The following is a 271,403-nucleotide window of genomic DNA, read 5'->3' as shown; positions in this document are numbered from 1 at the left end:
AAATGGTGACGAGAAAGTTTTTACATACACAATAAATGCAAAATGTTAACCAGTAATCGAAAAAGTGTAATATAACTACACAGTATCACAGAATGTTGTTTTAAACTAGCATGTAAGTTTACAACTGTTTTCTTCACAAAGACGATACAATGTAAATACAGGTTATAAGTCGCCAACAACTGAAGGTAGGTGTCCGTACAAGCAGGGAGACTATAGAGAATATCCCTGGTACAAGGGACCATACTTGCCTTTGCTATCTGCATGGGCCCGAGTTAGATTTACATCATCCCTTCAGCCGCTGGTGATTGTGGGATAATATAACCAGAATTTAAAATAGCAAAATTACCTCCTCCTGCCTATAAGCATATATATCCCATTGGAAGAGTTGGACATCTGGTAATTATTGTGGAGGAAATAAGACATAAAGGACATAAAACATGATTCAAAGACATCAAATAAGAACAATTTTAAGTATTAATAAAACCATTTTCATATGCAGAAGACATGTACGTTTAATCCAGAGTTGATGACTCGATGCTGGCTGCTTCACGAGGACGTGTTTATAAATCACTCTCAGATCGAGATGATTCCAGGTGTTCGCGTATCCTGCGAAGGCACCCCTTAGAAACACAGCCACGCACACGTCAGATCATCTCTTGTAAACAACACCAGAACCTGCGGTTCTTGCCAAACTGAGGAATTTTATCCAATGTCAGTTTTGTCACTATGGCGTCAACCCGTGAAGGTCCCGGGGTAGAATAGGCCTTCAGCAACTCATGCTTGCCACAAAAGGCGACTATGATTGTCGTAAGAGGCGACTAACGGGATCGAGTGGTCAGGCTCGCAGACTTGGTTGACACATGTCATCGGTTCCCAATTGCGCAGATCGATTCTCATATTGTTGATCACTGGATTGTCTGATCCAGACTCGATTATTTACAGACCGCCGCCATATAGCTGGAATATTGCTGAGTGCGGCGTAAAACAAACTCACTCACTCACTCACTATTGCGTCACATTTCGAAACACCCATAAAAGGCTTTGGAAGACTCGGGGCATCGAATTGGGTAACCATGGTCTAGCATTTGTTGAGCAAGAGTCTTTTGACGCTCTTTGGAAGATTGGTAGAAAGGCTTAATTGAAAGCTCTTTGTTCGTGAACAATGGAAGTGCCCACGATCTTGGCAAACTCCGTTACCAAAATGCACAAGTCAGAGATACCAAAGTAAAACATCGTGAAAGGAACCGCTACACTTCAATCGACGACTGACTTCACATATAACGTATTAACCGCATTTTGGCACAGTCGCATTTCCATCTCGTCAACATCTGAAGAAAGAACAGCCTGATAAGCATAAGATTTGTGACGACGACCTCAGATGTAGAGGACAGTTTACACCGACTGGACCATCTAGATCCAGTCACAGCAGCGTCCTAGCAAAGGGGGAGGGGGTATATAAGCAGGGGATGTTTACTTTACAGGTGCCGTACAACAGATTTATACGCAAGGAAAGAACGGGATGCTGAGACAAGGTATTCCATCTCTTGTGCCCCTGTTACTCAATGTTTTAGACATCTGATCGGTTGATTTATAAGGGTGAAGCGTACCATATATTGCACACGAACATTTTATTCTATCAATTCCCCACGTGGGTACAATTTGTGTAACTTTTCTTGTGTCACCCTCCATTGGCGTTGCTGGAATGTTGCTGAAAGCGGCGTAAAACTAAACCCACTCACTCACTACTGTAACTCAATTGTTGTATGCAGCATCCTCCTTACAATACAATGCACAGCATCTCCATCGTTGTATAAGGATACAGCAGCATCCTTACAATACAATGCACAGCATCTCCATCGTACAAAGATGCAGCATCCGCCTTACAATACAATTCACAGCATCTCTCTTGTTGTATAAAGATGCAGCATCCGTCTTACAATACAAAGCACAGCATCTCCATCATTGTATAGGGATGCAGCATCCGCCTTACAATACACTGCACATCATCTCTGTTGTTGTATAAAGATGCAGCATCCTCCTTACAATACAATGCACAGCATCTCCATCGTTGTATAAGGATGCAGCATCCTCCTTACAATACAATGCACAGCACCTCTGTTGTTGTATAAAGATGCAGCATCCTCCTTACAATACAATGCACAGCATCTCCATCGTTGTATAAAGATGCAGCATCCGCCTTACAATACAATGCACAGCATCTCCATCGTTGTATAAAGATGCAGCATCCGCCTTATAGTACAATGCACAGCATCTCTGTTGTAAAAAGATGCAGCATAGTCCTTAAAATACAATGCACAGCATCTCCATCGTTGTATAAGGATGCAGCCTCCGCCTTACAATACAATGCACAGCATCTCCATCGTTGTATAAGGATGCAGCATCCTCCTTACAATACAATGCACAGCATCTCCATCGTTGTATAAGGATACAGCAGCATCCTTACAATACAATGCACAGCATCTCCATCGTATAAAGATGCAGCATCCGCCTTACAATACAATTCACAGCATCTCTCTTGTTGTATAAAGATGCAGCATCCGTCTTACAATACAAAGCACAGCATCTCCATCGTTGTATAAGGATGCAGCATCCGCCTTACAATACACTGCACATCATCTCTGTTGTTGTATAAAGATGCAGCATCCTCCTTACAATACAATGCACAGCATCTCCATCGTTGTATAAGGATGCAGCATTCTCCTTACAATACAATGCACAGCACCTCTGTTGTATAAAGATGCAGCATCCTCCTTACAATACAATGCACAGCATCTCCATCGTTGTATAAGGATGCAGCATCCGCCTTACAATACAATGCACAGCATCTCCATCGTTGTATAAGGATGCAGCATCCGCCTTATAGTACAATGCACAGCATCTCTGTTGTTGTATAAAGATGCAGCAGCATCCTTACAATACAATGCACAACATCTCCATCGTTGTATAGGGATGCAGCATCCGCCTTATAATACAATGCACAGCATCTCTGTTGTTGTATAAAGATGCAGCATCCTCCTTACAATACAATGCACAGCATCTCCATCCTTGTATAAGGATGCAGCATCCTCCTTACAATACAATGCACAGCATCTCCATCGTTGTATAAAGATGCAGCATCCGCCTTATAGTACAATGCACAGCATCTCTGTTGTAAAAAGATGCAGCATAGTCCTTAAAATACAATGCACAGCATCTCCATCGTTGTATAAGGATGCAGCATTCTCCTTACAATACAATGCACAGCACCTCTGTTGTATAAAGATGCAGCATCCTCCTTACAATACAATGCACAGCATCTCCATCGTTGTATAAGGATGCAGCATCCGCCTTACAATACAATGCACAGCATCTCCATCGTTGTATAAGGATGCAGCATCCGCCTTATAGTACAATGCACAGCATCTCTGTTGTTGTATAAAGATGCAGCAGCATCCTTACAATACAATGCACAACATCTCCATCGTTGTATAGGGATGCAGCATCCGCCTTATAATACAATGCACAGCATCTCTGTTGTTGTATAAAGATGCAGCATCCTCCTTACAATACAATGCACAGCATCTCCATCCTTGTATAAGGATGCAGCATCCTCCTTACAATACAATGCACAGCATCTCCATCGTTGTATAAAGATGCAGCATCCGCCTTATAGTACAATGCACAGCATCTCTGTTGTAAAAAGATGCAGCATAGTCCTTAAAATACAATGCACAGCATCTCCATCGTTGTATAAGGATGCAGCATCCGCCTTACAATACAATGCACATCATCTCTGTTGTTGTATAAAGATGCAGCATCCTCCTTACAATACAATGCACAACATCTCCATCGTTGTATAAGGATGCAGCATCCGCCTTATAATACAATGCACAGCATCTCTGTTGTTGTATAAAGATACAGCATCCTCCTTACAATACAATGCACAGCATCTCCATCCTTGTATAAGGATGCAGCATCCGTCTTACAATACAATGCACAGCATCTCCATCGTTGTATAAGGATACAACATCCTCCTTACAATACAATGCACGGTTTCTCTGTTGTATAAGGATACAGCATCCTCCTCCTTACAATACAATGCACAGCATATCTGTTGTATAAGGATACAGCATCCTCCTTACAATACAATGCACTGTATCTCTGTTGTATAAGGATACAGCATCTTCCTTACAATACGATGCACAGCATCCCCATCGTTGTATAAGGATACAGCATCCGTCTTACAATACAATGCACAGCATCTCTGTTGTATAAGGATGCAGCATCCGCCTTGCAATACAATGCACAGCATCTCTGTTGTATAAGGATACAGCATCTTCCTTACCATGCAATGCACAGCATCTCTGTTGTTGTATAAAGATGCAGCATACGCCTTACAATACAATGCACAGCATATCTGTTGTATAAGGATACAGCATCCTCCTTACAATACAATGCACAGCATCTCTGTTGTATAAGGATACAGCATCTTCCTTACAATGCAATGCACAGCATCTCTGTTGTTGTATAAAGATGCAGCATACGCCTTACAATACAATGCACAGCATCTCTGTTGTATAAGGATACAGCATCCTCCTTACAATACAATGCACAGCATCTCTGTTGTTGTATAAAGATGCAGCATCCGCCTTACAATACAATGCACAGCATCTCTGTTGTATAAGGATACAGCATCCTCCTTACAATGCAATGCACAGCATCTCTGTTGTTGTATAAAGATGCAGCATACGCCTTACAATACAATGCACAGCATATCTGTTGTATAAGGATACAGCATCCTCCTTACAATACAATGCACAGCATCTCTGTTGTATAAGGATACAGCATCTTCCTTACAATGCAATGCACAGCATCTCTGTTGTTGTATAAAGATGCAGCATACGCCTTACAATGCAATGCACAACATCTCTGTTGTATAATGATACAGCAGCATCCTTACAATACAATGCACAGCATCTCTGTTGTATAAGGATACAGCTTCCTCCTTACAATACAATGCACAGCATCTCTGTTGTATAAGGATACAGCATCTTCCTTACAATGCAATGCACAGCATCTCTGTTGTTGTATAAAGATGCAGCATACGCCTTACAATACAATGCACAGCATCTCTGTTGTATAAGGATACAGCATCCTCCTTACAATACAATGCACAGCATCTCTGTTGTTGTATAAAGATGCAGCATACGCCTTACAATACAATGCACAGCATCTCTGTTGTATAAGGATACAGCATCCTCCTTACAATGCAATGCACAGCATCTCTGTTGTTGTATAAAGATGCAGCATACGCCTTACAATACAATGCACAGCATATCTGTTGTATAAGGATACAGCATCCTCCTTACAATACAATGCACAGCATCTCTGTTGTATAAGGATACAGCATCTTCCTTACAATGCAATGCACAGCATCTCTGTTGTTGTATAAAGATGCAGCATACGCCTTACAATGCAATGCACAACATCTCTGTTGTATAATGATACAGCAGCATCCTTACAATACAATGCACAGCATCTCTGTTGTATAAGGATACAGCTTCCTCCTTACAATACAATGCACAGCATCTCTGTTGTATAAGGATACAGCATCTTCCTTACAATGCAATGCACAGCATCTCTGTTGTTGTATAATGATACAGCAGCATCCTTACAATACAATGCACAGCATCTCTGTTGTATAAGGATACAGCATCCTCCTTACAATACAATGCACAGCATCTCTGTTGTATAAGGATACAGCATCTTCCTTACAATGCAATGCACAGCATCTCTGTTGTTGTATAAAGATGCAGCATCCGCCTTACAATACAATGCACAGCATCTCTGTTGTATAAGGATACAGCAGCATCCTTACAGTACAATGCACAGTATCTCTGTTGTATAAGGATACAGCATCCTCCTTACTATACGATCCACAGCATCCCCATCGTTATATAAGGATGCAGCATCCGCTTTGCAATACAATGCACAGCATCTCTGTTCTTGTATAAAGATGCATCATCCGCCTTACAATACAATGCACAGCATCTCTGTTCTTGTATAAGGATGTAGCATCCGCCTTACAATACAATGCACAGCATCTCTGTGTTAGCTAAGTTCTATACCACCATTCCCTACCAAGTCCTCCCTTTTTCGATGAGGGTCCTTGCACCCCTACTTAACTTCGCATAAAACACCTAAAAGGTTGAAATCCTGTAAAGCCATCATTTATGCACTCAGCTTTTATGGCTTCGGTAGCCCCGCGTCTTCAAATTTAACATAATTCATTATATCATCGTCGCAGTGTATGCGTGAGTAGCTGGTGTGTGTGGTTGTCGTTGGGGCACGCGAGGAAGCAACATGGCGCGTTGGATTGTTCAGTGTGTGATGGTGCTGGCGGGGTGTTTGATGTTCATTTCAACAGGTATGTGTGCACGCATTCGTTTATACAGTTCAGTTTGCTTGGAATTCGTTAAAGTAGCCGTCATATCCCGACTAAATGCGGCGTGAGATGTTTTGGTAGACTTCCATACACTCGATGCCATGCAACAGTCCTTGCCTGTGGCCCCAGGAGTATTTGTGTCGGGCGTGCTCTGACTTGGCAACTGAACTGCACGTGCAGCAGGAGGATCGGATACCGGTTCATATCGGTGGGCTGCGATGACATCGTCTATATGAAGTACGCCTTGTTTAAAGAGTTCTGGTTAAAAACTGATTCCATTTGTTGCGCGGTCTTTCTGGTTTTGTCGTATACATATTGATCTATATTTTAGGATAAATAATATTTATTGCCGAGCGGAGTAATTGCATTGCAGCGAGTTGTAACGGCAGATGAGACTAGATCTGTGGACAGGTTTCTGTGTCCATATGCCGAATAGACCTGTGTCCACACGCCGAGTTGATCAGTGTCCAAATCCCGAGTAGTTCTGTGTCCATATCCCGAGTAATTCTAGACACGAACACCGAGACACGCACCTCCGTGTCATTATGTATCTGCCACAACTCTTTATGTCATGATGAACATCCAACTCGGGAAGAGTGCACACATAATCGCAACCTGCTTTCAATGAGAAAGGGGGGATGTCCATAAGTATGTTTTGTTATCGTTGAGCTTACTGTCAGAGAAAAAAGATCAATATGCGTATCAAAAGATAACTTTTTTAAATTATGCGCATTTATTATTGATTAGGTTTGCTTTGAATTCCCGGAGGATGAATGTGGAAGTACGTATTACACAACATTTAGCAGTCAACATGCGACATCTGCAGCGTCCCCGTCATGTACTTGTAGTACGGCGTCAGCCTGTCTGTCTGAGAAACAGCCATCAGGCAATGTTACCCTTCTCTTTACACAAGCCGCGGACCATGAACTATGGCGTGTAGAAGACCAAGGACGATGATCCCAGACAAACATCTAAGGAAAGGAAGTTTATGTCTGCAAAACCAAAGCACATCCGACAGTATGCATGCGGCGCACGCAGTAGAAGCCGCACACGCGTTAAGTGTCGTGAGACTCCTGAATCTTCAGTTCTCACTTCCAAGAGAACAGCATCCTTATTATGTCGACCCCCAGCAACAGACACAAACCTCACGCTAGCTGAAACTGCCTGAGGCACAACATGTTGTATACACAGTGAAGTGTAACCATAACCAACTTGTATACATGGTCAAGCGATTAAACGTCAGCGTGAAGCTTAACCAACATGTTGTATACATGGTGAAGTGATTGCACGTCAGTGTGGCTACAACCAACACGTATACACAGTGAAGTGATTGCACGTCAGTATGGCAACACAAATAACATATTGTAAACACGATGAGGTGATTGCACGTCGGTGTTCCTTTACAACCAACATGTTGAATACAAGGTGAAGTGATTGCACGTCAGTGGTCCCCTACAACCAACATATTGTATACACGGTGAAGTGATTGCCCGTCAGTGGTCCCCTACAACCATCATATTGTATACACGGTGAAGTGACTGCACGTCAGTGGTCCCCTGCAACCAACATATTGTATACACGGTAAAGTGATTGCACGTCAGTGTTCCCCTGCAACCAACATATTGTATTCCACTGCTGCTTCACCAGGAACTGCACTGCCATACGTCATGTGATATTCATCACGGCGTCTGTTTGGAGGAGGTTAACGATCTGAATCCAGTGTATGTAGACATATAGGCACAGTCATAAACCGTGACGTCTAGACCCAAGTGGTTCCACAAACAAACTTCAGGCCGATCGATATACTGAATGAATCACCGGGCATGATTCAACCGTTCGCCACTGCCGCTTCCTCCATAACTTACTCATCAACAAACACGTGGAACATTCCATCAGTTATACAGTTAATAGTTTAAACACCCATATTATTGATCTTGACTTCAGAAGTGATGCACCTCGCTAAGAAGAGATAGGTTCCTTTCTGGAGAGTAACAGAAAACTGATGTCCTCGAATCCAACTTCGCGTTGTTATTCAGAACCATGCCCTAGTTCGTGAGTCTCACCATGCCCATGTTCATAGGATCTCACCATGCCCATGCCCATGGGTCTCACCATGCCCTTGCCCCTGGGTCTCACCATGCCCATATGTTCATGGGATCTCACCATGCAAATGTCCATGGGTCTCACCATGCCTTCTTCTTCAGTCTCACCATGCCCATGTTCTTCAGTCTCATCATGCCCATATTCATGAGTCTCACCATGCCCATGGGTCTCACCATGCCCATATGTTCATGGGATCTCACCATGCAAATGTCCATGGATCTCCCCATTCCCATCTTCTTCAGTCTCACCATGCCCATGTTCTTCAGTCTCATCATGCCCATATTCATGAGTCTCACCATGCCCATGTTCATGGATCTCACCATGCCCATGCCCATATTCATGAGTCTCACCATGCCCATATTCATGGATCTCACCATGCCCATGCCCATATTCATGAGTCTCACCATGCCCATATTCATGGGTCTGACCACGCCCACGTTCTTCAGTCTCACCATGCCCATGTTCATGTGTCTCACCATGCCCATGTTCATGGATCTCACCATGCCCATATTCATGAGTCTCACCATGCCCATGTTCATGGATCTCACCATGCCCATGCCCATATTCATGAGTCTCACCATGCCCATATTCATGGGTCTGACCATACCCATGTTCATGGGTCTCACCATGCCCATATTCATGGGTCTCACCATGCCCATGTTCATGGGTCTCACCATGCCCATGTTCATGGATCTCACCATGCCCATGCCCATATTCATGAGTCTCACCATGCCCATATTCATGGGTCTCACCATGCCCATGTCCATGGGTCTCACCATGCCCACATTCATGAGTCTCACCATGCCCATGTTCATGGATCTCACCATGCCCATGTTCATGGGTCTCACCATGCCCATGTTCATGAGTCTCACCATGCCCATATTCATGGGTCTCACCATGCCCATATTCATGGGTCTCACCATGCCCATATTCATGAGTCTCACCATGCCCATATTCATGGGTCTCACCATGCCCATCTTCATGAGTCTCACCATGCCCATGTTCATGGGTCTGACCATACCCATGTTCATGGGTCTCACCATGCCCATATTCATGGGTCTCACCATGCCCATGTTCATGGGTCTCACCATGCCCATGCCCATATTCATGAGTCTCACCATGCCCATATTCATGGGTCTCACCATGCCCATGTCCATGGGTCTCACCATGCCCATATTCATGAGTCTCACCATGCCCATGTTCATGGATCTCACCATGCCCATGTCCATGGGTCTCACCATGCCCATGTTCATGAGTCTCACCATGCCCATATTCATGGGTCTCACCATGCCCATATTCATGGGTCTCACCATGCCCATATTCATGGGTCTCACCATGCCCATCTTCATGAGTCTCACCATGCCCATATTCATGGGTCTCACCATGCCCATATTCATGGGTCTCACCATGCCCATCTTCATGAGTCTCACCATGCCCATATTCATGGGTCTCACCATGCCCATCTTCATGAGTCTCACCATGCCCATGTTCATGGGTCTCACCATGCCCATGTTCATGGGTCTCACCATGCCCATGTCATTGGGTCTCACCATACCCATGTCATTGGGTCTCAACATTGCGGACTATGAGTTGACCGCTGTTGGTGATGCTTACTCTGCTCTCGCTCCTGATCCTGTCACAGTTCCTGTCGCATTTCTTTCTGTCGTGGCTTTACTGATCTCTGTCCACAACACAGGTGCTGTATCACTCAATCAGGGATATGTCTATGCAACAGTCAACACACTGGAACGTCTTCAAGGGCGCTAGTTTTCATGCTCTGGTACGTGTTAATGTAGTTCACGACTGCAGCAGGAAATACAGACAAATAAGGCGTCCAGTTATTCATAGTAACTCCGAAGATGAACTGATATGAATTATTTAACTATTTTAAATTCATTAAACGGAATATTTGTCTTTGTTGTTTGCATTCATTATTTTTAATAAACAACGTGTATTTGGAGTAAAAGATAAAAATAAATGTAGCTGAAAAACCTCCTAATTTAGACAAATATTAATTGATAAAAATATTACACTTCATTTTTCATATCTTGACCTGTATCATCCCTCAACCCAGATCTGACCTCGGCCTCACAGTCATGCCTTATGACCTCATGGCACCATGCTGTCCTTTGGAAGTGAATCACCTACCTCTCATTTTACCTCAAGGCTTCGGTCAGATATGGTTGTCTCGGGATGATATGGAGCAAGGTATGAAACATGAAGTGTAACAATCTCTGCTTCCACCGCAGCCGCCCAAATATTGAAATTTTCCGAGTGAGAGCGAGAGATATTCTGATGACTAATGCGGTAAACATATAGTATTCCCAGAAATTATTGAGAATCATGTTGCGTCATGTAACTCATTACGTTTAATAACTTCTGGCGTTTTACTTACATAAACATGTTAAAACATCATCCTTTTACAGTCTCAGTCTTGTTTTAGTACTTTGTTAGACCTCCTCGCTCAGCAATGCATGCCTGAATACGCCTAGGCACACTACCCATCAAAGTTTGTAGGTAATCGTGTGACAGGGTATCCCAATATTGGACCACCTCGGCCTTCATATCTTCAATATTTCTCAGTCCCTTTTGGTTTATTCTGTCCTTCATGACTCCCCACACATTCTCAATTGGGTTTAGGTCTGGGCTGTAACTGGGCCAGTCTAAAACTTGAACATTTTCGCCCGACAACCACTGTTTTGTGTAGCGCGCAGTGTGTTTTGGGTCATTATCATGCTGGAAAATCCAATCATCTTCATACAATGTTTGTGCTGTCGGAAGAAGGTGACCATTTAGAATGTCAACGTATCTTTCTTTTGTCAAGTTTCCCGTGAAAACACACAATGGTGTCACTCCGCGAGCCGATATGCCACCCCACATGTGAAAGTTCGGGCTATGTTTTGGTCGCTGGTAGATAGGTTTGACAGTATCTTTGGTCCAAATTTTCGCACAATTAGGGAAAAGCCAAACAGAACTTTCATCCGAAAAGAAAACATTATCCCAATCTTGATTTTCATGAGCCCGACACCAGTTTAAACGTTTTTCCTTTTGTGCATCTTTCATCAACGGCGAGGGAATTCCACGTTTTTTCACCCAATTAAGTCTCTGTAATTCCTGCCTAACTGTTTCATTGCATACCTGAGGACTTCCTCTGCTAATCATTTCATTTCTGATGTTCTCAACACTTTTCAATTTGCCCCTACTCACAATCTGCCCAAGTCTTCGGCGATCCACAACACTGAATTTCCTAGGCCGACCTGCCCCTGCTTTGTGCTCTATCCCGGATCCTGTTTGAATATTCTTCAAAGTTCTGTATACTGTAGACAGAGGAATACCATGTCTACAAGCTAACACTTTAGCATCAGCCTCACCCCTTTCAAAATCATCTAGAATGAGCTTTCTTTTCTCTCTTGCTATAAATTCTGCCATGTCAACACAGGAAGCCGTCTGCTCAGACAAGGGAGATAACTCTTGACGTAATGAGCTGCCTTCTAAGCCTTCAAGACTTGTCTCCCTTATTTAGTATGCTTAGTGCATAGTGAAAGCCCTTTTTCCAATCTTAGCATCATTAGAAAAAAAACAAAGATTTTCTCAATAATTTCTGGGAACACTGTATATAATGTTATGGGCACGTATTATCGAAGTCGTCAAATTGAGAAAAATATACCCAAATCTACTTTCAAACATAGGCTGCAACATATGTCATATTAGGGATTTCACTTTCTTGGTAAAGTTCAAATTTTAGTACTTTTTTGTCTGAGTCCCATCCGGGATTTGAAAATAGGCTGACAACACGCCCTCGCTGCGTGTAGTGCACGACGTCACAAAAGAAACGTGACGTCATAGTATTGTTCATGGCGTCACGTCACATGTCAAAGTTATATTTAGCCCTAGGGCATCGTTGAAAAATATGAACCCCAATACTTTCGCCATCGTAGGTAATGAACACTAGTTATGACTGCAGGTGTTCCCGGTACCTGTCGGAGGTTGTGTGGGTAAGTCATGCGCTTCAACATACACTCTGTGGTACTTTTAGCTTATCATTACGAGGCTTCTTTGCTTCTTATTAGAGTGAAACGTTTTTAACGACGGTAGATAGTTAAAGAATAAGAAAGATCTCTGTTGGTGCAGGTGAAGCCGCTAGGGATAACGTTGGAGTAGCCTTGACCGCCAAGTCCAGTGACAGCCGGCCCAGCAATACGCGGTCCAACAACATGCGGTCCACCACGAAGCGGAAGCGGAAGAGGGTGAAGGGGAAAATCAAGTATCGGGAAAGTATGTCCTATCTGTTACGCCAGTAAAGTAACATGTCTGCAACAGGCATATTTTAAGCAGCATTATAGGGGTTTCTTCAGTTCACCATGACGTACGGGTTTCACCAGTCCTCATTCCTGATGTACTTTCTCACCTTGAAACGCATTCACCAATAATCGTCCTTACATTGTTTATGATTGTGGTCTGTAAAAAGAAAAAATCAACATGTCAGATATCGTGCGCATCCATCAACGCCCCGGTATACGATGACATGAGACAACCAAGTCAGCGAGCCTGTCCACCCGATCCCGTTAGTCGCCTGTTACGACAAGCATGGGTCACTGAAGACCAGTTCTCATGTGGATGTTCATGGATCTTAACGCGTTTCATCAACCCGGCCCTTCACCAGAATAGGTAATCCTTACTGGCCAGGACACTCTTAGTGTCAACATAGTCCTTTCTGGCCAGCACGCTCTTCATGTTAACGTAGTCCTTACTGGCCACTACACTCTTAGTCTTAACATAGTCCTTACTGGCAAGCACGCTCTTAGTGTTAACGTATTCCTTACTGGCCAGCACACTCTCAGTGTTAACGTAGTCCTTACTGGCCAGTACACTCGTAGTGTTAACGTAGTCCTTACTGGCCAGCACGCTCTTCATGTTAACGTAGTCCTTACTGGCCAGGACACTCTTAGTGTTAACATAGTCCTTACTGGCCACTACACTCTTAGTGTTAACATAGTCCTTACTGGCAAGCACGCTCTTAGTGTTAACGTAGTCCTTACTGGCCAGCACGCTCTTCATGTTAACGTAGTCCTTACTGGCCACTACACTCTTAGTGTTAACATAGTCCTTACTGGCAAGCACGCTCTTAGTGTTAACATAGTCCTTACTGGCCAGCACGCTCTTAGTGTTAACATAGTCCTTACTGGCAAGCACGCTCTTAGTGTTAACGTATTCCTTACTGGCCAGCACACTCTCAGTGTTAACGTAGTCCTTACTGGCCCGTACACTCGTAGTGTTAACGTAGTCCTTACTGGCAAGCACGCTCTTAGTGTTAACGTAGTCCTTACTGGCCAGCACGCTCTTCATGTTAACGTAGTCCTTACTGGCCACTACACTCTTAGTCTTAACATAGTCCTTACTGGCAAGCACGCTCTTAGTGTTAACGTAGTCCTTACTGGCAAGCACGCTCTTAGTGTTAACACAGTCCTTACTGGCAAGCACGCTCTTAGTGTTAACGTAGTCCTTACTGGCCAGGACACTCTTAGTGTTAACGTAGTCCTTACTGGCCAGTACACTCTTAGTGTTAACATAGTCCTTACTGGCAAGCACGCTCTTAGTGTTAACGTAGTCCTTACTGGCCAGCACGCTCTTCATGTTAACGTAGTCCTTACTGGCCACTACACTCTTAGTGTTAACATAGTCCTTACTGGCCAGTACACTCTTAGTGTTAACTTAGTCCTTACTGGCCAGGACACTCTTAGTGTTAACGTAGTCCTTACTGGCCAGCACGCTCTTCATGTTAACGTAGTCCTTACTGGCCACTACACTCTTAGTCTTAACATAGTCCTTACTGGCAAGCACGCTCTTAGTGTTAACGTAGTCCTTACTGGCCAGCACTCTCTTCATGTTAACGTAGTCCTTACTGGCCACTACACTCTTAGTCTTAACATAGTCCTTACTGGCAAGCACGCTCTTAGTGTTAACGTAGTCCTTACTGGCCAGCACACTCTTAGTGTTAACGTAGTCCTTACTGGCCAGGACACTCTTAGTGTTAACGTAGTCCTTACTGGCCACTACACTCTTAGTGTTAACAAAGTCCTTACTGGCCAGCACGCTCTTAGTGTTAACGTAGTCCTTACTGGCCAGGACATTCTTAGTGTTAACATAGTCCTTACTGGCCAGGACACTCTTAGTGTTAACGTAGTCCTTACTGGCCACTACACTCTTAGTGTTAACATAGTCCTTACTGGCAAGCACGCTCTTAGTGTTAACTTAGTCCTTACTGGCCAGGACACTCTTCATGTTAACGTAGTCCTTACTGGCCACTACACTTTTAGTCTGAACATAGTCCTTACTGGCAAGCACGCTCTTAGTGTTAACGTATTCCTTACTGGCCAGCACACTCTCAGTGTTAACGTAGTCCTTACTGGCCAGTACACTCGTAGTGTTAACGTAGTCCTTACTGGCCAGCATGCTCTTAGTGTTAACGTAGTCCTTACTGGCCAGCACGCTCTTCATGTTAACGTAGTCCTTACTGGCCACTACACTCTTAGTGTTAACATAGTCCTTACTGGCAAGCCCGCTCTTAGTGTTAACGTAGTCCTTACTGGCCAGCATGCTCTTAGTGTTAACGTAGTCCTTACTGGCCAGCACGCTCTTCATGTTAACGTAGTCCTTACTGGCCACTACACTCTTAGTGTTAACATAGTCCTTACTGGCAAGCCCGCTCTTAGTGTTAACGTAGTCCTTACTGGCCAGCACGCTCTTCATGTTAACGTAGTCCTTACTGGCCACTACACTCTTAGTGTTAACATAGTCCTTACTGGCCAGTACACTCTTAGTGTTAACGTAGTCCTTACTGGCCAGGACACTCTTAGTGTTAACGTAGTCCTTACTGGCCAGCACGCTCTTCATGTTAACGTAGTCCTTACTGGCCACTACACTCTTAGTCTTAACATAGTCCTTACTGGCAAGCACGCTCTTAGTTTTAACAAAGGCCTTTGACCGAATATGGCAATCAGGTCTCTTTGTTAAACTCTATCACCTAGGTATAAGAGGTAAAATGTGGTCTCTGTTACGTCACTGCTATACTTCCATGTATGCGTGCGTTCAGTATAAGGGTGAACAGTCAAACACTTTTGCTGTTAGACAAGGCATCGGTCAGGGTAGAGTCATTTCAGCTTGGTTATTTCTTGTGTATATAAATGACCTCATAACTGAACTCCGGCAGCTAGACGCTGGAATATGCTTATATAATATCAGGTTGCCATGTGTATTACTTGCTGATGATACTACACTTATTAGTTACAGTCCTAAAAGTCTACAATTAGCTCTAAACACAGTTGCTAATTATGCATCCAAATGGCGACTAACCTATAATGCATCAAAAAGTAACATTGTGGTGTTTCATAAAAAGAAGCAACTAATCCGTACGCATGCTTATCACCTTGGAGATCATGACATACCTATGTCTGATCGTGTAAAATACGCGGGTGTCCTTCTCCAAAGTAATCTTTCTTTTAAGCTTTATATTGAGGACAGCTGTACTAAAGCAAGGCGCACTGTTAGTTCCCTCATCTCTGTTGGTCTAAACAGCAGGGATCTACATCAGTATGCAAGTGTTAAGATATGGAAAAGAATGATATTAACAACGAGTTTCTATGGCTGTGAATTATTACCCACTCTTTATGGTAAAGATCTTGAACTAACTGAAAGTATACAGCGCTACTTTGCCAGAATTGTACAAGGTTTTGATAAACGCTCTCCCACTGATGCCACTATTGCTGATCTAGGACTCTGGACAATGGTTGGCTACATCGATAAATGCAGACTACAGCTGCTTGGGCGTCTTTGTAATATATCATGTGTCCCAATCTGTAAAACAATATTTTGTGCATCTACCTCACTCTATTACTCTCATTCTAAGAACTTAGACAGTTTATGTGGCGTGTTGCTATCAACAGCTAAGAAATATAACCTAATGCACCATGTATTTCACTATATCTGCACCGGACAATTCCCGACGAAAAATAACTGGAAAAAGATTGTAGTAAATGAAATAAGTATCCACGAGGAAAAAGCATGGAAATACAAACTATCATGCAGAGCTGACCTGTCTCGATATTTTAAAATACACACAGCACTTTCACCTCATATGTTATACAGCATGACATTGTTATATCCAGAACTGAGAGAAGAACTGCAGTATGTAATAAGAATTGGATCCGGAACCAAAATATCAAAAGAATGTAAAAACTGTAACACTTTTGCTAATGATTACTATCTCCATGTTATCCTACACTGTGGATGCTTGCTTTCAGAGAGGGATGTATTCTTCTCAACTCTAATAGATAATCTTGATGTTGAAATGTATGTCAAAATAGAGATGATGGAAGAGAATGACATGCTAGCATTCTTTCTAGGGGCCAATAACAGTGATATTGATGAAACAACACGGCATTTTACTATTATAGAGTTCTCAAAATATTTGTATAAACTAAAAGATATCCTCAATCACTTGTGGTAATAATCTAGCCAAGACCTGACGGTTGGTGACCTGTATATATTTGGAGAAATATTCCCATATCCTATGCTTGTACATATATGTATATATATATATGCGTGTGTGTGTGTATGTACGCTTGTTGAATACTCTGTTACCTAGTTATATAATTGCATGACCATGTTTTCTGGATCTTCGGACCTATCTGGAGGAAATAAAGACATTCATTCATTCATTCATTCATTCATTCATTCATTCATTCTCTTAGTGTTAACGTAGTCCTTATTGGCCAACACACTCTTAGTGTTAACGTAGTCCTTATTGGCCAGCACACTCTTAGTGTTAACGTAGTCCTTACTGGCAAGCACGCTCTTAGTGTTAACGTAGTCATTACTGGCCAGCACACTCTTAGTGTTAACTTAGTCCTTACTGGCCAGTACACTCTTAGTGTTAACGTAGTCCTTACTGGCCAGCACACTCTTAGTGTTAACGTAGTCCTTACTTGCCAGCACACTCTTAGTGTTAACGTAGTCCTTACTGGTCAGCACGCTCTTAGTGTTAACGTAGTCCTTACTGGCCAGCACACTCTTCGTGTTAACTTAGTCCTTACTGGCCAGTACACTCTTAGTGTTAACGTAGTCCTTACTGGCCAGCACACTCTTAGTGTTAACGTAGTCCTTACTTGCCAGCACACTCTTAGTGTTAACGTAGTCCTTACTGGTCAGCACGCTCTTAGTGTTAACGTAGTCCTTACTGGCCAGTACACTCTTAGTGTTAACGTAGTCCTTACTGGCCAGCACACTCTTAGTGTTAACGTAGTCCTTACTGGTCAGTACACTCTTAGTGTTAACGTAGTCCTTACTGGCCAGCACACTCTTAGTGTTAACGTGTTCCTTATTGGCCAGTACGCTCTTAGTGTTAACGCAGTCCTTACTGGCCAGTACATTCTTAGTGTTAACGTAGTCCTTACTGGTCAGTACACTCTTAGTGTTAACGTAGTCCTTACTGGCCAGAACGCTCTTGGTGTTAACGTATTCCTTATTGGCCAGTACACTCTTAGTGTTAACGTATTGCTCTGTATTGGTCGTATATTTCCAGAGTTTCCAGAAGAACGCGACAGCGACGACACCGACGACGAGCTTCGGCGCCACAAGGTAACATTATCTTCTCAAGACTCACTACTGTCTTGTCCCTTCACTTGAAATTTATTGTTTACTCCATACAAAAGTTCGTATAGTTATTCTTCCTGAACAGTCACCGTACCACGTCTCGTCCTACGGGTGTGTCAGGATAGGCTACGTTTGAATCATGGGTTCTGCTCCTTGTCTGTCAGCTTTATACCTGGATTCCCTGGTGTCATCTATTACACATGCTCGAACCGCACCACTATGCAGTTTACAACCATATTTAACTGACAGAGTCTTGCTACCATACAGAGTTAACTCAAGACAATAACTCCCTTCCCCACAGGGCACCTACGGCTTGACCGCGGCTACCTGGGAGGCAGCCTTCATGCGTGGCGATGTGTACAATGGGGTGGCCTACTTCGACACCGTGCGCTACAACAACACCCCAGACACAAGTAGGTTAATGAACCTGTCCGAGCAACTGATGTCATAAAATAGTCCGTGTGCTATAAGGGTTTTCTTAAATATCAAGCAGTTGTATATGCATGTGTTGGAAAATTGGGAGCTATAAGACATTCAATATACACCAGTTGTTATGTCAACCTCAGCTATACTACAAATACAATATCCGTCGGGACACAACATTCTCACTATCTTAAAACCAGACACGAAACATTTTTCATAAACATGTTTATAATGAGGAGGTTTCATGGAAATGACTTAGTTACAACTCAGATTGTATGTCACACTTTCACATTCAACACCATGACATTTAGCGCCCTGACAAAGAACACCCAGACATTCAAAGCCCTCACCCTCAACACCTTCACTTTCAGCAACCTGACAAACAACAATCACACATTCAATACACAGAGATTCAATACCTAGACATTCAACACCTCAAATTCAACGTTCTGACAAATATCCTCACATTCAACACCTTGACAGTCAACACACAGATGTTCAACACCCTCACATTCAACACCCAGTCAACACCCAGACATGCAACACCCTGACATTTTACACCTTGATATTCATTCACCTTGACGTGCAGCACCAAGACATTCAACACCCCGAATATCCTCACCCAGACATTCAACACCCACACAGTCAGCACCTTGACATTCAACACCCAGACATTCAACTTCTAGAGAGTCAACTGTCAGATATTCAACACCCTCACATTCAACAACCACACATTTGACACTTACACATTCCACACCTTGACATTCAACACCCAGATAGTCAACACCCCGATCGACATTCAACAGCCAGACAGACAATCAACACCTTGACATTCAACATCCAGACATTCAATACCCAGACATTCAACACACAGACATTCAATGCCCATATATTCAACACTCAGACGTTCAAGACCCTCAAATTCAGCACCAAGGTTGTCAATACCCTCACATTTAACAGTGACAGCCAACAACCAGGCAGTCAACTTCCCGACATTTAACACCCAGATATTCAACATCCAGACATTCGACACCCAGACATCCAACACCCAGACATTCGACACTCAGACATCCAACACCCAGTCAGCTGACACCCAAGACATCCAACACCCAGTCAGCTGACACCCAGACATCCAACACCCAGTCAGCTGACACCCAGACATCCAACACCCAGTCAGCTGACATCCAGACATCCAACACCGTCAGCTGACACGTACGACGTGGCGCCTAGCACGACTAATAAGATTCACTAATGAATCGTGAATTCATAACCGCCAGGTGAGATACCAAACTATTACAACACTCAATGTCCCACTATTCACAGTGCCCACTATCTGTCAGAACGTCGATGTCTATGACAACACCAACGCCAACGTCAGCACGGAGGTGTCTGATAACATGACACAGTCGCTAGTACCAGGCTTGTTCTACTGTCCTGGGGACGACGACAATGATGACAAAAACTTCTGCTGTGGCGGCGAGGAAACTGAGTACTGTTGTGCCGGACCAGTGAATAGGTAAGACAGAAGCTTCAAAGATTCATGGTCAAGGTTAAAGCAGTCAGAGATAGACATTGTAAATGGTCTAAGTAGTTTAAAGACAGACATTATAAGTACTTTGAAAAGGAACATTGCAAATGACCAAAGTACTGTAGAAAGTGACACTGAAAGATGTCTGACTTCTGTAGAGAAAGGCATTTTAAGGGGTCTCAGTACTTTAGAGAAAGACACTGAAGGGGTCCTGGTACTTGAGAGAAAGACCGTATGAGGGACCCAACTACTCTAGAGATGAACAAGGGGCCCAAGCGCTGTGGTGATGAACATTGTAATAGATACTGTAGAAACAGGCATTGTATCATATAGCAGGTAACTACTGGAGACATTGTGAGGGGTCTAAGCAGTTTAGACATTTGTAGTAGAAGTCTCAATGTTCCAGAGACAGACACTGAAAGGGTTTGAAGTAAATCAGAGATGTTGGTAAGATAAGGGCCATGCCAAGAGCCTACATTCTGTATGTGAACGTTAAACTAATTCTTGGCAAAATATAACAAGGTTCCGGCGATGGACATCATGTACTTTATCGCTTCTGGGAACTGGTTTTGTCAGGGTTGGAGTTAGTGATGCTTTCACGGCACATTCTGCGTCACAGTATGTCGACATTCTTGCCGCTGAACACATCAACTGGTCACCTTTGTCAGACTTGTCTGCATGTCGTCTGAACGTTTGCCATCGAGTTTAAATAATTCAACATTTAACTGACTTGTTCATATCCAAATTCCGCGTCAGAGAATAAATTGTTTCGATGACATGGCAATTCCAAAAGGCGATTACTACTTTGTCGAAGTTCAGAGAGTGATAAGCTGCACAATTCAACAGCAGGAAAATTGGAATCGAACCTAGGACTAATGGAAACTGACTTACATTCACCTCATCTAGATGCGGAAGGCGCACATCTCCAGCGTGGCTGCTAGGGGATAATGAGGAATCAGCAGAGCGTGATCACGTCTTGGCAACTTTTCAATGCCTGCATCACTCACCTCCTGAATAATGCATGGTCTGTTTGTAATGCGCATGAGCTGATCGGGTCCAGTTGCACTGCAGAGAAAGCTGAAAGACAATTGTCACAGTGTAGGAGTATTGATTCAAGTGCCAGTCGGACTGTAGTCTTGCTTCATATTTGTAGATTCACTGAGACAAATGAAGAAGACAAGCTCCAGGGGTTCATTAAAGAGTCCTTAGACTGAAAATTACTTATCAGTTTTTATGTGTTTAGGGTGTTTTGGGTTTGTGGGTTCATTTTTTATGTTGTTTCGTATTGTTTTCTTTTTGCTTTTTGGGTCTTGATATTTGGCTTTTTTTATTGTTTGGGGTTTTTTTTATTTTTTAGGGGTGGGGGTCTGGGTGTTCTGAATTATGAAATGGTCTTAAGAAAGCAAACTGTTAAGTGAGACTTAATTTATGTCCTTCGCCATAGCTCCTCCGTCAAACTAGAAACGTGTGATTGTTTGTTTGAATCTATTTTCGGTGTCTATCAGCACCGTATCGTGTTTGTTGATTGCCCACATGGTCAAAGTCTGAGACCAAAATCACTTCAGGCAATCCACCCTATCATGACTGCAGTCGCTATCCCTGTGTCCACAAGCCACATCCCTTGATATTACTGCAGTTGCTATCCCATGGTCCACCCGTACATAATAGCTATGCCTTGATGTTACTGCAGTTGCTATCCCATGGTCCACCCGTACATAATAGCTATGCCTTGATATTACTGCAGTTGCTATCCCATGGTCCACCCGTACATAATAGCTATGCCTTGATATTACTGCAGTTGCTATCCCATGGTCCACCCGTACATAATAGCTATGCCTTGATATTACTGCAGTTGCTATCCCATGGTCCACCCGTACATAATAGCTATGCCTTGATATTACTGCAGTTGCTATCCCATGGTCCACCCGTACATAATAGCTATGCCTTGATATTACTGCAGTTGCTATCCCACGGTCCACCCATACATAATAGCTATGCCTTGATATTACTGCAGTTGCTATCCCATGGTCCACCCGTACACAATAGCTATGCCTTGATATTACTGCAGTTGCTATCACATGGTCCACCCGTACATAATAGCTATGCCTTGATATTACTGCAGTTGCTATCCCATGGTCCACCCGTACACAATAGCTATGCTTTGATATTACTGCAGTTGCTATCACATGGTCCACCCGTACATAATAGCTATGCCTTGATATTACTGCAGTTGCTATCCCATGGTCCACCCGTACACAATAGCTATGCCTTGATATTACTGGGATGGTTATCGTTGTGCATCTTCCTAGACAATATACATCCTCATGGACACCCCGTCTTCGACACAGCACATCTTCAGTTACATCCTACATACTTTCTTGACACAATTCATACAATAGACTGATGAAAACCAATGACTCTCTGGATGATGTTGTTGATATTGTATATTTCATACGGAATACACATGATATCATGTGTGAACAATACCAGTTACAACTATGAATAATCTATATTTACAATAGTTTAGGCAACAGACTAGAAGGTATTGAAAGTATTATAAGAGTTGAAGGTGAACTTGCTTTTTATTCATCCAGAGACATCTGTCCTAATTCCTGTTCCAGTGAGGTCACCCCTGTCCTGATTGGCGCGTTGATTGGGGCGATCTTCCTCATCATGGGGATTGCTTTATTCTTCCTGTGGAGGAAGAAACGACAAGATCAGCTAAAGCTGGAGGAGAAAGGTACGTGTGTCGTTATGCACTCACTGGGTTCAGCTCAGAACCACACCTCTGCGAGCAGCCGTAGTAACGTGAACACATTACACTATAACACCACCATCTATGGTTGTGGTTGATACGACATTGCCCCACCACGATGTAGTTCCATTAAGTATTAATTTATTCTTCCAATTCTTTTTTCTATCTGTCATAGTAATGCACTGTCGCCAACTGTAATTATGGCACATAATCTTAACGCACAGTTACCACGCAGAGGCTTCACCTACAGCCAACTCGCAGAATCAGGACGTACAAATTTCGTAATGCCTGTTTGTGTTCCAGTTCCGCCGCAGGAGAAAGCAGCAGAACCCATGCTTGCACCCAACACAGCCGCTTATCAACAACCCGGCACCGGAGCGCCAGGTAAAGGGAAAAAACTCCTTCCAAGCAAAACCAGAATCAACCCTCCATAGGTGACACATCCTGTATCACAAACCAGCCATCACTACATACTCCACTCTCCAATCCAGAACACCTTGCACCCAATACCATCACTTTTTACTACGCTCTCCAGGCTAGAACACTCTGCACTCATAACCATCACTTCATACTCCGCTCTCCAATCTTGACCCTCGGCACCCTGAACCATCACTACACACACCCCTTTTCACTCCTGACCCTCTCCACCCAGAACCACCACTTCTTACTCTCCCTCCAATTCAGTCTCTACCCGGAACCATCACCTCTTCCTCCGCTTTTCATTCCTGACCATCTGCACCCTTAACCACCACTACATACTTTCCTTTTCAGTCCTGACCCCCTCTCCACCCGGAACCATCACTTCTTACACCACTCTCCATTCCTGACCCTCTGCACCCTGAACCATCACTTCTTACTCGACTCTCCAATCCTCACCCTCTGCACCCAGAACCACTACTTCTTACTCCTCTCTCCAGACGTTCGGCACCCTGAACCACCACTACATACTCCCATTTGCAATCATAACCCTCTGCACCCTGAACCATCACTTTTTACTCCACTCTCCTCTCCACAGGCTCGGAACCCTCAACCATCACTTCTTACTCCACTCTCCAATCCTGACCATCTGCACCCTAAACCATCACTTCTTACTCCACTCTCCACTCCTGACCCTCTGCATCCAGAACCATCACTTCTTATTCCACTCTCCCATTCTGACCCTCTGCACCTTACCTCACTTCTAACTAAACTCTCTGCTTCAGACGCTCAGCACCCAGAACCATCACTTCTTACTCTATTCTCCAATCCTGACCCTTCAAACCCTGAACCATCACTCCTTACTCCGCTCTCCACTTCAGACGCTCGGCACCCACAAACATCCCTTCTTACTCCACTCTCCATTCCTCACCCTCTGCACCCTGAACCATCACCTCTTACTCCTCTCTCCACTCTTGACCCTCGGCACTCTGAACCATCACTTCTTGCTCCTCTTTCCACTCCAAACGCTCGGTACCCTGAACCATCATGTCTTTATCCACTGTCCAATTCTGACCCTCTGCACCCAGAACCATCACTTCTTACTCCGCTCTCCAATCCAGAGCACTCTGCACCCAACACCATCACTTCTTACTCCTCTCTCCCCTCCTGACCCTCTGCACCCAACACCATCACTTCTTACACCGCTACTTCGCTCTCTAATCATGACCCTGTGCACCCTGAACCATCCCTTCTTAATCCACGCTCCAATCCTGACCATCTGCACCCTGAACCATCACTTCTTACTCCGGTCTCCGCTCCAGACGCTCACCACCCTGAACCATCACTTCTTACTCCACTCTCCAATCCTGACCCTCTGCACCCAGAACCATCACTTCTTACTCTTCTCTCCACTCCAGAACAATGCTCTGCACCCTGAACCGTCACTTCTTTCTCCGCTGTCCACTCCAGATGCTCTTCACCCTGAATCATCATGTCTTTCCCCCCTCTCCGATCATGACCCTCTGCATCCAATACCATCACTTCTATTTCCACTCTCCAATTCTGATCCTCTGCACCCAGAACCATCACTTCTTACTCCACTGTCCAATCCAGAGCACTCTGCACCCTGAACCATCACGTCTTACTCCTCTCTCTTCTCCTGACCCTCTGCACCCTGAACCACCACTACACACTCCCCCTTTCAATCCTGACCCTCTGCACCCAGAACCACCACTTCTTACTTCTTTCTCCTCTCCAGACGATCGACAACCTGAACCATCACTTCTTACTCCGCTCTCCAATCCTGACCCTCTGCATCCAGAACCATCACTTCCTACTCCACTCTCCACTTCAGAGCACTCTCCACCCAACACCATCACTCCGTACTCCTCTCTCCGCTCTTGACCCTCTGCACCTTGAACCATTACTTCTTACTCCACTCTCTGCTCCAGACGCTCGGTACTCTGAACCATCACTTCTTACTCCACTCTCCAATCCTGACCCTCTGCACCCTGAACCATCACTTCTTAGTCTGCTGTCACCTCCAGACCATCGGAACCCTGAACCATCACTTCTTACTCCACTCTCCAATCCTGGCCCTCGGCACTCTGAACCATCATGTCTTTCCCCACTCTCTCATTCTGACCCTCTGCACCCAGAACCATCACTTCTTATTCCTCTCTCCGCTCCTGGCCCTCTGCACCCTGAACCATCACTTCTTACTCCACTCTCCACGCCAGACCCTCGGAACCCTGAATTATCACTTCTTACTCCTCTCTCCACTCCAGACCCTCTGAACCCTGAACCATCACTTCTTACTCCCCTCTCCAATCCTGGCCCTCGACGCTCTGAACCATCACTTCTTACTCCGCTCTCCACTCCAGACGCTCGATACCCTGAACCATCACTTCTTACTCCGCTCTCCAATTCTGACCATCTGCACCCTGAAACATCACTTCTTACTCCTCTCTCCACTCCAGAACTCTCTGCACCCAGAACCATCACTTCTTACTCCTCTCTCCATTCCTGACCCTCAGCACCCTGAACCACCACTGCATACTCCCCTTTTCAATCCTGACCCTCTACACCCTGAACCATCACTTCTTACATCATTCTCCAATCATGACCCTGTGCACCCTGAATCACCCCTTCTTAATCCACTCTCCAAGTGTGACCCTGTGCACCCTGAACCATCACTTCTTCCTCCACACACTCCTCCAGACCCTCAACACCCAGAACCATCACTTCTTACTCCTCTCTCCGCTCCAGACGCTCGGCACCTGAACCATCACTTCTTACTCCGCTCTCCAATACAGATCACTCTGCACCCTCAACCATCACTTCTTATTCCTCTCTCCATTACTGACCATCTGCACCCTGAACCGCCACTACATACTCCCCCCTTCAATCCTCACCCTCTACACCATGAACCATCACTTCTTACACAACTCTCCACTCCATACCCTCGAAACCCTGAACCATCACTTCTTACTCCGCTCTCCAGTCATGACCCTGTGCACCATGAATCATCCCTTCTTACTCCACTCTCCAAGCCTGACCCTGTGCACCCAGAACCATCACTTCTTCCTCCACACACTCCTCCAGACCCTCAACACTCAGAACCATCACTTCTTAATTCTCTCTCTAATACAGATCACTCTGCACCCTGAACCATCACTTCTTATTCCTCTCTCCAGTCCTGAACATCTGCACCCAGAACCATCACTTCTTACTCCGCTCTCCATTACTGACCGTCTGCACCCTGAACCATCACTTCTTATTCCTCTCTCAAATCCTGACCATCTGCACCCAGAACCATCCCTTCTTACTCCGCTCTCCAATTCTGACCATCTGCACCCTGAACCATCACTTCTTACTCCGCTCTCCATTCCTGACACTCTGCACCCTGAACCACCACTACATACTCCCCTTTTCAATCCTGACCCTCTACACCCTGAACCATCACTTCTTACACCATTCTCCAATCACGACCCTGTGCACCCTGAATCATCCCTTCTTACTCCACTTTCCAAGCCTGACCCAGTGCACCCTGAACCATCTCTTCTTACTCCTCTCTCCACTCCAGAACTCTCTGCACCCTGAACCATCACTTCTTACTCCGCTCTCCAGTCATGACCCTGTCCACCCTGAACCATCTCTTCTTACTCCCCTCTCCACTCCAGAACTCTCTGCACCCAGAACCATCACTTCTTACTCCGCTCTCCATTCCTGACCCTCTGCGCCCTGAACCACCACTACATACTCCCCTTTTCAATCCTGACCCTGTGCACGCTGAACCATCACTTCTTCCTCCACACACTGCTCCAGACCCTCAGCACCCAGAACCATCACTTCTTACTCTACACTCCAATCCTGACCCTGTGCACCCAGAACCATCACTTCTTACTCTACACTCCAATCCTGACCCTCTGCACCCAGAACCATCACTCCACTCTACCATCCTGCCCCTCAGCACTCTGAACCATCACTTCTTACTCCACTCTCCACTCCAGACGCTCGGCACCCTGAACCATCATGTCTTTCCTCATTCTCCGATCCTGACCCTCTGCATCTAGAACCATCACTTCTTATTCCACTCTCCCATTCTGACCCTCTGCACCCAGAATCATCACTTCTTAGTCCTCTCTCCGCTCCTGGCCCTCTGCACCCTGAACCATCACTCCTTACTCCACTCTCCTCTCCAGACGCTCTGCACCCTGAACCATCACTTCTTACTCCTTTCTCCACTCCAGACGCTCTGCACCCTGAACCATCACTTCTTCCTCCACACACTGCTCCAGACCCTCAGCACCCAGAACCATCACTTCTTATTCCTCTCTCCAATCCTGAACATCTGCACCCAGAACCATCACTTCTTACTCCGCTCTCCATTACTGACCATCTACACCCTGAACCACCACTACATACTCCCCCTTTCAATCCTGACCCTCTACACCCTGAACCATCACTTCTTACGCCAGTCTCTACTCCATACCCTTGAAACCCTGAACCATCACTTCCTACTCCACTCTACCATCCTGCCACTCAGCACTCTGAACCATCACTTCTTACTCCACTCTCCACTCCAGACGCTCGGCACCCTGAACCATCATGTCTTTCCTCACTCTCCGATCCTAACCCTCTGCATCTAGAACCATCACTTCTTATTCCACTCTCCCATTCTGACCCTCTGCACCCAGAATCATCACTTCTTAGTCCTCTCTCCGCTCCTGGCCCTCTGCACCCTGAACCATCACTCCTTACTCCACTCTCCTCTCCAGACGCTCTGCACCCTGAACCATCACTTCTTACTCCTTTCTCCACTCCAGACGCTCTGCACCCTGAACCATCACTTCTTCCTCCACACACTGCTCCAGACCCTCAGCACCCAGAACCATCACTTCTTACTCTACACTCCAATCCTGACCCTCTGCACCCAGAACCATCACTTCTTACTCTACACTCCAATCCTGACCCTCTGCACCCAGAACCATCACTTCTTACTCCTCTCTCCGCTCCAGACGCTCGGCACCTGAACCATCACTTCTTACTCCGCTCTCCAATACAGATCACTCTGCACCCTCAACCATCACTTCTTATTCCTCTCTCCAATCCTGAACATCTGCACCCAGAACCATCACTTCTTACTCCGCTCTCCATTACTGACCATCTACACCCTGAACCACCACTACATACTCCCCCTTTCAATCCTGACCCTCTACACCCTGAACCATCACTTCTTACGCCAGTCTCTACTCCATACCCTTGAAACCCTGAACCATCACTTCCTACTCCACTCTACCATCCTGCCCCTCAGCACTCTGAACCATCACTTCTTACGCCAGTCTCCACTCCAGACGCTCGGCACCCTGAACCATCATGTCTTTCCTCACTCTCCGATCCTGACCCTCTGCATCCAGAACCATCACTTCTTATTCCACTCTCCCATTCTGACCCTCTGCACCCAGAATCATCACTTCTTAGTCCTCTCTCCGCTCCTGGCCCTCTGCACCCTGAACCATCACTCCTTACTCCACTCTCCTCTCCAGACGCTCTGCACCCTGAACCATCACTTCTTACTCCTTTCTCCACTCCAGACGCTCTGCACCCTGAACCATCACTTCTTATTCCTCTCTCCAATCCTGAACATCTGCACCCAGAACCATCACTTCTTACTCCGCTCTCCATTACTGACCATCTGCACCCTGAACCACCACTACATACTCCCGCTTTCAATCCTGACCCTCTACTCCCTGAACCATCACTTCTTACGCCACTCTCCACTCCATACCCTTGAAACCCTGAACCATCACTTCTTACTCCACTCAACCATCCTGGCCCTCAGCACTCTGAACCATCACTTCTTACTCCACTCTCCACTCCAGACGCTCTGCACCCTGAACCATCACTTCTTACTCCTTTCTCCACTCGAGACGCTCTGCACCCTGAACTATCACTTCTTACTCCTCTCTCCAATCCTGACCATCTGCACCCTGAACCATCACTTCTTACTCCGCTCTCCAATCCTGACCATCTGCATCCTGAACCATCACTTCTTACTCCTCTCTCCACTCCAGAACTCTCTGCACCCAGAACCATCACTTCTTCCTCCGCTCTCCATTCCTGACCCTCTGCACCCAGAACCATCACTTCTTACTCCGCTCTCCAATTCTGACCATCTGCACCCTGAACCATCACTTCTTACTCCGCTCTCCATTCCTGACCCTCTGCACCCTGAACCACCACTACATACTCCCCTTTTCAATCCTGACCCTCTACACCCTGAACCATCACTTCTTACACCACTCTCCAATCATGAACCTTTGCACCCTGAATCATCACTTCTTACTCCACTCTCCAAGCCTGACCCTGTGCACGCTGAACCATCACTTCTTATTCCTCTCTCCGCTCCTGGCCCTCTGCACCCTGACCCATCACTCCGTACTCCTCTCTCCACCCAGACGCTCGGCACCCTGAACCATCACTTCTTACTCCTTTCTCCAATCCTGACCCTCTGCACCCTGAACCATCACTCTTTTCTCCTCTCTCAAATCCTGACCATCTGCACCCAGAACCATCACTTCTTATTCCTCTCTCCAATTCTGACCCTCTGCACCCTGAACCATCACTTCTTACTCCTCTCTCCACTCCAGAACTCTCTGCACCCAGAACCATCACTTCTTACTCCGCTCTCCATTCCTGACCCTCTGCACCCTGAACCACCACTACATACTCCCCTTTTCAATCCTGACCCTCTACACCCTGAACCATCACTTCTTACACCACTCTCCAATCATGGCCCTGTGCACCCTGAATCATCGCTTCTTACTCCACTCTCCAAGCCTGACCCTGTGCACCCTGAACCATCACTTCTTCCTCCACACACTGCTCCAGACCCTCAACACCCAGAACCATCACTTCTTACTCTATCCTCCAATCCTGACCCTCTGCACCCTGAACCATCACTTCTTACTCCTCTCTCCGCTCCAGACGCTCGGCACCCTGAACCATCACTTCTTACTCCGCTCTCCAATACAGATCACTCTGCACCTTGAACCATCACTTCTTATTCCTCGCTCCAATCCTGAACACCTGCACCCAGAACCATCACTTCTTACTCCCCCTTTCAATCCTGACCCTCTACACCCTGAACCATCACTTCTTACGCCACTCTCTACTCCATACCCTCGGAACCCTGAACCATCACTTCTTACTCCACTCTACCATCCTGGCCCTCAGCACTCTGAACCATCACTTCTTACTCCGCTCTCTGCTCCAGACGCTCGGCACCCTGAACCATCATGTCTTTCCCCACTCTCCGATCCTGACCCTCTGCACCCAGAACCATCACTTCTTACTCCTTTCTCCACTCCAGACTTACTCCTTTCTTTCCAATCCAAGCACTCTGCACCCAGAATCATCACTTCATACTCCACACACTACACCACACGATCTGTACCCAAAACCAACACAACGCAACAAGACGCATCATAACCCCACGCCACGACACGAGACGACACGCCACGACACGACACGATCCATCACTTCCACTCCACGCTCTACACCAGACACTTTATCCCCAGAACTGCACCACCCACCAAGAACAGATAACTCTGCAAGTATATATACCATCTGGATCAGATCCACAGTGTACCTATCTCTAGCCTGAGGGAAGAATCATGATTATGTATGAACCACTCCCTACAAGACGTCACAAATACTGAATACAAGTTTCTGTATCAAGTATTTACGTGTCTCGTGACTATACAATCTTTACATACGCACGTAAAGCACATGTATGTATATGGTTGTTTTAGTTCCGTGTGCGGCTGCTCCGACGCTCCCTTCCCAGGATGCAACCGGTCAACCACCAGGGTACGGAACCCGAAGTAGGGACCACCTTTATCCCAAACCGTCTTAATTTTCTCGGGGTCGTCATCATTCAGTAAACCCATTCATATTAATGCACGGCTTTAACAAACGGATTATATCTCAATTCGGTAACCCCCAGCGTGGTAACACTCAATACCGTAATAATACAGATTCTTGTATCGTTGTCAAACTGGGATACAAGAATCTGTATCGAAACGCCGCATCATCTGAGTTGTTAATCCACAAAGCTTGTCCTTATATTACTCCCTAACTTCTCAATAATGCCACTCAAAGACGTCACTCAATGTTTTACCCTTCAGCTTGGTATTCCTCAAATGTAACATATGCCATATTCAGGATTACACTTTCTTAGTAAAGAACAATTTCTAGTACTGAGTGCTGAGCGGGTTAGACGGTTAACTTTAAGTGCTGGCGATAAGGTGTCTGACTCTGAGGGCGCGCGTTCGAATCTCAGATCTGGCTTAACCAAAAAAGTACCAGAATGCGTACTTTTCTAAGAAAGCGTAATCCCAAATATGACATGTGTTGCACAATTTCCTGTTTGTCTGTCCTGGTTCCGCTCAAGGTTCAGTGCTGACACTGAGAGACTTGGAATCTTACATTCTGTGAGTAACAAACCAGTCAGTCAGCATCACGTATACGATGTAGCTACAACTACCCTCACCCTGTTGCAGGTGCTGCGTACCCCCCTCCGGACCAGCAAACGGTCATCCCTCAGCCTGTGTGTGACTTTACATGACCAATATATATCTAAACAGATGTGTTAAAATTTCAACAACATGCTATACTCGCTATCTCATGCTGTGATCAGTTCACTTATGGCCGAGCGCTGTGCGGGATTATTTCTGATGTTACTGTTCCATGAATATGAATGACGAGCAACATTGACATTTATGTCCTTAAAAGCAATCATGTTACTTTGTGTCATTTAGCTGATGCTTACCTCCCTCAACTACCCCCGGGTCAGCAGGATTACCCACCTCAGCCACCCCCGGACCAGCAAGGCTACCCACCTCAGCCACCCCTTGACCAGGCAGCCTCATCAGGTCAGGCAAACTTCTACTGTTTGCACGTGCATAATCAGTTAATGTTCCCAAAAGCACGAGCACCGGTCTCCTTCCGGTGGAAGCAAATTCCTGATAGTAATATCTAAGAAACTTGGGATGGTATGTAAATATCACACATACAATATGTGATCAACATAATGTATGTGCAACTTCTTCAAGTGGAATTTTAGAAGTTGGTATGATGAGGATGATGACTTTTATGGATAGACAACTTCTTTCTTGCAGTGGATGCGACGTCTCGGTGTAGATTCTAACACCGTTGTCAAGCAAAAGATACAAAACATATGCACAAAGAGAAATATATACATGGCGGGGATGTGGGTTTATACAAGAGAGGAAGTTCTAGTTTCACAAATGTATTAAGAGACGAAGCCCTAACCATCATTAGAAGAAAAGTAGAAGACATCCACCCTGACCTAGACACTCATCTCACACTGGAAAGCATCATGTGTTTCATCCATTCCTGTATAAGCTCATCATACTTCACCTGGTCGGATAAAATCTACCAACAAACCCATGGTCAACCCATGGGCTCACCTCTGTCACCCATCATCACCGAGATCTACATCACAGAACTCGAAGAAATGGCCCTCCTCACCTCACCCATCACGCCAACATACCGGTTCCGGAAAGTTAAAATCAGCCCCACTGATGATCCTAGCTGCCTTCTCAATCACACCAATACCCAACATCAACGCATGAAATCCACAATGGAACAAGAAGTAGAGAAGAAGCTACCATTCCTTGACGTCCAAGTAGAAAAGACAACAAACACCACACACATGTCTATAGAAAACCCACAAGGATCAATATCTATACTTCTTATCTAATCATCCACTACAAGTGAAGATTGCCACCCAGAAGAGCAAAGAACATCAGCTCCACAACTAAAACCCCTGAAGTCGAGTTAGAAGACGTTCATCAAGTCTTCATAGATCTTAATCTCTACACAGCTAGCCTTGTCAACAAAACCATCAAGAGCACCCTGAACCCAAAGGAAAACCTACAACGTGAACAATCAGCCCCCTTTGTCAGCAGTATACCATATGTCAGTACTATCAGCCGCCATATCCGCAGACTACTTAAGAAGGAAGCCACCATAGATGCTGTGTTCCAGAGACTCACATCAGTTCAACATATCCTACAAGCCAACGGTAAACCAGCCACAAGTAACAAAGAAGCGTTGTCAGGCGTTGTCTACCACATTCGATGCGAATGTGGTGACTCGTACATAAGAGAGACGAGAGAAATTCGTACATAAGAGAACACTCCAAATCATCCGTTTCCGACCATATCCAAGCCCATCCAAACCATGCCTTACTTTGGAACAACATCAGCATCCTAGAAACCAACCGGTCAGACTACAAGACAAGGAAACTCTTAGAGGCAATCAACATCACAGCCCGACAATCAACATCACAGCCCGACAATCAACATCACAGCCCGACAATCAACATCACAGTCCGACAATCAACATCACAGCCCGACAATCAACAGATATCAAGGTTAATACACACCTACGGCTTACGATCATCTAATCAAACCTAATCAAGAATAACCCACCCTTGTCCACTGGCTTCGTCGTCTCTTATGAAAACAAGTCTCAATATGAATGATCTCACGCCTTTGTGGAAATAACTGTTCTTTTTGCTTTTTTTCTGAAACAATTCATTTCCTCTGAACTGTATAAATTTTTGATTGTATGATATTAGAGTTAATGGAGAGAAACTTACAGAAGCCTTTGGCTTGTTGTGCCAATCCATATTCATGTTATTTATATTTTTCATGAATAAAAATATGTTTTTAAACAAGCCTCTTGTCAACACACTATATATCAACATCCTCTATTGTGTAAACTCACATCCCTGCCATGTATATATTTGTAGTTTCTACTTGATAGCGGTGTTAGAATCTTCGCCGAAACGGCGCATCCACTGCAAGAAAGAAGTTGCCTATTCATAAAAGTCTTCATCCCTATAATGTATGTGTGTGAGTGCGTGTGTACGTGCGTGCGTGACTCCAGGGCATACAGTTATCGCTCACCACAAAGTGTAGTAGTTGGCATACATGGGTACAATCAATTCGACGTTACTGGTGCCCCCAGCTTGTTTGCTTCCGTCATGGAGCTGGATGGGGGTAACAGTGTTATTGTTTACACTGATTCCAGAGCCCTGCCCACCGTCAGCTGAAGGGACCCCTTCGGGAAACCCATCCCCTCCACAGCAGCCGCCCAACGTTAACGTTGCCTACCCACAAGCCCCTCAAGGAGTCCAGACAATCGCCAGTAAGTTGTACAGTTAAATACAGGCTTTAGACTGAAATTACAGAGGGAAGCAGGATGTCATGTACAGTGGTGTACATGACTAATAGTGTATTTAGAGGCAAAGCCCAGAATTTTCTACCTAACGTATAGATGGGGATCCGTGAAGGTCTGGGATAGAATAGGCAACTCCAGCTTGCCGTAAAAGGCGACTAACAGGATCGGGTGGTCAGACTCGCTGACTTGGTTGACAAATGTCATCGGTTCCCCATTGCGCAGATGCCTGTGCTGTTGTTCACTGGATTATCTGGTCTAGACTCCATTATTTACAGGCCGCCGCCATATAGCCGGAATATTGCTGGGTGCGGCAGAAAACCCACTCACTCACTCACTCACTCACTCACTTACTCACTCTAGATGGGAACTCTGATTAACAAATTGTTACCGCTACAGTCTTGAAGGCTTTCTTGAAGCTTTCTAGCAAATTTATCAGGTGTGCTAACAAAGGGCATGACACTACCTTTTGTTGAGTTTGATAGGGAGAAGAAAGTTTTGATTGATTGAATGAGTGTGTGTGTGTGTGTGTGCGTGCGTGCGCGCGCGCGCGCTAAAGAGAGGTTACTGGTCATTTTGATAGTTTGTGGCAACTGGGTGTACCTGAAGATCTTAACAGTGTCTTAGGCAGTCAGATATCTCAAGCATGAGTTCACAGGGTTATAAACCCGGAAAGGCTCAAACTATCTTAGTTCTCATTCAAACAGTTTAAAGCCTCATTTGAGGTTTGGTGACAAAAGCTCACGTTCTACCCTAGTTTCACTCAGTTCTGCTCAAATGATGATTCTAGATTTTCACCAGCTCCTGCTTGTAGGTATAGATAGCATGAAGCTGGGTGCAAAGAGCTCGCTGAGAAAACCAACCATTCTTCACGCAATGTCACGCCGAATTAATGTTGTGGTTCGGCTGAGGAGAACATAGCTTTTGTAGAGCAGCCGTCAAAGTCTATGGATATGTGAGCTTGGGTTACTACTTTCATTTCTATTGTTGAGCCTCTGACTGGACTACTGGCCTTCTTCAAACGCTGATTCTGGACAATATTCTCCCATTTTCAACAAGTTCTGGGCGCAGAGAAGTGCGGTAAATTTCAGGGAGAAGTCCCAGGACTCAAAGGCTTTGTTTAGAATCTGACGTGGTTCCAGTATCCGTCAAGGAATGCATGTTGACAAGACAATTAAAGCCCACAGTAGCTTTTGGGGGTTCTTTCACTAAATTTGTTCGTCATTTAACATAGGTCAGGCGATCATTACTAACTATTAGGTTGGCTCGGACACAATTTCGAGAGGCTATTCTAATAAGGAAACTTGCAGTGCAGGTCAAGGCTTTAGTTGTTCACTGTATTTGTTTTGTCTTGTTCATTCAAATCCAAGGTTCATGTCCAGCAGGATGTTTGTCAATCAGGCAACACGTTAAGACTTTTGTATATTGTCTGGAATCTCAGGAGGCGCTAGAGATACCATCAGTCTCTTAAGAATATGTGACACGGTCTGGGATAAAGGTAGTCATTTCTTACGGTTTGTTGTGATGGAGTCAATTCAGGAATTAAGTTTCAGCCCTTTTGACCATATCTTTGGCCTCTAAACCACTTGAAAGAGCAAGTGATACGTCATGAAATTATGGCATTTATCAATTATATACCTCCCTGTTTCAGGTGTGCCACCGGAGTCGTCAGACCCACCACCTAAGGCGGTGTAAAACGCCATCAGCAGTCTTGAGGACATCACTCTTTATGATGGGACACAACACCAGTACGCCGGAATCAACCGAAGATAGGACTTCCCGTCTACTCATTTATCAAAGGTGTTAGTGTTTGCGATTTAAATGTTCTAGCGGATTTCATCCTCTTTGCTTTCATAGATGGTGATGATGATGATGTGTTCAGGATATCACGTGCTTCATTGTATACCTGTGATACTAGATGTTTTTACACATATGTGGCCATGGGCCTTTAAGGGACCTACGTTGGACAAACGTGGGCCCCAAGGGATGTCTCTGGTACGCAGCTAAGAATCTGTGAGTTCTTGGTCATCTATCTACCGGTGACTGCCTCGCAGTGCTCCACATCAGGTGTCATGTAGGCGTGTTTCACGTGCCAGTATATAAATACATTGACATTCAACATTGTAGGTAGCATACATCCCGTTTCTTTATTATGTTTCATTACAGGTTGCATTTCTTGCTGTTACACGCCAATATCATTTTCATGTTCAACTTCTTGAATATTCTAAATATTTGATAACGCTTAATGTTTCCACCATGACTGTGACTAATAGGTCTTGAATACCGAACTAAAGGTAACATAACTGGCAATATTTGTCCGGTCGTATTTTGATTCATATATTTATTCCTGCTATTTCACAGCATTACGAAAGATCGCCCCTGTGTTTGTGATCTGTTCTTCACGTTTAACGTGACCTCTCCACCTCAGGTCGATATTCAGAAGGTTTACTCTGTTGTGTTTGATCGTTATAGAACGTTTTCTGGCAATGACTTATGTCTTTCATGATATTGGTGGTATTTTTCTATTGCATTTCTCATTATCACGTGTCTTTTTTTATATGAGGTGTTTGTATTTGTTCATGGTTAGACTGTTACTTGTTGCTGGGTCATCACAACAAGAAGTGCCTTTAGTTGTTTTTTTACCACTGACAAACTCAGACGCCGTTCGTTATCCAGTATATTTCGTTATTGTTCTGTGAATACCCCGATCACGACAGAAGCAGATAAACAGGGACACTGCGCAGACCGGATGCCACTTAGGATATGTGTCTAGTGTTTACATCCTCGTCTTGGCAACAACGCAACTGTTGAGCGTCATCTATTTCCCTGACATAGTCATGTGAAACTGTCCTGTCTCTACTTACAATTTGTCTACTGCCCCCTGTACCTCATGCATTAAACTCGTTACTTCTCTATCCTGGTTCCTGATTCATTCCACGTGTTATAGCAGATCACTTGCTGTAGCATCTTAACCCCGAACGACCGATATAATAAACACACACTGACACCTGACAGTAGTAATTACCTGTCACACACCTGATATACAGTATGACTTGACACATACTAACACCTGATACGCGTTGTCACCTGACCAACACTGACACCTGATAATAGTCGTCACCTGACACACACTGACACCTGGAATGAATGCTACCTGTCACAGACTGACACCTGCTGTACAGTGTGACCTGACACTGACACCTGATATGTGTTTTCACCTGACACACACACCTGATAAACACTTTGACCTAACAAACACTGACACCTGATATATAGTGTGACCTGACACACACTGACACCTGGAATGAATGTCACCTGATATACATTGTGACTTGACACTCACTGACACTTGATATACTGTATGACTGACACAAACTGACACCTGATATATATTGTGACCTGACTCACACATACATATGGGGTGTGAGTATAGTTTTACACGACACTCAGCAATATTCCAGCCGGCGGTGATTTGTAAATAATTGAGTCTGGACCAGACAATCCAGTGACCAACAACATGAGCATCGATCTGCGCAATGGGGAATCGATGACATGTGTCAACCAAGTCAGCTAGTCTGGCCACCAGATCACGTTAGTTGCCTTTTACGACAATCATAGTCACCTTTCATGGCAAGCATGGGTTGCTGAAGGCCTATTTACCCCGGGACCTTCACGGATCCACACATCTGGAATGAATATCACCTTATATACACTGACATGATTCACTCTGACACCTGATATACAGTGTGACCCGATACACTTCGACACATGATATACAGTGTGACCTGACACGCACCGACACCTGATATACTAGTCTTACATGTACTGACACCTGCAATGAATGTTAACTGACTAACAGTGGCACCCCTATGAAGTGTCACTTGACATACACACATATACACACTTATCTGACACACACTGACACGTGACACACGCAATCATCTGACACACACTGACACGTGCAGTCACCTGATATGCAATGCCACCTCATATATATGTTGTCATCTAGCATACACGGACACCTCCTGTACATTGGCTCCTGATCCACTAACATCTCACACAAACTGACACACTCAATCACCTCACACACTCGGACACCCACACATGTTCCCGTGTCTTGCTGTCAGGTTGTGTTACCGCATTCTGTATCGTTGGCTTTGATTTAAGGATATGTTGAAAGTCAGACCAGTCAGTATCACCATTCATTGTTGATGCATACACTTGACCATCGTTCAGCACCATTGGTGTAAAATGTATTTGGAAATAATATTTCTTTCTGTGACATGTTTCACTCTGGTGAAAACAAGAATGTAATTGAAAACTGGTAACAATAAACTATATGAATATACTATATGAATAAAAAGTAGTTTTAAATAGAAACAATAAAATGTCACGGAATTGTCCTAAAACAAACTCCTCGGTTGGCAATGATATATGGGTACCACCGATAGATGATAAATTATCAAACAGCTTGCTGGTGGTTTGTTTATGTGGTTTGTTGTATAGTGTGATTGCCAGCATTGATCAATATATTGCCTTGTATACAATCAGGATGACGAATACTGGCGTGCACGGCTCGTTCAAGAACCGCTGCCGCTGCTACGTAAGCTTCGTCATGGTTAAGCTTCTATGGCATGGAAGCGAACAGATGATCCTGTTATTGTCAGCTACAGGTAATTTCAGGCGCAGACTTAAAATCTGAGCTAGGAAAGGATAGTGACATTCCCTACCATTTATTCCATACGGTTTCCATTTGGTGTCCGTTCAAATCATTCCGTTGGGGTGATAAAACTTGTGTGGGTGTGTTACATATCCCTATGTTTTGTTACGTATACTAAGTCGTACTAATAACGAGGTAGATGCTTTCACAACGGTTAATGTATCTCATCAAGTACAGTTGCAGTGTAGCTGGATGTGTCAAGTGCTGCAGGGAGTTCATCAAGAGAAAGGGGTCAATTTTAAGCCTGTGAAACACGGGAAGAAACACTCACGTGCATCTCCTGCTTGGTTTCATACTGTTGAAGTTAGGAGTGTAAATAAAGCTAGAAGAACATTTTGAGAATCCTTGGAGCTTGATCACTCTAACAAATATCATCACGTCCATTAAAAATCATTCACTGATGAAGGATCTACAATTGGAAGATCAAGAGCTGTAAACGTTTCTGTAGCTGGATGTAGGTATTATCGAAATCATCGCCAACATATGCAGATAGTTGTGGATATCGATACGCGTAGATCCCAAGGTTGAAACTTAACATTTGACCTGGACTCAGTCATTAACAGAGCTATATGAGAAATCAACAAACACCAAACCTATTTGATGTGTATAATAATCGTATTCAAAAATAAACTAAATTCACAGATCAATACAAATCACAATAAATGTATCACTATTGCAGTGCGAAATAGAGTAGCAGTTGGGTACTAAACTACAACACAAATCCATGTGTAATATATACTAGCCACATAACGAAACTGTGCATTGTCAAAATATTATCCCAGTTGATAAGTACGGTAACAATGTCACAGGTGCATATACACTTTAACGGATCGATCATGAGACCATAACTAACACGTCGGGAGAATTTCAACTGAAAAGTCAATCACAATGACGTCACGAGTCCACAAGCGGGACGGGGGTCAAACGACCATGTCACATTCTCAATGACGGGTATATCCACCATTGGCTTTCAGAACAGCAGTTCATCAACGACGCACAGAGCCTATCAAACGTGCAAAGACGGCTTGTGGGATGTCACACCACATTCCCTCTGAATAAATTGCACGAAGGCCGGTAGTATCTCCAAGACTGGTTATTCTTGAAGACGCTCACACGTTGAGCGCTGCTGACAAACAGGTAGCATGCAAAAAAAGGAATCGTATAAAACACAACTTTCCCCTAATGCGGAACACGGCAAGATACTGTTACATCCCCCCTTTCACAAAACAGAACGCTGATACATTATTAATTGCTTGCACAATGAACTCAAAATGAAATAGTTTAAGAACGTTTGTTGAATGGGTTATGAAACCTAACAAACCTAACAACTGTGATAAGCAATGATGCCTTAGAAGCAGTTCTGTGCTTCTACACTGAATGAAGCAGTCAACAACATAAGCGTTGCCAACTGTTGAAACTTGTGCAAAACACTTAAATGTCATTCATGACCAAAACAAATAGGTGGTCTGATTGAGCGCCCTGATCAGGAGGTATAGAAACCACTGGATACGAATGGTTTGCCTACTGATACAGTTTCATGAGACATCTTAGCAATAAGCTCGCTTCTGACACACACAGTTGTGTTTCTGGTACAGTCATTTACACTGGGCTCAAATGCAACGGACTTCTCCCGAAATTGGTGACGATTGCGTCTAACAATACCTCCATCTTCTTGCTTCAGCATATAAGATCTTGGTTCAGGACATTTGGATTGTACATGTACTGGTTTCCATTTGCCACTATTGTGATCAGAACCAGAACAGGTTGTCCATCATAAAGTGGAGGTAGATCTCTGGCGGATCTGTTATGGTAGTCTTTATGGGAAGGCTGCTTCTCTCGGAAACGGCTGACAATATCATCTCGATATTGATTCCTGTTCTGGATGTGTACAGGTAATGTATCCCTTACTCTTCTGTTGAATAGGAGTTCAGCAGGACTTGGTAACTTGTGATCAATTGGTGTTGATCTCAGTGTTAAGAGCGAACATCTTCCTTGGCTTTTCTTGCTTTCGTGATAGTGTTTTTGATTGTTTGGATTTGGCGTTCTACAAATCCATTTGATCGTGGATACTGTGGTGATGAGGTTCTGTCACAAAAACCCCAAGTGTCCGCAAACCTCTGGTACTCAGCACTTCTATAGTGAGGACCATTGTCAGACATCACAATAGTTGGGATTCCATGTTCTACAAACACTTGTTTGGTGACTGCCACAACCACTGAGCTTAGACATGGACTGGTCACTTTTCTCACAATCACATATTTGCTGTAGTAGTCAGCAATAACCAAATAGTGGTCCCCATCAAACAAGAATAGATCAGTCCCAACATAATCCCAAGGTTTGGTTGGAATCTCATGTTGAGTCAGGCTTTCATACTGCTGGTTCCCTTGAAATTCTTGACAAACACTACACTGTTTGCACATATTGTCAATGTCATTGTTGATTCCATGCCAATACACAGACCATCTAGTTCGCAGAAGAGTTTTGTCTCGTCCCAGATGACCCGTGTTTAGCTGATTCCTTTCTGCAGAGGACTTCCGATTCACCTTTGAGCAAAACACCATTTTCAACAGAAAGTTCATCACGGAAGCTCCAATATTCGCGTAGATCTGTTGGTACTTCCTTGAGAGCGTCAGGCCAATCCTGAATGATCAGCTCTGTTAGTTGATTCAATACTGGACCTGCCCTGGTTGTACATCTGAAAGCGTTTGTGTTGAGAATAGTACATGGTCAATTCTCAGGTCAAGTTCAATTCCTTACTTGTTGCCAGGATTTGGGAGACGGCTCAGAGAATCAGGTAAGGTAAGTTGCTTTCCAGATCTGTACTCGATGGTGTAGCAATATCCTTGGAGTTTGAGCATCATTCTTTGGAGCCTTGGTGGAGCTGAGGTGATGTTCTTGCTGAGACTCTGATCAATGGCTTGTGATCCGTGATAATGTGGAACTCCATACCATAGACGTATGTCTGAAATCTCTCCACACCGAAGCACATTGCCAAGAGTTCACGTTCGATATTCGCATATCTGGTTTCAGTGTCAGTCAAAGACTTCGATGCGTATGCAATTGGTCCCTCTTTCAGCTGACTGATTCAGTTGTAGGAGTGCTGCTCCTAAACCCTTCTGGCTAGCGTCAACCTGCAGGATGACCAGTGTGGCTGCATCATAGTACTGCAGTGTTGCATCAGCACTGAGGAGTGATTTCAAAATGTCAAAGCTGTTTTAATATGATTCTTCCCCCAAAAATGGCACATCTCTCTTTATGCCTTTTCTGACAAGTTGGGAATGAAAGGTGATAAGTATTGGATCAGTCCTAAATATTCCTGTAGTTCCTTCCTGTTAGAAGTTGCTGGCATTGCTTGAACGTCATTGACCTTCTTGGGGTCCGGATGTATTCCCTCTGCATCAAACACCTTTCCAAAGAATGACATCTGGTTCTTCTTGATGAAACACGTCTTGGAGTTGAACATGAGACCATCCTTTTCAGCCAAGCGCATCAGTTGCAAGAGGTTCTGATCATGCTCCTGTTCTGTTCGCCCATGCACCACTACATCACCAGTGATACCATCAGTACCATCGCACTGTGTACTACAAGACCAACATGTAGTCTTTGGAAACAATAGCGCCAAAATGGCGTTATGAATGTTGTCAGGAGTTCGCTTTCTGGATCCAGTTTGAGACTCCAGTATCCAGCTTTAGCATCTAGTTTTGAAAAAAGACTTGGCACCACTGAACTTGTGTGTCAACTCTTCAATCCCGCTTTTCTGGAAACATCTGACAGAAGGTTCTAACAGGCAAGGTGTTGCCTTGAGCACCTGTGTCCACTTTCAGTTTGATGTTGCATCTGGCTTTCCTGTTGATATCTACCTCAACGAGGGCGAAAGCTTCATCTCGGTAGCGTCCCTCTTCCTTCCGACACAAAGAAGATACTTGAACATTAATGGTTTCGAATGATAGAGAATCAAATTCGTTTATGTCATTTTGTCGTTGATCCTGGTTTCTTGTTCCTTTGCCACGTCGTTCTCTGCTGTGTGATCTGCCTCTGCGTGATTAACCTCTCTGCTTTGAAGTTGATCTTGATCGGCCTGTTTTTATAACCCGTTGATGGTTTCCTTGAATATTTGGATATGATAGACATGTTCTGCCGGTGTCCCTGTTTACCACATGCATGACGTCTAGCAGTGCTAGGTTTACATGGACGATCACCACCACAGTTCAGGCAGGATTTCCTGATAGCATCAGTGTTCAAAGTTTCTGAAGTACCTGAGTTCACAACCTCCTTAATTTATGTTATGCCTCGCTCAGTCGCCTCATGAGCTCTATGCAGGCTTTAGGGCTTCACCCACAGTGTAACCCTTCGCCTTGTTTAACAATTCCTTCAGGAAAACTTGAATTAGAGTTGAAGCAATGATTTGTTCCAGGATTTTCTGATTCAGATCATCAGGAGCGAAGTCACATTTTAAGCTTGTTCCCTGCACTTAGTCACAAATTCTTAAAGAGTTTCACCTTGCGCTTTTTGATAGAAGTGCATTCTCAGCCTTGCACTCGGAAGTTTTGACTAGGACGGAGGTGTTCCTCAAACACTTTCCATATGTGGAAAGGATTTTTTTCCTAATCTGTTAAGTCCCAAGAATTATATCTACGTAGTCCTTCATCATCAACACCACTGAGGATATAAGCCACTTTCCCCTCCTCTTTCACTCGTTTGATAACAAAGTAAAGTTCCATTTTCTGTTTGAAAGGGTTGAAAGATACATAAATGGGATCATGTGATGGACTTGGGACATAGTTGCAAGGTTGTAGACGTGACAATATGCAGGAAACTTTATGCTTAAACTGTACACGTTAGCTACATTTGTTACATCACCTACACTGGTAGGTATGTGTGTATGCTATTCGTCAGTTAAAGTGTTGAGTGTTCATGGAAGCTATGCAATAACTCATAATTCCTGAAAATGTCTACTTCCGATAACGCTCCGGTAAAAAACGTTTTGATCAAGAATTCGGAAAACCGCTACTCTATGGTTTAAAAGTAGCACCATATGCCTGTCATGACCCGAAGAGATCTCCACAGATTCTCAAATTCGCAGCGTTCAGTTATATTGATTAGCTTGAAAAAACGTCGACTTTTCCCTCAAAAATAAGGACATATGTTTCAAAACGTGGAACGTATTGTTGGTGTGTCGATAATTCTCTTTACCGTAGCCGTAGACACAGTAAATATGTGAGAAGTTCCAGAATATGGCGTTGAGTAGTCGCGCAGTCTAAGTAAACATATCCTCAGTACCTTTCGTTACACTCCACCACTGAGTCTAACAAAACCTTTGTGGGAGGTCCCGTCAGGTAGCCTTTGAGATTGACCAGTCAGAACACAGCTTACCAAATCACTAAAGTGCACATTCGCATATAACTTTTCAACTTCTTATCTCGAAAAGATTCGTACCCGAACGATTCCGAATGCTATTTAGCGTACGCTCGCTTCCGGATGATGCACACGGCGTACGTACAACCATGACAACGGTGAGTAATCTGTCGCTGAAAATAGTGTTTTGGCAATATTCAAGGATATTATCTTGTGGAAATATTAGCTAATGGTAACCATGTCAACTGAAATCCCAACGCGTATTACTGCAGGTCAAATAACTGTGTTATATGCGGATTTTGGTTTGTGGAAAGATTTGTGTCAGTGACCTGAATATTTTGAAGGTCCCTTCGATCCCTAAATAGTTGTCAGTCGCGTAGACGCGTTCACGCGTTTGATGGTTTTGAGCTTGATTTTGTACTGAAAAAACTCACTGGTAGAAATACTGGTTTGACTGGTTCCTGGAGGTGTTGTTCCTCATTTTTCACCTTTGCCACCATGAATATGTTGCTCGAAGTCCGTTAGTATCTCCAAGACTGGTTATTCTTGAGGACGCCCGCACATTGAACGCTGCTGACAAACAGGTAGAGCGGTGTCGGGTATTAAAAAAACGGAACCGTATGAAACACAACTTTCACGGCAAGACACTGTTACACTCTCAGCGACTGTTGCAAGGTCAAGGGCGTCATCTGGAGGATGAGGAAGACGGCATAGCAAGAAATCCATAGCAACCCTGCCAAATGAGGGCGGGTATTTTCCAGTTGGAATGTTAACCCAGGGCCATGACGTTGCAGAAAAGAAATTGCCACAGGTCGAAGAATCTGATCGCTGTAGCCCACACCAGTTAAGTTGCCCTGGACAATCACCAAAGGAGTTCTTTGGGGTACTGTATTTACACCCCAAATCATCACGCAACCACTACCAGAGTGATCCCTCTCCAAGACACAGGCCTATAGCCACGTTGACGTCCATCGCTATGGAAATGTTAAAGCTGGACTCATCTATGAAAACAGCATTTCTCCGCCAAAACAAGTGTCTGCGGACATGATTTCGGCACCACAGTCGGCGAGTTTGTCGATGACGTTGTGTCAGCATATGTCGTATGGCGGAACGTCGTGATCTGATCCCGTTATGACATAAACGTTGTCGAACTGTATTGGGGTGAATACGGTGAAGTTCTGGGATGGTCCCGGCAGTCATCACTGCAGTCTGAAACCTGTGGCGAAGATGGGTCACCCTTATCCATCTGTCCTGCCTTGGCGTTGTTACACCTGAACATCCAGAACGTGGCCGATCGATGACGGCCGACACAGTACCGACACACGTGTACATAAATGTGCTCTGATATTTCGCATTGGGAATGTAACTGAAGCAAAAAATTAACACAGGCACACAGGTAGATGTTTAAGATGTTTAATCCTTTAAGAACTGTTTCATGTTTTATGCCTGTTTCGAAGATGCATATTAGTATGTATATGAGCCTGTGGCCTTCATACGTAATAAATGCTCTGCATTTCAAAAGCCATGATTTGGGGGGTTTTTTTGAAAGATCGCAAGGGCAGGGGTTGAACAGTATTGTGTGACTCTGTTTCTCTTTCCCGGAATGCAACAACGTATTGCACGTCTCAAGGACGAAACCACTCACATCATGGAACGTGGCAAGTGCATGCATGTTGGATACATGTCACTAATTTCTCAGTTTACGTCCTTATATGTCTACACAGGTTTGATAAATTTACTTTCTATATTTTTGTATACACAGTTTCTTTATGTGCCTGGTATAATATAAGAGTGGTAAAGACAATCGTGGTGATATTCCCCATTCAGCAACAGTGCGAGTAATCCAGCCTGGAGGAAAGGACAGGGTCGAGAGTGTCAGGGTGTAGAGTCATTACACATGCTGATCTTCTAGTGGCTTCTGGAACTCTTACTAGATACCTTGCAAGTCTAAACAATAGCACACGACAGCTACACGTGAGATATCTAACACTTGTATTGTACAACCTACTCATAACAATAAACGTCTCTGTTATCATACTTTTGTTGATCACAAGAGGTGGTGTCCGTTCAAATCGCTTATAAACAGTCTTGGTAGCTGATCAGTGAAACTCTGAGACATGATCTTCTACCAGAAAGCGTCTTGGAAGATACGGAATCCTGCTACTGACATTAATGGAATCCTGGTACTGACATTAATTGAATACTGGTACTGACATTAACGGAATCCCAATACTGACATTAACGGAATCCCTGTACTGACATTAATGGAATCCTGGTACTGACGTTAACGGAATCCCTGTACTGACATTAATGGAATCCTGGTACTGACATTAACGGAATCCCTGTACTGACATTAATGGAATCCTGGTACTGACATTAACGGAATCCCAGTACTGACATTAACGGAATCCCTGTACTGACATTAATGGAATCCTGGGACTGACAATTTACGGAATCCCTGTACTGACATTAATGGAATCCTGGTACTGACATTAACGGAATCCTGGTACTGACATTAACGGAATCCTGGTACTGACATTAAAGGACATGGAATCCCTTAATTCAGAGAAAGACCTGTGAAGATGGTCTTTTGGTTCCAGTATAGGACTCATTTGCATCACATTGTGGTGTACGTTTTTCAGCATCAGTGTTCTTTCGTAATTAATCAAATGTTAGTATTTTTTCAATACTGACATGTAGACTGCTGTACCGACAGATAACAGTAACAATCTGTATCCTTCAGTATAACCTTTCATTCGAGTTGTGTAATAACTGCCCAACAATGATGTTCATTAGTGACAAGTCGTCCAGCATGATATGTTTATGAGAGTTGTAAGCACTTGGTTGGTTGATCATTCCAGGAAGCCGGTGTCTTACCAGCATTAAACCTCCTAGGGAACGTTGTGTCCACTGTTCCTGGAAGTAACCTATGAACTGACCTTGGGCAATTATTTCATGTAAAAACAACAAATATGTACTTATTTTGATAATCTTCGTCATGCCTAACATATTACACATGTATTAAATAAATATGCAGCAGTGGTGTAAGCCGTTCAATCACCCTCACTACCTTAGTTATTTAAATAACCACCCTGTAAGGTTGGTTAAACTATACGGGTCACTGCGACCTTTAATTACTCCGACCAGACAAACCAATGAGTGATATTATAAGAGCCACCTGATCCACGACCCCCATCCAGAACAGCCGTTGTGGGTTTGATAAAGCCATCAGTCAGTATTTATACACGACAGGATGACTGACAAACTGGATTCATACATATATCGATTCAGGAGTTACATGTTGAAGCCATCTTAGTATGTGTCCGAGTGTACCTCGATATATGCCAGTATACACCGATATGTCTCGAAATACCAAGGTACGTCCTGATATATTCCGATAGTGGAATAACTATCTGCCATGATGCAAGCATGTACTCCCAAGCGAGTCCAGGATCGCTTCAACGGTCAGGTCAACCTTATTGGATTGAAGGCAGTCTATATGGTTATCGTTCAATAAGCGCCCATATGTTGTGTACATCTGACTTGCCGTATAAGAACTGTAATGGTTGAACACAGAATGCTGTCTGTTTGACAAGTTTGTGGCAATGTGTAGACCTAGTCCAAAGCTGGGTCCCGGCTGATAGTGTACTGACCGTCCACATAATGTTCCCGGCACAAACAGCAGCCTTGACGAAATATCAAGAGACAAATTCCGTTTCTGGGTGATAACAACGCATTAGCATAGCTCGTGTATGAGCGGACATATATTGACGTGCAGCATGACTGAGAGGCGCTCCGTGCACAATACTTGCACCATGCATACCTCGGGATCAAGTCAGGCGTCCTCACGGATGTTGCCAATGGCGACCCGTGCCATCACTCCATACTGTTACAAAATGGCAGAACTAATTTGGGATGAATACCAACGGATCACTTTCTAAGTAACGTATGAACATCCCAGAACGTTGTTGAGAGGACGTCTGTAACATATGTAATATAGCAAACTATGCATATACCTATAGTTTTTCTCCTTTTCGAAGTTCATTAATTATACCCACGCTTTTGTCTGTTGATGTTTAGGTGCAGGTGCAATACATGAACTTCAGACGCTGTCTGCATGTAACCATGGTAATCATCACCAGTAAGATAGATATACACCGTGACGCCAGTCTCGGGATTTGCCTTTAGCAACCCGTGCCTGTCGTGGGAGCACATTGTCTGGCTTGACGCTTGGTCAGTGCCTGTCGTGGGAGAACATTGTCTGGCTTGACGCTTGGTCAGTGCCTGTCGTCGTATCCACTGCTTAAACGTATGCATAGTATCAATCACTGGGCTGTCGGTCAGTTCCACACCGCCGTCATGGGTATTGAATTTTGTTAAGTGCGGCGCTAAACAGACAAACACGGCAATTAATGGTGTTTACAAGCAAATCAGTGTTTATGATTGATGTCTGCCGAGGCTTGTCTCCAGGTTCGACAACAAGAAATGGAAATGAAGTGCTTGTCGTTCACTACCAATACACCCGTGAAGATTCGGGTTAAAAAAGGTTTTCAGCAACCAACTTTGCCACAAAAGGTGACTACGCTTGTCGTAAGAGGCGTCTAGGGATCGTGTGGTCAGGCTCTCTGATTTGGTTGACACATGTCATCGGTTCCCAGTAGCACAAAACGATGCTCATGCCGTTGATAACTGGATTGTCTGGTCCAGACTCGATTATTTACAGACCACAGCCATATAGCTGACATATTGCTGAGTGCAGCATAAAAGCTAAATTCACTCACTCACTCACTACCAACATCACTGCATAAGTACATGAAGATACGGATGGTCACACACTGGCACCCTACACCTAGGGTTGACACAGAAACTGGTTGTGCGGTCGAAACAGCATCCTGGATATCTCCAGGGCATACTATCTCTGCGACTCAAACACGACCTAATATTATTGTGACAGAGGTACAAGTATTGTGATGTCATAACTGTAGATCACTCTGTAATAACATTGTAAATTTATTTAACAGTGATATCGTCAAAGGGTGAGTAATAAATATCATATGTGCACATATCATTTTGCCTATCAACCATTGTTTCTATATTTTGTCGTCTGTGACGTCATTTTAACAGTTGAACAGCTAGTTCAGTGGCACGTTGTTTGGTATCAAAGACTTTACATGTAGTCGGGGCCTCCGTGGTACGGTTTACGAGGAAGTTCATTGTACACCATCCAGCAATCCTTTTCTGAAACCAGAGACCATATAATATTATATGGTCTCTGCTGAAACTAATAGCACAACATAAAATGTTAAGATAGTTTATATTTATTTCATTGCATAGGGAACTTAATCAATTAAACATTTTTTGTTTGAAGTACGTACATGCGTCCCTTTTCCTTGTTACTGACTAACGTCCTTGGATGACAGTCATTATGAACGAATTGTGTAAGAGACCGAATTGCGACATAGAGAATCACAGCATTATCATCCGGTGGTGGTAAGATGTAATCATTCAGAGTTACTTCCCCTTACCTTCTATTGATTGTTTAGCATAACATTTCGTCCATCGCCTACCACGGCAGAAACACAGTCATGGCGAAGTGGATAACGTTGTGCTTTCTCGTTATCTGCGTGGCAGTTATCTTCTTAACCCTTGGTAAGATACAATATAGTTCCTCCTATCACTAGTGTCAGTCTTTGTTACAAAAAATCCCAACGTGAAGTTACAAGAAATGTGTTTTGGGTGTGTTTACCAACTCTCGCAGTCTACGCCGACAGTTGTTTCTGATGTTCGGCTGGTTTTATAGGTCGTTTGTTTATGTTGACATCAGCATCCCTGTGAATAATGGGGCTACCCGGAGTTCATGTTACCAGGAACCCAAACCGGTGCCAAACATTGCCGGGCACCTGTACCTGGCATTGGCCGAAATCTTTTGACTCGACAAGATCAACATGTTCTTGTATCCAAGCTAGTATCAACAGCACATAGGCGGAGCCAGAGAGGGGTTGCAGAGGTGCGTACTACAACAACACCCAACGACCTTCCCCGGGGTAAAAATTCGAGTGAAACACTTGGGTGAAAATGAAGTGGGTGTAGGTGGAGACAGACTCACAGTTGATTCAGATCACTGTGAACAGTACATACAGGAGAGAGGAGCGTTCCTATGACACAGGACATGCTTGAGTGGGTCTGTTGACTAACCTCAGTTATTGATGGCATCCGCAGTTCCCTTTCACTGAGAAAGGATAGTTGAATAATAGCTGAGGATAGTTGAATAATAGCTGCATTTCGCCATGTTAAGTTTACATGATGTCATAAGTGCACCAGACTGAGGATCTGGTGACATATGCATATTCAACATTTATTCCATGTGTCAGGTCACTTTGCAGTATTAAACAAACTTATTTACTTATCACACAGCTGTACTGAGTCAATAAAGACCCCAGGAAGATCTATTCTTCATATCGACCACACATTCGTTGGTATCACATTAATTTCAGACTCACTGTGCGCATGCCTAGAGCGTGTAAAAATATCTACTGGCGGTCATACGTTTACCGATAGTGTAAATACACTCAAAACAAAGCAATTAAATAATAATTATTTACACGTGACAACTGTCCATATCTCACTAAATATGTATTATTTGCATATGCTTTTCAGTTATTGATGTCCTATTTTGGTTGTTAGCTGCATCAGAAATGTGTTGGTTGTTAATTGTGAGAAGGGGATGTGCGGGAAGAATGGTGGTGGTGAGATGTGTTTATACAAGAACTTATTGACATAAATTAAGCTATTTATTTCATTACTCACGGTCTTTGGTGCATACAAGTATAAAATAAGTTATAATCGATATAAAACTGTGTGTTTGTTTTGACTTTTCGTTTTCGTTAGAGTGTGTTTTACAGTTTACACTATCTGTAAATGTACGACCAAAGCGGAAATTAGCCAGTAGATATTTTGCGCACAGTGAGTCTGAACTTAATGTGAAACCAACGGATGCTTACAACTACAGTGGTAGTTTTGTCAGATTCTGGATCATGTGTATCCACTCAAATAGTGCCCCAAGTGTATGTGCCCTATGTGTATCATGCCCCAAGTGTATGTGCCCTATGTGTATAATGCCCCTAGTGTACGTGCCCCATGTGTATCATGCTCAATGTGTATTGTGCCCCAAATGTATGTGCTTCATGTGTATCTTGCCCCAAGTGTATCATGCCCCAAGCCTTAAGTGTATTGTACCCTAAGTGTACTGTGCCTTAAGTGTATCATACCCTAAGTGTACTGTGCCTTAAGTGTATTGTACCCTAAGTGTATTGTACCCTAAGTGTATTGTACCCTAAGTGTACTGTGCCTTAAGTGTATCATGCCCCATGGCTAGATTTTGAAGCAGATTTCAAAAGATGTGAAATGCTAGTGGCTAGAAATGTTGTTTTTGAAAGTTGGAAGTGTCTTTGTTCTGGTTGATAATTGTTAGTCTGATTTTTGTGTCAGACAAGTAGGCTACCAAGCTAGAGTATATTCATCCCCTGAGACATTTTGCTCTTGTAATGTAAATACCATCAAGTGTGTCAACAGGATGTTGTATATGGTCAAGAGATCATTGTTGTGTAGTTCATGCATGAAATCTGACAGATATAGGTTATCATGAGAGTTTGTTTTGGGATGGGTAATCCTGCATTAGGAATAATCATTGTATTGTGCAAGCCTTACATTTGAAAAATGATAATGATTGCATGACATTGTGCAGCTGGATTCAAATCTCTCGCTAGCACTGACAGTCGGTCTGGGAACTGATGTTGGTATCTTTGTAAGCCTATGACTTTATGTCTTCACTTTGTGTTCTACTACATCTATCCAGCTGATGTATCATAACCAGGCATGAATTTTCTTAGATTAAGTCTCTGAAAGTACAGTAGCCATGGCCATCAATCCAGACACTACCGATGAACCTTGACACCATGTTTGTTTGCGTGAAAGTAATCTCTTAAATTGCATATGACCTTACTAATTTGCATCAATATCTGTATATGACCCAAACAGATACCCAAAATATCAATTGCCTCTATCCTGCCGAGAATTTTATACATGGTATGATAAATGGACTTTATCCTTCAGTAACTTGGTGTTCATTTTGGGTTATAGTACTTCCACAGGCGCCCACTGCAGGTCTGAAAAATCGATAAACTAAGTCTTGGTTTACTATCCAACCCCCTTACTATATAACCTATAAAGGTGCATCACCAAATCACGGCGACGTGATCGAAAACAGGACAATTTCGCACTTGTCATTGAATATATCGTATTTTAGAAGTCTCACGAGTATCAGAAGCTTCTGTCCACATTTCCGATGTGTGTGGGAGGCATGTACACAGGCCTTTCAAGGGGATGCACTTGTTTTTTATTATATCGCCAAAGACCGAGTTGCTGTGTCGGAAGTATACAAAACTAGATCGTCAATGACCTCGGGGAATCTGACTGGTTAATAATGGAAACTACAACATCACGTGGGTGAAAAAATTGGATTGTGTTTTGTACACAATAGTGTTAGCCAATCAGATTCCTGGACCATGTTTTGATGACCTACAAAAACTGTACTGGAACTACTGCAGATTTACCTGGAATGTGTTCATTAATATTTGGTCTCACAAGCTTGGTGATTGGTAGGGAACAGTTTGATAGACAACTTCTTTATTTCAACAGATGCAAAGTTTCTATATAGATGCAAACACTATTATCAAGCACGTTATCATATCAATTATCACAGCAATTAGTGTCATGGATGTCAAAACTGTATATATAGTTTGTAAGGCCCATGGTCAAGGCAGGGAATTAGGTCAACTTGACCATCCTTGGCCATATCTATAATCACCAGCACACAAATCCAGGATAATCGCCCTGCTCTTTGTGGACACATTCCATGACAAGGTCTGCTAATTTATCAACTGCTCGTGTAACATAGTGCATACTTCCAGATCCTTATCGTCTTGGCCTGTTCTACATTTGTCAAATGTTGAAACATAGTGACATGATTATGGTAATGGTGAAATACTGTCACACAATAATAATAATTGTGAAACATGGTGTCTGAATGAAATCATTGCTGTTCTATATAACTCTGATACACTCCTCTGGAAATGACACCCAACAGCACATGACAAACCATGACGCCAGGCTACACACATGACAAAACATGACACCAGATTACACATGAGACACCAGACTACACACATTGCACCAGTCATGACACCAGGCTACACCCATGACATCAGACTACACACATTACACCAGTCATGACACCAGACTAGACCCATGACACCAGACTAGACCCATGACACCAGACTACACACATTACACCAGTCATGACACCAGGCTACACCCATGACATCAGACTACACACATTACACCAGTCATGACACCAGACTAGACCCATGACACCAGACTAGACCCATGACACCAGACTACACACATTACACCAGTCATGACACCAGACTAGACCCATGACACCTGACTACACCCATGACACCAGGCTACACCCATGACACCTGACTACACCCATGACACCAGACTACTCACATCACACCAGTCATGACACCAGACTACACACATGACACCAGATTACACAGACAGCACCACACTAAACTCACACCACCACACTACACACAACACCACACTACTCACATAATACCACACTACACACATGACACTACACTACAAACATGACTCGAGGCATTACATACAACACCACACTACATTCACAACACCAGACTAAACATATGACACCACAGACTGCACATGACACCTCACTACACACCACCACACTCCACACATGACATCAGGCAAACCACCAGCACCACAGGCATGAGAAAAACAGCCACACAGTCTTCACAACCAACATGACACACATGGCACTCATGGAACATCCTCTTATAACCTCACACCAAGGAGTCTGAAAAACTGTTTTGTGTTTCATTCATGGTTTAGTTTGGATTTCAAGCGTCATTTGTTTAACATGATGCCACACATGACACATGACATCTCACACACACCAGACTATACACTTGACACCAGACAACACACATGACAAAACATGACACCACACTACACACATGACACCACACTACACACATGATGGTAAACTTCAGACTGCTTTACAGAGTTCCTTTTCAGTAGTAGACCCACCATTGCTTATGTTCGATGCAATATGTCCCCACTGGTGCCACATGATAAACAAATGATGTCAACAGACCACGTTAGTCCCATGTCGTATGGCATAGGTCACAGTGTGGTTGTGGTGTCAGTGTCCTGCTAGCCCAGCCATCAGTGTAAGTGTCAGTCATCTAAGCACTGGCTACCGTTCTATACAAATCAGAAAATATATCTCCTCTTCAACCTTCACTTTGATGTTTAAAAATATCCTAACACATCTCAAACATATAATTACCACTCAGTTTCGAATTCTGCTTAAAATTCCCTCCTATGGGGTATCATCCTCTCCTTGTATGCTGGAACACTGCTGAAAACTACATGCGTTGTTTATCTTTTACTTTGGGACTATGGTACCAATCTAAATTAACTGACATGGAGTTTACATTTAAAACTAATGAAGTGACTCTGTCCTATTTAGTTCAGGAAAACAAATGCCTTATAAAAATATAGTATTTCAGCATACATATCAAGCATTCTTCTTTACGTGTGAGAAAAGTGAGTGTATATTATCCAACACTGATATTAAGTGTTTCACAGAGTCTTTGTTGAAAAGTCCCCTTTCAAGCCCTCCATGTTTGTGAGGAATTAACCTCATCAGTCTTAATCAATCAGTCTCGGTTGTAGTGTTTTGCAATTTGTCATGTTCATGAAGGGAATGTTTTATGGATAATATTAGACAGTTTATCACCAAGTCTATATAGGAGGATATAGTTTCCTATATTGCATACATTAGGTCCCATACTGATAGTATGAGGAAGGATGTGTGTTGTGTTTAGCAAATGCAGACAGTTTCCTACTTGTATCAAACTATCCAACAATGGAATCACCAATCACCTGTATCCCTTGTGTGAACATCCCAACCAGCTTGCAATATTAGTAGCCATGGTAACCTCAATTGTCCAGGATTGTTCCCTTCATCTGTCAAGGTCATACAAGTATCAAGCATTAATTCCATCTCTTGAATTTTTTAGCAGAAAACAATTTATTTTTATTTCATGGTAATCCATTTGTAGTGATGTCTGGAAGAGTAGGTACAGTGACATGATGTACATTGCAGTGAGTGAACTAGACAGATCCAACATTTGAGGGGGTGGGAGTGTGTAGCAGTAGAAGCTGGACCAACACATCATGGCCACTACAGTCAGTAGTTACATGTCACAACGATACACTGGCTGGATAGGTTCTATGGGGAATTCTGTAATTTCTTTAAAAGGGATTTCACTTATGTCATCAAACATTTTACTAAGGTTTACTTGTAACTATCGTTGTGTGTTTTCAAATGTTCACTTGATGTTGATATTGAAGAAGTATGATTGATCTGTGTGTACTTGGTGCGTGCAGGTGCATTCCGCTGGTTGTTTGAAGCTGCATCTAGTTCCAGTGTTACGTGTCATATAATAGTGTGTCTTTGTGATATAGTTCCAGTGTAATGTGTCATATAATAGTGTGTCTTTGTGATATAGTTCCAGTGTTATGTGTCATATAATAATGTGTCTTTGTGATATAGTTCCAGTGTAATGTGTCATATAATAGTGTGTCTTTGTGATATAGTTCCAGTGTTATGTGTCATATAATAGTGTGTCTTTGTGATATAGTTCCAGTGTAATGTGTCATATAATAGTGTGTCTTTGTGATATAGTTCCAGTGTTATGTGTCATATAATAGTGTGTCTTTGTGATATAGTTCCAGTGTTATGTGTCATATAATAGTGTGTCTTTGTGATATAGTTCCAGTGTTATGTGTCATATAATAGTGTGTCTTTGTGATATAGTTCCAGTGTTATGTGTCATATAATAGTGTGTCTTTGTGATATAGTTCCAGTGTTATGTGTCATATAATAGTGTGTCTTTGTGATATAGTTCCAGTGTTATGTGTCATATAATAGTGTGTCTTTGTGATATAGTTCCAGTGTTACGTGTCATATAATAGTGTGTCTTTGTGATATGTTCCCGTGTTACGTGTCATATAATAGTATGTCTTTGTGATATAGTTCCAGTGTTACATCATATAATAGTGTGTCTTTATTTAGAAAACTGCAACAAATGATTACACCCAAAATGAATAGTCTGTTGAAATGATAGAATGTTGAAAGTTGCATAAGATATACTGGGACTTGGAACTGCATATTTTATTTATAAATTTGATAATGATATTGTTATATATATATACTGAATATGTGTGCAAGGAATTTCAGAGGAAAGTTTAATGATATGCAGTGTGTTTTCTGAATGTGCTAAATGTTCAGTTATGGAAACTTGAATAAAATAGCAGCTGTTGACAAACAGCAGAAATAATTCAATTATTTGAATATATATATTTATTTCTAAAAACAATACATCCTTGAAAACCAGATAACAGAAAGATGTATGCTGGCCTATTGTAAGTACGGCTCTATGTATATGTAATTTAAGGGGCACTGATGCGGAGCGAATAATGCTTCTCGCCAACAGTCTAACTACGAAAGCAGACCGCAAATTGGTCAGCGCCCACTCCTTCGACCGTGACGGACAAAGGAACTGGGCTCCTGTCCATATTAGCAAAATTTCTTCACTTAAACAGTCAGGAGGCCGGATGCCCATCACATGCCATTTGTTTAAAAATATCCATGGTATTCCTTGTCTGATCGTAACCATATATCCCAGCAGTGTAGTTCTTTTCAGATGCTTGGATGGTATACTTACTGATCCAATTTGATCCTATTTCTGTGTTTTTAACCTCGATATTTAATCATGTTACATGAAAATATGATGTCTACAGGCACGTAGCAAGCCATTTGTTTCAGTACGGAAGATTGCAAAGCTGTATAGGTAGTTTTGAGTGTTGGTTGAGCTGTGATAGCATATAGCATAGGTAAATTTTGGTAGCTATGGTAGCTACAATGGTTTATTATTTATGATAATAAAACACACAGTTGATTTATTTGAATTCGTAAACAAAAAAACAATGACCTTGGCTTTGGTAGAGAAATCTGAAAATTGTCTTACGTACAAAAAAACTTATTTCACTTATTTACCCAAGTACACAGCAAATGCCTGTGTGTATTCCTTATGTAACGAAATTCCGTTGGTATCCTCAAAACAGTTTCGGCCTATAAGTGTTTTCAGGCTGCATGCGACACAGAGATTACATCTTCCTTGCTGTAACTCGCGTTTGATGGTGTAAACTTACATGTGTTATTTGTCATCATTCTCTTGATGGTCAATTCATGAATTTATAACAGGTATAATTAGTAGCAACACCACTTCGGTTACTCAACAAAGGTTCCCATTTGGCATTTCTCCTGTCTGGAGTAAATACTCAACATTATAAATTAAGGTCTGTAATGGCAAATGTATTGTATGTTATGTAATATGTGCATGTAAGTGATGCAAGAGGGTTTATCAGCTGAGTTACAAAAACAAACATCGATCAAAGGATTAACCGATAACACACTGATTGATTAATTACTTTTGTTCTTCTAGCGGATTTGTCAAAAGGCAGTGTGTGTAGATGACTACACCCTGTCGTAAAGTGTGAGTGCAAAAACAACATCCTCCCTTCAAAGAATTAACCACCCTTGCGTTGATTGATTGATTGCTCAATATTGGTCAACTAAATTACTTAGAATAGTGGACATCATACAATTAGTTGCCAGGTGTGCTATCTTGGGAGACCAATGAGAGGTTTATCTAGTTTTCACCAACGAAAGACGTGAAACGATGTGTTACTTTTTCGCAAATGAGACAGTTGTAAGACACGCGACACAGAGCAGGATTATTTACCAGCTGCAGATGAATGGAATACGATTTCTTTTACGTGGATATTGATGGATACATTCCTGAACAAGGTAGTAGCCTGACACTGTTGCTATAAAATTAGTCTGTTTTACGTTCATTATTTGCATTTTGTTTTAATTTATTTGTTGTAGCATTCAGCAGAATCTGTATGACAGAAAACACACACTAGATCGCGTATGTGTGTGAAATAGGATCCACATTGGCAATCTATACAATGTATAAATGTTGCTGTTATGTTAGAAATTTACTGTGAGTATAAGCAAATCGTGTGTTCTTTTATTAATTTTCAGAATCATACAAATATGACAATAAACTAATTAGGGTTATGAGACAAAATATAGAGACGTACATTGGCTTCGTTATTTTTCCGTCCTAATAGTTTTTTACCATTTCTACCACTGGCAGATGATTAACCTTCAAAGTGTTTCATTTGTTTTCATAATACATTTGTAATGAAGTACAATTGACTTCACCTCAGTTGATCTGTCTATAATTAAACTATCAATTGCGCTTACGGACTGCGCAGCAGAGGTCACGAACCAGTCACGAATTCTGGGATATCATCCGGGTACTCACGGGAGAAAAACAATAACAAAAGTTTACACCAGTCCACGGAAAATGCTCCGCATCAGTGCCCCTCTAACACTGATATTTCACAGCCAGCATCATTATGTTGAAATGTTACACATAAGGTATTGGGTCAGCACTCAGTGTGTACATGCCGGGTTGTGCAATATAGTTTTGCTGTACATTAGTTCAGTTAACATCATCAGTGGTCCTGGAGATACGGGTTAAGGTGCAGTATGTCGCCTACTCCCAATACCAGGCAGACTGAAAACTTATCCACTGAGTTTAAATTACAGTAGAATACTTTTATAACGAACACGGATATCACGAACTGACGGCTATAGCGAACTGTTTTAAAAGTCCCGAATAAACCACGATATGTTACCATATAAAAAAGTCGTGAATAACGAATTCTCTATAACAAACTTACTGGCTATAGCGAACTGATTTGCAATCCCTGCACGTCCCAGGTAACACTAATTAACAGTGTGAATAACAAACTGAGTGAACTCAATCAGTGTCACTGCCAGTTAGCGATGCTCACTTTGAAATCCTCGACAGTTCCAGTTAACACTAATTAATGGTGTGAATAGTCAATTGAGCAAATTCAATCAGTGTCAATTAGCGGTGCTCACTTTGAAATCTGACCAATAAGTTAGACGTCAAAACACACTCCTGTTTTTACACCCATGTGAAGTTGTAGTTTGCATTATTAACCAATCAGATTTCCGGAGGCCGTAAAGACCGTCGCTGACGACCTAGTTTTGTATACTTCCGGCACAGTAACGCGGTCTTTGGCGATTTAATAGAAAATGACAAGTGCATCCCCTCAGAAGGCCTGTGTATATGCCTCCCACACACATCCACAATGTGGACAGAAGCTTTTGATACTCATGAGACTTTTGAAATAAGATATATTCAGTGACGAGTGCGTAGTGACGAGTGACCTGTGTAAGATTGCTGACTTTGTACTGAAAAGGACGTAATATGAATGTACGAATAAACTGAGTAGGTATGTGTTGTACTGTATAGTGTGTTTTACTGTTCTTTCAATGGATTTTCGCAAATAGTGAACTACGGATATAACGAACTAATTTCAGTGGTCCCTTGTAGTTCGTTATAAAAGTATTTTACTGTATTCATATATGTCAATATTTGACAGCTGAAGAAATATACAAATATATTTCAAGCAGGTTGATAGTATGACATGGTTAGAACACATAGTAATGTTACAACCTACACTTGGAGGATACCAACAGTTTACAGGTCTTAAGTAGTAATAGGCAACAGATTCAGAATTTGAGAGGTAAAACTCTCTCAAATAAACTCAACATTATTTCACCTTCACATTCCTATGATTGCCCAGCATTGAGAGGTTGATCACAGTCTGCCCCCAGTTCTCCACAAGGGTCACAGTGTGTCTGTGTACACAGTGTTAATGGCTGTTTTCTGGATTATGGGCGGGTCAGCATCAGTTGGTTTGTCGGTGACAAGCTCAGCTCAAGGTTCACTGCTAATGTTTTAAAAGGTTCGAGTTTATACAATGTGTGAATTGTTTACTGACAGTTAATTGGTCTCCTCAACAGACTTTAAGTGAGATTGTCTGATCAGAAGCAGAATAACTTGTGTCTGCAATTTTTGACTTGTGTGTCTGTGATAACAATGATAACAACCGGAAGTTATCTATACTGCCTTAGGCCCCAAACACAGTATCCACAAGGTGACACGTACACACACACAGTGACATATATAAATACACTGACATATATAGACACATTGTATGCTTAAGATGACACATATAGACACATTGTGACACAGACACAATGACACATACAGACACAGTGAAAACGTAGACACATAGTGAAACATACATACCCACAGTGACACATACAGGCACACTGTGACACATAGATACACAATGACACATGTAGACACACAGTGACACATGCCGACACAGTGACACATCCAAGCTTCTTGATTCTACTCAGTGGTAATTTCATGACAGGTAGTGGTGGATTTTATGTTGGATGAATGTCTGGTCTAGGGTCATATTGGTGCTTGCTAAATTCTCCATTATCCCCCTCTGTCTCTGACACACTCATAGACTGGTTGTTTCATCATAAACCAACATTCACTCAATCATGTATGCCTGTTTTGTCCTGTATGATGGTCTGCCTAACATAGTCTGGTTGATAGATGATACTTGTTGTTGCCTTGCCTCCTGCTCAGCCTTGAAGGACAGACAGTACAACAAGTGGTTGCCCAACAGTGCCTAACCACTGATGGCCAATTAACAGACAGTGCTGTTGTTTGGAATGTCTGTAATTATCAAAACACTCTGGTTCTTTGCTCAGTATAGTGCATACATGAGTGCTGGAGTTATTACTAAACAAATCATTATACAGTGTAGACATATCTTTTGTCTTACTGAAACTAGGCGTGTCTGAAAGATGGGTCTTTGTTACCTTAGACTAGGATTTATTTAGTATCATCTTTTGTCTTACTGACACTAGGCGTGTCTGAAAGATGGGTCTTTGTTACCTTAGACTAGGATTTATTTAGTATCATCTTTTGTCTTACTGACACTAGGCGTGTCTGAAAGATGGGTCTTTGTTACCTTAGACTAGGATTGATCTAGTATCATCTTTTGTCTTACTGACACTAGGCGTGTCTGAAAGATGGGTCTTTGTTACCTTAGACTAGGATTGATATAGTATCATCTTTTGTCTTACTGACACTAGGCGTGTCTGAAAGATGGGTCTTTGTTACCTTAGACTAGGATTGATCTAGTATCATCTTTTGTCTTACTGACACTAGGCGTGTCTGAAAGATGGGTCTTTGTTACCTTAGACTAGGATTGATCTAGTATCATCTTTTGTACAATGTAGTCATAACTTACCGGTAAGCCTTTTTGAACAGTAAGTCTGTGAGATGAGTTTTTATTACTTTTATATCATTTTCCTTTGTTTGACAATTCTAGCAAGTACAGTTTTTCCCTCCTAATGTCTTTTGCCTGATTTCTTTGAAACAGTTTGTATATGTGACATAGGACATTTGTCATTTGACTTGAAAGGCATGAGGTGTATTGGGATGGTCAGAAACATCTGTGTGTGAAATATATGTGATGTTTCTTAAAAGCCAGGAACGACCCAGGTGTTTGTAGACACAAGTCACTGTGACAGAAAGCTCTCTTTGTGTTTGCAAATGTTCTAAACTTTATAAACATTCATGGTTTTAGTGATACATATAAACATCATTACTAATATGCTCCTTTAGGACTTGAGTGTCTGATCTTCAGTTTTCAAAACAACTACTTTTCATTCATCACTTACAGCAAGTTTGCTTTGCCTAGAATAAAGCCAGATGATACCACAGAACAGATAATTTACCACAGATTTATCAGCTGTAAAGTTTATTTCTGTACATGATGTAATTCTATTTTCATTTAATTTGACTGTGGAAGAGGAAGGTTCCATGAGTTTCTGTGACATCAAGGATTTTAATCCATTTGTTCTTCCCCATAACTGATTTCAAGGACACATTGTCCCCATCTTCAGTTAATGATGGTGATGTCGTTTCATAGATTTATTCGTCCCATGATGGTTTAGATGAGAACAGGCCTTCAGCAACCTTTGCTTGCCATGAGTGGCTACTCTGCTCATAGAAAGAGGCGACTAACGGGATCAGATTCGCAGACTTGGTTGACACCTGTCATCGGTTCCCAATTGCGCAGTTCGATGCTCATGTTGTTGATCACTGGATTGTCTGGTCCAGACTTGATTACTCACAGACCACCATCATATAGCTGGGATATTGCTTTGTGTGGTGTAAAACTAAACTCACTCACTCACTCACTCACTCACTCACTCACTCACTCACTCACTCACTCACAGATTCATTATCTCACCTCCACTGATGTTTCCATCATACAGTGTTTTCATACATGTTGTTCTCTTCTTCAGTTGATGATGCAGATGCAGGCAGGGGACGGTTTAGTTCCCGAACCCGTTACGGAACAAGAGTGAGAGTGAGAGTGAGGAACAAGAGGTATAGTCGAGTTGGGTACGGTACTAGGTACAGTGGCACCAGGTACGGTGGTGTCAGGATCCGTCAGCGCATCCGCTACCAAGGGAGTTCCAGGATGTACAAAGGCTCGTATGGACTGACTAGATCCACGTGGAAGAATGCCTTCCTGCTGGGGACCATCTATCATGGTCCATGGTACCTCCGCTCACGGCGTTATCACTCTCACCCTAACAGGAGTATGTATACTTTTGTTATCTCAGTGAATGAACCTTTCAAAATGTCTGACAAATGCAAAACATAATGGATAAGTTTAGTTCTCTCAACCACAGTCATATTTCAAAGGTTGTTCCACTTTCCATGACTGTTGACCTGTGAAGATCTGGGGTTGAATAGGTCTTCAGCATCCAATGCTTGCCACAAGAGGCGACCAGCAGGATCAGATGGTTAGGCTCGCAGGCTTGGTTGACACGTCATCGGTTCCTATTTGTGCAGTTTGATGTTCATACTACTTGATTATTATGCCTCAATTACTCTGCTCCTGTCATATATAGCTGGGGGTATATAGGGTTACCCACCATGTCTGTCCATACAAATCGGGGAATGTAGTCTATCCACTTCTTCGCAAAAAAACGCTCTGTGGAATTCGATGAAGTTGGGTTTTCTTGCAACTTTAATTGTGTGCATCTCATAGTTTGTATTTGTATTTCATTGGTCCTTTTTTTTGTAAGTTTAGAGACATTTGAACATCGGTACATTTTTCTGAATTTCTCTGATGATAGTGTAATAGGGGTCAAAGTGGGCTGTACGTTAAACATCAAACGGATGGGATGTATTTTATCCACCTTATAGAAGCCATTTAGATTACACATGCGCTCTATAGAACTCTAAAGGCATGCATCTCATATTTGGATTTTGTATTTGATTTATTTTTCTACTGTCAGTGCTGTTTGAACTTTGTTTTGTTGAATTTCTCTCAGAATATAGTGTTTTACGGGATGAAGTCTATCCACTTCTCCACAAAAGCTGCTCTTCAGAATTGATTGAGCTTCTATGTGTGTTTCATTGGAAATATGTTCATCCAATTATTTGTCTCTGTCACCTCTACCAACTTGGTTGAATTTTGTTCTATTCATCCTGTTCGTCCCATACAACAGGGGTGTACTTTATCCACTTCTCCTAAAAAAAAAAACCAACTGCACAAAATTCAGTTAGCTTACATATGTCTTTTATAGAGACTCTAAAAGTGTGCATCTCATATTTTGTGTTTGTATTTCATGGGGTTTTTTTTGTATGTTTAGAGACATTTGAACTTGAATAAATTTTGTGGAATTTCTCTCTGATGATAGTGAAATAGGGGATTAAGTTTATCCACTTCTCATAAAAAAAATACTCAACAGAATTGAGCCATTTATCCATGTGTTTGATTGTGACTCAAAAGGTGTTCATCTCATAGCTGCATAGACGTTTATTGAACTTGTTTAGTAGAAATTAGTCACCAGAGCCCACTCAGTGTAGGGAACTCTTCCTGCAGTGGCGGCAGCAGCAGCAGCAGCTGCAGCTGCAGCAGGGACATCTGCATCACTGCACACAATTTTGGCTTGTTTACAGACTGCCTCCATATAGCTGGAATATTGTTGAGTGCAGTGTAAAACTAAACTCACTCCCTCTTGTTGGGCCCCTGCTCAGAAGATGGCGTCCTCTGCTAATTGGGGTGCATGTTACAAGGTAGTGGATGACAGGGTATTTAGTTTCTGTCTTGTCTTCCAGTGCCGACTATATGTCGCAACAACTATGAGACCGATGACAACAACACAGTGTACAACCTCTTTTACTGTCCACGCTTCTTCGAACCTGATGACTTTGATTATTGCTGTGGCCCGGAACTCCGGGAATACTGCTGCAAGTATTTTGACAGGTGACTAGAAACAACTCAAGTCATGATGAGGACACTGTTAAAATTGATAAAAGAATAGTTTCATGAGTCATTTCACTTTGATCAGCTGACAAAACAATTGTCCTGTACTTGCAATTTTCATCCCTGTTACAGAGATAATATAGCGAAGTGATACCTAAAGATTACTGATTGGCCCCTTTTGTTGGATTAATGAATTACATGCATATCTTTCATTGTTACTTACCCACAGTGAAGATGGTATGTCTTTCATATCCTTTCACATCAGTGTGAAATCACTGACTGAAATGTTTTATGAAAAGTGGTTGTCATCAACCAACGACAACAGTACATATGAGACATGTATTGAGAACATGCAAGAAACATTCATCAGAAAATGTGTGAATAATCCTCTGTGAAATCGTAGAGGCTGTTGTCCTGATTGATGAGGCTGTTGTCCACACATGTGAGGCTGTTGTCCACATTGGTGAGGCTGTTGTCCACATAGGTGAGGCTGTTGTCCACATAGGTGAGGCTGTTGTCCACATAGGTGAGGCTGTTGTCCACATAGGTGAGGCTGTTGTCCACATAGGTGAGGCTGTTGTTCAGGTGGTAGAGGTTGCTGTCCACATAGGTGAGGCTGTTGTCCACATAAGTGGGGCTGTTGTCCAGAGGGTAGAGGTTGCTGTCCACATAGGTGAGGCTGTTGTCCACATAAGTGGGGCTGTTGTCCAGATGGTAGAGGTTACTGTCCACATAGGTGAGGCTGTTGTCCACATGATTGAGGCTGTTGTTCAGGTGGTAGAGGTTGCTGTCCACATAGGTTAGGCTGTTGTCCACATAGGTGAGACTTGTACACATGGGTTGGCTATTATCCACATGTTTGGCTGATGTATAATATAATTGTAGGATATAAATATATGATTGCCTACTATGTTTGTCAGCCCCGGACGGACGGCAGGTATTGTGATCGGCGTGCTTTTGCTGGTGATCATCGTTGCTATCATTGTCTATTGTGTCTGCAAAAAGAGATCGAGTGATGGAGGCAAAGTATTAAATCCTTTCTCAAAGCAACAACCAGGTGAGTACATTGTCTGCCAAGCCACCATACCAGCACTTACCACAACCATTGTAGGCACTTCCTGGCTGTGTCACTTGTGTGTCTGTGATTTGTCACACTCTAGTATTTTCACATTCATCACCATTTTCTTGCTGCATCAGCCCCCACTGCCGGTTCCTGTGTGGGTTTTAAGTCATCCCCTGTGTGCAGATTTCCCAGCAAAGTGGGGTAGACTGTGTCTGTAAGATGACTGAAATTCTAATGCATCACATCATTGTTGCTCTTACTATTAACCACTGATTTGCACAAGTGAGAGTTGCAGTGTTGTTGACTGTGGCCATTGACATTACAAACCCACTTGGTCTCAAAGCTGGAAGAAATCATAGCAGTGTTGTCTGGGAATGTCACACCTTGATGTGGCCATTGACATTAAGAATTCACTTGGTCTAAGAGTTGGAGGAGATCTTAGCAAAGTTGTCTGGGAATGTTGACACCTTGATGTAACAATTGTTGCTACTAAGTATGTGAGTGTTGGACAGTCTGCATATTCACTCTGTGTGCGTGCATGCATGCTGAGTTAGTGCACGGTAGTGGATGTGAATACTGAGTGTATACATGTGTATGTCAGCAAAGATGTGTGTGTGTCTATGAGTTGGGAGGGGTATGTGTGTGCATGTGTGTGTATCAGTAAGGAGTGTGTATGAGTGAGGAGGGGTATGTGTGTGTGCATGTGTGTGTATCAGTAAGGAGCGTGTGTGAGTGGGGAAGAGTGTTTGTGTGCATGTGTGTGTATCAGTGAAGAGTGTGTGTATGAGTGGGGAGGGGTGTGTGTGTGCATGTGTGTGTATCAGTAACTATTGTGTGTGTCTAAGTGGGGACGGGTATGTGTGTGTATCAGTAAGAAGAGAGTGTTTATGAGTGGATAGGGGCATGTGTGTGTATCAGTAAGGAATGTGTGTGTGTGTATGAGTTCGGAGGGGTGTGTGTGTGCATGCATTTGTATCAGTAAGGCGTGAGTGTGTGTATGAGTGGCGAGGGGTAGGTATGTGCATGAGTGTGTATCAGTGACTGTTGTGTGTGTATAAGTGAGGAGGGGTGTGTGTGTGCATGTGTGTGTATAAGTAAGGAGTGTCTGTGTGTATGTGAGTGGGGAGGGGTGTGTGTGCATGTGTGTGTATGAGTAAGGAGTGTCTGTGTGTATGAGTGGGGAGGGGTATGTGTGTGTCTGAGTAAGGAGTGTCTGTGTGTGTGTGTAAGCAGGGAGGGATATGTGTGTGCATGTGTGTATATCAGTAAGAAGAGAGTGTGCTTATGAGTGGGGAGAGGTGTGTGTGTGCATGTGTGTGTATCAGTAAGGAGTGTGTGTGTGTGTGTATGAGTGGGGAGGGGTGTGTGTGTGCATGTGTGTGTATCAGTAAGGCGTGAGTGTGTGTGTATGAGTGGGGAGGGGTGTGTGTGTGCATGTGTGTGTATCAGTAAGGCGTGAGTGTGTGTGTATGAGTGGGGAGGGGTGTGTGTGTGCATGTGTGTGTATCAGTAAGGAGTGAGTGTGTGTGTATGAGTGGGGAGGGGTGTGTGTGTGCATGTGTGTGTATCAGTAAGAAGTGTGTGTGTGTATGAGTGGGGACGGGTGTGTGTGCATGTGTGTGTATCAGTAAGGAGTGTTTGTGTGTATGAGTGGGGAGGGGCGTGTGTGTGCATGTATATGTATGTATCAGTAACGACGTGGTGTGTATGTGTCAGCATGGCTGTGTATGTGTGTATGTGTCAGCAGGGCTGTGTATGTGCATGTGTGTATGTGTCAGCAGGGCTGTGTGTGTGCATGTGTGTATGTGTCAGCAGGGCTGTGTGTGTGCATGTGTGTATGTGTCAGCAGGGCTGTGTATGTGTGTATGTGTCAGCAGGGCTGTGTAATTGTGTATGTGTCAGCAGGGCTGTGTGTGTGTGTGTGTATGTGTGTCAGTAGGAGTATGTTTGTTAACGTGTGTGTGTGCATGTGTGCTTGCACCTGCATGTGTCAATAATGCAACGCTGTCTGCATGAACTGAAGGTCACAAACATATGCATGATCTAACAGTGGTGCGACTAACAACCATATGTGCCCATGTAGCCAGTGCTCGTAGTTGTGTGTACCATTATCATAGTTTGTCCTAGTAACTCAGTCACAGGGCCTCAGTCATGGTGTCCTTTATCTGGTAGTCATGACAAATTTTGATGTAGTTGCACTGAATCCCACCCAGTTTTGCTATGATTTTGGTGGACGGTTGCTAGGAAGAATGAGGTATATATGGTGACCAGAGCATGCTCTTGAGATCGTTGTCTGTTTTCCAACAGATGTTGGGGTAAAGGGGTGATTGGGTTTGGAGAGTAGTAGAATATTGAACATTTTTACAGTTGATCAGACGTCAAATATCTTTTGAATAACCTTCAAATGAAAATCATGACGAATATATCTGCAGTAATATGCAAATGTGTGGCCTGTCCAGGCAAACTATTTCTTGTGCATTTTGGTAGACACAAAATGATACAATGATGTGTTGGGGTGAGTGGTAGATACAGAACAACACAATGATGTGTTAGGGTGAGTGGTAGATACAGAACAATACTATGATGTGTTAAGGTGAGTAGTAGATAAAGAACAACACAATGATGTGTTAGGGTGAGTGGTAGATACAGAACAATACAATGATGTGTGAGGGTGAGTGATAGATACAGAACAATACAATGATGTGTTAGGGTGAGTGGTAGATACATAACAATACAATGATGTGTTAAGGTGAGTTGTAGATACAGAACAATACAATCATAAGTGAGGGTGAGTCGTAGATACAGAATAATACGATCATGTGTTAGGGTGAGCGGTAGATACAGAACAATACAATGATGTGTTATGGTGAATGGTAGATACAGAACAATGCAATGATGGGTGAGTGGTAGATAGAGGACAATACAATGAGTGGTAGTAGATACAGAACTGTAAAATGGTGAGTTTGGGAGGAGTGTAGGTAGAGAACAATACAGTGAAGTAGAGTGGGTGGTAGATACAGAGCAATACAGTGATGAGTTTGGGTGGGCTGTAGATACAGAACAATACCATGATGAGTTATGGTGGGTGGTAGATACAGAACAATACAATAATGAGTTAGGATGGGTGGATGAGTTAAATGAACGCTGCCTAGAGTTGATGGCAGGTTAAGAATGGAGTATGGTTTTGTTAGAGGCTTGTACCGCACTATGGTGGAAAGTTCAAACTGCAGAATGCCTGCCTGTTTCTGCATGTGCAGATTATTGCCTTGTTTTATCATTTGAATTCTTGTTTCTGTTTTTCAACTATAGCATATGGTAAGTTATTTTCACACTGTAATGCTCCACAACTTAACATGTGTGATGTCTCATAAGTCTGCATTAACAATATAGCCTGCAAGTATAACCCTTATTACAGATAAAACTTTAATCATCTTGGTCATCAGTTTTTTATTTTGGAATAATCTATATTTTATGGAATAATCTATAGTCCTCAAGCTAATATCTATGACTGAATGCCACTCCAGTTATCTCTAGCTACCTACTTAATGATATACTCATCCTATTAAGTTGACTATCAAGTGTGTTTGCTGCTATGAAACCTGATGGAGCTTTACCATTCCTCCGTGCCAGCTCCTTGCTGTCTTATCCTGTATCATGTATCCCTGCATACTTAATGTCAACCCCACAAAACACTTATATACCATTTAACATTTGTATACTTCATCTCAACTCCAGCAAACACAGCATACCGTATCCCACCCCATTTAGCACCTGTATAGTTCATCAGTTATACTGTGTCCCACCCCCATCTAACACCTTTATACCTTATCCCACCCCCAGTATACACCTATTCTCCTTATCCCATCTAACACCTGTATACCTTATCTCACCCCCATCAAACACCTATATACCTTATCTCACCCCCATCTAACCCCTGTATACCTTATCTCAACCCCATCTAACATCTGTATACCTTATCCCATCCCCATCTAACACCTTTATACCTCACCCCACCCTAATGTAACACCTATATACCTTATCCCACCCCATCTAACACCTGTATACCTTATCCCACCCCATCTAACACCTTTATACCTCACCCCACCCTAATGTAACACCTATATACCTTATCAGGTGAGCATGTGCCTAATTGTCCATTGTCTTTTGTTCATTGTAAGCATTTCCTCCCAAGGAAGCACTGGACAAATGAAACTAAAACTGTACACCTTAGTCAGTTGATTGTCAGTAGCCATGACAAGGTCACCTACATGTCAAGAAATCATCTGGAATGTCCTAACTGTCTTTAAAAATGAAGCTAATGTTTTTAATGCTTTAACTGGAGACAGCTAGCTGCTTTGTTTTAGTATTCAATATTGCAGTATTTTTTTATGTAATTGTATTTATTATACAAAAATATTTGTATAACGCTGATATCCAGTTAGCCAGTTCAACTGCTAAAGGGCTAAAGGGTTTTTCCCCCGATCATTGGATGTCCATCACAACGGCACATCATGTTTTCAATCTTAACCCCCTGAAGATCATACAAATCTTGCAGCCAACTAGGCACACCGAGTTAATGTGGCTTTCCCATGGTTTTTTAGTACGGACATATTTTTGACACTGTCTCGGCTGCCTGGGTTCTTCCTGAATTTGTGCCATTTCTAAAAGCATGTTAAAGATATTTATAAACTCTGCTGTAATTATGTGACTTCTAAGTGTACGTAAAAGTGTAAACAAAGATAAAAAATGGTAAATCAGACTGTGAATTAAGGCCAATATGTTTTCAACCATTATACAGTCGTGCTATGTTCAGGTTGTTTTAGCTGTGTGACTACCAGCAGTCATTAGACTTATATGTCGTGCTAGTTGTTGTGACAATCCTGCTGTAGCTGCTGCTGCTGCTGCAGATCCTCACCTTTCCTTATGTAGCATGCAGCATGCATTGTTATACCAAATGTGTGGCTTGTTTGTCAGTTCAGTGTGTGTTTATTGTGTTGTAGCCATCAAGAATGAGTACTGTGAGTACACTAGATATGTGTGGGTATGTCTACATAGGCTGCATGTTTCTGCTTGTAGTGGTTGAATATCCAGGACACAGCTGGTGGAACACTTAATCCATGTCTGGACTGAGGACAGTCCTGAGCCATGACATTATGTTCTAGTTGCCGCCTGGCCTACTGACCCATGCAGTGTTGTTCTATGCCAGTAGATACAGATACAATGTATTTCAATACACTGTTCTGTGCCAGTAGATTCAGATACAATGTATTTCAATGTAGCACCTTCCTCAGTATGAGAGTTTGAGCTGGACTGAAGTACAGCATGTACACAAGCCGCTGTGTCACAAGTACATACCTTGACTTAACCCTAACCCTTAATAATTAGTTATAGTTGAACACTCAACATGCTTCCAAAGTTCTCTGCTTCTGATCAGAACTGCTACTTGGTATGCCATTGTGGATTGTTTCAAGACAAAAAGATGGACAGTTTGTTTCCATTTGTTTAGGAATATGACATATTTAATGTTATATATGACATATGTCAGATATGTAGAAGGTAATGTTTGTGTAGACTGTCAATAGTTTCATACGTGGTCTTGGTAATAATACATGGCAGAGATGACCAACCATTGGTTATCCTTAATGTGCTTAAATTCATAAGTTGTTTAGATTTTCATGTTTCTTTCTAACCCATCTGTTAATCTACCCTATTGTCATCAGGCTGACTCACTAATCCAGGAACAGATCTTTCAGAGTTTTCGTCCTCTGCTTCTTGTAGTGACCATACAAACACCACAGTGGATAAATTCACTTTCAATCTCAAAACCTTGTTTGTCTACAGGATAGATGATCACACATATTTATTGGTGGGGTGTGTTAAAGACCATTGTATGCAGTGTGTAGGAACACATGTTATTGGGTGGGTCTGTTAAGGATTATTCTATACAGGGTGTAGGAACACACGTTATTGGGTGGGTCTGTTAAGGACCATTGCATACAGGGTGTAGGAACACACGATATTCGTGGGGTCTGTTAGGGACCATTGTGTACAGGGTGTAGGAACACTTGTTATTGGTGGGGTCTGTTAGGGACCATTGTATACAGGGTGTAGGAACACTTGTTATTGGTGTGGTCAGTTAGGGACCATTGTATACAGGATGTAGGAACACACGATATTCGTGGGGTCAGTTAGGGACCATTGTATACAGGGTGTAGGAACACACGATATTCGTGGGGTCAGTTAGGGACCATCCTATACAGGGTGTAGGAACACACGATATTCGTGGGGTCTGTTAGGGACCATTCTATATAGCTTGTAGGAACACACTCTGGTGGGATTTGAAAAGGACTCATAAGCAGTAATACATGTTTTATGCAACATATGTCATATTTGGGATTTCACTTTCTCAGTAATTCAGGGTTAGCCTCCTAGCCCGCATGTGGAAGTCGTGGTGGTTGAGCGGGCTAGGCGGCTGACTTTGTCTGCTGGAGATTAGGTGCCTGACTCTGAGGGTGCGGGCTCAAATCCCAGATGGGACTCAACCAAAAAAGTACTAGAATTTGTACTTTACTGAGAAAGTGAAATCCCAAATATGACATATGTTGCATTTGACCACTTTCTAAAACTGGCATCGTGTAATCATACATGTTTTATGCTAATGAACTGTCAGTTCATAACACATAAAATCGTTTAACACTAATGTGATACTTACAGTAATATGGCAACACTGTAAAACAGCATATACAATATTATGCAATGTTTGCATCAATATAGTAACATTAAGTAACATTCACAACAATGTAGCAAGAATGTGTAATACTCACAACAATTTGTAACACTCACAATAACACAACAACGCCTACAAGGATAGCAACTGTGTTTGTGTTTCAGCCCCTGCCCCCACCATGACCTATGCAGCACCAGTGCAGCCTCCAGCCTCAGCAGCGGGCCCACCACCGGGTTACCCTGATGCAGGTTCGTACATCACTTGATCCTTTGTTTGTTTGTTGTTTAACATCACACTAAGCAATGTTCCAGACAATCCAGTGATCAATGGCATGAGCATTGATCTACACACTTGGATATGATGACATGTATCAACCAGTCGTTGCCTCTTACAACTCTTACACTACTGATTAAAGATTACATTTAACAGGATCTTTGCAGGTTTACTCAGGGCTCACTGAATGGGATGCAGCTATTGTTTTCTATATGTTTTGTTTCCTTTTCTGTCTGTTTCATGATAAGTTGTGCACAGTTCATAGATAGATTGTGATGTCAGAGGTTCAATGTAGACTGTCAAGTTGATAGGGACATCTGAAAATATTGCTGTGGTATTTTGTAACCATAGACCTCTGTTGCTGGATATTTAACTGTGTGAATTATACTATGCTGTTTAGATTATGTATGTTATTATGATACATTTGGTGTGCAATCATGTAAAGCAATTTGCTGTACAGAGTTACCTCCCTTGGATAGATCCAGCAATACTGGCTTTGAATCCAAGACTGACTAGAACTATCTAACTGTAATCACCATAGCACTACTCATAGGTTTCACTAAAGACTCGGACATTTCCCTTCCACATGAAGCTAACCTGCCATGATATAAATGAAATCTTCACAAAGCATTGAACCAAGCTGGCTGGCATTGAACCAAGGTGGCATTGAACCCAGCTGATACCCACTTAGAACTTCTAGCTGTGTGGTTGATAACTAAGGAATGTCATTCACCCACTTCAACTTGGGACTTAGGAATAGGATGTGATTATGCGGTTCATGACATCGCAGGTCAAGCTGCACCCCCACCCGGATACCCCCCTGTACCAGGCTACATCCCCCCGCCAGGGCAGCCATGTCCTCCAAACCAGCCACAATCGGGGTACTACCCCCCACCTCAAGGTAGTACCTGTGTCTCTCAGCTGTTGGTCCCTCCCCCAGGTGTGCATCATCACGTCACCGTAACAACATGCTCATTACTGTGGAAGATGATGGATCAGAAAGTTCCATAATGTAATTCTTAGAAAACGTAAAATTATAGTTTCAGCTTTTTAGCATCCAATATATGTATTTAGATGGTTGAATACGTGAAGATTTATCAAACTTGATATTTTCGAACTCAAACTTTTTGTGTTTATTTGGTAGTATATCTCTGCTGCCAGTATTAGTTAAAGCTCTCCAGTTTTCAGAAAGGCATCAAAAGATTATGTCTTTCTTAAGTCTGAAGTGATAATATGGCTACCACCAATATTTTGTGCTAGACTGATCAGTTTATATCTATCAGTTTGCGAAATGCAGGGTGCTGAGGTGATGATGAACAAAACTGGAAGTAGTTGTTAGTCTTCAGGTCCCAGAGTAGCTGGTGTCCAAGTTGGTGTTGGTATTGATGTTGTCCAAGCATGCTCAAGTCGGTGTTGGTGTTGATGTTGCCAAAGCATGCTCAAGTCAATGTTGGTAGTGATGTTGCCAAAGCATGCTCAAATCGGTGTTGGTAGTGATGTTGCCAAAGCATGCTCAAGTCGGTGTTGATGTTGCCAAAGCATGTCCAAGTTGGTGTTGGTATTGATGTTGCCAAAGCATGCTCAAGTCGATGTTGGTAGTGATGTTGCCAAAGCATGCTCAATTCGGTGTTGGTGTTGATGTTGCCAAAGCATGCTCAAGCTGGTGGTGTTGTTGATGTTGCTAATGCTTGCCCAAGTCAATGTTGGTAATGATGTTGCCAAAACATGCCCAAGTTGGTGTTGGTGTTGGTGTTGTCAACAACATGACAGTTTCACCCGTCAGCTGTCTCATGACATAACCATGGTTACCTGTCAGAATGCAAAGTCTTTGTTTAGTTGATCACAGTTGTGCTGCTTTCACTGCCTGATGCTACTTTAGCATAAGAAATATGAAACAGCATTAACATCATGACAGCTGTGGTAGTCTGTTTGGAGCATGGGTTATGTTGTGCTCAGGGACTAATCAGGTGTGAAGTGGGAATCTGATTCTGGGACTATTCAAGGGTGCAATTTGAATCTGATTCTGGGACAACTCAAGGGTGAAGTGGAAATCTTATTCAGGGACTACTCCAGTGTAAAGTGAGAATCTTATTCTGGGATTATTCAAGGTGAAGTGGGAATCTTATTCTGGGACTACTCAAGTGTGAAGTGGGAATGTGATTCTGGGACTACTCCAGTGTAAAGTGAGAATCTTATTCTGGGATAACTCAAGTGTAAAGTGGGAATCTTATTCTGGGGCTACTCAAGTGTAAAGTGGGAATCTTATTCTGGGACTATTTAAGTGTGAAGTAGGAATCTTATTCTGGGGCTACTCAAGTGTGAAGTGAGAATCTTATTCTGGGACAACTCAAGTGTGAAGTGGGAATCTTATTCTGGGGCTACTCAAGTGTAAAGTGGGGAATCTTATTCTGGGACTACTCAAGTGTAAAGTGAGAATCTTATTCTGGGACTACTCAAGTGTAAAGTGGGAATCTGATTCTGGGGCTACTCAAGTGTGAAATGGGAATCTTATTCTGGGACTTCTCCAGTGTAAAGTGGGCCATGTTATCACCGCAGTTCAGTTGTGGGAAACAAGCATGACTGACAAATATATGTAGACTTTCAGTTATCCTGGTGAGTATATTACTCAGTCTGAGGTATGTAGGTCAAGACAATGTCCTCCCCTCCAACTAAATGGCCTCAGCAACCAGGCTGTCAAATGCAGTTTAATCATTGTACCTGCCTTGCTTCATCCTCCAGTGGAGGACTCAGCCGCTGGGAAGTGGGAGGAATAGAGTTGTGCTCCTCGTGAGGAACTACTAGTGCTTTAGAAACTGAAGGTGGTAGTGTTACCCAACATAAGATTGTGGACCCTGCTTCATGGTTTACAGCAAGTCTTCCCATGAACTTTTGTAGTTACAAGAATGCCATTTAATATACTTAATGTAACAGAACATTGAAAGATCACTGTTTTCTTGTTAAGTTGTGTTAGTTATTAAAACATGTAATGAAGATTGTAAATACATTTTTTTTAACTGTCATTTTTTGTTTTGTTTTTGTTTTTCTGCCTCATTATAGCTTGTACAAAGAATACTTTGAATCACATAAAATAAGGGAGGTAACAGGTAACAATGTCACCTGCCCTGTGGTAGGGTGTGTATCAGGCTGCAGTAACAATGTCACCTGCCTTGTGGTAGGATGGGTGTCAAGATGCAGTTTGTGTTTTATTCAATTTTCAAGCTCACTCTTTGCTGAAGTACACTTCTGTTTCTTTTTTTATTTGATAATGATTTAAATCTTTGTCGGTAGACGTACTGGCATACTTTGTATTTCCCTTTTTGATGTTCACACAGACTGCAACTCACCAACATGTCGACATCTGTGTCAACTCCTTGTAGATTAGATTCATCGTTACAGAAAACAATATTTTAAATGCCCTTGTCAGCATAATCTTTATATAATGATTTTTAGAAGACTAGTTGTTGTGGTATCTCTTTAGTAATCTCTGGTGGTGAATATATATTTACAGAAGGCAAACCTGGCCTGCCCCCTGGTGAAGTGAATCAGGGAGGTATGCCCTACCCGCCTCAACCAGCTGGCATGTACCCACCCCCAGGAGGATATGGCACAGGTCCACCAGGATATGAAGGTATGTTAGACAGGTACCCAGAGATGACATCCAAAGGTTTGGGAACTAACATAGGGGAGGTCTACCAGGCTGTGAATGTATGTTAGACAGGTACCCAGAGATTACATCCAAAGGTTTAGGAACTAACATAGGGGAGGTCTACCAGGCTATGAATGTATGTTAGACAGGTACCCAGAGATGGCATCCAAAGGTTTAGGAACTAACATAGGGGAGGTCTACCAGGCTATGAATGTATGTTAGACAGGTACCCAGAGACGACATCCAAAGGTTTGGGAACTAACATAGGGGAGGTCTACCAGGCTATGAATGTATGTTAGACAGGTACCCAGAGACGACATCCAAAGGTTTGGGAACTAACATAGGGGAGGTCTACCAGGCTATGAATGTATGTTAGACAGGTACCCAGAGACGACATCCAAAGGTTTGGGAACTAACACAGGGGAGGTCTACATGTCTATGAATGTATGTCAGACGGGTACCCAGAGATGACATCCAAAGGTTTGGGAACTAACACAGGGGAGGTCTACATGTCTATGAATGTATGTCAGACGGGTACCCAGAGATGACATCCAAAGGTTTGGGAACTAACATAGGGGAGGTCTACCAGGCTGTGAATGTATGTTAGACAGGTACCCAGAGATGACATCCAAAGGTTTAGGAACTAACATAGGGGAGGTCTACCAGGCTATGAATGTATGTTAGACAGGTACCCAGAGATGACATCCAAAGGTTTGGGAACTAACATAGGGGAGGTCTACCAGGCTGTGAATGTATGTTAGACAGGTACCCAGAGATGACATCCAAAGGTTTAGGAACTAACATAGGGGAGGTCTACCAGGCTATGAATGTATGTTAGACAGGTACCCAGAGATGACATCCAAAGGTTTAGGAACTAACATAGGGGAGGTCTACCAGGCTATGAAGGTATGTTAGACAGGTACCCAGAGATGACATCCAAAGGTTTGGGAACTAACATAGGGGAGGTCTACCAGGCTATGAAGGTATGTTAGACAGGTACCCAGAGATGGCATCCAAAGGTTTAGGAACTAACATAGGGGAGGTCTACCAGGCTATGAATGTATGTTAGACAGGTACCCAGAGATGGCATCCAAAGGTTTAGGAACTAACATAGGGGAGGTCTACCAGGCTATGAATGTATGTTAGACAGGTACCCAGAGATGACATCCAAAGGTTTGGGAACTAACATAGGGGAGGTCTACCAGGATATGAAGGTATGTTAGACAGGTACCCAGAGATGACATCCAAACGTTTGGGAACTAATATAGGGGAGGTCTACCTGGCTATGAATGTATATTAGACAGGTACCCAGAGATGACATCCAAAGGTTTGGGAACTAACATGGTGGGTCATGTCATATGCTGCAATGAGTGGTCCTTGTTCATGCCAACATCGTTTTGGGTTCAAAGCTGTTGTTTCATGCAACAATGCTTCTTTGACTTTGTCCTTTATGGAATGCCATTCTACTGATCACCTGATCAATGTAGGATAATGCAACCAGTAAATGTGCATTGTGTAGGCAGTGAAGACTTGTGTCATCTTTTATCAGCTTCCACCAAATTCTGAGATGAAATTTTCAAATTTCAGCTGGTAAAATTACATGCCCCACATTAGTGCTAACTCAGTTTTCATGAAACAAATCTTCATTCGAACCATATGGTTCCACAAAGTGTCCACATGAACAGGTGTCTCTGGCTGAGATGTTAATGTATGCAAATAGATAGTTTCACAGGTATATATGGCTAGACATAGTTTATGCCATAATAATACCAAAATAAACATGTGCAAATGAGAAATATTCATTTCAAAGCTCTTTTCTTGTAGGATTCATATTTTGTATGATTGAATCACATGCTAACTATCCGAGCATCATTCAAGTTTGAAAATTTATGTAAAAGCTAAAATATAAGAAATTAGTGTTTTGTTTGACTGGATTGTTTGCATAACAACATAATTGTTTTTCAGTTCTGAAGTAAGTTAATGAAAGTCTTTGAGTAACTGTGAATCTCAGAATTTCCTTGGGACTGCTTTATGCTTAGATATGATTGACCTGTGGAGGATATCTGCTGTGTCTGAATGGACTTCCATCTTACAGCTTTCCTCATTCACCCACAGGATTAGTCTAACAGAAGAGTCAGAAACATCAAACCAATTACATCCATATTTGTCATTTATTTCTGTTGCGGTTGCTGTTTCAGCTGTGCCTACAGAATACCCACCACAGCCTCCACAGCCAGGGGCCTACCCCCAACCCACAGGCCCAGGAGGGTACCCACCACCCACCGGCCCAGGAGGGTATCCACCACCCACCGGCCCAGGGAGCTACCCACCACCCCAACCTTCAGGCTACTGAGGGGACACACCCACACAAATACAGATCTTGAGAGCTGGCCTTTTGTGTATATTTTGAAGGTATATGAACAACAGACCTGAGATTGACTAACTTTATACTTACTTTCATGTGTTCCTCTCTGCCAGGTAAATCGGGTTTCACAGATGGTTGTCCTCGAGATGGGGCAGGCTCTTAGTCAAGAGAGGTTGGGGGTCTGAGCCTTGAACACAGTGCAAGGATCAGGAACCAAAGTATATTCTGCTAAATGGTGTTTATTTATAGAACTTCTTTTGGACGAGTTATTATTGGAACATGGAAATTTGTGAAATTTAGAAGCATTTAGGGCATTTAGGGAGGCTGCTAATATGTAAGAAACTGACAGCTGTGTGGTCTGCCCATCATGAACTACTGAACGTATACCAAGTTTATAAGACAATCACTTGTGGCAGATAGTCCCACAATTCTTTCTGGGATGTTATTTAATGAAGGACTGTCATTAGCGTCCTCAACCTCCATAGTACACTTTTTGATGATTTTTTTCTAACTTGAATCAATGTCTGTGGGAAAATATTTGTTAATCCAAAATAAGAAATAGAACTTTCTCCCATCAGATCTGTTGAGGACAGCGAGCATGTCTGGAAAGTCTGGCTCCTCTTCGTGTGATGACGCACCTGTACCAGAATTAACTGATTTGCTTTTGATCAGATTGTTTAGTAACATTATTTTTGACAGACCTTTTGAAGAGTTTACAATCAGAAATGTTATTGCTCAACAGAAAAACAGTTTTGTAAGCATCATTATAAGAAATATTCAGTTTTCAGCATATATTTTGTGAAAAACAAAATTTTGTATTTTAACTTTTGTACCCATGTGTTATCATGAAGTTGAATGCATTGTCAAATTGAACACATCAACACTTGCTTCTGATGTATTGGCACAGGCACTTGACTAAGTACATCTGGTTACCATAGCTACTGTGGGCCCAGTGCATTGGTATAGGTTTGATGTAGTTACTGCACCTTACAAAATGCACTATTGTTTTTTGCCATAGTTACTGTATACAACATGTACACTGATGTGTATATAAAGTAAATATAAAATTATGTTTTGTGTATTAGCATTTTTACTTTAATATTTAGTTTATTAAAATACATCCTCTGGAAGTAAGATATGTGTCGGTAGAAGCAAGGTATTAAAATGAGGAAAAAGGAATATTGAGTTCATGGTGTGAGGTGAGACTGATTTGTAGGTTGCTGTAATAACTCATGAGTATGTTTGAATGGGCAACTACAGTTGCCAGCATCATCAATGAGCAATGATGTTTGCCAGCAGAATGTACTAACCACTAAAAGAGATTAAAATACTGATCCAGTTTGTAAATTCTAGTTTCTCCATGTAATGAGTGTTATATACACTATTCAAACAACTGAGTTTCAAATTCTATATTTGTTCTGGATGGTAATGCCTTGACACTGAAAAGTCTGCCAGGACGTGTACACAAAAGTGCTGATATTCAACATATAAAGTGCATGATTCTCAACTATTTATTGTTTATGTTAAATGGTGGTGTTTGTTATGAATATAATGTTCTGGACCTACACAGGCTGTATAGTGTTAACAGGTCTGTACAGGTGTAAATAATAGATATTAGTCAATACTCACCACTGTACTTTACCTGTTTTAAAACAAAATCTGCAATATTTAACTTACCTTCAATTGCCTAGCCATTACCCAAGTGTACTGTTATGCTTAGCAATGTGTTTTTATACAGGTGCTTGGTGTAGTTTTGTCACAAGGTAAATGTGTGGGGTTTTTATCTACTTTTAATGTTACATGTTCAATTCTTTTACACTTTCATCATACTCATTTTGTATATTAATTTAGTTTATCAGTAATTTGAACTTCTCCACAGATAAAATATGTTAGTGAAGCATTGAAAACTTTAGATTAAATATGTCCATTTTATACTCTGATATATTTTATGTTGTGCAACCTAGATCATAAATGTTAAACATGTCAAATGTACACAAAACCTTTACAAATGATGTTTCATTTGGATGTATTTACAATTTTTAATTATGTATGAAAAAAACAATGCAAATTGTCCATGTTATTATAGAGGTTTTTTTTATCAAAACCACCAAGCCATGTTATACTGAACTGTCCAACGTACTTAAATATCCCTCCATTCAGGGCATTCTAGAAAACCACCATCTATGGTCAGGTTCCTCAGAACAGGGTACAGTAATGTCGCATTAATCTGATGCTGTTCATTGCACAGCAAAATGAGGATGAGACTAAGTTACGTTTATTCAATTTGCTACCAACAAAAGCGTCAGATAAAGCCGATTGTCGGATAACAGATCTTTGATCAGTGTGACTTGACTGTATATGTTCAAGGGAGGTAACTCTATGGCCTCCTGGAAGTGACAGGCACCATTTTGTGTAAGGTGCCCAACAAGATGGTTTGAGATTTCTCTCTGTTTGTGAATGTATGATATCCTTGCACGATTACATTTTAATCACTATACAACTAGTGCAAAGTGATAATGTCGACGTATCATATTCATATTTCTGAGTTGATGGACAGGTATGTTCTTAAGGAATAACAGATGTAAATAAATAATTAAAACATTACAAAAATATATTTGGGTATCATCTTCAAAGTTGTTTCTTTAGGCCGAAGTTGATAAAACTAAAACAGTTGTTATCTTTTAATGAATATGATTTAATACTTAAATTTGGTGACCAGAAGTCATCATCAATTTTCACTTAATGTTGTGCTTTAAATTTTTTCCCCTGCTGTACATGTTGAATAAAAAAATTTATTCACCTTGCTGAATGTTGATTTTTGTAATTGCAGTAAGGTGTATTTGATTCTCTGCTGTGATAGTCCACATATTCTGTCTTGTATATTTTAGTATCTGAATAAAATTTTCCAACCTTCATTAAGACAGTAGTGTTTCTTGTCAGGGGTGTCACAAGACCATCTCTGATACAATATCAAACAGACTTGATTATTACAAATTCATTTTACTCAGATGAACTAAATGTTCCCCACAGAGATGTTGAGAACTGGGCTATTATTGGTCCAACTCACAAAAGGTGCCTTCACACTTCTTTCGAATTGACAGGAATCAAGGAGAATCAACCAGAAAAACAATATTTTCAAAATTTGAATGCTTTAGGGACAGAGTGTCAAAATGAACAATGCGCCTCCCAAATGCTGTCTGATGATTCTGTGACACCTTGCCATGAATCAGGGGTGTTCTGATGATGTCAGAGTTCATATGAAGAGCATTCTGGATGTTCTGACTGTACTCCAGGTGTATTTGAGGTAGATTCATACATTCCAACTTCAGTCGAAATATTCCATATAAAGAATATTCCACCTGAAGTCCACCAGCCACTGAGATACATTCTGACTCATTCCAAGTGTATTCACGACATTCTGGATCTCTAGTTAATAGTTGAATGCATTTGGAATGTTTTAAGAAGTTTTAAAATTCAGTTCAAATTTCCAGAAATGTGTATTCCGACAACATTCTGGCTCAGGTGTGATACGGTAATAATCCAGTGACGAGACACAAGATTTGACCTATCAGCAATTCTTTAATCAAGATTATCTCCACAAATGAAATGATCCGTACAGGATTGAGAGAAGGTGAGCAATACATGGAGAACATGTAAAATGTTCAATAGGAAATACTCTAATACATGACACTCTGAATACTATTGTATCAGGAAGTCAAGATTAAACTAGCCACATTTCTATTCCATAGTCCCATGAACTGATGTAATCCAGGAGACGACTGAAACCAGCAGAACACCGAAAGTGATTATTCATTAATGTTTGCCATAGTAAACATAGAGATATATTTGCACAGGAAACCACTGGACAAGAACTGATCTTCACCTTGATTCTCTTTCAAATTACAACTACACATTATTTAGAGGTGTCCTGTACACTGACAATAAACAATGACTGTGATTTATAGGTGTTGTAGAACCTACAAATAATAAAATAACACCATCATATGTTTGGTCCTTCGTCTTATCAATGTTCTATCATAACAAATATATTGACAAAACCAGAGAAGTGTGGTCACCCTGTGGATACAGTGTTCGCTCATCACACTGGAGGTCAGGGTTTCATTCCCCACTACGGTACGATGAGCGAAGACCATTTGTTGTGTCCTCTGCTCTGATATTGCTTGAATATTGCCAAACAACATAAAACTACACTCATTCACATATGTTTAACAAAATAACTTTCTTGATAATAGCAGAGATGTGCCCTTAGAGGCTGTGGTGTCAGTACATGGTGTGACCGCCATTTGTGTTGACAGACGAGCTGTATTGGCTTCACACCTACGGCACCAGTTGACAGAACACTACTTGTGGGTTATTCTTCCAAATCTCAACATACTGTGTTGGAAAATCAATGGTATATGACAAAATCATGATAGCTCTAAAATTTGTATTTAAAACCTGATGCCATGTGTTCAGTTTTAAGTCAGATTTAGAGCCACTATCATTTGGTTATATACCTCAGATTTTCCAACACAGAATGTTTGTCTCCTGATTAAGTTCAGAATACATACATATTTTCATTAAAATCTTCATATGAAGCATGGTCAGCATTTTTCCATTAGCTTATATAAGACAGCTATAAGTTCAAGTGTAAAGAGGGACATTGTCACGATCTCCTGTACAAGAATATGTAGGGAAGAGTAAATCTCAACACCAGTACCAGTAGAACACTGAATCACACATACTGAACCTCCACTCCAAGGCTTAAATTTTCAAAGCTCTCTTAGTGCTAAGATAGTCATAAGTTAACGCTAATGTTTGTCACTTATGACTATCTTAGCGCTATGACAGCTTCGAAAATTTAGGCCCAGGAGTATATGTGTGAAACATATTTTGTCTGATTAAGTACATGGAGGTATTTTGTTAACTTCCATTTTAACAAGAAAAACTAATATAACTTTTGAAACATAAAAGCACCAGCCTTAATGATACCTCTTGGTTCCATGGCAACAATTCTGCCCATTTCATGGCAGCCCTCTTGTCTAAATTTAGGTGTTGAACGCGACACTAAAACAAATTGAAAGTATAATATCAAAAGCTGTGTTGGACACATCTACTCCACGTGTGACACATGTCTTCCATCTACACACAGGCAACTCTTGTTGCTGCCAACAGAGCAGGGTACATATGACACATTCAGGAGAATGTCCAAACCAGACTGATCTGTTTTCCATGTCCCCCAGTTCAATCAGCACTCCTTAATAACCTTCAGACAATATGTACATAACCTTCATAAACTCTGTCAACAAACACTGAACAAAAACTGTCCATGTGTTCTAGAGCACATTACATGTTCATGTACAGAAAGCAGCAGTGACAGAAGGGTTTTACAATGGCCTTGTAACTAGTATTGACAGTCCTTTTAAATTTGTTCACCACCTCTCAATCTCTGAAAACAGATTAAGTTGTTTGATTTGTGATATATTTTTTAAGCACCCAGGAAGCCGATATTAACTGTAGACATTTGAAGATTGTTTTTACTAACAGTGGCAATATGCTCAACTTGTTTTATTCTGTTTCCATGTAGGAACCCCTTCTCCATCACCCAGACCCCTCCTAATCACCCCCTCCCCCATCACCACTATGTAAAGAATGGAGCATCCTGATAACGTTTTCCTCAAATACATGTGATTCCACTCTTGTGATACTTTTCAATGTCAGAAAATGAAATATTTTTTTCTCTCTTGTGAAAATAATGTACACAAACATAATGCAATTATTGCAGCACAAATGTTTACAAAAACACCCATAGATCCCCCTAAACAATTGTCCAGCAGTAGTTCTTGAGCCAGACCCATTACATCAGCCATAAACAATACAGTTGAAAGCACAATCACAATGGAACCCTTTGAGCTTGCTCCACTATATCTGTCAAACATCTGAACCAAGGAGAACATCTCATCCCTCCAATCTCTCTAGCACTATGTCATTTCCCTGTATATGTATACAATATGTCTTAAGTCTCCAACAATCCTGATCATTTGCCAGTCTGAACTGTTGCGTCCCTCCAACTCCATATACAGAAGGGTGATCCCCAGTGCTTGTTGGAGTCCAAGCTGTGAGACAGAACCTTGAAATATGCCCTATGCAGTCCAGGCTGTCTCTCACTTCCTGCACCATTTGTCAGAATGGCATTATAAGTTCCTGAAGAACAATGATCCAGTTCTGAAGTCTATTGTGGCTGGTTCTGGAGTCATGACCAGCTCTACCTTCATGAAGATCAATGACACAATGTTTCATTCATACAAATCTTGTGTAGACCAGAATTCCTGACTCTAGGGCTATCCTTCCAATCTGAGACACATTAAGTGGGTTCTGGAGTTGAGAGAACTGTCAGTCAAGTCAAGAGCAATGCTCACCCTCAGAAGAGCATTGACAAAGTTCTTGACAGTGTAACATCTTGTCAGATGGCTTGTCTCCAGGGACCACAGGGGATCTGTCACTGTCCTGACCAGCCAATGGGTACCCAGTGTGGCTCCGACTCAATTCTTGCAGCTGTTCGTATTAAGTCAGCAGATGCATTGCTTATGTTGTCATTGACTATCACATGGTCAAATAAATGTCCAAATCGCTCTTCTATCTTGTCCGAAGATTCCACCATTGCTTGTAGTTCCTCTTGCTGCAAAAGATTATAAAACCAATTCAAATAATATTTGTAAGTCTTCAACATGCTCTCTCTATGAAGTTTATTATTACAATACACCTGTACATTTTCATCTTTCCAACTCTTCACTGTCATCAGTAACTGGTAAGATAGGGCCTAAACCCATTGCAAACCCAAATTCTATGATATTCCATATGCCTAAAACAGTATGTTGGACACTATCAAATGCATTTCTTATGCATTTTTTCCTGGCACAAAGAGGCAGATCAATAAAATATGCCCTAGTGCACTCTGTGTGAAGATACCAGTCTAATTTACTTCCTGTTCACATGGATGAGACTCAAATAGTTCCAAAATTGGATAATAAGACTATCAAGTAGTATGCGAAGACAGTTAGTGGTATGTGAAGACAGGCAAGTGGTATGTGAAGACAGGCAGGTGATATGTGAAGACAGTCAATCGTATGTGAATGTACTAAAGAGTGGGGTTTATATCCTCTAAGTGAATGTCTGCCAACCCTTTCCACACATAACATTGCTAGTGGCAACAAAACATCCAGCACTTGGTTGTGATATAACAAGAAACTTGCGTTCAACAGCAATAGCTATATAACTGAAAAAAATCAACATTAATACCTACCTTAATCTAATAAATAAGAATCAATCGTGCTCAGTATTACAAGATGACAATCATTGTGCAGAAAGTCTTATAGACAGGAAATCTCATGGACAAGAATAATCAGGGTACATTTCAAATACCACTACTGAAGATGATCTTACTCTTAATTCGATATATAGGGGAAAGTGTATAGTGTTTTGAAACATCTTAACCATGGTGTATAAAAGTCACCAGTGCTCTGAGTAAAGGCTGTGAGAAGGTCAATATGTGAAGACGATCTTACATTTTCATAATCTGCAGAACTGTGCTAAAAAGTAACAAATGAAGCATAAAAATATGAACATGTAGACGATCTAACACTTAATCTCACTGTGAAGGGTTGTGTCACATCTCCATCTTTAGTGACACGAGCCTTCATGGCTCCGCGGGTGGCCTGTAGCATCTCCAAGGATGGGGGCTTGATGAAGATGATGAAAGGTTTGATGTCAGCTTGACGCAGGAACTTCAGGGCCTGGAGGTCAAGTGTACAAAACATGGAACATGAACAACATGAACTAAATAACAACACCACGAGTGCATAGTCTCACTTTCAGTCTCAACTCTGTTTATGCCACACCTTCAGTCTCACCTGTGTGCAGGTCACACCTTTGGTCTCACCTCCATGTAGCCTACACTATCAGTCTCAACTGTATGTATGCCACACCTTCAATCTCAACTCTCTGTATGAGAGTGACCAGGCACACATTCAGTCTCACCTGAATAAGAGGGGTGACCAGGCAGACATTCAATCTCACCTGTGTATTCAGTCATTCAGTCTCACCTGTGTATGGGGGTGACCAGGTACACATGCAGTCTCACCTGTATAAGAGGGGTGACCAGGCAGACATTCAGTCTCACCTGTGTATGGGGGTGACCAGGCACACCTTCAGTCTCACCTGTATAAGAGGGATGACCAGGCACACATTGAGTCTCACCTGTTTATGGGGGGTGACCAGGCAGACATTCAATCTCACCTGTGTATGGGGGTGACCAGGCACACATTCAGTCTCACCTGTATAAGAGGGGTGACCAGGCACACATTCAGTCTCACCTGTTTATGGGGGGTGACCACGCAGACATTCAATCTCACCTGTGTAAGAGGGTTGACCAGGCAGACATTCAGTCTCACCTGTGTATGGGGGTGACCAGGTACACATGCAGTCTCACCTGTGTATGGGGGTGACCAGGCAGACATTCAATCTCACCTGTGTATGGGGGTGACCAGGCACACATTCAGTCTCACCTGCATAAGAGGGGTGACCAGGCAGACATTCAGTCTCACCTGTGTATGGGGGTGACCAGGCACACATTCAGTCTCACCTGTATAAGAGGGGTGACCAGGCACACATTCAGTCTCACCTGTGTATGGGGGTGACCAGGCACACATGCAGTCTCACCTGTGTATGGGGGTGACCAGGTACACATGCAGGCTCACCTGTGTATGGGGCGTGACCAGGCAGACATTCAGTCTCACCTGTGTATGGGGCGTGACCAGGCACACATTCAGTCTCACCTGTGAATAGAGGGTGACCAGGCACACATTCAGTCTCACCTGTGTATGGAGGGTGACCAGGCAGACATTCAGTCTCACCTGTGTATGGGGCGTGACCAGGCAGACATTCAGTCTCACCTGTGTATGGGGCGTGACCAGGCAGACATTCAGGCTCACCTGTGTATGGGGGTGACCAGGTACACATGCAGGCTCACCTGTGTATGGGGGTGACCAGGCACACATGCAGGCTCACCTGTGTATGGGGGTGACCAGGCAGACATTCAGTCTCACCTGTGTATGGGGGTGACCAGGCAGACATTCAGTCTCACCTGTGTATGGGGGTGACCAGGCAGACATTCAGTCTCACCTGTGTATGGGGCGTGACCAGGCAGACATTCAGGCTCACCTGTGTATGGGGGTGACCAGGCACACATTCAGTCTCACCTGTGTATGGGGCGTGACCAGGCAGACATTCAGGCTCACCTGTGTATGGGGGTGACCAGGTACACATGCAGGCTCACCTGTGTATGGGGGTGACCAGGCACACATGCAGTCTCACCTGTGTATGGGGGTGACCAGGCAGACATTCAGTCTCACCTGTGTATGGGGGTGACCAGGCAGACATTCAGTCTCACCTGTGTATGGTGGTGACCAGGCACACATGCAGTCTCACCTGTGTATGGGGCGTGACCAGGCACACATTCAGTCTCACCTGTATAAGAGGGGTGACCAGGCAGACATTCAGTCTCACCTGTATAAGAGGGGTGACCAGGCACACATTGAGTCTCACCTGTTTATGGGGGGTGACCAGGCAGACATTCAATCTCACCTGTGTAAGAGGGTTGACCAGGCAGACATTCAGTCTCACCTGTGTATGGGGGTGACCAGGTACACATGCAGGCTCACCTGTGTATGGGGGTGACCAGGCAGACATTCAATCTCACCTGTGTATGGGGGTGACCAGGCACACATTCAGTCTCACCTGCATAAGAGGGGTGACCAGGCAGACATTCAGTCTCACCTGTGTATGGGGGTGACCAGGCACACATTCAGTCTCACCTGTATAAGAGGGGTGACCAGGCAGACATTCAGTCTCACCTGTGTATGGGGGTGACCAGGCACACATGCAGTCTCACCTGTGTATGGGGGTGACCAGGTACACATTCAGTCTCACCTGTGTATGGGGGTGACCAGGTACACATGCAGGATCACCTGTGTATGGGGCGTGACCAGGCAGACATTCAGTCTCACCTGTGTATGGGGCGTGACCAGGCACACATTCAGTCTCACCTGTGAATAGAGGGTGACCAGGCACACATTCAGTCTCACCTGTGTATGGGGCGTGACCAGGCACACATTCAGTCTCACCTGTGTATGGGGCGTGACCAGGCAGACATTCAGTCTCACCTGTGTATGGGGCGTGACCAGGCAGACATTCAGTCTCACCTGTGAATAGAGGGTGACCAGGCACACATTCAGTCTCACCTGTGTATGGAGGGTGACCAGGCAGACATTCAGTCTCACCTGTCTATGGGGCGTGACCAGGCACACATTCAGTCTCACCTGTGTATGGGGGTGACCAGGCACACATGCAGTCTCACCTGTGTATGGGGGTGACCAGGCAGACATTCAGTCTCACCTGTGTATGGGGGTGACCAGGCAGACATTCAGTCTCACCTGTGTATGGGGGTGACCAGGTACACATGCAGTCTCACCTGTGTATGGGGGTGACCAGGCACACATTCAGTCTCACCTGTATAAGAGGGGTGACCAGGCAGACATTCAGTCTCACCTGTATAAGAGGGGTGACCAGGCAGACATTCAGTCTCACCTGTGTATGGGGGTGACCAGGCACACATTCAGTCTCACCTGTATAAGAGGGGTGACCAGGCACACATTCAGTCTCACCTGTGTATGGGGGTGACCAGGCACACATGCAGTCTCACCTGTGTATGGGGGTGACCAGGTACAACATTCAGTCTCACCTGTGTATAAGGGTGACCAGGTACACATGCAGGCTCACCTGTGTATGGGGCGTGACCAGGCAGACATTCAGGCTCACCTGTGTATGGGGCGTGACCAGGCAGACATTCAGTCTCACCTGTGAATAGAGGGTGACCAGGCACACATTCAGTGTCACCTGTGTATGGGGCGTGACCAGGCACACATTCAGTCTCACCTGTGTATGGGGCGTGACCAGGCAGACATTCAGTCTCACCTGTGTATGGGGGTGACCAGGTACACATGCAGTCTCACCTGTGTATGGGGGTGACCAGGCACACATTCAGTCTCACCTGTATAAGAGGGGTGACCAGGCAGACATTCAGTCTCACCTGTATAAGAGGGGTGACCAGGCAGACATTCAGTCTCACCTGTGTATGGGGGTGACCAGGCACACATTCAGTCTCACCTGTATAAGAGGGGTGACCAGGCACACATTCAGTCTCACCTGTGTATGGGGGTGACCAGGCACACATGCAGTCTCACCTGTGTATGGGGGTGACCAGGTACACATTCAGTCTCACCTGTGTATGGGGGTGACCAGGTACACATGCAGGCTCACCTGTGTATGGGGCGTGACCAGGCAGACATTCAGGCTCACCTGTGTATGGGGCGTGACCAGGCACACATTCAGTCTCACCTGTGAATAGAGGGTGACCAGGCACACATTCAGTCTCACCTGTGTATGGGGCGTGACCAGGCACACATTCAGTCTCACCTGTGTATGGGGCGTGACCAGGCAGACATTCAGTCTCACCTGTGTATGGGGCGTGACCAGGCAGACATGCAGTCTCACCTGTGAATAGAGGGTGACCAGGCACACATTCAGTCTCACCTGTGTATGGGGCGTGACCAGGCAGACATTCAGTCTCACCTGTGTATGGAGGGTGACCAGGCACACATTCAGTCTCACCTGTGTATGGGGGGTGACCAGGCAGACATTCAGGCTCACCTGTGTATGGGGGTGACCAGGTACACATTCAGTCTCACCTGTGTATGGGGGTGACCAGGCACACATTCAGTCTCACCAGTATAAGAGGGATGACCAGGCACACATTCAGTCTCACCTGTTTATGGGGGGTGACCAGGCAGACATTCAATCTCACCTGTGTATGGGGGTGAACAGGCACACATGCAGTCTCACCTGTATAAGAGGGGTGACCTGGCACACATTCAGTCTCACCTGTTTATGGGGGGTGACCAGGCAGACATTCAATCTCACCTGTGTAAGAGGGTTGACCAGGCAGACATTCAGTCTCACCTGTGTATGGGGGTGACCAGGTACACATGCAGTCTCACCTGTGTATGGGGGTGACCAGCCAGACATTCAATCTCACCTGTGTATGGGGGTGACCAGGCACACATTCAGTCTCACCTGCATAACAGGGGTGACCAGGCAGACATTCAGTCTCACCTGTGTATGGGGGTGACCAGGCACACATTCAGTCTCACCTGTATAAGAGGGGTGACCAGGCACACATTCAGTCTCACCTGTGTATGGGGGTGACCAGGCACACATGCAGTCTCACCTGTGTATGGGTTGTGACCAGGTACACATTCAGTCTCACCTGTGTATGGGGGTGACCAGGTACACATGCAGGCTCACCTGTGTATGGGGCGTGACCAGGCAGACATTCAGTCTCACCTGTGTATGGGGCGTGACCAGGCACACATTCAGTCTCACCTGTGAATAGAGGGTGACCAGGCACACATTCAGTCTCACCTGTGTATGGGGCGTGACCAGGCACACATTCAGTCTCACCTGTGTATGGGGCGTGACCAGGCAGACATTCAGTCTCACCTGTGTATGGGGCGTGACCAGGCAGACATTCAGTCTCACCTGTGAATAGAGGGTGACCAGGTACACATGCAGTCTCACCTGTGTATGGGGGTGACCAGGCAGACATTCAATCTCACCTGTGTATGGGGGTGACCAGGCACACATTCAGTCTCACCTGCATAACAGGGGTGACCAGGCAGACATTCAGTCTCACCTGTGTATGGGGGTGACCAGGCACACATTCAGTCTCACCTGTATAAGAGGGGTGACCAGGCACACATTCAGTCTCACCTGTGTATGGGGGTGACCAGGCACACATGCAGTCTCACCTGTGTATGGGTTGTGACCAGGTACACATTCATTCTCACCTGTGTATGGGGGTGACCAGGTACACATGCAGGCTCACCTGTGTATGGGGCGTGACCAGGCAGACATTCAGTCTCACCTGTGTATGGGGCGTGACCAGGCACACATTCAGTCTCACCTGTGAATAGAGGGTGACCAGGCACACATTCAGTCTCACCTGTGTATGGGGCGTGACCAGGCACACATTCAGTCTCACCTGTGTATGGGGCGTGACCAGGCAGACATTCAGTCTCACCTGTGTATGGGGCGTGACCAGGCAGACATTCAGTCTCACCTGTGAATAGAGGGTGACCAGGCACACATTCAGTCTCACCTGTGTATGGAGGGTGACCAGGCAGACATTCAGTCTCACCTGTGTATGGGGCGTGACCAGGCAGACATTCAGTCTCACCTGTGTATGGGGCGTGACCAGGCAGACATTCAGTCTCACCTGTGTATGGGGGTGACCAGGCAGACATTCAGTCTCACCTGTGTATGGGGGTGACCAGGTACACATGCAGTCTCACCTGTGTATGGGGGTGACCAGGCACACATTCAGTCTCACCTGTATAAGAGGGGTGACCAGGCACACATTCAGTCTCACCTGTATAAGAGGGGTGACCAGGCAGACATTCAGTCTCACCTGTGTATGGGGGTGACCAGGCACACATTCAGTCTCACCTGTATAAGAGGGGTGACCAGGCACACATTCAGTCTCACCTGTGTATGGGGCTGACCAGGCACACATGCAGTCTCACCTGTGTATGGGGGTGACCAGGTACACATTCAGTCTCACCTGTGTATGGGGGTGACCAGGTACACATGCAGGCTCACCTGTGTATGGGGCGTGACCAGGCAGACATTCAGGCTCACCTGTGTATGGGGCGTGACCAGGCACACATTCAGTCTCACCTGTGAATAGAGGGTGACCAGGCACACATTCAGTCTCACCTGTGTATGGGGCGTGACCAGGCACACATTCAGTCTCACCTGTGTATGGGGCGTGACCAGGCAGACATTCAGTCTCACCTGTGTATGGGGCGTGAGCAGGCAGACATTCAGTCTCACCTCTGAATAGAGGGTGACCAGGCACACATTCAGTCTCACCTGTGTATGGGGCGTGACCAGGCAGACATTCAGTCTCACCTGTGTATGGAGGGTGACCAGGCAGACATTCAGTCTCACCTGTGTATGGGGCGTGACCAGGCAGACATTCAGGCTCACCTGTGTATGGGGGTGACCAGGTACACATTCAGTCTCACCTGTGTATGGGGGTGACCAGGCAGACATTCAGTCTCACCTGTGTATGGGGGTGACCAGGCACACATTCAGTCTCACCTGTATAAGAGGGATGACCAGGCACACATTGAGTCTCACCTGTTTATGGGGGGTGACCAGGCACACATTCAATCTCACCTGTGTATGGGGGTGACCAGGCACACATTCAGTCTCACCTGTATAAGAGGGGTGACCAGGCACACATTCAGTCTCACCTGTTTATGGGGGGTGACCAGGCAGACATTCAATCTCACCTGTGTAAGAGGGTTGACCAGGCAGACATTCAGTCTCACCTGTGTATGGGGGTGACCAGGTACACATGCAGTCTCACCTGTGTATGGGGGTGACCAGGCAGACATTCAATCTCACCTGTGTATGGGGGTGACCAGGCACACATTCAGTCTCACCTGCATAAGAGGGGTGACCAGGCAGACATTCAGTCTCACCTGTGTATGGGGGTGACCAGGCACACATTCAGTCTCACCTGTATAAGAGGGGTGACCAGGCACACATTCAGTCTCACCTGTGTATGGGGGTGACCAGGCACACATTCAGTCTCACCTGTGTATGGGGGTGACCAGGTACACATTCAGTCTCACCTGTGTATGGGGGTGACCAGGTACACATGCAGGCTCACCTGTGTATGGGGCGTGACCAGGCAGACATTCAGTCTCACCTGTGTATGGGGCGTGACCAGGCACACATTCAGTCTCACCTGTGAATAGAGGGTGACCAGGCACACATTCAGTCTCACCTGTGTATGGGGCGTGACCAGGCAGACATTCAGTCTCACCTGTGTATGGGGCGTGACCAGGCAGACATTCAGTCTCACCTGTGTATGGGGCGTGACCAGGCAGACATTCAGTCTCACCTGTGAATAGAGGGTGACCAGGCACACATTCAGTCTCACCTGTGTATGGAGGGTGACCAGGCACACATTCAGTCTCACCTGTGTATGGGGCGTGACCAGGCAGACACTCAGTCTCACCTGTGTATGGGGCATGACCAGGCAGACATTCAGGCTCACCTGTGTATGGGGGTGACCAGGTACACATGCAGGCTCACCTGTGTATGGGGGTGACCAGGCACACATGCAGTCTCACCTGTGTATGGGGGTGACCAGGCAGACATTCAGTCTCACCTGTGTATGGGGGTGACCAGGCAGACATTCAGTCTCACCTGTGTATGGGGGTGACCAGGTACACATGCAGTCTCACCTGTGTATGGGGGTGACCAGGCACACATTCAGTCTCACCTGTATAAGAGGGGTGACCAGGCAGACATTCAGTCTCACCTGTATAAGAGGGGTGACCAGGCAGACATTCAGTCTCACCTGTCTATGGGGGTGACCAGGCACACATTCAGTCTCACCTGTAAAAGAGGGGTGACCAGGCACACATTCAGTCTCACCTGTGTATGGGGGTGACCAGGCACACATGCAGTCTCACCTGTGTATGGGGCGTGACCAGGCAGACATTCAGGCTCACCTGTGTATGGGGCGTGACCAGGCACACATTCAGTCTCACCTGTGTATGGGGCGTGACCAGGCAGACATTCAGTCTCACCTGTGTATGGGGCGTGACCAGGCACACATTCAGTCTCACCTGTGAATAGAGGGTGACCAGGCACACATTCAGTCTCACCTGTGTATGGGGCGTGACCAGGCAGACATTCAGTCTCACCTGTGTATGGGGCGTGACCAGGCAGACATTCAGTCTCACCTGTGTATGGGGCGTGACCAGGCAGACATTCAGGCTCACCTGTGTATGGGGGTGACCAGGTACACATTCAGTCTCACCTGTGTATGGGGGTGACCAGGCAGACATTCAGTCTCACCTGTGTATGGGGGTGACCAGGCACACATTCAGTCTCACCTGTATAAGAGGGATGACCAGGCACACATTCAGTCTCACCTGTTTATGGGGGGTGACCAGGCAGACATTCAATCTCACCTGTGTATGGGGGTGACCAGGCACACATTCAGTCTCACCTGTATAAGAGGGGTGACCAGGCACACATTCAGTCTCACCTGTTTATGGGGGGTGACCAGGCAGACATTCAATCTCACCTGTGTAAGAGGGTTGACCAGGCAGACATTCAGTCTCACCTGTGTATGGGGGTGACCAGGTACACATGCAGTCTCACCTGTGTATGGGGGTGACCAGGCAGACATTCAATCTCACCTGTGTATGGGGGTGACCAGGCACACATTCAGTCTCACCTGCATAAGAGGGGTGACCAGGCAGACATTCAGTCTCACCTGTGTATGGGGGTGACCAGGCACACATTCAGTCTCACCTGTATAAGAGGGGTGACCAGGCACACATTCAGTCTCACCTGTGTATGGGGGTGACCAGGCACACATGCAGTCTCACCTGTGTATGGGGGTGACCAGGTACACATTCAGTCTCACCTGTGTATGGGGGTGACCAGGTACACATGCAGGCTCACCTGTGTATGGGGCGTGACCAGGCAGACATTCAGTCTCACCTGTGTATGGGGCGTGACCAGGCACACATTCAGTCTCACCTGTGAATAGAGGGTGACCAGGCACACATTCAGTCTCACCTGTGTATGGGGCGTGACCAGGCAGACATTCAGTCTCACCTGTGTATGGGGCGTGACCAGGCAGACATTCAGTCTCACCTGTGAATAGAGGGTGACCAGGCACACATTCAGTCTCACCTGTGTATGGAGGGTGACCAGGCACACATTCAGTCTCACCTGTGTATGGGGCGTGACCAGGCAGACATTCAGTCTCACCTGTGTATGGGGCATGACCAGGCAGACATTCAGGCTCACCTGTGTATGGGGGTGACCAGGTACACATGCAGGCTCACCTGTGTATGGGGGTGACCAGGCACACATGCAGTCTCACCTGTGTATGGGGGTGACCAGGCAGACATTCAGTCTCACCTGTGTATGGGGGTGACCAGGCAGACATTCAGTCTCACCTGTGTATGGGGGTGACCAGGTACACATGCAGTCTCACCTGTGTATGGGGGTGACCAGGCACACATTCAGTCTCACCTGTATAAGAGGGGTGACCAGGCAGACATTCAGTCTCACCTGTATAAGAGGGGTGACCAGGCAGACATTCAGTCTCACCTGTCTATGGGGGTGACCAGGCACACATTCAGTCTCACCTGTATAAGAGGGGTGACCAGGCACACATTCAGTCTCACCTGTGTATGGGGGTGACCAGGCACACATGCAGTCTCACCTGTGTATGGGGGTGACCAGGTACACATTCAGTCTCACCTGTGTATGGGGGTGACCAGGTACACATGCAGGCTCACCTGTGTATGGGGCGTGACCAGGCACACATTCAGTCTCACCTGTGTATGGGGCGTGACCAGGCAGACATTCAGTCTCACCTGTGTATGGGGCGTGACCAGGCAGACATTCAGTCTCACCTGTGTATGGGGGTGACCAGGTACACATTCAGTCTCACCTGTGTATGGGGCGTGACCACGTACACATGCAGGCTCACCTGTGTATGGGGCGTGACAAGGCAGACATTCAGTCTCACCTGTGCATGGGGCGTGACCAGGCACACATTCAGTCTCACCTGTGAATAGAGGGTGACCAGGCACACATTCAGTCTCACCTGTGTATGGGGCGTGACCAGGCAGACATTCAGTCTCACCTGTGTATGGGGCGTGACCAGGCAGACATTCAGTCTCACCTGTGTATGGGGCGTGACCAGGCAGACATTCAGTCTCACCTGTGAATAGAGGGTGACCAGGCACACATTCAGTCTCACCTGTGTATGGAGGGTGACCAGGCAGACATTCAGTCTCACCTGTGTATGGGGCGTGACCAGGCAGACATTCAGTCTCACCTGTGTATGGGGCGTGACCAGGCAGACATTCGGGCTCACCTGTGTATGGGGGTGACCAGGCACACATGCAGTCTCACCTGTGTATCGGGGTGACCAGGCACACATTCAGTCTCACCTGTGTATGGGGGTGACCAGGCAGACATTCAGTCTCACCTGTGTATGGGGGTGACCAGGCAGACATTCAGTCTCACCTGTGTATGGGGCGTGACCAGGCAGACATTCAGTCTCACCTGTGTATGGGGGTGACCAGGCACACATTCAGTCTCACCTGTGTATGGGGCGTGACCAGGCAGACATTCAGGCTCACCTGTGTATGGGGGTGACCAGGTACACATGCAGGCTCACCTGTGTATGGGGGTGACCAGGCACACATGCAGTCTCACCTGTGTATGGGGGTGACCAGGCAGACATTCAGTCTCACCTGTGTATGGGGGTGACCAGGCAGACATTCAGTCTCACCTGTGTATGGGGGTGACCAGGTACACATGCAGTCTCACCTGTGTATGGGGGTGAGCAGGCACACATTCAGTCTCACCTGTATAAGAGGGGTGACCAGGCAGACATTCAGTCTCACCTGTATAAGAGGGGTGACCAGGCAGACATTCAGTCTCACCTGTGTATGGGGGTGACCAGGCAGACATTCAGTCTCACCTGTATAAGAGGGGTGACCAGGCACACATTCAGTCTCACCTGTGTATGGGGGTGACCAGGCACACATGCAGTCTCACCTGTGTATGGGGGTGACCAGGCACACATTCAGTCTCACCTGTGTATGGGGGTGACCAGGTACACATGCAGGCTCACCTGTGTATGGGGCGTGACCAGGCACACATTCAGTCTCACCTGTGTATGGGGCGTGACCAGGCAGACATTCAGTCTCACCTGTGTATGGGGCGTGACCAGGCAGACATTCAGTCTCACCTGTGTATGGGGCGTGACCAGGCACACATTCAGCCTCACCTGTGAATAGAGGGTGACCAGGCACACATTCAGTCTCACCTGTGTATGGGGCGTGACCAGGCAGACATTCAGTCTCACCTGTGTATGGGGCGTGACCAGGCAGACATTCAGTCTCACCTGTGAATAGAGGGTGACCAGGCACACATTCAGTCTCACCTGTGTATGGAGGGTGACCAGGCACACATTCAGTCTCACCTGTGTATGGGGCGTGACCAGGCAGACATTCAGTCTCACCTGTGTATGGGGCATGACCAGGCAGACATTCAGGCTCACCTGTGTATGGGGGTGACCAGGTACACATGCAGGCTCACCTGTGTATGGGGGTGACCAGGCACACATGTAGTCTCACCTGTGTATGGGGGTGACCAGGCAGACATTCAGTCTCACCTGTGTATGGGGGTGACCAGGCAGACATTCAGTCTCACCTGTGTATGGGGGTGACCAGGTACACATGCAGTCTCACCTGTGTATGGGGGTGACCAGGCACACATTCAGTCTCACCTGTATAAGAGGGGTGACCAGGCAGACATTCAGTCTCACCTGTATAAGAGGGGTGACCAGGCAGACATTCAGTCTCACCTGTGTATGGGGGTGACCAGGCACACATTCAGTCTCACCTGTATAAGAGGGGTGACCAGGCACACATTCAGTCTCACCTGTGTATGGGGGTGACCAGGCACACATGCAGTCTCACCTGTGTATGGGGGTGACCAGGTACACATTCAGTCTCACCTGTGTATGGGGGTGACCAGGTACACATGCAGGCTCACCTGTGTATGGGGCGTGACCAGGCACACATTCAGTCTCACCTGTGTATGGGGCGTGACCAGGCAGACATTCAGTCTCACCTGTGTATGGGGCGTGACCAGGCAGACATTCAGTCTCACCTGTGTATGGGGGTGACCAGGTACACATTCAGTCTCACCTGTGTATGGGGCGTGACCACGTACACATGCAGGCTCACCTGTGTATGGGGCGTGACCAGGCAGACATTCAGTCTCACCTGTGCATGGGGCGTGACCAGGCACACATTCAGTCTCACCTGTGAATAGAGGGTGACCAGGCACACATTCAGTCTCACCTGTGTATGGGGCGTGACCAGGCAGACATTCAGTCTCACCTGTGTATGGGGCGTGACCAGGCAGACATTCAGTCTCACCTGTGTATGGGGCGTGACCAGGCAGACATTCAGTCTCACCTGTGAATAGAGGGTGACCAGGCACACATTCAGTCTCACCTGTGTATGGAGGGTGACCAGGCAGACATTCAGTCTCACCTGTGTATGGGGCGTGACCAGGCAGACATTCAGTCTCACCTGTGTATGGGGGTGACCAGGCACACATTCAGTCTCACCTGTGTATGGGGCGTGACCAGGCAGACATTCAGGCTCACCTGTGTATGGGGGTGACCAGGTACACATGCAGGCTCACCTGTGTATGGGGGTGACCAGGCACACATGCAGTCTCACCTGTGTATGGGGGTGACCAGGCAGACATTCAGTCTCACCTGTGTATGGGGGTGACCAGGCAGACATTCAGTCTCACCTGTGTATGGGGGTGACCAGGTACACATGCAGTCTCACCTGTGTATGGGGGTGAGCAGGCACACATTCAGTCTCACCTGTATAAGAGGGGTGACCAGGCAGACATTCAGTCTCACCTGTATAAGAGGGGTGACCAGGCAGACATTCAGTCTCACCTGTGTATGGGGGTGACCAGGCAGACATTCAGTCTCACCTGTATAAGAGGGGTGACCAGGCACACATTCAGTCTCACCTGTGTATGGGGGTGACCAGGCACACATGCAGGCTCACCTGTGTATGGGGCGTGACCAGGCACACATTCAGTCTCACCTGTGTATGGGGCGTGACCAGGCAGACATTCAGTCTCACCTGTGTATGGGGCGTGACCAGGCAGACATTCAGTCTCACCTGTGTATGGGGCGTGACCAGGCAGACATGCAGTCTCACCTGTGAATAGAGGGTGACCAGGTACACATTCAGTCTCACCTGTGTATGGAGGGTGACCAGGCAAACATTCAGTCTCACCTGTGTATGGGGCGTGACCAGGCAGACATTCAGGCTCACCTGTGTATGGGGGTGACCAGGTACACATTCAGTCTCACCTGTGTATGGGGGTGACCAGGCAGACATTCAGTCTCACCTGTGTATGGGGCGTGACCAGGCACACATTCAGTCTCACCTGTGTATGGGGGTGACCAGGCACACATGCAGTCTCACCTGTGTATGGGGGTGACCAGGCACACATTCAGTCTCACCTGTGTATGGGGGTGACCAGGCAGACATTCAGTCTCACCTGTGTATGGGGGTGACCAGGCAGACATTCAGTCTCACCTGTGTATGGGGCGTGACCAGGCAGACATTCAGTCTCACCTGTGTATGGGGCGTGACCAGGCAGACATTCAGGCTCACCTGTGTATGGGGGTGACCAGGTACACATGCAGTCTCACCTGTGTATGGGGGTGACCAGGTACACATTCAGTCTCACCTGTGTATGGGGGTGACCAGGTACACATGCAGCCTCACCTGTGTATGGGGGTGACCAGGCACACATTCAGTCTCACCTGTGTATGGGGGTGACCAGGCACACATGCAGTCTCACCTGTGTATGGGGGTGACCAGGCACACATTCAGTCTCACCTGTGTATGGGGCGTGACCAGGCAGACATTCAGGCTCACCTGTGTATGGGGGTGACCAGGTACACATGCAGGCTCACCTGTGTATGGGGGTGACCAGGCACACATGCAGTCTCACCTGTGTATTGGGGTGACCAGGTACACATTCAGTCTCACCTGTGTATGGGGGTGACCAGGCACACATGCAGTCTCACCTGTGTATGGAGGGTGACCAGGCACACATTCAGTCTCACCTGTATAAGAGGGGTGACCAGGCAGACATTCAGTCTCACCTGTGTATGGGGGTGACCAGGCAGACATTCAGTCTCACCTGTGTATGGGGGTGACCAGGTACACATGCAGTCTCACCTGTGTATGGGGGTGAGCAGGCACACATTCAGTCTCACCTGTATAAGAGGGGTGACCAGGCAGACATTCAGTCTCACCTGTATAAGAGGGGTGACCAGGCAGACATTCAGTCTCACCTGTGTATGGGGGTGACCAGGCAGACATTCAGTCTCACCTGTATAAGAGGGGTGACCAGGCACACATTCAGTCTCACCTGTGTATGGGGGTGACCAGGCACACATGCAGTCTCACCTGTGTATGGGGGTGACCAGGCACACATTCAGTCTCACCTGTGTATGGGGGTGACCAGGTACACATGCAGGCTCACCTGTGTATGGGGCGTGACCAGGCACACATTCAGTCTCACCTGTGTATGGGGCGTGACCAGGCAGACATTCAGTCTCACCTGTGTATGGGGCGTGACCAGGCAGACATTCAGTCTCACCTGTGTATGGGGCGTGACCAGGCACACATTCAGCCTCACCTGTGAATAGAGGGTGACCAGGCACACATTCAGTCTCACCTGTGTATGGGGCGTGACCAGGCAGACATTCAGTCTCACCTGTGTATGGGGCGTGACCAGGCAGACATTCAGTCTCACCTGTGAATAGAGGGTGACCAGGCACACATTCAGTCTCACCTGTGTATGGAGGGTGACCAGGCACACATTCAGTCTCACCTGTGTATGGGGCGTGACCAGGCAGACATTCAGTCTCACCTGTGTATGGGGCATGACCAGGCAGACATTCAGGCTCACCTGTGTATGGGGGTGACCAGGTACACATGCAGGCTCACCTGTGTATGGGGGTGACCAGGCACACATGTAGTCTCACCTGTGTATGGGGGTGACCAGGCAGACATTCAGTCTCACCTGTGTATGGGGGTGACCAGGCAGACATTCAGTCTCACCTGTGTATGGGGGTGACCAGGTACACATGCAGTCTCACCTGTGTATGGGGGTGACCAGGCACACATTCAGTCTCACCTGTATAAGAGGGGTGACCAGGCAGACATTCAGTCTCACCTGTATAAGAGGGGTGACCAGGCAGACATTCAGTCTCACCTGTGTATGGGGGTGACCAGGCACACATTCAGTCTCACCTGTATAAGAGGGGTGACCAGGCACACATTCAGTCTCACCTGTGTATGGGGGTGACCAGGCACACATGCAGTCTCACCTGTGTATGGGGGTGACCAGGTACACATTCAGTCTCACCTGTGTATGGGGGTGACCAGGTACACATGCAGGCTCACCTGTGTATGGGGCGTGACCAGGCACACATTCAGTCTCACCTGTGTATGGGGCGTGACCAGGCAGACATTCAGTCTCACCTGTGTATGGGGCGTGACCAGGCAGACATTCAGTCTCACCTGTGTATGGGGGTGACCAGGTACACATTCAGTCTCACCTGTGTATGGGGCGTGACCACGTACACATGCAGGCTCACCTGTGTATGGGGCGTGACCAGGCAGACATTCAGTCTCACCTGTGCATGGGGCGTGACCAGGCACACATTCAGTCTCACCTGTGAATAGAGGGTGACCAGGCACACATTCAGTCTCACCTGTGTATGGGGCGTGACCAGGCAGACATTCAGTCTCACCTGTGTATGGGGCGTGACCAGGCAGACATTCAGTCTCACCTGTGTATGGGGCGTGACCAGGCAGACATTCAGTCTCACCTGTGAATAGAGGGTGACCAGGCACACATTCAGTCTCACCTGTGTATGGAGGGTGACCAGGCAGACATTCAGTCTCACCTGTGTATGGGGCGTGACCAGGCAGACATTCAGTCTCACCTGTGTATGGGGCGTGACCAGGCAGACATTCGGGCTCACCTGTGTATGGGGGTGACCAGGCACACATGCAGTCTCACCTGTGTATCGGGGTGACCAGGCACACATTCAGTCTCACCTGTGTATGGGGGTGACCAGGCAGACATTCAGTCTCACCTGTGTATGGGGGTGACCAGGCAGACATTCAGTCTCACCTGTGTATGGGGCGTGACCAGGCAGACATTCAGTCTCACCTGTGTATGGGGGTGACCAGGCACACATTCAGTCTCACCTGTGTATGGGGCGTGACCAGGCAGACATTCAGGCTCACCTGTGTATGGGGGTGACCAGGTACACATGCAGGCTCACCTGTGTATGGGGGTGACCAGGCACACATTCAGTCTCACCTGTGTATGGGGGTGACCAGGCAGACATTCAGTCTCACCTGTGTATGGGGGTGACCAGGCAGACATTCAGTCTCACCTGTGTATGGGGGTGACCAGGTACACATGCAGTCTCACCTGTGTATGGGGGTGAGCAGGCACACATTCAGTCTCACCTGTATAAGAGGGGTGACCAGGCAGACATTCAGTCTCACCTGTATAAGAGGGGTGACCAGGCAGACATTCAGTCTCACCTGTGTATGGGGGTGACCAGGCAGACATTCAGTCTCACCTGTATAAGAGGGGTGACCAGGCACACATTCAGTCTCACCTGTGTATGGGGGTGACCAGGCACACATGCAGGCTCACCTGTGTATGGGGCGTGACCAGGCACACATTCAGTCTCACCTGTGTATGGGGCGTGACCAGGCAGACATTCAGTCTCACCTGTGTATGGGGCGTGACCAGGCAGACATTCAGTCTCACCTGTGTATGGGGCGTGACCAGGCAGACATGCAGTCTCACCTGTGAATAGAGGGTGACCAGGTACACATTCAGTCTCACCTGTGTATGGAGGGTGACCAGGCAAACATTCAGTCTCACCTGTGTATGGGGCGTGACCAGGCAGACATTCAGGCTCACCTGTGTATGGGGGTGACCAGGTACACATTTAGTCTCACCTGTGTATGGGGGTGACCAGGCAGACATTCAGTCTCACCTGTGTATGGGGCGTGACCAGGCACACATTCAGTCTCACCTGTGTATGGGGGTGACCAGGCACACATGCAGTCTCACCTGTGTATGGGGGTGACCAGGCACACATTCAGTCTCACCTGTGTATGGGGGTGACCAGGCAGACATTCAGTCTCACCTGTGTATGGGGGTGACCAGGCAGACATTCAGTCTCACCTGTGTATGGGGCGTGACCAGGCAGACATTCAGTCTCACCTGTGTATGGGGCGTGACCAGGCAGACATTCAGGCTCACCTGTGTATGGGGGTGACCAGGTACACATGCAGTCTCACCTGTGTATGGGGGTGACCAGGTACACATTCAGTCTCACCTGTGTATGGGGGTGACCAGGTACACATGCAGCCTCACCTGTGTATGGGGGTGACCAGGCACACATTCAGTCTCACCTGTGTATGGGGGTGACCAGGCACACATGCAGTCTCACCTGTGTATGGGGGTGACCAGGCACACATTCAGTCTCACCTGTGTATGGGGCGTGACCAGGCAGACATTCAGGCTCACCTGTGTATGGGGGTGACCAGGTACACATGCAGGCTCACCTGTGTATGGGGGTGACCAGGCACACATGCAGTCTCACCTGTGTATTGGGGTGACCAGGTACACATTCAGTCTCACCTGTGTATGGGGGTGACCAGGCACACATGCAGTCTCACCTGTGTATGGAGGGTGACCAGGCACACATTCAGTCTCACCTGTATAAGAGGGGTGACCAGGCAGACATTCAGTCTCACCTGTGTATGGGGGTGACCAGGCAGACATTCAGTCTCACCTGTGTATGGGGGTGACCAGGCAGACATTCAGTCTCACCTGTATAAGAGGGGTGACCAGGCACACATTCAGTCTCACCTGTGTATGGGGGTGACCAGGCACACATGCAGTCTCACCTGTGTATGGGGGTGACCAGGTACACATGCAGGCTCACCTGTGTATGGGGCGTGACCAGGCAGACATTCAGTCTCACCTGTGTATGGGGGTGACCAGGTACACATTCAGTCTCACCTGTGTATGGGGGTGACCAGGTACACATGCAGGCTCACCTGTGTATGGGGGTGACCAGGCACACATGCAGTCTCACCTGTGTATGGGGGTGACCAGGCAGACATTCAGTCTCACCTGTGTATGGGGGTGACCAGGCAGACATTCAGTCTCACCTGTGTATGGGGGTGACCAGGTACACATGCAGTCTCACCTGTGTATGGGGGTGAGCAGGCACACATTCAGTCTCACCTGTATAAGAGGGGTGACCAGGCAGACATTCAGTCTCACCTGTATAAGAGGGGTGACCAGGCAGACATTCAGTCTCACCTGTGTATGGGGGTGACCAGGCAGACATTCAGTCTCACCTGTATAAGAGGGGTGACCAGGCACACATTCAGTCTCACCTGTGTATGGGGGTGACCAGGCACACATGCAGTCTCACCTGTGTATGGGGGTGACCAGGCACACATTCAGTCTCACCTGTGTATGGGGGTGACCAGGTACACATGCAGGCTCACCTGTGTATGGGGCGTGACCAGGCACACATTCAGTCTCACCTGTGTATGGGGCGTGACCAGGCAGACATTCAGTCTCACCTGTGTATGGGGCGTGACCAGGCAGACATTCAGTCTCACCTGTGTATGGGGCGTGACCAGGCACACATTCAGCCTCACCTGTGAATAGAGGGTGACCAGGCACACATTCAGTCTCACCTGTGTATGGGGCGTGACCAGGCAGACATTCAGTCTCACCTGTGTATGGGGCGTGACCAGGCAGACATTCAGTCTCACCTGTGAATAGAGGGTGACCAGGCACACATTCAGTCTCACCTGTGTATGGAGGGTGACCAGGCACACATTCAGTCTCACCTGTGTATGGGGCGTGACCAGGCAGACATTCAGTCTCACCTGTGTATGGGGCATGACCAGGCAGACATTCAGGCTCACCTGTGTATGGGGGTGACCAGGTACACATGCAGGCTCACCTGTGTATGGGGGTGACCAGGCACACATGTAGTCTCACCTGTGTATGGGGGTGACCAGGCAGACATTCAGTCTCACCTGTGTATGGGGGTGACCAGGCAGACATTCAGTCTCACCTGTGTATGGGGGTGACCAGGTACACATGCAGTCTCACCTGTGTATGGGGGTGACCAGGCACACATTCAGTCTCACCTGTATAAGAGGGGTGACCAGGCAGACATTCAGTCTCACCTGTATAAGAGGGGTGACCAGGCAGACATTCAGTCTCACCTGTGTATGGGGGTGACCAGGCACACATTCAGTCTCACCTGTATAAGAGGGGTGACCAGGCACACATTCAGTCTCACCTGTGTATGGGGGTGACCAGGCACACATGCAGTCTCACCTGTGTATGGGGGTGACCAGGTACACATTCAGTCTCACCTGTGTATGGGGGTGACCAGGTACACATGCAGGCTCACCTGTGTATGGGGCGTGACCAGGCACACATTCAGTCTCACCTGTGTATGGGGCGTGACCAGGCAGACATTCAGTCTCACCTGTGTATGGGGCGTGACCAGGCAGACATTCAGTCTCACCTGTGTATGGGGGTGACCAGGTACACATTCAGTCTCACCTGTGTATGGGGCGTGACCACGTACACATGCAGGCTCACCTGTGTATGGGGCGTGACCAGGCAGACATTCAGTCTCACCTGTGCATGGGGCGTGACCAGGCACACATTCAGTCTCACCTGTGAATAGAGGGTGACCAGGCACACATTCAGTCTCACCTGTGTATGGGGCGTGACCAGGCAGACATTCAGTCTCACCTGTGTATGGGGCGTGACCAGGCAGACATTCAGTCTCACCTGTGTATGGGGCGTGACCAGGCAGACATTCAGTCTCACCTGTGAATAGAGGGTGACCAGGCACACATTCAGTCTCACCTGTGTATGGAGGGTGACCAGGCAGACATTCAGTCTCACCTGTGTATGGGGCGTGACCAGGCAGACATTCAGTCTCACCTGTGTATGGGGGTGACCAGGCACACATTCAGTCTCACCTGTGTATGGGGCGTGACCAGGCAGACATTCAGGCTCACCTGTGTATGGGGGTGACCAGGTACACATGCAGGCTCACCTGTGTATGGGGGTGACCAGGCACACATGCAGTCTCACCTGTGTATGGGGGTGACCAGGCAGACATTCAGTCTCACCTGTGTATGGGGGTGACCAGGCAGACATTCAGTCTCACCTGTGTATGGGGGTGACCAGGTACACATGCAGTCTCACCTGTGTATGGGGGTGAGCAGGCACACATTCAGTCTCACCTGTATAAGAGGGGTGACCAGGCAGACATTCAGTCTCACCTGTATAAGAGGGGTGACCAGGCAGACATTCAGTCTCACCTGTGTATGGGGGTGACCAGGCAGACATTCAGTCTCACCTGTATAAGAGGGGTGACCAGGCACACATTCAGTCTCACCTGTGTATGGGGGTGACCAGGCACACATGCAGGCTCACCTGTGTATGGGGCGTGACCAGGCACACATTCAGTCTCACCTGTGTATGGGGCGTGACCAGGCAGACATTCAGTCTCACCTGTGTATGGGGCGTGACCAGGCAGACATTCAGTCTCACCTGTGTATGGGGCGTGACCAGGCAGACATGCAGTCTCACCTGTGAATAGAGGGTGACCAGGTACACATTCAGTCTCACCTGTGTATGGAGGGTGACCAGGCAAACATTCAGTCTCACCTGTGTATGGGGCGTGACCAGGCAGACATTCAGGCTCACCTGTGTATGGGGGTGACCAGGTACACATTCAGTCTCACCTGTGTATGGGGGTGACCAGGCAGACATTCAGTCTCACCTGTGTATGGGGCGTGACCAGGCACACATTCAGTCTCACCTGTGTATGGGGGTGACCAGGCACACATGCAGTCTCACCTGTGTATGGGGGTGACCAGGCACACATTCAGTCTCACCTGTGTATGGGGGTGACCAGGCAGACATTCAGTCTCACCTGTGTATGGGGGTGACCAGGCAGACATTCAGTCTCACCTGTGTATGGGGCGTGACCAGGCAGACATTCAGTCTCACCTGTGTATGGGGCGTGACCAGGCAGACATTCAGGCTCACCTGTGTATGGGGGTGACCAGGTACACATGCAGTCTCACCTGTGTATGGGGGTGACCAGGTACACATTCAGTCTCACCTGTGTATGGGGGTGACCAGGTACACATGCAGCCTCACCTGTGTATGGGGGTGACCAGGCACACATTCAGTCTCACCTGTGTATGGGGGTGACCAGGCACACATGCAGTCTCACCTGTGTATGGGGGTGACCAGGCACACATTCAGTCTCACCTGTGTATGGGGCGTGACCAGGCAGACATTCAGGCTCACCTGTGTATGGGGGTGACCAGGTACACATGCAGGCTCACCTGTGTATGGGGGTGACCAGGCACACATGCAGTCTCACCTGTGTATTGGGGTGACCAGGTACACATTCAGTCTCACCTGTGTATGGGGGTGACCAGGCACACATGCAGTCTCACCTGTGTATGGAGGGTGACCAGGCACACATTCAGTCTCACCTGTATAAGAGGGGTGACCAGGCAGACATTCAGTCTCACCTGTGTATGGGGGTGACCAGGCAGACATTCAGTCTCACCTGTGTATGGGGGTGACCAGGTACACATGCAGTCTCACCTGTGTATGGGGGTGAGCAGGCACACATTCAGTCTCACCTGTATAAGAGGGGTGACCAGGCAGACATTCAGTCTCACCTGTATAAGAGGGGTGACCAGGCAGACATTCAGTCTCACCTGTGTATGGGGGTGACCAGGCAGACATTCAGTCTCACCTGTATAAGAGGGGTGACCAGGCACACATTCAGTCTCACCTGTGTATGGGGGTGACCAGGCACACATGCAGTCTCACCTGTGTATGGGGGTGACCAGGCACACATTCAGTCTCACCTGTGTATGGGGGTGACCAGGTACACATGCAGGCTCACCTGTGTATGGGGCGTGACCAGGCACACATTCAGTCTCACCTGTGTATGGGGCGTGACCAGGCAGACATTCAGTCTCACCTGTGTATGGGGCGTGACCAGGCAGACATTCAGTCTCACCTGTGTATGGGGCGTGACCAGGCACACATTCAGCCTCACCTGTGAATAGAGGGTGACCAGGCACACATTCAGTCTCACCTGTGTATGGGGCGTGACCAGGCAGACATTCAGTCTCACCTGTGTATGGGGCGTGACCAGGCAGACATTCAGTCTCACCTGTGAATAGAGGGTGACCAGGCACACATTCAGTCTCACCTGTGTATGGAGGGTGACCAGGCACACATTCAGTCTCACCTGTGTATGGGGCGTGACCAGGCAGACATTCAGTCTCACCTGTGTATGGGGCATGACCAGGCAGACATTCAGGCTCACCTGTGTATGGGGGTGACCAGGTACACATGCAGGCTCACCTGTGTATGGGGGTGACCAGGCACACATGTAGTCTCACCTGTGTATGGGGGTGACCAGGCAGACATTCAGTCTCACCTGTGTATGGGGGTGACCAGGCAGACATTCAGTCTCACCTGTGTATGGGGGTGACCAGGTACACATGCAGTCTCACCTGTGTATGGGGGTGACCAGGCACACATTCAGTCTCACCTGTATAAGAGGGGTGACCAGGCAGACATTCAGTCTCACCTGTATAAGAGGGGTGACCAGGCAGACATTCAGTCTCACCTGTGTATGGGGGTGACCAGGCACACATTCAGTCTCACCTGTATAAGAGGGGTGACCAGGCACACATTCAGTCTCACCTGTGTATGGGGGTGACCAGGCACACATGCAGTCTCACCTGTGTATGGGGGTGACCAGGTACACATTCAGTCTCACCTGTGTATGGGGGTGACCAGGTACACATGCAGGCTCACCTGTGTATGGGGCGTGACCAGGCACACATTCAGTCTCACCTGTGTATGGGGCGTGACCAGGCAGACATTCAGTCTCACCTGTGTATGGGGCGTGACCAGGCAGACATTCAGTCTCACCTGTGTATGGGGGTGACCAGGTACACATTCAGTCTCACCTGTGTATGGGGCGTGACCACGTACACATGCAGGCTCACCTGTGTATGGGGCGTGACCAGGCAGACATTCAGTCTCACCTGTGCATGGGGCGTGACCAGGCACACATTCAGTCTCACCTGTGAATAGAGGGTGACCAGGCACACATTCAGTCTCACCTGTGTATGGGGCGTGACCAGGCAGACATTCAGTCTCACCTGTGTATGGGGCGTGACCAGGCAGACATTCAGTCTCACCTGTGTATGGGGCGTGACCAGGCAGACATTCAGTCTCACCTGTGAATAGAGGGTGACCAGGCACACATTCAGTCTCACCTGTGTATGGAGGGTGACCAGGCAGACATTCAGTCTCACCTGTGTATGGGGCGTGACCAGGCAGACATTCAGTCTCACCTGTGTATGGGGCGTGACCAGGCAGACATTCGGGCTCACCTGTGTATGGGGGTGACCAGGCACACATGCAGTCTCACCTGTGTATCGGGGTGACCAGGCACACATTCAGTCTCACCTGTGTATGGGGGTGACCAGGCAGACATTCAGTCTCACCTGTGTATGGGGGTGACCAGGCAGACATTCAGTCTCACCTGTGTATGGGGCGTGACCAGGCAGACATTCAGTCTCACCTGTGTATGGGGGTGACCAGGCACACATTCAGTCTCACCTGTGTATGGGGCGTGACCAGGCAGACATTCAGGCTCACCTGTGTATGGGGGTGACCAGGTACACATGCAGGCTCACCTGTGTATGGGGGTGACCAGGCACACATTCAGTCTCACCTGTGTATGGGGGTGACCAGGCAGACATTCAGTCTCACCTGTGTATGGGGGTGACCAGGCAGACATTCAGTCTCACCTGTGTATGGGGGTGACCAGGTACACATGCAGTCTCACCTGTGTATGGGGGTGAGCAGGCACACATTCAGTCTCACCTGTATAAGAGGGGTGACCAGGCAGACATTCAGTCTCACCTGTATAAGAGGGGTGACCAGGCAGACATTCAGTCTCACCTGTGTATGGGGGTGACCAGGCAGACATTCAGTCTCACCTGTATAAGAGGGGTGACCAGGCACACATTCAGTCTCACCTGTGTATGGGGGTGACCAGGCACACATGCAGGCTCACCTGTGTATGGGGCGTGACCAGGCACACATTCAGTCTCACCTGTGTATGGGGCGTGACCAGGCAGACATTCAGTCTCACCTGTGTATGGGGCGTGACCAGGCAGACATTCAGTCTCACCTGTGTATGGGGCGTGACCAGGCAGACATGCAGTCTCACCTGTGAATAGAGGGTGACCAGGTACACATTCAGTCTCACCTGTGTATGGAGGGTGACCAGGCAAACATTCAGTCTCACCTGTGTATGGGGCGTGACCAGGCAGACATTCAGGCTCACCTGTGTATGGGGGTGACCAGGTACACATTTAGTCTCACCTGTGTATGGGGGTGACCAGGCAGACATTCAGTCTCACCTGTGTATGGGGCGTGACCAGGCACACATTCAGTCTCACCTGTGTATGGGGGTGACCAGGCACACATGCAGTCTCACCTGTGTATGGGGGTGACCAGGCACACATTCAGTCTCACCTGTGTATGGGGGTGACCAGGCAGACATTCAGTCTCACCTGTGTATGGGGGTGACCAGGCAGACATTCAGTCTCACCTGTGTATGGGGCGTGACCAGGCAGACATTCAGTCTCACCTGTGTATGGGGCGTGACCAGGCAGACATTCAGGCTCACCTGTGTATGGGGGTGACCAGGTACACATGCAGTCTCACCTGTGTATGGGGGTGACCAGGTACACATTCAGTCTCACCTGTGTATGGGGGTGACCAGGTACACATGCAGCCTCACCTGTGTATGGGGGTGACCAGGCACACATTCAGTCTCACCTGTGTATGGGGGTGACCAGGCACACATGCAGTCTCACCTGTGTATGGGGGTGACCAGGCACACATTCAGTCTCACCTGTGTATGGGGCGTGACCAGGCAGACATTCAGGCTCACCTGTGTATGGGGGTGACCAGGTACACATGCAGGCTCACCTGTGTATGGGGGTGACCAGGCACACATGCAGTCTCACCTGTGTATTGGGGTGACCAGGTACACATTCAGTCTCACCTGTGTATGGGGGTGACCAGGCACACATGCAGTCTCACCTGTGTATGGAGGGTGACCAGGCACACATTCAGTCTCACCTGTATAAGAGGGGTGACCAGGCAGACATTCAGTCTCACCTGTGTATGGGGGTGACCAGGCAGACATTCAGTCTCACCTGTGTATGGGGGTGACCAGGCAGACATTCAGTCTCACCTGTATAAGAGGGGTGACCAGGCACACATTCAGTCTCACCTGTGTATGGGGGTGACCAGGCACACATGCAGTCTCACCTGTGTATGGGGGTGACCAGGTACACATGCAGGCTCACCTGTGTATGGGGCGTGACCAGGCAGACATTCAGTCTCACCTGTGTATGGGGGTGACCAGGTACACATTCAGTCTCACCTGTGTATGGGGGTGACCAGGTACACATGCAGGCTCACCTGTGTATGGGGCGTGACCAGGCAGACATTCAGTCTCACCTGTGTATGGGGCGTGACCAGGCACACATTCAGTCTCACCTGTGTATGGGGCGTGACCAGGCAGACATTCAGTCTCACCTGTGTATGGGGCATGACCAGGCAGACATTCAGGCTCACCTGTGTATGGGGGTGACCAGGTACACATGCAGGCTCACCTGTGTATGGGGGTGACCAGGCACACATGCAGTCTCACCTGTGTATGGGGGTGACCAGGCAGACATTCAGTCTCACCTGTGTATGGGGGTGACCAGGCAGACATTCAGTCTCACCTGTGTATGGGGGTGACCAGGTACACATGCAGTCTCACCTGTGTATGGGGGTGACCAGGCACACATTCAGTCTCACCTGTATAAGAGGGGTGACCAGGCAGACATTCAGTCTCACCTGTATAAGAGGGGTGACCAGGCAGACATTCAGTCTCACCTGTCTATGGGGGTGACCAGGCACACATTCAGTCTCACCTGTATAAGAGGGGTGACCAGGCACACATTCAGTCTCACCTGTGTATGGGGGTGACCAGGCACACATGCAGTCTCACCTGTGTATGGGGGTGACCAGGTACACATTCAGTCTCACCTGTGTATGGGGGTGACCAGGTACACATGCAGGCTCACCTGTGTATGGGGCGTGACCAGGCACACATTCAGTCTCACCTGTGTATGGGGCATGACCAGGCAGACATTCAGGCTCACCTGTGTATGGGGGTGACCAGGTACACATGCAGGCTCACCTGTGTATGGGGGTGACCAGGCACACATGTAGTCTCACCTGTGTATGGGGGTGACCAGGCAGACATTCAGTCTCACCTGTGTATGGGGGTGACCAGGCAGACATTCAGTCTCACCTGTGTATGGGGGTGACCAGGTACACATGCAGTCTCACCTGTGTATGGGGGTGACCAGGCACACATTCAGTCTCACCTGTATAAGAGGGGTGACCAGGCAGACATTCAGTCTCACCTGTATAAGAGGGGTGACCAGGCAGACATTCAGTCTCACCTGTGTATGGGGGTGACCAGGCACACATTCAGTCTCACCTGTATAAGAGGGGTGACCAGGCACACATTCAGTCTCACCTGTGTATGGGGGTGACCAGGCACACATGCAGTCTCACCTGTGTATGGGGGTGACCAGGTACACATTCAGTCTCACCTGTGTATGGGGGTGACCAGGTACACATGCAGGCTCACCTGTGTATGGGGCGTGACCAGGCACACATTCAGTCTCACCTGTGTATGGGGCGTGACCAGGCAGACATTCAGTCTCACCTGTGTATGGGGCGTGACCAGGCAGACATTCAGTCTCACCTGTGTATGGGGGTGACCAGGTACACATTCAGTCTCACCTGTGTATGGGGCGTGACCACGTACACATGCAGGCTCACCTGTGTATGGGGCGTGACCAGGCAGACATTCAGTCTCACCTGTGCATGGGGCGTGACCAGGCACACATTCAGTCTCACCTGTGAATAGAGGGTGACCAGGCACACATTCAGTCTCACCTGTGTATGGGGCGTGACCAGGCAGACATTCAGTCTCACCTGTGTATGGGGCGTGACCAGGCAGACATTCAGTCTCACCTGTGTATGGGGCGTGACCAGGCACACATTCAGTCTCACCTGTGTATGGAGGGTGACCAGGCAGACATTCAGTCTCACCTGTGTATGGGGCGTGACCAGGCAGACATTCAGTCTCACCTGTGTATGGGGCGTGACCAGGCAGACATTCGGGCTCACCTGTGTATGGGGGTGACCAGGCACACATGCAGTCTCACCTGTGTATCGGGGTGACCAGGCACACATTCAGTCTCACCTGTGTATGGGGGTGACCAGGCAGACATTCAGTCTCACCTGTGTATGGGGGTGACCAGGCAGACATTCAGTCTCACCTGTGTATGGGGCGTGACCAGGCAGACATTCAGTCTCACCTGTGTATGGGGGTGACCAGGCACACATTCAGTCTCACCTGTGTATGGGGCGTGACCAGGCAGACATTCAGGCTCACCTGTGTATGGGGGTGACCAGGTACACATGCAGGCTCACCTGTGTATGGGGGTGACCAGGCACACATGCAGTCTCACCTGTGCATGGGGGTGACCAGGCAGACATTCAGTCTCACCTGTGTATGGGGGTGACCAGGCAGACATTCAGTCTCACCTGTGTATGGGGGTGACCAGGTACACATGCAGTCTCACCTGTGTATGGGGGTGAGCAGGCACACATTCAGTCTCACCTGTATAAGAGGGGTGACCAGGCAGACATTCAGTCTCACCTGTATAAGAGGGGTGACCAGGCAGACATTCAGTCTCACCTGTGTATGGGGGTGACCAGGCAGACATTCAGTCTCACCTGTATAAGAGGGGTGACCAGGCACACATTCAGTCTCACCTGTGTATGGGGGTGACCAGGCACACATGCAGGCTCACCTGTGTATGGGGCGTGACCAGGCACACATTCAGTCTCACCTGTGTATGGGGCGTGACCAGGCAGACATTCAGTCTCACCTGTGTATGGGGCGTGACCAGGCAGACATTCAGTCTCACCTGTGTATGGGGCGTGACCAGGCAGACATGCAGTCTCACCTGTGAATAGAGGGTGACCAGGTACACATTCAGTCTCACCTGTGTATGGAGGGTGACCAGGCAAACATTCAGTCTCACCTGTGTATGGGGCGTGACCAGGCAGACATTCAGGCTCACCTGTGTATGGGGGTGACCAGGTACACATTCAGTCTCACCTGTGTATGGGGGTGACCAGGTACACATTCAGTCTCACCTGTGTATGGGGCGTGACCAGGCACACATTCAGTCTCACCTGTGTATGGGGGTGACCAGGCACACATGCAGTCTCACCTGTGTATGGGGGTGACCAGGCACACATTCAGTCTCACCTGTGTATGGGGGTGACCAGGCAGACATTCAGTCTCACCTGTGTATGGGGGTGACCAGGCAGACATTCAGTCTCACCTGTGTATGGGGCGTGACCAGGCAGACATTCAGTCTCACCTGTATAAGAGGGGTGACCAGGCACACATTCAGTCTCACCTGTGTATGGGGGTGACCAGGCACACATGCAGTCTCACCTGTGTATGGGGGTGACCAGGCACACATTCAGTCTCACCTGTGTATGGGGGTGACCAGGTACACATGCAGGCTCACCTGTGTATGGGGCGTGACCAGGCACACATTCAGTCTCACCTGTGTATGGGGCGTGACCAGGCAGACATTCAGTCTCACCTGTGTATGGGGCGTGACCAGGCAGACATTCAGTCTCACCTGTGTATGGGGCGTGACCAGGCACACATTCAGCCTCACCTGTGAATAGAGGGTGACCAGGCACACATTCAGTCTCACCTGTGTATGGGGCGTGACCAGGCAGACATTCAGTCTCACCTGTGTATGGGGCGTGACCAGGCAGACATTCAGTCTCACCTGTGAATAGAGGGTGACCAGGCACACATTCAGTCTCACCTGTGTATGGAGGGTGACCAGGCACACATTCAGTCTCACCTGTGTATGGGGCGTGACCAGGCAGACATTCAGTCTCACCTGTGTATGGGGCATGACCAGGCAGACATTCAGGCTCACCTGTGTATGGGGGTGACCAGGTACACATGCAGGCTCACCTGTGTATGGGGGTGACCAGGCACACATGTAGTCTCACCTGTGTATGGGGGTGACCAGGCAGACATTCAGTCTCACCTGTGTATGGGGGTGACCAGGCAGACATTCAGTCTCACCTGTGTATGGGGGTGACCAGGTACACATGCAGTCTCACCTGTGTATGGGGGTGACCAGGCACACATTCAGTCTCACCTGTATAAGAGGGGTGACCAGGCAGACATTCAGTCTCACCTGTATAAGAGGGGTGACCAGGCAGACATTCAGTCTCACCTGTGTATGGGGGTGACCAGGCACACATTCAGTCTCACCTGTATAAGAGGGGTGACCAGGCACACATTCAGTCTCACCTGTGTATGGGGGTGACCAGGCACACATGCAGTCTCACCTGTGTATGGGGGTGACCAGGTACACATTCAGTCTCACCTGTGTATGGGGGTGACCAGGTACACATGCAGGCTCACCTGTGTATGGGGCGTGACCAGGCACACATTCAGTCTCACCTGTGTATGGGGCGTGACCAGGCAGACATTCAGTCTCACCTGTGTATGGGGCGTGACCAGGCAGACATTCAGTCTCACCTGTGTATGGGGGTGACCAGGTACACATTCAGTCTCACCTGTGTATGGGGCGTGACCACGTACACATGCAGGCTCACCTGTGTATGGGGCGTGACCAGGCAGACATTCAGTCTCACCTGTGCATGGGGCGTGACCAGGCACACATTCAGTCTCACCTGTGAATAGAGGGTGACCAGGCACACATTCAGTCTCACCTGTGTATGGGGCGTGACCAGGCAGACATTCAGTCTCACCTGTGTATGGGGCGTGACCAGGCAGACATTCAGTCTCACCTGTGTATGGGGCGTGACCAGGCAGACATTCAGTCTCACCTGTGAATAGAGGGTGACCAGGCACACATTCAGTCTCACCTGTGTATGGAGGGTGACCAGGCAGACATTCAGTCTCACCTGTGTATGGGGCGTGACCAGGCAGACATTCAGTCTCACCTGTGTATGGGGCGTGACCAGGCAGACATTCGGGCTCACCTGTGTATGGGGGTGACCAGGCACACATGCAGTCTCACCTGTGTATCGGGGTGACCAGGCACACATTCAGTCTCACCTGTGTATGGGGGTGACCAGGCAGACATTCAGTCTCACCTGTGTATGGGGCGTGACCAGGCAGACATTCAGTCTCACCTGTGTATGGGGGTGACCAGGCACACATTCAGTCTCACCTGTGTATGGGGCGTGACCAGGCAGACATTCAGGCTCACCTGTGTATGGGGGTGACCAGGTACACATGCAGGCTCACCTGTGTATGGGGGTGACCAGGCACACATTCAGTCTCACCTGTGTATGGGGGTGACCAGGCAGACATTCAGTCTCACCTGTGTATGGGGGTGACCAGGCAGACATTCAGTCTCACCTGTGTATGGGGGTGACCAGGTACACATGCAGTCTCACCTGTGTATGGGGGTGAGCAGGCACACATTCAGTCTCACCTGTATAAGAGGGGTGACCAGGCAGACATTCAGTCTCACCTGTATAAGAGGGGTGACCAGGCAGACATTCAGTCTCACCTGTGTATGGGGGTGACCAGGCAGACATTCAGTCTCACCTGTATAAGAGGGGTGACCAGGCACACATTCAGTCTCACCTGTGTATGGGGGTGACCAGGCACACATGCAGGCTCACCTGTGTATGGGGCGTGACCAGGCACACATTCAGTCTCACCTGTGTATGGGGCGTGACCAGGCAGACATTCAGTCTCACCTGTGTATGGGGCGTGACCAGGCAGACATTCAGTCTCACCTGTGTATGGGGCGTGACCAGGCAGACATGCAGTCTCACCTGTGAATAGAGGGTGACCAGGTACACATTCAGTCTCACCTGTGTATGGAGGGTGACCAGGCAAACATTCAGTCTCACCTGTGTATGGGGCGTGACCAGGCAGACATTCAGGCTCACCTGTGTATGGGGGTGACCAGGTACACATTTAGTCTCACCTGTGTATGGGGGTGACCAGGCAGACATTCAGTCTCACCTGTGTATGGGGCGTGACCAGGCACACATTCAGTCTCACCTGTGTATGGGGGTGACCAGGCACACATGCAGTCTCACCTGTGTATGGGGGTGACCAGGCACACATTCAGTCTCACCTGTGTATGGGGGTGACCAGGCAGACATTCAGTCTCACCTGTGTATGGGGGTGACCAGGCAGACATTCAGTCTCACCTGTGTATGGGGCGTGACCAGGCAGACATTCAGTCTCACCTGTGTATGGGGCGTGACCAGGCAGACATTCAGGCTCACCTGTGTATGGGGGTGACCAGGTACACATGCAGTCTCACCTGTGTATGGGGGTGACCAGGTACACATTCAGTCTCACCTGTGTATGGGGGTGACCAGGTACACATGCAGCCTCACCTGTGTATGGGGGTGACCAGGCACACATTCAGTCTCACCTGTGTATGGGGGTGACCAGGCACACATGCAGTCTCACCTGTGTATGGGGGTGACCAGGCACACATTCAGTCTCACCTGTGTATGGGGCGTGACCAGGCAGACATTCAGGCTCACCTGTGTATGGGGGTGACCAGGTACACATGCAGGCTCACCTGTGTATGGGGGTGACCAGGCACACATGCAGTCTCACCTGTGTATTGGGGTGACCAGGTACACATTCAGTCTCACCTGTGTATGGGGGTGACCAGGCACACATGCAGTCTCACCTGTGTATGGAGGGTGACCAGGCACACATTCAGTCTCACCTGTATAAGAGGGGTGACCAGGCAGACATTCAGTCTCACCTGTGTATGGGGGTGACCAGGCAGACATTCAGTCTCACCTGTGTATGGGGGTGACCAGGCAGACATTCAGTCTCACCTGTATAAGAGGGGTGACCAGGCACACATTCAGTCTCACCTGTGTATGGGGGTGACCAGGCACACATGCAGTCTCACCTGTGTATGGGGGTGACCAGGTACACATGCAGGCTCACCTGTGTATGGGGCGTGACCAGGCAGACATTCAGTCTCACCTGTGTATGGGGGTGACCAGGTACACATTCAGTCTCACCTGTGTATGGGGGTGACCAGGTACACATGCAGGCTCACCTGTGTATGGGGCGTGACCAGGCAGACATTCAGTCTCACCTGTGTATGGGGCGTGACCAGGCACACATTCAGTCTCACCTGTGTATGGGGCGTGACCAGGCAGACATTCAGTCTCACCTGTGTATGGGGCATGACCAGGCAGACATTCAGGCTCACCTGTGTATGGGGGTGACCAGGTACACATGCAGGCTCACCTGTGTATGGGGGTGACCAGGCACACATGCAGTCTCACCTGTGTATGGGGGTGACCAGGCAGACATTCAGTCTCACCTGTGTATGGGGGTGACCAGGCAGACATTCAGTCTCACCTGTGTATGGGGGTGACCAGGTACACATGCAGTCTCACCTGTGTATGGGGGTGACCAGGCACACATTCAGTCTCACCTGTATAAGAGGGGTGACCAGGCAGACATTCAGTCTCACCTGTATAAGAGGGGTGACCAGGCAGACATTCAGTCTCACCTGTCTATGGGGGTGACCAGGCACACATTCAGTCTCACCTGTATAAGAGGGGTGACCAGGCACACATTCAGTCTCACCTGTGTATGGGGGTGACCAGGCACACATGCAGTCTCACCTGTGTATGGGGGTGACCAGGTACACATTCAGTCTCACCTGTGTATGGGGGTGACCAGGTACACATGCAGGCTCACCTGTGTATGGGGCGTGACCAGGCACACATTCAGTCTCACCTGTGTATGGGGCATGACCAGGCAGACATTCAGGCTCACCTGTGTATGGGGGTGACCAGGTACACATGCAGGCTCACCTGTGTATGGGGGTGACCAGGCACACATGTAGTCTCACCTGTGTATGGGGGTGACCAGGCAGACATTCAGTCTCACCTGTGTATGGGGGTGACCAGGCAGACATTCAGTCTCACCTGTGTATGGGGGTGACCAGGTACACATGCAGTCTCACCAGTGTATGGGGGTGACCAGGCACACATTCAGTCTCACCTGTATAAGAGGGGTGACCAGGCAGACATTCAGTCTCACCTGTATAAGAGGGGTGACCAGGCAGACATTCAGTCTCACCTGTGTATGGGGGTGACCAGGCACACATTCAGTCTCACCTGTATAAGAGGGGTGACCAGGCACACATTCAGTCTCACCTGTGTATGGGGGTGACCAGGCACACATGCAGTCTCACCTGTGTATGGGGGTGACCAGGTACACATTCAGTCTCACCTGTGTATGGGGGTGACCAGGTACACATGCAGGCTCACCTGTGTATGGGGCGTGACCAGGCACACATTCAGTCTCACCTGTGTATGGGGCGTGACCAGGCAGACATTCAGTCTCACCTGTGTATGGGGCGTGACCAGGCAGACATTCAGTCTCACCTGTGTATGGGGGTGACCAGGTACACATTCAGTCTCACCTGTGTATGGGGCGTGACCACGTACACATGCAGGCTCACCTGTGTATGGGGCGTGACCAGGCAGACATTCAGTCTCACCTGTGCATGGGGCGTGACCAGGCACACATTCAGTCTCACCTGTGAATAGAGGGTGACCAGGCACACATTCAGTCTCACCTGTGTATGGGGCGTGACCAGGCAGACATTCAGTCTCACCTGTGTATGGGGCGTGACCAGGCAGACATTCAGTCTCACCTGTGTATGGGGCGTGACCAGGCACACATTCAGTCTCACCTGTGTATGGAGGGTGACCAGGCAGACATTCAGTCTCACCTGTGTATGGGGCGTGACCAGGCAGACATTCAGTCTCACCTGTGTATGGGGCGTGACCAGGCAGACATTCGGGCTCACCTGTGTATGGGGGTGACCAGGCACACATGCAGTCTCACCTGTGTATCGGGGTGACCAGGCACACATTCAGTCTCACCTGTGTATGGGGGTGACCAGGCAGACATTCAGTCTCACCTGTGTATGGGGGTGACCAGGCAGACATTCAGTCTCACCTGTGTATGGGGCGTGACCAGGCAGACATTCAGTCTCACCTGTGTATGGGGGTGACCAGGCACACATTCAGTCTCACCTGTGTATGGGGCGTGACCAGGCAGACATTCAGGCTCACCTGTGTATGGGGGTGACCAGGTACACATGCAGGCTCACCTGTGTATGGGGGTGACCAGGCACACATGCAGTCTCACCTGTGCATGGGGGTGACCAGGCAGACATTCAGTCTCACCTGTGTATGGGGGTGACCAGGCAGACATTCAGTCTCACCTGTGTATGGGGGTGACCAGGTACACATGCAGTCTCACCTGTGTATGGGGGTGAGCAGGCACACATTCAGTCTCACCTGTATAAGAGGGGTGACCAGGCAGACATTCAGTCTCACCTGTATAAGAGGGGTGACCAGGCAGACATTCAGTCTCACCTGTGTATGGGGGTGACCAGGCAGACATTCAGTCTCACCTGTATAAGAGGGGTGACCAGGCACACATTCAGTCTCACCTGTGTATGGGGGTGACCAGGCACACATGCAGGCTCACCTGTGTATGGGGCGTGACCAGGCACACATTCAGTCTCACCTGTGTATGGGGCGTGACCAGGCAGACATTCAGTCTCACCTGTGTATGGGGCGTGACCAGGCAGACATTCAGTCTCACCTGTGTATGGGGCGTGACCAGGCAGACATGCAGTCTCACCTGTGAATAGAGGGTGACCAGGTACACATTCAGTCTCACCTGTGTATGGAGGGTGACCAGGCAAACATTCAGTCTCACCTGTGTATGGGGCGTGACCAGGCAGACATTCAGGCTCACCTGTGTATGGGGGTGACCAGGTACACATTCAGTCTCACCTGTGTATGGGGGTGACCAGGTACACATTCAGTCTCACCTGTGTATGGGGCGTGACCAGGCACACATTCAGTCTCACCTGTGTATGGGGGTGACCAGGCACACATGCAGTCTCACCTGTGTATGGGGGTGACCAGGCACACATTCAGTCTCACCTGTGTATGGGGGTGACCAGGCAGACATTCAGTCTCACCTGTGTATGGGGGTGACCAGGCAGACATTCAGTCTCACCTGTGTATGGGGCGTGACCAGGCAGACATTCAGTCTCACCTGTGTATGGGGCGTGACCAGGCAGACATTCAGGCTCACCTGTGTATGGGGGTGACCAGGTACACATGCAGTCTCACCTGTGTATGGGGGTGACCAGGTACACATTCAGTCTCACCTGTGTATGGGGGTGACCAGGTACACATGCAGCCTCACCTGTGTATGGGGGTGACCAGGCACACATTCAGTCTCACCTGTGTATGGGGGTGACCAGGCACACATGCAGTCTCACCTGTGTATGGGGGTGACCAGGCACACATTCAGTCTCACCTGTGTATGGGGCGTGACCAGGCAGACATTCAGGCTCACCTGTGTATGGGGGTGACCAGGTACACATGCAGGCTCACCTGTGTATGGGGGTGACCAGGCACACATGCAGTCTCACCTGTGTATTGGGGTGACCAGGTACACATTCAGTCTCACCTGTGTATGGGGGTGACCAGGCACACATGCAGTCTCACCTGTGTATGGAGGGTGACCAGGCACACATTCAGTCTCACCTGTATAAGAGGGGTGACCAGGCAGACATTCAGTCTCACCTGTGTATGGGGGTGACCAGGCAGACATTCAGTCTCACCTGTGTATGGGGGTGACCAGGCAGACATTCAGTCTCACCTGTATAAGAGGGGTGACCAGGCACACATTCAGTCTCACCTGTGTATGGGGGTGACCAGGCACACATGCAGTCTCACCTGTGTATGGGGGTGACCAGGTACACATGCAGGCTCACCTGTGTATGGGGCGTGACCAGGCAGACATTCAGTCTCACCTGTGTATGGGGGTGACCAGGTACACATTCAGTCTCACCTGTGTATGGGGGTGACCAGGTACACATGCAGGCTCACCTGTGTATGGGGCGTGACCAGGCAGACATTCAGTCTCACCTGTGTATGGGGCGTGACCAGGCACACATTCAGTCTCACCTGTGTATGGGGCGTGACCAGGCAGACATTCAGTCTCACCTGTGTATGGGGCATGACCAGGCAGACATTCAGGCTCACCTGTGTATGGGGGTGACCAGGTACACATGCAGGCTCACCTGTGTATGGGGGTGACCAGGCACACATGCAGTCTCACCTGTGTATGGGGGTGACCAGGCAGACATTCAGTCTCACCTGTGTATGGGGGTGACCAGGCAGACATTCAGTCTCACCTGTGTATGGGGGTGACCAGGTACACATGCAGTCTCACCTGTGTATGGGGGTGACCAGGCACACATTCAGTCTCACCTGTATAAGAGGGGTGACCAGGCAGACATTCAGTCTCACCTGTATAAGAGGGGTGACCAGGCAGACATTCAGTCTCACCTGTCTATGGGGGTGACCAGGCACACATTCAGTCTCACCTGTATAAGAGGGGTGACCAGGCACACATTCAGTCTCACCTGTGTATGGGGGTGACCAGGCACACATGCAGTCTCACCTGTGTATGGGGGTGACCAGGTACACATTCAGTCTCACCTGTGTATGGGGGTGACCAGGTACACATGCAGGCTCACCTGTGTATGGGGCGTGACCAGGCACACATTCAGTCTCACCTGTGTATGGGGCGTGACCAGGCAGACATTCAGTCTCACCTGTGTATGGGGCGTGACCAGGCAGACATTCAGTCTCACCTGTGTATGGGGGTGACCAGGTACACATTCAGTCTCACCTGTGTATGGGGCGTGACCACGTACACATGCAGGCTCACCTGTGTATGGGGCGTGACCAGGCAGACATTCAGTCTCACCTGTGTATGGGGCGTGACCAGGCACACATTCAGTCTCACCTGTGAATAGAGGGTGACCAGGCACACATTCAGTCTCACCTGTGTATGGGGGTGACCAGGCAGACATTCAGTCTCACCTGTGTATGGGGCGTGACCAGGCAGACATTCAGTCTCACCTGTGTATGGGGCGTGACCAGGCAGACATTCAGTCTCACCTGTGAATAGAGGGTGACCAGGCACACATTCAGTCTCACCTGTGTATGGAGGGTGACCAGGCACACATTCAGTCTCACCTGTGTATGGGGCGTGACCAGGCAGACATTCAGTCTCACCTGTGTATGGGGCGTGACCAGGCAGACATTCAGGCTCACCTGTGTATGGGGGTGACCAGGTACACATGCAGGCTCACCTGTGTATGGGGGTGACCAGGCACACATGCAGTCTCACCTGTGTATGGGGGTGACCAGGCACACATTCAGTCTCACCTGTGTATGGGGGTGACCAGGCAGACATTCAGTCTCACCTGTGTATGGGGGTGACCAGGCAGACATTCAGTCTCACCTGTGTATGGGGCGTGACCAGGCAGACATTCAGTCTCACCTGTGTATGGGGGTGACCAGGCACACATTCAGCCTCACCTGTGTATGGGGCGTGACCAGACAGACATTCAGGCTCACCTGTGTATGGGGGTGACCAGGTACACATGCAGGCTCACCTGTGTATGGGGGTGACCAGGCACACATGCAGTCTCACCTGTGTATGGGGGTGACCAGGCAGACATTCAGTCTCACCTGTGTATGGGGGTGACCAGGCAGACATTCAGTCTCACCTGTGTATGGGGGTGACCAGGTACACATGCAGTCTCACCTGTGTATGGGGGTGACCAGGCACACATTCAGTCTCACCTGTATAAGAGGGGTGACCAGGCAGACATTCAGTCTCACCTGTATAAGAGGGGTGACCAGGCAGACATTCAGTCTCACCTGTGTATGGGGGTGACCAGGCAGACATTCAGTCTCACCTGTATAAGAGGGGTGACCAGGCACACATTCAGTCTCACCTGTGTATGGGGGTGACCAGGCACACATGCAGTCTCACCTGTGTATGGGGGTGACCAGGCACACATTCAGTCTCACCTGTGTATGGGGGTGACCAGGTACACATGCAGGCTCACCTGTGTATGGGGCGTGACCAGGCAGACATTCAGTCTCACCTGTGTATGGGGCGTGACCAGGCAGACATTCAGTCTCACCTGTGTATGGGGCGTGACCAGGCAGACATTCAGTCTCACCTGTGTATGGGGCGTGACCAGGCAGACATTCAGTCTCACCTGTGAATAGAGGGTGACCAGGTACACATTCAGTCTCACCTGTGTATGGAGGGTGACCAGGCAAACATTCAGTCTCACCTGTGTATGGGGCGTGACCAGGCAGACATTCAGGCTCACCTGTGTATGGGGGTGACCAGGTACACATTCAGTCTCACCTGTGTATGGGGGTGACCAGGCAGACATTCAGTCTCACCTGTGTATGGGGCGTGACCAGGCAGACATTCAGTCTCACCTGTGTATGGGGGTGACCAGGCACACATGCAGTCTCACCTGTGTATGGGGGTGACCAGGCACACATTCAGTCTCACCTGTGTATGGGGGTGACCAGGCAGACATTCAGTCTCACCTGTGTATGGGGGTGACCAGGCAGACATTCAGTCTCACCTGTGTATGGGGCGTGACCAGGCAGACATTCAGGCTCACCTGTGTATGGGGGTGACCAGGCAGACATTCAGTCTCACCTGTGTATGGGGCGTGACCAGGCAGACATTCAGTCTCACCTGTGTATGGGGGTGACCAGGTACACATGCAGTCTCACCTGTGTATGGGGGTGACCAGGCACACATGCAGTCTCACCTGTGTATGGGGGTGACCAGGCACACATTCAGTCTCACCTGTGTATGGGGGTGACCAGGCACACATTCAGTCTCACCTGTGTATGGGGTTGACCAGGCAGACATTCAGTCTCACCTGTGTATGGGGCGTGACCAGGCAGACATTCAGGCTCACCTGTGTATGGGGGTGACCAGGTACACATGCAGTCTCACCTGTGTATGGGGGTGACCAGGTACACATTCAGTCTCACCTGTGTATGGGGGTGACCAGGTACACATGCAGGCTCACCTGTGTATGGGGGTGACCAGGCACACATTCAGTCTCACCTGTGTATGGGGGTGACCAGGCACACATGCAGTCTCACCTGTGTATGGGGGTGACCAGGCACACATTCAGTCTCACCTGTGTATGGGGCGTGACCAGGCAGACATTCAGGCTCACCTGTGTATGGGGGTGACCAGGTACACATGCAGGCTCACCTGTGTATGGGGGTGACCAGGCACACATGCAGTCTCACCTGTGTATTGGGGTGACCAGGTACACATTCAGTCTCACCTGTGTATGGGGGTGACCAGGCACACATGCAGTCTCACCTGTGTATGGAGGGTGACCAGGCACACATTCAGTCTCACCTGTATAAGAGGGGTGACCAGGCAGACATTCAGTCTCACCTGTGTATGGGGGTGACCAGGCAGACATTCAGTCTCACCTGTGTATGGGGGTGACCAGGCAGACATTCAGTCTCACTTGTGTATGGGGCGTGACCAGGCAGACATTCAGGCTCACCTGTGTATGGGGGTGACCAGGTACACATGCAGTCTCACCTGTGTATGGGGGTGACCAGGTACACATTCAGTCTCACCTGTGTATGGGGGTGACCAGGTACACATGCAGGCTCACCTGTGTATGGGGGTGACCAGGCACACATTCAGTCTCACCTGTGTATGGGGGTGACCAGGTACACATGCAGTCTCACCTGTGTATGGGGGTGACCAGGCACACATTCAGTCTCACCTGTGTATGGGGCGTGACCAGGCAGACATTCAGGCTCACCTGTGTATGGGGGTGACCAGGTACACATGCAGGCTCACCTGTGTATGGGGGTGACCAGGCACACATGCAGTCTCACCTGTGTATGGGGGTGACCAGGTACACATTCAGTCTCACCTGTGTATGGGGGTGACCAGGCACACATGCAGTCTCACCTGTGTATGGAGGGTGACCAGGCACACATTCAGTCTCACCTGTGTATGGGGGGTGACAAGGCACACATTCAGTCTCACCTGTGTATGGGGGGTGACAAGGCACACCTTGCCCATGTTGATGATTGCCTTGATGGACTCCACACTCGTCCCGTACAAGTTGCCCTTGTACTCCCCATACTCCGCAAACCTGGACAAGGAGGTCACACATTACATCATACCATACATCAATACATACATCAATACATGCGTCATGATAGGTGTGAATTCATACATCAATGCATACATCAAGATAGGTGTGAATACATACATCAATACATACATCAAGATAGGTGTGAATACACACATCAATACACACATTAAGATAGGTGTGAATACACACATCAAAGCATACATCAAGATAGGTGTGAATACATGGATCAATACACACATTAAGAGAGGTGTGAATACACACATCAAAGCATACATCAAGATAGGTGTGAATACACACATCAATGCATACATTAAGATAGGTGTGAATACATAGATCAATACATACATCAAGATAGGTGTGAATACACACATCAATGCATACATTAAGATAGGTGTGAATACATACATCAATGCATACATCAAGATAGGTGTGAATACACAGATCAATACATACATCAAGATATTACTTATCAGTCCACTAGTGTTGGTAAGTGTGTAAATACATCACTAGACGGTCCACTAGTGTTGCTGAGGTGTAAATACATCACTAGACATTCTTCTAGTATTGGTGAGGTGTAAATACATCACTAGACAATCCATTGGTGTTGGTAAGTGTGTAAATACATCACTAGACGGTCCACTAGTGTTGCTGAGGTGTAAATACATCACTAGACATTCTTCTAGTATTGGTGAGGTGTAAATACATCACTAGACAATCCATTGGTGTTGGTAAGTGTGTAAATACATCACTAGACGGTCCACTGGTGTTGGTGAGGTGTAAGTACATCACTAATCAGTCCACTAGTGTTGGTGAGGTGTAAATACATCACTAGACGGTCCACTGGTGTTGCTGAGGTGTAAGTACATCACTAATCAGTCCACTAGTGTTGGTGAGGTGTAGATGCATCACTAGACAGTCTTCTAGTATTGGTGAGGTGTAAATACATCACTAGACAATCCATTGGTGTTGGTAAGTGTGTAAATACATCACTAGACGGTCCACTAGTATTGGTGAGGTGTAAATACATCACTAGACAGTCCACTGGTGTTGGTGAGGTGTAAATACATCACTACGGTATCCACAAGTGTAGAACCTCCTACAGTTCACAACATACATACTGATGGCTTGAGTTACTTACATGACCTTTGAGCTGTGACCTGCCTCATCACCAACTGACCTTTGCGCCATGATGCCGGACTCCATCTCTTCCCGAGTCACAAAATGGTACTCTTTGCCATCTTGCTCAAACGGCTTCTTTGGCCTTGATGTGTCTGGAATATATTTCCATTCTCTCATGAAAGGTGTACATACACGACACAGCATTATGGAAGTGGATACAGCAGTAAGGTGTACAGACATGACACAGCCTTAAGGAAATGGACAGTGCAGCAGGTGCACAGACATGACACAGCCTTAAGGAAATGGACAGTGCAGCAGGTGTACAGACATGACACAGCCTTAAGGAAATGGACAGTGCAGCAGGTGTACAGACATGACACAGCCATAAGGAAGTGGACAGTGCAGGTGTACAGACATGACACAGCCTTAAGGAAATGGACAGTGCAGCAGGTGTACAGACATGACACAGCCTTAAGGAAGTGGACAGTGCAACAAGGTGTACAGACATGACACAGCCTTAAGGAAATGGACAGTGCAGCAGGTGTACAGACATGACACAGCCTTAAGGAAATGGACAGTGCAGCAAGGTGTACAGACATGACACAGCCTTAAGGAAGTGGACAGTGCAGCAAGGTGTACAGACATGACACAGCCTTAAGGAAATGGACAGTGCAGCAGGTGTACAGACATGACACAGCCTTAAGGAAATGGACAGTGCAGCAGGTGTACAGACATGACACAGCCTTAAGGAAATGGACAGTGCAGCAGGTGTACAGACATGACACAGCCTTAAGGAAGTGGACAGTGCAGCAAGGTGTACAGACATGACACAGCCTCATGTCAGTTTAGACAGAAGAAATGTGTACATACATGGCACAGCCTCAAGGAAGTGGACTGGGTTGCTGGCCTTGAGACGACGCTTCAGTTCATTGCAACCAACTCCAGCAGGACCTGGATTAACGCAAAAGAAAACACTGTTAGATCATTAGATCACATCACCACACTCTTAGATCATCAGATCACATCACCACACTGTTACACCATCAGATCACATCACCACACTGTTAGATCAACAGATCATATCACCACACTGTTAGATCATCAGATCACATCACCACACTCTTAGATCATCAGATCACATCACCACACAGTTCCACCATCAGATCACATGACCACACTGTTAGATCATCAGATCACATATCCACACTGTTACATCATCAGCTCACATCTACACACTGTTACACCATCAGATCACATCACCACACTGTTAGATCATCAGATCACATCACCAAACTGTTAGATCATCAGATCACATCACCAAACCGTTACACCATCAGATCACATCACCACACTGTTAGACCATCAGATCACATCACCACACTGTTAGACCATCAGATCATATCACCACACTGTTAGATCATCAGATCACATCACCAAACTGTTACATCATCAGATCACATCACCACACTGTTAGACCATCAGATCACATCACCACACTGTTAGACCATCAGATCACATCACCAAACTGTTAGATCATCAGATCACATCACCAAACTGTTACACCATCAGATCACATCACCACACTGTTACACCATCAGATCACATCACCAAACTGTTAGATCATCAGATCACATCACCAAACTGTTAGATCATCAGATCACATCACCACACTGTTAAATCATCAGATCACATCACCAAACTGTTACACCATCAGATCACATCACCACACTGTTAGACCATAAGATAACATCACCACACTGTTAGACCATCAGATCACATCACCAAACTGTTAGACCATAAGATAACATCACCACACTGTTAGACCATCAGATCACATCACCAAACTGTTAGACCATAGGATAACATCACCACACTGTTAGACCATCAGATCACATCACCACACTGTTAGATCATCAGATCACATCACCACACTGTTACATCATCAGATGATATTGCCACATTATCAAATCATAAGATGATATCACCATGCTGTTAGATTATCAGATCACATCACAACACTGTTACATCATCAGATGGCATCACTACACTATTAGATTATCAGATCACATCACCACACTGTTAGATAATCAGATGATATTGCCACATTATCAAATCATCAGATGATATCACCATGCCGTTAGATCATCAGATGACATTACTACACGCATCATCAAATTACATCATCACCACAGTTTACCCTCACAATGTTGACATCATGTCTATATTACATCAATACAACATTTATCTTCTACATGTGATGCATTTTCCTACCTGTGTGTTAATGAAATACTAGTGAACTGTTGATGACCTATAAGTTGAATTGATTCCTCACCTGTAAACTGATGGCTTACACATGGACTGATTCCCCACTCATAAACTGATGCCTCTGAACTGATGCCTCACCTGTAAACTGATGGCTTACCTGTGGGCTGATGCCTTTCCTGTGAAGTACCTATGATATGAAATCTTGCCAATAAAGTGATGCCTTACCTACAAGCTGAAGCCTTTCCAATAAAGTGATGCCTTACCTACAAGCTGAAGCCTTACCAGTAAAGTGATGCCTTACCTACAAGCTGAAGCCTTGCCAATAAAGTGATCCCTTACCCACATGCTGATGTCTTACCTATAAGCACTATCGGTCGGCACCTGTTGGGCTTGGGCTGATACTGTTCGACCTCCTCGTATGTGGGGATTTCATCTGTATCATACTCTGTAACATCAACATGTACAACTACTCTGCTTTTGGCTGTATCTGGAGTATCAGTCCTAGCCTACACTGTCAGCTAAGACAGAATAAGCCAGTAGCAGCAAATTAGCATCAGGGAAATATGGGCTTAAAGCTCATAGAAAATCAAAGAATTTGATATGTACAGATTATGTATTAATACAACAAATACCTGTGTTACAGTAATCCACAGAAAAAGATGTTTGACAAACCTCAAAGCAGAAGCAGGTAGATTTGCAGAGAAAAGTATCACATTACTATGACACATACATAAATGGTGTGGTTCTGAGCATTCCAACTGACCCCATCAAATCTTTCTAGCCAATCAAATAATACACAAAACTTCAAGCAAAAACAAGATTATGAAACAATTTACATAAACCAATTTCATGAAATGTTTCAACTATTTATAAGTAATTCTTCAAACGGTATCTGAACCACAGCATTTAATTTACTGATGTTAGAAAATAGTACTGAGCCAGGTACCTCCATTCTGAACTGCATGGTACATTGTTTTACGTAATTTCTTTTGCCGCGGAATTCTTGGACTGTAACGACATGGGCTCAGTTGTCCTAGAGAGGGGACACAAATAAAGAGAAACAGAATCTATGTGAGCTGTGAACAGGTGAAGAATGAAAAAAAGCATAATTACGATATTCTTACAAAAACCTGCCTTAGACAGAGTCTGATCAAAGTGTGGGTGAAATTATCGCATAGTGTACCAAATACTCCATACAGTCACATGGACAGTGTACTGTGTTCTCAATACTTTCACAAATCTGTACACCAAATACTCCATACAGTCACACGGACAGTGTACAGTGTTCTCAATACTTTCACAAATCTGTACACCAACAGAAAGTATGAAACTTTCAAACTTGCTGCACTTATCCAGAGACAATCATTTGTATAAAGTGACAGCCATCTTGGACGAAACCATCTTGGACTACGTAGTGCAACTCCATCTACCAATCATCATCAATGACATTTTCAAGCAGGTACATGTTCTGACTGGTGGCAGCACGCAGATTGTGAAAATTAAAGGAAATAGCAAAATAGGAAGTTGTGCATCATTTGCTCCCCACAGATGTTCTTCTGTTAGTCAGATGTTACACCCCTGTATGTTATGATGCCCTACCCTCGGCCACTCGCCAGCAGCATTGGGAAGTAATGGTGGCAGTAACTCTCCACATTAGTGGAAATTAGACTGAACAACTATATTAAGTTGTGGAGTCCAAACACAGCCATGGCAGCACCTTGGTCTCTTGATGCCTCAGGTTACAGACAACTTCCCTATGGCACTCAACCATCATGTTAGTCCTAATAGGTAATGCATATCAACTTTCTGTTATCTCAACTGTAACATAAAACATCCCTTATGTTTAAAAGGAAGTACTTTCCACAGCACATACATTGACCGAGAGTGTTGAGGGTGACTGTAGAACAGAACAAGAGATAGATGTATAGACACATGGTACAGATACTCTTCCTGCTCAAAACTCACTTGTCCCATTGTGAACCAGCCCCGGGGAACCCTTTGCCTCGGCCCTTCTCTGCATTTCATTCCTGGAACAGCAGAACAGCATGACTAGCATTCATGGAACAGCAGAACAGCATGACTAGCGTCCCTTGAACAGCAGAACAACAGGACTAGCATCTCTGGAACAGCAGAACAACATGACTAGCATCCCTGGAACAGCAGAACAACAGGACTAGCATCTCTGGAACAGCAGAACAACAGGACTAGCATTCATGGAACAGCAGAACAACATGACTAGCATCCCTGGAACAGCAGAACAACATGACTAGCATTCATGGAACAGCAGAACAGCATGACTAGCGTCCCTGGAACAGCTGAACAACATGACTAGCATCTCTGGAACAGCAGAACAGCATGACTAGCGTCCCTGGAACAGCAGAACAACATGACTAGCATCTCTGGAACAGCAGAACAACATGACTAGCATCTCTGGAACAGCAGAACAACATGACTAGCATCCCTGGAACAGCAGAACAACAGGACTAGCATCTCTGGAACAGCAGAACAACAGGACTAGCATTCATGGAACAGCAGAACAACATGACTAGCGTCCCTGGAACAGCAGAACAACATGACTAGCATTCATGGAACAGCAGCACAACATGACTAGCATCTCTGGAACAGCAGAACAACATGACTAGCATTCATGGAACAGCAGAACAACATGACTAGCATTCATGGAACAGCAGAACAACATGACTAGCGTCCCTGGAACAGCAGAACAACATGACTAGCATCCCTGGAACAGCAGAACAACATGACTAGCATTCATGGAACAGCAGAACAACATGACTAGCATTCATGGAACAGCAGAACAACATGACTAGCATTCATGGAACAGCTGAACAACATGACTAGCATTCATGGAACAGCTGAACAACATGACTAGCATTCATGGAACAGCTGAACAACATGACTAGCATTCATGGAACAGCTGAACAACATGACTAGCATTCATGGAACAGCTGAACAACATGACTAGCATTCATGGAACAGCTGAACAACATGACTAGCATTCATGGAACAGCTGAACAACATGACTAGCATTCATGGAACAGCTGAACAACATGACTAGCATTCATGGAACAGCTGAACAACATGACTAGCATTCATGGAACAGCAGCACAACATGACTAGCATTCATGGAACAGCAGCACAACATGACTAGCATTCATGGAAGACATTATGTTCAAGCTACATCATATTGATAACATTTTACATTTTTCCCAGATTATACCAGATCCTAATACTGCAAGAACTGGAAGAAACTGTTTAAATCTTGGAGACTTCATGTGTGACGTGATTGACTGCTTGTCTGAAAAATGTTACCTCTCTTGGAGCTGTTTACTTGGAATGAGGCCAGCACTAGTAATTGTCTCCCCTTCTTTCCTGGCTTGCCACCAGGTGGGGTCATCTTGATTGACAATGTGAAGGACATCCCCTCTTCTGAACTCCAACCCAGCTTCTGGGCAAGGGTTGGTGGTGTCTGTTTCTGGGGTGTAGTCAAACAGAGCCTTTACTCTCATCTGAAACATTTACGACCAACACTTTCAATAAACTTTCAGGACAATATTTGGATTGTGAATCCTTGTGCCACCCGTCCTACAACAGCCTCTGTGGCATCATGAGAGATAACATGAGCTATAGGACCCTGTCACAATAAAATCCAAACACTTCTATTCAAGCACCTCAAAAACACTGTGTACATGACTGCATGTCCCTGTGTGTTCATACATGATGGTTAAGTCCGTGCCACCAAATCACTGAGTAAATGGATACTTCAAATCTTTAATTAAGAAATACAGTTTGTGCTTTATTACACTATACATGGTGGTAGAACGAACTGTATTTCTTTTCTAAGATGCCATACTTAATAATTTCTAAGCCTAATTTCAATTAATCTACAGCAGAAAACAAACGATGGTGTCTGTGACCTAAATTAAGAATCCTCACACAGAGCTGTTCTTTTGACATGTCAGCCCCCTACGTTAATACAAACGTTACTAGAAAAACAAATGATGAACAGTTTGGTGAAGGTTTATGTTCGGGTTAAATATCTTCTCTAGATCATTTTAATTACATCTGTGTTTCTCCTAAACCATACAAGGCAAAATGACCGTCTCATTTCTACTACCAACGAAAGTTTAGATCAGTACATTCAGCTGAAGCTGACTAGTCATGCGACATTCCACGATTGCACTGCGGGAATGTAAACACTGCAAACATTGCGATAGCAACTGATATGCATCGTGAAGTCGGTTACATTGTGACGTAATGCAAAACAGTTCAATTACGAGGGGGCACACTGGAATGGCGCAGCGACGTCAACACATTGTGACATAATGCAAAAAGTGCACATTATCGTCTGATAAAGTATTGTCGTCGCCTTTGATCTTTCACCGAAGCATCTTACAATTTTCATTATTACAGTGAATTAGATTATGAGAAGCTGAAAGCTGAGAAAAATTGCATCCGCCACAGTCATCGAGAGTGTGGGTTGCAATCCCACAAGAGATTCAACCCATATATACAGTCAATATTCCATTACTATGTAATTCCTTCTATACGAAGTTCAGAACATCTCAATCAGCCCAGATAGTTACCTGACACTGGCGTTGATCTGGGCCATTCTTGGAGTTGCTTGGCACCAACTTCAGAGTCACAGGGCCAGTTATTCTCGACTAAAACATCAAGCTCACTATTCATGACTCTGCCATAGACATCAGCATCTCCAGCTGCCATTACACTCGATCTAAGTACAAAGCTTTAACACTGTACTGGCACCATATTGCCACTTGACAGGTATTGACACTGTACTGATGCTATTGGCACTGAGGTCATTATTAGATGGAAATCAAGTCCAACATATGAGTAATACTTTCAATCAATGAATTCTAAATACTTAATACAGATATTTTTGCATATATTACACTTATGCTATACATGTTATTTTGCATATATTATACTTATACTATACATGTTGTTTTGCATATATCATATTTATACTATACATGTTATTTTGCATATATTATACTTATACTATACATGTTATTTTGCATATATGATACTTATACTATACATGTTATTTTGCATATATTATACTTATACTATACATGTTATTTTGCATATATTACACTTATACTATACATGTTATTTTGCATATATTATACTTATACTATACATGTTATTTTGCATATATTATACTTATACTATACATGTTAAAATGAAATCAGTTATGATCTGCAAGATGATATTTGACGCAGAACATATTGAGAATACCACTCACCAGAATGTCAACGACCTCATTGGGATCGCATCCTCGGACACACACACCGTTGACCTCGTGGACCTCATCCCCAACATGGATCAGACCTGTTGAATGACCATCATGCGATGATGATGATGATGATGATGATGATGACAATTTCAGAAAGTCTCATTACTACTTTGACCTTCATATATACTGAACCTTATCTATAACAGCTACATATAATGGTAATTAACCAATAACATATACAAAGGTATAGGCATCAATAGATTGAGATATATAAACTGACTCAAATATCCACCTTTGACTCGTAAAAATCATCCTGAGAGCATTGGGGACTCCCCAAATTAGATGTCAGGGACAAATAGCCATACAGCTGAGACTCCCCAAATTAGATGTCAAGGAATAATAGCCATACAGCTGAGTCTCCCCAAACTAAGATGTCAGGGACAAACACCCATACAGCAGAAGCTCCCCAAACTAAGAGGTCAGGGACAAACACCCATACAGCAGAGGCTCCCCAAATTAAGATGTCAGGGACAAACACCCATACAGCTGAGACTCCCCAAATTAGATGTCAAGGACAAATAGCCATACAGCTGAGTCTCCCAAAACTAAGATGTCAGGGACAAACACCCATACAGCAGAAGCTCCCCAAACTAAGAGGTCAGGGACAAACAGCCACACAGCTGAGACTCCCCAAACTAAGAGGTCAGGGACAGACAGCCACACAGCTGAGACTCCCAAAAATAAGATGTCAGGGACAAACAGCCATACAGCAGAGACTCCCCAAACAGCTGAGACTCCCCAAACTAAGATGTCAAGGACAAACAGCCATACAGCAGAGGCTCCCCAAACTAAGATGTCAGGGACAAACACCCATACAGCTGAGACTCCCCAAACTAGATGTCAGGGACAAATAGCCATACAGCTGAGACTTCCCAAATTAAGATGTCAGGGACAAATACCCATACAGCAGAGTCTCCCCAAACTAAGATGTCAGGGACAAACACCCATACAGCAGAGGCTCCCCAAACTAAGATGTCAAGGACAAACAGCCATACAGCTGCAACTCCCCAAACTAAGATGTCAGGGACAAACACCCATACAGCTGAGTCCCCCCAAACTAAGATGTCAGGGACAAACACCCATACAGCAGAGTCTCCCCAAACTAAGATGTCAAGGACAAACAGCCATACAGCTGCAACTCCCCAAACTAAGATGTCAGGGACAAACAGCCATACAGCTGAGACTCCCCAAACTAAGATGTCAGGGACAAACATCCATACAGCTGAGACTCCCCAAACTAAGATGTCAGGGACAAACACCCATACAGCTGAGACTCCCCAAACTAAGATGTCAGGGACAAACAGCCATACAGCTGAGACTCCCCAAACTAAGATGTCAGGGACAAACACCCATACAGCAGAGGCTCCCCAAACTAAGATGTCAGGGACAAACATCCATACAGCAGAGGCTCCCCAAACTAAGATGTCAGAGACAAACACCCATACAGCTGAGACTCCCCAAACTAAGATGTCAGGGACAAACAGCCATACAGCTGAGACTCCCCAAACTAAGATGTCAGGGACAAACATCCATACAGCAGAGGCTCCCCAAACTAAGACGTCAGGGACAAACACCCATACAGCAGAGGCTCCCCAAACTAAGATGTCAGGGACAAACACCCATACGGCAGAGGCTCCCCAAACTAAGATGTCAGGGACAAACACCCATACAGCAGAGGCTCCCCAAACTAAGATGTCAGGGACAAACACCCATACAGCAGAGGCTCCCCAAACTAAGATGCCAAGGACAAACACCCATACAGCAGAGGCTCCCCAAACTAAGATGCCAGGGACAAACACCCATACAGTAGAGGCTCCCCAAACTAAGATGTCAGGGACAAACACCCATACAGCAGAGGCTCCCCAAACTAAGATGCCAGGGACAAACACCCATACAGCAGAGGCTCCCCAAACTAAGATGCCAGGGACAAACACCCATACAGCAGAGGCTCCCCAAACTAAGATGCCAAGGACAAACACCCATACAGCTGAGGCTGAAAGTCCATATAAATGTCCAAAATGTGACTAATGTCTGACACTGCCCAAAGATGTCTAGACTAGCTGTCTTATCAAAAGCGCCGCAAGCAATCACTTATTATTTTTTTTATTATTATAAGCTTTCTCATAAAAGAGGGACCAAGTTATGCAGAATCGCAAGCCAGACAAGGAGAAGTATGAACATAGGTTTGAAGCTTTATACAATAGGGCCTGTTCATCTCCCCTCGCAGCCATCTTTGATGATGTCTATGCCATGTTGGGATGCTATGACTGCTGTTTTGTCCGCTCGGCGACCGTTCTCAGGCGCCGTTGTAGCGGTTACACAAGTTTTGTGTCCATTTCAAACAATTAGTTTTCCATTACAGAGCGTTTGTTTCTGTTTTAGAGGATACTGTTGAAGTTTTGGAAGCTTAATTTCCTAATTTGGTGATTTTTGTTCTGTTTTGGTGTATATCAGTTCAGTTTTGATGATTTGTTCACTGTTCGTATGGAAGGCCTGTTGGTCCGGAAATGTTCTTACTCAAGACCAAATGATCTGTTTGATATGAACTTGAATGGCTGAGCACACCTACCACTTCTGTCTGCTGCTCCTCCATGTAACACCCGCGCTACCTCAATGTTGCCTGATTCCTCATTCAGCTGTATCGTCACACCCTGCAAACAACCAACATGTACTATCAGCTGTATCGTCACACCCTGCAACCAATCAACATGCTCTATCAGCTGTATCATCAAACCCTGCAACCAATCAACATGCTCTATCAGCTGTATCGTCACACCCTGCAACCAATCAACATGTACTATCAGCTGTATCGTCACACCCTGCAACCAATCAACATACACTATCAGCTGTATCATCACACGCTGCAACCAATCAACATGCACTATCAGCTGTATCATCACACCTTGCAATAAATCAACACGCACTAACAGCTGTATCATCAAACCCTGCAACCAATCAACATGCACTATGAGTTGTATCATCACACCCTGCAACCAATCAACATGCACTATCAGCTGTATCATCACACCCTGCAACCAATCCACATGTACTATCAATTGTACCGTCACACCCTGCAACTAAACAACATGCACTATCAGCTGTATCGTCACACCCTGCACCCAATCAACACGCACTATCAGTTGTATCATCACACCCTGCAACCAATCAACACGCACTAACAGCTGTATCATCACACCCTGCAACCAATCAACATGCACTATCAGCTGTATCATCACACCCTGCAACCAATCCACATGTACTATTAGTTGTATCGTCACACCCTACAACCAACCAACACGCACTATCAGCTGTATCATCACACCCACCAACCGCATTTTCAATATTTCACAAAAGTAATATCTGTATTGATTGTCCGCCTACCAGTGGCTCATTGCTCTTAATGAGCCTGACGACCTTGACAGCAGCCTCATCTTCGTCCACTTCCTCTGCCACAGGGCCAACCTGAGGGGAATAGTCCGACCTTGAGATCTTGTCATGGGTGTACAACAGCGCCTGTTACAAAGGATACCAAACCCTCAGTTAGCATCATCAAATCTTTCTTCATGTGATCTCAGAGTAATAGAAGTAGTGTATTATCTATTCTTCTAACTTTGGGGTCACTGCTCGAAATACTTGTTTGTAACCTGTAGTGTCTATCAAATAAAATGTCGGCCATCTTAAGTACAGAAGACATTTTGTGGAGTGATTTCATACACAATGTCAAATAATGCTCATGGATTTACTTCCTGCCTTCTTCAGGCCTAGTACATAGTTTGGAACACAACAGTACAACAGAAGGTCCATTTTGCCGTCCGGGGAAGCGTCTCCATATTGTTTGCAACAAACTTTGTACCTGTAGGTGAGGCTTAGACAATATGTCAAGTAGTTCTTGTACTCGCAAGTCTTCCTCTTGGCATCGCACGGAGCAGAACACCTAGACAGCAACAAACATCACATCATGCAGTTATACCACACCCTACTGGCACACAGAGCATCTGATCCAGAACAAACATCACACCATTTAGTTACTTCTGACTGACAGCTTCTCCACAAATGTAAAGTTATTTTTCTATTTTTCAAATCAGCAGAGAACAAGGTTGTTGCATCGATCTCCAGTACAGTTCTGTCTGCATGTGTGAAGGGAGACAACTCTGAAAAGACTACTCACATCAGCAGCTTGGGACACAGCGAACTCTGCCACAGGACGGACTTGTGGACTGGTGGAAAGTATTCGGTAAACCTGTGACAGATACCATTGTGTTAGATATCAGTAATATGTGGGGCATTTGTGGCAGTGGACAGTGGCTGATTAACCATCACAACAACAGGTGCTCCAAGTGTCTGACCTCTGGCACAGTACAAGACTGGACACCATTTTCAGAAACCTTTTTAAAAATTTAACTATTTTCACTTTTCTGTGAGCAATTGTAAGATGAGTCTCTCACTAGACAATACTGTTGTTTAACTTCACAGTTTGTCATAAACAAACAGTCAAATAAATGTTAAACCAGTCTTCAAGACACTGGTTTCCACTATTCTGAATTTATGTAAGATGGAATGGAAAGCCTGTCAACTGCAAACATACAAATATTGAAACTAGGGATCTTTGCTGGTTAAAGCATGTTAGTCATTATTCAATATTTCAGCAATATCCCCAATCGTTAGTAATCTGAATCATACATCTATACTACTGTTCTGTATGGTAAAAAGTACTAAGCACAGTCATGATCACACAAACAGCTTTGTATTTTACACATCTCTCCTCAGTGAGATGGTCTCTCACACCCTCTGGCTCTACTACCTGACGTTGTGTGACCCAGGAGACACTGATAATACTGACTTACATGTAGCAACAGCCGCAGGTCCCTTGAGCGCAGGAAGCGGCGAAGGAACGCAATCTCAGGACCCTTGCTGGGAAGTCGTGTCTCCAGGCTCGGCAGTGCAGTTAGGAGTTTCTGGGCATCTGAAAGGTTGACGGAGAATCATATAATTTGCTAAAGTCCCTTGAGGCAATTACAGGCCATCAACGAAACCAATGTCTACCTCAGGGGACAGGATATTGTAAGGCAGGGTTCAGGTTGGGGGAGCTCCATGGCTACATTGATATGTAGGGGAGGGTGAGGGTATGTACAGTTCGGGTAGACAATCAATCCCTACACGAAGTCCCTAACCCATCAAACCCCACAACCAGTCACCCCTCCTCCATCAAACCCCACAACCAGTAACCTAGTCAAATCATCTGTTTGGTTAGACTGATCCTGCAGTTCTACTGATCCAATCACTGCATCACTGACAAAAAGATTACATGCCTTGCATCATACCATCCAACACTGTTGACACCAAATAACACTTTCCTCAACTGGCAAAAGAACTAGAGGAAAAGAGTAACAACATCATTGTCTAAAGTGGTTAAAATATGCAAACATCAGCTTTGTGTGTGTGTACGAGATCTCTGTGAGACAAATGTGTGCGAGACACAGATGTGTCTGTGCAATAGACGCATGGGTGAAGAAGACTTCATGTGTGAGACTAGTTCTTTGTGAATGAAATTAGTTTTAGCTGCTTTTAGTAATAATTCAGCAACATCACTTCATGGGTCACCTGAATTAGTTTCTACCTCTTAATCAGCAACATCACTTCATGGGTCACCTGAATTAGTTTCTACCTCTTAATCAGCAACATCACTTCATGGGTCACCTGTGCGAGACACAGATGTGTCTGTGCAATAGACGCATGGGTGAAGAAGACTTCATGTGTGAGACTAGTTCTTTGTGAATGAAATTAGTTTTAGCTGCTTTTAGTAATAATTCAGCAACATCACTTCATGGGTCACCTGAATTAGTTTCTACCTCTTAATCAGCAACATCACTTCATGGGTCACCTGAATTAGTTTCTACCTCTTAATCAGCAACATCACTTCATGGGTCACCTGAATTAGTTTCTACCTCTTAATCAGCAACATCACTTCATGGGTCACCTGAATTAGTTTCTACCTCTTAATCAGCAACATCACTTCATGGGTCACCTGAATTAGTTTCTACCTCTTAATCAGCAACATCACTTCATGGGTCACCTGAATTAGTTTCTACCTCTAAATCAGCAACATCACTTCATGGGTCACCTGAATTAGTTTCTACCTCTAAATCAGCAACATCACTTCATGGGTCACCTGAATTAGTTTCTACCTCTAAATCAGCAACATCACTTCATGGGTCACCTGAATTAGTTTCTACCTCTTAATCAGCAACATCACTTCATGGGTCACCTGAATTAGTTTCTACCTCTAAATCAGCAACATCACTTCATGGGTCACCTGAATTAGTTTCTACCTCTAAATCAGCAACATCACTTCATGGGCCACCTGAATGGGTTTCTACCACTAAATCCTGGTAAGGATGTACCTGAAAATGATGATACAATCCAAAGTAACCCAAGTAAAGCTTGCTTGTAACCTCAATGAGAACTTGAGTGTGGGTTACTTCTAGCCTCTTGATGTAAGATACTACTGTGGGATTGTTCATGGCAGTATGTATGGAGTTCCTTACACCTTGTGAGCTGGAGCTGCTATCATGAACACTTATGTGGACTGGAGAATCTGACATCCTGATACCTCACACCATCTTCAAATTGTCGTCCTGTGAGTGAAGCATATGGAAAGAGGGAATCCCAAGCCCCATGGATGATGTCAGAAATATTCCACCACAAAAGGTTTTGAACACTAGATCCGTATTCACTTTGTCAGTGTCTAGCTGTGTCCCTCAGTGGTGGTTGATTCAATCTGAATTTATCTTAGATGTGGACAGCCTCAAGAAGTTAAATCCAGCATTGAAGTGATAACTCCAAGAAGCAGCATCCATGACATGTAGTGTGTGCAGATTGCTAACTTCTTGATTACGTTCCAGTGGAGGATAAACCAAGTCTCAACTGGTGTCAAATATTGCTCCAGTATATATTTCTGCACTTGCTTGGGTTGAAGCTCCCACATGTTCAAGGAACCCCAAATTCAAAAAGAAATCAAGTAAATATAGAGAGTTTTCAACAGCAGCATTCAGATAGAGGATATTGTAGAGGTACCTGTGAATTCATACACACTGAAGATGCAGATATGCCAGCACTGGAGCTGTGAAGTTCATGTGTAGCCACAAAGCAATATTTCAAATGGTAGAACCTTGAATAAGAAGAGTCTTCTGCAGACACCAAAGTGTCAGTATCTCTCCAAGTCTGGCTGGATGGGAACATGTAGATAATAAGGGCATTTGTATTGCACTCAAGTCCACAACACAGCGGGGTATTCTCAAAACGCTACAATCTGATTATTATTACCCCAGATAACTCCTGCTGCCTGTGAGGAGCTAGAAGGTTACAGTCACAAGACTTGTCTCACCTGGCACCCATTTTCTGCTGGGCGAACAGAGGAAATTTTGAACAAGCTCATTTGCCTAGGGCAAGACCACATGTGTGCTTTGTTGTGGGGCAGGACTGAAGTCCTAGAAACTCACAGGAGTCAAGCTGCCCATTAGAACACTGTCTGCGCCATCATTGGCTAACTTGACCTGTTTGTAACCTGAGCTCTATGCACAGTACCACACGCCTAACTCAATTACGACCTTTCAGACCAAGAACTGGCTGTCATGGCCATAGAACCTTGGGTTCTCGGAACTGATACCAGTGTCCAAGTTCAACATCCATGCTACCAGTGTCTATGAAGTCCACACAGCTTGGTATGAAAACCCTTCCTGTCAGGGATCCACTCTCCAGAACTGTTCCTACAAGATCTAAGACGATAGGGATTACCCTGTTGAGGTCATAGTCAGCTTCATCAGTCAAATCCTCCAATCCTGCTGTCTGCGTCTCTGCTATGATGTCTTCCAACAGGGTTGACATTGTCCAGACGGACCACACAACCTGTGATCTCTACTTGATGAATGCATGCCAAACTGTCAGTCTGTGTGTAGCCACCACCATGTTTTACATTACAGGGAACACTTCAGTTGAAGTGACAGTAGAAGCTGGTGTGGTCAACATCTAAAAGCTTAGATGCAACCAAAAACATACATAATCTAAACACAATTATCATTTACCAGTATTCATAACATATAATATACATTGCTGTCTCATAAAAAAACAAATAAACAAAATTATAAGCATACACCTGCAAATCAAAGTGCAATATTTTGTACTTCGGTTTACTACACTCTAAACAAAACAACCAAGATAGCAAACCCAGTTACTTAAGTGTAACAAAGACTTTCATTGGCTGGTTCATGTACCTATACACTCAGGGCTGTTTGTTTATGGGGTATAGCCTGTTCAGTGTAACAAAGACTTTCATTGGCTGGTTCATGTACCTATACACTCAGGGCTGTTTGTTTATGGGGTATAGCCTGTTAAGTGTAACAAAGACTTTCATTGGCTGGTTCATGTACCTATACACTCAGGGCTGTTTGTTCATGGGGTATAGCCTGTTAAGTGTAACAAAGACTTTCATTGGCTGGTTCATGTACCTATACACTCAGGGCTGTTTGTTTATGGGGTATAGCCTGTTAAGTGTAACAAAGACTTTCACTGGCTGGTTCATGTACCTATACACTCGGGGCTGTTTGTTTGTAGGGTATAGCCTGTTAAGTGTAACAAGGCTTTCACTGGCTGGTTCATGTACCTATACACTCAGGGCTGTTTGTTTATGGGGTATAGCCTGTTCAGTGTAACAAAGACTTTCATTGGCTGGTTCATGTACCTATACACTCAGGGCTGTTTGTTTATGGGGTATAGCCTGTTCAGTGTAACAAAGACTTTCATTGGCTGGTTCATGTACCTATACACTCAGGGCTGTTTGTTTATGGGGTATAGCCTGTTAAGTGTAACAAAGACTTTCATTGGCTGGTTCATGTACCTATACACTCAGGGCTGTTTGTTTGTAGGGTATAGCCTGTTAAGTGTAACAAAGACTTTCATTGGCTGGTTCATGTACCTATACACTCAGGGCTGTTTGTTTATGGGGTATAGCCTGTTAAGTGTAACAAAGACTTTCATTGGCTGGTTCATGTACCTATACACTCAGGGCTGTTTGTTTGTAGGGTATAGCCTGTTCAGTGTAACAAAGACTTTCATTGACTGGTTCATGTACCTGTACACTCAGGGCTGTTTGTTTGTAGGGTATAGCCTGTTAAGTGTAACAAAGACTTTCATTGGCTGGTTCATGTACCTATACACTCGGGGCTGTTTGTTTATGGGGTATAACCTGTTAAGTGTAACAAAGACTTTCACTGGCTGGTTCATGTACCTATACACTCGGGGCTGTTTGTTCATGGGGTATAGCCTGTTAAGTGTAACAAAGACTTTCACTGGCTGGTTCATGTACCTATACACTCGGGGCTGTTTGTTCATGGGGTATAGCCTGTTAAGCGTATAGGATGCCTGTCACAATCAACTTGTACTTTTTATTTAGTGAGTAGATTAATTACATGTTTGAGTAAACAAACAAGATTAGACTAATCCTACTCGTGACCTTATAATCCAGGCATCAAGCTTCAAGTTGTGTGAACCTACTTACTGCACATGCACTATGTGCGCAGCGTAGCACAGCTGTTGAAACCATTTTCCGCCACAGCTGGGGTGAAATTAGTGAACTGTTGGATTTTGCAGGGGGAGTTTCATTGTGTTATTTTTCAAGTTTATAAATTCAATTTGCATTTTTGATAATTTGTTACTGTATGTCCATACCAAAAGGTACCAAAGGTGTGTTTTGAATGGCATGTAAGCTTTCAGATGCCAACATGCATCTCATATGAGTAGGGACAAAGACCATGGACACTGCTCTTATCTTGAGATAGCACTGACATTTGCTCTATCAGACATTTGATTGAATCTCCAAAAGACTTGAGAGCTGCTGTCAAGGCATTATTTCCATGAGAGACAAACACAAAACAAAAAAGTATCAAAGTGTTAGAGGGGCATTTTGCTAAGAAATAGATCTGTGTATGAGAGACTTTGTGTGTGTATGAGACAAACTCCATGTGAGAAACATATTCTGTATGTGAAACATACTGTGTGTGAGACAAACTCTGTGTGTGAAACATACTCTCTCTATCTGTCTCTCTGTCTCTCAAATCTCTCTCTTGCTCTGAGACAAAATGTGTGTGAAACATACTCTGTGTGTGTGAGACAAACTGTATGTGTGAAACATACTTTCTCTGTCTGAAACAAACTGTGCATGAGAGAGACATGGCATGAGAGATAAACTGTGCATGAGACAGATATGGCATGAGAGACAAACTGTACGTGAGAGACAAACTCTGTGTTTCAGTTGAGTTTCTCATGTAGCCACAACAATCACTTATCCTCCTTAAACAGCATTTATCTCCTTTCTGTGCTTGTTTTCACAGCATCAGTGTACAACATTGCACAGTCACTGTATATCTCAGCAGTCAGGTTTTCAACAATAGTCCTTTGGTTTGATAATGTGTTACATCCCTCTCAACAATTACTTCAGTAATGCACCACATATACTGGGAGTTGGTGAGTTCATCAGTGGTGTACATGTGACCACAAGAACCCAGGAACAGGACACAACTTGAGAGATGGGAGGTGCAGCACCTGAACTACTGTGCCCCCACTCACACATGCTACTTACCGAGGTGACTCCTAATCTCAGTACCATCAAACTGTCTGTGTGTGGAGTTTCATTTGCTAACTCAGATAGGTTTTTTTAAACATTGCATGTAAACTGGCAACACAGGTAAATGTCCTGATAGTTAGTGCACATCATCAAGGACGATTGTGATGTCTTCCACTATACAATGTACAACGTTGCATACACCACATGATACATGCACTAGCTTTGCAGACAAAACCCATCAACAGTCTCCACAAATATCAATAAAACTGATCGTATCATACAGAATATATATTCTAGCTTGGCAAGTAACATGTCTATCTCATCAACAGAAATGGAAAAGTTAATAGCTTCATGTCCTCAAGCTATTTAAACCTTTTTCTTTCACAGGATGACATGAACTTGTTAAATGTCAGAGTATATTTTACAGAACACAACTGTCTATTTTACATGCCACTGTCAAGAAATTCAAAAATATATATTCCAAAACAGCGTCATAGTCATGCATGTTTCTTCAAATTATCCATTTTCTGGGGTCTGAAAAATTTGCAAACCCATCTAAAATGGTCCAGCATCCCCTGAATTTCATGTTCACATCGTGTCTTCCATTACAAGAAACTGTCAATAACTAGTTTCACTTCTATACTGCATTATTGTAAAAACCATGACTGCTATATATTCCCCTGTGTGAGTAGCAAACTGTGTCCGGCCCCAGACAATGTGCTGATGGAAGCTAATAACTCCCAGTTCGGAGGAGAAGGAGGAGTGCAGACAAGCAGCATGCTACAGCTGGTACAGCCTGACAGGTAACTCAATCCCCAGACTAACCACATCACTGGCCTCATATCAGCACCCCAAATTAACCTTTCATTTCCAAATGCGGAACCGTAAACTCTTGATACTCTTTGTCAACTGCCACCAGAAATCAGCTAATATAAATCTCACTATATCAATTCATAGTAACAGAAATACAGTTGGCCATGTGTAGTGTAATAAGCACACTTTCGCCCTAGATTATTCTAGTTTAAGTACAAGGCCGATGCTTTATTACTCGCCCGTTGAAGATGCTGCAGTGCAATATTTTCACTTCAATATTACACTAGTGTAATACCGCTTGACGTATGACGTCAAAATGGTTCAAAGTTGTGACGTCACAATGCTAATGTTGATGTCGCGATTTTACTAGACCTTGCTTGACTTGAAAGCTGAGTGTCCTCACACTATAGGCAATTTCACGGCAGTTTCTGTCAATTTATGTTGGCGAGTAATAAACAGAATACTAAACTTGCTTCCATGAAATACCATTTTTATCAAACTCGCTAAAGATTTAGTATCAAACTCGCTTTCGCTCGTTTGATACCAAATCATTAACTCGTTTAATAAAAATGGTATTTCACGGAATCGAGTTTAGTATCCTCTATGTATTGACATGTCTGTGACCCTACGTCAAGGCACACGTTACAAAAACACAGATGACAAACAGTTTAATGACAGTTTACAATAGGATTAAATATCTTCTTTGAATTATTCTAATTACATGAGTGATTAACGTAAACCACCTGGGGCAATATGAACATCACATTTCTACTACCAACGTAAATTTTGATCAGTACATCTAGATGAAGCTGACTAGACACACGACATTCCATGTGGGAATGTAGACATTTCTAACAGTGCCATGGTGCTGTTTAATTGTGAATCAAACTGAGAAATTATATCCGTAGAAAAAAATAAATGTAGGAGGCTGTGCAAAGTCACAGAGGCTGAACGAGTTATGCTGCTGACTTTGTGTGCTGGCGATTAGGTACCTGACTCAGAGGGAGTTGGTTCGAATCCCGGATGGGACTCAACCCCAAAAAGTACTAGAATCTGTATTTTACCAAGAAAGTGTAATCCCAAGTATAACATGTGAAACTGCAGAGGTACTGACAAACTGAGGGGTATTAAGCCTTATGGACATGCACCACCTCCTCTTAACAGCTCCACATGTACCTGGCATCAGACTCCCAGTTTCTTCCAACAGCTTACAGTAACTCATGCCTGTATTATCTACTTTGTTTCTGGAGATACCAATAATCACAATGTCACACACATTTCAAGCAACCCACAGTACTGTGACACATTATTCCAGGCAACCCACAGTACTGTGACTCACATTAATCCAGACATCCACAGTACTGTGACTCACATTAATCCAGGCAATCCACAGTACTGTGACTCACATTATTCCAGGCAACCCTCAGTACTGTGACACATTATTCCAGGCAACCCACAGTACTGTGACACATTGTTCCAGGCAACCCTCAGTACTGTGACACATTATTCCAGGCAACCCACAGTACTGTGACTCACATTAATCCAGGCAATCCACAGTACTGTGACTCACATTATTCCAGGCAACCCTCAGTACTGTGACACATTATTCCAGGCAACCCACAGTACTGTGACACATTATTCCAGGCAATCCACAGTACTGTGACTCACATTATTCCAGGCAACCCACAGTACTGTGACACATTATTCCAGGCAATCCACAGTACTGTGACTCACATTAATCCAGGCAACCCACAGTACTGTGGCACATTATTCCAGGCAACCCTCAGTACTGTGACACATTATTCCAGGCAACCCACAGTACTGTGACACATTATTCCAGGCAATCCACAGTACTGTGACTCACATTATTCCAGGCAACCCACAGTACTGTGACACATTATTCCAGGCAATCCACAGTACTGTGACTCACATTAATCCAGGCAACCCACAGTACTGTGGCACATTATTCCAGGCAACCCACAGTTCTGTGACATATTATTCCAGGAAACCCACAGTACTGTGGCTCACATTACTTCAAGCAACCCACAGTACTGTGACACATTATTCCAGGCAACCCACAGTACTGTGACTCACATTAATCCAGGCAATCCACAGTACTGTGACCCACATTATTTCAAGCAATTGACAGTACTGGACTCACATTATTTCAGGAAACCCACAATACTATGAGTCACATTATTTCATGCAACCTACAGTACCATGACCCATCTTAGTTCATGGCAAGTCATAGTACTGCTACACATTACTTCAGCATTCTCAAACTGGATTTCCTGACATTTTTAGCACAATCTAGCCCAAAAGGAAAGGTATTGGATCTGCAGAATACTTACCTGCTGCACTGCCAGCATCTTTCCTTGTGGACAACATCCTGTTTCCTTATATAACACCCGTCCTCTGAGCAGCTCATTAATTGTACGTTGACAGTCTTGCTGCAGACAGTGTGCGAAACACTTCCGAAACAGTCCCAGTCAGGCAGTCTAATTTGTGAACACTTGTCACTGCCCTGCAAATCAAGCAGGTGTCTACATTGTGTAGTGACTCCTAATCAGTCTTCAAGGCAGATTTTAACTGTCACCCTCCCAGGTTATTCCAACAGTATGACAACAGCAGGAAGAAACCTGGACATTATGGAAGGAACAAACTGCACTGTGTGTTTGTACTCCAGTTACCCCTTCAGTGACACAGGTCGCAGACAGTCAGCATCCGGACACAGGAGACATCAGGGAATAGACACAAAGGAGCTCTAGACTCCTATACACTCTAATGTTCATACACTTGACTATAAAAGACATCCAGCTGAGGATCTCTATCTACCACTGGCCTACATAGAGACTGTAAATGTTCCCAATGCATCACTTTTGATGCAAACCATGGATTCAAACCCATAATCTACCACTGTCACACACATCCAACAGTTCACAATCTTGCACTGATACTTATTTTCACATTTACAGGGGAATCATTGCATTTGTTTTCCATACTTACAATATTTCTTTGAGATATCAATATCAATGGCAGAAGTTCTGCAACTGATGCTGAGTGTTTACACTTTGTAGATAAAATATGCAAAAGGAATCCAATGAGCTTGTAAATTACATAATACCAATGAGACTAAGAATCACAGGCCGAAGAGTCTCTTGAGTTGAAGATCGTGTGTAGTTCTTCACATCCTGACCACACATCCTGACCACACTCTAAATAGGAATCCATAAAACAGAGTGAAGGACATTCCTATCTTAATACTTACAAAACCTGCAGCTGCATTAGTAGTGTCAGACATGCAGAGTTGGTATCACACACTGAATTGAATATCAAGCTGAAATAGCCCAGTCCTGACTTATAGTATTCTGTATCAACATAATCCCAGATCTTGGTCTGTCAGTGGGGAACATCTCATGTCTAACACTGCCATATTTGGGATTACATTTCAGTAAAGTACAAATTCTAGTCTTTTTCTGGTGGAGTCTCATCCAGGATTCGAACCCATACTCCCAGAGTCAATCACCTAATCACTAGCACACAAAGTCAGCTGCCTAACACAAAACGTAAGTCGGACAACTGGTAGTCTAGACTGCGTACTTTGTGTACTCCTCTGATAAGCATAAATAGGTACGGCTCCCAGGGCCGAAAGCAATGATTACACATTGCCATTTAGAAAGTGGACAAATGTAACACTTTCTTAGTAAACTACAAATTCTGTTACTTTTTGCTTGAGTCCATCCAGGATTTGAACCTGTACCCTCAGAGTCAGACACCTAAACGCCAGCACACAAAGTCAGCCGCCTAACCCGCTCAGCCACCGCGGACTCAACCAAAAAAGTACCAGAGCAAGACAAATCTAGGACCTGTGAATGTATGTGTAATGTAAAATATATATGCATGTGTGTGGCTTGATAAATTGACAGTTCTATTTATTCAGATTAACACAAACTACTAGACTGCGGTTAGTGTGTGTGACTACGTTACATATAATGTGTGGTCAGGAAAATGGGACACGAGCCTAAAGCTAAATCAGTAAGACTGAAAGCTACAGCTGAGCTTCTTCTGTCTGACAGAAGAGACATCTAAGAACCTTACACTACACTTGGAGCACAACTTGCTGAACACAAACAGTTTTACCAATATATCTGCTGGGATGACAAGATAATCTGGGGTTTTCAGGAGACGGTGTCAACCCCTTTTGGATGTAGGAGTAAACGTCAAATTGCAAATTTGACAAAAATGGCAAGTACAGGTTCATATTGAAAATACCTTAAAGGAACACATACCAAATATCATTAATTTTTTTTAATCTTTCAACTTATGTCACAAGAGACAAGAGCAGCAAAGGTCAAATCAAATTTGGTTAAACCCAACCACTGACACCACATGTACCAAATTTCCTTACATCTGGAACAAAAGTCACTGAATAAAGTTTATTTCTAGATTTATGAAGCAAGCTGTCAGGGTCGCCATAGCAAAATCTCTCGAACCTCAGAAACAAACATGGATAGGAAGAACCATGTCAGTGTCATTAGTTCTGTACTTCCAGGGAGAGAAGACAATATGATAGCGAAAACATAAGAATATAGTTACAACAGATCATGAGTGCGAGGGAGTTTCGTTTTACACCACACTCAGCAATATTCCTGCCATATGGCGGCAGTCTGTTAATAATTGAGTCTGGACCAGACAATCCAGTGACCAACAACATGAGCATCGATCTGCGCAATTGGGAACTGATGACAAGTCAACCAAGTCAGCGGGTCTGACAACCTGATCCCGTTAGTTGCCTCTTACGACAACCATAGTTGCCTTTTATGGCAAGAATGGGTTGCTGAAGGCCTATTCTACCCCCGGGACCTTCATGGGTCTGCAACAGACTGGTTAATAGCGGTCCACTTAAATATACAGAATAAAACAACAGAAGATATGTCTTAAAACCAACTGTCAATTACGAGTATGAGAACGGTGCACATATACCACCCTTTTCGACTTCAAGAAACAAAAATAAACTGTTCCATTAAGGGCCAGAGACTCTTCAGTTGAGGAACTAGTAACAACACAATGGTGAAAGGATCTGTTATCACTTTCCACATACTTGTCTTACATAACAGACACATAAACATCAGATGGGAAAGGGATTTCAACAGTTGCATTGAAAAAAATCAGGGATACCTCTCTAAGTAATTGTTCATATTGTGCTTTGGATAAAAACAGATTTAAGAATCTGTTCAGACATGTTTATCTGGGCCTACAGATTGATGGATACAAACATTTCTTGGTATTGTGATGTGGCCATGCATGTTTTCTGTTTGTGATATTGTGTTGCTGACATGTGTTAGTGATATCATTCACTTAAATGAAAGCAAATATACAATGCACTGTTTTCATACTTGTCAGTCAACAACAAATTGAATCAGTTTTCTGAGGAAATGGGGAGTGAAAGATTCTGTAACCGAAAAAAGTAAAGGAATACTAGTAACTCAGCAGAAATACAACAAGACTAAAGAGAAATGGATGAAAGTAAACAAGACTTAGCATAATGAACACAAAGGCAAAAAGAAATAGAACAACAGAACAGTGAGCACTTGGTAAAAAGTAAACCTGATTTTAATTTAACAGACTTTGAAGAAAGAAGCTGACTCTGCAGAAAGAAAGTAGACAGGAAATCTGGGTATGCTCTACAACACCAGCAATGGGATGTCAGCACACTGTGGAGGGGGCTTGGTACCCTAGGGCGTCTGGCTCTTGCAGTGATTGTATGACTGCTTCAAGCACTTCTGCTTCACCCATACCTGGCAACACCTGCAGACTTACAGACTGACATGGTTGAAGCAAATCATTTATTTCTCTAAAATGGAAATCTGAACTAAAGAAACAACAGCAATTTAAGAACAAGTTGTTTCACAATTAAAGCCTTCCACATTGCAACTTGGACCTTTTATGCAGTTGAAATTATGTTTCCAAGCTAGAAAGTATTCTTGGTGGGAACAAAGATTGAACTGATCAGTCATAACAATCATGGTATGTATACATTCTACATAAATGATTGACAAAACTGGAGAAAAACATGAAAAGAGCAAGAAGACGGAGTCCTCAATATCCCCTGCAAATGTTTCGGCATGTATGTACCAAAGCAGAAGGAGAGTAGTGAAAGGTTTTTAAGTTCTGCTGCAGAAAGAAGCACTACCACCAAATTCAGTTGAAGTCAAACTTGTTGCCATTGAAAAACAAAAACTGTTTTATTCAGAATTCCAAAACTACAAAAAGACAACCATTCACCAATAGACATACCTTTGAACCAAGTTTGTTGACTTGGTGAATAGTGAACGGTCTAAATGTTCTGCTCCAGAAGAGCAATACCACCAATTTCAAATATAGTTAAAATGGAAACACAAAAAACATTTTATTCAGCCCTAACTACCAAAAAGCATAGTATACCACTAGACTTATCTAAGCACGGTGAAGAAATAATGAAAATTTTTTAAGTTCTGCTCTGAAAAAGAGCAACACCTTCATTTTCAGTTGGAGCCAAACCTGTTTAGAATTCGAAAACTACCACAAGTTTACCAGTAGACATGACTATGTACAAAATTTGGTGAAGAAACCCTGAACGGTTTTAGAGTCCTGGGTCTGCTTGCACAGATCAATCTTAGTTACAGTCAGTCTTAGGCCCCTACAATCAACTTTTTCAATCAGCATACAACTGCCCTAATCCACTTGCACAAAGACGATCTTAAGACAGCATGGACTTAAGATTGCAGTCTTAACTAAGATCGAACCCTTCTACGTTGGAGGTAGAACTTTCTTAAACTCGACTCCTGTCTACAGTTGTCTTCAAGTGTGCAAAGAATGCAGCCCAAATAAAACGTGGAACTGGTTACTGCACATAAATGACATTCCTTCCTTAATCGCACCTTGCAGATTTTTCATGAAAACAAACAAAAAAACAAACCCAAAAAAAAAAAAAAAAAAAAAAAACCCAACCCACATATCTTTGAAGAAAATGATAACATTGAAGGAGGAAGCGATAACGTGGAAGGTAACATGTATAATCACTCGTACCTCAGGGGTTATTCTCTAATTTTTCTACATTCAATTTTTTTTAAGAAGTAAACAACCACAGAATTTAAATGTCTTATGCAAATACTGAAACACAAACAAACACATTAACAAATTGGGTCTTGAGTTATTGACCTAATAATCATGAAATTAAAAGATAACACATAAATCAAATTTCCTTATTATATAACACCTAAATGTACCAGGATTTGTCAGTGGCTGTCAGTTGAACATAGTTTGGCATCTGGCCGCTGTTATTTGGAGTAAAATCCCAAATATATCCCACAAGCATTAGATTTGTAAAGATATGAAAGTTTGACATGACTGTGGGAGTGTTGTGGAAAATTCATGACAGGGAAATATGAAAACGTTATTATTTCGTGTGTGTTGTATGTGTTGTTAAATATGTATCCACAGTATATTAATTACTTTATGCTATTTTGTTGATAATTATTTTTTTGTTTTGTTAAAAAACATTTTATGCAAATTGAACATACCCCAGCAAGTGTATTTTTCCCGTTTGAAGAATACTTGTATTATATTTAAAATGCATAGATTAAAACTCTTGTCTCTCGTCAGATTCAATTTTTACAAGTAGAAAAATACATAATTTTGAACGTTATCCAACTGTAGATTATTTCAAATGATAAACTATCACAAAATCATTAACCGAAAAGAATCGTGGAGATCTGTTCTGTCACAACAGAAGATGCATTGTATTTGTGCATGGCAGATTTTACAGCAACGGCATAATATGCAAAGTGAAACCACTCCCATCTTGTGCAAACACTAAGACTAGCTGCCCTTGAGTTATTGAAAAGGTCATGATCACTGCTAATCGCATGCAGACACCTTTCGATACTATCCTTTCCTTGTTTATCAAAAAGGTATAGTTTTCATACTTTTTCCAACACTGAATTGGGTGAGAATTGTACTTTATGGTATCGACTCGATAATGATGTTGTTCACAACCTCAAATAACGATATTTCAGACGTTAAATCGATGTTGCATTCTCCGTGTTGTTGAAGTATCGAGGTGAATCATACAGTTTTATCCAATATAAAAGTAATCCCCAAAAGTAAAGCTAATTATTTGCGTGACACTGACACCAACTTGAACGCCATTTTGCTACTGACCACAATGATCTTAGCTCCTTACAATTGGTTCTGACCAATTGTAAGTTTGGATTGTAACTTGCAATGATCTTAGCCTACAATCGCTTTGTGCAAGTGGATGGCGATTGTAGCCGAAGCCTAAGATCGCAATCTAAAGTACTTCCAATAATTGTAGCTCTAAGATCATTTTGTGCAAATGGCCCCTGCTCTGAAAAAGATTACTGTCACCAGTTTCAGTAAAACTTGTTGCCATGGAAACACACAAAATATTTTATTCAGAAATCCAAAACTGCCAAAAGGCACTAGTACCACCAGATTTATGAAGGTGTCAAGGTTTATGAAGAACTAGTGAACGGTTTTAAAGATCTGCTCCAGAAAAGATAGATGCACGCACAGACGCACGGACAGTCCATTGTATTACCCCTTGCAAACCATGCTGCAGGGGATAATTAATGATTACCTGAAGAGAAATCAGTCTACATCTGAACAAATATAGAATTAAGCGAGATTAGCAATTTTTTCAAAGCTTCCCATTTTGGCGCTGTTCTTGACTGCAGAAGGAAATTACTGGATGAGACAGTTTGATTACATTTCAACTGTTCTGTTCCATCACCCTGATTGGTCTGCTCAACAAGCTACAATTGCCTTAAGCATTCAGTCTGACATGTTGCAAGCTGCGTCTTTCAAGATGCATGGTAGTGTCTCAGACTATAGTTGTGATCCTTTGTGGTGGAGTCCTGCACAGCCTGACGGGAACATGATGTCATTAATCTCCGTATTTACGTCACAAGCGCTCATCAGGAAGGGAGCCTAACTCAGAGCCAAAAACCATGTTTCAGACATGAAACACCAATCTAGTTTGCAGTACACTTGCAATAAAGTGCTGTCGCAAAATTGCTACAAGATTGTTGATGTGTGCAAAATAATATTCAGTCACCTTTCACTCCTGCAATAAAATAAGCAAGTTCATTACTGGAGACATTACTGGAGACATAATTGCTGGCAATTTAATGTGCCCGCCCACGACCAGCCATCTCATCACTCAGCTCAGTTCACCTTCCACAATATGAGAGTTAATAGTATTACTGCAACACTTTCCCCTTGTCTGGGGGTAACAAGTGACCAAGTTGTCAACACTGCTGCATATCCGTGAATAGAGTCACATCCATGAAGTGTTCCAGTAACCCATCATCATCGATACTGAGGTCTATGAGGTGTTCCAGTAACCCATCATCATCAATGCTGAGGTCTATGAGGTGTTCCAGTAACAAATCATCATCGATACTGAGGTCTATGAGGTGTTCCAGTAACCCATCATCATCAATGCTGAGGTCTATGAGGTGTTCCAGTGACCCATCATCATCAATACTGAGGTCTATGAGGTGTTCCAGTAACCCATCATCATCGATACTGAGGTCTATGAGGTGTTCCAGTAACCCATCATCATCAATGCTGAGGTCTATGAGGTGTTCCAGTAACAAATCATCATCGATACTGAGGTCTATGAGGTGTTCCAGTAACCCATCATCATCAATGCTGAGGTCTATGAGGTGTTCCAGTAACAAATCATCATCGATACTGAGGTCTATGAGGTGTTCCAGTAACCCATTATCATCGATACTGAGGTCTATGAGGTGTTCCAGTAACCCATCATCATCAATGCTGAGGTCTATGAGGTGTTCCAGTAACAAATCATCATCGATACTGAGGTCTATGAGGTGTTCCAGTAACCCATTATCATCAATACTGAGGTCTATGAGGTGTTCCAGTAACCCATCATCATCAATGCTGAGGTCTATGAGGTGTTCCAGTGACCCATCATCATCAATACTGAGGTCTATGAGGTGTTCCAGTAACCCATCATCATCGATACTGAGGTCTATGAGGTGTTCCAGTAACCCATCATCATCAATGCTGAGGTCTATGAGGTGTTCCAGTAACAAATCATCATCGATACTGAGGTCTATGAGGTGTTCCAGTAACCCATCATCATCAATGCTGAGGTCTATGAGGTGTTCCAGTAACAAATCATCATCGATACTGAGGTCTATGAGGTGTTCCAGTAACCCATTATCATCGATACTGAGGTCTATGAGGTGTTCCAGTAACCCATCATCATCAATGCTGAGGTCTATGAGGTGTTCCAGTAACAAATCATCATCGATACTGAGGTCTATGAGGTGTTCCAGTAACCCATCATCATCGATACTGAGGTCTATGAGGTGTTCCAGTAACCCATCATCATCAATGCTGAGGTCTATGAGGTGTTCCAGTAACAAATCATCATCGATGCTGAGGTCTATGTGGTGTTCCAGTAACCCATCATCATCGATACTGAGGTCTATGAGGTGTTCCAGTAACCCATCATCATCGATGCTGAGGTCTATGAGGTGTTCCAGTGACCCATCATCATCAATGCTGAGGTCTGAGGTGTTCCAGTAACCCATTATCATCGATACTGAGGTCTATGAGGTGTTCCAGTAACCCATCATCATCAATGCTGAGGTCTATGAGGTGTTCCAGTGACCCATCATCATCAATACTGAGGTCTATGAGGTGTTCCAGTAACCCATCATCATCGATACTGAGGTCTATGAGGTGTTCCAGTGACCCATTATCATCAATGCTGAGGTCTATGAGGTGTTCCAGTAACAAATCATCATCGATACTGAGGTCTATGAGGTGTTCCAGTAACAAATCATCATCGATACTGAGGTCTATGAGGTGTTCCAGTAACCCATCATCATCGATACTGAGGTCTATGAGGTGTTCCAGTAACCCATCATCATCGATACTGAGGTCTATGAGGTGTTCCAGTAACTAATCATCAAGTGTTTCGAGGTTTGAAAAATGAAAGATTGTCTGAAGCATCACAGCCCTTGAGCGTTTGCTTCCCCCTTTTTCATAAGACCCAACCCATATTTAAAGCCCTTGTTATACACTTTTACCACCTGGGTGTAGGTATCTTTTGCCAAATGTGAAGTCATTAAGAAGCAAACACTCTTTTATACCATTTAGCATATCCTTTTCAAGCAAGTCCTAAACATTATTTACTTAGTATATTCATTGTTAGATGTTAAATGTCTTACAAGTAATGTTGGAAAGTATGCTTTCAACATCATTGTTGTTGTTGCATTGTCTTAAATGTATTTAATTCTTATGTTTTTAACACTAATGTACACAAAATTCCCTTCTGGGCAGTAAAGAATTAGCATAAAGCATTAACTTAACTTCAGCCTTGCTGTATCTGTGTCCACAATCACCTATCCAGACATTCACTCACTCAAGTCACACACTGGGATAGAGAGAGTGAATGGATATATGACTGCACATGAGGCATGGCTACTACTACTTGAAATTATTGATTCTTCCGTCAAGAGGTGTCATCACCTGCTGCTTACATGACACACATTTTTTAACAAACACTGAAATCATCCATGCTAATCGTGTTCTTAAAAGTCAATGTTGACATTCCTTTCATCCAGATGACATTTGTGCTAGCTGCCTTTCTACTTTAGCAGTTAAACACAGGAGACAACACTGGCCATTAAGCAAATTGATTATTATAAGCCAATAAATGAGCTATTTGTCCTGTAGAACTGAGTCAAGCAGATATTTTCATCAAAAAAGCACATAAAAGCCTAAATGGTTTAATCCTCTTGCTGCAAATGCATAATTAACCCAAATTACAAATATCTCCTTTCATCTAGAACACAAACACTGATAGCGGATGGGAGGAGACACATCTACAGAGCACAAAGCAGGATAGTTGTTGCTTTAGGATTGTGCACCAGAATCTTGAAAATAGAGGCACTTGTGAAACTCTATTGACCACGGTTCTCATTACTACAAAAACACGGAACTTACTACCACGTTTCCGTTGTTAGTTCATTCTCTGTGCGTTCAGATTAAATATTTCTTGAGTCAGTTCATCCAGACAGTAAGTTAAACTGAGGTTTGGATGAATTCTGTTGATGTGGTTAATAGTAACACACTCATACTATTAAAACATACGGTATTGCAATACTATTTTCCATTTGAATTTTGCGCATAAATTTGTTTTGTTTTGAGGGATGGAATATGCTCTGCTGAAATAATGTCTTGCCCAAACAAATCAATTACATGCTCCCAGCAACAGGGGTTTCCTTGTTGTAATATTCCATGAGCTGATGAAATAATTCAGCTAAACATGAGAATCAGTCATTTCAATTATGGACATGTGTTGTGAAGAATGTAGCATTCAGCAGCAAATGGATGATTACAGAAATTCAGCAGTTGTTTCCATGGAAACTTACTAAAAATGCAAGTAAAATACCATAAACTTTTAAATTAGCTGTTGTTTCTCCGGATATAACTTATTACTTAAACCTAAATATCATGACTGCATGAAGCCTACACGCACACACATAGCCTATACATAGAGAGAATGGGTACTTCCCATGTCAGAACCCGAGACCAGTTACCATGATACATCACCTGTTCGTACACCTGGGAGTTGACAAGTCATTTCAGGAGTGAGTAAGAATGGTTTTTTGCTAATTTTAGCAATATTCAAGGGTTAGGGTTAGGGTTAGGGTTAGGGTTAACCCTAATTTTAGCAATATTCAAGAAATATCAAGGCAGGAACACCAGAAATGGGCTTGACACATTGTGTCCTTGTGGGGAATTGAACCTGGGTATCAGCATGACAAGCAAACCACTTTAAACACTAAGCTACCCCATGCCCCCTAAAACCATTTAAGCAAGCTGAAATCAGATTGTCTGAGAATCAACAGACTGAGACTGTGCTACAAGTCCACATTGTAGCACTCACAGAAGAATGGAAATTTATGTCAGACATTTATGTCAAATGTACCCAATGGTTGTTAGAATGTCTTACATAGTTGTGGCGCAGGAGACTCTACCCAGTAGTGATAGAGCATTGTGTATCCAGGAGCACACAAATGACGCTTCCTTGCCCTTATTGACTCCATGATCGGAAGACCGAGTGAGATTGACGGACATCACAGTGGCAGCACTGATAACACTAGTTGTGGTAGTCATCTGTTTACTTAGCTGTTCAGTTTCCTGACACTCCCTTGGGTCCAGCCATGAAATGAGCCTCCTCTCTTTAACATGGCTGTGTTAAATGTCATGAAAATATCATTGTAACTGCATAGCCAAACTGATATCAGAACACCTCTGCTTACGTTCACTACAGAACTTTCATGTAGTTTCCTCTAACCAGGACTGACAGCTGCATCAAGCAGCATCACCATTGCATCAACATCACTATAATGTGCACCAAAAGCACAAAAGTCAGGAAAATCAGAAAAAAATTCAAAACATTCAATAGCATAGGTCAGTGCAGTTGGGAAATGAATCTTGGATTCAAACCCACATCAGACTTGTGATCTGGGTAGTCAAGTGACAGATTGTGACACACATGTATACAGTTCAAACTAGTGCAACATCAACAACAAATCTGACTGCAACAACGTCAACAACAAATCTGACTTAGATACTGACTGTGAACCACAGTGACATCAATAATTCTCACTCTAACAAAATCTGACAACAAATATGATCTCAGTTCAGAGTCTGGAATAAACAACAAGAAACCATTGATCATGCTGTGGATTGGGAAATGTAATCTCCAGCATATAAAAGCTGGTGATGTGTCACTGTTGATGTCTTGAAGACATCTGAATCCCATGGCAGTGTTAACAGTCCAAGTAAAGTGGAGACTTGCTGTCGTGATGGGTACAGATGAGAATTTCAAATTGTTTATTTTTTTTTTCCTCAAATCCTTAACATGATGCATCAATCATAAAGCCAGAAAGATGACATTTCTAATACCACTGAAAAAAACATATCAAATCCCTTGGCATTTTGGTTGAGGAAAATATTGTCAACAATTTGTTAATGCAGCTATAACCTAGTCTTTTCTTCTCTAATATTTCTAGGAAATGCACAACACTAATACAGAACATAAAGAAAAAAATCTTTGATGATAAGTGAGCAAAACAAGACAATCAAAAACTGGCCTTAATAAAATCATGTTGAAATATTATCATGTGTATTTTTGACAACACTGGTATGTCAGCTGCAGGGTTTGATGTCACTGACATTACATTAAACTTATCTGTCTGTGTACATTCTATCTATGTAATTCATTAGTGTTTACACAACAGTGTGCCAATGTATAGCCAATCTACCCGTGTACATCCTTATCAACTTGTGTTTGTACATGTAATCATGTTCATCAACCCTCATGTAAATCATGTACATCATCCTTAATCCCCAATCATGTACACCATCCTTAATCCCCAATCATGTGTTACGTAAACATCATCCAATCATGCGTAATGTAAACATCATCCAATCATGCGTAATGTATCACCATTGGCTTCCATCCTTATCCCCAATCATGTACATCGTCCTTATCCCCTATCTGTGTTATGTAAACATATCCTATCATCTGTAATGTATCACCATTGGCTTCCATCCTTATCCCCAATCATGTACATCTTCCTTATCCCCTATCTGTGTTATGTAAACATATCCTATCATCTGTAATGTATTACCATTGGCTTCCATCATTGTTATCATAACTGTCAGCTTCCTGTCAGTGCTTGTTTATACTGGCTTCCAGCTTTCGTTAATTCATTCCACTTGTTACTTTGTTATTGTTTTACCTGTACATATAAATATAGCTCTGTACCCCATTCTCAATCACCTGATGAAGGAGTAAGCATTAACTCCGAAACGTTGTGTTCTCATATAAAGAAGTTGATATCCATAAAAAATCTTCATTCTTACTCAAAACATTGTTTCCCACAAGGCACAAACTACACAAGCACTACAGGTAACCATCACTGCGCGTGTTGATGTCACATCAGGCCATCCATCAATGGATTGTCCTTTCGTTTGTGTGCCGATGATCTGTGCCAGCCTGGTAATGGCTGAATGGTTTGCTCCTGAGCCAAGGACTGACAGCACTGTTACACATCAATTCCTGCATTATTTCAATTCTTTTTTAAAATTTCTGTTAAACTTTTTTGACAAGAAATAGGTCCAACAAATTTCAAATTGCACTCCAAGAATGTTATTGATAAAGGATAGTCCCAGTATCAAAAGCTGAGCAACAGTCAATAGTGTGTGGGAATTGGTTTCAATTCAACCATAGAGTAGTCATAAACAGGAATATGATAGTTTGTCTGAAATCACTAATTAAAGGGCCAGTGGCCCCGTAAAATTGTTGCAAGAAAATTGTTGAGAAAACAATGTTCATAACGCCTTCATCTGTATGACTGTCCTTCAACTTGCTTCATCCAGCAGCACCACAGGTGCTAGCTACAATCTCACCTTACAGCCACCTGCTTCATCAGGCAGTACAACAGGTACTAGCCACAATCTCATCCTACAGCCACCTGCTTCATCCAGCAGTACAACAGGTACTAGCTACAATCTCACCTTACAGCCACCTGCTTCATCCAGCAGTACAACAGGTACTAGCTACAATCTCACCTTACAGCCACCTGCTTCATCCAGCAGTACAACAGGTACTAGCTACAGCCACCTGCTTCATCCAGCAGTACAACAGGTACTAGCTACAATCTCACCTTACAGCCACCTGTTTCATCCAGCAGTACAACAGGTACTAGCTACAATCTCACCTTACAGCCACTTGCTTCATCCAGCAGTACAACAGGTACTAGCCACAATCTCATCCTACAGCCACCTGTTTCATCCAGCAGCACCACAGGTGCCAGCTACTCCTGTCACAGGTACTAGCTTCAATCTCACCCTACAACCTACATCTACATGGGACTACCACCACACTAACTCACTTGGCAACCATAACAGTGACACTCCAAGTAGGAACAATTTCAAAACCTACATCTGCCACAAAATTTGTAATCTTAATATAATTTTTAACCTAATCGTGTTTGCAACATGATTTGTTGGTACACTGTTGCCATGTGGCAGCTGTTTGACTGCAGTTCATGGAGTTGCCCTGTCAGTTAATGACCTGACCCAAGCCAAACAAGGCCATGTTGCCAATGTTCCTGGATATCGCTCAGGAGACACTGATAGACATAGGAATGGATTGCAATCAGTGAATTAACCGGGCTGAGATTCTGAGTGTACAGCCCAGCATGATCTTTGATAATGGATTGTGATACCATTCTTGAGCTTTCTACCACTTCTTGATACATGGTTTAAATCGTCACGAAGAAGAGTACATGTATTATCCTAAACATAGGAGTACTATGTGTTTATCAGTGGCTAGATGACAATGTACAACCGTAATGTTTGGTAATGTCTAGCAGTGACAAGAATATTCATTTTTTGACATTATGCATGATAAATATTCTAGCATCAGCATGCTTATCAACACGGTTGTGGAACAAAGGAGACACAACAATGAACACTATGACTTACATCATCAGTCTGGTATCTCCTCACCATATTCTTTCTCCACATCAACAAACATCTATGAAAATATGACTGCTGCAGGTAATGAATGAGTTTAGTTTTACACTGGTTTAACCAACTCTTACACCAAACCCAAATAAAACACACAGTTTTAATTTCAGAACATGTATCAGCCTCAGAGACTTATAACTCATGGAGAACCTCAATCAATAAATCCATTTTCACTCACTCACCAGCTCAAAGCAATCACTCACCCACCTCTGTGACAGCGAAACAAATCCAAGTGTATGACATTCACTAACCTCTGTCTTTAGTTGGAGACAAATAGACACCACACACATGGCAACTGTTCTGATGAGTGATTATGAGTCCTACTACCTAAAAGCTCAATGAAGGGGTGCGAGGGAAACCTACCACTTGGCAACTTTTTCGCTTGTACTTTTCGTACGCCTGCGAAAATTCTTGTTTTTTTCCAGCCACACCATTTTGTTAGCTTTTATCACTTTGCACTTTAGATGTTTAATGTGTCATATATCACAGGACGCCATAGAGTGGGTCGGTGGGTTGCAAGAGTGAGTGAGTGAGTGAACAATTGAGTGAGTGCATGAGTGAGTGAGGAACTAGCTTGCATGAGTGAGTGAGTGGCTTTGTAATTGTACTGTTTTGTAAATAAATAGTTTAGTCAGTGAACTGACACTCAATAATACTTCACTAGTGAGATTTTCACTTTTCACATAGCGCTGCGTGCAAACACCTCCTATGTCCGGGACACTTGCATATTCCTGATGTATTCTAGTCCATGCAGTGACTGTCTCCCTGGTGCCCACCAGGAATCAATACTCACATGTGACATCTGTGTGTGACAAACTGAATTGTTCTGCATGGATTAACACATTGATTTGAACATCACCAATACCAACCCAACCCCTGATGAATGAATGACATGACAACTTGCTTCCAAGACATTGCTTAAACATTAATATGTATCAACCCATCAATCTTCACACACTTCAAACACCTTAAAACACACTGTCAACTAATTGTTCTCACAGATATCAATTATCTAAACTTAAAAACAGGTGGACATATGGTCCATAGTGACAATTTATATATACATGTAATAGTTGTCTGTCAGGTTTAGTTCAATTCAAGAATGTCAAGAAAGTTCTGGATATAAAGAACTGACTTACCTGGATCTACTGCCACTTTGGTTAGTGGCAAGGTGATCGGCATTTTAGCAGCCCTCTAGTGGAGACAAGTTGATACTAACACTAAAGTCAAGGGGAGACAACCTGCCATGGGCTGCGTCCTGTTGGGAGACAACAATATATGTGAGTTTGTGGAACTACACAGACTGATGTCACTAAATGACATGATGATACAAAAACATTGGAAACTCCAATGATTTGGAGAATTTAATGCTGCATATTGACAAATGGCTGTCATGAAACTCAAAAAAGCTGTTTATTTCCAAATCAATATCTATCTAAAACACATTAGCATCAGCTGTCGTGGCAATTTGTCACAAAACTCGAGCAATTCTGGTCATGCACACAGGGATTTCAGCTGTTTCCACACATGGAAAAACATCACTATTAACAGCTTACAGAGGCATAACACTTCCATGAACCCTTCCACTACATTTGCTCAAATAAATACATTTCCAGTTGACTAGCACCATAACACTGCAGCCTGTCATCCCAAGGTTCATCACAATAACAAGTTGCAGGATAAACATCCAGAGCACACAATAATATTGCCGGCTTTTAAGCAAAATGGATAAAAAGTGTCCAACTACCAGCTGTCATGGACTAATACCACTGACATGGCAATCCCCTGGACAAAAACTCTCAGCTGTCCCAGTGAGAGAAGGTTTTAACCTAGGTTGGATAGAAATCGAGGCAATTTCCTCTGGCAATTTTACAGGAGTTAGACAGTAACGATGCCATTTCTTCATTCTTAAAATCACACGGGAATACGGCTTCCTCAGCATTATGCACACGATGGAAAATTATTTACTGTTTCCTTGTCAGCTTTTTCTGTAAATCACATTGATTACTGTCACCGATACCTTAGTTGGCACTGAACCGTAGCAGCGCTGGCACCATTAGTATGGGAACACAGTGGACGACAGGTTGATTGATCAGAGGAAGCCCAGATTATAACCCTTAACAGGTTTTAATTGAAGCCAAAATGGGCATTTCCCTGAATAATTGAAACAAATCTTGGATAACTCCTCATTCAGGAGAGTTCCATCTTTATTACCAGGATTCATGCCAACGAAGTCAAATCTACTGAGCAGGAACCAGATACTTGACACGAAACACCTAAAAAATTTAATTTTTGCATCAAATAATAAAGTTACTTCATTCTCTTACATAAAAATAAGCATTTCTCAGGCAAACTGGTCAAACTAGAGGAAATTACTGCTCAAGGAAGCATGCATCTCATTCACTAGAGGACATATCAAGGGATTGTTTTGAATCTTCAACACAGGAAAATTTCACGGTTTGCATGAGGGCAAAGTTTGATATATAAATAAGTAGGTAAATATGTGATAAGTACCTATGCTAGCCTTGTTATTATGAATATTCATGATAACACCCCATGACCTTTACCTCAGCTATTTAAAAATGAACACACTGCCATTATCGTGTACAAAGCAGGGCTGTGATCAGCATCCAGTACATATTTTGTTCACTTCATGAACGACCAGACACCAATACACTCAATAAAAGATTCACAATACCACAGTTAGAGGCAATTGGGGAAAACTGAACTTAAACATGAAGAAATGTACCAGGATCCACCAGAACCGACTTCTAGAGAAACTTCAGCAAAAGGTAATGAAAGACGACTTATTCTTCCTGTCTGATGCCATTTGGAAACTGTGCATGGCTACTCATAGTGACTCACACAAACACAGGACACCTTAAGAGCAGTGAAGAAAACATACTGTTGTCCTAACTCGTCATGATTTAGCACTTTGCTTATCATATTCAGTGGTGTGGGAGCTCCAGAAATGATCACCATCCTCATTTTCTGTAAACACCAACTTATCATCATGAAAACTAGAACATATGGAAAGATAAAATTTGAATAGATCAAAAAGAATCAGTTTACTTCATGACTGATCTGCATATCAAGTTTCATCAAGAACTTGAAAAAGAGGTGGCAGCAAGACAGAAGGATGCACACAACGTGTTGATCACTGTATGCACTTTTTTCTACTACCCAGGAGAATAATTAGTTAAATTGAACAGAACAGAACCATTTTAATTGAAATTAGTTTTCTCCTAGGAAAACTGTTGGTTCATGTAACATGTTTCATCAAGCTTGTCTTGAAGTTCCCAGACTTCCACAGACAAAGATCTATTATTAATGAAGAAGAATTATGCTCTGCTCACTGGTGCTTAACGTGATTATCACTGGTGTCATCCTTCCCATCAAAGCAACAATGGTTTTTGTTGTCACAGCCCAATTCTTCAATATTGATAAAAATATGTTTTTGCCAATATCAGTATCAGTTTGATATTATTCCCTTTGTTGGTCTGCAGTTACTTACATTATATATGACCCTACAACCAGAGTAGCTGCTTCAATCCGTAATAAATCCTGGATAGAAAGTGCAGTTGAAATAAGTGAATGTTATGACACACACTTGATGGAATGTCCATCACCTAGTGGTGTCATCATTGTAACTCTTGTCCAGGATCTGTGACCACCTGGTGTTGTCATGGCAGCTGTCACAGCAAAAATAAGCTGGTTTCCGGAACACTGAAACCGAGAAGAAACGTCATGGAAACCAACATTTCCAGTTGGTTTCCAGGGAGTTTCCTATAGTTTCATTGTGGTTTCCATGCAACTGAAACTGCACCATTTCAGGATGGTTTCCAGTTCGTTTCATTACCCACTCCTCCAAGCGGGATCCAGTTGGTTTCCATGTACGAGTTTATTGTAGGTTTCAACCTGGTTTCCATGTATGAGTTTATTGTAGGTTTCAACCTGGTTTCCATGTATGAGTTTACTGTAGGTTTCAACCTGGTTTCCATGTATGACTTTATTGTAGGTTTCAACCTGGTTTCCATGTATGAGTTTACTGTAGGTTTCAACCTGGTTTCCATGTATGAGTTTATTGCAGGTTTCAACCTGGTTTCCATGTATGAGTTTATTGCAGGTTTCAACCTGGTTTCCGTGTTGTAGTTTCCAACCTAGTTTAATACCTAGTTTCCATGAACTGAAACTTGCTCGTGTCGGCCCTTTACCCGGTCCTCCGGAAAAGATGTTGTTTCATATCTCACATGTAGTAAATCAGGTATTTTATACAATTGCATAATGGTAAAATGCTTCAGGATGACAAACAACAGAATAAAACACAAATTCATTAAAAGTTTATTTATATTCAACAATATGTTTGTAAACAAATAATATTCGGAATATTCCTAGTTTGAAAAATGTTAGCTCTTTCCCCAAGAGAGGAAGAACTGTGTGCTTCTTCTCCTCCGGCCAGTCAATCGTTTCACAGCCCTCCTGCTTTCCAGCTTCTGAAATTTAGAAAACAAACTATCAGTACAAACAAGCATTCGTCTACGGTATCCATGGCTAGAGAAAAGAAAACTGTCAAACATTGCTTGAGGTGAAATACACTGAACCCCCATGTCCGATAAGCGAAGAGATCAAAAAGTATAAACTGAGCATTTGACATCAAAAGTTTCAATCGCATATGATAGAGTGCAGAGACATGAAGAAATTCGCCTTTGAAAGCCATAATTTATTTTCTGAATGTTACTTACAATGCACATTATGAGTATAGAACTACGATTTATCCGTTATTGTGAAAAGACATGTTTTCTTTACCAATAATGTGGAGTCATTCAGGCAGACAAGCTATGAATATGGGGTCACAAGCATACGCTGCAGCATAATGTGCTGCATAATATTTAAAACTTTTTAAGCTGTATTTTTCAAAGGATAAATTGCACATTTTAAACAGTGTTCATTTTGAAATTCCTTGAATGTACATAGAAAGAATCCAAATTAACTTGATATTTTAAAGGTTTCCTTAAAATTTTTAATCTCTGCAAGATGTCAAATGACTAGAATACGTTTACTTACTCTGAACTTTTTGCCGTTCTTTGCATGCAAGCCTTGGGCCTCTGTTTTCCCCACACCTTCATAAGTGATCCATCTTGTTCATCCAAACCCATCAAAAAGCTTCTGAAAGGAGACATGTGCATGATGCATAACTATAAGTGAAACATGTTTCCAGTTGGAGGTTACAAGAATAGTGACATGCGCCATGCGTTTTTACTGATTCCTAGGATTTACATTATTTGGTTATGTTGTATGTGCATTATGTACTGGACGGTTCAGGTTATACATACCTTTTGTATGTCAAAATGAGTTGGTCCAGACTGCCGTCTTCAGTTTTTCCAACACTGCCCTCCTTTATGCTGGAAACGTAGAAATGCATCGATTAAGAAAAAGTCAGGAACTTGTCATATTGCACTCTTGAAAACAATAAAGTGTCGAATAAAAAGAATAAATATCAATTTGCAAAGTGTAGAATATGCTAGGTGAAAAGAATCCAGGTCATCAAATTCATATACTATTTTGGGTTGGCAATCCATCATTGTATACCCATATGTTCTTTATATACTCTTCATAACCTTTTCTGTGGGACTAACACAATCCACATTTCTTCATTCAGAGTTCGTTAAATCTTGATATGATAAGCATAACACTACTTACATCAGATGGCAAATCTAAATTAAATCATAAATCAATAATATAAAACTCTTCAATATTAGTTTGAAAACATTGTGAAATTTCAATTTTGAAATTTCCCTCAAACAATGCACCAAATCTGGTCAGAGAATGCCTAACCTAAAAATGCAAAATGACACACTATTCCCGACTACATTGTTTTCAAACGTGCAAATATCAAAAGCAATATGAAAAGGATTTCTTAAATAAATATTCGTATTTATAAATACGTTTGAAGTAATTTTGAGTCGTAACAAGCACATTAGCAATAATATACCAGAGATATTTGTGATTTATTTTTTTCTTGCAAAGATAATTCATTAACACATTGAACCAAATCACAGTAATATTGAGTTCTTGAATTAACCGAGTGCTGAGTGAAGGAAGCCATACATCTCTCTTGCTAAGAATTCGACACGCATTTGTTTACCGAGGTCCATCAAGTCTAAAATTTCATATGTATTGTAGTAGTTACTTATTTACGTTAAACATTACGAATAACATGTGCTATTGCTTATTTCAAGAAAATAACACTGTACCTGACCAGATCGTGGAATGTTCCTTTTCTCCCGCGGCGATCGACGACTGCTGCTGTTCTCAATTTTTCACGTATCCGAATCTCAAAAGCTTCCATTGTAAATGTCATTGCCAGTCTCTTGAATCAGATAACACGGGCAAACGTAGGAATACTGAACTGTGTTGACTTCTTTGTCGTCGTTACTGGACATACCGGGTGAGAACTGCTTTCAAAATAGTCGTCTCAAAACAACTTGGGATCAAGTGACAAAATGGCGGCAACTGTGCGTAGGGGCATTGTGGGTAATAAGAAATACCTGATCCTTTTTCGATTGGCAGGCACGAAATCCTTCTCTGACCCAATTTGGATGTGATTTTAAGACAAAGACTGAAAACGACCACTTCAGTACATAAAACTGTTGCTTTCATAAAATGTCACGAGTTCGCGTGCCCATGGATTACCGGTTCATAACTTCCGGGTTTGTCTGTCAACACCTGACTCAGGTAAGTTCTATTGTTTTTACAGCTAGCTAATTTTGATAATAGGAGCCTGTTAAGTGGGGACAGCCCCAGTGAAGCCGACACACGAACCCCGACACACTAATGACCTGACACTGATTAGTTGTCAAGTATTTGAACTCAGTGTCAAAGCATGCCAACTATAAATGCTTTTAACGCTAAACTTTACCGCACTGCCTCAGTTTATTGTATAATTCACATATATTCTGCATAAATATCATCATGAAAGTACCGAACTGACAATTGTTTTAATGACTTATACTAATCTTCCTAAATGCTTATACTCTTTCACATTCCCAGGAGTTGGCAGTCTATAGCCTGTTTTTTTAATATATATATTGCATCATTTACCTTTTAATTATTAATATATATCTGAACTGTTGCTAAAGTGGCTTTAATTTTATTTATTTTTATACAATATATTTACTGAAAGGATTATAAGCCCGTACACAACGCAATGATCCAATAAGTTATAATTAATATATAATAAAAGTTTGAGCAATGTTTCTATGCAGAGTCAACTCACCTTTTATTCTTGTATATAGATATCACTGTTTTATTATTTCTTTTCAGATAAAGAAAGCGTCTGATCCTCAATTTGACAAAGCAGACAACCGAAACCTGGACTTGCCCCATTCATCCCAATCTAGAGAAACGGAACTAAGTGTGCCTAGCACCATTTGCATGTTTAGTGCGGTTATTGTGAAGTTTGTGTGCATGGTAGTTGGAATATGATGCTTCATTACATTACGAATAAACAAGAATGTGAAGGAAAAAAGTGTACAGTTTGTTCTTGTATCATCAGTTTGAAGCCACATTTAATATTGTGATATCCACAGAATGATGCGTCAACAATTTACTTTTGTTGTCTTGTTCATCTAAGCAAAGAACCGAATCTACTATTCCTTCCCCAGCCACATTCAGATGGATACTGAATGGACACCAACTGGATGTCAGGATGGTAAACAATTACACATTTTATGTTACTTAGTTCAAAACAGCGCAATGGAAACCAACATGAAACTACATTTTCTACTTTTATGTTGGTTTCCATTTAGTGAGATCTGAGAGTTGCAAATTCCAGGTATGGAAACCAACAAGAAACCCCCGAACTTAGTTTCATTTTGGTTTCCATTTACAGAAATACCAAAATCACATTTCCAAAATGGAATCTAGTTGGAAACTCAGTTAGTGAGTTTCAGAGAATGGAAACCAACTGGATTCCGCAAATACCCACATTACGGATGGTTTCCAGGTTTCTGGAAACCAAGTCATTTTTGCAGTGTGTAGTCAATGGTCTGTTTGTGACCACCTGGTGTCATGGCAACTGTAGTCAATGGTCTCCTGTGACCACCTGGTGTCATGGCAACTGTAGTCAATGGTCTGCTGTGACCACTTGGTGTTATCATGGTGACTGTAGTCAGTGGTCTGGCCATGTGGTGTTATCATGGTAAATGTAGTAAATTGTCTGTTACAATCTGGTGTTACTTTTGACATAGTGGTTAGCAACTAGCTCGTGGTCAGCAACTGTCAGGTAATTGTTCTCATGTGTGACCACCTGGTGTCATCAATAGGATCAGCATTGTCTCCAGTGTCAATATAGATGTCAACCCATCATGTCCCAGTGACTGTGTTTTCCAGAAGTTTTCAGTGTGTTGACTTCAAGTATAACATGTCATGACTACAATGTTCATTACCCTTCAACAAGAAATTGGTTTTCTGTTTAGCCATTCACAAGAATCAAACAGAAGCTCGCTCCAAAACACCAATATCCAACGAAAGGTGATTGCACATTTTATCGAAGATTGATACATTCTTTGAAATCTACACAATCAAACTACCTCACCATAAAAAAACCATCACATAATAGAATCAGCCACATTGGAATCTGGTACTTCACGTTTACCCCTCTATGAGAACACAACCACAAGTAGGCTTAACTAGCATCAGGGATTTACAAACTGCAACACACAGCCTGGCGTCAAACAGATGGCAGAATCTAATCAAAGGATAATGGTTAATATCTGACCCACAAAAGCCATTAACTGCATCCTATCTTGAAGGCATTGGTCTGTCACAAATGTCATCCCTGGTAATGGAGCAAGTCCACTCAGTGATTATACCTTGTCTCACACATTCCCACATTCAAATCTGGTCTTGATACACCAGTGGTTGATCACATCTGGTCTTGATACACCAGTGGTTGATAACATCATCAAATCTGATCTTGTTACAAGAGTGGCTAATAACATGATCAAATCTGGACTTGTTACAAGAGTGGTTGATAACATGATCAAATATGGGCATGTTACACCAGTGGTTAATCAAATTTGGTCTAGATACACCGGTGGTTGATAACATGATCAAATCTGGTCTTGATACACCAGTGGTTGATAACATCATCAGATCTGGTTTTGATACAAGAGTGGTTGATAACATGTTCAAATCTGGATACATCAAGTGTTGATAAGATTATATCACCCTGCTATTTGTTTTAGCATCTACTAGAATCCCTTTTTCTGTCTGATAACAGTTTTTGTGCAATAATCTCATCTCCCCAATAGAACATGCAGGTGATTCTTGTTGAGACAAAAAGCATTTTGGTTTTGGTTACATCACCTTAAGGAGAAAATGCATTGATGCAGATTGTCAACTTTCTTTCCTGAATATAGAAGTACTGCTCAAAAACTTGCACAAACATTATCATGGCAGTTCTGAGAATCAAAGATCACATTTCTGCCATGCCTCAGGAATACAAGTCTGATGTGACAGACATATCATCTCCCTATCGATACTATGTACAAATATCATCAACAAAGGTCTTCTGAGACATGTTATTTTTCCCCCAACATGTCTGGCCATCCACTAACAACTGAACATTCACTGCTCACTCAGCATCTCTTCTTGTTGCCGTGGGGCCCCAACACAGGAATCTTATGGACCCATATTCCATACCACGGTGGCAAGGTAATTGCAGACAGAATTCTTTACAAGACATAGAATAATGCAGATATTTCAGAACACAGAAGTACACATCCAATATGAATGTCACTTACAACATTGATGTCTAAATTACAACTCCCAAAAGATTCCCTGTCTACAGTCAGGAACATTTAAATGGGGACAAATCGTCCATGTTGATCACGCTCAGCATATTCAGCAGCACAGATCAAATGACGGAAGTGCTAATTATTTAAATGAACAGAGCCAAGTGAAAGCCAGTGAATATTCTAAGGCAAGGCAACATGTTTGTTTAATGTGTCTTATCCCTGCAATGAAGCAAACAACACTTGCAAACAAAGTAGTGAGAAACATGAGAACAGACCTCCAAGACTTAGACACTTGCATCTCCATGACAACCATGTTGCAATCACATACATATCTCATACTTAATTTTTAGAGCAACCCCCATTATAATCAAATGACAAATAATATATGGAATATAAAAGTGGAATATACGACGAATTTGAAGATATCGCACACAAAGGTTTCTTGTAACTAGATTTCCTGAGTCTCAGTCTAAAACTGTTCAGCATGCATAATGGAGATAACCAAGTCCAGTGGCGTAGTTAGAACTGATACATCCATTTCACAAACAATATACTCACAATTCATTCAGATGTCACAGGAACAATGAAATGCATACACACAATGTCTGTTAAGGTTTTTCAGCTCATTGTGTTTGCTTCTAATATCAGCATGTTTGTAGTATTCTGCTCCATTAAAACAAGTTTTTGTCAGACAATGAATCCGATGTAGGTGTACCACATCACAACTGATGCCATAGATACTGGCATAGATCATGGTAACAAGAGTAACGATGGGAGTGGGCTGCCGTGCTTGGATGGGTGACCAGCAGCTTAACTTCTGAGAGTTTTAGGACTTTACACCTGCCCCACAACGAAGCACATGACACATGTGGTCTCACCTTAGGCAAGTGAGTTTGTTCAAAATTGTCTCTGTTCATCCAGCAGAAAATGGGTACCCGACTGAATAAGTCATGTATCTATAACCTCCTTCTGCCAAACAGGCAGCTTGGGTTATCCAGGGTAATAATATGGCTGCTTAGACTGTTAGCATTATGAGCATTCACCTCATGAGTGGATTTTGGCGCAACATAAATGCACATATTATTATTATTATCATAACAAATATTTCTAATCTCTGCCTGTTAATGCTAAATACAAATCTTATATGTAGTAATGTTCAGAATGTTAAACCAGGCATAAATGAATGTACTGAGCGGTGGCCTAGTGGTTAGCTTACTTGCCTCGTGATCCAAGGTGCTACAGTTCTAATCCTGTGTAATGACAAAAACTTTTGCAAATTTAATCAATAAATCCATAGCCTCACTTTCAATATTTGTGATCACATGACCTGACCCTTGCATAAAAACTTCATGCTAAGGCTGATTCCTGGTGCTACCCACATGGTGAGTTGGCTGTCTGCAAACCTCTACGTAGGGCAACACAAATGTGAGTACGTTTCATGTGATATCGTATACATTATATGACATTTGAATAGCATATATTGTAGTAATTATCATTTGGAATATTTTGACCATTATTAACTGTGTAATTTGATAGAAAACTGTTACTGAAGCATGTTATTGAAATGTTACTGTCGATATTCAAGCCTTGTATGTAACAATTTTGAAGTGTTTTATTTGATAGTCTTGAAATCCTATATTTGAACATTCAGAAAGTTTAGATTTAAATGTTTCAGTTAATGTATTAGCTAAAAGAATCGTTTTGTTTCTTTTAGTTTCTTAAACCTCATCGATGGATTGTCAACAATAATTGTTAACAACTACAGAAAACGTCACAATAAATCCCTGTTGATGTGAGTGTTTGGACTTGTGTTCTTGCATCTACACAGCCATTTGTAATACAAATTCTGTAGCTAACATAGCAGATGTATACAACATTGTTATTGTGTCCAAGAGGCTGATTTCACTCAACTTACTTATTCCTTCTCAAGCTGCAATTTTTTGTCTTCATTCTCCTAACGGATCTGGTGACCTGAAATTTCGTAGATGTGGAATCAAGTAAGAACTGTCAATAGAAACTCTACTGATTCCAATAATGGACCAATCTTCAAAGTAGGTCGACATGCTTGGGAAAGAAGGAACCTACCATTGTCACATTTACAACAGAAGGTTTCTCCTTCATTCTGACAATATTTTTATGAGATGACTCTGATATTCCATTATGTTGATCACCAGCCCTGATTTTCAGAAAACCATCCTCAAATCATGCATTCAAGAGAGCCACATGTCAAGTAAACTGTGCAAGATATTATACTTTGTGTATACACTATCACTTCTACACTTTGCCCCAACTATCACAAGGCATCAGTTCACCACTAGGCCTGTCAGTTTGCTGGTGAAGAAATATCATACAGTTATCAAGCAGCACTCCAGACACAAACCCGCTAGCACGGATGGTCAGATGAACAGCATCCATTTTCATGCATCACAAGCTATGTGGGAGGCTTTATAGAACCTCAACATTTTATTTTCCAGAAAAGGAAGAGAATGTTATCACCTTATATTCCATTTTTACTCAGTGAATTTGAAAGAGTTTTTTGATTACTTCAACAAAACTTCATTGTAAATCCAAAACCATACGGGAGAGTACAGTATTGCTGAAGCCCCCCGAATGTAAAAGTGTGGATGGAATGACCAGATTCCATGTGGACTATAACTCACACTGTTCCACGGACTCCCTAGCAACAGGCTCTTTCTGTTGACGAGTGAAAATAGAATGTAATTTCTAACCCTGAAATTGTACTTCACAGCACGGTTCTCAAATCAATAAACATTACACTTAATAACTGCCAGTCACTGCAAATAAATCACTGGAGATGAAAAAATATCATTCGTTATTATCAAACTGTCCTTGCATGTTTCTGAGGTTTCATAACAACTTAAGTGCTCAACTGCTACAGTAGAAGTAGTTCCAAAACAACAGGTTCTTCAACATACTCCATACCCACATATCTGGTTGAGATAGAACAGGACATTGTCCCCTACACACAATGGTCAAGGTGAGATTACTGGACACCACCACAGTGACACCCGTGCTCTGATGATGATGGAGGCACATGGTAAGTGTCTTGCCTGGACAGTGGTGAAAATACTGTACTTTAAAATGTCCAATTTTAACAAAGTCCATGTGAGTATAAGATAAGGACTGCAGCCCAGTGCTCAGACTACTGGGTTGACATACTGAAGTCCTGGTTAATTTCTCCTCTTGGCTTTAGAACAAGCCTTCACCAGAAATAGTTTCTTCCAACATGTTACTATTGCTGGACAAATTTTCCTTTCCGATGTGTTTCAACTAATTGAAACCTGTTTCTAATCTGTTTCAGTCAGTGATAGTCTGGTGTTGTAAAAAACTCAGAATCACGACATACGTCAACAGCTGCACCAGGCATCTGGACGAAATATGGCAATTACCAAAGCCAATACACATAAAACACCAACAAGTGATGAGGGATACATTTCAGTTGGTTGTAGTATTTTATAGCCCATAAACAAATACATGTAAAACAGCCACAAGCATGATTTTCAAGACAGAAGAATGTCACTTGCACAAACATTACCTTCAATATTCACAAGAATCCAGTTCAGCACGTCATAATAGTGTATTCCATCCGCAAACCTTAGCAATGTTTGAGTTGCATCTTTTGTTCAATTCTCTCCTGCACACTAACTGCTAGTGTATATCTTCATATATATGCAGAACCACATATGAAATTGTGCTGACCGCTTTCTGTATTATGTTTCATTATCAGCACACTACAGCAATAGGTCAGTTCAACATCTCACACTCCTTGTGCTGCTTCCCCAACAGTGATTGGTCAGTTCAACATCTCCCACTCTTTGTGCTGCTTCCCAAAACAGTGATTCGTCAGTTCAACATCTCACACTCTTTGTGCTGCTTCCCCAAACAGTGATAGGTCAGTTCAACATCTCACACTCTTTGTGCTGCTTCCCCAAACAGTGATTGGTCAGTTCAACATCTCACACTCTTTGTGCTGCTTCCCCAAACAGTGATAGGTCAGTTCAACATCTCACACTCTTTGTGCTGCTTCCCCAAACGGTGATTGGTCAGTTCAACATCTCACACTCTTTGTGCTGCTTCCCCAAACAGTGATTGGTCAGTTCAACATCTCACACTCTTTGTGCTGCTTCCCAGAACAGTGATAGGTCAGTTCAACATCTCACACTCTTTGTGCTGCTTCCCCAAAGAGTGATTGGTCAGTTCAACATCTTACACTCTTTGTGCTGCTTCCCCAAACAGTGATAGGTCAGGGCAATATCTCCCACTGTTTGTGTTGCCCACAGTGATAGGTCAGGGCAACATCTCTCACAGTTTGTGTTGCCCACAGTGATAGGTCAGGGCAACATCTTCCACACTTTGTGCTACCCACAGTGATAGGTCAGGGCAACATCTCTCACAGTTTGTGCTGCCTACAGTAATAGGTCAGGGAAACATCTTCCACAGTTTGTGCTGCCCACAGTGATAGGTCAGGGCCTCATCTCTCACAGTTTGTATAGCATTCCCCATAGTGATAGGACAGGGCAATATCTCCCATCCTTTGTTTTGCATTCCCCATTGTGATAGGTCAGGGTAATATCTCCAACTGGTTGTTTTGCATTCCCCACAGTGATAGGTCAGGGCAACATCTCCCATTGTTTGTGTTGCATTCCCCACAGTGATAGGTCAGGGCAATACGTCCAACTGTTTGTTTTGCGACCCCAACAGTGATAGGTGAGGGCAATATCTCCCACTACAAACAGTCATATTAGGACTATGCTCAACAAACAATAATCAGGAGACAATTATATATGACCATCTACAGTCATGTAACTTCCACTCACAATCATCCACAGACAATCATCTCAAGGTAATCATCCACTGACAACATCTTGAGACAATCATCCAGAGACAATAAGCTAGAGACAATCATAAACTGACAATCTAGACACAATTATCTAGAGACATCCACTGACAATCATCTAGAGACAATTATCTAGTGACAGTCATCCAATTACAATCATCTAGAAACAATCATTTAGAGACATTCATCCACAATCATCTCTGGGCAATAATCCACTGACAATCATCTAGAGACAATCACCCACAGACAATCGTCTAGAGACAATCACTCACTGACAATCATCTAGAGACAATCACCCATAGACAATCACCTTGAGGCAATCATTCACTTACCATCATCTAGAAACAATCACCTGGCAACAATCATCTACAGACAATCATCTACAGACAATCATTTACAGACAATCAGCTGACTATCTGGCCTGGGTCATTCACACATATCCATACATATATTCCAATGTTGTGTTTAACTGGTGCCAACTGATGTATGCTATGATCAACCATTACACAGCAAATCTTCAGTTGGTCAACAATTCAGTTTGAAAGATTCTCATTAAAGAAATGTTTCCAATGTGATTTCATTTTAAGTAACAACAAGTTGCCCCAGGTCTCCAAGGAGTAGGGGGGAAGTAAGTGAAACGCCATGTCGTCATTAAATAACTCTTGTTAAACTACACAACCAGCAGTTAAAGTGAGATTTAATCACAATATGCTAACACGGTAAAGAACTCTTTCTCATTATCCTTTCACTATTGTTTTTACAGAACACAATTTGGAGACACAATCAATCATAACTACAATATCTAAGCCAAAGTCTTCCACAACTGATCACATATTGGAGTATTTACATAGAAATTGAAATCCTCACACGCTGGTTATTGATTATCCAAATCCAGGCAAGACACTGTCTCACCAACCATCTCACACAGCTTCTCTCAGGGTGCTAGAGAGGGCATCTCACAGAGCTTCTCATGGGGTGTCTCAATAAGCTTCTCACAGAGCTTCTCATGGGGAGTCTCAATCAGCTTCTCACAGAGCTTCTCATGGGGAGTCTCAATGAGCTTCTCACAGAGCTTCTCATGTGAAGTCTCAATCAGCTTCTCACAGACTTTTCATGGGGTGTCTCAATCAGCTTCTCACAGAGCTTCTCATAGGGTGTCTCAATGAGCTTCTCACAGAGCTTCTCATGTGGAGTATCAATGAGCTTCTCACAGGGCTTCTCATCAGGTGTCCCAATGAGCTTCTCACAGAGCTTCTCATGGGATGTCTCAATCAGCTTCTGACAGAGCTTCCCATGGGGTGTCTCAATCAGCTTCTCACAGAGCTTCTCATGGGGTGTCTCAATGAGCTCACAGTTTCTCATGGGGTCTCAATGGGCATCTCACAGAGCTTCTCATGGGGTTTCTCAATGAGCTTCTCACAGAGCTTCTCATGGGGTCTCAATGGGCATCTCACATAGCTTCTCATGGGGAGTCTCAGGGTGTCTCAAGTGGTATCTCACATAGCATCTCTCAAGGTGTCTCAATGGGTATTTCATACAGCTTCTCATGGGGTGTCTCACTGACCATCTCACATAACTTCTCTCAGGGCGTCTCAGAGGGCATCTCACATAGCTTCTTGCAGGATATTTCAATGAGCTTCTAATAGCGTGTCTTAATAGGCAACTCACAGAACTTCTCACAGGGTGTCTCAGAGGGCATCACACACAGCTTCTCACAGAGCATCTCAGAGGGCATCTCACACAGCTTCTCACTTGGTGTCTCAATGGGCATCTCAAAAAGCTTCTCATGAAGTGTCTCAGTTCACATCTCACATTGCTTTTTACAGGGTGTCTCAACAGCCATCTCAAAGAGCTCACAGGGTGTCTCAATTCCTTCCCACTGGGTGTCTCAATGGGCATCTCACATCGCTTCTAACGGAGCATCTCAACAGGCGTCTCACAGGGTGTGTGGCATAAATTTTCAAAGAGTGTCTCAATGGGCATCTCACATTGCTTCTCACAGGGTGTTTGAACAGGCATCTCACATAGCTTCTCACAGGGTATTTCAATCGGTGCCTCACATATCTTCTCACAGGGTGTTTTAACTGCCATCTCACATAGCTTCTCACAGGGTGTTTTAACTGCCATCTCACATAGCTTCTCACAGGGTGTTTCACATAGGTAAACCTGTCTTGCTTGTGGGCAGCTTTTGATAACTGTGTCCTGATCCTGACCTCAGTATGCAATGATGTGCTGTTATCTTTATCTTCTGTCACACCATGGCAGAACATTTCCATTTCCTTATTCTCCAGCCTTACTGTCCTACTCCTGACGTCAACATGCAATAATGCCCTATATCTTCATCTGATGCCAAGCCCTGGTAGAACTATCCTATTTCTGACCTCACATGCATTAATAGGCAATTTCTTCACCTTGTGTAATGACATGGTAGAACATCTCATTTGCTTATTCCCCATACCAACATGTATTTATGGGCAATTATCTTCAAATCATGTAAAGTCATGGTAGAACTATCTCATTTGCTTAGTCCCCACATCAACTTGCAATAATGTGATATCTTCATTTTGTGTCAAGCCATTATGAACCATCTCATTTCCTTTTTCATCTCCTCCATATGCAATAAAAAGCTATATTTTCATCTAATGTCAAGCTTTGGTAGAACTATCTCATTTGCTTGATCCCTACATCAACATGCAATAATGGGCAATATCTTCATCTTGTGTCAAGCCATGGTAGAACCATCTCATTTCCTTATTCCCCACATCAACATGCAATAATGGGCAATATCTTCATCTTGTGTCAAGCCATGGTAGAACCATCTCATTTCCTTATTCCCCACATCAACATGCAATAATGGGTGATATCTTCATTTTGTGTCAATCCATAGTAGAACACCCCATTTCCTTTTTCATCTCATCCACATGCAATAATGGGCAATATCTTCATCTTGTGTCAAGCCGTGGTAGAAACATCTCATTTCCTTTTTCATCACCTCAACATGCAATAATGGGCTATATCTTCACCTAATGTCCAGTCCTAGCTGGACCAAGCTGACCTCTGGCAGATCATGGCTGTAGGATCTAGTAGTTTCACTGCCCATCTAATGTCAAAAGGAGACAGTGCTTCCTCCTCTCTATTCAGCCTGTATTGATCAGGACCACTTGACAAACAATAGCACGTAATTGGTGCTGCCACTTTACCCAGAAGAGGGGTGTCCTACAGAACTTGCACATCTGATACTGTGAAGCCTGCTGGATTCCATGAAACCTTTACTAGCTTCCACAGGGATAAATTGGTCATTTACATGTTGAATTTCCAGCTAAAGGCGTTTATTCTGCTCAATTTTCTCAATTTTATTTTACTTCAAAGTTAATGGACTGCTCTCGGCTTTTCGCTATTCATTGTTTGAAAGTCTTCAATAGGTGGACAATGATTTGTGAGTCAACAGGCAAGCTTCAAGGATATACAGCAAAACTGAAACTATCAAATGTGATCATTGGTTCGAACTATATTCTTGCAAAGAGTTTTCAGACATAAAATGTGAAGAGCTGTCACTTGGAAAGCAAGAGGTGGACACTGGAATCAAACTACTCTCTAGCGGCCATGGAGATACTGCAAGCAGAACAATCATTCTCCCATGTTTTATTTAACTTGTAAGTTTCCCTCCAGTATCCCAATGCATCCCCTCTGCCTTCTCATAGCGGTGCTGCCAGCTGCATAAATTACCATTCTAATACACAGGAATTGTAAGGCAATGAACTCCTTGACATGAATCATCTCTGGTTTCCTTGGTTACAACACAGCAGATTACCATCCTAATTATAACACAGGGATTGTATTAATAGTTTCAATAATCCCTTGAAACAAAATGGTTGAAAAAACAGCCAAATTCTATGAGAGTATCAGCTGCTTCAACTTTCTAAGAAATATTCTTTCAAAAGAATATCCTTATTCATCAATCAGCAATGACGGAACTCATCAATAACGATGAAAACATAAAGTAGTTGGCCATCACGTGTCCAGTTACGAAAGACCGCATCCAGCCTGATGAAGCACAGGTCAAGCCGAGGCACTACAGATGTCATCAATTGACAAGATGGAACACTTCACAAGCCCCCAATAACACATCCTACACAATATCATAACGATTTCATACATCATGCCTAGCACTATGGCATATTCACCAGATCATTTGTTGCCTTCTCCATCTCTTTGATACCATCAAGACATGTGTTTGGATTGCTATGAAACAATCCGCTGTGTTCTCAATGCTATATTCTCTATAGCACCACATAACACAATACTGATATTGTGCAAGTTTCAGTGCAGTGATGACTTGTTGATTCAAAACTCTAGAACATAACAGATTTATCTTGCTATCAATACAATCATTATGAGGACAGTCATTTCTTGTTATCAATCAAGACACTTGGTACACAATAACAGAACATCAACATGTGATAACAGATACTCATTAATGATTTGTTTCTACACATCTGACAGCACCTATGCAGTCAGAAAATTCTACATCCCTACTGGACATCTGACACCATCTTCACAGTTAGATTCCTCTACATCCCTACTGGACATCTAACACCATCTCTACAGTTAGATTCCTCTACACCCCTACTGGACATCTGACACCATCTCTACAGGTAGATTAATCTACACCCCTACTGGACATCTGACACCATCTCTACAGTTAGATTCCTCTACATCCCTACTGGACATCTAACACCATCTCTACAGTTAGATTCCTCTACACCCCTACTGGACATCTGACACCATCTCTACAGTTAGATTCCTCTACACCCCTACTGGACATCTGACACCATCTCTACAGTTAGATTCCTCTACACCCCTACTGGACATCTGACACCATCTTTACAGTTAGATTCCTCTACATCCCTACTGGACATCTGACACCATCTTTACAGTTAGATTCCTCTACACCCCTACTGGACATCTAACACCATCTCTACAGTTAGATTCCTCTACACCCCTACTGGACATCTGACACCATCTTTACAGTTAGATTCCTCTACATCCCTACTGGACATATAACACCATCTTTACAGTTAAATTCCTCTACATCCCTACTGGACATCTGACACCATCTCTACAGTTAGATTCCTCTACATCCCTACTGGACATCTAACACCATCTTTACAGTTAGATTCCTCTACATCCCTACTGGACATCTGACACCATCTTTACAGTTAGATTCCTCTACACCCCTACTGGACATCTGACACCATCTTTACAGTTAAATTCCTCTACATCCCTACTGGACATCTGACACCATCTCTACAGTTAGATTCCTCTACATCCCTACTGGACATCTGACACCATCTCTACAGTTAGATTCCTCTACATCCCTACTGGACATCTAACACCATCTTTACAGTTAGATTCCTCTACATCCCTACTGGACATCTGACACCATCTCTACAGTTAGATTCCTCTACATCCCTACTGGACATCTGACACCATCTCTACAGTTAGATTCCTCTACATCCCTACTGGACATCTGACACCATCTCTACAGTTAGATTCCTCTACATCCCTACTGGACATCTGACACCATCTCTACAGTTAGATTCCTCTACATCCCTACTGGACATCTAACACCATCTCTACAGTTAGATTCCTCTACATCCCTACTGGACATCTGACACCATCTTTACAGTTAGATTCCTCTACATCCCTACTGGACATATAACACCATCTTTACAGTTAAATTCCTCTACATCCCTACTGGACATCTGACACCATCTCTACAGTTAGATTCCTCTACATCCCTACTGGACATCTAACACCATCTTTACAGTTAGATTCCTCTACATCCCTACTGGACATCTGACACCATCTCTACAGTTAGATTCCTCTACATCCCTACTGGACATCTGACACCATCTCTACAGTTAGATTCCTCTACATCCCTACTGGACATCTGACACCATCTCTACAGTTAGATTCCTCTACATCCCTACTGGACATCTGACACCATCTTTACAGTTAAATTCCTCTACATCCCTACTGGACATATGACACCATCTTTACAGTTAGATTCCTCTACACCCCTACTGGACATCTAACACCATCTCTACAGTTAGATTCCTCTACATCCCTACTGGACATCTAACACCATCTTTACAGTTAGATTCCTCTACACCCCTACTGGACATATAACACCATCTTTACAGTTAGATTCCTCTACATCCCTACTGGACATCTGACACCATCTCTACAGTTAGATTCCTCTACATCCCTACTGGACATCTGACACCATCTCTACAGTTAGATTCCTCTACATCCCTACTGGACATCTGACACCATCTTTACAGTTAGATTCCTCTACATCCCTACTGGACATCTGACACCATCTCTACAGTTAGATTCCTCTACACCCCTACTGGACATCTAACACCATCTTTACAGTTAAATTCCTCTACATCCCTACTGGACATCTGACACCATCTTTACAGTTAGATTCCTCTACACCCCTACTGGACATCTAACACCATCTTTACAGTTAGATTCCTCTACACCCCTACTGGACATCTAACACCATCTCTACAGTTAGATTCCTCTACACCCCTACTGGACATCTAACACCATCTCTACAGTTAGATTCCTCTACACCCCTACTGGACATCTAACACCATCTCTACAGTTAGATTCCTCTACACCCCTACTGGACATCTAACACCATCTTTACAGTTAGATTCCTCTACACCCCTACTGGACATCTAACACCATCTCTACAGTTAGATTCCTCTACATCCCTACTGGACATCTAACACCATCTTTACAGTTAGATTCCTCTACATCCCTACTGGACATCTAACACCATCTCTACAGTTAGATTCCTCTACACCCCTACTGGACATCTAACACCATCTCTACAGTTAGATTCCTCTACACCCCTACTGGACATCTAACACCATCTTTACAGTTAGATTCCTCTACACCCCTACTGGACATCTAACACCATCTCTACAGTTAGATTCCTCTACACCCCTACTGGACATCTAACACCATCTCTACAGTTAGATTCCTCTACACCCCTACTGGACATCTAACACCATCTCTACAGTTAGATTCCTCTACACCCCTACTGGACATCTAACACCATCTTTACAGTTAGATTCCTCTACATCCCTACTGGACATGTGACAACATCTCTACAGTTAGATTCCTCTACATCCCTACTGGACATCTGACACCATCTTTACAGTTAGATTCCTCTACATCCCTACTGGACATGTGACAACATCTCTACAGTTAGATTCCTCTACATCCCTACTGGACATCTAACACCATCTTTACAGTTAGATTCCTCTACACCCCTACTGGACATCTAACACCATCTCTACAGTTAAATTCCTCTACATCCCTACTGGACATCTAACACCATCTCTACAGTTAGATTCCTCTACACCCCTACTGGACATATAACACCATCTCTACAGTTAGATTCCTCTACACCCCTACTGGACATCTGACACCATCTCTACAGTTAGATTCCTCTACACCCCTACTGGACATCTAACACCATCTCTACAGTTAGATTCCTCTACATCCCTACTGGACATCTAACACCATCTCTACAGTTAGATTCCTCTACACCCCTACTGGACATCTAACACCATCTCTACAGTTAGATTCCTCTACATCCCTACTGGACATCTGACACCATCTCTACAGTTAGATTCCTCTACACCCCTACTGGACATCTGACACCATCTTTACAGTTAGATTCCTCTACATCCCTACTGGACATCTAACACCATCTCTACAGTTAGATTCCTCTACATCCCTACTGGACATCTGACACCATCTCTACAGTTAGATTCCTCTACACCCCTACTGGACATCTAACACCATCTTTACAGTTAGATTCCTCTACACCCCTACTGGACATCTAACACCATCTCTACAGTTAGATTCCTCTACACCCCTACTGGACATCTGACACCATCTTTACAGTTAGATTCCTCTACACCCCTACTGGACATCTGACACCATCTTTACAGTTAGATTCCTCTACACCCCTACTGGACATCTAACACCATCTTCACAGTTAGATTCCTCTACATCCCTACTGGACATCTAACACCATCTCTACAGTTAGATTCCTCTACACCCCTACTGGACATCTAACACCATCTCTACAGTTAAATTCCTCTACACCCCTACTGGACATCTAACACCATCTTTACAGTTAGATTCCTCTACACCCCTACTGGACATCTGACACCATCTTTACAGTTAGATTCCTCTACACCCCTACTGGACATCTAACACCATCTCTACAGTTAGATTCCTCTACATCCCTACTGGACATCTGACACCATCTTTACAGTTAGATTCCTCTACATCCCTACTGGACATCTAACACCATCTCTACAGTTAGATTCCTCTACACCCCTACTGGACATCTGACACCATCTTTACAGTTAGATTCCTCTACACCCCTACTGGACATCTAACACCATCTCTACAGTTAGATTCCTCTACATCCCTACTGGACATCTAACACCATCTTTACAGTTAAATTCCTCTACACCCCTACTGGACATCTAACACCATCTTTACAGTTAGATTCCTCTACATCCCTACTGGACATATGACACCATCTTTACAGTTAGATTCCTCTACATCCCTACTGGACATCTAACACCATCTCTACAGTTAGATTCCTCTACACCCCTACTGGACATCTAACACCATCTTTACAGTTAGATTCCTCTACACCCCTACTGGACATCTAACACCATCTCTACAGTTAGATTCCTCTACACCCCTACTGGACATCTGACACCATCTCTACAGTTAGATTCCTCTACACCCCTACTGGACATCTAACACCATCTTTACAGTTAGATTCCTCTACATCCCTACTGGACATCTAACACCATCTCTACAGTTAGATTCCTCTACACCCCTACTGGACATCTGACACCATCTCTACAGTTAGATTCCTCTACACCCCTACTGGACATCTAACACCATCTCTACAGTTAGATTCCTCTACACCCCTACTGGACATCTAACACCATCTCTACAGTTAGATTCCTCTACATCCCTACTGGACATCTAACACCATCTTTACAGTTAGATTCCTCTACACCCCTACTGGACATCTAACACCATCTCTACAGTTAGATTCCTCTACACCCCTACTGGACATCTAACACCATCTCTACAGTTAGATTCCTCTACATCCCTACTGGACATCTAACACCATCTCTACAGTTAGATTCCTCTACATCCCTACTGGACATCTGACACCATCTCTACAGTTAGATTCCTCTACACCCCTACTGGACATCTAACACCATCTTTACAGTTAGATTCCTCTACACCCCTACTGGACATCTAACACCATCTCTACAGTTAGATTCCTCTACATCCCTACTGGACATCTGACACCATCTCTACAGTTAGATTCCTCTACACCCCTACTGGACATCTAACACCATCTCTACAGTTAGATTCCTCTACATCCCTACTGGACATATGACACCATCTCTACAGTTAGATTCCTCTACACCCCTACTGGACATCTGACACCATCTTTACAGTTAGATTCCTCTACACCCCTACTGGACATCTAACACCATCTTTACAGTTAGATTCCTCTACATCCCTACTGGACATCTAACACCATCTTTACAGTTAGATTCCTCTACATCCCTACTGGACATCTGACAACATCTCTACAGTTAGATTCCTCTACATCCCTACTGGACATCTAACACCATCTCTACAGTTAGATTCCTCTACACCCCTACTGGACATCTAACACCATCTCTACAGTTAGATTCCTCTACACCCCTACTGGACATCTAACACCATCTCTACAGTTAAATTCCTCTACATCCCTACTGGACATCTAACACCATCTTTACAGTTAGATTCCTCTACACCCCTACTGGACATCTAACACCATCTCTACAGTTAAATTCCTCTACATCCCTACTGGACATCTAACACCATCTCTACAGTTAGATTCCTCTACATCCCTACTGGACATCTAACACCATCTTTACAGTTAGATTCCTCTACATCCCTACTGGACATCTGACACCATCTTTACAGTTAGATTCCTCTACACCCCTACTGGACATCTAACACCATCTTTACAGTTAGATTCCTCTACATCCCTACTGGACATCTAACACCATCTCTACAGTTAGATTCCTCTACATCCCTACTGGACATCTAACACCATCTTTACAGTTAGATTCCTCTACATCCCTACTGGACATCTGACACCATCTTTACAGTTAGATTCCTCTACACCCCTACTGGACATCTGACACCATCTTTACAGTTAGATTCCTCTACACCCCTACTGGACATCTGACACCATCTTTACAGTTAGATTCCTCTACATCCCTACTGGACATATGACACCATCTCTACAGTTACATTCCTCTACATCCCTACTGGACATCTGACACCATTTTTACAGTTAGATTCCTCTACACCCCTACTGGACATCTAACACCATCTCTACAGTTAAATTCCTCTACACCCCTACTGGACATCTAACACCATCTCTACAGTTAGATTCCTCTACATCCCTACTGGACATCTAACACCATCTCTACAGTTAGATTCCTCTACACCCCTACTGGACATCTAACACCATCTCTACAGTTAGATTCCTCTACACCCCTACTGGACATCTAACACCATCTCTACAGTTAGATTCCTCTACACCCCTACTGGACATCTAACACCATCTCTACAGTTAGATTCCTCTACACCCCTACTGGACATCTAACACCATCTTTACAGTTAGATTCCTCTACACCCCTACTGGACATCTAACACCATCTCTACAGTTAGATTCCTCTACACCCCTACTGGACATCTAACACCATCTCTACAGTTAGATTCCTCTACACCCCTACTGGACATCTGACACCATCTTTACAGTTAGATTCCTCTACATCCCTACTGGACATATGACACCATCTTTACAGTTAGATTCCTCTACACCCCTACTGGACATCTAACACCATCTCTACAGTTAGATTCCTCTACACCCCTACTGGACATCTAACACCATCTCTACAGTTAGATTCCTCTACACCCCTACTGGACATCTAACACCATCTCTACAGTTAAATTCCTCTACACCCCTACTGGACATCTAACACCATCTCTACAGTTAGATTCCTCTACATCCCTACTGGACATCTAACACCATCTCTACAGTTAGATTCCTCTACATCCCTACTGGACATCTAACACCATCTTTACAGTTAGATTCCTCTACATCCCTACTGGACATCTAACACCATCTCTACAGTTAGATTCCTCTACACCCCTACTGGACATCTAACACCATCTTTACAGTTAGATTCCTCTACATCCCTACTGGACATCTAACACCATCTCTACAGTTAGATTCCTCTACACCCCTACTGGACATCTAACACCATCTCTACAGTTAGATTCCTCTACATCCCTACTGGACATCTAACACCATCTCTACAGTTAGATTCCTCTACATCCCTACTGGACATCTAACACCATCTCTACAGTTAGATTCCTCTACACCCCTACTGGACATCTAACACCATCTTCACAGTTAGATTCCTCTACACCCCTACTGGACATCTAACACCATCTTTACAGTTAGATTCCTCTACACCCCTACTGGACATCTAACACCATCTCTACAGTTAGATTCCTCTACACCCCTACTGGACATATGACACCATCTCTACAGTTAGATTCCTCTACACCCCTACTGGACATCTGACACCATCTTTACAGTTAGATTCCTCTACACCCCTACTGGACATCTGACACCATCTTTACAGTTAGATTCCTCTACACCCCTACTGGACATCTAACACCATCTCTACAGTTAGATTCCTCTACACCCCTACTGGACATATGACACCATCTCTACAGTTAGATTCCTCTACACCCCTACTGGACATCTAACACCATCTCTACAGTTAGATTCCTCTACACCCCTACTGGACATCTGACACCATCTTTACAGTTAGATTCCTCTACACCCCTACTGGACATATGACACCATCTCTACAGTTAGATTCCTCTACACCCCTACTGGACATATGACACCATCTCTACAGTTAGATTCCTCTACACCCCTACTGGACATCTAACACCATCTTTACAGTTAGATTCCTCTACACCCCTACTGGACATCTAACACCATCTCTACAGTTAGATTCCTCTACACCCCTACTGGACATATGACACCATCTCTACAGTTAGATTCCTCTACACCCCTACTGGACATCTAACACCATCTCTACAGTTAGATTCCTCTACACCCCTACTGGACATCTGACACCATCTTTACAGTTAGATTCCTCTACACCCCTACTGGACATCTAACACCATCTCTACAGTTAGATTCCTCTACACCCCTACTGGACATCTGACACCATCTTTACAGTTAGATTCCTCTACATCCCTACTGGACATCTAACACCATCTCTACAGTTAGATTCCTCTACACCCCTACTGGACATCTGACACCATCTTTACAGTTAGATTCCTCTACACCCCTACTGGACATCTAACACCATCTTTACAGTTAGATTCCTCTACATCCCTACTGGACATCTAACACCATCTTTACAGTTAGATTCCTCTACACCCCTACTGGACATCTAACACCACCTCTACAGTTAGATTCCTCTACACCCCTACTGGACATCTGACACCATCTTTACAGTTAGATTCCTCTACACCCCTACTGGACATATGACACCATCTCTACAGTTAGATTCCTCTACACCCCTACTGGACATCTAACACCATCTCTACAGTTAGATTCCTCTACACCCCTACTGGACATCTAACACCATCTCTACAGTTAGATTCCTCTACACCCCTACTGGACATCTAACACCATCTCTACAGTTAGATTCCTCTACACCCCTACTGGACATCTAACACCATCTTTACAGTTAGATTCCTCTACACCCCTACTGGACATCTAACACCATCTCTACAGTTAGATTCCTCTACACCCCTACTGGACATATGACACCATCTCTACAGTTAGATTCCTCTACACCCCTACTGGACATCTAACACCATCTCTACAGTTAGATTCCTCTACACCCCTACTGGACATCTGACACCATCTTTACAGTTAGATTCCTCTACACCCCTACTGGACATATGACACCATCTCTACAGTTAGATTCCTCTACACCCCTACTGGACATCTGACACCATCTTTACAGTTAGATTCCTCTACATCCCTACTGGACATCTAACACCATCTCTACAGTTAGATTCCTCTACACCCCTACTGGACATCTGACACCATCTTTACAGTTAGATTCCTCTACACCCCTACTGGACATCTAACACCATCTTTACAGTTAGATTCCTCTACATCCCTACTGGACATCTAACACCATCTTTACAGTTAGATTCCTCTACACCCCTACTGGACATCTAACACCACCTCTACAGTTAGATTCCTCTACACCCCTACTGGACATCTGACACCATCTTTACAGTTAGATTCCTCTACACCCCTACTGGACATATGACACCATCTCTACAGTTAGATTCCTCTACACCCCTACTGGACATCTAACACCATCTCTACAGTTAGATTCCTCTACACCCCTACTGGACATCTAACACCATCTCTACAGTTAGATTCCTCTACACCCCTACTGGACATCTAACACCATCTCTACAGTTAGATTCCTCTACACCCCTACTGGACATCTGACACCATCTTTACAGTTAGATTCCTCTACACCCCTACTGGACATCTAACACCATCTCTACAGTTAGATTCCTCTACACCCCTACTGGACATCTGACACCATCTCTACAGTTAGATTCCTCTACACCCCTACTGGACATCTAACACCATCTTTACAGTTAGATTCCTCTACACCCCTACTGGACATCTAACACCATCTCTACAGTTAGATTCCTCTACACCCCTACTGGACATATGACACCATCTTTACAGTTAGATTCCTCTACACCCCTACTGGACATCTAACACCATCTCTACAGTTAAATTCCTCTACACCCCTACTGGACATCTAACACCATCTCTACAGTTAGATTCCTCTACATCCCTACTGGACATCTGACACCATCTCTACAGTTAGATTCCTCTACATCCCTACTGGACATCTGACACCATCTTTACAGTTAGATTCCTCTACACCCCTACTGGACATCTAACACCATCTTTACAGTTAGATTCCTCTACACCCCTACTGGACATCTGACACCATCTTTACAGTTAGATTCCTCTACATCCCTACTGGACATCTAACACCATCTCTACAGTTAAATTCCTCTACACCCCTACTGGACATCTAACACCATCTCTACAGTTAGATTCCTCTACATCCCTACTGGACATCTGACACCATCTCTACAGTTAGATTCCTCTACATCCCTACTGGACATCTGACACCATCTTTACAGTTAGATTCCTCTACACCCCTACTGGACATCTAACACCATCTTTACAGTTAGATTCCTCTACACCCCTACTGGACATCTGACACCATCTTTACAGTTAGATTCCTCTACATCCCTACTGGACATCTAACACCATCTCTACAGTTAGATTCCTCTACACCCCTACTGGACATCTAACACCATCTTTACAGTTAGATTCCTCTACACCCCTACTGGACATATGACACCATCTTTACAGTTAGATTCCTCTACATCCCTACTGGACATCTAACACCATCTTTACAGTTAGATTCCTCTACACCCCTACTGGACATCTGACACCATCTTTACAGTTAGATTCCTCTACACCCCTACTGGACATATGACACCATCTTTACAGTTAGATTCCTCTACATCCCTACTGGACATCTGACACCATCTTTACAGTTAGATTCCTCTACACCCCTACTGGACATCTGACACCATCTTTACAGTTAGATTCCTCTACACCCCTACTGGACATCTGACACCATCTTTACAGTTAGATTCCTCTACATCCCTACTGGACATCTAACACCATCTCTACAGTTAGATTCCTCTACACCCCTACTGGACATCTAACACCATCTTTACAGTTAGATTCCTCTACACCCCTACTGGACATATGACACCATCTTTACAGTTAGATTCCTCTACATCCCTACTGGACATCTAACACCATCTTTACAGTTAGATTCCTCTACATCCCTACTGGACATATGACACCATCTTTACAGTTAGATTCCTCTACATCCCTACTGGACATCTAACACCATCTTTACAGTTAGATTCCTCTACACCCCTACTGGACATCTAACACCATCTTTACAGTTAGATTCCTCTACACCCCTACTGGACATCTGACACCATCTTTACAGTTAGATTCCTCTACATCCCTACTGGACATCTAACACCATCTCTACAGTTAGATTCCTCTACACCCCTACTGGACATCTAACACCATCTTTACAGTTAGATTCCTCTACACCCCTACTGGACATATGACACCATCTTTACAGTTAGATTCCTCTACATCCCTACTGGACATCTAACACCATCTTTACAGTTAGATTCCTCTACATCCCTACTGGACATCTAACACCATCTTTACAGTTAGATTCCTCTACACCCCTACTGGACATATGACACCATCTTTACAGTTAGATTCCTCTACATCCCTACTGGACATCTAACACCATCTCTACAGTTAGATTCCTCTACATCCCTACTGGACATCTAACACCATCTTTACAGTTAGATTCCTCTACATCCCTACTGGACATATGACACCATCTTTACAGTTAGATTCCTCTACATCCCTACTGGACATCTAACACCATCTCTACAGTTAGATTCCTCTACATCCCTACTGGACATCTAACACCATCTTTACAGTTAGATTCCTCTACACCCCTACTGGACATCTGACACCATCTTTACAGTTAGATTCCTCTACATCCCTACTGGACATCTAACACCATCTCTACAGTTAGATTCCTCTACATCCCTACTGGACATCTAACACCATCTTTACAGTTAGATTCCTCTACATCCCTACTGGACATATGACACCATCTTTACAGTTAGATTCCTCTACATCCCTACTGGACATCTAACACCATCTTTACAGTTAGATTCCTCTACACCCCTACTGGACATCTGACACCATCTTTACAGTTAGATTCCTCTACATCCCTACTGGACATCTGACACCATCTCTACAGTTAGATTCCTCTACATCCCTACTGGACATCTGACACCATCTCTACAGTTAGATTCCTCTACATCCCTACTGGACATCTGACACCATCTTTACAGTTAGATTCCTCTACATCCCTACTGGACATCTGACACCATCTTTACAGTTAAATTCCTCTACATCCCTACTGGACATCTGACACCATCTCTACAGTTAGATTCCTCTACATCCCTACTGGACATCTAACACCATCTCTACAGTTAGATTCCTCTACATCCCTACTGGACATATGACACCATCTTTACAGTTAGATTCCTCTACATCCCTACTGGACATCTAACACCATCTCTACAGTTAGATTCCTCTACACCCCTACTGGACATCTGACACCATCTTTACAGTTAGATTCCTCTACACCCCTACTGGACATCTAACACCATCTCTACAGTTAAATTCCTCTACACCCCTACTGGACATCTGACACCATCTTTACAGTTAGATTCCTCTACATCCCTACTGGACATATGACACCATCTTTACAGTTAGATTCCTCTACATCCCTACTGGACATCTAACACCATCTTTACAGTTAGATTCCTCTACATCCCTACTGGACATCTAACACCATCTTTACAGTTAGATTCCTCTACATCCCTACTGGACATATGACACCATCTTTACAGTTAGATTCCTCTACATCCCTACTGGACATCTAACACCATCTCTACAGTTAGATTCCTCTACATCCCTACTGGACATCTAACACCATCTCTACAGTTAGATTCCTCTACACCCCTACTGGACATCTGACACCATCTCTACAGTTAGATTCCTCTACACCCCTACTGGACATCTGACACCATCTTTACAGTTAGATTCCTCTACATCCCTACTGGACATCTAACACCATCTTTACAGTTAGATTCCTCTACATCCCTACTGGACATATGACACCATCTTTACAGGTAGATTAATCTACACCCCTACTGGACATCTAACACCATCTCTACAGTTAGATTCCTCTACATCCCTACTGGACATCTGACACCATCTTTACAGTTAGATTCCTCTACATCCCTACTGGACATCTGACACCATCTCTACAGTTAGATTCCTCTACACCCCTACTGGACATATGACACCATCTCTACAGTTAGATTCCTCTACACCCCTACTGGACATCTGACACCATCTTTAGATTCTTCCACAGCCCTACTGGATGTCTGACACCACCTATACAGTGACATCCCTCTACAGCCCTATTGGATGTCTGACACCACCTATACAGTGACTTCCCTCTACAGCCCTATTGGATGTCTGACACCACCTATACAGTGACTTCCCTCTACAGCCCTATTGGATGTCTGACACCACCTATACAGTGACTTCCCTCTACAGCCCTATTGGATGTCTGACACCACCTATACAGTGACTTCCCTCTACAGCCCTATTGGATGTCTGACACCACCTATACAGTGACTTCCCTCTACAGCCCTATTGGATGTCTGACATTACCTATACAGTGACATCCCTTTACAGCCGCATTGGATGTCTGACATTACCTGTACAGTGACATCCCTCTACAGCCCTACTGATGTCTTACACCACCTATACAGTGACATCCCTTTACAGCCCTATTGGACATCTGACACCATCTGTACAGTTAGATTCCTCCACAGCCCTACTGGATGTCGGACACCACCTATACAGTTAGATCCCTCCATAGTCCTACTGGATGTCTGGCACCACCTATACAGTTAGATCCCTCCACAGTCCTACTGGATGTCTGACACCATTTATTCAGTTAGATTCCTCTTCAGTCCTACTGGATGTCGGACACCACCTATACAGTTAGATCCCTCCATAGTCCTACTGGATGTCTGACACCACCTATACAGTTAGATCCCTCCACAGTCCTACTGGATGTCGGACACCACCTATACAGTTAGATTCCTCTTCAGTCCTACTGGATGTCGGACACCATTTATTCAGTTAGATCCCTCCACAGGCCTTTTGGATGTCTGACACCATTTATTCAGTTAGATCTTTCTACAGCCCTGCTGAACGTCTGACATGAGCCATATCGTGAGACCCATCTGCATGTTAAAACCTTTTCCCCATGATAAACTTTGAAGTTGATTTTCAGTGCTAGATTGTCAGATGAAAGGCTGCCTCACACAGCCCTATCACTGATACCCTCACAGCCACCTCACAGCTACAAATGAAACCTGTTAAAAATACCCTTCCAATTAATTTCAAACGAGAAGGAGAATTTTAGTCCAGTTTGAAGAAGCCACAAAGAGTAACTTCAATATATATGCGTGCAATGTGATGCATTTTCTCAACACTTGTAAGTAAGTGAAAGTCCTTTGAGAGTCGGTGTGGTTATTTCAGGAGCCCATCTACTAGGATCTGTTTAGGAACTGAGACGTTACAAATTACAACCAGAGTAATAGGTAGTAGGTCTTAGTTGAGCAAGTTGGGAGGCCTGACTCTCATAGCCAGCTGGATGAATACTGTTGCTTTTTCTTTGTTATTTCCATTATGTTGTCATTTCTGATCACTTGTTGTCTTGAACACTTAAACTGAAATTATCCCAGTCCTGACAGTATGAGACAGTCTGTGAGTACAGTGGTGTAGGCTCAGGTGTAGGCTCATCACACTGAAGGCCTTGGTTTGATTTCTAGCTAGTGTACCTTTACATGGAGTTGCAGGAATATTTCTATAACAAACATGCTATGAATAAGTAATGCCTTGTCCAGTTGTTGAATTATGCATTTTTGACTGTAAAATAAGAAAACTTGGATGTAGTGTCTGCCAGACAGGAGATGGTCAGAGGTTAGCAGCATCAATCTAAACACCTCAAGTCTTCGTTCTTGTTCCACTGGTTCAGTCACATTTGTCAGACAATTGTGAACACCCATACCTAATGGGATGATACACCGAGTGAAACACCCACCGGTTGTGAACACAGCTCAGGCATAGACGGGAGCATACACATCGACAATAGTCCCATAACCTGGGACATCCTGATGCAGGACCACAACACATCAAGGATTTATACACAAATTATCTGCTTAGACAAAATCCTTTCCCACATCCTCACTTGTGGTTCAGGATTGTTCCAACAATTTCATGACTGATTTCTATGATTAACTAGTTGTCGTGGGACTAGACATTGGAAAATCCTTGTAATTAAACTGAAAGTTGTTGTCAGTGATGACTGCAACCTCTGTGGATGCCGGTTTTCCAGATTGACACCTCAGGGAGGTACAAGGACAAGCATCCGCTGCTGAGGATCATGGTGTCACTTGCATACCATGAGGAAAGAGCGTCACCTGAAGCCAATGTCGTGAAGTCGACATTCTAGTCCCACTGGGACCTTAGGATCAGTTTCTTTATTTTTACACAACACATGAATAATGGTGGATGACTACTGGCAGTCCCCACACACCCAGCATATATAGCTCAAGTGACCAGCAGTGAGGAATATGAGGTCAAACAGACCCTAGAATATTGCACTTGAAACATACATGCATGTACATAAGCAGGGTACTGTTGACAACAGTCTCCACTCTAAGATAATGAATCCCTATACACACAGTACACTGACTCCAACCAGTCCATGTTCTTGCTGAGCACCAGGCAAGGCAACAACAAGTACCATCTATCAATGTCTTCTAGTACAAGGATGCCAGGTGAGAATGACATGTAGGTTCCTAACATTCCAGAACTACTCAAGAGAAGCAACTGAAGGGGTGGACATGGAACACTATCTCATATGTTTCCAAACATTCCAAAGTCTCAATGACTCAAAGAGGAAAGGTATGTTCAATAGCACAACTGATTAAATTTCAGTTTCTGGACAAAGAAAGTTGTCTATAAACATGATAAATATGCATATATTGCCAGAACTACTAACTAACCCAATACCAGTCTCTGCTCAGATACTTCATCCTTGGTTTTTCACATAAGCCTTCTGTATGTAAGATGTCACTGAAAAAGATGCTGACAAGATGCAAGTATTAATCACATGCCGTTAGTCTCCAGTTAGTATATGTGGACTACATCAGCCAAAGTCAGACTACATCACTGCCAGTCAGGTAAAACATAACTCCAGCAGAATCTTTAACAGGTGAAGTGACAGGGTGGTCGACCTTTGTCATCATGTATGTAGCAGGTGAAGTGACAGGGTGGTCGACATCTGTCACCATGTATGTAGCAGGTGAAGTGACAGGGTGATCGACCTTTGTCATCATGTATGTAGCAGGTGAAGTGACAGGCTGGTCGACCTTTGTCAGCATGTATGTAGAAGGTGAAGTGACAGGCTGGTCGACCTTTGTCATCATGTAGCAGGTGAAGTGACAGGCTGGTCGACCTTTGTCATCATGTATGTAGCAGGTGAAGTGACAGGTTGGTCGACCTTTGTCATCATGTATGTAGCAGGTGAAGTGACAGGGTGATCGACCTTTGTCATCATGTATGTAGCAGGTGAAGTGACAGGGTGATCGACCTTTGTCATCATGTATGTAGCAGGTGAAGTGACAGGGTGATCGACCTTTGTCATCATGTATGTAGCAGGTGAAGTGACAGGGTGATCGACCTTTGTCATCATGTATGTAGCAGGTGAAGTGACAGGCTGGTCGACCTTTGTCATCATGTATGTAGCAGGTGAAGTGACAGGGTGATCGACCTTTGTCATGTATGTAGAAGGTGAAGTGACAGGGTGATCGACCTTTGTCATCATGTATGTAGCAGGTGAAGTGACAGGGTGATCGACCTTTGTCATCATGTATGTAGCAGGTGAAGTGACAGGGTGATCGACCTTTGTCATCATGTATGTAGCAGGTGAAGTGACAGGGTGATCGACCTTTGTTACCATGTATGTAGCAGGTGAAGTGACAGGGTGATCGACCTTTGTCATCATGTATGTAGAAGGTGAAGTGACAGGCTGGTCGACCTTTGTCATCATGTATGTAGAAGGTGAAGTGACAGGCTGGTCGACCTTTGTCATCATGTATGTAGCAGGTGAAGTGACAGGTTGGTCGACCTTTGTCATCATCTATGTAGCAGGTGAAGTGACAGGTTGGTCGACCTTTGTCATCATGTATGTAGCAGGTGAAGTGACAGACTGGTCGACCTTTGTCAGCATGTATGTAGCAGGTGAAGTGACAGGCTGGTCGACCTCTGTCATCATGTATGTAGAAGGTGAAGTGACAGGCTGGTCGACCTTTGTCATCATGTATGTAGAAGGTGAAGTGACAGGCTGGTCGACCTCTGTCATCATGTATGTAGCAGGTGAAGTGACAGGCTGGTCGACCTCTGTCACCATGTATGTAGCAGGTGAAGTGACAGACTGGTCGACCTTTGTTACCATGTATGTAGCAGGTGAAGTGACAGGCTGGTCGACCTTTGTCATCATGTATGTAGCAGGTTTCAGAAATGCGACTGAGCCAGAAACTCAGCTCCATAAATTTGTGAAACTCAGTTTGAAATTCAAGTAATAACTTGAGTTTGTTTCAGTTAATTGTGGCCTGGTGCCATCCATCACCTGTGTTTTTAGCATTGTGTACCCAGTGACACAGCCTGAGACTCACAGCTATAGCACTGGACATGCAAGTAGACCCCATGAATACTGTTTGCAAACCCATCCATCAAAATCACATTCAGTATCTCCAGAAAGTTCCTAATATTCAAACATTCAAAGTGAATATCTTTGATGTAAATATGCCCAAAGTATGGAATCTTCCACATGACCTTTCAAGACTCCAGAAAGCTTTGATGAGAAAATGGGAGCCAATCATATTTTGACCATCCTATACTGTATCAGAATCAGCACTCTTGCTCTCAACCTGCACAGACAGCACTAAATGGGTGATAGAAGAGATAGCACTTGCACTAAAGTCAAACATACACCCAGAATGTCCTAGCTATAGCCATAGTCAGTCTGTAATAAGCCCTTTCACCTCTGCTTTTGGTCAGTGGCCTGTCAAACAAAAGATTAAAGAGCAACCAGTTTCGGAAATCTCACATTTGGCTCCGAAGCTTAGATGCAGCTAAGTGGAGTGGCCTGTAATCAGCTGATCAATATATCAGAGCATCCATCTTTACACGATCTGTGATGACAAAATTGTCTCATGCTCTCTTATGAACAAATCAATCCACTGATGACTTAATGTTGTTTTTGCTCCAGGTCAGAAAGCTCAATTTCCTAAATGGGACAAAATTGTTAATATTGACAGAAAAGTGGCTTCCCAGGATGAACTTGGCAACTCTTACATTTGGAAAATAGTTAAATGTGGCAAGGTCGTCATGGCTTTTCGTTGCTTGCTGGTTTGACCAAGCTCCAACACTGGCAGTCACATCAGCAACTGCAGCAAACGAAAAGTTTCCTCGTTACTGAAAATTGATTGGTAGGAGAGATAGCATTTCCAACATCTGCACCAGACAGCAGCAAGTTCCGATATCCAAATGTCAGCATTTTTAGAACTCAGACAAAAAATACCAGGAAAATCTATTTCATTGACAAACACGGGTCTGTAAAGAAAACTGAGAGTGGGGTGTCTGAAGTCTGTGTGAGCGCTGTGGGTCAAAGACATCATTAATGATTCAGATTGAGTCTTCCTCCCTAACGCAACGATTTCTACTTGATTTGTCTTGTAACAAACTACCCAATTTCCTCACAAAAGCCTACATCAGAAAGGCACATCTCAAATTAGCTCCTACAAAAAAGCCAAGTTTTGGTAATGACATCTGCCAACAGGACAAATCTGCTACACTGGGGATGGATTGGTTTGTTTGTTTCTGCAGAGCAATACTTGGCAAATGGTTACACATGTAAACTGCTCCTTCATCACATGACTGATCAAATATGAAGAAACGGACTGAGCTGGATTCAACAAATAATCCTGGAAAGTAACAGCCCTGCTTATCCTGCAGACACCAGTAACAACACTATGTGAATCTGCTGTTAAAAGGTCAGCATAGTTACAAAAACAAGTTCCGATACTCCAGAACTTTACGGAACTGATGGGAAGGGCAAAACCTGTAAATCTCACCATGGACAGGAATCAATTATATGGATCATAACCTGGAATGGAGGCGACCTGGGTTCAGGCAAGCACTGGGAGATCAGGACTTTTACAGGCTGCAGTCAGTAGATCAGGAAAAATAAATTCTGTCAGAATCATCCTTACTGACAAATTCATAGAAATATTACCATGTTAACTTCACTTATTGTTCTAGCTTGTGCATTGACAGGACTAGAACCCCGGTGTGCATTGACAGGACTAGAACCCCGGTGTGTATTGACAGGACTAGGACCCTGGTGTGTATTGACAGGACTAGGACCCTGGTGTGTATTGACAGGACTAGGACCCTGCTAGAACTTACAGGTATAGACTGGTCTGTATTTAAGGAACACTGTGGAAGTCTGCTAAAACATACCCACACTGGTCTGTATTTAAGGAACACTGTGGAAGTCTGCTAAAACATACCTATACTGGTCTGGATTTAAGGAACGTTGTGGAAGTCTGCAATAACATACCTACACTGGTCTGTGTTTATGGAACACTGTGGAAGTCTGCTAAAACATACCTACACCAGTCTGGATTTAAGGAACACTGTGGAAGTCTGCTAAAACATACCTACACTGGTCTGGATTTATGGAACACTGTGGAAGTCTGCTAAAACATTATAACCTACACTGGTCTGGATTTAAGGAACGCTGTGGAAGTCTGCTAAAACATACCTACACTGGTCTGGATTTAAGGAACGCTGTGGAAGTCTGCTAAAACATACCTACACTGGTCTGGATTTATGGAACACTGTGGAAGTCTGCTAAAACATACCTACACTGGTCTGGATTTAAGGAACGCTGTGGAAGTCTGCTAAAACATACCTACACTGGTCTGGATTTAAGGAACACTGTGGAAGTCTGCTAAAACATACCTACACTGGTCTGGATTTATGGAACACTGTGGAAGTCTGCTAAAACATACCTACACTGGTCTGGATTTATGGAACACTGTGGAAGTCTGCTAAAACATACCTACACTGGTCTGGATTTAAGGAACGCTGTGGAAGTCTGCTAAAACATACCTACACTGGTCTGGATTTAAGGAACGCTGTGCAAGTCTGCTAAAACATACCTACACTGGTCTGGATTTATGGAACACTGTGGAAGTCTGCTAAAACATACCTACACTGGTCTGGATTTAAGGAACACTGTGGAAGTCTGCTAAAACATACCTACACTGGTCTGTATTTATGGAACACTGTGGGAGTCTGCTAAAACATACCTACACTGGTCTGGATTTATGGAACACTGTGGAAGTCTGCTAAAACATACCTACACTGGTCTGGATTTAAGGAACACTGTGGGAGTCTGCTAAAACATACCTACACTGGTCTGTATTTATGGAACACTGTGGAAGTCTGCTAAAACATACCTACACTGGTCTGGATTTAAGGAACACTGTGGGAGTCTGCTAAAACATACCTACATGAGTCTGGATTTAAGGAACGCTGTGGAAGTCAGCTGGAACATACCTATACTGGTCTGGATTTAAGGAATGCTGTGGAAGTCTGCTGGAACATACCTATACTGGTCTGGTTTTAAAGAACGTTGTGGAAGTCTGCTGGAACATACCTTTACTGGTCTGGATTTATGGAACACTGTGGGAGAAAGCTTGAACATACATACTCTGGAATACAACAGGGAGGAGAATGAAATGGCACTCAGGACAACATTTGTTGTCAGGTGCACTCTTCAGCATTGATGTGCAACCCTGAATTCCCTTTCAGTGTCATTCAGAATTCCTTGACTATTAGAAGGGACTCATTCAATTCACAAAATGTGACTACCTTGCCTCAAATTTCAATCATATGGCCACAATCGTTCAAGACAGACTGGCGTTTTTTGTCGCCATCAATAAAGTGAGATCAGACTGAGCTCAGCTCTATATCCATCTACTTATGGAGGCGCTGGCCGAGTGTCTGGCGCCATCACAGCTGGATTGAGGCATCCTCATATAGATAAGAAGAAATAGATCTTTCTGATGAACGAATGACCTGAGACATATAAATGACTAACAGAAGAAAATATAAATGACAAACTGATTTTCCTATTTCTTGAGTTCCATATTACCTCTTCTTAAGGAATATATATTCAAAATCAATAAGTTTGGAAAACAGAAGTGCCAAATCATTTATAGAAGTCTTCAGAAAGCAGGTAAATATGGCATTTATTTATCTATTCATCATCATCAAAGATCCAAGTCTGTGAATATTTTCCACAGCAACTCAATTCATTCATGTATATGTGGTCTGACAGACACAAAATATGAAAACTTCCTGAAGAATATGACCAACCTATAACTTACTACATACTAACAGATACTAAGAGATATACATCCTATTTGAAACTACCTAGATTAAATGAGCTCCTCACAACAATCATGTTCTTCCTGCTCCTGCTGGCCGTTACAGATCTGAATGTTATAAAGCCAGCATTAGTCTGCCAACAAGCGGCAAGTAATCATCATATTGCCTGTCAGTTTTACTGATGTGCCTGTTTGGTGCTCTCACTTTCCTCTGTAATTAGGAGCTTCATAATCCCATTTACAAAGTGTGATTTGACTGACTGGTCAACTGAGACTTACAATGGTGACCAACTATTGACTGCAAGAAACCAATAATGTCAGACCTGTCATGATTTCCCTGACTTGTAGAGAAAAGTGAAGGGTCGGCTGCACGAGTGTGTTATTTCTCTGTAAAACTGATAAGCATCTACAGTCCTATACCTGCAGCAAGATCAGCTGCATACAGAGAGGCCTTTATTGCTGAACCATTTATTGCTTTTAACATAGACACTCCAAGTAATGCCAAGATACTCAGAACAACAATGTCATTAGAATTAAGAAAACTATGATAGATGAAACCACTAGAGAGATGAGGTCAGTAACAGATAACATGATGAGAAAAAAAGAGGTTTATGATGGGCAAGCTGATGAGAAAGAAGAGGTTTATGATGGGCAAGCTGATGAGAAAGGAGAGGTTTATGATGGGCAAGCTGATGAGAAAAAAGAGGTTTATGATGGGCAAACTGATGAGAAGGAAGAGGTTTATGATGGGCAAGCTGATGAGAAAGAAGAGGTTTATGATGGGCAAACTGATGAGAAAAAAGAGGTTTATGATGGGCAAGCTGATGAGAAGGAAGAGGTTTATGATGGGCAAGCTGATGAGAAAGAAGAGGTTTATGGTGGGCAAACTGATGAGAAAGAAGAGGTTTATGATGGGCAAACTGATGAGAAAGAAGAGGTTTATGATGGGCAAGCTGATGAGAAAAAAGAGGTTTATGATGGGCAAGCTGATGAGAAAAAAGAGGTTTATGATGGGCAAGCTGATGAGAAAAAAGAGGTTTATGATGGGCAAGCTGATGAGAAAGAAGAGGTTTATGATGGGCAAACTGATGAGAAAGAAGAGGTTTATGATGGGCAAGCTGATGAGAAAGGAGAGGTTTATGATGGGCAAGCTGATGAGAAAAAAGAGGTTTATGATGGGCAAACTGATGAGAAGGAAGAGGTTTATGATGGGCAAGCTGATGAGAAAGAAGAGGTTTATGATGGGCACGCTGATGAGAAAAAGGAGGTTTATGATGGGCAAGCTGATGAGAAAGAAGAGGTTTATGATGGGCAAGCTGATGAGAAGGAAGAGGTTTATGATGGGCAAGCTGATGAGAAAGAAGAAAGAATTTTTGCAATATTCATGAATGTTTCATTCTGGGTCATTTGCCATCACAACTTGACACACTTCAACCCTGAGTTCTGATCAATTGAGACATTGACTCTGGCCCAAAAACCAGAAAACTTCATACTCAACTTGACACATTGACTTTCCACCAGTAAGCTAATCAAAGTGAGTGAGTTTAGGCTGCCCCACTGCCCAAGCTAATTAATGTAAACTCCATTGATTACACGATGCCAGTTACAAAGTGGTGAGATGTAGCTTCTGTCATATTTGGGATTTCACTTTCTTAGTGAAGTACAAATTTTAGTACATTTTTGGTTGAGTCCCATCTGGGATTTGAACCTGCACCCTCAGAGTCAGGCACCTAATCGCCAGCACAGAAAGTCAGCTGCCTAGCCCGCTCAGCCACCGCGACTTCCACAAAAGAAAGTTGGACAACTGGTAGTCAAGACTGCGTACTTTGTGTACCCCTCTGATAGGTGTAAATTGGCACGGCTCCCACAGCCGAAAGCTATGATTTCATGGTGCCTGACTCTGAGGGTGTGGGTTCGAATCCCAGATGGGACTCAACCAAAAAAGTATTAGAATTTGTACTTTACTAAGAAAGTGAAATCCCAAATATGACATATGTTGCATCTGACCACTTTCTAAATGGTATCATGTAATCATAGCTTTCAGCCATACGAGCCATGCCAATTTACACCTGTCAGAGGGGAACACAAAGTATGCAGTCTGGACTACCAGTTGTCCCAGTTGTCCCAGTTGTCCCAGTTGGGACTCAACCAAAACAGTACTAGAATCTGTACTTTACTAAGAAAGTGAAATCCCAAATATGACATATGTTGTGAACTCCATTGCCTAGGTGTCTTGTATAACAATGTACATGATACCTGTGACACCTGGGCATGTTCAATCAAAACTGTCTCAGGAGAATGCTTTAGTTTCATGGTTAGTCTTGCTAGGTGTGCTCCCTGCTGCATATGTTCAGTGCCTTAGAGGACCTACAATACAGTGATTGGGTATGGCAGTTAGGTCAAACGTAGCAGCAACTTTACAATCTGATCTGAACTGGTGTGTTGATTGCTCAGCAAAACCCACAGGATCATATACATTCCATCTCCATGACAACAAGTCAATTGAAACAAGTCAAGATATCCACAGTTGTCCTGTGTTAAATATTCAGCAATAAAATATAAAGTGTGCACCCTGGGAACTGCGTTCCCGTGAGGCTGCTGAGAAATCACTCCAATGTTTCTAGAGCTGGTGATTCTTAGTCAAATCTTAACCACAGTCAGTACTTATTTTAAATAGAAAATTAAGTACTCTGGTATTTGATTAGGGTCATAAAATCAGAAAATGAATCGTACTCGCGGCAGTCTTTCGAATCAATGTAGAATCTTCAGAAATAGTATTATTTTCAGTTTGAATAAATTTATTACCTTTGATACTTGGTTTCACTCAGATTTACTCATCTTGCAGACTACTTTGGGTCACATGGAATAAACATTCCCTTAAAGATAAGCTTCAAATATATACAAGGTATGGGCAGAAACTCCGGCACACTTGTACCAACACATACACAACACATACACAAACCTCACCATGGTTCTCTGACTGCTGTCTGACCTCTACATGGGTGGTGAGGCAGGTGATTGGTCAAAGTCAAAAGTCAACCATACTGTACCACTGATGACCTATTCCACCATACAGTGGACAATGGACTGTAACAAGGGCATATTACAGTGGACTGACACAAGTGCACATTACAGTGGACACAAGTGCAAATTCCAGTGGACTGACACAAGGGCACATTACAGTGGACTGACACAAGGGCATATTACAATGGACTGACACAAGGGCATATTACTATGGAGTGTAACAAGGGCAGATAACTGTGGACTGAAACAAGGGCATATAACAGTGGCTTGATACAAAAAAAAAAAGATTCAGATCATTTCAAGAATAAAATAACACCAAAACAAAACAAGACTTCCTACGGAACAACCCTCTTACAACTCTCTACTGCCAACTACCGACTACTGCCGACTACTGCCTAGTAACTGCCAGCTACTTTCCAACTACTGCCTACTGCCAGCTACTTACTAACTACTGCCTACTACCTGCCAACTACCAACTACTGCCTACTGCCAGCTACTTACTAGCTACTTCCTAGTAACTGCCAACTCAGTGCTAACTACTGCCTACTGCCAGCTACTTACTAACTAATGCCTACTAACTGCTGACTGTCTGCTGACTACAGCCTACTAACTGCCAGCTACTTACTAACTAATGCCTACTAACTGCTGGTTGTTTACTACTACAGCCTACTAACTACCAGCTCCTTACTAACTACTGGCTACAAACTGCCTGCTACTTACTAACTGCTGCCTGCTAACTGCTGACTGCCTACTGGCTACTAACTGCCAGCTCCCAACTAACTACTACCTACTGAGTGAAAAAGACACAGGTTAAGTAGCTTCTTGTGAAAATACCAAAAAACAACAAAAACAAACTGACATAATGAGTACCCCCTTATCAGCTAAAGGAAATGCCATTTGATGTTTTCGTACATTACATACACTCCATGTTCAGTATTAATGTTTTTCTTGTGGATTTGTCAAGGGCAGACCTTCAGGTAATCAATTAGGAAATGACGACAAGACAAAAGATATAACTTCACCTGCCAAGAAGAAACAGAAGATTCTTCTTTTCTTGCAGTTTCTACATCAAAGTCCCTACATGAGACGTCTCCTCAAGCAGCAGCAGCAACAGAAGTGACAAGGATGGAGCTCAACCAACACACAAAAAGGTCACATTCAATCAATCATCTAAAGAAGATGTACATCATCTTTACCAGTGTCACAAACAATACAGGCAATCCAAAGACTGCATGAATTTTCAGTGAATAGTATATTGTGACATCTGGATAATACAACATTTTGTAGTTTGTACAGAGATTAAGTTATTATCACATGGAATTTTTACAAAAGAAAAGAATTATACAAAGAGCAACCAAACAATTATCATGAAAATCTTAAAAAGAAAATGCCAGCATTTCATTCAGAGTATATGCAGGAATATAAAAAATATGCCACATACACCCAACTACTGTTGACATCCAGATACCCAGCTATTGTTCACACCAATACACCCAGCTATTGGTGACACCCAAACACTCTGCCTGTTGTTGACATCCAGCTATTGTTGATACCAATCTATTGATGACACTCAGTTTATTGTTGACACCCTGCTATTGTTGACATCCATCTATTGTTGACACTGAGTCTATAGCTGACACCTAAACACCCAGCTATTGTAGACATTCAGCTATTGATGACACCCAGCAATTGTTGACACCAAGAAACACAGTCTATTGTTAACACCCAGACACCAACTCATTGCTGACGCTCTGCTATTGTTGACATCCGGCTATTGATGACAGCAAGCTATTGTTGACACAAAGACACCCTTCTGTTGTTGACATCCAGACACCCAGTCTATTGGTGACAGATGCCCAACTATTGTTGACATCCAGCTACTGTTAACAGCCTGCTATTGTTGACATCCAGCTATTGTTCACATAATGCTATTGTTGACACCCAGCTATTGTTAAAGTCCAGCCATTGCTGACATCTGGCTATTGCTTGTTTACATTTAGTCTTCTGACGACACCCAGTCAGACTGGATCCTCCAGTAACTACGGCAATCAAACAACAGCCTGTAAACTGGCACAATTCTAAACGTCCTGAATACCTTCAGTCTATTCCTGCATCTATAAACATTGCTCTGTATAACAGGCACTTCACAATGTGAAAACTTATTTTCTGCCAAACTAAAGATAATGTATGTACATACTGAGACAAACTTGGCAGTATTTATTGAAAGTCACACATGGAAATCTTCATATTCATAGTTGTGTCAGCTCCACAATGAAATAGTCAGCTGGCCAAAACTGTTTTGCATTAGAGAGGTCAGTGTTTGATACGGCTCCAGTGTTCAACTTGCACTTCCAACTTTGCTGACATGACAGTGTGCAGTGCACAACCCTGTCCACTTACAAGAATCCACTTATCCGATGGTAGGTAACCAGATAGTGGAGACACCAAGTAGTGGGTACAGAAACGTGCAGTACCACTGGACAAAATATTGTGATTATGTGTCCCAGTTCATCCAGCTGGGACCTTGTGAGGATGAGACTGTGATAACTCACTGCCTTAACAGGCTGCATGAGCTGAATACTCCCCAGGGAGTTGAGTTGGTCGAAATAAACACATCCGTTAATCAAAAGAACACTGTAGCACCTTGACCATGTACTAGCTGCATGGATTTGACTGTGCTACATAAATATCCTACATCCTAACACTGTAATGATAATAGAAGGAATTCCTGCAACTGCTTCCATCTGCTCTGTCAGTGTCCCACATGGTCACATGAGCCCCCACACTGAGTTCAATCAACCAGCTGAGTTTCCCCAGCTCCAATACAACTCCATGTCATAGGCTACAGCAGCATGTATTGTCATGTATTAACATGCAATAAGCAGTTTCAAAATACAGAAATGGGAAATCAAACTTCTGAAGAGTGAAAAGTAGTATTTGATAGCTATATGGAAACTTAATAACGCTTACTATGGATATACCAGCAATATCAGCTACTACATAACATCATTATTTCAGAGGTTTTCCAGCACATTTCTAGGTACCTTAGTGACATCCAAGCAATAATCTAACAACAGTTAAGCAACACATTCCTATTCCTGGTGAGAAGCCTATTCCTGGTGCGCAACCTCTTCTTGTGTAGAGCCTATTCCTCGGAGTCTATTTCTTGACTCCAGCCTATTCCTGGTGTGCAACCTCTTCATGTGAAGCCTATTTGTTTGAGTCTGTTTCTTGAGTTCAGCCTATTCCTGGTGTGCAACCTCTTCTTGTGTGGAGCCAATTCCTCAGAGTCTATTTCTTGCGTTCAGCCTATTCCTGGTGTGCAACTTCTTCTTGTGTATAGCTTATTCTTCGGAGTCTATTCTTTGAGTTCAGCCTATTCTTGCTGTGCAACCTCAGAGAAACTTACTTCTGATGTGGAGTCTCTTCCTGGTGTGGTGCCTATTCCTTTTGAGAAGCCCATTCTTGGTGAAAAGATTTTATCCAGTGTCTGCTTGCCAAAGTGAAGTGGAAAAAACTACTCACATACAATTCCACATAGAACCTATGTTTGTTTGTTGTATTTTGGCAGCTGGAATAGCATACACCTCCAGGTATAAACTGACCAATGTAATATACTATGGCTGGTCTATCCGTTCATTTCCTGTGTTTCTATAATATGCTCAGACAAACCTCGCTGAAATTATGCTGATTTTCTTGCTTAAAATTTCCATAGAAATCCTGCAATGAACGTTCCTTAAGGTGACAAAAAAATACTCTGTCAAAATAACTTTGTATTTAACTTTGTAACGTTTCGAAGGGTCATGTGATTATACAGCACACATGCACAAGGGGATGAAACTGGTTACTATCTTTGACACATCTGACAATTGCTTTACAAAAATATTCCATAATTGAGAATTTGGTTTCACGACCCAGATGCGCCTCAAAGGCATGTTGAAAAGTCATCATATCCCTCGATGAATTGCATTCGTGTTTCACAGACAAGAAAATCAACTTTAAAATTTTGCAAAAGTTTACAAACTTCAACTGATTTTAAATAAATTTTGAAAATATGTTTATAAAATGTCCAAACTTTTAGTAAAAAACAAATTATGCATTTCTTTTATGAAATTCATATTACCGTGTATACCCGCGTATAATGAGACCCTGCATATATTGCAACCCCCTTCTACACCCCTTCAAAACTGAGGATAAATCATATACCCTGTGTATAATGCGACCACGGATGAAGCACATCACCGGCGCCAATAAAAAAGTGTTTTGTCATGTGTTGTTGATTTTATACGAAGCTTTGTGGAGCGTATTACTCCAAAACGACCTAGAATGAAGCACATTACCAGCACACATCCAGTAAATACTTGTGTTGTTTTTTCTACGAAGCTTTGTCAAATGTATAACTCAAAAACAGTCGCTAGGTCACGTGTGCTGTAGGGACCATCTCCAGCAAACGAAATGTATTTTCGTTACTGGTTATATGTTTGTCTATTTTGCCGTGTATTTCAGTATAGACATGTAACCACATACTCTTCTGAAGGAAAGTGATTGCAGTGATAATGTAAGTTAAATACATAAAAATATGGAAGAAATATGCTAAAAAGATAAATGAAATATGAGATGATCCCACTCATGAAACATGGAAGTGTTTGCTAACTGTGTGCGGAGTTTATATTTCTAACGCGGAGAGCTAACCAGCAAAAGCTATGTGATGTGTCGAGTTTCTGAACCCCGGTTCTCGGTATACGTCACAATTAGTAATCTATTCTAGTGGTATTTTATTATTATGTAGAAGATGTTGCGTCCGTGGTAAACCGGATTTCACAGGAAAAAGGCTACCATTATCAAGTGAGGTGAAAATGACGATCATGTGAAAGACCTTGACTTGTCTGTAAAGAACAGATTTCGTTGGGAATGGCTGGACAGAGCGCCCCCCTTGACCTAGCTTGATTTTTCAGTGTTTTTTACAATTTGTCATTCTCATGTCTGTTTACCGTGTCAGCTGGCTTGTAAATCTGGATCGATGGTCATTTCAACTTTATTTACAGAGAATATACGTTAAAAACAAGGAAACGAGATACAAATGGTCTTTATTTCGGATATTAACATTTACTTCGGACTAAATGCGAAGTTTTCTTGTGAAGTGCTGGGATGGCTATCAAATTCTGTTTGACATTGTTAGTGGAAACTGAAAGTGAAACAGCTGGGAAAAAAACTAGGATCTTATACCCCGTGCCTAATGCGACCCCACTTCCTGACCCCCTCTTGCATTATACACGGGTATATACGGTACTATCATCCCTGCACTATCACAATCTTTGGCATAATAACCAAAAACAGCAAAACTAACAACACACGGAATGGCCTTAACCACCTTCTCTGCAAAGTCAAATCTAAAACCACAAACTTCAGCAATGTGATGCAATGCAAAGGTTCAAGTAATTTCTGACTGAATGATCAAAGACACAGCCACACTGCTGAGTACTGTTAAACATGCAACACAGTTGAAAAAGCTGCTACATTATAAGCAACATAGAAATTGCTCTGTCATCAGTTTCTTGTGGATTACAGAAGAAATGTCTGTTCCATCACAATTTAAAATGTCCATAGGCATTCATCTAATTACCCCAAACAAACGCTGGCACTAACAGAGTGAGACAGGTTGAGTTATTCTTAACAAGATGCATTGTCCTGTCAAACATAATGGCAAATTTAGATGAACTGTTTGGGGAAAGACATTCTGTTGGCTATCTGGAGGTGGCACTTCCAGGACCCAAGCCAAGGATATATGACATGTGTATCATACCCACTGTACCATACCCAGATGCTCAGGATTTCAAGGAAGAAGGCTACACATGACTATGCGGATTCAACTGTTACTTGGGAATATATAATTACAGCATGTTAACGAAGAATGAGTTCAAAAGATCTGAGGAAAGGAAAAGATAAGTTCTGCAAGATCATTCACAACAATGACCTTGAGTGCAAATAGTGATCCTTTAAATAAAGTTTGGATGTTAAAGTTTAAACCATAGTTGAGACATGACAGTGCCGGAAGTTCTGCTGCACCTGTAGTCCATGAACTGGTTGTGTATGTCAAGTACTTGACTGATATTGTGACATAATGCCTCATTAAATTTCTTGACATGTAAGTGTAACCATGGCAAAGGATTATTTCAAAACATGTTCAAAATCATTTTTATCTTCAATATTTTTATCTTCTATAAAAAATGTCCAATAGGAACTTACATGCACTAAGGATGAGATCTTCCCACAATAAACATTTAGGAATGAATTCTTTCTTTCCCTCTCTTTCTCCATTCCTGCTATTTGGCCCATCACAAATCCTTCTTGTGTACACCTGACAGTTTGACAAGACCATACGTGTGAGCTGGATGATGGAAACCCAAACTTCTAGAATCCAGCCAAGACTTGTATACCTGCAGTTGAACTTGCTATAGAAAATATTTCCATGAGCAATGAAAACATACAACAAAGCAACCACATCAACACCCCCTTGCTCTGTGAAGACACTGGGGAAACAGACCTAGACAGTGGTAACAGTTCCAGCAGACTCAGGTGGTCGACATTGCCCACTACCACATGTTATACACGACTCTTCACTAACATGTGGACATAAGAGGCATTCCTTTAGTGGGTTCATCAGACAGCTGACCTCACACAACACACATTAAAGGGGCACTGATGTGGAGCGAATAATGTTTTTCACCAACCGTCTAACTACGAAACCAAGCAGCAAATTGGTCAGCACCTGCTCCCTCAACCGTGATGGACAGAGCGACTGGGCTCCTGTCCACATTAGCAGACTTTCTTCAACCTAAAAAATGAGGAGGCCGGATGCCCATCACATGCCGTTATTTAAAAATATCCATGGTATTCCTTATCTGATTGTAACAAAAAATCCCAGCAGTACCTTTTTTCTGATGCCTGGATGGTATAGTGGCTGATCCAATTTGACCCTATTTCTGTGTTTTTTACTTCGATATTTAATCATGTCATGTGAAAATATGATGTCTACGTACACATAGCAAGCCATTTGTTTCATATAAGTCCGAAAGATTGCAAAGCTTTTTATTTAGATAGTTTTGAGGGCTGGCTCAGCTGTCATAACAAACATCATACGTAAATTTTGGTAACTACGACCCTGGTTTACTATTTATGATAATAAAAAACACACGGTTGATTTATCTGAAATCATAAACTACTTTGACATCGGTAGAAAAATCTGCAACTTTTCTTACGTAAAAAAACTGGTTATACCCATTTACCCAAGTGCAAAGCAAATACCTATGTGCATTTCTTATGTAACAACGAAGTTCCATTGGTATCCTCAAACCAGAGTCAGCTAAAAGATGTTTTCAGGCTGCATGCGACACAGAGATTACATCTTCCTTACATCTTCGTTTGATGGTATGGTGTTATTTGTCATCATTCACTTGATGGTCAGTTAATGAATTTATAACAGGTGTCAACAGTGGTAACACCACTAAAATTACTCGACATAGGTTCCCATTTGGCATTTCTCCTGTCTGCAGTAAATACTCAACATTATATATTAAGGTCTGTAGTGGCAAATGTATTGCATGTTATGTAATATGTGCATGTAAGTGATGCAAAAGGGTTTATCAGCTAGTTACAAAAACAAACATCGATCAAAGGATTAACTGATAACACACTGATTGATTAATTGTTTCCACAGCGGATTTGTCAAAAAGGCAGTGTTTATGAGTGTAGATTTACGTAATTGATACTGAATACACCATGAATATACACCCTCTCGTAAAGTACAAGTGTAAAAACAACATCCCTCCTATAAAGAATTACCCGCCACTGCCTTGATTGATTGATTGATTGCTCAATACTGGCTAACTAATGGCGGAAATCATACAGTTAGTTGCCAGGTGTGCTGTCCTGGGTGACCAGTGAGATTATGTATACATGTACACCAGTGTGAAAATGTCTCAAACGATGTGTCACTTTTTCGCATACTGGACTGTTGAAAGACACACGAATTAGAGCAGGATTATTTACCAGCTGGAGATGAATTGAATATCCATCTTTTATGTGGATATTGATGGACACATTCCTGAACGAGGTAATAGCCTGACATTGTTGCTATAACTTTCATATGTCTTAAATTTAATATTTGCATTTTGTTTAAATTTTTTTCTTGTTGCATTCAGCAGAATCTGTATTACAGAAAACATGCACTAGGTTGTGAATAGGGTGTGTGTGAAGTATGATTCACGCTATCAATGTTTAGATATTAAAATCATGTTAGAAATTCACTGTAAGTATAAGTAGACCGTGTGGGTTTTTTTTATTAACTTTCAAAATGCATACAAACATGACAAGGAACTAATTAGGTTTATAAGACAAAATATAAAGACCTACACTGACTTCGTTATTTTTCAGTCCTAACAGTGTTTTTTATATCACTGGCAGATGAGTAAACTTCAAGGTGTTTGATTTGTTTTCATAATAACAAAGTAAAATGACTTCATCTTTGTCGATCAGTTTACACGTAAACTATCAGTTGCGCATATGGGACGTTTCCTGTTTTTCTCAGTCAAAAATGCTCACAATCAACTGATCATCACAATCTACAGATCATCATCAACAGATCATCACAATCAACAGTTCAGCACAATCTACAGATCAGCACAATCTACAGATCATCACAATCTACAGATCATCACAATCTACAGATCATCACAATCAGCAGATCATCACAATCAGCAGATCATCACAATCTACAGATCACCACAATCAACTGATCACAATCAACAGATCATCACAATCAACAGTTTCGTACAATTTACAGATCATCACAATCTACAGATCATCACAATCTACAGATCACAATCAACAGTTCATCACAATCAACAGTTCAGCACAACAGATCATCACAATCTTCAGATCACCACAATCAACAGATCATCACAATCCACAGATCAGCACAATCAACAGATCATCACAATCGACAGATCAGCACAATCTACAGGTCACAATCTACATATCATCACAATCTACAGATCACAATCGACAGATCATCACAATCGACAGATCATCACAATCTACAGATCATCACAACCTACAGATCACCACAATCAACAGATCACAATCAACAGATCACCATAATCAACAGTTCAGCACAATTTACAGATCATCACAATCGACAGATCATCACAATCGACAGATCATCACAATCAACAGATCACAATCAAGAGATCATCACAATCAACAGTTCAGCACAATTTACAGATCATCACAATCTCCAGATCATCACAGTCTCACTACCACTACTGGGTACCAGTCGGTGTTTTAACAGAGTGTCCCATATTATGCACATATTTCCTTGCTTTGACACAAATGTGAGGTCTCATGGAATTAATTATTTAGACTTTTTGTGTTTTAATGAGGAGACATAAACATGATGATGACTGTTTGATGAAATGGTCAATTGTTTTTGAAGTCTGGAAAAGTTCATGACATTAATCACTAGATCTTGTCAGATTAAGATATTGAAGATCTTAATTCCTGAACCACACTAGATCGAATTACAATCCTTCACGCTATAAATGCTGGCACATACGTATGTCCATGGCAGTGATGTTGACTCTAACAGTAACACTACTGGTGGCTTACTATCAGTCTCTCTAACAGAAACACTACTGTTAGTTGGCTTACTATCAGTCTCTCTAACAGTAACACTACTGTTAGTTGGCTTACTATCAGTCTCTCTAACAGTAACACTACTGGTGGCTTACTATCAGTCTCTCTAACAGTAACACTACTGTTAGTTGGCTTACTATCAGTCTCTCTATCAGTAACACTACTGGTGGCTTACTATCAGTCTCTCTAACAGTAACACTACTGTTAGTTGGCTTACTATCAGTCTCTCTAACAGTAACACTACTGTTAGTTGGCTTACTATCAGTCTCTCTAACAGTAACACTCCCAGTGGCTTACTATCAGTCTCTCTAACAGTAACACTACTGTTAGTTGGCTTACTATCAGTCTCTCTAACAGTAACACTACTGGTGGCTTACTATCAGTCTCTCTAACAGTAACACTACTGGTGGCTTACTATCAGTCTCTCTAACAGTAACACTACTGGTGGCTTACTATCAGTCTCTCTAACAGTAACACTACTGGTAGTTGGCTTACTATCAGTCTCTCTAACAGAAACACTACTGTTAGTTGGCTTACTATCAGTCTCTCTAACAGTAACACTACTGGTGGCTTACTATCAGTCTCTCTAACAGTAACACTACTGTTAGTTGGCTTACTATCAGTCTCTCTAACAGTAACACTACTGGTGGCTTACTATCAGTCTCTCTAACAGTAACACTACTGGTAGCTTACCATCAGTCTCTCTAACAGTAACACTACTGGTAGTTGGCTTACTATCAGTCTCTCTAACAGTAACACTACTGGTGGCTTACTATCAGTCTCTCTAACAGTAACACTACTGTTAGTTGGCTTACTATCAGTCTCTCTAACAGTAACACTACTGGTAGTTGGCTTACTATCAATCTCTCTAACAGAAACACTACTGTTAGTTGGCTTACTATCAGTCTCTCTAACAGAAACACTACTGGTGGCTTACTATCAGTCTCTCTAACAGTAACACTACTGTTAGTTGGCTTGCTATCAGTCTCTCTAACAGTAACACTACTGGTGGCTTACTATCAGTCTCTCTAACAGTAACACTACTGGTAGCTTACCATCAGTCTCTCTAACAGTAACACTACTGGTAGTTGGCTTACTATCAGTCTCTCTAACAGTAACACTACTGGTGGCTTACTATCAGTCTCTCTAACAGTAACACTACTGTTAGTTGGCTTACTATCAGTCTCTCTAACAGTAACACTACTGGTAGCTTACCATCAGTCTCTCTAACAGTAACACTACTGGTAGTTGGCTTACTATCAGTCTCTCTAACAGTAACACTACTGGTGGCTTACTATCAGTCTCTCTAACAGTAACACTACTGTTAGTTGGCTTACTATCAGTCTCTCTAACAGTAACACTACTGTTAGTTGGCTTACTATCAGTCTCTCTAACAGTAACACTACTGGTGGCTTACTATCAGTCTCTCTAACAGTAACACTCCTAGTGGCTTACTATCAGTCTCTCTAACAGTAACACTACTGGTGGCTTACTATCAGTCTCTCTAACAGTAACACTACTGGTGGCTTACTATCAGTCTCTCTAACAGTAACACTACTGGTGGCTTACTATCAGTCTCTCTAACAGTAACACTACTGTTAGTTGGCTTACTATCAGTCTCTCTAACAGTAACACTACTGTTAGTTGGCTTACTATCAGTCTCTCTAACAGTAACACTACTGGTGGCTTACTATCAGTCTCTCTAACAGTAACACTACTGGTGGCTTACTATCAGTCTCTCTAACAGTAACACTACTGGTAGCTTACCATCAGTCTCTCTAACAGTAACACTACTGGTAGCTTACTATCAGTCTCTCTAACAGTAACACTACTGTTAGTTGGCTTACTATCAGTCTCTCTAACAGTAACACTACTGTTAGCTGGCTTACTATCAGTCTCTCTAACAGTAACACTACTGTTAGCTGGCTTACTATCAGTCTCTCTAACAGTAACACTACTGTTAGTTGGCTTACTATCAGTCTCTCTAACAGTAACACTACTGTTAGCTGGCTTACTATCAGTCTCTCTAACAGTAACACTACTGGTGGCTTACTATCAGTCTCTCTAACAGTAACACTACTGGTGGCTTACTATCAGTCTCTCTAACAGTAACACTACTGGTGGCTTACTATCAGTCTCTCTAACAGTAACACTACTGGTAGCTTACTATCAGTCTCTCTAACAGTAACACTACTGTTAGTTGGCTTACTATCAGTCTCTCTAACAGTAACACTACTGTTAGCTGGCTTACTATCAGTCTCTCTAACAGTAACACTACTGTTAGCTGGCTTACTATCAGTCTCTCTAACAGTAACACTACTGTTAGTTGGCTTTGTCACAACTTTCTTTAGTCCTTCAGTTATGCTAGCACAGGCCTTTCTAAATGTGAAATTAAATTCAATTTCAAGAAAAGTCTTCTCATCTTCCCACCAAGACATTTAAACAAATTTTATAATGAAAGGACCCCCTACAACAGCAGATCGATACTGGCAGGGAGCAACTTTCAATCTGCGTTCATTGTGAGCAGTGTGTTTCCTTCATTTCAGTTTTCTGCTCAGACAAAAAGACCAAGTTTCTAATGGACAAAAAAAGGTTTTGTAATGCTTTTCTGTAAACATGTTGTTATTCTGCTGCCTTGACCATAGCCAGTCAGTCAGTGTTGATATCTGGACACCAACCAGTTCACGATAAACTCCCTCATGTCAGCTTCTCAAATTATGGCTGCTTTGTCCATGTGTCTATATATGCTTCTGAACGGCAGTGTAACCCAGTCCACAGATAACACTGAACTGAAGTGTTACCTGGTCCACAGATTACACTGAACTGCAGTGTTACCCGGTCCACAGATAATACTGAACTGAAGTGTTACCCGGTCCACAGATTACACTGAACTGAAGTGTTACCTGGTCCACAGAAAACACTGAACTGCAGTGTTACCCGGTCCACAGATAACACTGAACTGGAGTGTTACCCGGTCCACAGATAATACTGAACTGCAGTGTTACCTGGTCCACAGATAATACTGAACTGGAGTGTTACCTGGTCCACAGATAATACTGAACTGCAGTGTTACCTGGTCCACAGATAATACTGAACTGCAGTGCTACCCGGTCCACAAATAATACTGAACTGGAGTGTAACCCGGTCCACAGATAATACTGAACTGCAGTGTTACCCGGTCCACAAACAATACTGAACTGCAGTGCTACCCGGTCCACAGTTAATACTGAACTGCAGTGTTACCTGGTCCACAGATAATACTGAACTGGAGTGAAACCCGGTCCACAGATAATACTGAACTGGAGTGTAACCCGGTCCACAAATAATACTGAACTGAAGTGTTACCCGGTCCACAGATAATACTGAACTGCAGTGTTACCCGGTCCACAGATAACACTGAACTGCAGTGCTACCCTGTCTACAGATAATACTGAACTGAAGTGTTACCCGGTCCACAGATAATACTGAACTGCAGTGTTACCCGGTCCACAGATAATACTGAACTGCAGTGTTACCCGGTCCACAGATAATACTGAACTGCAGTGTTACCCGGTCCACAGACTACACTGAACTGAAGTGTTACCCAGTCCACAGATAACACTGAACTGAAGTGTTACCCGGTCCACAGATAACACTGAACTGAAGTGTTACCCGGTCCACAGATAATACTGAACTGCAGTGGTACCTGGTCCACAGATAATACTGAACTGCAGTGCTACCTGGTCCACAGATAATACTGAACTGCAGTGCTACCCGGTCCACAAATAATACTGAACTGGAGTGTAACCCGGTCCACAGATAATACTCAACTGCAGTGTTACCCGGTCCACAGATAATACTGAACTGGAGTGTTACCCGGTCCACAGATAATACTGAACTGAAGTGTTACCCGGTCCACAGAAAACACTGAACTGAAGTGTTACCCGGTCCACAGATAATACTGAACTGGAGTGTTACATGGTCCACAGACAATACTGAACTGGAGTGTAACATGGTCCACAGACAATACTGAACTGCAGTGTTACCCGGTCCACAGATAATACTGAACTGCAGTGTTACCTGGTCCACAGATAATACTGAACTGCAGTGTTACCCGGTCCACAGATAATACTGAACTGAAGTGTTACCCGGTCCACAGATAATACTGAACTGGAGTGTTACCCGGTCCACAGATAATACTGAACTGCAGTGTTACCCGGTCCACAGAAAACACTGAACTGCAGTGTTACCCGGTCCACAGATAATACTGAACCGCAGTGTTACCTGGTCCACAGATAATACTGAACTGAAGTGTTACCTGGTCCACAGATAATACTGAACTGCAGTGTTACCCGGTCCACAGATAACACTGAACTGAAGTGTTACCTGGTCCACAGATAATACTGAACTGCAGCGTTACCTGGTCCACAGATAATACTGAACTGAAGTGTTACCTGGTCCACAGATAATACTGAACTGCAGTGTTACCCGGTCCACAGATAACACTGAACTGAAGTGCTACCCGGTCCACAGATAATACTGAACTGCAGTGTTACCCAGTCCACAGATAACACTGAACTGCAGTGTTACCCGGTCCACAGATAACACTGAACTGCAGTGTTACCCGGTCCACAGATAATAGTGAACTGCAGTGTTACCTGGTCCACAGATAATACTGAACTGAAGTGTTACCCGGTCCACAGATAATACGGAACTGAAGTGTTACCTGGTCCACAGATAATACTGAACTGCAGTGTTACACGGTCCACAGATAATACTGAACTGCAGTGTTACCCGGTCCACAGATAATACTGAACTGCAGTGTTACCCGGTCCACAGATAATACTGAACTGCAGTGTTACCCGGTCCACAGATAATACTGAACTGGAGTGTTACCCGGTCCACAGATAATACTGAACTGGAGTGTTACCCGGTCCACAGATAACACTGAACTGGAGTGTTACCCGGTCCACATATAACACTGAACTGAAGTGTTACCCGGTCCACAGATAATACTGAACTGCAGTGTTACCTGGTCCACAGATAATACTGAACTGAAGTGTTACCCGGTCCACAGATAATACTGAACTGCAGTGTTACCCAGTCCACAGATAACACTGAACTGCAGTGTTACCTGGTCCACAGATAACACTGAACTGCAGTGTTACCCGGTCCACAGATAATACTGAACTGCAGTGTTACCTGGTCCACAGATAATACTGAACTGCAGTGTTACCCGGTCCACAGATAATACTGAACTGGAGTGTTACCTGGTCCACAGATAATACTGAACTGAAGTGTTACCCGGTCCACAGATAATACTGAACTGCAGTGTTACCCGGTCCACAGATAACACTGAACTGCAGTGTTACCTTATGAACAGCCATACAAGATAGTTTTCATCAATCACTGGGAAAATCATTCATAAGTTCTAACAATTATCTAATAATAATAAATCCATGATGCTTTATGGACGACAACTTCTTGATAACATATGATGTGCCATTTCACTACAGAATCTTAAATACGTGACATCATTACTAGCACAGCACCATGGAAGAATCAAGCTGTAAAAGCCACCGGCATATCAACCAGGAAATAGCTGTCATACATCACATGCTGGGCAGCAATGATCAAAGACTTGCGTTCAGTCACTGTGAATTATGAATTGTTCTATCTAGGATGACAGCAGCAGGCGCAGGAAACATGTCCTCATTACCCTCCCTTGTACATCCACAAACTGGGATCTGAGATTAGATGACTACAGTCTGATACCATATTCAATGTATTAAACTTCATTCCCAAAATGCAAATCAAATACATAAAAAACCCAGCCCTTCCACCCCAGTGCCTGAGTCCCGCTCTTGAATCTCAGCATCTTCCAGCTCTTCTACTATGGTTGGCCAACTCCAGTTCTGTCACCCCAAATGAATGAGTCCTAAGTCCTCCAGTTCCATCACCTCAATTGTATGAGTCCTGAGCCCAACTGTATGAGTCCAGCCTCTGTGACCAACCAGGTGCCCCAAGGCCAAATCTACTACTCCAGTGTTCCAAGATAGCTCTACCACTCCGGTCATCACAGTCCAAGTCCAGTTCCAACACACTAGAGCCCTGAGATCAGCCCTACTACCCTGGTGCCCTGAGTCCAGCTCTGCTACCCTGGTGTCCCAAGTTCAGATCTACCATACTAGCCTTGTACCCCAAGTCAGGCTCTACCACCCCAGTGCTCCAAGTTCAGATCTACCATACTGGTACTTACCTACCTAGAGTCCCATTCTACACCCTGCCCTGACCTCTCCTTGCTAATGGATAAACTAACCCTAATTAAACTTAGGTCAGAGGACAGGTCACCTTGTTAGACCAAGCACCTTCTGAGGGTCTCAAAAGTTGGGTGGGAAATCTGGTAGGAATTGTTTCACACAAACCCCAGCAAAAACTACCTGGCTACACATTCAGACTAATCAGATGTAATTCACTAGTGTAATCGCTCAACTGAACAATAATTTCATGAATTCAATTCATACGCAATGACCAGAATGGAACATTTTGAAATGGAGTAAAATGGAATATATCCACGCCAGTCAAGAAAAGAAGTAACGCTCATATATATGTAATATTGCAAAATCATTGTTGTGATAGATTAACCCAGGCAACACTGTCAAAACAGGCCAAACAATGATTGTTATTGTTTCTTAAAGGTCACATGCAACCAAAAAATCAAACATAAATAAAACACATTTATCACTTATTCATGACATATAATATACATTGCTGCTTTTAAAAAAACAAATAAACACAATTATAAGCGTACAATCGCGATTCAAAAGTGCAATATTTTGTACTTGGGCTTACTTCCCCCGAAACGAAGCCCTCGGGAGACCGAACCCAGTCATAGCGGGTGGATATGCACTCAAGCGTAACAACGGCTTCCGATTGGCTGTTTCATTTGCTGATATGCCGAGGGTTCATTGTCTGTACAGAAAGATGATCTGTTTGATGGGCATTTTAGAAGTATAGCCAGTCACAAGAAAGTAAGATTCTTTATGGATAACAACTTCTTTTTGCGTACTTGATGCGTCGTTTCTATATGGATTCATATACTGTTGTCAAACAAAATCATGTACACTAAAAGAAGTCGTTATCCATGAAGAATGTATATAGAGATGTTGGGTTTGGAAAATATCTGTTCTCTGAATTTGCGCGCGATCCAATCAAAAATCATGTCAGTAAAGATGGTAAACTACTGGGTGGCTGGAATCTGTCATTCGTCCAAGTACAAAGCAGGACTTGAAAGTGACAAGGGTTTGCACCAATTTCCGTCAGATCCAGTCATCCGAAAAAAAAATGAATGTAGTATGTTTGCAATCCACAGACATAAAACATGTCATGTGTATCACACCTGCCTAATTACATAATGTGGCAGAGACGGGACTCGGGTGCACGAGTCATAAATCAGTTTATTTTCTTTATGTCGTATATTCTGATAGGTGTTAAGTTCAAATTGCACGTGGTCAGTGATTGAAGCTGTGTACTGCATGTTGTCTTTAGCAGACAGGCAGGTGTGAATAAACCAGACACTGAGCTTCCTCTGAGACAGAGACTGCTTACTACAATCAACAAGTTTTTTACTTAACGAGTAGATTATTTACTTGTTTGTGTACACAACCAAGATTAGACTACTGCTCACGACCTCAGACTCTGGGCATGCATACTGTTTCAAGCTCCGCGACCCTATTCACTGCGCATGCGTTATGGACGCAGCGCAGCGCAGCTGTTGAAACCAGTTTTCCCCCCAGTGCTGGGGGGAATTTAGTGAAACGTTTGAACTCCGATTTCGCGGGCTTTTTTTTCATCACGTTTTTTTCAACTTTACAGGTTGAATTGGCATTTTTTATGATTTGTTTCGGTAAGTGCATACCTAAAGGTACCAGAATCTGCAAAGTTGTGTTTTACGTTGCATGTGACCTTTAAGAATGAAAGAAACTGCTGACTTGATAGCAGTGTCATTACCCGATATTCATATTTGTTACCCAAAATTTGTGATGTGTATCTTTTCACATTGTAGTGCATTCTGCAGCCCTACAGTCACGCCTGATGACCTAGCCACTCTTTAACGTTATTCCAAAACTAGGTCTCATGTGCGAGCTGTGTTTGTGACATTGTTGGAATGTTGGTGGAACACTCACTCACTAACTCACTACTGCTAAACAATGAACGACATACACAGAGCATATCTATACTAAACCAAAAACAACAAGGGAAGCATATGATGACAGTATTTCCAAACATGTGACATATTTTGTCTTTACATTTCAAAACATCGCTATTCCAGTCTGATAATGTTATAAAGCAACTATTACTGTTTCCAACCTTTACAACCATATATAACAAAAACAGCACACTTCCATGTCATCCTTGGCAAACATCTTCCTCAAACAGCTGATTAGTTAGGATAAGTTTACCAGCTTTCATCTGGCAATCACTGCACATCAAGAGCATTTTCCAAGGATATTCGAGACCTTCAAAGCAACTACAGTATTGTTGTTTTCTTCCTACCACCAAGGGCAGGTAAAACATGATAATGGTAGACAGTCCAACATAGAGAATATTGTATTTGAGTTGTACAAGGTAAACAAGTCCTGGCAACCCATGGAAGGTGTACACCCTGGTGGTGTTAGTTGTTTAACTAACACTCAGCAGTATGACACCTGCCTTTGTTTCCACCAAACAACCCAGTGATTACATCCTGAGGTAATTGTTCTGGGAGTATGCATGCATACAATCAGCCATGTCTTTGAGTCTGACCAACATTCTAGTCTGGCACCTGTTGTGACAGCAACGGGGTCAGGGTGCTGTTGTACAAAGCAATCTTGGTGCTAAGGTGACAAACTCTGATACCTTAAAGGTCACATGCAACCAAAAAATCAAACATAATTAAAACACATTTATCACTTATTCATGGCATATAATATACATTGCTGCTTTTAAAAACACAAATAAACACAATTATAAGCCCACAATCGCGATTCAAAAGTGCTTGGGCTTACTTCCCCCGAAACGAAGCCCACGGGAGACCGAACCCAGTCGTAGCGGGTGGATCTGCACTCAAGTGTAACAACGGCTTCCGATTGGCTGTTTCATTTGCTGATATGCCGAGGGTTCATTGTGTGTACAGAAAGATGATCTGTTTGATGGGCATTTTAGAAGTATGGCGAGTCACAAGAAAGTAAGATTCTTTATGGATAACAACTTCTTTTTGCGTACTTGATGTGCCATTTCAGTATGGATTCATATACTGTTGTCAAACAAAAAATCATATACACTAAAAGAAGTTGTTATCCATGAAGAATGTATATAGAGATGTTGGGTTTTGAAAATACATGTTCTCTGAATTTGCGCTCGATCGAATCAAACATCATGTCAGTAGAGATGGTAAACTACTGGGTGGCTGGAATCAGTCATTCGTCCAAGTACAAAGCAGGACTTGAAACTGACAAGAGTTTGCACCAGTTTCCGTCAGATCCACTCATCGAAAAAAACATGACATGTGTATCACACCTGCCTAATTACATAACGTGGCAGAGACGGGACTCGGGTGCACGAGTCATAAATCAGTTTATTTTCTTTATGTCGTATATTCTGATAGGTGTTAAGTTCAAATAGTACGTGGTCAGTGACAACAAGCTGTGTACTGCATGTTGTCTTTAACAGACAGACAGTCAGACATATAGGTGTGAATAAACCAGACACTGAGCTTCCTCTGAGACAGAGACTGCTTACCACAATCAACAAGTTTTTTTTACGTAACGAGTAGATTATTTACTTGTTTGTGTACACAACCAAGATTAGACTACTGCTCACGACCTCAGACTCTGGGCATGCATACTGTTTCAAGCTCCGCGACCCTATTCACTGCGCATGCGTTATGAACGCAGCGCAGCACAGCTGCTGAAACCAGTTTTCCCCCCAGTGCTGGGGGGAATTTAGTGAAACGTTTGAACTCCGATTTCGCGGGCTTTTCTTTCATCGCGTTTTTTTCAACTTTACAGGTTGAATTGGCATTTTTTATGATTTGTTTCGGTAAGTGCATACCTAAAGGTACCAGAATCTGCAAAGTTGTGTTTTACGTTGCATGTGACCTTTAACATAGATTTAGTCCTAGTACCAAGACTGTTTTGTACAACCCAACTTGGATTCACTGTGTACAGAATAGTCCACCTGTGACCCACAGTGTTCTTACTATTAAATAGTCACCCTGGGATACACAGTGCCCCTCAGTATTAAATAGTCACCCTGGGATACACAGTGCCCCTTAGTATTAAATAGTCCACCTGGGATACACAGTGCCCCTTAGTATTAAATAGTCCACCTGTGACCCACAGTGCCCCTTAGTATTAAATAGTCACCCAGGGACCCAAAGTGCTCTTATTATTAGATAGTATTAGTCACCCTAGGATCCACAGTGCCCCTTAGTATTAATTTAAAGATGCTTCGGTAAAAGATCAAAGGCACCGACAATACTTTATCACACGTTAATGTGCACTTTCTGCATTACCTCAGAATGTGTTGACGTCGCTACACCATTCCAGTCTGCCCCCTCGTAATCGAACTTTTTTGCATTACGTCACAATGTAACCACATCACGATGGATGTCAGTTGCCGTCGCCTCATACAGCCTCCCAAAGCAAACTACTTCATCGCATCCCGTTTCTTGGTTTGCCGTTGCATCAAACAGCTAACATCACTGGTGGAAACATTATGTTTATGTTTTCCGAAGGATAAAATGCCTCGTAGTTCGACTCAAAACTTTACAGAGACACGGTCATGTTTGCAACGTTTACATTCCCACAATGCAATCGTGGAATGTCGTATGACTAGTCAGCTTCAGCTGAATATACTGATCTAAACTTTCGTTGGTAGTAGAAATGAGATGGTCATTTTGCCCTGTATGGTTTAAGAGAATCACAGATGTAATTAAAATGATCTAGAGAAGATATTTAACCCGAACATAAACCTTCAGCACACTGCTCATCATTTGTTTTTCTAGTAACGTTTGTCTTGACGTAGGGCGCTGACACATCAAAAGAACAGCGCGTCATTTAGCCCTGTGCGAGGATTCTTAATTTAGGTCACAGACACCGTCGTTTGTTTCCTGCCATAGATTAATCGAAATTAGGCTTAGAAATTATTAAATAATGCATCTTAGAAAAGAAATACAGTTCGTTCTACCACCATGTATAGTGTAATAAAGCACACTTTCGCCCTGAACTATTATATCTTTAAAGCACTCAGACGCGTGTAGTGTAATAAAGCATCCAAGTCCGAGTGATTTAACGATATAATAGTTCAGGGCTAAAGTGTGCTTTATTACACTATACCTGGTGGTAGAATGAACTGTATTTCTTAGCTCATACTATTAAATAGTCACACTGGGACCCACTGTGCCCTTAGTACTAAATAGTCAGCCTAGGACCAACAGTGCCCCTTAGTATTAAATAGTCAGACTGGGACCAACAGTGCCCCTTAGTATTAAATAGTCAGACTGGGACCAACAGTGCCCTTGCCATTAAATAGTCACACTGGAACTCACAGTGCCATTTAATATTAAATAGTGAACCTGTAGCCCACAGTGCCCCTTTGTATTAAATAGTCACCCTGGGACCAACAGTGCCTTTACTACTAAATAGTCACCCTGGGACCCACGGTGCCCTTAGTATAAAATAGTCACCCTGGGACCCACAGTGCCCTTACTATTAAGTAGTCATCATTCGACTCACAATGACCCATAGTACTTAATAGCCAGACTGGGACCAACAGAGCCCTTGCTATTAGTCACACTGAAACCCACAGCGCCCTTTAATATTAAATAGTCAACCTGGGGCTAACAGTGCCCTTACTATTAAATATTCACCCTTGGAACCACAGTGCCACTTACTATTAAATAATTACCCTGGGACCCACTGTGCCTTTCCTATTTCTTCTTTGGACCTAAAGTGCCCCTAGTATTAAATAGTCACAATGAGACCAGCAGTGCCCTTGGTATTAAATAGTCACCAGGCGGCCCTCAGTGCCCCTTAGTATTAAATTGTCACCCAGGGGCCCACAGTGCCCCTTTCTATTAAATAGTCATCCTAGGGCCTACAGTGCCCTTACTATTAAATACTTATCCTTGGGCCTACAGTGCCCTTAATATTAAATAGCTACCCTAGAGCCTACAGTGCCCTTACTATTAAATAGCTACACTAGGGCCTACAATGCCCTCACTATTAAATAGCTACCCTAGGGCCTACAGTGCCCTTACTTTTAAATAGTCAAGGTGGAAGCCGCATGGCCCCTGGTATTAGAATTGTCATGTTGGGGGCCTACAGCCCTTCATCCTTGGGAAGTCTAGGACTATGACTACAGCCTCCTATGTAATTACAGTACGATGGCTAGAGAGTCCAGAAACATGGCACCAATGGACAAGGCCTGTGGAACCAAAAGCTTCCATAATGTCCGAATAATAGCTGACAGCATACCCAGTTATCTGGAATCTAAAACATAACTATCAAAGGCCCCGTAATCTGTCTCCAGTCTTTCTTGTTTGAAAAAAACATTAATTCGAAAAGCGATTAGCATCCTATGGGAGCGCTAAAATAGCCCTTCATAGCATTTACTGGAATTGATGAAAACCAGGGCTGATTATACTAGCTCTCTGACATGTAATGACATCCATCGTTATCATCTGGCAACACTGATCAAATCACGGCATGTTTACTGTGTCAATTATATATAACGCTGGAGCGAATGTCATCATTCTCTAATAGGGTCGGATGTGTTGGATCAGCGGCACAGCTTGTCTTTATTGCCGAGTGACAGGGCTTCCCGTTTTGTCTTACACAACTGTGACAGCGCACGCTCGCATGGTGTTGTCGGGCCGTTTACTGTCGTCAATTCGGCACCGGTATGCGCATTTTAAACACGCTTCGAGCTTCGTGATAAATGAGGTATGAAACGCTATGAACGTTCTGCAACACGGGTAAACAAATTACGCCCTCACTACGACACATCACTGAGAAACACCAACACACTAAACACTTTCCCCCAAGCATCCAGCTTTACTAGAACAATATCGCCGGCTAGGCTTCTAGTGAATGAAAGGCGTTGGATCCACGGAGGAACGTGTATTGCAATAGACACCGAATGTGTCTGGGGACAAAAAGTAAGACACTCACCTCACGATTGGGGCCACATGTCGCACCCACAAAACACTGTCACGTCAGGGCCCCTGGGGTAGAAAACTGCACCCACAAACGTTCTATATTCCCTCGCTCTTGACTGTCAGCGAGCAGTCTTGTCTCAAGCTGCTATCTTACCTCTCAGAAGAATTCTGGACTGGCCACAAGCTATGTTCTAGCCAATCGATGAGTCTTGATTGTCGATGCGGAAGATCTCATTTTCTTTGGAGGGGTCAAATATTGATGTCTCAATGGCAATTAGATGGAATGGTTACCGTTCCCAAGAGACGTGGTTCGTTCCGGTCGTTTGTCGCAAAAGAGGGGTTCAGAGGACAATTTTCGGAAACTAAACCTTTCATAGACTTCTGTTTACATAACTGTTAGAGATGGATCGATAGAAATCATTTAGCCGCTGTCCAAAGTACCCAGGTTAGGAAGTCTCAAGTCGCGACTGTGGCTGGTCCATATCACATGGAAAAATGGTCGATAGTCTTAAGCAGATAAAATCGACATCGTGAAGAAGACAGGCTCCATTTTTTGGTCATTTACGATCCCAAAACAAATCGCAATACAGATTTATCAAACGGACAAGATGAACTTTCTTACGATTGGTTGCCATGGCGGAACTCGGCCGACAGCACAGGTTTTATCAGATCGTCTGTCATTACCGTTTACGGAGCCAATACTTAGAGGACATCCCATCCTTTCGCAATTTGTTTTATTTCACCAGTAAGATATGAATATTCTTTTCCCGCAGAATTCTGCAGACATTATTTTGCTGAGATGAGATACTTGATATATGGACTAGCTAATGAAAGCTTCTGATCCATGTCGCAAGATCCTCGGCGAAGGTTCTCAACTCAAGTAAACCTTATGATTAGCGTAACCCGCTTAAAGCCATGATCACTTCTCAAGTAAAGAGATTTAACCCGAGTAGAATTTAATATGATTTCATGTATGATTAATGAGCGGAAAATACCACTGCATAGAACTTGCTGCCCGACCCTTTGAATTTATAGCATTTCCCACATAAAGCGTGATTGTTGTGATGCCATTGTCCTCCTTCGCGAGATTCTGAGTGTAAAATTATTCAGAACCCCTGTACCTTAAAATGTGATAAACTGCTGATATTTCTCTCGTATATGCGGGTCGATCATGAAATATGCTGACTTGTCCGAGCTTCTCTAATATTTCAAATACAACAAGGTCGGTCTCGAATGCAATTCCTTCGTAGCTCATAGATAACCTAACTGCCACCATGTTATCGTTATATTGGATGAAAATTTACAACATGATAATTGGGCTCTCTTTACAGTAAATCTTTTGAAAAAGTGGCATGGCTCGCAGAGGGAGCGTTCCTTTTATCGGCCTCATTTGGGAGCTGGACAGAAAACACGAGCATTGCCTGACCCCGTGACATTATTACCGCGGGGGTCCCTCTCTTATCGACGTTCGTAAAAGTCGTGTGTAATTCGGGCTTTGGAGTCCAAAAACAATTATTGACGATGCATTAATTATTATCCACCAGTGAGGGAGGAGGAGAAATTAGCTGAATGTGTGTACAATTACATTACATGTCCCTTTATGTAGCAAGTGCGTGGTGATGTCTCCGCCTAGCTCAGTTCTACAACCCCCCTGGGCAGGCTATATGCGCTATATTCATCCCCTCACTGCAGGGTATACCAGCCGTTTTTTTGCACATTAAGGGATGCATCACCAAGGGATAATCTTTAATGCCCCCACTTTTGGTTAGGTTTCACACTCGATTTTTGTATGTATCCTTTTCACAACCTACGATTTGAAAGTAAACAAGCACAGCCAAGAATGCCTCTTAACTAAAATCTGGATGAAAATTTAAAGCTCACTAAAGAACAAATTTTGCTCGGATTAGGCCACAAATATAACGATCCAAACAACGTGATTTGTATCCTTTTCAAAAATATCATCTTTTACTGTAAAATATCAAAACAGATGTCGACCTTTCAGTGTTTACAACAGGAGGTTAAAATATTGTAAACTGACAAAATATTCTGCAACGATATGTTCAAAAATCAATCATTTTTTTTCAAATTCTGGTGGAACAATCTGATTTCTGAATGATGTTTTTAATTTCTGCATATTATATTATGTATGATGCCTTCATATTGAAAACGTGACCTGAGTCTGTGTATCAATGTTAAAATGAATTAAACATCCATCAATCTGTCTTTACTTGTAAAAATGGAAAAATAATATATATAATATAAAAAAGAGTGTCTCTTTAAAAGCGAAAGTGACATGGAGTAATCTTTAGTCATATTCCTTATTGGTCCCTGGCCTAGTTTGGAAGCTTAATGGGTGGTCTTTCAAGAGTTATCTCCCATTCCATATCGATCTACCTTGCAGTTGTTTTACCGATATTTGATCACGAACACAGCTGGTTGACAAAAGGCTCTTTTTCAACTTGTTATCTGCACATGACTTGGTGTTGGGTGATACATAATCACATGGGATCTTGTCGAGACATCACAACACTCGAACGTTCTTTTGGGTGGACATGACTGTGCTGGATGAAAACAGAAAATCCAATTTACATTTCAAACCCCGTCGAGTGCGTTGGTTTTATTTCATTCATTTTGTCTCACCTACGATCGCGGGTAAGTCTTCAACCAATGGTGTATGTGCAGCCCTTCCTGTATTTGGTGGGGGACGCGAGTACCGAACGTTGATGTATAACTTTATGTATTTAAAGTCGTTATTTGCGATCAGCTCAACCCCCGGATATACGCTCCCGATCTGTACCCGAGATGCAACTCTGTGAAAGTGTTGTTTTACCTTGCATTTCCGACTCATGAAGATTCAGGGCAGAACTGATCTCCAGTCGTACCAGACGATTAAAGGGATCGGGTGGTCAGACTCGCCGCCTTCGTTGACACGTGTCGTCGTAAACCAGTTGCGCAGATCGATGCTCATGCTTTTCCATTTCATTGGATTGTCTCGGCCATTTGCTGAGTGCAGCTCAAGACTTCCTTCACTCACTCACTCACTCACTCACTCACTCTAGCACGTGTTTAACGCCGTGTATCGTAATTGAAAGGATTTATACCCTAAAGATAGATACGATTAATACCTGACTTTCCTCAACCCACGCTGGTAGGTAGCGTAGTGGTGTATTTGTTTGCTCGACATGTTTAAGGCCGGGGTTTGATTCCCCACGTCGGTTAGTTATACCCATGTTAGGTGTCCCGACGTCGTTGTAAGACTGCAATACAGCTACTCTACATTTGCATGGTCCGGTCCGGGTAGTCAAATGCCACACACGGCAGGAGGAGTTAACTTCTCTAAATAGGGGAGCAGTGAATGCCATTAATGTTGTAAAGCATGCACACATTGGAAACACTAAATCAGCTGTAGCTTCAAAGAAACTTAGGACACTGCTAACGATTTCTCGACACTGAGATGTCGCTGTCATACCGCAACCTTGTATCGGGTGATCGGACATATTGACAGTCAACTGACAAAGGTGCACCGCTTCATAATAAGAGACCCAACCAGTTGTGACACGGTCACGCAATGCGTTATAGTCCATTGGCTGGAGGGGGTCCACATGCCCCCCCCCCCCCCCCCCCCCCCCCAGTTCTACTTCTTGGGTATTTTCTAGTAGCCATGGGTCTCTCCATCAGAAAAATGCATGTTAACATTTAATAAACCTATGGAGAGCATTTTTAATGCTACCCCACATGTTTTTCATACGCCATTTTTTGGGGGGAGGGGAAAGAAATGCAACAATATCTTTTTGCCCTGTGAATTCACCGTAACAAACCACCAATCAAAATATTGGTATTTGAATTCTCTTTCACATGGTACGTAATATATGCAAATCAGGGGGACAAGTAGGTCACCAGAGGTCAAAAGGTCACACAATTTAGCAAAATCACAAAATCTTACTCTTGCTCCTATATGTCAATGTTCTGGTTCCAAATAGGGAATTTTACCGTTATAACACCCCAGGAAGTGAACTATGATGATGTTGTAACAAAACAGAAAGGTTAATGTTCCATTAGTTAACCAATTTTCACTTCTACTGAATGTGAAATAAAGGGATAAATCTCAAACCGTAAAATAGGTTTTCAAATTGTCACATGGTCAAAGTCATTCATCAGCAGAGCTGTCACTCTCCTCGCTAGACACGTATTCTTCATCTGAAGAGTTGTGGTTCTCCTTCCCATCATCATCATCATCATCATCATCATCATCATCATTTCCACCTAATTCACTGACAGTATCTTCTAAAATGTCAAGCAGCTGTTGAGGAAGGATGTCTCCATCAGTCCATTGTGGCTGCATGACACCATTCTCGAATGTCCATCCGTGACCATCCATGGGATCAGGTAAAACTGGATCTGGAATATAGGCTTGCTTCCATATCAACACCTGATAATTCACTCGATTCACATGTTGTTTCAAACAGCTTTGACAGGGAGGTAGCGAACCCATCTCGAAGTTCATTTTCAGGTTCAATGTGGACTTGTTTCCAATGCCAATTTCTTGTACCGCAGATTATCAACATGCTTCTCACGCGTATCACCATACAAAGCACAGGTATATTCCTCAAGTGTTTCCATCACATGGCTGGATACGTCTGCACATTGTCCTAACTTACTGAATGCCTCTTCAAAGCGCAGGTTTTTTGTCAAAGTTTTAATGGGGTTTACCTTACCCTTGCCTTTGAAGGCGCTAGAGCTATCACACCCAGTGAACGCGTGCAAGTTCAGTAGAGAAGAGCGGTAAATTGCTATAGCTGTGATATCTAGACAGCGCCTCTTGTTGACCTTTCCAGTCTCAAATATCACATTAATGTTTTGAAGACGCTCTGCGTGGTGCAGTAAAATGAAAAATACATCTGTATCAGGATTGAATCTCTTATAATCTTAATGTATTCACAGCGCTGAAGCTCACCGTTCATGATGTTTCAGCTTACTGCTTGTCAGAAGCCACATCCAATCTGCCTATAATAACAAGGAATTACAAAGATGCCTACAGCCAAGATTGGATAAATGGCATTATCTAGTACTTGATATGAATTGACATAGTGAGTCTGGTTTCCCACCGTTTTTAGCAATATTCCAGCAATATCACGATGGGGGACACCAGAATAGGCTCCACGCAGTATACTCATGTGGGAATCAAACCTGAGTCTTCGGAGTGAGGAGCGAAAGCTGTAGCCATAAGGCTGCTCCGCCACCCCAATCGATATTTATGTTACATTCTGTTTAGACGAGCCCAGAAGCAGATAAATATTAACAGAATGAATCTTGTGTAGATTTGAGGTTGATGTAGTCCAGACTGACAGCAGGAGACATCGCGAGGGTCCGTGACATATATAAAACCTGACAACAACATGCATATTGTTACCTAAACAATATCGGAGACACGCACAGATTCATCTTTCTTTGTCTGCTCTCAAAACATATTCGCAAGCAGTTCCTACCACACAGATGCGTACTTCGACCGTCAATCCAACAATATAACGCTGACATTGTGTCAAACTGTCATGGACCTTTTTCAAGAATGCTTTTAAGAGCAGAACTGTAATTAAATGAAACAAGTGAATCTATTATCTAACATTGCACTTGTTGTAGTATGTGGAGCAGTCTAAGTAAACTTCGCCTCAGTGTATTTCGTTACACTCCACCACTGAGTTTAACAAAACCTAGCAGAAGGTCGCGTCAGGTAACCTTTGAGCAACCAATGACAGTCCAATCAAATGCGAGACGATTAAATAGATTTAACCAATCAGACAACGGCTACTATTTAGGGATCGGGGGACTTTCAAAATATTCAGGTCACCGACACAGATCTCTCCACAAACAAAACTCAGCATATAACACAGTTATTTGACCTGCAGTATATACGCTTTTCGGTTTCTGATGACAATAATGATGGTTACCATTAGCTAACATTTCCGCAAGATAACATCCTTGAATATTGTCAAAAACACTATTTTCAGCGACTGTTTACTCACCGTTGTCATGGCTGTACGTACGCCGAGTGGATCACCCGGAAGCGATTGTACGCTAAATAGCATTCGGAATCGTTCGGGTACGAACCTTTTCGAGATGAAAAGTTCATAAGGGATGTGAGAATGTGCACTTTCGCGATTTGGTAAGCTGTGTTCTGATTGGTCAATCTCAAAGGTTACCTGACGCGACCTCCCATAAGGTTTTTTTTAGACTCAGTGGTGGAGTGTAACGAAATGTACTGAGGATAAGTTTACTTAGACTGTATGTGGAGTGTCATTCAATAACATTAAATTTGGATATCAGAATTATTAGATGTACATTTTAAACAAGGACCAGGGTTCTGTCGAAAAGACTTTCTTGCCACAAGGACCAGGGTTCTGTCGAAAAGACTTTCTTGCCACAAGGGCCAAAATATCAGCATTATAGTAATTCATACATATCCAGCACTGCTAGTGTCACGTGACCATACACCCTCTGGCGTTACATTGATGTATACTCAGTAGATCCGGTTGTTATAGAATATACAATAATTATTTCCTATGTATCCACAGTGTTGGCCTGAAGCATGTAGGCATTTCCTACATCTATGTATGACGAGGCACCGTGCGTGACAGCAGCTCGTATACAACATCATATACTTGACGGCTGAATTTCTAATGTAATGTGACTCCAGAACTGTTTTGACAGCCTCCATCCCAAGCACAACGAGGCACCCGGGTGTCATCATGGCTGCCAGTAGCCCGCTCCCTATGTGTCAATGGCCCACTGACTCCCCACTGCCACCAGCTCCCTACACCACAAAGCAGTCCGCCCAACTTGTACCAGCTCCCTACACCACACAGCAGTCCGCCCAACTTGTATCAGCTCCCTACACCAAACTGAGTATGTCGACTGAGTCGACATTCGGATAACTCGAGGTAATACATACGTAGGTGATACATATGTCCGTAGATCCTGTCAGTGGTTTGTGACCGGGTTGATAGGTTAAATTTTAAAGGGAGACCAAGCCCATTACAAACTAACTAACCAAGAGACAATATGAGAATCTTGAATTGACCCTGCAATCTCTGCTTCATGCCAAATATGTTTTTCTGTCTGGCAGTCACTAAATATTCCTTGTGGGGCGTTTTCAAATATTAACTACAGTGAACAATAAGAGACAGCGGGTTTAGAGATCAACTAATTGCCCCCATTACTCACAATCCATGAATTTGTTTCAAAGTGTTACTTGTATGTTGAAGTAGAGGATTGGATTGACTATGTGCTGGTTGGCCATGTGCCAGCCAGTGTCCCTGGGAAAATATGGAGGAGTTACATTAAATCATTTTATGGCAACTAAATGTCTACTTCCAAGATACACATTCTTGAAACACTCACATTTTCTGTTTCACGTGACACTGAGTTTAATGCCGAGGTAGCTGATTTCAGTGACACTGACTGATGGATCCGAGAGAAGTATCAAGATATCTTTAATCCTCATACTAGCACGGCGTGACACACTTCAGCATGCACCAATATACAGGAGATGGATGGCAACAGGGACAGTGACAGGGTTTGAATTCATGCTTAACTTATCGAATGCAAAATCGCTATGCCTATTTGCCTGAAAACACTGACGTAAATGTAAACATGTCGTTTTTTTTCGTATAAAAGACATGCTATGCATGGCTGAGACGTTCAAGAAATTTAATGTTTCATTGCCTTGACAACGCCCAGAGATGGTTTATATCTATATCACACATGTTTCTATTCTAGTGGACGGGAGACAACGATGGTAGACTTAAGTTGCTTAGAGTTTGACATGGAGAAGGTGGGAAGGTGAGTGTATTCTTGAAAACTATGGGAAAAAAACACGAAAGCAGAGGATAACCCCCTACCGGCGTAAGACAAGCATATTGCTTTTCTACATGGTGTTCACTGAATTTTGTACCTATTTCCAATGCACGTATTGCCTCCTCCACACAACCCACGTGTTACCTCCTCCACACAATCCATGTATTGCCCCCACTATACAATCCACGTACTACCTCCTCCACACAATCCACGTATTGCCCCCACTATACAATCCACGTATTACCTCCTCCACACAATCCACGTATTACCCCCACTACACAATCCACGTATTGCCTCCTCCACACAATCCACGTATTGCCCCCACTATACAATCCACGTATTACCTCATCCACACAATCCACGTGTTACCCCACTATACAATCCACGTATTGCCTCCTCCACACAATCCACGTGTTGCCCCCACTATACAATCCACGTGTTATCTCCTCCACACAATCCACGTGTTGCCCCCACTATACAATCCACGTATTGCCTCCTCCACACAACCCACGTGTTACCTCCTCCACACAATCCACGTGTTGCCCCCACTATACAATCCGCGTATTGCCTCCACACAACCCACGTGTTACCTCCTCCACACAATCCACGTATTGCCCCCACTATACAATCCACGTGTTACCTCCTCCACACAATCCACGTATTGCCCCCACTATACAATCCACGTGTTACCTCCTCCACACAATCCACGTATTGCCCCCACTATACAATCCACGTGTTACCTCCTCCACACAATCCACGTATTGCCCCCACTATACAATCCACGTGTTACCTCCTCCACACAATCCACGTATTGCCCCCACTATACAATCCACGTGTTACCTCCTCCACACAATCCACGTATTGCCCCCACTATACAATCCACGTATTGCCTCCTCCACACAATCCACGTATTGCCCCCACTATACAATCCACGTATTGCCTCCTCCACACAATCCACGTATTGCCCCCACTATACAATCCACGTGTTACCTCCTCCACACAATCCACGTATTGCCCCCACTATACAATCCACGTGTTACCTCCTCCACACAATCCACGTATTGCCCCCACTATACAATCCACGTGTTACCTCCTCCACACAATCCACGTATTGCCCCCACTATACAATCCACGTATTGCCTCCTCCACACAATCCACGTATTGCCCCCACTATACAATCCACGTGTTACCTCCTCCACACAATCCATGTATTGCCCCCACTATACAATCCACGTATTGGCTCCTCCACACAATCCACGTATTGCCCCCACTATACAATCCACGTGTTACCTCCTCCACACAATCCACGTATTGCCCCCACTATACAATCCACGTATTGCCTCCTCCACACAATCCACGTATTGCCCCCACTATACAATCCACGTGTTACCTCCTCCACACAATCCACGTATTGCCCCCACTATACAATCCACGTATTGCCTCCTCCACACAATCCACGTATTGCCCCCACTATACAATCCACGTATTGCCTCCTCCACACAATCCACGTATTGCCCCCACTATACAATCCGCGTGTTACCTCCTCCACACAATCCACGTATTGCCCCCACTATACAATCCGCGTGTTACCTCCTCCACACAATCCACGTATTGCCCCCACTATACAATCCACGTGTTACCTCCTCCACACAATCCACGTATTGCCCCCACTATACAATCCGCGTGTTATCTCCTCCACACAATCCACGTATTGCTTCCTCCACACAATCCACGTATTGCCCCCACTATACAATCCACGTATTGCCTCCTCCACACAATCCACGTATTGCCCCCACTATACAATCCACGTATTGCCCCCACTATACAATCCACGTATTGCTTCCTCCATACAACCCACGCATTACCTCCACCCCAGAATCCCCACGTTGCTTCCTCCACAAAATCCACACACTGCCTACCCAATACAATCCAAACATTGAATTACACGTGTTGCCACCTCCACACAAGCAATGTATTGCCTCCTCAAAAAAAAAAACACAAACGTGTTGCCTCCTCAACAAAATTCACGTTCTGCCTACTCTACACAATCCACATATTGCTTCTTCCAGAAAATCCTCGTATTGCCTCCTCCACACAATCCATGTATTATCTCCTCCGCGCAACCCACGTATTACCTCCTCCACACAGTCCACACATCGCCTCCTCTGCACGATCCACCTATTGCCTCACCATACAACCCACATATTGGACCCTTACAATAAGTAGGATAGAGTCCTTGTCGCCATTCGTAATGGGGCACGACATTTGGTGCTCAGTTATGTCATGTCAGTCATTGCCTCGCCCATGTAATCCACCACACATCAATCAACTCCATGACATATCTACAGAAGACGGTCTTCTCCAACCCAATCAGCTAGATGCTGTTTGCTCCATGATCGTGATGTCTTCTTCAACTCACGACTTACCCAATGCTATTTCAGATAAGATTAATGTTGGAATTCACAGTCGTCAGTTAGTCTGGCATGACACATAACTGAACATCGAATGTCGTTCCCTGTTACAAACGGAGACAAAGTTTCTGCCCTACTTATTGTAATGTACCAAAGACTCCCGCTCACGTCCAGTATGTGTCACAAAATGATTCTTCGACTTTTTTAATTTGTAAAATATAATTTGGTATAAAACTTACTAAGAAAAAAGTCCATGATGCTAAAATGATGAAGGTAATGTTTGACATTTTATTTGTAAAACAATTAATGTGCTTCATGAGCGGCACCAATTTAAGGCATTTCTGGCATGCGTTTCTTATCACAGTTGTTTGGAACCAGTCTGTTTTATACACAATTACCAAGACAAAGATAATCTTTTAGGAACTGGAGAAATGAAACAGACATAATCTAATTCAAAATAGTGCTTTCATTTTCCCATTTCACATTGCACTGTGCACGTTATTTTACCTAATATTATCATTGGCTGATATGTCCAAAGTATACAAGCGGAAATAATAACAAAATATGTTATGAATGTCTAAGGTATTAGTCGATATGTCCAATTTCTACAGAAGATTGTATCACCCAAATATGTAATTGCTGATATCTTGAATATATAATGGGCGATATCTCCATAATATACTGTATCTTGATATCTTCAAGACATGATGGATAATATCTCAAAAACATACAGTGGATGATATCTTCAAGACAAGATGGGTAATATATACATAATGGCTGATATGTCCAAAATATGTAGCGATGGACATATTTAACATATGCAATTTGTGACGGTTACAACATATGCAATACATATACAATGTAATACAATCACCGGTGTGGGATATATTCAAGCCATGGTACTACCTATGTATAAATCAATTATGGGATTGTATGTACCTACATGACAATCACCTATGTATAAATCTTCGGATCATACCTACCTACAGGACAATCATCGATGTAGAAATTCGACACCAAACAAATCCGGAGATGATCCCAGAGTAAACAGGACACGCATACGCACGCACGCACGCACGCACGCACGCACGCACGCACGCACACAAAGTGCAATTCAAGTTAACTCTCTCTATTCTGATGTGAATTGCACAAAGCCGTATTTTCGTCTAGGAATAATATATAAAACATTTGTAAGACAAATTGATTGTGCATGAAATCAAGTATCAGAGGAATGTTAAACTACCTGATGGCGTGCGGCAGTTTGTTCTCCACCTAATACGTCAGTGGAAACAAACGACCAGAACCACGCAACGGTTGGTTATCAGATGGACAAACATGGCGCACTGTTCATGTACCTCAGCACACAGACAGTCAATGTGGTGAATATCGTCATTAATTTCAGATTCATTAATTTTTAGATTTATGTATGGAAAGCTGTACACATACACATGCACATGCACAAGCGCAGGAGTCGGTAGTCGAGTCTTGGTCAGGCAAGTCCGTGATTATGACAATAATATGAACGACAAGACGAAACGAAAGGAAGGCATGGGTCGTTGTTTCTATTACCGTCGTTGTAATGCCGGTGGCCTTGACCCCCAGGTCCACCCATTAAAGTGTTTATGGTACGCTCCGATTTCTTGACAAGGACCAAGGGTGTGGCCTGCCTCTCCGCGGTCTCCCTTCTGACGCCCTTGGTAATGCAAAAGAATGTAGTGTTGGGGAGCTTCCACATTCTTCTGAAAGTTCTTTGAGGGTTTTTTAGGAACCTCTAGAGTGGACGGTACACTGAGGATACCTTGGTAGGGAGGTGGGATCGGTGGAATAGGGAATTAGAGGTATGTTCTTGACAGATATAACAGTCAATCAGCAGACTGCCCCATGTCTCCCAGTCCAACAACATTGACACGTGTGAGATCTCCTATCTCCCATGATGAAGAAAGACCCCCAACACCCGCCCACCAACAACAAGCAAACGCGAGTGGCGAATTGTCTGTATTTGATCCGAACACCACGCTAGACTTTCTGCACTACTCGTTGAAGTGCGTAGTAACCTTATATGTGACATACCCTCAACTGAACAGACTGATCTTTGTGTATACAGAACCAGGAAATACGTTGTCGACACATGTAGCTGTCCATCAGCTGGGACCCTGTACAAGGGTGGTGAAGTATATAACGTCACATATCTCCCATCAGGAAGAAAAGCCTTCAACATCCTAATACCAGATACAATACACTCCGAACTGTGACACAAATGAGACAGGTCTACTGGCCTGTCCCTGATCCGTGAAAACAACACTGGACATCATCCGTCCACACCGATACTTGTGGAAACGTAAATGACTTAATACTGACTGCTTGTCACGCCTGTGCAGTCTTTCATTTCATTCCTGCTGTTTTAAGGGCCCGAGGGAGTCTGCCCGAGCCCTTCAGTCCTTGAAACCAGCCTGGGTGATTTTGCCACTCATCGCTGCCACCAACACGGACTCTTGCCTTCTAGCCATTGACCAGCCATTATTGTCCCACGAAGGACACTGGTGTTGTCGGCATTAATCTGCCAGTCCCTATCATATGGAGATTGGTGTGAAGCTTGTTGATGTAGAAATTTGTTATATTAACGACTAATGCAGTTTCTGCTTCGGAACCAAATTTCTTTCAACAGAGAGATTAAGATGGTTCATACACACGATTTAGGCGTAACGTTTGGAACTGTTCTTTTCTTTTTCACAATGTTAAAGTTTTTTGTAATTATTGATTAATCCTCTCAATGCTACTGTCCCCAATTATAATTCAACAATAATTATTGAACAAGTCGGATATACGTTACATTAATTAATTATGTGTGGAATGCACTAATCATCAGCTTTCTAAATATATAATCGTCACTATAATACACCTTAAACGAAACGACCGTGTATTATAAATGTGATCACCAAAATGTCTCGGCACACAGTCATAAATAACGACCATTGTTAACTTCACGCACATCACGTCGAGTGGTAGCCAGTCTAATATTTTCTTCATAATGAAATATTGTTTTAATATTTTAATTTGATCCATTTTGTTTTGCTCTGTGGTGAAGAGGAGAAACACTGAAGTTTCCCATTGTCTATAAATTAGTTTCTTTTAATTAGTTGTAAGCAAAAACCGGAGGCTCGAACACAACATGGGATACATGGAGGCAAACTTTTGTTGTAATAAGACAACTGATACATTTTCTAAATTGATTCAAATTCCCGTGGAATTCAAACTATTTACCAGAATTAATCTTTTAAGCACCTTCAGTCGGTTACCTTCAGTCGGTTGTAACCCTAGTCCTAGCCTTTCTGTTAGTTGTTTTCACCAGCCTTTGCCATTGTTTGCTTGTGTTTTATATTCCAATTAAATCAAATCAGTGAGTGAGTGAATGAGTGAGTGAATGAGTGAGTGAGTGAGTGAGAGAAATATTCGCCGATCGTTCACAGTGAGTAAGTGAGTAGTGGCGAGATGGCCACCACGGAATGGGTCCCAGCTTCCACTGACCACAATGCGCCTGCAACACCTCATCTTAGCCAAGTAGTATGATTGAATGCAGCACATGACGGCCTTTTAGTCTCTTAGTCTGTTTGCAGTGAAACACATATGACGGCCTTTTAGTCTCTTAGTCTGTTTGCAGTGAAACACACATGACGGCCTTTTAGTCTCTTAGTCTGTTTGCAGTGAAACACACATGACGGCCTTTTAGTCTCTTAGTCTGTTTGCAGTGAAACACACATGACGGCCTTTTAGTCTCTTAGTCTGTTTGCAGTGAAACACATATGACGGCCTTTTAGTCTCTTAGTCTGTTTGCAGTGAAAACGTACCGATGAGTTTCATCATAAACTGAAAGTAAAATCAAATAAAGTGACATTAATATTGCGAACATTCATAATTTCACCCTGCCAATTGCACAGTTACATCTCAGAATTTATATTCAACTTAGATAAAGGTTGTTTAACAAACGATCATAGAATCAAATCGCTATTACTGGTTTATATAACAAGAGAACACGCACAGTAGTTGGAACAGTGAAACACATGCACGTGCTGTACGTGATTTATCTTAAACCAACCCGACTTGTTCTCGGTGTTTCATTTAACGTTCATACCCCTTATAATACAAACCGGTAATATAGATCTGAAACTATCATCGTTTGTTAAACAACTTTTGTGCCACTTTTTGTTTAACGTAAAATGTATCGGTTCGTTTCACGGCAAACATACCATAGACAACATCCAGAACGAGCCACTGACCGACATTGCAAGACTCGCAGGAAGGCTTCACTCGCTGTGGAATTATTACCACATGCATGATTCCAAAAGCTTCCCATGAGATTCCTGTTTGCACAACCTCGGTCTGAAAAAATTCTTCATTTTTTCCTAAAGATTGTTTACATTATCCCTGCACCCGCGATCACTGGAGATGTGAAAATAGTGACAGTGGTGACAGTGAAGACTCTGATGACAGTGAGGACAATAGATATAGTGATGGCAGAGGTGACAGTGGCAATGGCGAATGTGATGCGAGTTGTGTTAGTGATGAGAGTGGTGACAGTGATGACAGTTGTGTCAGTCGTAACAGTGTTGTCAGAGGCTTTTTCACTAGTGGTGCGACTGTGGCTTTCCTGAAAAAGTTCGGCACAATACCAGACTCCAGAGAGGAGTGTTTTGCAGTGGAATTTACAAAACAAAACAAAATTCCATTTATACAACCCCAAATTTTATTTTCCCACAATTGTCTGTCTACAATAAACTAACGAGTGTAAGACACCGCACACTGGCAATATCCCACTGAGGTCCGATTATGACCAACTAATTTCTAACATGTGAACTGTTCAACATCTAACACACAGACGTCACATAATCAGTGTCATAACACTCCTAACCTAACCCTAATACTGCTACTACTTTTTTGCAGAATCACGAACTGTTCTTATATAAGACACATGCATGGAAATCTCGTGCAGACGTCCTTTCCGCGAAGCGTAGTGCGTTTGCGAGCACAACACACTGTCCAAGAACAAAACATCCACTAACTAAACATGTCCGAATACGCATTCCACGAACCGTTCTTCAGTCCATTCCCCCCTCCATGATAGACTCCTGTCTGTCAGAGGTTACGTAGATATCAAAGAATCATGAATAACACAAAATGAAAATGTACATTTCAATAAGCATCACACACACAAATCCTCGGAAATATTCCTTTTGTATCCCTTTTTTGAATCTGGAAAAGTCAATCCTCCATACAGAAATCCATCGAATTTAGTTATCCACACGAACTTGATCCATCATCCATGCTCCATCCTTGTCTTCAATGTGCCCATCCTCTTGAGATTTCTCCCGACGATGACAATTTATCCTCCAGGCGAAGATCCATCCTGTTGATACCTCCAGACAACGACGATTAATCCCTTCTCCAGGCTACGTTCCATCGTCTCGATTCCTCTGCATCCCTGATCTGCTTAATCTTCCTTGAAGTCCTCCTCTGAGCTCCATTCCAGTGGACATACCTTTGTCACCGGTCGCATCAGCGTAATCTTCCCCATCTTCACTTGCACGACCCGAACATGTCCATCCTTGCCTGGATATGTGTTGACGATTCTCCCCAAAGGCCAACTTCCACGTGGAGAATCTGGTGATACTAAGATGACGACATCATTTACCTTCAGATTGCGATTAGTCTCTCTCCACTTCTTTCGGACTTGAAGAGTTGGTAGTAGTTCTCTCAACCACCTCCTCCAGAAGTGCCGCACAAGTTCTTGTACTCGTCTCCATCTTTTTCTGGGGTTGTATGGTGTTGTATCAACACTATCTGGCGCAAATGTCCCACTAACTTGTCCATGCATTAGATGATTTGGGGTTAAAGGTACATCATATTGGCAGTTAGCACTTTGATAAGTGAGTGGACGAGAATTGATGAGTGCTTCGGCTGCAGTAAATGCTGTTGTTAGTTCTTCATCTGTGACGTCCCCTTTACCCAAAATGGCAAAGATAGCTTTTTTCGCCGATTTAATCATACATTCAAAGACACCACCAAAATGTGGTGCATGAGGAGGGTTGAATCTCCAGATGACTCCCTTGTTAGCCAAGGATGATCGAGCAGTCACATCAAGTTGTTTAACCAAATCCCGCAATTCCTTCACAGCACCTATAAAGTTAGTTCCATTATCGGATACTACCTCTTTAGGAATCCCTCTCCTATTTGTCATACGAAAGAAGGCATTCAAACATGAGTCACTGTCAAGACCATATGACATTTCCAGATGTACAGCCCTTGTGGACAAGCAAGTAAAGAGACATAAATATCGTTTTTGTCTTTTCTTTGATCTTCCTTGGATAGTCAGAAAAGGCCCTGCATAGTCCACTCCAACTTGAGTAAATGCTCTCAGTGAATAGCTAACTCTAAGCTTTGGAAGTGGAGCCATAATCTGAGGTCTCGGCTGAACCTTTTGTCTTCGACAAAAGGCGCATTCTGTCTCCCATGCTCGAATCTCTTCCCGAGCAGCAATGACCCAGTATCTTGAGGAGAGAGCAGCCAAAGTTTGATTTGTACCTACTGCATGTTTACCTGCTTCGTGATAATGTTTTACGATAAGTCTTGTCACCCAGTTTTTTTGAGGCAAGATTATTGGGACTCGTGCTTCCCAAGACAAGCAATCAGCATATTTCAGCCTGCCACTGCATCTAATGAGCCCCTCTTCATCGATTATTGGCTGAAGTCCATTGAGTTTGCTGTCTTTTGGAAGCTGTTTTCCATGCTGTAATGCATGAAACTCTTTTGCAAATTCCTGTTGTTGCATCTGACTAATGATTCTCATCTCAGCATCTTGGATTTCCTCTACCTCCAAATTACCCATGTGTCTCAATTTTGGTGAAATACGTGCTTTGGTAATAAATCTGCATACCCATGCATATATTCTAGTCAACCTCTTCCAGTCAGAGTATCTGGATGGATGAAGACGCCATGTTTTCCCCTCACCTTCAGTCAGTAGAGTAACAAGTTCCCTTTTTCTAGATGCTTTCTTCATTTCTGAAGTACTTTCACTATGAAATCTATCGGTTTGATCTGGCCATTCACTTTCTGTGAAAGTCAGAAATGTTGGTCCTGTCAGCCATGTGCTACTGGCTAGATTCTTTACTGATGTACCCCTGGTAAGTATGTCTGCAGGATTTAACTGAGATGGAACATATTTCCACTGATATGGACTGGTATGTTCCTGGATGTAACCAATGCGATTTGCCACAAACGATTTGTATTGTCTACTCTGGCTTTTTATCCAACATAACACATTGCTACTGTCACACCAAAAATGTGTGTTGACACTGGACAGTTCTAACACCTTTGCTGAAGCAACAAACAATTTTACTCCAAGGACTGCCGCCATCAGCTCCATTCTTGGAATGCTTACAGAGTGAAGAGGAGCAACCCTGCTTTTGGAGGTAACTAAACGACTCACCACTTCCCTACTCTGGTAAGTATAAACTGCATATATTGCTGCTCCATATGCATCTTGGGATGCATCTGTAAATACATGAAATATTTTGCTTTCTATTTCAGATTTGGTTCTCAAGCACCGTGGTACTCTGATATGGCATAACTCTTTCACCTCATTCACCCATTTCAAAGTTCTAAGATTCAGATCCGGATCAAGCTGTTCATCCCATCCGACACCTGCTATCCACATCTCTTGAACCATCATTTTACCCACAATGGTGAAAGGTGTCAAGAGTCCAAGTGGATCAAAGATCCTTGCGATTTCACCAAGAAACATTCGTTTGGTTATCGTCTTCAAATTGTCTTCAGGAACATTCATACAGAAACTGAACTCATCATCATTTGCAATCCACATAAGACCTAGTGTTTTCACTGACGGTAATTCATTTTTGTTGATGTTTACCTTCTGTGCCCTAGATTCTAACGGAATTCCATCGAGAACATCTAAAGAATTTGAAAGCCATTTTCTAGCGTTCATACCTGCTGTGCGCCATAGCTCACTCAACTGATTGTACAACTCTGTCCCAGTCATCTCATCTTCAAATGAATCCATACTATCGTCCATGTATGTGAAGTTTACTACAGTGTCTGCAGCTAGTGGAAATTCAGTCTGATGTGCTTTGGCATGTTCTTGAGAAATGTATTGTGCTATGAATGGTGAACAATTCAAACCGAACAACACTCGTTTAAACTCATACACTTTTGGTTCTTCATTTGAATTCATGGATCGCCATAGAAACCTGAGGTATTTACGATCTTCAGGTTTCACCTCAATTTGTAGGTACATCTCTGAGATGTCACAAACAAGTGCTATGGGTTGCTTCCTAAAACGGAGCAAGATTTCAAAAAGGTCATTTTTGCAATTTCGGTCCTGGATGTATTGTGTCATTGAGTGAAACTCCCTGACACTTTGCAGAAGCATCGAATACAATGCGTACTTTGGTTGTAGTCCTGTCTGAACGAACTACAGGAAAATGAGGTAGTAACCATTGAATCTCACTTCCCTCAGACTGTACCTTACAAATGTATCCTTTTTGCACATACTGATCAAGAACTGAGCAATATGCTTCAGCAATCTCTTTGTTCTTCGACAGTTTCTTCTCAGTGCTAAGAAGACGACTGAAAGCCATGTTGTAATTGTCTGGTAATGTCTGTGTGTCATTTTTCCAAGGTATACCTACTTGGTAATGGTCATTGTTGTACTGAAGTGTCTGTTTAACTTTTTCAACTGCAGCCATTTCATCATCAGTGTAGTCATTCATTGAGCTACACGAAATGTTCTCTAACTCCCAGAACTTGTGCACTAAAGCATCGAGATTTTGCAGTTCAGTTCTATTGTTGTCAACGAGAAAAGTACTTGCAAAATGTGTTTGGTTCTCACAGTGAACACGTCCTATGCATGTCCACCCAAGAGGTGTAAGTCTTGCAACCGGTTCTCCTGGACCACCACTTACCTCTTTATATGAACGATGAAGGTCGATGTAGTCAATGCCTATGAGGACATCAACCACAGTACGAGAAATAATTTTTGGAAATTTAATGTGATCCAAATGTTTCCATTTTTGTCCATGTTTCTCCCAATCTACTACTTGCATTTTGCCTGTAACATTTGTAGTTGTGAGAGCTGACATTGATACATCAACTAAACCATCAATGCTTTCTAACCCAAAGTTAACAGTCATTGATTCAAAACTCTCCTTTCGGCCATTTAGAACATTCACTGACACCTTTTGATAATGTCCTTGTAACCCAAGTTCTGCAGCTATGTCTGCGTGCTTGCATCATCTAAGAGAGCATTCACTGTAATCCTGCGATGTCCATTTTTGAGAACTACTGGAACAGTTCTCAGTGCTGTGTATGATATGTCACATTGAGAGGTAGACATTGTGGTTGGTTGCGTTTCATTCACAGGATTTAAGGGGTAACTTACCTTTGCCCCATCTGTCCAAGTCCTTACTTTCCTATCAGTGTGAAGTAAGCGATTGTGGTTAGCTAAACAACCACCTATTCCATATTCACTAAACCTAGTGCAACTCCTACCACAGTGGTTGGGACCTAAACAACGGAAGCAAAGATTCAACCTCTTTGCAACCTCCCACCTCTTACTAACGCTCAAGTCTTTGAACTTGGTGCACTTCCACATCTCATGATTTGCACCTGAGCACATTTGACATTGACCCGTTGTGTTTGCTTTATTGCCAAAGAACGTCCCATTTTTACCTGATGTTTTACGTTCATGTGATTTCTGCCTTTCAGCAACCCCATTTATCACTTCACTTGCAATGACCTGAAACTCCGATTCTTGCAGAATCCATTCCCTAAGGACTTCGACAGATTCCTGTCTCTGTGTCTCAAATATCCACCTCTGATATTGTATTACCATGGCCTCTGTTAATTTCTGTAGCAATTGTGAGTATAAGGTTCCATTACCCAACTCTTCTAACTTATCTGATTCTCCAAGGTTTACCACCAAAATATCAAGCAAGTCAGCAAACTTCTCCAAGTCCTTGGCATTACCTGACCTAATTGGTCTGAACTTTGTTATTTCTTCTAACTTCAAAGCGATGTTACGTCTTTTGCCACCATACTTACGTTCAAGACGTTCTAATGCGATGTCATATGCAGCCGCACTATGACCTAAACTAGCTATTACTTTCAATGCTTCTCCGGTAAGACATTGTCTTAACTGTAACAGTTTGTATTCGGGGGTGGCTGGTGCCATGTCCACACAAGCTACAAATGCCGCTTTCCAATTCTCAAACATTTTAATGTCACCATTAAATGTGGGTATGGAGACTCTTTTGAGTTGCTTCCACATATCCCTTCCAAGCTCATGTCTAGTTGTAATAGGATCTGTTCTGTGAACATCACAATGTGCTCCAGAGGTTTCAACCACATTTAACTTGGGATCCAAACATTCGACTTTCTCCTCTTTTTTCTCTGTGACGACATTCTTATTTATGCCTTGTCCATTGTCAATGTTCTGTTTGAAGTTTGCATTTTGATCAGATTGTGCTGTTTGTTCGACTTGATTTTCCTGATGGAATAGCACTGATAAACCTGTTCTTATGCTGCTTACAGAAGTAGCATCTGATCTCTCATTCAAATATTCTTGTGCCATTTTAACAGCATCTTCATTTATCCCTTCTATTGACGCAAGTTCTTTGTAGACCTGCGTTTTGTTTTCAGCGTCCCAAATATCTGAATATGCCTGAATCAAGTCAACCATGACATTCACTGCCTTAAGATGAAGTGAACTTACCTTGTCAGTTACATCTCTTACCTCCCGACGGGAAGGAACATCAGCCTGTTCTATCAAATTATACAGCTTAGTTTTTGCATTTTGTAAAAGCAGTTTTAGCTGCTGCTTTTTGTTTCTTTAATTTGATGATTTTGTCACCAACTTCTATTTTTGCAACCTTGGCCTTATCCACTGAAGCTTTCTGCTTCATTGCTTTCTCCGACATGATGTAAAATCAACCTAACCAAACCTTTGACAGAACTAACCAGCAACTAACCTTACCTGCATCTAACCTAACCACCCGCAACTAACCTAAAACAACCACGCTCTGCTACCATTTTGTTTTGCAGTGGAATTTACAAAACAAAACAAAATTCCATTTATACAACCCCAAATTTTATTTTCCCACAATTGTCTGTCTACAATAAACTAACGAGTGTAAGACACCGCACACTGGCAATATCCCACTGAGGTCCGATTATGACCAACTAATTTCTAACATGTGAACTGTTCAACATCTAACACACAGACGTCACATAATCAGTGTCATAACACTCCTAACCTAACCCTAATACTGCTACTACTTTTTTGCAGAATCACGAACTGTTCTTATATAAGACACATGCATGGAAATCTCGTGCAGACGTCCTTTCCGCGAAGCGTAGTGCGTTTGCGAGCACAACACACTGTCCAAGAACAAAACATCCACTAACTAAACATGTCCGAATACGCATTTCACGAACCGTTCTTCAGTCCAAGGAGTTTCCAATATCAGCAGCCAAGTGGGAATTATAACCACAGAAGAGGGTATTGTCTTGGACTTCCGTGTCACCTCATTGAGTTGACTTGAACTAGTTGCTATTAAAGAAATCCGAAAGTTACCATGAAAAGATTTGTCCACTATGACTTGTTCAAACCGAGTACGATTTGTTTCAAGATCTTCCCTAATATCTTAAATCTTCTGGTAAAATTTGCCAGAGAACTGTTAAGCCGATTTCCCCTGTCACTGCATTATCTGGTGCGTTCTTGGAATCACGTTTCAGAAGGTGGTTGAGAAGAGGAAAGATTCCCTTCAAGCTTTTGCTGTTTCCTTCCACATGATGGGCAATGGAAGTTTGTTTTGCTGCATGTAATGCCATATTAACGTCGTTTCTTGGTAACCTGCTCATCGGTCTGTTCCAGGTTTGACCGTCTCCAGTGCTTTCAACAGAAGTGCAGATATTGCGGGGTTTTTTGACGGATGACATCGTTGTTAAATCCAGTAATGTGTTTTGGGACAATATTCTTGGTTTTGAGAGGGACATGCGTTTCCAGAACAGAAGACTCTGTTTCAGCGAAGAGTGATGTTTCGAGGTTGACATAATCCGTACTTGAGACTGTTTCACACAGACTGGTAGCATTAAAATATTCAGAAAACGATCCAGTATCCACAGGTCTAGTTTTTCGAAATGTGACCAGCTGATAAGCTAAGCCTTGGATTAGGAAGGATGACAGTAATGATAGTTGTGTCAGTGATGATAGTGATGACAGTGATGTGGATGGTGACAGTAATGACAGTGGTGTCTGAGGTGATAGTGGTGTCAGTGGTGTCAGCGGTGCCAGTGGGGACAAAGATGACAGTGATGACAGTGGCGACAGTGCTGTCGGTGGTGATAGTGGTGTCTGTGCTTTGGATAGTCCCGGGTGGGTGATCCCTCATGTTCAACAGGCGTGGCCTGACACTGATCTGCCACTACGTGTCTTTGGACAACTTCGGACAAATCATAGCCGGGTCAGTTTTTAATAAAAATATAGGTACGTTGTGCATATACTCCCTGGAACCAGTGCCCTGCAAGTAACAGTTAAAGGTACTCTACACAAGAGGGAGTTGTCATACTGTTCACGTCCTTCAGTCTGAGCTGTGCAATCGTTGACAATCTTGAATGTACATCAGTTAGTGTGAAAGAACATGTGCTATGGGTTCTTTAGACGAATGCATACGAGCAAATTAGAAACGATAGAGATCATAAAATATCAGAATGTTAAACAACATTTGTGAAAGCTATCAAAGTAATAATGCCATCCAAATACAATGATGGATTTGCAATGGATATGTGGATCGTTCGTAGCATCATGAAAATCCCATAAATAAAGGGCTCCAGCTACATTGGTTAGCCTGCACCATATTCACGAGAACCTGAAGGCTGCCCTGCCTGAAGCCCTGAATACTCTCTTGGGCATTTACAACAGGAATGTTCTATGGTTAGATATGCGCCTAACCATTGTCGATATGACCTATGACTATGCATGGCACATGGGATAAACAGCGGGTTACTATGGGAATATAAACCTGTACATATACATGGGTTGTAAGACCGGGTGGCTTCAGAAATCGACATTACCCATCACTATTATGACAATCTGTTATGATCAGGTATATTTCAAGCGGCAGCTATGATCCTGACTTGTAAGTAGGTGACTTTACTTCACTGCATGTTTAAACATGAATATGAAATGTAAATGTCTAACGTAGACTGGGTATCATCATGTAGGAAATGTGTTGAAATCAGCAGCATGTTATCATTTTTAGCGTCAGGCTATTTTCATAAACCATCAGTGTGTTGTAACTGTTGTCAGTTTTTGACACAGACTTACAGACAAGCGTCCGAGTGCTTAACGTTGTAACAGTTCAGTACGAAGATACCAATTCAATACTTCCTTAGGATAATTTTGAAAACTAACAACGGTGTCGGCGACCTAATTTAAAGATCGCATATACTCTATGGGGTGCAAATACATAAACCACTCATTGGTATGTCATAAATGAAACCCGGCCATTAAAACTACTCATTTCTATCTTTAATTACCTTAATTCAATACTTACAATATTAATGTCACTTCGACCCCCACCTTGCTTCCGTGGAAGAAGTCGTTAGGTTACAACTTGTGTAGTGCAAAATCCTTTTTTGTCATGATTCCAATACATATTTATCTACTAGTAGAAAGTAGTTTTGATTTTCTAACTTGATAAAAACAAACCATAATCTCAATAATTCCAACGGACTTTAGCCCGTGACTTCACGATTTTCAAACATGGCGGCGCCCTTTCTGAGGATAAATGCTATTTGCTTTCACCGACTTACAAAATCAAAATTACTTTTTTCTGATAGTAACATATGTATTTGATTGATGGACAATAGGAGTTGGCATGACATTGCTTGTAACACAACTATTTCACTCTTGGGAGCGAGGCGGAGTGTCAGTATACTATTATTTAATATTATTGTCACTTCGACAACAAGCTCGCTCCAGAGGAAGAAACCGTTATGCTCCTTATGGTCAGCAATGAGTAGTAAGTAGTCTTGAATTTATAACGCGATGAAAACAAATCTCAGTAGCAGTTTCTATCCTTGAAGATTCAGTATATACCACAGGCTTCCAGAATGCTCGCTTCACACTCACAAACAACCCATTTAGCACGAACTACGGGGTCCGGTGGGAATCTGTGCATAGTGACACCATCACCCGACCCCAAGCAGCAACAGAACAGTTCGGCATGTCGTTGACGTCGAGAAATCAGCAAAATGAGGAGCGTCCTGTACATTTTCTACACAACTATAGTCCATGTTGCTCAAAATCCAACCGATGAATTGCAGACTAACTCGAAAACTAATAAGCATAACATACTCAGTGGAACGCGGATCATAATAAAAACGTCATACCAAATCTGTGAGGTTCTGATTACACAGTGCCATTCTAGAAAGTGCTCAAATGCAACATGTCATACTTGGGATGTCACTTTCCTAGTAAAGGAAACGTTCTAGTACTGTTTGGCTTAAGTCCCATTAAAACCTTTTGTTTTGTCGGGTTTTTTGGGTTTTTTATTTTGGAGGCATTTTCAAGCGTAAGCTAACATTTGTTGATATCAACACGCTCTTTAACATAAAAGCTTACATGGAACCAGATGTTATTAGCATTATTCAAGCAATATCACTGTGGGGCATGCTGGGAATAGGCTTCAAACATAGTAGCCATGTGGGAAATCGAACCCGGGTCTTCGGCGTGACGAGCGAACGCTTTAAACTAGTTATAGGTTAGCACCACCGCCCTGCTTATTGCGACACAGTTAAGTTTCAATGTAAATGAGCATGTGTCGCCACCTTATATCACTCCCCTAATGGACAGGGAACGAAACAAAAATTGTTTCCATTTTTTGGTCTCTGATAAGCATCTGTTCATGAATCGCTGTCACATGTTGCTACTGCCAGGGATAAAGTGAGCGAATACTTCCCCGCCTCGTAATCACGTGGAAACGCATCCGAACCCGGCGGCCATATTACCACAGAAACACGGCAGCAGGTGAAAACAGGGAATTCCAACTGACAGTCATATTTCACTGTCAAGCGGGAGGTCGGCTTTTCTAACGATTTTAACGTGTGGATATTTACAAATTGATGTTAATGAATGTATGCTACATTTTTCGAATGTATCTTCAACTGAGAAATTTATTACATTAGTACATTACACGAGAATAAAGTTGTTCTAGGATCAGTTGATAAAAATTTCATTTCGTTAGGGATCTGAGGTATTTTTACCTTGGACAGATTAGATATGTACAGTAGATATGTAAACTTACACAGGCAGTGTATGTGGTTAGGCCCGTCATTTTATGCATGTTCGTGCGGGTGTGGTTGTGTGTCTGGCTATGATTGTGTCTGTAGGCTGAAGCATTGACTCCTAATATAGCACCAAGCTCTACGGAGGTACATGTAGAACTTTTCCTTATTCTGATTTATGATTTTGTAGCATGATTTTATGTTTAGTGTTCAGATTTAATGGACAGGCCTGGTACATGTAATATATATAGTTCTGTGTACGTGATTCTGCATGGAGTGTACTTAACACATGGCACTGTAATATATATAGTTCTGTGTACGTGATTCTGCATGGAGTGTACTTAACACATGGCACTGTAATATATATAGTTCTGTGTACGTGATTCTGCATGGAGTGTACTTAACACATGGCACTGTAATATATATAGTTCTGTGTACGTGATTCTGCATGGAGTGTACTTAACACATGGCACTGTAATATATATAGTTCTGTGTACGTGATTCTGCATGGAGTGTACTTAACACATGGCACTGTAATATATATAGTTCTGTGTACGTGATTCTGCATGGAGTGTACTTAACACATGGCACTGTAATACACATTATTAACATAGTGTACTTGTTCACCATGATGTTTGCCAAGTTAGCTTAGTTCCATTTGTCATGAGGGAAGTCTCCGAAGGAGCAGCAGAACTGGAATCAAATTCCACAAAATGGTATCGGTAAATGAAAACCGAGATAAAAATCCACAAGAGAGTAATGAAAGATGCAGTTACAGCCTCTTTACATGACATACGGCTTGCCTCGCAGAGATTCCGTAAAAGGATATATGGCTTCCGTAAACTGTTCCTGTCAGGATAGGATCACATTATGACATTATCACAAAGGTAACTGGAATAATGGAGGTTTGGCGTATCTGATATTCGTGGAATGGTATATTTCTGGCGTCACAGAGATTCCTGAGCCGAAGCATAGCTGGCGTCACAGAGATTCCTGAGACGATACATGGCTGGCGTCACAGAGATTCCTGAGACGATACATGGCTGGCGTCACAGAGATTCCTGAAGCCATACATGGCTGGCATCACAGAGATTCCTGGGCCGACACATGGCTGGCGTCACCGAGTAGAAACACACCCACCACTGCTCACGATCACGACGGCCGTCGTCTTAATGTAGGAGTAGTGGGAGCGATACAGACACAGACTGATATCTGACGGTTGGTCCCGGTGAAGGTAGAAAAGGATATCATCACTCTCTCCATCATCTCTCATCTTAGCGACCTACTTGTATATTCATGGACATTCTGCCTTTGTGTCCCCGTGGAATCTTTTGTCGAAAGATAATCAAGATTGATCACTCTCCTGTGTAGACGTTTTGAATTTACAGATGTTTGCTGAGGCGAAAATCTTTCATCGACTTTAAAGGAAATGTTTTATTGAAATATGTAAAAGGAACACATTTATTTGACATCGAGTCTACATGAAACACGAATTATTCTGAGATTTGCACGGAAGAGTTTCGGCACATCAGAACAGATCCAACCCCATCTTTTGTTTACAAGGAACCAGGAAATACGTTGTGGACACATGTAGCCGTCAGCCAGCAGGTCGTGTCCACTCGCCCTGTAGAACAGGATTGGAGTGTATTTGGTCTCGTATCTCCCATGATGAAGGAACATCCTCACACCAAATACAGTAAACTCCAAACTGACACAAATGAGGCGGGTGTAATTGTCGGTGCTAAACAGAAAACCAGGCTGGACTTCCTTGACTAAGGCAGGTACGAGATATCATATATGTCCGTGTACATGGCGAGTGACGGCAGCCAGCTGATGGACAGTTGCCAACGCGTCTCTTCGGTTCCCCCACAGGAAGACCATGTATACTGTGGGTTTAGCGGGCAAGGTTTGACTTCTTGTATCACTCGTCCACACTGATACATGTGGAGATGTAAATTACTTAATGCCGACTGCTTGTCATGCCTGAGAAAGTAATACCAGTCTTTCATTTCATGAGCGCTGTTTAAAGGGCCCGTGGGAGTATGACCAAGCCTGTTAGCGGTGTCAGCATGCAGCAAGTATAAAACCAGAGACTATATACCGATTCGGAATATTTTCTCTGATAAAAGCAATATTCTACATAAATCCCAGTAGTCCCGAGGTTTAGGCGTTAGTGCCAGTTTACAGTACAGTGCTCTATATTCAAGTCTATGAGATAACATATCTCCCATCAGAAAGGAAGGTCTTCAACATCCTCTCACAAGATACAGTAAAATTCGAACTGTGACACAAATGAGACAGGTCTAGTGGTCTGTCCATGGTTCGTGCAAACAACACTGGACATCACTCGTCCTCTCTGATACTTGTGTAGACGTAAATTACTTAATACCGACTGCTTGTCGCGCCTCTTCCATTTCATTCCTGCTGTTTTAAAGGGCCTGCGGGAGTCTGACCGATCTGTCAGCCCGTGGGACCAGCCTTGGTGATGTCATTCATTGTTGCCACCAACACGGAATCTTGCTTTTTAGCCATCGACCAGCCATTATTGTACCACGAAGGACACTGGTGGTGTCGGCATTAATCTGCCAGTCCCTATCATAATGGAGATTGGTGTTTTCAAAGCTGTTACCATCTTTCATGGTTGAATTAACACCATCTGCAAGGGTAAGGATTTGTCTTTATGCATATATCGCGTCTGAGACAACTAGATTTGCCCTTAATTATGTTAATGTGTCCACATTTAGGTGCACGAAGAAACATGTTGATGTTTGTCCAATGAAATATGTTCCACCTGGGCCGGTTGCAGTGGTACGGCAGAAGTAGTTATGGCATATAACTATTGCCACATCACTGACAAGTGCCTGTTTGTCGTGATTCCGAGCCTTTGACTGAAGGTAAGAGACTCGACTCATACTGGTTACAACATGGGAAACGCGTTACGTCCAACCTAAACTGTATGTACATCAGCTGCGGCTTACAGAAAAATCAACGTCTCCGCGCTGTGGGTATGCTGGATACTGGAATGACCAAATTAAATGGCCAGGCATTTTTGTGTCTATCAAAACACGATCTCATCTCTGTAAAGACGTTTTCAACATAATCCTAACACGAGAAATTTGCATCGGCCCGGCGTTCACAAGTGACGTTACGTCAGCAAGACAGCCACATTCAGCTGCCACATCTAAGGAATCCATTCCATACTGCCAGTTTGACTGTTCGGACCGATCCTGGTCGACTGAGATGGCACACCATCTGGACCCGACGTTCCTGGTCGACTGATATGGCACACCATCTGGACCCGACGGTCCTAGTCGACTGAGGGGGTACACCATCTGGACCCGATGGTCCTGGTCGACTGAGAGGGTACACCATCTGGATCCGACGGTCCTGGTCGACTGAGGGGGTACACCATCTGGACCCGATGGTCCTGCACCGCGTCCAGTTGGCTGGTGCAAACGAAATGACTGATTTCAGATTCTGACTGTAACATAAACGGCGAGGTGAACGGTATGCTGATGCGTCCGTTGTTCAACGGTGGTGGACGTGTTATTGTATAGGGGAGCATCACATCTCATTGTCGTCAGATCGACAGGTCTTCGATACAGGGACGTTCATTTGACCGTTCATCCAAAGCCAAATACGTAGCTTCACGTTTCAGCAAGATAATGCCCGTTTACATGTCACTCCTGTGACTGATTTCCTGGGCATCCCGTTACTCCCCAGGCCAGCTGTTTCTCTAGTCCCTATCGAACATGCATAGGATGAAATGGAGTCATGTCCATGTCAAGCCATTGGCGTTGGCTGAATTTGGAACAAGCGTTGGTTCAGACCTGGAACAACATTCTCAAAGTTTTCTTCAGTCGCTTCTTGTTTTCTATACGTCGTCGTTGTCAAGTCTGCACTAACGCTGATGGTGAACACACACGATACTGAATTTGTGTACTGACCTTTGACACCAGATCGCCTCGAGTGCGTGTCACAATGTCTACTGTCAAATCATGCAGGTTTCGACATTATCCCCACAACAGTTGAACTGTGAATAATTAAAACACCAATTTAAAAGCCATTTTAGTATTTTGGCATTAAATTGAAATAGCGTCAAATAATGCATACTATTAGTTACTTTATTTCTGTCGTATACATACTGATGCTGCAGGGTTAGAGCGATATGACCAATAAGGCATACTCCCTCATAGTGCTCCTTAAGCTTGTGTCAGTTCACAAATGTACGCTGTTTACCCCGATACCTACCTGGCTATCTAGCTCGATATCTATCACATTACACTTGAGTACGATGTATATGAATTCTTGATCTCTTCATACATCGTGCTTAACGTGGAACTATGAACACTCTGCAACAGAATGGTTAACAGACATTCTCTGTGACTAATAGAAATGGATTGCAGGAGGCACTCGGGCTACTGTTGGCTTCAACCAACTCATGAATTATGGAGAAAGCTTTGTCGCTTCTTTTCACATTTAATGTTTTGTCACATTTGTTTATATTATATATGCAGTAGCGTGCATCATATCTGTATTACAATAAACGGAGAGACAATTTTTGCTGTATTTGGAGAGGGGTATATAAGGAAAGGGTTATGTAGTCCATGCATCAGGTGACCTTGATGTGTGAGAGAAGGTTTGAAAAGTTAGATTATGTTATGAAACCCCGAACTCAGATTCGTAACAATTCTAAAATATATGCATTCTGTGAGTTAGGCTGATTCCCAAGTTGAAATGTAAACCTGAAACAGGTATCAGGACAGCCTAACTCGCTTACAAGATCAGTGATCATATCAGTAAAGACAGCGAGTGCAATATTAGCCAGATGCCACCATCAGCAATCCAGCCTGGGAGAGAGGGATTAAGCAGGGGCAATCTAAGGTATGATAATCAAATTCAATGACCCTGTACAGCAAAGCACACAATATATGACATCGCATAGCAATACTCTCTCCCTTCAGTGAAAGAACGTGGTAAAACCTAATTTAAGTACCAAATCTGCCATAATAACAATATACAAGCATGATAATATTAACATATTATTCAAATCATGTCTGCAGTGGAAACTGATCACCCCAGCGAAGTTCTGATAATGCATCAGCGATAAGGTTGTTTTTGGTATGTTTGATGTCTAAATTACATTCTTCAACCCAGGGCCTTAGACGTCGATGTTTTATGGAAGAAACGGTCGTTGGTTGTGATCAGTGTACAATTTACTAGAAAATAAACTAGTATCAAAGTTCACTTCAAATCGCTGCAGAATTTGCATCAGCGCAAGATTGTATTTTTCAATGGTGGAATAATTTATCTGACGTTGGTCTAGTGTCCTTGGAAAATAACAGGATGGTGACTGCACCTTCCTAGACAGCTACAGCAACAACGTTCCTAGCATCTATCGCTAATTTGAAAGTTTTTCTTTCCGAATCTGGTATCTGGAGAACAGGAGAATTCTTGCTTTCCCAGACTTTCACCCTCTTGCCAAGCTTTCGCCCTCTTGAACCGGTTCTACCTGGCCTTGGCCTGTGGCCTAAAACTGTACAATTGCAACTGGCTCCTGTCGAGGACGGACCCTCTGCTGGCGTTCCCCCCATTCCGTGAAATGAGAGATGGTATCATCCAACTTCAGTTACTGTGACTTCAGTTCAGTTCAGTAATATCACTGCCCCGTGTGTATTCAGTTTCCTTACTCATGGATCCACGATTGACTGGATTCATCCAGGAGGCATGTTACTGCACAGAGCATCAACTACGTCCATAAAAGGAACCACATCCGTATGGCCAGCTACATCCAGAAACAAGGGAGCAAACGTTTGAATTTATTCCTCCTGTACAGATTTTCGCTCAGGTGACAAACAAAGAGGTTAGCTACAAATTGGATAGTTTAGAGTCTGCATGGTCTGCAATATCATATACTTTACAATATATAAGACACATCTAGCAACATTTCACACGATAGGGCAACAATAGCAGAACACTGAGTAGATGTTTTGTCATTTCTTTCTTTATACAGTCTAACATTATAACAAAGCTGTGTCCTTTTACGACGTCCTGGTGTTAGCACAACACATTATCACTGACTTTCGTATCAATACCACATGACACATGGAGACTGGTACATGTGGTTGACGAGCACCTCTACTGAAATGTATCTAGTAAGACTTATCATAACTTACTTGTATCGTGTTTTGGGTTTCTTTTAAAATATTTCCAGCAACTTCACAAGCTTCCCACAAGACTAGAAGGAAATGATGAAACAAAGTCCAACAAATTCATACTTGACCTATCACTAAGCCATTGTTCCTTCTACAAACGGCAAGGTCAAACCCAAGGTCAAACTACAGAAACCAAGGAGCCTGGACTGACTCCCGCAAAGCAAACAACAAGAAACAGCTGCCTTTGTCGCAATCCTTCTCAGGCTCAAAAACAGTAGGTCATTAATATATTCTTAAGAGTCGGATGGAAACTCTCTCTAGAGCACCCTGCAATTCAAGGTGATGTGCACTTAAGCTGTAACTAGAGTCATGCCTAACTGAGGCACGGTCTACTGGAATAACCTTTCACGTGAAATCGGAGTCTTCATCAGTCTAAACAGTCTTATGTAAACCGATCATAGTGAGGAACTTTAACAAGCTTGATGAAATAGAACAGAACAGGCTCGGGACAACTAGTGAACGCATACACAGTAGCAACTGTGTACCGTTTGTCTGGCGTAGTTTCAGACAAAGCTCCAACAGTCAGTCATAACCCTGCTGAAAGCCTCCTCGGTATTTCCTGGTGGTACTGTCAGCGGGCATATCTGACGGCCTCGTTGTCAACATCAACATGGTATTTTTGACGTAATAGCAAACTGGAACCATATCTTAAGATCTCCTTGGAACTTGGAAGCAACCGTTCTCCCTCGTAAATCTAGCCAGGTCAATGAGCTCAAGCTAGGCTCACATTGGGCACACCCCTACCTCTACCTTTTAACTCTAAGAATTCTGTGGTTCTTTACCACGGTATGATGATTCATAATTGTGCTGCACATGTAGCACACAGTAATAACTACAAATAGATGCATTCACATTACAAAGGGGAACGAGAACTTAATGTGTGCTTGAGACCGGTAGGTTCGTAGTTCAACACATCCTTGTGTATCTAGTAGTAATGATACACTGACGGCGAGGTACTTCTGCATCCCGACACCCTATACTTTCCTTGCGGAGCAGAGACCACGCTGAAGGTCATGTAAACTGCGTCTGATACAGTGCTAGATGAGGCATGAAACAACGTTCACTTCCTGGATGTTCTCACACAGGCAACCCCAGCGCCAGGACGTTCAGAAGTTTAGAAGAGCTTGTTGCTAATGACAAGCCTACTTGTTGTCAACGGGGCCACTTTTTGAGTAACATTAAACCGATGATGGCAACCCCATGTCTTCCCACATCTGAAACACCCGGCGTCACGTCATATTTACATTCACTACCTAGGAAACTCCCCCATCTGACAATTATGAATCCCAAGTGACGCGTCGCGGAGTCTTTCATTCACACAGTAGCACGGCGTGCCTCACTTCAGCATGCACCAACATCCGGGACAGTGAGACAGTGAGAGACTCGTGGGGTTTGTAATTCCCACACAGTGTTCTCGACTCTTTTTCTTGGAACCACTGAAACATTATAACCAAGCATCCCCAATGAAACCACAGTCTGTTCATTCAGTTCCGATTTCACGGCTATTCCCACACCCATATTGCACTAACGTAATTCCATGTCGGGACAGGGTGGTTTTGTCCTGCCCATGAACACGTATTTGTGTCAAAGAAAAAATATACAATACAGATGCACAAGGCACACAAGATGGACCAAGTTTTGTTTTCTTTCTTAAGCTTCTGATAAAACCTTGTTATGGAACTGCACTGTCTGTTTTAAGCCGTGATGCCTGCGGAACACAGCGGAGCTCGGTCCTACGTGTATACCAGTCAGGAGACGTCAGAATTACCGTCCGTGATGTTCCCATGTACTGTTTATAAACAGCCCTGTACAGGATGCGTTATTTACAGTCAACGAGGCGCACTTTATACACCACTGTACATTCCGAATAGTCCCACTGTACCGTTTACTATACACGAATCCATACAAATTACATTACGTTGCCCCCAGCATTCCTGCGTGGACGTGTACATCGTCGGCAGACCGAGTCATGTGCTACATAGCAGCTCCGGTGCTTTCTCTCTTCACGCCGTGGCCTTACACCGATCCCTGGACTGATACATGGCAACTGTCCATTTGATCCCTGGACTGATACATGGCAACTGTCAATTTGATCCATGGACTGATACATGGCAACTGTTTGTCCATTTGATCCCCGGACTGATACATGGCAACTGTCCATTTGATACCGGGACTGTTACATGGCAACTGTTTGTTCATTTGATCACTGGATTGATACATGGCAACTGTCCATTTGATCCCGGGACTGTTACATGGCACGTGTTTGTTCATTTGATCACTGGACTGATACATGGCAACTGTCCATTTGATCCCTGGACTGATATGCCGATGACGGAGAATACAAACATTTCTGGAGGGATCGACTTGTACCATCATCAGTATAATATTTTGGGAATAAGCAATGAATTCACAAATTCCCCATCAATATGTCAGAAAAGAAACATGATGCTAGACATCTAACCAAACATTGATCTATGGCTATCTCAGAGCCCTTCGAATGACATTCGTTTCTTTTTGACGAGTAGTCGCGAACCTCTGACAGCAGTGCTATCTATAGCCAAGGGACCCGCCATTACTGACAAGTGTCCTGACAATCAAGAAGTGTTGTGGATAGGTGGCGCAAACAAATAAAAAATCAAATCCTTTTACAGAACTGGAGTAGATGTTAATAGTAGAGATAACATGCCCTGACCGACAGCAACCGATAAACCACATCAGTTTGTAGTTGTCACTATTGTATCCAGTGCTAGTTGCTCTAGAGCAGTAATGAGATGAAATACACGATGTCCTTTAGTGGAAGCCGCAGTCACTGAGTGGATTAAACAGCTGACTTTATGTGTAGGCAACTAGGTGAATGGGTGAGCGCCGTGGGTTCGAATCCCGGACTCAACAGTACTAGAATCTGTATTATACTGAGCATGTGTAATCCCTAATACAGCACGCATTCGTCACGCAATGAGATGTTTAGCTTATGACATATTCACAACCGTGCCATGTACAGTATGCATGTGCAGAGTACTGAAAATATGCTTTAGCCCCAGATTGTTATAGCTGCTACATGTTCATAGAACGATCCTGTTTTTTTAATTACGCGAGCTGTTTTGAGGCTTCCTCCGAAGAAGACTGTTGGACCATACAGTCACTAATGACATCACGATGTTAGAGCAAACAGGCATACAGAACACGATCTACAACACTATGAAATATAAAACCTTTATGAATCACACATTCGTTTCGAAACCTAGCCATGACGTCAGTGACAGCCCGACCGCCATTACAAAACACCAATCAAATAGAGGTATACAGTGACATTACAACATCGCTTTTTTTGCTGGCTTAACTACAAAACAGGGGTCAAATCAATCATTGAAGTACATTTATTTTGCCACGCTTATAACTTTAACGCGAAATTTAAATACTTTTGTGAAATAGATATCCACAGAAGGGTAGTCACCATTATTCGAGTAGACAAAATTCAACACAAGATTCTACTCAGGTAGATCGATGCTTTCAATGCACATCTCCATGCACAGAGCTGAGCCTTCCACGGTACTTGACCCCAAACTGAACAAACAGTCAAATACAGCTAGCTTATACCAAGCTGCAGATAATACTGCAACATTAAAGTATTAAAAGAAAACGAAGTACCATTGAGTGTCACCCTGTTAAAGTGTCAATACCATTGCTAAACTTGATATAATCCTTATAATCGAAGGGTGGCCCCCAAAGTGATGCTGAGTGTTGGTTTGTTGGCTCTAGAGACTCGGGCTCGTGGGTTTCAGTTAGGGTTCAAGTTTACCCGCCACATGTCTAGAAAGAGCAACAAGGATTTATTTCTGCACAACTATCCCCGGCCCATTATTTAACTATCCTTGTAACAGTAAGTGTAACAGTAACAGTAAGTGTAACAGTAACGGTAAGTGTAACAGTAACAGTAAATGTAACAGTAAATGTAACAGTAACAGTAAGTGTAACAGTAACAGTAAGTGTAACAGTAACAGTAAGTGTAACAGTAACGGTAAGTGTAACAGTAACGGTAAGTGTAACAGTAACAGTAAGTGTGCATAGCGTAAAAATGCATGTCATTTGAAATGTTATTAAAATAATCCTAACGAAACATATAGAAAAACACTTTGCATGAAATATCACGCCATGTGTCGCGCATGGCACATGACCTTTGTGAAGAATGAACTTACTGACCCTTTGCATGGTTTTTGTCACCTGAAGCTGAAAACTTCATTATTCTGTGAGTGTTGTGGAAACCACATTAATTTCAATCTAAACTGCGCTCAAGTCATGTCATCAACGTCCACGCGGGTCGGCTGGAGACTGGAATGGCCCAACATAAAGTGGCCAAACATTTTGGTGTCCATCGAAACACGATCTCATTTCTATGGATATGTTTTCAATATAGTGGAAACGCGGGAGATTTGCCTCGGACCGGCCGTCGACGAATGACGTCACGAGCAGTACAACCACATTCGGTTGGCCAATCTACTGAATCGACTCTAGACTGCTCTGACCATCAGTTCCAGACAGCATCTACGGTTCAGGAGACAAGTTTTGAATGGTGTTTTGTTCACTGTCGAGTCGAGATTTCATCAGGACAGCTCAGATGCCTGAGAAAGGGTGAACAGGTATGCTGATGCGTGCGATCTTCAACGTTGACATAATTTTTTGTCACTTCAACGCTATGTTGTGAGAAACGTTATGAATCAGCGTCAATGGTGGACACAGATCTAGACGATACTGAATTTGTGAACTGACATCACATTTCTTCAAGGGAGTGTCAAGATTCCTAATGTTAAATTATATAGATTTAATATTGCCCTGTCACCAGTTAAACATGCTACTAAATAATGCAAAACACATGCATGAATGCACATAATAGTTTATTGCAATCTGCACTTGAAATAGTACCTAATGTTCTGTGAAACGACTATATATACAAAACAGCTTGTTTCCTTATGCTGTTAAACATTTAGGGCCTAGCCCCATGACTGCCTGGAGGGTACACGGTGGATAAATACCTACAAGGTAATATTTGACGTAACCTCTCGGAGGACTGCAATGCACAGGAACATGTACCTTACTTGGATGATGAACTGGGACTCCTTCAGGTGGTTACACATATGTATCTGGCACGGTGACATCAGCAGTCTAGATCCAAGATGGATCCCAAGGATCCTGTCGGGTGACACTTCAGTACAGGGTGGAGGTATATTATATTGATTTCTTACTTATCACAATCCATAAAGAATGGACACATTGGTACATCGTGTTGTAACATGTAAAGTAAGATCGAGATAGAGATCTTGACCTTTTTAAACCGGTACAATACCCAAACTTTAGGTAAGTTAAGAATGGTCACACCCTCGGTTTCAGAGAACACCTAACCCATAATGCTACCAGCTTATTGGAAGGTGGTAGTCAAGTGCTTTCATTGTTTTGGTTGTTGTTTGAGCAGGTTCATCTAATCATCTGCATGAATCTTTCTCGTTCAGCTTGAAACAGACCATGATGATCTTTAAACATGCTGTGCATGGTGAGTTCTTAGCAGGCCTAATGAGTTTCTTACATAGATCTATATATCAAGATTCCAGGTGGTAACAAACTCTCCACAGGGCTGTCTGACAAAAGGGATAATTTCAAGTTTCCATCATGTCACGCAATAATCATCAGCTTCAACTTTTGGTGTTTACATTTCATAACTGTTGACGTACAACCAGGCACTTTCCTTCAATAACAATTTTAATAAGAGTCAAACTACTCAGGATTTAATCAAGATCCAAGACAACATTCCAGGTGTCAATTTTTCTGGTAACATGTGAAGAACATTTCAAAATGTGATGTATCAGCGACAAAAGATTTGGATTTGGATTCGTGACATATTCAGGTCATCAGCTGACTAGCCCATGAATATGTTTATGATGGGCGCCCCAGGATAAGCTCGCCTTTCACGAGCACCTGCAGCTGTTTTGATAGCGATTTATAAACACATGCTCTGTCAACGATTCTATTGATATCAGTCACTAGATTGTCTGGTCCAAGCTCCATCGTTTACTATCCTGTCTGGGGTTACCGATGTCACAGGCCTTCAACACACTATCCTGTCTGGGGGTTACTGACGTCACAAGCCTTCAACACACTATCCTGTCTGGGGTTACTGATGTCACAGGCCTTCAACATACTATCCTGTCTGGGGTTACTGATGTCACAGGTCTTCAACATACTATCCTACCTTCCTCTTTACGTCTCAAGGCGGTGGGGTAGTTAAAGCGGCCGCAAGTCCCACCGAAGACCCACGTTCGACTACACACACGGGTAAAATGTGTGAAGCCCTTTTTTACAGTGTCCCAGGGCGCTAAAAGCGGCGTAAAACTAAACCCACCCATTCCCTCTTTACGCCATCAGTAGGCATCCTGAGTAGGCTTGTGCTCTGTGCAATCGCTGAAACATTTGTCTCATGCCTAGGGACAACTGGCTTAAGGGGCACAAGTAAGCCCTATATCTCATATCTCTCACATAACGTGATGTCCTCAACACAAGATTTCACAATTCCCTCTTTTGGAGGCTCACATGTCACTGACATGCCACTTGCACTTCGTTTGTTCTTTCTGCAGGACATTTAGCTTGTTTGTTGCAAAGTCTCTCTGCGTGATCCAGTGATACCCGGCGGCATGCCACAGCACGATGGCGCCGTCATTAAGTGACAATAGTGTGTAGTGTGTTGTTTATCTCATCATGTCATCACTGGCTATGGATCACAGCAAGCTCTGTATGACCGTATGTTTTGCACAGTGGAAACTGTTCACAGCGTGCTCTGTATTGGCGCATGTTGTGTACAGTGTAGGTTGTTCACAGCATGCTCTGTATTGGCGAATGTTGTGTACAGTGGAGGTTGTTCACAGCATGCTCTGTATTGGCGAATGTTGTGTACAGTGGAGGTTGTTCACAGCATGCTCTGTATTGGCGAATGTTGTGTACAGTGGAGGTTGTTCACAGCAAGCTCTGTATTGGCGCATGTTGTGTACAGTGGAGGTTGTTCACAACATGATATGCATTGGTGCATGTTGTGTACAGTGTAGGTTGTTCACAGCATGCTCTGTATTGGCGAATGTTGTGTACAGTGGAGGTTGTTCACAGCAAGCTCTGTATTGGCGCATGTTGTGTACAGTGGAGGTTGTTCACAGCATGCTCTGTATTGGCGAATGTTGTGTACAGTGGAGGTTGTTCACAGCAAGCTCTGTATTGGCGCATGTTGTGTACAGTGGAGGTTGTTCACAACATGATATGCATTGGTGCATGTTGTGTACAGTGGAGGTTGTTCACAGCAAGCTCTGTATTGGCGCATGTTGTGTACAGTGGAGGTTGTTCACAACATGATATGCATTGGTGCATGTTGTGTACACTGGGAGTTGAACGCAACATGCTCTGTATTACCGCATGTTGTGTACGCTGGAGCTTGACGTAGAGTGATTGTGTCTACTATTACTGACTGAATGGCTGAAGCCTGCAGGTGTTGATAGACTGGTATTGGCGACAGGTGTAGAGCATATTAGTGTACTGTGTTCAGTGTTGAGCCGTGGTCCATATATTGTGCATAACACGTCGCTGTTTATCCACAGGGGGTAGCGAACAGCATTGCACTGTAGTGATGTCTGTACACCTTGAAAGCGTGCAACAGGTGTAGCGTACAACATTGCACTGTAGTGATTTCTGTACCCCCCGAAAGCGTGCAACAGGTGTAGCGTACAACATTGCACTGTAGTGATGTCTGTACACCTTGAAAGCGTGCAACAGGTGTAGCGTACAATATTGCACTGTAGTGATTTCTGTACCCCCTGAAAGCGTGTTGTTTGCTGTAACATGCTGCTAAAGATCTAACGCTGGACGCTCCGATCAACGGCAAATACAGCTGTCACGTTCTCTGCACTGAATGCAATATGAAGCCGTTTCATGTACAAAACAATACTTATCATTACCAAAAGATCAATAATTTTTCAGTTATAACGACTTTGTCAACATGAACTTAAAATAATACGTCTCGGGACAGTGACAGATGTCCAGTGTGCTAAAACCTGCGATATCGACTAATCATTACCTTATTCAAAAGAGTGCTTTCAAAAGGACGTAACAATGGCAACGTAATGAAAATTATTCCAAACAACACATCAAGGTGCATTGTAAGAGGGAACGTGTACATTCAGTGACAGTGCATACACAAGGGCTACTGGTCGATGGCTGATATGAAGGGGGTGGGGGTGCTGGCGCTTCAGATACATACTAAATATTGTTCTCAGTCTCTTCTGACTTTTAAAACATCACAACAATGCCCATGCAAGTGTACATTAAATAGATAACGTAAGAAACAGACCCTAAGACCCATGAGGAATCCACATGTACTGTACAAGACACATACAACCAATATTCTACATACATCCCAATAGTCCCGAGGTGTTAGTACCACCATCATATGCTGCACGACGGTCTGTGAACGTTGCAGGGCCCTGTCTTCAGATCAACGTCTTACACATTTTGCAACAGGATAATACACGCCTCTATATAGCAAGGTCTTTCCTCAGCAAACAACATTCCTCTCCTGACACGGCTGTTCTTAGCGCAAGGGATGACCATACATCCTACTGACATTAACTGAGTCAGCGTCATCGGGGATTTATGGATGCACCAAATGACAAATGACTCTTCTTGCTTTTTCTCGTAGATACGTCGTGATTGCCCATTTCATTGTCAGAAAGGACAAGTTCTTTTCTTCACTCTTCACTAATTAATTATGTGTAGAGTTTATTGCAAACTAAGCAAAGGATATTCTTCGTGATGTCAGCCTGAATGTCTATAACGCCACACGATGGACCTTGCGTGGGCAATGGTCATTATCAACAAACAACCGGAGTTGTCGAGACATTCGACTCTGAGGGAAGCAGATCTGCCTAGGCTGACGGGCAAATACCTTCCATGGTGAGCCTGACACTATGTGAAGGGCCTCAGTCATCTACAAATCCAATATCAAAGATAGTATGGCGGTGTTTCGCGTATATATTTACTTGTATTTTTATTCAGTTGTGTGAGAAAATGCACGTG

The 271,403-nt window shown here is 43.7% G+C and overlaps 4 protein-coding genes across 14 annotated transcripts; 2 read left to right on the top strand and 2 right to left on the bottom strand.

The window, feature by feature from the left end:
* The first annotated feature begins 6,292 nt into the window (after positions 1–6,292).
* On the top strand, positions 6,293–37,509 carry LOC137298094 (uncharacterized). 2 transcript variants are annotated; one of them, XM_067830169.1, is made up of 10 exons: positions 6,293–6,427; positions 12,680–12,823; positions 18,129–18,184; positions 18,501–18,612; positions 19,946–20,138; positions 22,772–22,890; positions 23,209–23,289; positions 32,148–32,261; positions 34,450–34,566; positions 36,248–37,509. In XM_067830169.1, exons 1-10 carry the CDS (start codon positions 6,364–6,366, stop codon positions 36,289–36,291), a joined length of 1,044 nt encoding a protein of 347 aa, XP_067686270.1. In that variant the 5' UTR covers positions 6,293–6,363; the 3' UTR covers positions 36,292–37,509. The 2 variants fall into 2 exon arrangements, with proteins under 2 accessions (XP_067686270.1, XP_067686271.1); XM_067830170.1 differs by lacking the exon at positions 34,450–34,566 and having other exon boundaries at positions 6,321–6,427.
* Positions 37,510–50,194: 12,685 nt separating this feature from the next.
* On the top strand, positions 50,195–82,147 carry LOC137297861 (uncharacterized). 4 transcript variants are annotated; one of them, XR_010957705.1, is made up of 9 exons: positions 50,202–50,320; positions 63,180–63,479; positions 65,011–65,158; positions 66,079–66,215; positions 73,113–73,196; positions 74,012–74,122; positions 76,730–76,849; positions 79,066–79,279; positions 79,811–82,147. XR_010957705.1 is itself a non-coding variant. In XM_067829825.1 (8 exons), the coding sequence occupies exons 1-8, from the start codon at positions 50,257–50,259 to the stop codon at positions 79,218–79,220; spliced, it is 1,119 nt and encodes a 372-aa protein (XP_067685926.1). In that variant the 5' UTR covers positions 50,195–50,256; the 3' UTR covers positions 79,221–82,147. The 4 variants fall into 4 exon arrangements, 2 of the variants coding, with proteins under 2 accessions (XP_067685926.1, XP_067685927.1); XM_067829825.1 differs by having other exon boundaries at positions 50,195–50,320; positions 79,066–82,147; XR_010957706.1 differs by lacking the exon at positions 74,012–74,122.
* Positions 82,148–82,791: 644 nt separating this feature from the next.
* Positions 82,792–230,645, bottom strand: LOC137299051 (MAGUK p55 subfamily member 7-like). Of its 7 annotated transcripts, none has more exons than XM_067831531.1 (18): positions 230,484–230,645; positions 165,480–165,598; positions 141,101–141,219; positions 140,425–140,496; positions 140,110–140,190; positions 139,638–139,769; positions 138,826–138,907; positions 136,206–136,291; positions 135,523–135,600; positions 134,249–134,445; positions 132,884–132,945; positions 131,865–131,951; positions 131,277–131,363; positions 129,524–129,604; positions 128,673–128,805; positions 127,423–127,531; positions 86,885–87,025; positions 82,792–85,911 (listed from the first exon to the last, which is right to left on the bottom strand). In XM_067831531.1, the coding sequence occupies exons 2-18, from the start codon at positions 165,520–165,522 to the stop codon at positions 85,732–85,734; spliced, it is 1,770 nt and encodes a 589-aa protein (XP_067687632.1). In that variant the 5' UTR covers positions 165,523–165,598; positions 230,484–230,645; the 3' UTR covers positions 82,792–85,731. The 7 variants fall into 7 exon arrangements, with proteins under 7 accessions (XP_067687632.1, XP_067687633.1, XP_067687630.1 ...); XM_067831532.1 differs by lacking the exon at positions 230,484–230,645 and adding an exon at positions 150,039–150,211 and having other exon boundaries at positions 84,788–85,911; XM_067831529.1 differs by having other exon boundaries at positions 84,965–85,911; positions 86,873–87,025; positions 230,484–230,587.
* LOC137298807 (uncharacterized) lies at positions 179,933–180,769 on the bottom strand. The gene is made up of 3 exons (XM_067831080.1): positions 180,667–180,769; positions 180,138–180,365; positions 179,933–180,105 (listed from the first exon to the last, which is right to left on the bottom strand). Exons 1-3 carry the CDS (start codon positions 180,767–180,769, stop codon positions 179,933–179,935), a joined length of 504 nt encoding a protein of 167 aa, XP_067687181.1.
* Positions 230,646–271,403: the final 40,758 nt, after the last annotated feature.

This window comes from Haliotis asinina, chromosome 10 (genome assembly GCF_037392515.1).
Source record: "Haliotis asinina isolate JCU_RB_2024 chromosome 10, JCU_Hal_asi_v2, whole genome shotgun sequence".
NCBI lineage: Eukaryota > Metazoa > Mollusca > Gastropoda > Lepetellida > Haliotidae > Haliotis > Haliotis asinina.
Note: the sequence above shows the minus strand (reverse complement) of the source record. Positions and strands in the feature narration are given on the sequence as shown.

What these genes read in the sequence shown, in the direction of transcription:
- LOC137298807 (XM_067831080.1), bottom strand. Translation starts at nt 180,769, where the DNA reads ATGCCCATTGAGACACCAAGTGAGAAGCTGTGTGAGATGCCCTCTGAG. An exon ending in GACACCCTGTGAGAAGTTCT is followed by an intron (nt 180,366 to 180,666) that starts GTGAGTTGCCTA and finishes ATGCCCATTGAG; the next exon opens with ACCCCATGAGAAACTGTGAG. An exon ending in GACACCCTATGAGAAGCTCT is followed by an intron (nt 180,106 to 180,137) that starts GTGAGAAGCTGA and finishes CCCCATGAAAAG; the next exon opens with TCTGTGAGAAGCTGATTGAG.
- LOC137297861 (XM_067829825.1), top strand. Translation starts at nt 50,257, where the DNA reads ATGGCGAAGTGGATAACGTTGTGCTTTCTCGTTATCTGCGTGGCAGTT. An exon ending in TGCTGCAAGTATTTTGACAG is followed by an intron (nt 65,159 to 66,078) that starts GTGACTAGAAAC and finishes TATGTTTGTCAG; the next exon opens with CCCCGGACGGACGGCAGGTA. An exon ending in TTTCTCAAAGCAACAACCAG is followed by an intron (nt 66,216 to 73,112) that starts GTGAGTACATTG and finishes TTTGTGTTTCAG; the next exon opens with CCCCTGCCCCCACCATGACC.
- LOC137299051 (XM_067831529.1), bottom strand. Translation starts at nt 165,522, where the DNA reads ATGCCGATCACCTTGCCACTAACCAAAGTGGCAGTAGATCCAG. An exon ending in CTGTGTCCCAAGCTGCTGAT is followed by an intron (nt 140,191 to 140,424) that starts GTGAGTAGTCTT and finishes GTTGCTGTCTAG; the next exon opens with GTGTTCTGCTCCGTGCGATG. An exon ending in CCTTCACAGTGAGATTAAGT is followed by an intron (nt 85,912 to 86,872) that starts GTTAGATCGTCT and finishes AATCTTTTGCAG; the next exon opens with CAAGAGGAACTACAAGCAAT.
- LOC137298094 (XM_067830169.1), top strand. Translation starts at nt 6,364, where the DNA reads ATGGCGCGTTGGATTGTTCAGTGTGTGATGGTGCTGGCGGGGTGTTTG. An exon ending in TGTGCCGGACCAGTGAATAG is followed by an intron (nt 20,139 to 22,771) that starts GTAAGACAGAAG and finishes TTCCTGTTCCAG; the next exon opens with TGAGGTCACCCCTGTCCTGA. An exon ending in ACCCGGCACCGGAGCGCCAG is followed by an intron (nt 23,290 to 32,147) that starts GTAAAGGGAAAA and finishes TGTGTCATTTAG; the next exon opens with CTGATGCTTACCTCCCTCAA.